This window comes from Brachionichthys hirsutus, unplaced genomic scaffold (assembly GCF_040956055.1).
Source record: "Brachionichthys hirsutus isolate HB-005 unplaced genomic scaffold, CSIRO-AGI_Bhir_v1 contig_1409, whole genome shotgun sequence".
In the NCBI taxonomy this organism is placed as follows: domain Eukaryota; kingdom Metazoa; phylum Chordata; class Actinopteri; order Lophiiformes; family Brachionichthyidae; genus Brachionichthys; species Brachionichthys hirsutus.
Window position 1 is genome coordinate 1 of NW_027180350.1, and position 285,710 is coordinate 285,710.

Sequence of the window (285,710 nt, forward strand, 5' to 3'; positions counted from 1 at the left end):
CTCCTCCATCACCCCGTCCCCTCCATCCGTCTCCCCTTGCCCGTCTCTCTGCCACCCTCCTAGCACACGCAGTTGTGTGTCTCCTGGGAAACAAGCCCTGGTTGGTGTATAGAGGCATGCTGCGTTTCGACGGACACACACACACACACACACACACACACACACACACACACACCACTTCAGTATACAGAGACCAGAGAAATGGCATTTGGACAGAAGGAAAAAAAAGAGAGGAGGGAGAAAGAGAGTGATCACTTCTAATAAAATGGTTCTTTACAATCTTGTTATGCATAGACCTGACATGACTACATTCAGGGGAAATAATTAACAAGTGTATGGCGTACATTAATATTGTGTTTGACAGCAGACAGGTGGCTGGCTGGGAGCAGATGTTGGGAGGCAGACCAGAGAGAGAGAGAGAGAGAGGCTTGACTGAAAGGGAGAGGGAGCGGGAAACCTATTCTGAGGTTCTGTTCTATAAACACAGTTAATACAGATCACTACATTTTGCTTTCTCAATTTAAATGGATATCTGTGGTGAGAGGAATTTAGAATTAGATAATCTATCGGAGGGTGATTGTTAGATTAACCAGTGGACACATTTATTCTCAAACAATAAATCCATTAGCTATTTAAATAACTTTAAATAACAAAGACACAAACAGTCATTCAGCTTTATTTTATAGGAGTTTTCTTTCTTTCTTTTATTGCTATGTTACTAAATTGAGCTCCTGTGCAGGCAGATCAAGCAACATTTAAAAATAACATGTTTCACCATTACTAGGATACTTTGTATGTTGAACTTTAGTACATGATTGAGCAATTTATAGATTGAAGGATCAATTAATTGTAATTTAAAACTAATGCAGGTTGCAGCTGTCATTATGTGATGTACAGTAAGCATCCATTACATTATCCTTCAGTCTGCTGCACACGAAGCACCACAGTGTGGCCATTCAGGGAGGGTGCAACTGGGATGACATAATGGTGCTTTCCATCCAACCGCTCCACTCCCAGGATGTGTACCGAGCCGCACAAGGTGTGGTGTGCGTTAAGGTGAATCATTGTTGTGGGACATTTGCACATTTGGATAATGATTTGGATATTTTTTTTTAACTTTCTCTAAAGTATAAACACCTCAGCCTTTTTTCTATTGCAGCGTTTGATTCTAAAGAACACCTTTTTTGACATCCTGTGTTGCTTATATGATCCACAAGTCCGCTTTCTTCTATTCCATTTGATGAGTTGTTGTTGCTTCACGATGCGATATACATTTTGACAGACTGCGTGATTATCTTTTGTGCCACTCTGATTTAGGATCACAATGGAACAGTTTTTTTTTTTGTGTGTGTGTTTATTTGTGGATGGTGTGAACTGATCAGGAGCCTGACTTGAAGTACAGCACTTCATTCACATTCGCATATAGTCGTCTTGACAATTACACTTGTACTTAACGTTGAAAATATTAGATTTAAAAATAAAATCATCCTCCAATGGTTGAATTTTCCAAAAACACAGACAAGGAACTATTGAATGAAAATTGCGGGCAGGGGATTTCTTTATAGCGTGAAATCCAGTGAAGCGATTTGTGTGTCGTTGTCCCCGGTTTCCACCCTCATTTTCAAAATTACCTTGTGATATAAATATGAAAACCTCTTTGCTCTTCCAACAAAATGCAAACTCTGCTCTTTCTGTGTTGAAATGTGCAGGAAGTCTGCAGTAAGATGTGGATCCATGATTTATACCAGATGCTGAGGATGAGCGAGGATAGGGCATCGCCGTCGTTAGCGGCATTGCTCCTATAGTTCAGATGTAGATCAATGGCTTCCCTTCTCAATTCAGTACATATTGCATCTACCTCTCTGGTCTACAGTTGCTCGCTGTACTATAGCGTAGTGTCTGACTCTGCTACGAAGGGGCCTGCGGTAAACACATGGGCCAAGAGGCAGGGACTCTGGGAGTCTCCATGCTCCGCTCCAGCATTTGGAACCACTCTCGACCTATCACAAATTCCTCTTTCTTGGCAGCCATGCCGTTTTCCCCTCTCTCCCTTTCCTCTTTTCATCAGAGCTGGCAGTAGAACTGTAGTCTACATTCTGTACTAATTAACAACCTTCACAGGAAGACCACCAAACTGGTGAACTCGCACACTCAAAAGTCGGCTTACAGTGAGGCTCGCGTTCCTTCTGCACGTATCTCTTCTTTCTCTGTCCTTTGTTCTCAAGGTTGTCTTGTGTCACATTAGTAAATATGGTAAGTTGGACTTCCCATGTAAACCCAAACCTCCCTCAGACCACACACACACACACACTGCTCATTGACCCTGCTGCTAACCTTGCTCTGAAGTCTTGCCGCCTGTTATCAGAGTATCCAACTAAACAACTGTAGCAGCCGAACGGGCCGAGTTGGCGCTCCCTCCCTGACGTACAGAAAACAATGAACAATACTCATTCTCGTGATTTAACGTAATCTCTCTCAAGTCTTGTACTCTCCCCTCCTTTTACCCGGCTCAGCGCTCACTCCAGCAAATCTTCTATCGCCGTTGGACCTCACTCATCCTCATTACTAAATGTGTGGCAGCGAAGCGGCTTTTTTAGTTCGCTTATTGCATTTTTCTCCTTGAAACTCAGCACATAAATATTCAAGAAGGCTAGCATGCACCCCGGCGCTTACACACTGGAATACCTAATAATACTCTTCCTCATAATGTCAAACTGCCATCCTTTAGAATCAATTTAATGCTCTGTTCACCTCAGTCTCGCTCATAGTCTTCACTGCCATCTTCCGCCACCAACATACACGCCACGTAATTTGTCATAGGACAGAAAAGACAGATTTTTCTTCGACTGGCTTTCGACCGTCAGGCTTCAATGGGAAAACCGACTGAACACAGGAAAATAGTGGGAATGTCACAGACTCACAACTTCATGCCATGAGGTAAATTTCTAAAATGGACTCATGTTCAAAAATGCAAGCAATCCTCTTACAAATAAGACATTGCCTTTATTAGTATACCGCAGTGCCATGAAACTGGGACGGCGTTGTCACAGAAGTGGTCTTGTGACCCAAAGGGGTATAGTTCCAATTCAGATTCCCAGAAATTATGGCAAAAGCGCTGGGGCATCTTCTGTTCACGCAGCACCACAGAAAACAGTAAGACAATATTCTGGTTAAAGAATTGAACGGGCAAAAATAGAAGACTTTGCACTCCTCTGAGGCGTACAAGCCTTCCGTGTCTAAACGGGACATTCTGGTTCAGAGTTGTGCTGTTTCCACTTCCTCTAAATAAACAAGTGGCCATAAAACATCCCTGTCCTTGGAAGTTGATCAACAGAAGGAGTTGCAGAAATTAAGAGGAACCATTTCTTGTTCTTCTTGACAAATATCGGTCAAAATCCTGACAAAATAACACAAACATAGAAAACTCGAGGCAAAGGGTAGAGAATGAAATGATTCCAAGAAGGCAGTCGGTCAAAGGAGACAGAGTTGGCTTTCTTTCCCAAAGAGATGCTCCGGCATGCCAACAATCACAGACGGCCCTCCGGCGTTAAGCGACTATGAATAGCAGCAAGGGGACAGCAAGAGGACAGAGCGGGACGAGTGCTGGACCGGAGCGGGACGAATGCTGCCGGGCCGGGCTGAGCTATTGTTCCGGGAGCCGAGCAGGAGCGCATCACAGCCGGGGCCAACCGCTTGCCACGTGCTCCTCGCTGAGGCCTGCGTGAATTATTACATTTCATTCTGTTATTATTCTTAATCATGCTTCATTACAGATAAACAATTGAGCTTCAAGAGGAGGACCACGCTAGGGGGGGGGGGGGCTGCTGCAGATGCCCCCAGAAAAGCAGAGAGAAAGGGAAAAAGAGAGAGGATGCCCGTGTTCTCTCCCCTGAAAGGATGGAGGAGGATGAACAAAAACACATTGTCTGCGGATTTAAAAAGGAGGCTTATGGCTGCTATGAAAAAAAAATGCTATTAAAAGAAGAGGAGAATCTGCCTGCTGATGCAGACTCAATGAGATGTACGCTAGGGGAACCATGGAAGGAGACTCCACAAGTGAAAGGGCTGGACTCTGAGGCAAATGATACTCAAGTGTTTTGCAAATATAAGTGACAGCTGCACAATAGGACACTGAAACAGACTTGCAATCTGCCCTCATGCATATACACACAGATGAAAGGACAGGGCGCTGAAAAGAAGTGCGACCAAATACATACAGAGATACTGTCCATTCACAGCGGAGGAGGCTAAAGAGACAGCCGTGGAAAATGGACAAGAAAGGTGAGGCTTCGCTTTGATAAATGAGGCGAGCAAACAGATAACCATAAAGAGGGCAGGGAAACAATTAGGCGTTCTCACTTTAATTACAGAGTAGGGCGCGCTATCACGACGCTAACAGAGCTTTAGGCTTCTACAAAATAACACACAGAAAACATCGATTCTGATGCTCACTGGTGGAACCGTCATCCTCTGGTGTGCATGGCGTAATTACACTCTCTCTCTCTCCTGAAACTGTGTGTGTCTGTGTGTAGAAAGAGAGAGACAGAGAGGTGCGTATCACAACACACTCCTCTTGTCACTCGCTACTTGCTGTATAACACAGACATTTTCCATTCTGTCAGGCAGCGAGCACACTGGCTCCTTCTAAACTCAGCCACCACTTCATTAAATGACTTCAGACTGTTGGCAAAGTCAGTGGGAAAAGTCTATATTAACTGTGTGTCAGATCCACAGGGTGACCAACAAAGGCCATAGTTGTTCCTCTACGCTGGGTGCTGCTCCTCAAATTCTGGGTTCCAACCAGGGGGGGTACCCCTGTGATGGGCTCGCCACCTCGCCTCTGAGATCTCACACAGACACAGACAGATGCAACCAAACACACGACGGCAATAAAAATAAAAAATAGAGTCGCGCAAGGATTTCGTGACCTTTGCTCTACTTTCCAAGAAACAGGGTTGGGATTGTGAGTTACTGTAAATCTACGAGTATAAGACAACCACAGAGGGGAATAAGCCGTATGTGTGTGTGTGTGTGTGTGGCTCATCTTTGACACTATTGTGTTGTTTCATGTTGCATGTGAGAGCGGGTGGGTGATGTCTCCTCTGTCAGTCCACCATGACAGCTGGCCCCCGTGTTTACAGAGGTTTCAGACGGAGGGAGGGGCTGCCTCCCCCCGAGGTGGTACCTCACGGCCAGTGGGCAAAGCTGGCGGCTGATTCAAAAGCATCTACTTTTCGCACAGCCAGCTGGGAATAGAGTCATTCCAGAGCAGCTTGGCAAACACAACACGTGGATCAGTGACCGTTGCATTTTGTAATTCATAGTGAGGCCATGAAGCTAAAATTCCTGCCTCAAAGCAAACCGGTTGGAGGACAAAGACAGAGCAAAGCGTCTCTGGCAACAAGAGGCAGAAACAGGGACTGTCCTGTGACACCAAGCAGGACATGTAGCTGAAGCGGGACTTTTGTTAAAGGGAAGAAACACTACTTTATCTACCTTTGAGAACGCAACACTCACCGGAGTGTGCTCTGATTCATTTGCATGATTCGACCCTCTGTCCTACTCTCGACCTCGCCACGCACCTACCCTTGTTACCTATTATAGATGTCACCATCAGGTTTTTTTGCCCCCAAGTCTGAGTCATTTGATTTTGAGCCCATACCGAGTCCCGAGTCCCGATCTGATACTTTTTTTTTTATTAAAGAAGAGTGAAGATACAGATCAAGGATGTTCCTTATTTTTTATTTTATTCATCTTATTTCAACATTTGCCCTGGAGTTCAAAATAGTGCACAATAGATCAACAGAAGCTGGAGCCAGTGGGGGGGGGGGGGGGGGGGGGGCTCGAAGGTGGACTGAGTCTGGCCCAGTGAGAGGCCTCCGTCAGCCTGGATAAACACAGTTAGCTGAGGGACTCAGATTGTTTCTCCTCCTGTAATTCCACACATTGGAACCTCCGTGCAGAGACTGCGCTTATACGCAAGCGCTTCAGGGAGCGCGCTATACCGTATTTAAGTTTGCAACAACCGAGCTGCAGATCCGATGCTGGAAGCTAAAATCTGGATATTTGCATTGATAGTGTGTCATCTTCTGAAAACACGAGCTCCAAGGTTGCTTTTGCATTGGAGCTCTTTTAATGCACAAATGCATTAAAAGAATGCAAAAAAATGCATTTGTAAAATCAGGGCAGTGGGCGTTTGGTGGTGCCTCGGTTGAGAGAGGATGCTCTAAGGCTCCCTCACGCTTGCAATCTGCCTCACACCAACATACATGTGATACACAATTCAGTATAGTGTGTTCATGCTTCATGTTGACAAAGCTACATAATGCCCATGTTTCACTGGAAACATTTCGTCTAGGGAAGTTTACTTTCAATTAAAGTACGCCACAGAAACGACGCTGCCCCTAACCTTCAAGTGACTCCCAAGCATCCTGAGCCATCCACCACATCGCACGAGGAGATTCAGAGCAGAAAATGAAGCGATAACACCGAGTAACAACACGGCTCAGTCCTTCTTACTGTGTGGGGTTTCCCCTCTGAGAAATGTTTTGAGTTCCAAACATTATATTAGGATTCTGAAAAGGGCTTCCTGTCTTTCTGATAGGCCTCTTTACCTTTTTTTTTTATTATCTGTGTTTCATTATTTTTCTCTACCATACTCTGTCTATTTTAGGACTACACATGCCATGGTGAGTACCAACACACTATACATTCCCATCTTATCCACACCCATCCTGTCTTCAAAACTGACACTGGATTTTGCTTCTAGATCAAACTTCCAGGTTGAGGTCAGGTTTTGTGGGTCACTGGCCGACAGGAAGCCACGTGGCTGCACTTCAAGCAGATTCAGGCCTGAGGCGGGGAGCTACGTTGTTTAGTGGTCTCTGTTCACCTCCCACACCCCTCAACCAATTCGATCTACTTCTGCTGATTGACATTTGAGTATTCATTAGTTTCCACATATCATTTTGTCTCTGGTATTAAATCCATTGTTTGATAGTCTGAAGAAATTTGATGGTGGCAGCAATCCAAAAGAGGTTTACTGCATCAATGATTCTGCATTCTGCAGCACTGAATGTCGAAATCAATCTCAAATAATCAGTTGGATTCAAATGCTCCAACATAATAGTAATCTTGTTTAGCGAAGCTCTGATGAGAATTTTGCACTGTATTTTAATGAAGCACATTTGCTTCAGTGATATTGTACACACACAAAAAGTTATTTTTGGTATCAATACCAAAGTTATATTGCATTGAAGAAACATTTCTTGATAAGTGTACCTTTAAATCCTCACTTTTTCATTTCATCAATATAACTTTTCTGCCCTCTATTGGAGTTAAAGGAGAACAACAGCTCTGTGGGTAATTTTGTTTCGTGGTGATATACATTAAGTGCCAATAAAAAAATATTTTGTCAGTTTCAGTTTGTCCTTTTATTTAATCTTCATCAAAATAAAATAAAAAGATTTAATACATTTTTATTTTCCAAGTGTTGAGAGGACTTGGGTCTTTTTCCTATTAACATTTGGAAAGAAACAAAACAAAATAAAAAGATAATCTAGATATTTATAGAAATAATACATTTATCTTTTTGCAGAACCGCTTGAGAGTCATTAAAAACAAAAACATCATTGATGTTAAATAATCTGCTTTAGTTCAGCTTGCTTGACTTCATCTGCTTGAATTCATCTTCATCTTCTTAACAGCTTTGTCCGTTACCGGCGTGGACCATGCTGGAATCTATCCCAGCAGTCAACAGGCAAGAGGCGGGCTACACCCAGGATAAGTCGCCAGTTCATCGCAGGGCCACACATAAACAGAGAAATCATTCAGACACACACTCACATGGACAACCTATGGACAACTAAGTGTAACCAATTTACCTAAGTTGCATGTTTTGGTCCTCCCCATAGTGGGAGGAAGCCGGAGAACCCGGAGAGAACCCACACAGACACAGGGAGAACATGCAAACAGACCGGCCGCAAGTCGGATTCAAACTTATGCCCTTCTTGCTGTGAGGCAACAGCACTTACCACTGTAAAACCTCTCTTCACCACTAGAGGTCAGAGTTTTACCATTTATAACACCCTTGCTCTGCTATTGACACATTAACTGAATTAAGTCTTGGAAAAATAACCAAAACAGGAGAATCAAAATCCAGAGAGCTTAATGGAAACCTTAATTTTACACATCATCTATAACAAGATCAATAAGAATAGCGGTTGGTCAGGCACTGCATGAAAATCATATTCAAAGAGAATTCAACTTTAGATTTGTGAGATTAGTTTGAATAAAAAAAGAAACTGAAAAATGTGGTGATGAAGGAAACTTGAGAAATTTCAGACTTGCGGTGGCAGCAGCTGATTCCCCAGGGACAGCATAAAGAACATCACAAGCCGATGAAATGTCTACCTTCTTGCCAAAAATAGCTTTCTGGTAACAACTGCAAAAGAAAGTTGCCTTTCTATTTCTCTGATCACTTAAAAAAAACAGGTACCAACAAGCCCCAGCAATCCTGCAAAGCAGAAAAATATACAGCAACATAGGCGGTTGATGCGTCACAGATTCATGGTGCATACAAGCTTATTTTTGCTCAAGTCTTGCAGTTGTGGAGCTGGATATTAATGCTAACGTGACAGCTTCGCTTGATACCTGGTTTATATGTAGAAATCATTTTTTCCAGCAGCAGACACGGCTGGAAGGTGCAGACATTTCATTCACGCCGTCACCCCAATGTGCATTCCTGCAGACTGTAAACTGGCATAAGCAACATTTCTAAGCCGGGACATTCTCCCTGCAGTGCAGCAGCAAAATCTCTCATTGATCCGAGTCCAATCCTGTAGTACTCTCATCCACACACACACACAATCTGACACTACTCTTCCACCTCCAGCTGCTTCTGCACCGCAAAACCTGCCAGCGGTCATCAATTAACCATTCAGGTCTCCAGCTTCATAACAGTTTAACAAATTAATATATATTTATAAGTAAATGAGAAAATTCATATATATATATATATATATATATATATATATATATATATTCTGTATCCAGAGCACTCTAATAATTGAATTCAAGTTACCTTCATATGTTTTCCCCCATCAAGATCCATTTAGCAGTTTTTCCATAATCCTGCTAACAAACAGACAAAAAAACAAACAATCACTGAAACGGAGGTTTTGGTACTCACACACATTCTTTACCACCAACACAACAGCAGCTCCTTTGGCACTGAAACCCGTTGACAGCATGAATAAACACCCCCCCCACACACACACACAAAACACTGCGGTCTGTCTGTCTGTCTGTCACTGCTGACAAATACCGTGTTTATGTTAAGATAGTGGGACAGGAAGTGATGACGTCACCAAGACAGAAGTTGTTCAGCGAGAACAGCTCGACATCAAAACAAACAACAATCCCCTCAGCGTGAGATGTCAGCACAGCCTTGGGGTGCATTCATTTTCAGTTTATTGCCAAAGTGATGCAAAAATCTCGCACATTTACGATTAGATGCGAACGCTGTTGCCGACAAGTGGCGGCACCTCCTCCTGAGCGCTCAGCTGTCTCTGTGGGAATCTACACAAAGTTTATTTTGAACATGTCCGATGCGCTTTTACCGGGATTTTGAAACTGCCAAACTGATGAAAATAATTAAGTGAATTAGGATTCTGAAAGCCCCCCCCCCCCCCCCCACCAGAAATAATAATAAATTAAAAAAATGCATTCACAGCATAGTTTGGGAACAATAAATCAGCATTCCCAGTTATTAGACTCATCCAGTGAGGTGTGTAAAGGCTTTAAACGCAAGTGAATCATTTAACCATCTGCTTGTTGAGCTGCTGCCAGACTACAACAATGAGCTGGGTGACAACTGGGAGCTGCTTTTTTACAAGGTTACCGCAAAAAAAACATATTTCCAAATTTCTCCACACAACAGTGGCAGGAATTTGTGGAAAGCATGCTCACATTGAGCAGCTGGACTGCTTAGCCTGTTCCTCTTCAGCATGCAGACAGAAATAATGAGTGTGACATTCATGCTTTTGAAAGACACACAACCAAATATATGTAACCAAGGTATTTACGAAAATGTGTTTCCCATCCTTTCTGGCTTTACATATAAGGTACTATTAGCACGAGGGAGGAAGCGTCTGAATGGCTTGAAGGACACATTCCACCTACCCAGGCACTGCTGCAGATAATGTCCATCCTTTGATGGCAGCAGCCTCTTTCAGCAGGATAATGCACCCCTGCCATGAGGTAAAAATGGTTCGGGAATGTTTTGAGGAACACGACAACGAGTTTGAGGCGTCGATTCCGCATCTCATTTTCCCAGATCTCAATCCGATTGAGCATCCGTGGGATGGCCTGGACGAACAAGTCTGATTCGTCAAGGCCCTACTTTGCAACTCGCAGGACTTAAAGGGTCTGCTGGTGTTTATTTGTAACAGATTTCTTTTATCTAAAATTAATGAGATAATTGAGGTTTTCATTGTTAAAATTAAATATTTTTTCCTGACCTCATTCTGGATCAGAACCAGATGAAATTCAGTGGCGAGATAGAGGCCCCCGCCCTACATGACTGTGTCAAATTCCATAAACATCGGTCAATAAAAACCGAGATATTAAGGAACATATTTTGAAGCTCCATTGACTGCAATGTTACAGAAAATTTCAAATAGCACCACCAAGAAGGCATCTGTTCCTGGAAACATTCCTAACATTTCCCAAAAATTTCATCAAGATCCGTCCAGAACTTTTTGAGTTCTCTTGCCAACAGACGGACGGACGGACAGACAGACAGACAAACAAACGGCGGCGATTACATAAGCTCTGCCTCCGGAGGAAACAATACAGCTCAGTGTTTTATAGTCCCGGGACTTTGGATCTGAGTAAATGTTGAAGCTTACAGATAGCGGTTTGTTTAATAGTGACAGAGTAATTACTGCAGGAACACAGATTTATGTCTTCTAATTAGAAAGACAAACGGTGCAATTAAGATGAAATGAACATAAAGCAACCTGTCCAAACAACAAATGCATGCAATAGAAATGCATCATATTTCCACAGAAGTTATTATCTTGCATAAGCATGTTGCCCCCTCCACCCCAAGCATGAGTCTGTACCTTTCTCTGCTATTCAGACAGGAAGTGTTTTTTCCCCTCAGCCCCTCCTTCAGCTGAGGCGGCCATGCTGATAGGGAACATCAACATCTGCACGCTCTGTGTTCTAACGAAAGTTGTGCCCACATCCGTTCAACATGAAACCTTTTGTACAGCAGGTTGTTCAGACTAACAGCCCATCCACACACTGCGGTGCACCCCCAGCAGTGCTATGCTCAGAGCCTTCCTCAGAGCAGACAGGAACACATGGCAAACGGGTAGCTGTGCGAGCGGGTGTGACAGGAAGGCGATTTAAAGACATATAAGAAATGGCTGTTATTAACAAGCTTCTGTAACAGTCTTAAATAAAACCAAAAAAGCTTTTAAGACATAAAGACTTGAACACAAATGCTTTCTCCTGTCTGTGTTGATGGCTTGTCCAATTTTCTTGTCACATACATGTGCAGCAGGCCAATCAACTTCTGATGCTGCCACTCTGACAAAGACTGAGGCCTGCCTGATCGCAAGTCCGCCTTAGTCCGCTGTTCAATTAACTCCACTTCACCATTAGCCTCCGATTATATAATAGGCCTATTTCCGAGAATCAAGGAATTTTAAGCAGGACTATATTCACCCTCAATCACATCACGGCAGAAAGAAATGTCAGAAAAATGTCGGAAGCCAGATCCAGAGGGTGAGAGGCGGGGGTACGCCTCCGGACGCACCGCGGGCCACACATAGACAATCACTACAGCAGTTCCCACTGCACCACCGTGCTGCCTATATATATATATATATATATATATATATATACACACAGGGATAGTTCTATAATGCGAGTGTGTGTGAAGGAGCATAGTAGTGTGCTTTAGAGCGACGGCAGCTCCGTATGAGCATGCACTAGTGTGTGAGAGTATAATACTGCATGTGATAAGTATAATGTAAATATGAGAAGATGCTACTGTATGGGAAATAGTATAAATAGTATAGTAGTAATAGAAATCCTGGCAAGTCGTCCTCCTTTGTCTTGTCAGTCAGCCCGATCCATGCATCCTCAGTGTATTCAGGGTGCATGGATCGGGCTGACTGAGCTGAGTGAAATAAGTTTTAAAAAAAAGATTTGTAGTGTATCGAGTTAGAAAATTCTGTGATCTGCTGCTAATCGAGTTGCACTCATTTAACCCGGCAGCAGAGTATATTGACCAAAGAATGTATTCTCCTTTAGTTCTGCTCCTCTTTGTTCTTCCTTTAACGCACAGCATGTATCCTGTAATTTCAAAAACAGTCTACTGGTTGCACTGGCCTCAAATCTGCCAAAATTAAGAAAACAATGATATACATTTTTTCATTGCTTAATTAAGGACTGCAAAATAATGGCCTGAATCTAAGATTCGTAATAGTATGCTGACCTTAGAAACAACCTTCTACACTTACAAATGGAACAGGTCCTGTGTCGTAGCGTCTGCCATGTTGCAGCCGCATATTTCTGCATGCCACCCAGAAACGGACAGAGTGAACAGTGGCTCTCAAGAACGCCTCACATTTTCATCAAAACTTTGCATGCATCAAACACAAAGGCAAACTTCACAGAACAAACAAAATAAAAGGACTTCCGTGCCTGCAGCTGACCGGGATCAGGTGTCACTCAGAGTACGATAAAAGGTGAGCAAAATTGGCAAATCATTTGTGATGTGGCATAATATTTTTACAGACAAGCTGGAATGGAATTAAAATTCACCCCTGCATGGGATTTGCAGCAATTACATGACATCCACCTCTAAAATGTTGAAAATTCAACAGTTTATCTCAGGGGTGGGCAAACCTTTTGACGTGCGGGCCACATTGGGTTTGAAATTTTGACAGAGGGGCCGGGCCAGGAGCATTTGGATGAGTGTTTGGCCCAGATATACTAAAGCGCTGCGTGTAGTGTGCAAACCTCATAGCACAGTAAACACACAGATAAATGTACAACCCGCTTTACTAACAGTGTGTACGAAGGACTGCGTCTTTCAAATGTGCAAAATAGCCCTAATCCAGGTAGTACCTTTGTCACAATGAATATGCAAGATGCAGCATTTACACATATTTTGGCACAACAGTGTGAGGAGAAATGTAAATAGATTAAAATAGCAATGACACTGTGATCTGTCAAACCTGGTGATTGCATCCGGGTCCTCTGTCCTCTGTCCTCTGTCTTCTTCTTTGATTATATTGGTGACGCAGCATTTGGAGCTTCTATTTTCTTCTTTGCTCACCTCCACCAGTAGACAAGTTTATATGCGCTGTTGCCCCCAAGTGGTAAATTAACGACACTGCTGGTTTACCTTCTGAGACCTCTGCTCTGTTTTTTGATTCCCAGTGCTTATTTATACTTCAATAATATATGTTATACACTGCACCACGTTCAAAATGTTGATGTTGCATTTTGAACGTGGTGCAGTCAGAAGTAAAGAAATAATCTACTACACAGTTTACTGTATTTCTTTTTTATTCATATGCACAATAATAAACAAACAAAACATTACAAAGGCAAATAATAGTGCAGGAGAGGAAAAGAAGCCGAAAGGGCTTATATAAAAATCCTCCCCTCAATTTCAAATTAACTAGACAAAATCAATCAATATATATATAGAACAAAACATCGAGGCATCGATAAAGCCCACCAATACAGAGGAGTTTTTAGCCTTATACATAGAGAACTCAAGGCTCATTTATGCTCTACGTTAAACGTGGATAATGTGCACAGAGCTTCACGTCTGCGCTCTACGTTCGTTTTTGCATTTATTTGTGACACTTGGCTAAAATTGACACAATGGAGCAGCACTCCCGGGAAACACTAGGGGGAAGTGCAGTCACTTCAAGTAAGACATGACCGGCTGGTTCTGAACAAGTCACTGGACAACATCACGACATTGACTGAAAAAGCCAACCAGTGTAGCCAGCAGCTGGAGGAGAAAGTGGAGGACTTATCCAAATCTCAGTCAGAACTTCTGTGTCTCAGGCACAGAGAAGAAGACATTTCTGGTCCTCCAGCTGTTTTAATGGTTGGATTGAGGTGAGCTCTGCCGGATGAGGTCAAAGGTCAAACACGGTGGCCGCTTTGAACCAGAGAGGGCGCAAACTGAATGTTGGTGTTGTTGTTGTTGATGTTTATGTTGCTGTGGTAATGGAGCAGAGCATGCTGGGAGGGAACAACTTTGAACTGGGAGCGGCCTTCGTTAAGTTCTCCTGCCTCCTGAAGGAACTCGCCGCTCTTCTGAAGAACCTGGTCGGTCACACCGCCGATCAAACGATGAGCCGATCAATACTTCAGGACGAGAGGATGTAATCTTCTGTCTGGTTTCAGCTGCAGAGCCTGGGTCACAATGTCGTCTTCACACCGGACTCCCTCCTGAAGGGGATTAAAGGGGTGAGATTATTCTGTCAGAAATGATTCGTTTTAGGCCAGTATTTTAATATCCTCTTATATAAGTCATGACGCTTGGATTTCACGTACATATTTGTCTTGCATGTATTAATTTGAAAAGCTTCAGGACAATGTTTTTGGGGGGGGTCGGTTCGTTCCATGAACGTCTGGATTCCTCTTCTGTTTCAGGATCTGAAGAAGCCGTTCGATAAAGCCTGGAAGGACTACGAGGCCAAGTTGTGAGTCCTTTTTGAAATTAAACCGAAAAGGTGACTTTTAGCGATCTGATGAAAGTCACGCGAGCCTCAGTCCGAATGTAGCGCAGAACTCTTTGGAAAGTTAGAACCCGAAAAGTAAAATCGCATCTTCTCCTCATTGCTGGGCTTTTTTTTTTCCCCACAGCACGAAGACCTCTGCTGTCGCCTGCAGATCAAACAGAGTCAGGACGAGGAGAAGAAGCAGCTAACCGCCGTCAGAGATCTCATCAAGAGGTCCTTACACCTGGACCAGAGTGAGGTACAGCACCTGAGAGGGCAGGAAGGGGGGGGGAGTTAACAGGCTGCACCTTTAATGTTTGGCTGTTTATCAAAAAGTTAGATACCAATTCAGCTTTCATCTTTCGTGAGGAAGATGCTCAAATAACGCCTCGCAGTGATTGGCTGTGATATACCAGGGGCAGGGTCTGGGGGGGGGGGCCTAATGTGCCCACAAGTCATAATTTTAAAGATCCTCTCTCTCTCTCTCTCTCTCTCTCTATGGATGGATGGATGGATGGATGAACGGAAAACATGTTACATGAGTTTTTAAGTGGAGTTTTACGTTTGCGAGGCCTCAACCTCTACTTGGAGCCCCCCCCATCCTCTGTTCTAGGCTGCATCCTGTCACAAAGAGAAGCCAGAGCGGATGCAAAGCACCAGTTCAATGTTCAGCGTCATTCTGATGATCCTGATATATCTTCCTCCGCGAGAGCATGGTTGCCGTTAGAAACAGTTTCTGCACGAGTTATTTTTTTTTTTTCCCACTGCGTCTTGACTCACTTAACGTACCTAGTATAACAACCCCAAGACAGGATGAGCAGAGCAATGCAGCCGTCTATTTTTCATGGAGATCGCTTCGCAACGTTTGAGTTCTGTGCAGTTAATATGCTTGACAGTGAGTGATGGCAGCCCTTGTGGCAGGCACACTCAAGGCTGGTCCTGTTTGAGCAAGTGGAAAGAAGCCTTCCAGTCTTCAGCAATGCGGCAGTTGCTCTAACTAGCTTGAGGAGACATACGTGATACCTGGCATTCCTGCTTTAGTTGAGTTAATAACAGCTATAGGTCTAAATAAAGACATTATTTAGAGCCATCCTGTTTGATTGTAAGCCTGTGCGCGCATCCAAATTTGTACACTTGGCCTTCAGTGATACATTTTAAGCTATGGCTGCCAACTGCAATTGTTAATATTGATGTAATACATTGGCTCCTCTGTCCCATTTTGTTCTTGCCCTTCAAGTTCATATTGTTTTATTGTGTTCAACTGTAATAAAAATCAACAGATTACATTTTCCGCCTATTAACTTGCGCTACACTTGACACACTAATGTGAGAAACACACTCAACTTCACAAGCAGCTCACCATCACCGTTCTCTAGGCACAGAGAGAAGGAGTGGAGTGGAGTGGAGTGGGATCATAAATGATGACCAAAGTCCATTAGTGAGTTCAGCATCTTAATTGCATCTCATTAGTCCCATCTTTGCATCAAGGTGCCACAATTCATCATGAAATTCATCCAAAATGCACTGGTGTTTCAGAAAGGTGCGCAGTGGGAAGGGCGGAAGGAGACATTAAATATAGGATTATGCAACACAAAAAACCAACAACTTTGAGTTACATCCTAAAATCATAAACAAGTGTAGTTCCAGGCCAAAGAAAAGTCCCTACAGATGAAGTATTTTCAAGAGCTGCAGCACTAATAGCCACGTATTCAACATGTGTGGCAGGACTGATGCTGAAAATTGAATTTTTATTGTACAACCTTGCGTTGTACAAGGACAAAAAAATAAAACAATCCTTAATATCTATCGTGTGTTTTCCTCAAAAAGCCCGAATGTGAAACTCACTGTTGGGCTTGATAATACATTAACAGAAAATGTGATCAATAAATGTTTGCACAAAAAAACTTCTCAAATTTGGTACAATATTAAACGTCTGCACAGATCCGAAAATAAGGATTGACCTTTATTAAATTCAAATTCCAAGGCAATTCCTATTGTCAAAGATGTTCTGATTCATTTCAGTTGTGCAAGTCGGGGTCAAGCATCTTGCTCAATAATGTATCGGCAGGGAGACTGGAGCTCGAACCACTGACCTTCTGATAAACGAGCAAGGCTCTTACAATTTAAACCACATTCACCTCGAAAGATATTAAAGTATATAATAAAGTAACAAATACTTCTTATGCAACATACGTAGATAATTGCAATTCATTTGTAAATATTTTAATTATATGCATGAAGTGCTTGCATACCCCTGCACTGTTCAATTAGATTTTGACTACGGCCACCAAAATGTATGATTTCCACCACTGTGTTTAACAAAATGACCAATCAATGAAAACAGAGAAATAAGATGAAACACTAACGAGATAATATTTTATATCCACAGACCCGGTCTGATATTTGCAGGGGGTATATTCCTTTAGTGGCACTTTGCTTCACAAACCTGGTATGTCCCCTGTGTTGCCTGTTCATTTATGCAACTGTTGTCATTTTCTCCCACCCCCCGCAAACACGGAGTACAAGCTGGGACACAGACAGTAATGTGGACTCGAAAGAAACTGCAGCATACATTTACAGGTGAAGCCATCTCAGGATCTGCATTCACTGCACAAACCATAATCCTACCCTTATCAACAATGTATATTTGACCATAAATGCTAATCCTAAACTACGGTGGATGGACAACGTAGTTTAATCAGATCCACAAAATGCATGGCTTGTCACAAGAAGCTGACTTCAGAATTAAAACAAATAAGAAGAGACTAAATGTCAGGCTTGCTCTCTGCCTTTCACTGCTCCGAGCTCTTGATTACATATAATGAACGACCTTGTAACACAGACATTCAAATTGCCTCGACTTAGTCAGTATGAAGACGTCCTAATTTAGTATGTTATTATTTTAATCAGTGGCATCAAACCATTTGTTACTGGAGCTATGATAAATTTTTCCTGTATTTTAATCTTGTAGCTGCTTGGAACAGAGGTCAGTGCTGGCTCCAGTGTTGTCGTTGCTTTTTATTTATTTTATTTTTCATTTCATTCAATCAATCAATCAAATCTTTATTGCAGACACAATGGTCCAATTAAAAAGCACACATAACATTTACAACATTTACAACATTTACACAGTAAACACAGTAATCCTATAATAACATCAGGTACCAATGACACCAAATACCTGAGTTAAACTTCACAGCACTTAGGCTTGGCTGAGTCAGTGTTCTGATGATGTCATTCCCTGAGTCATGCAGCCGACATATAAACCTGTATGACAGGTGTCTCAGCTGAGCATTAAGTGTGTTAACCCCGACACCACAGAACACCTCACTGGCGCTGGACCATCTTGGCTTCCTGAGAAGTATCTGCATGCAGTCATTGTATGCCACCCTCAACTTCTGCATGCTGGCCTGTTTGTACTTGATCCACAAGGGGGCAGTATAGAGTGGCGTACAAAAGGCCCTGAAGAGGGTGACTTTGACCGCTTCAGAGCAAAAACTAAATTTCTTCTTCAGCATGTTGGCCTGCGCATACAGCATCCGCCGCTGTCTATACATGTCATCATCATCTCCCAGCTGGTCATTGATGATGTGGCCCAGATATTTAGTTCTGCTGCAGACAGACAGCACTTGCCCTGACAGATAAAAGTTTGGGAAGTCCAAACCCTTATCCTCTCTGGTTCTGCAGACCATGACGGCACTCTTCTTGGCATTATACTTTACATCAAACCTGATACCATAGCCAGTGCATATGTCCAGGAGCTGCTGGAAGCCAGCACTGCTCGGTGACAATATGGCCAGGTCGTCAGCATACATGAAGTGATTGATCAAGGTGTCACCAAGCACACATCCAGTGTTACAGCTGTTGAGCTGCACAGAGAGATCATGCATGTAGAAGTTAAAAAGTACCGGCGAAAGAAGCCCACCCTGGCGGACACCGTTCCCCACAGTAAAAGGAAGAGAGACCACATTACCCCACCTAACCTGCATGGTCTGATTTGCATACCAATATGCCAGGATTCTAAGGAGACAGTTTGGCACACCTCTCTCCCTCAGCTTCAGGAACAGCTTCCGATGGTTCACACGGTCAAATGCCTTAGAGGCATCGATGAAGCCCACCAATACAGAGGAGTTTTTAGCCTTATACATGTCAATCACTTCTTTCAGACCATAAATACACATGTCAGTACCGTGCTTGGTTTTAAACCCAAATTGATTGTCAGTGGTGTTAAGAAAAGGACTTAAGCGAATCAATAAGATTTTTTCTAAAACCTTAGAAATTACACTAGCAAGAGCAATTGGCCGGTAGTTATCCAGGCTCCCCACCTTGCCTGTCTTATCCTTAATCACTGGCACCAGCGTAACATGCAACATGGAGTGGATTGTTACTTAGTTCCGAGGAGCAACCAAATCCGACCTGAAAACGAGATCCAAAGATTGTAATCATGAGCTTAAAAAGTTAAACAAAAAAAAGTATCCTCACAATCAGTTTACTGGGGCGCTTTCTGCTTGTAGTTTATAGGCTCAGTCTGTTTGGCTGCTAGAGAGGTCTGCACTCGCTGTAGGAGTACAGAGCTGTTATCTGCTGCCTGCCCTTACCATTAAAACATGCTGCTAGTCAGCTCCATGGATGTCCTGCTGGGTTCTCTCTGAAACAGTCCTATACACACACACACACACACACACACGCACTTATTTGTCCTTCTTTTTTGTCTTTCCTACCTCGTTTAATTTTCCTGTGTTTTGGCTTGTCGGCTGGGAGAAGCCTTTGAACGTAAGGTCGGTCTGTTCATACACCGGTGAGAGGCATACTGTAGATTTTAATTAGATTCTGAGAAGTTATTTTGGTGATCACTGAACACTGTGATTCTATAGTAATCTAATTCCCTGCTGCATTGTGCAGCGGCAACGTTGCCCATTTGGACGACGTGAAAGGCGCCGCAGCGGGTACGAGATGAAGAACAGAGGTGATTGATGAAAATTAGGAGCTGGAATTTGTCCCAGGAACTCTTTTGCCATCATGTCACAGTGTGAAAGTGGGATGCAACATATGGCAGTATTTAATGTTTCATTTAGGTCCAAGTTCAATGCAAGTACCCTCAGCTTGATGGGCTACAAACCTCTTTGTCTTCTTCTCTTTTTTTTTTACCCCTAACGCCACTGTATTCATTAGAGATAGATATCAGTGAGTGAGCCTAGAGTGCTGAGAGCGAAGGTAGACGAGGCCATTCAGGGACGTTGACGTGCAGTGAATATATATCCAATCATCCCGCCTCATGGATTTCAATGCAGGAAGGGGGCTGAGCTGCTTTCAGCATTCGCCTGCCTGCTGAAAACAGAAGGAACCGCAGAGAAGCTTGAGCTTTCTTCTTCTTCTTCTTAATAGGCCATGATAGAGATGAAAACAAACACAGCCAAAGGGTGCCAGACAGAACTCAGGGATCAGTCAATATGTCGGTGGCCCAAGTGTGAGCAGCATGCATAAAACCAATCAGCAGAGTATGATCGGATATGAATGTTGTCAGCAGGAGTATATGTCATTATTTGTGCAAATTTGCCCTGACAACTGATGCCCTGAAGGACGGTGTGATAGGCACAAGGGAGGCTGACAGTTTACGGTGGCATGCATGATATCTCAGCCTTAGGGCAGCTTCATGTCCAGAACGAAAGAAGGTGAACAGCTGAACTGCAGCAGCTGTGTAAATCCTGCAACAACAAAAATCGGTTTGAATCATAGTCCAACAAGGACAAAAATACAATTATAATGAATACAGTGGTACCTCTGCTTACGAATGTCTCTACATCCGAAAGTTTCAGGTTACGAAGTATCTGAATGGGAAAATATTGCCTCTCGTTACGAAGGCGTTTCAGGATACGAAGTCAAAAATAGCTGCTCGTAGCTGCTCTGCCATTGGCTATCGCCTAAAATCTGCCTGGCAACCCGTTGCGTATGCGTGTATCCCAGCATGCTATTCGTGTCCCCCTCGTGTCACCCGGAAAAAGTGTTGACAAGTCGGGCTATTGCTCATTATGATGACGTCTGCCTCGCACATTTCCGACGGATTGTCAAAAGCCGGCAAAAGCAGACGTCATTGGATCAGTTTTTCAAGAAACGCGAGGTAGAAAACACCGCAAAGGACCAGTAAACAAAGAGGACAAAAAGTAACAGCTAAAAGGTAAATTAATATTTAAAAAAAATATCATACTTTTGCGGGGCTTGGAACGGATTAGTGCATTTACATTCAAAATGCGTCTCTACTTACGAAGTTTTCACGTTACGGAGCTACTCCCAGAACGGATTAAATTCGTAAGTAGAGGTACCAGTGTACCATCTTTTTTATAGTTTTGTAGAAGTGTACACTAGGGGGGGGGTACTTTCCAACCTGTTATTAAATTCATTTATTCATGCATTTTCTGTAAATGCATATCCTGTGTAGGGTCAGTGGGGGGGCTACAGCCTATCCAAGCAAAGACCCGGGAAAAGTCGGCCAAATCGAAAGACATATAACCAGTGACATTTGTGTCTGCAGTCAAATCAGAGGAAGCTGGAGAACTCAGGGGGAATCCACAAACACACGGCGAAGACTTCCAAACTCCACACAGAAGAAGAACATTCCTCAAACACCCACAACATTTATGATATATTTTCCATTTATCTCATCATTTTTTATTAGAAGTCAAACAGGAAGAATCACACGCTGGTTGCACATCGGTTTTTCAGCTAGGAGAGGCATGTGCATCTCTCCGTCTGCATGATCAGTAGAAGGAAAGCATCCTGCACCTTCAACATGCTGCTGAGGGTTAATGAGATGAGCTGTGCTTGAGTTGTCTGCCTGAGCTGCCTTCGCAGGCTTCGCTCCATACTTAGATCAAAATGAAATGACGGCAAATATCTTGTTAGGAAATTACCTTCGGCATCCTGTCGGCACCTTTAAATTAGTCATACAAGAAAAAAAAAGTAATGCCTATGGAAAGTAAAAAAAAACATCCAGAATAGTTACAACTTGGATACACAGATTACTTTAATGTTCTAGCTGGTATGATTTAGTAGCATTTAGTGGGGAGGTTGTGGATTGGAGTCAACAGAACACCCCTCCCCCTAAACATTCATTTCAATATGTGTGACAATTTATAGAGGAATTTAAAAAAGGCAAAAAAGAAAATACAAAAAGTCATCTCAAGAGCTAATGATTGTTTTTGCTTTCAATCTGGGCTCCTGTAGAAAAATGCGAAGCCAGCAGTAGTTTTTTTATATTCGATTTTTAAGCCTATCATCTAACTCCCTGAGTCCCAATGCGTAATGGCGGTTTGGCGCGCCGTCACCATCGAGGACTCAAGGGTTAACATCATACATGAACGTGAGTTATATATTAAGTGAAGTATGTTGAGTGTAACTTAATTTATGTACATTATTGAATGTCACTTAGTCACCAATTCAGTGATAGATTCTACCCAGGGTACAGTTTTCAATAAATAGTAACCATTTATTTATTTATTTAGACATCGATCAATAACCAAACACTGTCTGCACAACACACAAAGAGCCGTTGCTGGGCCTTCTTCACCCAGCAATGGCTCTTCTTCCTCAGGAAGCTGAAGCGGGCCATGATGCCATTGAATGGTCAACAATCGGGATAACCTCAACAAGAGGGCTTTCATTGCAGAAAAATTAATGCATAATTATTTTTGAACTGACTGATTACGGCTATAGCGTACAAAATATACCAAAGAAAAAGACACCAAAGGGGAAATGATGAAACTTGAACCCCAACACAGATTAATTCATGTTACTCAGTAGCAGCAGACCTCAGACAAAAGATTTTCAAATGCATTTTCTGATATTTTTTGCTAATAAAAAACATTTTCCTGCTTCACACATGGGCTACATGTTAAATGATGCTGTATCCGTTTTCCCTGTAACAGACCCTCTTAAGAAGCACAACTCTAATACTGCTCAAGCACAGACAATTCTCAGGAAACTAATGAGCATAGTTCACAGCTGGTTAGAATAGATTAAGCGTGTGCAGTCTCGCTGCCTGACTAGCTTGAACGTCAACCCTGTGAGCCAAGCAATTAAAATATCTAGCAGAGGTCAAATATGTTTAAGAAATTATTTTTTTCATGTGAGAACAAGCTGTCAGGTAATATTTAAATGCTAATATGTAAATAACCTTTTTTTTAAAGCATCTCCTTTAACATTTTCCATGATAGTAATTGTTTCTGCATTCATTCAGAATGCTTTCTTGCATTATGTACTATCTTTTTTTGTTAATCCCACTCCTAAATGTGGAATTTGGTGGTCTAATTGTCATTAAAGGGATATTTTGAGGAAATCTTTGTATGAGATGATAGAGATGAGGTTATTATGTGGGGCCCAATTATGCAATGAAGCACACGGTGTCTCTGGATTAAAAGGAAGGACAGCTCACAGGATGGATCATGCAGACTTTCTGATGGTTTTGTAATTAAATGCTCAAACATTCCTGGCAGCAGTTTGCTGTGTTATATTTCCTTCCACACACACTCAACTGCACATTTACAAAACGTGCACACACACTTTGACACAATTCTGAAGCCTTTTTAAGTGTGAAATGTAATTTGGCTAAATGCTACGTTTCTGCGTCTGCATATTCCTGTCTATACAAGCAAGTACTGTTGCTGTGGCGCATTAACGTGCTCAAATTAGTTTATTTCTCCACTTAAATCCTGGCAGTCGGAACCTTCATGCACTCAACCATCAACTAATCTATGAAAGTAAGAAATCGTCTTCTCGACCCCGATGACGTGAGGTTGAAACAAATAAGATAGTCTGTTATTTCCCTTTCTCACACATTTCTGCACATTTAAGCAGCTAACGCCAAGCAAAGAAGAACTGATGCCAGCTCTCATCTTCAACTTAAAAAGCTGTGTGTTTTTACAGTTAGGCGCCTTAGAAGGGAAAACCACATCATTAGCCTAAAGGGAAAATATGGATGTATTCAGAATTAAGAATTGCAGTCAAAGATCAGGTGGATCAGCTTTACTTTCTGATAAAAAAAAGAAACTATAATGTTCCACGAACAGCGAACTAACCAGGGGCTGAACTGCTTTTCCAAAAGCTTCCAGCCACAGGTTTTTCTTTTTTTTTTGTCACAACTGCGTTGTTGAAGTAAGGATATCACTGCCTCACGCTGCGTATTTCTGGCTGGCCTAAGGGCAGCTGTTCAGCTCAAAATAGTTCAGCACCACGGAGAGATCCTTCTCAGCTTATTCTTTCCCTCTGAAAAGAGATCAAAGAGGAAAAGACTGCTTGTAAATGGGAGATGCCAAGGAATAACATCCAGCTGTAGCAAACAGAGCATATTATATAAATCACACTTTGTATTTCTGAACGTCTTGTCCCCAAAAGAAAAGTATTTTAGTGTGAGGAAGAAGCGTAGATGAGGAGCAGGCTTGGTACGTTGAGCATCTCAAGCAGTAATGATCATTTCTTCAGCCCTTTTTCCCATTTTTTTCTGGAAAGTTTTTCGCTTTTATTGTGAAGTAAAAGCAAAACCAGGCTTTTTAATACTGGTTCCCGATAATCCTTTCTCTCTCTTTAGAAAGTTTTTCTGCCACAAGCTTCCTGGAAAAAAATGAAGGCTCACTGGCCATGCATACACAACCTGCTGCTAGAAGCAGCGAGGCAAGCTATGCAGACTCATCGGACAATAGGGATAAAGATGGAGACAAAGGAAGGAGTGTCGGTGCGGCCTCATCGTGGAGGTTAGCCTCCCCGCCCAACGTTATCAGGAAATGGGTGTGAATTAAAATCTGGATTCTCATACTGTAATTACCAGTAGAGAGCGATCCAAAGTCTTGTTGTGGCATTTAGTTGTCATTTTATCAGCAGACAATAAAGATTGTACTAGTCTCCTAGCAAGTATCTCCTAGTTTCAGAAATAGTTGTGTGTGTGTGTGTGTGTGTGTGTGCGTGTGTGTGTGTGTAATGAGTCCATAATAAGATGCCATTCAATCAGCACAATGTGCGTTGCAGGTTCACTAGGCCCCTTCATTTCACACCCTGAAAGAACGCTTTTGTGACATGGTTCTTCCTGCATCTGATTACCCACTGGCTTAATTGATCTAATTATTGAACCCTGCTTGTGGGCTCTTTGTGTTTATCCAGTCAGACAAAGTCTTTAAGATAAGGATAGGCATCTTCTGCACAGGCTGTTTGGTTCTGAACCATCAGGCGCAGCATGCCATTAAAAAGTTAATTGTGCAATTGCGGGAGGTTGCAGTGGTGAATGTACAGAATTGTCATGGTTTTTTTTTTTTCCTTAATTGCAACATTAAAACAAGCTAAACGCACAGAAACGCTAAGGATCACAATCTAAATATAGCAGTAATGATGAGAGATTTAACAATAAAAGAGGCAAAGAGGAGGTGGTATATACTCAAAGACAGTTCCGTAATGCAACAACCTACATTCCTTGCGCGTTTGCGTCTGTGCACAAAACACAATGCTCACCTGGATACTGCTAATGGCAGACTCCTGGCTGATATGCATCCATTTATCTTGTTTTGACCGACCAATATGATTCCGATGGGATTCAGTGTGTGCAATGCAGCGTTTGTCATCGTAATCATGTCCCTGCTCTGCAGCGTGTTTTCAAACCACACCATGCTGTTAGAGATCTGAGGACCACAGTGAGCAACTGAGACTCAACAGGAAGTGTGCCAAGCAGTTAATCAAACTGATATCCCGAATCCAGACCAAAGAATGAATAATCAAAGAACAAATAAATAAAAGCTAAATTTAATAATAACAAAAAAGCCTGGTACATCTATCCACATTATGTGGTTAAACAAGATGATAATCCTGTTTATCTAGAAGATTAGCATCTCTCATCCATCCAGCCCTCATTACCAGTGTTTATGGCAGTAGAGCATTACATGCCTGTACTCACAGTCGACGACTGAATGTATTTGTAGCCAAGATGTCCCTTTTTGACTTTTTTTTAAACTTCTTAAATAATAATAAACCACATGATGAGATTCATAACCCCATTTATAACGTCTAAGTATGGCATGAATTCACGTTTTTGATCATCTTCTCCCCCCCCCGCTGCACGCGGACTGCCTCTCATACTGAACTCTATCTCTGTGAAATCAATCAATATCTAATGATTGTCTCAGCTTTTATTTCTCACTGTCAATCATTTCCATATTTCTCAGAGAAGTCTTTTCTATTAGTGCAGTCATAAATTCATCATCATTTAATGTATAACTTCAGAGCATCGCAATTACTTCAAGGGCTTGGAGTACCGCACTACATTCATTTCAGGGTCGTGCACAAGAAGAGAGAGAGACTGACCCACTTCAGGGCTTTACAGTTTAACCATCCAGATGCAAACACAGTTTGAAATAACACTTCAATTGACAGCAATTAGCTCAAAGAGAGCTAATCACATTAGGCGATTGATTAAAAGTATGAATCATTGCTATCATTTGCAGCTGTGATAACTGGTTTATACCAGGGGGTATCATTTCCTTCTCACTGGCCCCTGTTTACATGAGTAACATGTTAAGTGTGCAATTCTGCGATGCCATTCTGCAGTGCCGCCACATCACTGCACATAACAAGGTTTAAATCTCTTTACAGCTCAGTTTATCACCCAAAATAACTGTTGTTTTATTAATTTGGTCTTTATGTAGTTATTAATGACAAGTAATGCCATTTCAAATCCTGAACAACTGGCTTTAAGACAAGGCTTCTTGGCTGATATGGCGACGAAACCAAATGCAAAGGCAGACCCGAATAGGCCATTATGTTACAGTGAGAATACCTTGCTAATTGATGGGCTTACTGCCACTCACCCACTACTTAGTTCACTTTCCGTATACAGAGCTGAAAAATCAAGGTAGTGTGACCTATAGAGGACAGCTTTAGAATAAAAAGGGTCATTTTGTTCTTCTAAGCTGTTATTTCTAAATTTAAGTTTCAACAGATTATGACAGACTTTGGTATATCGTTATCTAATGCATCCTTCCCCTGTCTTATCAATGGCTCTGTGTTCCTTTGTTGCTCTATCATGGTCATCTTTAGACATTGCCTGGTTGGAATGGAATTCACAGAAAGGGAAGAAAGAGTCAAGAATTTACACCCAGAAAAGATGCTTGTTATCGCTTGTCAGTGATCCTTTGATGCTCTTTCGATGCTGTGGTTCTTTTTTTTTTTTTTTTTTTTATCTATTAGTCTCATCACAATGGTTGAATCACAGTGACAGACCAACCAGTGCTATATTTCTCTGCGTCTACATGAACAGCCCTACCGTTCAACCAGAGCTAACCTGAATCAAACGGGCCATGCACGGCCACAAGCACTTCAACATGTGGCAGGGCATCCATAATGCAATTAAGGCTGATGGCCCTGATGGCATCCCTGATTGTGTGCTGCAGATCAGCTGACCATAGTCCTAATTGACGTCTCCAACCTGATTTAAAACAACCCGTCATTGTGCCGGTGCCGAAACACTCTTATTCAATCCCGTGCAATAACTTGGCCTTCAACACCACCATTGGTGACTACATATAGCATCACTCTCAGAGGGTCACTGGCCAGGCGGCCATATTTGATACACTGGGAGTGAGAACAGGCTGTTGCTGCCTATCTATCAGAATCAACTGCTTTGTTCTTCCTCACAGCAAAATAGACCTTTTGCAGCTAATACTTATAGCCTTGTCAGATGCAGAGTCAGCGCCTCTGCGATCATCAGCCTCTTTACACTGCAGCCCAGGTGCAGGTGCATGCAGTTAGCCACTCTGATTACAAAAAAACAGTTTGTTGAATAGAAACGTATTCCATTCTTCCAGTGGTTGCTCTTCCTCATTAAACAAGAGCCTGAGATACTATACTATTTCCTGTTTATTTCCTGTGATGTAAAGGGTAGCAGAGACATGTGTGGTAATATTGCATCACACTCCTGTTTTTTTTGTTCTGGTAACCGTCGCTGTTAACCAGGATGCAACAGTCTTATTAATTCACTGATTAGGACAGCTGACGCTTGTAAATTGCAGTTCTGAATGACAATCCACTCAGTAAATCAGCAGCCTTCTCTCTCGAGGCTTCAGGCTTGATGAAGGTGAATGCAATGTTTGTGCTTTGAGCCTGTGATGCCAGCGTGTTTAGACTGGATTGTCAATCACATCTAAGGTCATTGCAAACTTTATGCATGAACTCAAAGTGTGACAATTGGCAGAGAGCAATGTTATCGGCAAAATATATCAGCCTTTCTTCAAATAAGAACGTAGGTCTTTAAACGCACCGAGAGCTGTCAGGACTTTCAAAGCTTCAAAGCGCAGTGGAGGCAGGAGCTGGTGAGGAGGATGCACAGACACACAAACACTACACTATCGCCACAATATTACCGGCACCGGGTCACGGGTCAAGCAGCACCTTGCATATTCTGAAAATGAAAAGGCAATTCAAAAACACCAAAGAATATAACTGTGGTTGCAATGGTCAAATAAGAAAATATACACTAAATATTTGCAGCAGAGTGTTCTGTATAAAAAAAAATATATATTAAAAAAAAAATACAAAATATTTCCAACAACTAGACATTGACAAATACAGGGCATCAAATCTCAAGATAAAGAGAGGAAATGATATTAGTAGCAGCACAGAGTCTCTGCTATCACTCTTGTGATTTGTTGTTGGTGACAGATCCATGATGAAGACTGGTAAGTTTCTATTTTATCATATCAAAATAAGACTATGGGATAAAGCTTTGCAGCTATATATATATATATATAAACACTTTCCAGCTTCAAGACAGACATGGCATATTGTGTCTTGTCATGTCCTCTGCAGCTCCACGCTTAGAGACTGACAGGCAGAGCCATCCAGTCACCCGACAATATGAAAGAGAGAGCGAGAAAGGGGAAGCAATCAATTCATGACAACATATCTGCAATAATTGGCTTTCTCCCAGATCCAATTTCCCCAAACTCTCTCTCTCTCTCTCATTTCCTTTTTTTTAATTTTTTTTTAAACAAGGAGCAGAGAGGAGGTAGATTTCATTTTACCAATCCTGCTGGTTAGCATATGGTCCAAAACAGCCAGTACAGTCTGGAGGAGAAAAAAAAAAAGCTTTGTGGACAAGAACTTTAAAACTGCACAACAGAGTTTCAAGATGGGGACTAACTGTCAAAGTCGGTCTGTGACCTTGGAAATTATAGTCGTACAAATCTCTCTGACAAGAGGATCCACTTCCTGCTTTATGCTGGAGCTGCTTTTAAAGTTTGCAAAGTGCTGGTTGTACATTTGTTAACTTCTATGTTTATTCCTGTTTGTAAGTCAGTGTGGACTTTTGGTTTAGTCTTTATTTATGTGACCCTCATGTTCAATTGGAATTCTTGTTTTGTGTGCGTGGAATTTTAAAGGATAATGGCAAAGCTAAAAGCTTTTCCGGCATTAACAATATAAGCTATTTGCTGTATGTTCTAATTAGGGCAGAATAGGTGATTTCAGTGGTGACACACAATCCTCAACAAGATGAGATGCTCTTATCAAGGGAATCAATGGCTTCATTAAAGAAAAAGAAACTATTTGTGTTTCACAAATGGGAAAAAACAACCTTCCTATCACGATGTAACTTTCTAAAGTCAGGACTGTTAAGGTTTTTTTAGACAACACAAAATGCAGAAATAAATGTTTCTGTCTCTGGCAGAATGGTTGTGTAAACATCTGTAACAGGTAATTGTGAATGAATATGAAGTAAGGACCGGTATTAAATATCGCTGTAATTTGCTGTGCAAATACAAAATACAGTTTGCTCAACATACTTCCCAAATCAAACACACATAAATAATACAATTAATTTGTCTATATTTCAAATGTATTTTCGGATTCCGTATGCATCTAGTGTCAATGTGCACAGAATAGACTCAGCTGTGCATGTTTCCCTTCACCTCATCCTCATCCTACGGCCCATGGCCAAGCTTTACATACACGTACTTTGAATAACCCCAGAAAAGAAACAGAAAGTAGAAATGACACACGAGAAGGCTTCTTACTGATTTTTGAAAGTTTCGACAAATAAAAAAAACAAACCTTTAAAATTCTAAATGTAGGATTCGACTTCTGAGTAACAAACATTTCAGCAGTAAGTTTCTTGGAGTCACAAAGGTCCTCAGGCATTAAATGGATGTCCATCATCAGTCACTGGTTGACCTTCATCATCTTCATCTTCATCTTCATATCACGGCTTGTGACTGGATGAATAGGAAGGTGGAACTAATTGGTCATGGGCAGAATCACATGATCTCGTGCAGGTTACACAAGTCTGCCAAACACATGCTCCCCACATCTCCACATATCAGGACTTTATACCATTAACACAGGAAATAGAAACATGAGTAATATGACACATGCATTATGAGTTAAAGCAGAAGCAGCCGCAGCGTGATCATCAATCACTTAACACTTAACAGTGTAATGTTACAATGATTATTGTTGTCGAACAATTACACAAAGTCTACTTTTGGATTATGCTATGCTGTACTTGTGCTTTCTGATCACGTCTGTGTCTACAGATGTTTCAAACAGTCACCCCTGGAGGTGCGTAGAAAAGCCTTTCTTCATAGAGCTGATTATCTCACACAGGTGCGAGTCACACTTAAAGAACTGTTTCTTAAGGGCAACACATAATTTCTCCTTGCTTATTGTCTCAACGCCCCTGTCATTTATTGCCCAAGAATATCGAGACAAGGACTCACCTTAGTAATCTCATAAAATGTGTGATGAAAGGAGTCCCTTTGTCTGGTGGATAATAAAAGGAGCAGATTGATTAGTCAAACTATTTGTTAACAATGTGATCCACTATTATATATATATATATAATAGTGGATCAGTATACTGGAGACAGGGACACAAAACATGAATCAGAGGACAGACAAGCTGAAATCAGGGTTTACTCTGTCAAAACCTGCTCTCTCTCTCTTGCTCTCTTTCGCTCTCTCTCTCGCTCTTCAGAGAGGAGATAAGACAATTCCATGTTGAGTTTTACTATTCGGCTTTAATCAGGTCCACCTGCTCTAAAGTTGATCCAATTTTCATTTGCACTTCAGCCTTGGCTTATTGCAGCTACATGCATAAACCATAAGCCCCCCCCCACACACACACACACACTGTGCCTTAAGAATGAAGCTGCTATTTTTATTTCAAAAACGTCATGAACCTTTTGAAGTCCTAATCACTTTGGAGTAATGAGCCATGCTTTGAGTCATGTACGTGCTCCAGCCGATGTGTGAAATATGCAGGAGGTGGAATTATGGTATAGAGAGGGGGCTGTTTTCTGCATCTGGAACCAGTGATCTGCTGTGATGCGAAAAGTCCATTAATGCAAAGGAGCACCAAAAGTTATTACAAGAACGGTTTGCTTCCAAGCCTGACTGAGTTGACTAATGTAAATGAAAGATGAGATAATGAGCCGGCACCCAACAGAAACAACAAAGTCATGGACTGAGCAAGATTCTCCGTCGCTGATGTTTCACCACAGAGAATAGATCTGTGCATATCAAGGCCAAACTGGGTGGCGGGGAGGTTTTCAGCCAGTGATCACAAGGAAGCAGTCAGAGAGGAATGCAGCAGCATGGATGTGGCTCACTGGATAAGGCTTTCAGACAGTTTATCCAAATGAAGACACAGCCTGCACGCAAACAACGCATACGATGTGTATTTGTTGAATAAAGAGTAATCATGTAGAATGTAATCAAGTGTTCAGGGAGTAACTCAAGCTTGTTGTAGCTGTGGTGATACCGCCACTGGAGTGCCCTTAAGCAATGTAGCTTGCCCCCCCCCAGCATCACCAAAGGAGCTGCTCAGTGAGCACCAAAAACAAATGTGCACTTGGAGAGTGCATGCCAGCCGATAATCCACTCACATCATGCAAAACTGACAGCACACCCACAAGTATATATTTCCATTAATACAATTATGTCAAAATGGGAAAGTGTAGCTGAAATGTCAGCAACACCTCTCAATCATGTGACCCCCCCACCAGAAGCATGTAGCAGTGCCTGCAGACATTCGTCTTTTGACTATATTTTCATGTTCTTATTGCTGTATTTTATCAAGTTGGGTGCACATTTCGGTGCTTCTGCTTTTCAGTAGTGAGCTTGTTGCCTCCACCTTATAATAGTTCACAGGGTCTAAGGTTGGACTGAAACATAAAACTACCGGGTTACATCGCCTTAGTTGCCACTGATGCTGCTAAGGCTCTCTCATTCCAGAGAGGCGAGGAGAGCCCCACCACCGAATCCTCCTAGTTGAAGTGGAAAAAAAAGTGTATCCACCCTCTGAATCAGGCCATGTACACACGTAGCCGGGTTTTTTTAAAAAAAGAAACATCCTTCCCCCTCCGCTTAAAATATGGCAGCGTCAATAAAAATATAAATAAAAATCACTTTGACAACGGAACTTTGAATGGCAGTATATCATCATAATATTAAATTTATGAATTCCCCCTTAGTTGACCATTTCTTAAAAGGTGATTTCATTCCATCTTTGGCAGAGACAAGCCAGTGCACATCAGTTACCTTTCTTTGTATCATCTCCAGTAAATCACCCAGTAGATCATTCCAGGGTTACATTTATAATTTATTAGAACTCTATGGCTTGTTGCGTTTACTACAGTCCAAAGCCTACCACTTCTTATCTTGTATTCCAGAGGGATGAAAGTATTGTTTTCGTCCAATCAGGATGTCAGGTTCAATGATTTACTTGACTTCCTCTTTGCACAACATGGCAGTCTGCCTCACTTCCCACTATCAGTCGCATCTGTTGCACGTGAACAAAGACAGCAGCAGCAATAAAGGAGACAGGACTTGTAAAGGGAGTTGCACAAGGTGCATCCTCCCACCCACACATGATCTGCAGGGATTGCAGTGGGTTCCCAGTGCGGACCTCTTGAGACAGACGTGAGCACAGGCCTGGGGCGCTTCGCTGTGACTTCTGCATGAAGAAGGCTATTTCATAATAAAGAGGGCGCACTGTGAAGAGAACTGATTTTCTTTACACCCTTTGCTTGATTCTTTAGTCTTTAAGTTAAAGGCTGTTTTTATGATGTTGAAAGACAGAGAGAGAGAGAGAGCAGGTTTTGTGGCTTAAATCAGATAAATGGTGCTAATTGCTCCCAATGTCCCCTGTGTGTTCATGTTGTTGTTACGGACGATTAGCCTAATGAATTGCAGTAATATGAAACATGGTTATTTGTGGTACAGTTCAAGGTTTCAGTGCCACAAAGAATTTCTATTGCTTACGGGCTGTGGCAGGAAAGTATAGCATGCAGCACAGAAATGCATCTCATTGTGAAGAGTTTTTTCTAGCTTCTCCAGACATGCGATCTCAGATGTAAAAAAAGTACATGAAATTAAAAGATAATAATATATCAGTTTTCAACTCGCGGATAATTCAAATGAGTTAAACTCTTTCCACAGCACCGAAGGACATGACAACAAGGTTTAACCTTGTTGGAACACTCTGTTCCCCTCATCCATGTTAAACCTGTCCAATGATTCCCTGTCCATTTGCTTTACTACCTTTCCTGATGATTCGTGACCAGCATAAAAAGAAAAAAGAGATAGCAGCTGACAAACTTAACAATTTTCTTGGGCATTTAAAACATATGCTTTTTTTTTTTTTAAAGATGGTAAAAAATGTAGGACATGTGGGAGAGAGTGAGGATTCCGAAATGGAGCAAAGGCCCATGGGAAGAATTGAACTCACGGCTGGCCTCAGTTCATCTGGCTGCCTGCTGCACAAACTGAGGCTGTTCACACTTTCTTCTTCCCGATGCACTCGACACATGGTCGGGTCATTTCTTGGAATGCATGGAGAGGGTGAAAATATTGAAGAGAAACTGCACAAACCTCAATGCTCAGTATTAAAATGACACATGAATCACATTTCATGCGGTGGACCTAAGAGTAGAACCACTAACTAATATCCAGAAAGAACATGCACTGCTATTAAGAGTCCCACTGGCTTCATCACAAAGCAGTCATGAGCATGAAGGAAATTTGGCCTTAAAGCTTCCAAACCGAGGCCAAACATCCCTTTAATTCCTTCGCCTCTGAATAGACATCGCTGTCCTGATTAGTTGCGCCCACTCAGCCATGGCTGACAAACTCAATGACTCTCTTCAGGATTTGAGGAATCCAGTGTTTATGATTTAGAAACATATGACAGGAAAATGTTGACATAATGGATCATTTCTGGCATCTTCCTCTCCAGTGCATTGGTCAATGCTGTTGACCGCAATCGCTGTTGATATGTTTCCAATGCTTTTTTGCTTTACTGATAAATAAATATTGCAGAAAAATATATTGTCAAGGAAAAGCAATTCCTCAACCGTCACAACAATCCATGTCCTCATTTCTCACATCCATTGAAAAAGGGAAGGTGAGAGCTTGACTGCTTTTCCCACCTGACTTTTGTGTGAAGCTTACCTTTTGCCATTGCCTTGCTCAAGACAGCTATATGTAGAGGTTTTGTCCCTGCATTCTATACACTCTAATGGTTGCCTTTGTACGTTTAAGAAACTGAAAGAAATATAGAATAGGAAGGGAGAGAGCATCACACTGTTTCCATTAACTGAGATTTTCTCTTCCCTTCCTTTCCACAGCAGACTCCTTTATCTGTTTCACTCTATGATTTGTCGGCATGCTGGAGGTTAAGGGTACTCTGCATGAAGACCAAGTGTCCTCTTTGACAGCTCTGCATCCTAAGAAAGACTGATGGGGGCCTTTCAATGGAAATCTGGCCTTTGGGTCCATTGAGCTCAATGACAAACGCTACAGCGTCTAAACCTTGACCATCATTTAAGACGGATCTTAATTTTCTCCAAATTTAAGATCAACACGCACAAATGAATTCAATCCTGGGAAACCCTGAGACCTAATTTTATTCATTCCCAACATCAATAATCCTGTGATAACTTCTTCAGACTGTGTTGGCAAAAGCCTTCTCTCCATGTCAACCTTTTAATTTTAATTATTAGGATGCAACAATTAAATACTCGGAGGCAGTGGACCATATCTTACTTAATTATGAAAATGAGTTCTGCTATATGCATGCTGCAATATGATGTTATGATGACTGTGATTATTCCTAGAAATACAGAGACCACAGACTGCAGCGTAAGAATACAATGCTTTTACTAAGGCCGTTTTCCAGTCAAATTTACCTTGGTTCTTTGTTGGCTGTGATTTTTCGCTTTGCTATTGGACGTCCCCCCTGCCCGCCCCCATCAATACTTTTTCTGAGTGTTTTGAGCTTTGAACTTTTTTTTTTGTCTCCGTCTCTGCATTTTGGGGTCCTCTTGCCTGCCAGCTCCATACAGAAACCTGATTAAAAACACATTCATAGTTTTTACATTGTCAATAAATGCTACGCTATTAATAGAACAATTCCAACATTTAAGTCTGTCTTGATACGCTCCAACGTCTCAGCATTGCCCATTTGAACTCAATTTTTAGTAAATTAATCAGGAGTATTTCAATGAACTTTAAAACAATTGTGAAAGATTGAAATAAGTGCCTACCTTTCAGTGTGTCATCTGTCTGGAGAGGCAGGAGGGAGAGTTGAAAATACTTGTCCCACTTCTTCACGCTACCTTAAAATAAACTGTTCTGTTGAGACAAGCTGCTAAACTCACGGCACAGTCGGCCGCCATCTCTCTTATTAAAAGTCACTGCAGCTCACCAAGCGGTTGGTGTCGCTCCATTTACAGAACATCTTCAAGGTAGGAATGGTACGCCTTCGTTCTGCCCCACTGCTCTGTGTAAATTAAATGAAGACATGACAGCGGGCGGGCCGTTTTATCCCACCTCTCAGCAGTGACAGGCCAATCGGAGATCTGTGTACATGCAAGGGGGCGCAGGGGGTGACATTTTTAAGACGTGTTACATCTGTGGCTCGATCCAGAAGACTTCAAAAGCAGCTGGCATTTATAAGCCAACTCAACGAACAATTTATTTGTGCCAGGTAGTGATGCCCAACTGCTTTACTTCAATGACACAAATAGCATCAATGCTATTGAGATGCTATGGTTGTTTTGTTCGCCGTAAACAACATTGTAGAGGTGGATCCTTGTTGTGTCACCTCTGCGTGAAAAGGCTTGTTGCGTTTTCGCCTTGAAACAAAAAGAGAACATATAATTAAATAACAGATAAATTCAGATAATCAACAACAACATTGCACTTCCTTTGTTAAACTGTGTGGATGTATTGGCCTAAAAAAACTATTCTTCTTCTTGAAGAAATAATTAATCAGTAGAAAAAAATAAACATGACTTTCAATATACTTGCTTCAAATGATTCGGCCAGTTTCGTTATATCGGGCATGTAGTACTAGTAGCAATAATAATAATTATTATTATTTTTCCCTTTACTGTTTAAAGTCTCAGATATCATCTGTACCTCGTCTCGGGAGCAGCATAAATGAGCCTCCTTGAGAAATGACTCCATTAGCAACCAGTACAATGACGTCTATGGTTTCATCAATCTCCCCTTTCTTATCATGGTTACATAAAGCTCAGCTCAGCTCAGAGTGAGACTTGATCAATATAGAAGAAAGAGCAACAATGCATTTTCCATGATAAATTTAGGAAAACCTGCAACCTAAATTAATACATTTTGATATTTAGACTTGCCACATGAATCAACTTTGAACACGGTTCTGAGCTTTAGAACCCATTTGTCTCCAGGAACATTTATAATGAGGCTTATTTTTATGTCTGATTTATAGAAAATGCTGGGCATTTAAAAAGGAACTTGTCAAAGCAAGTTCAGAGAATCCTATCAAACCTTTATGAAAACAAGATCATGAGGGAGACGACTGAATCCTGACACGTCATTCAACGGAGGAGACAGTGGTTGATGGAGCACATGACCTCTTTCACTGCTGTGAAAGAGGTCAGATGGAAAGACACCACTAACGGAATGAACTGCCAGTTCATTCGTCACATATTCAATAATTCTTTTCATATCGTTCACGACGTTCGGGCTATTTCTCACAGACTTTAATACATATGTGACTCCAAGTGCAATAAAGAGCAAAATCTATCATTTGCTCAGGAATAGAGGTTCTTCCTCGTCAAAGCACAGTTTTATAAATTATTATGTGCTTTTCTGCATAAGTCATACAAAATCAATCTTAATGTGTCTAAAAAAAAGAGACACTATAAATTAGACGGGGCCATAAAAGGCATGTGAATCTTGCTGAGTTTTCCTTTAACAGAATTTTCTTTGCTTCGTGCAGCTTTTTTTTTAAACTTTTGTGTTGCTTTAAACTTGGTGCTTTGAAAACAGCTTCATCCTTCCTTCCTCCCTTCTTCCCATCAGTAAACTCGTCTGTGTTCCTTCCGTCCTGTGCTCTTCTTACTCTGTTTTTTTGTGATGAATCAGAGTGATGTTGAGCTCCCTTTCCTCTTCTTTACTGTCTTTCTGAATCTCATCCTCTCCCTCTGCAGCCTCTGTTCTCTGAGAACTCTGCCTCCAGCTCCTGGTCATTTCTGGGTAGTTGCACAATAAATTGCCTTCTTGCACCCAAACACAACGGCATAGGTTTTTACCCCACAGCAAATATGTTGTGCACAGAACAATCAAATTTAATCACGTAACTAAATATAGCCCATCAATGTCATTCTTTAGAATCATCGACACTCGTCTACTAAATGACACAACATGCCTCAAATATGCTCAAACAGCTTCCACCCAGAAAGAAACACTTTTATGACTGACTCATCACTTTTACATTTACTTACTAATAAAGGCGGAGCTTACAATGAAAAATCATTATAAATGTTTCCGAATATTATACTTGGAATTATTCAAGCCGTTGTTCAAACATCAGGGGCTCATTATATTGGTCTGTAACTTGAATCTACTGTTACACAATGCTAAATTGTATCTTCACAGGTGTGTCCTTCTCTCTCTCTCTACGTCGTCAGGCCCCGCTGCTGGCGTAGAAATATATTTTGAATTGACAAGAATAAACTTGACTTTATTCGCAGCACCTTATCTGGGTCTCCCTGCTCTCGTTCTTTCCAACGATCCTACTGTTAGAAATATAGTAAACAACGTATTTGTGACATGTACAACTTATGAGATGAATCCTTATTTTACAACATATGTGTACACTGGAAGGTGGTAAAACTAATCTAGAGTCCTAAATATGGCCATAGATGACAATTCTTCTTCTTCTTATTATTATAATAATAATAATAATAAATGTGAATATTTTTGTAAACTTTATTTTTGTCATAGACAGCTAAACAGTATTGACTTCTGTAATTGAAAGCCCCACCCACAATTAATTTGGCAACTTTAACTTTAAATACTCCTAAAACCTAAATGACCTCCAAACACTAACTGGCTTGTGATTCCTGCCCGCCCTCACCTTTTGCACTGAAAACGACATGATCGGTTAATCACCTTTCGCGGGGGGGGGGGGGGGGGGGGGGGGTTAGACACCTGCCTGATTCGGGCGACAAAAGGCGCGTGTGACGCTAATGCATTCTGTTGCACCTGCCCATCCTTTAAAACTCTGCAAAAAAAACAATTAGAGGGTCCCAAATTTTAAGCCACCGCAAAATGCGCGACTCTCCACTTAGAATTAGAAACGAGACCCGTCCTCACCCCACCAGCACCAGAAACCCCCCCCATGTCTCACCTCCTCCATCCATCCTCCCCATCCCTCCTCATAAATCTATTGGTTGTGGTCTCGGCTTCACTCTCCAGCGCTTTGCTGATCAGACTGCAGTTGTATTTTGGGGGGGAAGTTGGCAGCAGGCGACTCACGGCGAAAGGCTTTCCTCGCTCCCCGGCGCTGGCACAGTGGAATTATGAGCAGAGCTGCCCCAGTATTTATCAGCCTGTCTTGAATCTGTTTCACACCGAGAGAAATTGAACCGACCATGAAGATTGGAGTCCGCATCCTCCTGGCTTTCCTCGTTCCTCAGGTAAGAGAGGAGAGAAATGTTCAAGTGAGCGATGAGGGTGTTTTTGGATGTTTTTTTTTTTTGGGGGGGGGGACTGTCCTTCGCTCCCTGTCATTGAGGATCCGTCCGGTCTCAGACAGGCTTCTCTTTTCATGTTGAGGCAAATTGATCCCGTTTCAAGTTTATGCCTGGACTGCGTTTGCAAACCGGAGCCGACAGAAAAAAACTGCGCTGCCAGATAGATTGGTCCGCTCCGCTCCGCGCCGCGCCGCGCCGGAGCAAGTTTATCCTCTGCGAGTCCCATCGGCGCGCTCGGCTGCCATTAGTGGCATCGAGTTAGGGGGGGGGTCTAGCGATCTCAGCTCAATTTTAGGGGGAAGCCTCTCTCATTTAGTCGGGAGGGAACAGAAGTGAGGGAGTTGGGGAGAAAAAAAGAGCGCAGGGTCCGTCTTCAAATAACGGCTCCGGCTCTTGTCTCCAGTCGCATCTATATTCCGCTCAGACACCAAGTTGAGCGTTTCTTTGAGCCGTGTGTGTGTGTGTGCGCGCGCGCGCGTGTTTGGCGGAGCGAGCGGCGGAGGGGAGATGGAGCGCACTTGGCCGTTCTGCTGTTGTTTGTGCCGTCCTCTCTGGACATTTTACTCAGTCTATTGGCCTCCGTAGACGTGAATGCTGCCGGTACTTTTAATAAAGTCTTAATTCCCCCGCTGTGACAGTCAGAGCTGGCCCACCCGTTTCAGACAGGGATGGGGGGGTAAGCAGGTACTCAGAACAGCTGTTTCTGCCTTTGAAGTCTATTTAAGGAAGTGGGAGGGGGGGCATCATGGCAACTTAATTATTTGCTGTTCTTTTTTTTTTTTTTGGTGTGACAAACACCAGCACTGCCAACTTCCTTGCTCCACTCCGAGTTGATCCGGTCCTCATCGACCATGTGGCAGTGAGACTTCTGGTGACACACTCCAAAGACAGCAGCTCACCTCGCAGAGACTATTTCCAAAACACACCGGCGGTCCCGATGCAGGCAAACAGCTCATTTGGGAAGCTGAGCGTTGAGCTACTTCCCTCCCTCCTCTGAACGTGTTGAGAGGCCACAGACAACGCAGCTCATTTGCTTTTTGCTTGCTTGACCTATGGAGGCTCAGTGCACAGTTTCAACTCTTTACTATTCATTTTTAATTGGATAAGCCATCAGTTCATTTCCACTCTGTCGTTCGATTTTTGGGATGTGAGGCGATCGTAATTCAGGCTAATAGTACCTAGAAAGGAATTATTTACATCTCTGCTGTATTGATTAGCCTCTGCACTTCTCACCCCACTCAAACGCTCGTATGCATTTTTGTGGAGGCGTTTTCCATTGACTAAACCCATTAAATACCCCGCTTACAATGGCCCCTGGACACGGGGATTTTTTTGCATACTTCGGCTGCTGTAGAAGTTCAGTCAAAGATACACTCACTGAAACTGAAAGTGGTTTAGATACACGGGGCTGATTTACGGACTCCGTATGATGATCTTTATCCTCTGGCTGTCCCGGACAGAAGTGGAAGCAATAAATATTTGGAATACTCCAAATGTAAATTAATTCACAAAGTCAATAAAGCAGAGAGACCGCTAAGAAAACCTGCACCACATGTCACTGTTTTACACTCCAGTGATCCATCCTTTGCTCTCCAAATTGCACTTTGCACAAAACACTCGCAAGTTTGTGTTCAACATGTGAACACAGAATTTACTAAGCCTGATTGATGCCTGATGCAGGAATCTCAGGAACATCCACTCTCCTAATGTGTGTGGGATCGAAGGGCTCATATTTATAGTTGTTCAGGTAAGGAGCAGAGTTCCTCTCCACAACAAGCTGTCATGCACACTTACTTTCCACCCACAGCCCCCCCCCTCCCTCACACACCCAAGCCATGCAGCAGCAGCCCCCTCCTTGGCAATAAATCCCTGTAAACGCTAAGCAGTCTCTCCGGGTCGAGCAATGATTTAAGCACAGCACAGCTGCACAGGAGCTGCAGGTATGCGAGGAGTTCGATTCCCTTCTTTTTTCTCCTCGCCCCACTTTGACTCCCTCTCCCTCCTCATTGTCTGTCTAGTTTATGTGCCCCCACTTCTCCCCTTCAGATCTCCCCTCCTCCCATCCTGAATTAATATGGTTTACCAATCTAAATCCGCTTTTTATTACCTCAAAATTTCTCTTTCCTCTTCCCCACATCTTTCTGTCTCACCAGCAGATCGCGGCTGACAGACCCCCCGTTTAAATTCTGGGCCGGCACCTGGGTGTGACGGCGGGAAGATTTGCACTGATGGAAGTTTATGGGCACATTGACCAATGGACTGTAATAGTCCCTGTTTAAGCTGCTGCAGGCTCTGAGAAAGAGATAGAAAGAAGAGGGAGGTCATGGTCTCGAGGAAAAAGAAATAAAGAAATAAAAAAGAATATGGTTCTGAAGACCAGCATTCTCCAAGGTCTCCTGTTATCCATATGGGAATGCAAATACAGCACCATATGTACACGTTCAGACGCCTGACACAGATACCTACATTTGTATCGCCCTCTCTCACTCTCCCTTCGGTGTGGTCATGCCATCAATCAGCCCCAGAGGCAGATCATTGATTTAGAATGATCAAAAAGAGAGCAGGCATGGCCCTTCCTGGTATGTCAGCATCATTTAGAATTCAGGACTGCAAGCAACAAGTGTGCGATATGAACACACACACATTCAGTCAAGGTCCAAGCTGTGTCCAATACCATCGTCTCCAAATATATATAATTTGTGGAAGTAGAATCTCACTTTCTAGGTTATAATAATCTTTATTTTCCTGTGATTTCCTCTTTATGAGCTGCAAACAAGGAGCCAAGGAATATTCATTCCTTATCCCCCCCACTGACCTCTTGTTACCCCCCCCCCCCCATGGAGGTATACTTTTTTTAGAAATATACTTTTTTTTTTAGAATGGAGTCTGGATAAGGCAAAACATTACGGCATTCTACAAAGCCATTTATTAAGGCAAGGTGATTTATTTGCCCCCGCACCCTGCTTCTCGTGTTCTCCTCTTCGCTTTCTGCCACACTGCTGCTGGTCTTTCCGCTGCACATCCTTCTTTTACCTGTGGTTTTTCTGCCTGAAAGCACAGGAACAACCATGTTGTGCTGCAGTGCTCCTTTTTCCTTCTTCTGTCGTTAGCTGTCTTAGAGAAAATACCTAACTATAAAATGCTCCATGTAAGTACACACACACACACACACACACACCACACCTGACCAACACACATGGCTTGCACACAAATGGACACAGTCTCAGACATAGAGACTTACTTTTTTGTATTTATCCGTCTGTTCCCCTGTGACTGTGGCCGAGCAGCACTGCACTTGTATGGGCTATAAGGTCAAACACTATCTTAACTCTACCGTGGGAGGGTGTGACCTTTGAGGGAAAGATAGTCTTGTTCAATCTTCTTTCCCTTGACATTACTGTGATACTCTCTCCTGAGGAAGGGAGTGGATGAGAGAAGGATAGAGGGAACAGAGATAGAGTGGAGCCAGTGATTAAAGGGACTATGTACTCCTTAGCACTCCGTTAGAATCTTCCTGTATTTCACACAAGAGGTCTAATTATGCAACACGCCAATGAATACTGCGTGGTGTAATCCTGAAATGTGCCAAGTGGAAGAAAAAAAAAAAAAAAAGAGACAAAACCCTGCATCCTGGGAGAGTGGATTAATGGCTTATCTGTGAGTACTGGTGAGTTTCATTTGGTAGAGAAAGCAAGAAAGACACACACGTACACACGGGCTGACACAAAAGGCCTTAGTGATCATGTGTGAAGGACACAGCAGTACAATCCAACGCCGAATTCTCTCCATTTGATTGCACTTTCATCTTAGTTTGTTCTCCCCTTGTCAAACGCAGATTAAATGGGTGTCAGAACGACAAAGAGATAACAGGTAGATACTGTAGTAGTAGAAAAGCAACCCCGAATGACCACCGACTGAATCGGAAATGCAATGCATACAGAAGGCAGACGATTTACGCATCTTTCTCCTTCTCCCTTCCTTCTCTGCTGATTCTGAAGAATGTCTCTCACACACACACACACACATTTCTGTTGTCAGCACGACTCCAATGACTCCTCTTGGTGTGAGGCCATAGCATAGTGAGACCATTCATGTAAAAGGGCTGGGAAGGCGGCATACAATAATATCATACGTTACGTAAGCCTCTCACTGTGTAGCAATCAGTATTTGGCATCACACACTTTTATTTACTTAAAGTGGCATACTTGTATAAAAGTGTGTGTGATGGTGTTTGAGTTGCTGCCTCGCAAGTGATGTTCAGTAGAAGCAAAAAGAACTGGTCCTCCTTTTACCTGCTCTCACACTGTGCTATAATAAACGCCATATGGCATAAAAACACCACGAGGATTCAGTGGAGCCACCGTTTTAAATTAACTACAACATCTTTTTTCTTCTCTTCCACTCTGGGGTATTATGTGGAGAAGCTTTTTTTAAGCATGTTAACTTTTGAGTTTGATCAGGTTTTGAAATGTCCTCATTAAACTCAATACGCTTACCTTCTGTCACAATACCTCTGTAGATTGCCACAACATTTTCTGACATTTATATACCTATTCATTTGAGAGGAAAAGCTTTAAAATAATGCCAAAAGAGAAAAAAAGAAATCTGCTATAAAAATGCATCCTATTACAAATGGCTGTTATACCATATCATCAAATCTTGCACTGAGAAAGACCATATAATGCCTAAAATATATTTTTTTGTCTTTTAATTAAGCTCATCATATTCATGACCTTTGCCTGTTACAGAGAGCATGCAGACATGCACTTTTTTTTAGCAGTGTATGTATATATTATTTTTCTAACTCCCTCTTTCCCAGTCGACTTGGGTCTGACATGTTTTTACTCACATTAGTTTGCAAAGACCAACGAGGGCTGCGCTATTAGAGGATGTCACATATGGCCTGAAACCCCTCATAATCATGCGAGACACATCATCACCTTCACTTTGACATTGTTTTCAAAGCTCCAACGGAAACAGATCCTCTGATGTGCCACGCTTGCTCTTGGAGCATGTGATGTGACTGTTTGAAGGCATCCACCCTACTTTTTCATTCTCTACCAACGCGACTCTGGGGGGGTGTTACGCCTCCCTCCTTGTTCAGAGAGTGCCTTTTGAATTAATCAAATCCCTTACCCCTGTTCAACAGAATGGATAACTGAGAAGGTCTTTTTGACTTTTGCGAAAACCACTCAGCGAACACGTTGAATACTTCTTTAGTGATCTGTCAGAATGTGTGCATTTCGTGTCACAGGTGTGCATTTTTACATCAAAGAGTGAATTGAGAGGATTTGCCACTCTGAAGTACAGAAATAGCTGGTGCTTGCCTGTTTGTTAAATTGTGTACTTGAAGTATAAGAGCCAGCAGCGTTTCACCGGCTGAAAGGCAAAAGGATAGGTCAGCCAATCAAAGCGTTGTGTTCTAATGGGGATCATTGGTGAAGGCGGAATGTCAGCCATTCAGGGGACTTCAAATAAATTGTGGCACAGATTCAGATTGATCTTATTACCCCCCTCCTCATTTTGTCTGATTCCACAAAAACGCACCTTTTAACTCCTCTGTAGTGGTAAATGGGATGAGGTCAATGTGCAAAGTTGAAATTGTGATTGTGCGCTGAGTTTAGTTGACAGTCCTGCTGCCAGCTTCTAACAGGTAGTTTTTAAACTATCTTTCTATTTCACCATGAATTTCATTTGGGGGCATGAAGTAAACTCTGTTGTTCATGTGTGGCAGATGATAAAAGGTGACTTTTATTACTAATGAAATGTCATTGCAGCCAAACCCATAACCATAATGACAAGAGCCATGTGACCGGGCGAAAAAAAGTGAGCGTCTGTGTCGCAGCAATAATGTTATCCACAAGGGGCATGCGATATAATCATTTGTGTGTGTGTGTGTGTGTATGTATATGTGCGCTCACGCATGCCTAGTCATTCATGTATTTTTCTCACATCGTGCATAATGCTTTGCATGTGAGTCACCGAGTAGGTTACCTTCCTACATTTGTGTTGTTGCTTCATTGGCCTCGTTTTATCAGGCCTGTCTGCGCTGTAGAAGTATATCCAGTTATTACATTGTTATATAGCACGTTCTCGACCAGGACATTTGGTTTATTACAGTCAAATGCAGTGCAGTTACTAAATGTGGAACAACGTTTTGATAAGCTGAACTGAATCCTGTGACTTCAGCTGTGTATTATAACACCGTGCGGTGTCAGGTGATGTCAGATTGACACGCCCACAAACAGCGGTCTGTACTCACATTTTAATATGCATTTTTCTTAAAAGAAGAATATACTGCAGCCTTGAGTTAGTAAATGACTATGAGTTTCCAGATACATTAAAGTGGTGCAGAGCCACGTGAAGTCCAGCTCTGTAGGCACACGATTGTGTCAAAGCATTTCCTCAAGGCTGGCTGGTCTGTTTTTCCTCTTTGCTGCTTCACAGCATTTCTTTCTCTATTTTTGTTTTCATCAGCTTTATTTTTTCCCCCCACAGTCAATTTCTTCCAAGAAAGTGTCAGGTCTCTTCCAAATAGCAGTTGCATTTGACTTTTACTATTTTCCTCTCCGTCTGGTTGCTCCACTCGAAGAAATCAAAGACATTTTCCGCACAGATCTGAGCAATACCGCTCAGGCTGCCTAGATGGCGACAAAGTGCCAGATATTCTTCATGGGGCGGTTATGGCCGATTACCGCTCAGATCTGTGTGTGTGTGTGTGTGGTGGCATGTGTAAGTCCACTGCATGTCTGCTTGTCCATTCATACCAGCATGCCTGTGTTGAGAGTCTTTTGCAAATGTGCTTTGTACAGTTAAACCTCTGGACCTGACAGAAGGAAATCAGAGAACACGTCTGTAGTGCACGTAGAACACACAGTTTTGATATCCACACAGGCAGGTCCTCTTTGAGACATTAAAATAGCTCTTCCCATTTATTGCTTTTGATGCCAACTTGTGTCGAACGGAGAGAGCCAACTTTTTTTTGCCTGCCATTTCAATCTGTAACTACGACACAATGAATAACGTCCTCCCTTCTGAGGTTCACTACATATTAACGTCGGCAAGTCAAAGTCTTTGAGCTCGGTAATTAATTAAATGATGAAAGGATTAAGATTCAGAAGAAAGCCAAACCGAGGCTAATGTGTCTGTAATGCTTTTATTTGTTGGTTTTCTTCTATTGTGAAGTTACGTTCAAGTGTCTTTGACTGGTGTCCTGATCATCTCCATTTTGATGGTACCTTTATGCAATATTTAGGCCCGGGAAGGTTGTAGAGCTGCCATATTTGACACTTTGACAATTTCAAATGCACATGCAGTGATGTCGCTTTCTTTTTGAAATGAAAGGATTCTTATCTACAAAGTTTCTTTTTTCCCCATTACTCTGATTCCCTAGACAAAAGCTCTGCTTGAGAGGAGACTGCTAGCTATTAAAAGGATGTGAGATATTTTTGGTGGAAATAAAACATTCTTGTGACTTGAAAGACAGATGTGACATGTTTTGGGTTCAGACCGTGTCTCTCTGATTACCCTGCCTTGCATTTACTTTCAACAAACCAATTCACACTGACAGACCTATATGTTGTTCATGCGTGTCCATTCTCATTATGCTGGTTTGTATAAAGTTGATCTTAAGAGACTTTTCAGAAAGGATGCTGCTGCTTCAATGAAGTGTGACACATGAGGAAAAATTGCTCTGTTCTGATTTAATTAAGGAGTTAAGGGCACGAGGTTTTGAATCCATTTGGATAAATGCTTGGGCAGCTATTTGCGAGTACACTTAAGGGCTTTTGGTGTGGGTGGTTGTGCTTGCGAAGCTCATGGGGAAGGCTGAGGCAGCGCTAATGAAGGTAAAGTTGAGACTGTGGTATTGGCAAGGTAAGTGCAATGATTTCTGCAGGGACGCCACAGCCACCCCCTCATGCACATGTGGTGACTAATTCAGACAGCTGAGAAATGCACGATTGCCGACAAAAGCAATTCTGCTTTGTAGTCAGGAGAGGGTATGTAAAGTGTTTCCTTTCATTATCTTAACTCTATCTCTCTTATCAGCTATAGTGGAGCATTAGCCAGGCTGCAGGCTTCCTGATGCAGGAACTCTGTGGGAAGCTGGCTGGATTTGATTTTCATTAGGATTGCATGCTTTCACCGTCACATCCTCTCCCCACGTTGCACGCTTTACTGGACACAATTTTCCGCTGCGGTGGACCCCATACTGATGGCTTGGTTTTTCTACCGCAGAAGATTCACACCAGGTGGCCGTTCATCGGTGCATTCACCTATAGTAGGGCCCCATGAGGCTGCCTGCTCGGTGCGGGGCTTTTCTGCCTTTCCTAGAGCCCCACTTGGAGACATGCTCCGCTGCCACGGTGGGAACAAGCCACCTACAGAATTACAGTGAACCATAGCAGGCTGTCACAAATCAAACAGTGGACTGCACAGACCTGGGATGTGCAGGTCACACGTCTCCACACACTATTGACAGACAGCTGAAGGCAGGAAGAACTACAAGCTGGGTGTTCCGGCTTTGCAGAGGTTTGAAGAATCAATGAGAGATAATTATTTCTAATGCAGCCAGAGAAGCAAGGGGGGAGCTCTTTCCTGCTATTGAGTATGTGATTTTATGTGCTCATGTCGTGGAACATTTGAGCGAGATTTTTCTTTTCTCTTGTGAACCACTAAATGGACACAACTGCATTCATTTACATTTCAAAACACTCAGGATTATAAGTCAAAACAATGAAAAATGTGTTCACAGTTCATGAAAGCCAGATTTCCTCTTCGGGCTTACGTCTCCATTAGGTAATATTTCCATCCGACGTTGGTGGCGGCGACCTATTTAGTTTCATAATCATATTTATACAAAAGAAGATCAGTTTTATTTGGTGTGAACAAGAAGATTGACCAGAAACCAAGAAATTATTGTCAAGAAAAGAAACGTCATTTCTGAAATAATTGCCAAAACCAATTTTTTTTATCTGAAGCTTTTGTCTTTCCTGCTTTGCGAGTCTTTGTCTCCAGAGGTTCACAGCATCTTATGTTTGGGTATTGAGGACAGGACCATGAACATTCATTACAGCTGCAGTGTGTTCCCACCAGCTGAGGACATGGGCTTAAATTAACATGCCTCTACCATTGATTTATTATAGTACCCTTTGGCCTACTATGGTACACGCAGCTTCTCGTTGTCTCATCCAGACACCTAGAATGTGTCACATTCCGCCCATTGTGTAAAAACACATACAAAATATGGAAATTCCCATCGTGATTATGAGATGCATTTCTTGTTGAATTTGCTCCAATACTTGGCTCAAACCAGACTATTTTCTTCAGGCAAAAATCAGAACAAGACTTCAAAATGAAAGACGTCATATCATGCTCCAAAGATGAGCAAGTATACGTGACTGATTGACACAGGTCAAGAATCTTTGTTAGATTAAAAGTTATTGATAAAGCAAGAACCTGATCCAACTGTACCGCCATTTACCATAAACATTCACAAAACAAAACACTGAAGAGGCAAATTAAATTAAAGCCTGAGCTCGATGTTTTGTGTTTTGTTGGAGTCTCTAGTCTAGATGAACACATTGAAGTAAAGCAACCGGAGTTTTATGTGCCATTGTGTGCATTTGTCTGTGCACTGATCTGGATCCACCATATTTTTTTATTGCCCCCATAGAGCCCTGGAAGAATCCACCATTTTTGTTTGTTTATAATTCTACATTAAAGTTATGCACATGTAAATATTTATTTTTAAATCAAGTGCCCATCAGAAGAATGAACAGATATACACACCTTAATGTTTAACTCATTACACACGCCTTATTATAAGACACATATGCTTACACATGTTAACACATGCATTGCAAACTCACTAGCATCTGGACAAAGTTCTATTGTCTGGAGCTGGAGGATTTCTTTTTTAGCCTCAGTTGAGGAACTGGCAGTCACCCTTCCTTAAGCTACACAAATTCATGTTTAGACACAACAACCCTTTTCTCTACAATTAGTGTATTTATCACATCATCCATCCATCCAGCCGTCCATCCATCTTCAATCGTCTCCAGGTATTTAGACCAGCTCATATTCCTGGGTACAATATTTAGAAAGAAGTTTGAGTTATCATGAAAAACAATTTCCCCTCCACTCTCAGGTTGATCTTATCAGCTCTGCAAACTGTCTCAAAACGTTACAGACCCCTTCAGGCTTGTTTGTGTCAATAATTCTTTCTATATTGTTCCAACTCTTCACTTTGCTCACATTATCTTTTCATGCCTCAACCTTCCCATAATTCTCTAGTTTTCTTCTCAGCATTCCATTTGAACCATTCCTTCAAATATTTTAAAAAATGTTCTCCTGCTAGTCAATCAGTCAAACCCTCTTATACATGATAGTATCACAAACCATGTATCTACTGCAACAAATTGCCCTTCTGTTTGCCACCTGTCTTACTTCGGGCTTAATGTACCCAAAGACACAAATGAAGAGTATAAAAGAGGAGGAGACTGAGAGACAAGCAGCGAGAGTGGCGGTACTAATATGATGAAGAAGGTGAGGCAGATGAGGGGATGTATAAGCAGGTTGGGTAAAGGGAAGATGCAGAGGAATTAAGGAAGACAGAGAATTCGCTGGTGTGTGGGCAGTGGGTGGACAAGGTTGCTGAGTTGCGGCTCTGAAATGGGCCCTGACAGAGTCATTTCTCACGTGCAGATTTATCCAGGCACTTCCCCGTGGTGGAAGGACAAGAGTGAACGACCCTCTCCACTTGTCATGAATATTTATTTGGTTAGAGTGTTCACAGGCTGCTCTCTAGAATGATAAAATGTGGTCAGCTACTTATATTCTATTCCCATCTGTTTGTTCACCTCTCTGCGCCTGCGACTGTCTTGCATCTCATCCGTGGGTTTGTTTTGTCCCGGTTGTGTAACATGTCTGACAGCGATCTGGACAGACGGCAGTATTAAAAGAGGTTGGGCTAAATCCAGACACACAAAGCAGGAATTCATCTCAATGTAACAGCACGTGTTGAGGAGTCAGAATGTGCCCCTAAGCAGGCAGCGTTTCACACAGCGCGCCATCCTTTGTTATTAACTATTTGAGTGCCATTGACGTCTAAAGACATTTTTTTTCTAACCCAAACATTCACTGCCAACCCTGACATTAAAATCTGCCTCTCTTCAATGGCCAATAACTCCAGAATGAAAAATGGGAGTAACACACTTTTAATTTTGTGTGGCTTGAGCTGCTACTCAAAGAGTTAAATAGCAATTTTTCTTTGCATTGTTTTTGTAAAGTTTTGTTCAACTTTCTTCAACACAGTAAGTACCTTGCAGCAGAAGAGCAGTTTTACATCCTACATATGAACTGGAAACTTCTTTGTCCTGAAATAACACAGCATAAGATGAGTTGGAGCAACAAATATCCGTCATTATAATCATCAGAATCAGAATCAGAATCAGAAGTGGTTTATTGCCATTGTCAGTGAGGGTTCACAGACTAGGAACGTTTCTCGGTGAAGTCGTGCTACATCTAACATTAATGACAAAATACAAAAACCATACAAGTACAGACACATCAGCAGCAGCCGGAGTGGTTACACAGATGTGTACTATATTTGTTGCATCCCGTAGGGCTAACGAGCAGAGGAGACCCCAAAAATGCGGAGACAGAGCCGGGAAACAGAATAGAGACTTTAATTGCTCTCAAACAAAAAAGACTCAGCCTAAAAACGGTACTGAGGGGTGGATGGGCTGGAACGTCCAGCAAGGTAAAAACGAGGTAACATCATTGAAGCTGCCAGCATTATGGTTTTTTGTCAAGACATCTCAATCAGTCAAATTTTGCTTAATCATCTGTAATAATTGATGTCATTCCACGAGTACGCTTCATTGACGCGAACAGGATTGTGGATTTGCATGCCTGTAATTTTCTGACTCAATCATGTGGTGAGGGATGACGATGCAAAGGACAGGGTGAAGTGGAGAAAGGAGGTTTGCTGTGCCGACCCCTCACGGAACAAGCCGGAAGAGAAGAAGAAGTAGTGTAACCAAATGTACCATTATCTTGATTGCAGCAACAATCTGTGGGGTGGTGAACTGATTAAGAGTTCTATTTCCATTCCAGTGTCCATCAGCTCAGCAAAGGAAACTGTCTCTCTCTCTCTTTAACAGCAGTGCTTCATTGCATTCAACAGTTAGCCGCGGACTTCATGTCAGGTTGTTTCCTTTGTGAGAGCTGAAAACAATCACCAGCTGTAGGATTAACTGATGATGATGGGACCTGCGCGATTGAAAACCAGTAAAGCTACAGGAAATATGAAATGCGAGGTTAAGTGATGATTGGCTATGGATTTGTTACTCAGGATGGACACAGTCGGAAAGCACCTGCTGTCACAACGAAACGAGAACCACATCTTTAATCCATGTCAGAATACACTTTACATATGGATCACATTAAATGCAAAGTGCAGCTTCACATTAATGTAGTTTTAATTCATGGGGGAAAAAAATGCCATCTCTCAAAATTAAATGGCCTTGCTTACAAAATCTGATTCATCCCGTGTCTCATAATGGGCGACCATAATCCATTGTTCCTCAGCTTGCTGTACAAATTTGGCCACGTTCCTGGTGCACAGACATTTTCCGCCATCATTATTGCAGTTTCAGTTGCGCTCTTGTCGCAGTGTTCTCCAAACACTCCTGCTATTATGGTATTACCAGGCATGGCTGCAGAGATTTGGAGAGAGATTTGAATGCAAGTTGGATCATCCGTCTGTATACAGGCATTAGCCAGGATGCAGCAGGCTGGCAGAGCAACACACTGGAGCTGAAGTGTTGAAGGCACAGCTTTCAGGGGAGAAACAAAAAAATCCATCCAACTCATTACTGTAATGCTCTGCTTTTTATAGCAATACTTATTTGCATCCACAGCACACATCTGAAATTCAGTTTTTAAAACAAGGAAGCACTTCAAGGATGCTGCGTCTCCAAAATCTGATTCCATCAGCCTTAATGTTTCACTCATTAAGGCAGATGTCTGAAGGTTTGCTATTGAAAGGTTACCATCAGTGCACTTGAAGAAAAGGTCACGCATATTATTTATACAGCTTTTGCTGGATTTCCTGCACAGGAGTTACCTGACTTATCGCTCTATTACTCCCAGAAACAAACCAAATAGAAAATGGATTTGAAAGAGAGATGCATAGGCAATTTTCTCCCACCCCAGCTGGGTGAAGCAATGGTGACAGGAACAATCCCCCAATAAATTTAAAGAAGGCGTGCGAAATAGCAAATAATGCTCGTCCTTGTTCTCTGTAATTTATTTTTCACTCTGTTGTATTTACAGGAAGTGTATGAAAACTGACAAACTAGAGTGTGTATGTGCTTGCAAGTGTGTGTGTGTGTGTGTGTGTGAGTGTTCTCAATATTCTTCGGTCAGCTCGTGAGCAGCAGCTTTACACGTGGCGATGGGTGTGTTATTATGGCGCTGAGCATCGGCAGAGAATGGTTAGAGGCAATCTTTTTTTTATCCTGCTGGATCTCTCTGGGTGGAGAGCTTCGGCTTTGTAGTTGTGATTGGAGGGAATTAAGGCCTGCCTTTGGTAGCTGGAAATAGGAGACAACTGGGAAACAGGTTGAACGTGTGTGTGTGTGTGTGCGCGCGTGTGTGTGTAGCAAGAGAGAAAAAGTGATTCATTCAAACGATTGCACATTATTTGGTTTCTACTTTAGGCGGTACTTTTCCTCTCACCTTGGCCGTTTCTTCACGGTGATAAATTCCCTTACAGGAATCCTGCAGTTCAACTTGCCTGTTCAGTGACACGAGGTATACGTCGAAGTTATCATCATTAAACTGCATGTGTTACCTTCTTATTTGAGTTGTGGTTGTTCTCTGAGTGTATCAAGTAAACAGGGTCAGTTCAAATCCCATTTCTGAATGGCGTTCGGCACCACTGTGCAGTTGACTGTGTTCACTGTGTGCACTGCAGGACACTTCAAGCTTCCTGCAGTGCCTTGATTTTCTCCCTTGGCTGTCTGAAGAGGTCAGTGCAGTAAGCCCCTGTAATAGTCTGACCACCGCCTGTTACCAATGAAAGCCTTTGCGTCTTTCAAGGAGCCGTTCTCTACAAGATATGCAAATATGTGATCACAGAAAATATCACATTAGCAACATATAATTTACTGAATTCTGCACAGCTAATTTGTTGTAAACAATCTGAGAAGGAGCCTTGCAGAATGTTTGAGTATAAAACATACACATACCGGTACTCATTATATTGTAACACACAGGCTGTGAATTATTATAGAAATTACAAAGTCGCTGGTTCTTTGTCACATCTGCATCGTGAGCTTTCCCGCTGCATCGGCTGCAGCTCCTGTTTGCTCTATGCAGACATCACCTGGGTTATTGCTCTGTTAAGAATACTTCATAAATTATACTGCAAAAAGATAATTCCTGAGTATCATTGTCAACTGCCTTTTTTTTTTTTTATCAATCGATGAGAATTGGGCACAATATTGTGTCATAGATGTGTATTAAAACAAAAGGTTTGTGTACAGGCTTCAATGGGTGTATAAGAGTAAGAAAATAAGAACCTACAAAACCTACCATTTTGTAGGTTCACTCTTTTTCACCCGTGTGTAAACAAATTTTCCTTCCGGCCGTTGTTCAGGCAAAGCATGCAATTTGAAGACATCATCCGTGGCTGTGAGACGTTTCAAAGCTGATTTTGGAAGTTGGTATTTTTTGACTGCATATTATCTGAAGTAAGTTAAGCCTTAAAGCCTACTTTTCTACCACATGCTATCCTTATAATTATGCAGCTCTCCAAAAATAGAACTTGGAAAATCAAAAAAAGTTTTTTTTTTTGTGCATGTGTAATGAGATCACAATATAATGGAGGAAAGGAGGTATGAAGATGAAACCCCCTCTTCTTCTTCTCATACATTTTCACTGTAGCTCCAGCTTGCAGTTGCTCCTGCAGAGCAGGAAGCAGCGCTCGCTGTTTAAATGGATTAACACTCTGAAGGAAGTGGCTGGGCTTGGTGAGGGTATGTAAGAGGCGTGTGACTGATGGAATTAACCATCGCAACGACTGGGTGAGAGCATGTTAATGGGGGGGCGTTGAGCAGTGGCTGATGGAGGAGTATGTTGCTAGAGGGAAAGAATGGATGAGAAAATGTGATTGATATCGCAAACACTTGGCATCAAGGCTGGGAATAACAGAGATGGAGGGAGCAGGCATTTGTTGTCGGGGTCAGAAGGACAGAATGAAACAAGATGGGTCCGACGTTGGAAGATCTGGCGAAAGGGAAGCAAAGAGGAAACAATGTGGCTAGAAGAGAAGGAGAGGAAATGGTGAGATAAGGAAAGGGGAGCGAGACGGGCATGGCCAAAAATAGTTACAGTCAAGAAGAAAAAGACGGTGATAAGCAGGGGTGGACATTGCTGCAGGCTTTAGAGGACGTTTATATGTAGTGTTATCATTTGTGGAGCAAGGACACATCATCATCTATATGATGGACGGCAGTATGTGTGAAGCCAGAGCACATTCAGGCAGATCCAACACCCCAATGGATGGATGGAATATTCCTCTGTTCATTTAAATGGGATGCAATCCATGCATCACTTCCATGAATGACAGCAGAATGAAGTAGAAAGTGGGATTTACATTAAGAAGAAACATTCAGAATATTCTTTTAGACACAAAACATTTTATGGTTCTTCCAAATCAAATTGTGTGCAGAACCTTATCAGTCAGAGTGAGGCAATCATCTTTTCATTCATTGACTTGGGCATTATTGTAGACTCTCTGCATCCTCACTGAGGTTTTTCATCTTTTCACCTGGAGGCTCCTAAATATGAGCATGCATCTCGTTCGGTGTGAGTGAAACAGACACGTTGAATGGAACAAACAGAGTGTATTAGCTGTGACTGACAGATGAATATACCCATCCTGTTGGTGAAGAAAAATGTAGGCCAAAAGACTACGTTATCATTTCTCTCCATGTTTGTGTTCTTCTCAAAAGCTACGGCTCTGATTTGATGCTTTTAGGCACTTATAAGCTGCGGCAGGAATGAGATTAAAGCCTCTGCGAGGGAATTCTCTCCAGATAGCTTGCCTGTCACTCCACTGACTTCATTGTCCCCGAGGTGACATAATGCAAACATGTGGATGATTGTATGCATGCCACAAAATCATGTGTAATCACCCACACACAAACATAAACCTCCTGCCCCAATGCAGTGAACTCCAGCTGCCCCTTGTCACCCCACTTGTCACTTCTTTAGAATTAATCTTGCGGACAAAGATTGATCCCGCTCGGTTCTGTTGGTGGTGTTTCGATCCTGCAGCTCACACGCCTAACCTCCGAGTACACTTCAACTCAATTTCACACTTGCCAGCTGCTGGAATGTCCTAATTCAATTTACCCTGTTTAAGGAACTGCAGAATGGCTCTCTGGGGATAAGTTTTAGCGCACAAGTAGGAATGGTCTCGTAGGCCATTCCTACTTGTCGGCCCACAGCTGCATGGATCTGTTGAACGGATAGCTGTCTCACGGCAAGTAGGTCGCAGGTTAGGATCCGACTTGCGGCCTGAGGAGTTTGCATGTTCTCCCTGCGTCTGGGTGGGTTCTCTTCAGGTTCTCCAGCTTCCTCCCACCACCAAAAACATGCAATTTAGTTGAGTCCATTACTCTAAAATGTCTGCAGATGTGAGTGTGTGCGTGACTGATTGTGTGTGTGTATGTGTGTGTGGCCCTGTGATGAGCTGGCAGCTTGTCCAGGGTGTACCTCGCCTCTCGCCCATTGACTGCTGGGATTGGCTTCAGCATTACCCGCGACCTGATTATGGATAAAGCAGTTAAGAAAATGGATGGATGGATGGAATGAATACACAATTCTAATAAATTGTGGTTCAATACGTGCAGGACTGACAAGGGAGGGTGGAGTCAGGTGAGCAAGAACAGGGCAGATGGGGAAATTAGAAGCAGGTGCGTTGAACGGCTTCTCACTCAGGTGATGGAGAAAGGAGGGACATCTGGAAGGGAAGTGGAGGAGGGCAATGAATATATTTGAAGTGGTGGAAGGCACGAAGAGACTGACAAGAACAGCTACTTGCAGAGATTGTTCAACCTTGATGAATGTCTACATTCTGTTGAGACCTATTTACGTCATCTGCTATCCTTCGTATTGTTCTTTTCTAACCCCCCCACATTGGCCCAAGATAAATGGAAAATTCTGTCAATCCAAACAACTAGATTGTTCTTTAATCCCAATGTTGAATTTCTACAAGAAGGCAGTATTTCCTGATTTAGAGGGAACCTATAGTGGACTTGAAGCATAAGAGTTGAGAGAATAATGTCGGTTGGGCCCAGTCCAGCATAGATCTAAATGAGGTGATGAATGTCCAATAAGGTATTTAAGGATAGAACGATAAAGACATCTTGCTTACATGCGCGGGAGGGCCAACTAATGCAATGTTGATTATCATAGGGATCTCAAGGAAGTAATCTGAGAGCTGTGGAAGTAGGCGTTGAGTTGATATTACTCAACAGACCAGCGGAGTCAAATGAACTCGTAGCTGACTCTGGAATCTCTCGGTTGCCAAACCAACACATCATTGGCCTTCGACGTCTCCCTCTTGTTCTTTCTGAACCATTGTGGGAGTGTGGAACGTTTAACTCAGGATGGCAAATGTTGGCAGGATGGGGACAGGTTCTCAAATGTTTGTCCTCTTTTATTGAAAGCAGATGTTCTCACCATGCACAGACACACTCACACAACACAGACACATACATGCACGTGCACTTTCGCAAATAGGTGTCTGGTGCATTTGCACAGAGGACAGCTGTCTGATGCTTGTCATCTGCTGAAAACAGGTAGGGTGAAGTACTTAGGAGAATCATTGAACATTTAAAGTTGGAGGTTTTTTTCCCGCATTTTGATTCAACCTTTTATGGATGAAGTTGATGTTCCATGCTGGATATTCTACAGATGCAAGGCCATGTTGTGTAAAAAAGAATGGCTACCAGCTGGCGGGTAATTGCGCACATTCTGCATATTAGAAAGCACATGATCTCGCCTCCTCCTGTTATTGTAGCTGTCTTTTTAGTTTTAACAACGCTTTCAGCGTTTCAGGATCATTTGTGTATTTGCTGTCTGATCTGAGTACCGGTACTTTAGAAATAACAAGTGACTACCCATACAAGTTTTACTTTATACCCATGTGTTCACCAGTGATGTCCTTATAAGGATGACAAATGTATTAAATGAAGATGAATGATGTAATTTAAGGGATAAAGCTGACTGTATGAATTAAAGTACAAGAGAGGGGAAAAAAAAAGATTTTAATTAAATTTAAGGATAGAGTACCTTGACACTGAGTGCAATCTGGACCACTTTCATAATGCTTTGACTGTAGTTCAATTACTCAAGTAAATCTTTATTTTTATTTTTTTGCTTGGATTAGCTTTCTACATCTGGCACCAGCTCATCACACAGCCGTCATTATAATCCTTTGAAATGCGAGATATGACCCTGGCTACATCCTTCAAATTGTGCACAGCTGTGTGTGTGTGTGTGTGTGTGTGTGTGTGTGTGTGTAACAGAGTTTGAAAAAGGAGAAGCCTGGTGAATATTTGTGTGTGTGTGTGTGAGTGTACACATGGATGAGCCTGATTGATTTTCAATTTCATTTCTTATGTACACGCTCCATCCACGAGGGCAGTAGATGAGATTGAGCCTTTACTGCCGTTTCTGAAATTGGGCCTGTACTGCCGGACTCACAGCTCCATTTAAATGCATTAAAGCAGAGAGAAAGTGGCTTGTCCATCAAGAGTTTTGACATGCGGCACGATGACAGCCCACAGTTCTGGGAACGATTGGCACTTTACATGCTCGGGTCTCAGGAACATTGATTAGCAGCCACGACATTCATGAGCTAACTAATGATGAGCTCAAGCTTTAGATTAACGGCATTGAAAGGGTATGCTGCTCACAGCTTCCTTTTTATTTTTTTTTATTAATTGTTAATGAGAAGCTGCCATTTTCATCCATTACTTCACTGATTAACTTTGATCTCTATCTCTTGACAAGTGCCTGAGGTTTTCCATCGGCTGTTACAGTCGACCGGTGTGTCAAAGAAAGGACTTTTATATGTGTGACGGTTTGAGAAATTCTGCTGTTACTGGTCATGAACAGACCAGTCCACCATACCAGACTCTATCTCCACATTACCCATGAATATAGTGTCGAGCATGAGGATGGAGCATGGAGAGGTGGGTAAGTCGGTGGTCTTTGGTTGTGAAGTTGAGGAAAGTATGCCGGTGAGCCTCATAATGTAGAAGAGATTGTATAGATTGTTTTGTAGTTCTAAATCTTTATTCGAGAAAAATGCTTGGTAACTTAGAGTTGAATTCAAAATCCATCCCTAAATGTGATAACAGTAAAGTTATTGGAGTGTGTCTGTCACCTTTATCCTGAACACATAATACAATTGTGAAGCATATACTCAAATGTTGTTGTTGTTGTGTGCTTTGTTACTGTGTGCGTGTGTGCGTGCAAGCTCATATATATGTGTATATTCATTGTATATGCATGTGAAAAACAAATGAGATTCAGAGGTAGAATGGATGACAGTTAGCAGATCCGTTCCACTGGAAGTAAATTGTCTCTGTGAATATGAGAAAGCATGAAAACTGTCTGCAAAGAGAGAACATAAAAAACTGACTGTGGGTGTGTGTGTGTGTGTGTAAGATAGACAGAGGGAACATGTGTGACCCCCAAAAGAAATATTAGTTGGAATTCAAGATGGAATTTGCTTTCAGGCTCAAACGCAGGGTTATTCATCACGAGTTCAGGAACGCATGAAAACAATCACTGTCTGGCTGGAATCTTTGGCAGACCAATTTTGACCAACTGTTACTGGATACAGGAATCGGCTTTACAGAGCACAATGAAAGGCTAGATGTGCAGTCTGCATTCCTCGGGGCAGAATTTAAGACATTCTTAGAGATCATGGAAGTGTGTTTTCCCATTGTTGTTATGATTTACAGGGATTATTGCAGAAAAGCCCCGTAGCTTTTCTGTATCAAAGTTGAATCTGTGCCGCTGTTATAGATCTTTTCTCCTATTCTACACCAAATTCCTTTTATTTTTAAAGACAAGAAAAGTTGACTTTGCAATGTAACCATACAGAGAAAGGGATCGATACAAACCAAAAGTGGAAGATGTGGGATGCTGCAGCTGCACATTAAATTAATCTTGCATTCTGTGCTATTCTAAATCCCATATTTTACAGTTTCTTTGAAGAACAAGACTTTTACTACACACAGCTAATAGTCACAATGGACCTCTACCTTTTACGCTATGCTGCACCTCACTCAGGTTACATTTTCTATGTTTGTTGTTTACCTAGACAAATTTATTTTAAACACTCAAGAGCTACTGCATAAATGATTTCTGTGGCAACCAAGATAATTATGTGGGTGCAACTCGGCTAAAGGTTTGCTGGAACAATAAGAACAGTTATTTTGTTGTTCCCTGGAACAAAAAGGAACGCTTTCTAGGCTCAGGCTTCATAGAGACTAAATGGCAGAGATCTGACAGACTGGGAGCGGAATGCTGGTGTGAGTTCACAAGAGACAGGCCCCTTCAGGAAATACAGTCACAGATATTGCAGGCGACTGTTGAATCGTTGCACACTTATTTAATATTCTCAGTCTCTCCTGGAGCCTCTCTGCCTATTCCACCAGATGGTGCATTCATCACCTAATGGAAGTGTTTCTTTTGGGTGTATGGGGAAACGGGGTGTGTGTAAGAGAGTGAGAGAGAGCGAGGTCCTCACAGCTGATGTCCAAATGTCAGCGTTGCCTGCAACATCTTCCACATAAATTAATGTCCTTAGATTTCAGGCATAACTGGAAAATCTTTTTAAGATACAACAAATTTTGCAAAGTTTGCCCACTTATTCCACCGTGTCTTGGTAAAGATAAGAGAGATATTATTGAAAGTGTCCAAAACTTTAATCCATTTGCTGTGACAATTTACCCTGATTTCTACTGGATCTATTTCCTCAGGTATTAAAGATAGAACTAGGGAATACAGGACGACACATAGAACGGGAGAGCCTGAAAACACTGAGGAAACAGAGAGGATGTTCTGGCAGAGAACTATCCAGAGAACCGGGAGCTGATTAGGTGAGATGTGTAGCAGGTGCATCTCATTCAGTTAAACGATGCCTCTGCAGATGTGCAGGGGCTGAAATCAACCGGCAGTAAGAGTCACCATAGCAACCCTCACTAATGGGGTTTTAATGTTACAATGTCTGATTTTTCCTGACCTCATTCTGGATCAGTCCCACAAGACATTTTGCATGATGGTTCATATCGGACCCATTTATGTATGATATTTGGTGAATTGAATGCATATTACAAGATGTGATTTTTTTCAAGTCTCCATTATCAGTATCAGATAGTCACCTCAAAGCTCATATGTTATTTGACTATTTGTTCAAGTTTAAAAAAAGCAATACTGACTTGATTACAAGTTGAAAATGATCCCCAAGGCTTATTGATTGTTCAGTACACATTTCTACCCATTTCTCTTTAAAGTCAATAAGCAATTGGAGAGGCCTAATAAAACATTTAAGCCCAAAAATTAACTTTGGGCTTAAACTTCAAAAATTCCTAACCATAAAATTATTCAGAGTACAGCTTCAAGGTTTTACAGTGTCTTATGAATTTAATGCATTATCAGTAGAATCAGCAGTTTAATATATTTACCCCTGAAAAATCTGACTTGAACAAGGAAGTAATTTGCGAGATGGTATAAAATTATTCATTAATCAATCTAAATAAGGACAGGAAAATAGTGTAATGTTAAATATACCTCATAAATTTAAATGTCATTTGGTGATAAATATGCTGTTAAACTTGTTGGGCTGTGCAGTTAACCTAGAAATGTATTCTACCTTTGCATTTCAGAATTTTGTGGTATGAAACTGTTGTTTCACAGCCATCTTTAATCTCACACAAATCAGATCAATCCAGCAGACAAGGTTAATTCTATTGCGCCCTGTGAATTTGGGGAGCACGGCATAACCGGCAAATCTTCCGTTACGTAGTTTGTCTTGTCGTAATAGATTTAAGTCTGAACTTCATATTCATCTGCGTTATTCACATTGGCAGTCTCTTTCATCACAAGGTCAACAGAGCTTTACAATCCTTCCCATACATTATAATGTCCCGAAGCGAAGCAACAAGACGGACAAATTATTTAGCATGTTAACTAGGAAGTTTTTATTTCTCTCTCTTTCTCTTAGTGGTAGGCAAGGTTACCATTGATAGGAAGAAAAATGCAATGGGTAGAAGAGAAGTACACATCACCCAAATGCACTTTCAGCCACACGTGTTTCGAACCCCATTTGTCCGTGCACCTCTGTCATCTTTGTCGCCGCCGGGCATGTGGGTGACGCTCTGTGTCAATCAGCATGAAGGGCAGATCTGCACATGATGGCATCAATCATTCTGCAGGGCACTGGAGCACTGGAAACCTTTGATACGGAGTGTTGTTCACTTCCACCCCCGTCAAGGATTTATTAAAGACCTGACACTATGTGATTAACCACCAGCAGGCTGAGCCGCTCCAGGACTTAGACGTTGAGGTTAAGGACATGAAAGGCATGCACAGTTCTGTACACTGGACTAATATCATTGACGTTCACACACATGCCATCATTTCGAAATGTATGCGCATATTCAAGATTCATTTGTACAGCGTAAGAGTGTAAAGCTTTACTTATAGTTTCCCGATGCTGTACACAGATGGGAAAAAAAGCTATATGATTAATTAATAAAAAAATCAAATGATAAAATATACATTACATTAGAGATGTCACAACATATCATTTCACCTCAGTGATGTTCAAAAGCTGCTACGGTATGATGTTTCGCCTCTGCAGAGTCGTCGAGCCCCATTTCATGCAAGAAACATGATTGTGATGTTTCTAGTCAAGATGCTTTCATTTCGTCGTCTGTGAACGTTGACAACAACTTTTCAAAGGAACTCGGTGACGGGACTGTGCCCAGTAATAATGTTTGTTTAATATGTTAACACAGAATGTAGGCAATTGTAAACAGGGTCAAAGGTGAAAATGAATACACTGTACAGCTTCATTTATGTCTGTATGCTCATTCATTCATTTTCTCCCGATTTTCCGCTTTGCCAGTCACGAGAGTCGCTGGAGCATATCCCAGCTTGCTATGGGCGAGGGGCTGGGTACACTCTGAATGCAATGCCAGCGCAAGCTCGGGGCCACAGAGACACACAACCACTCACACACACACTCACACTCACACACTACAGACAATTTGGAGTAACCAATTCACCTAAATTGCATGTTTTGGCGGGTGGAGGGATCCGGAGAAAATCCAGGCGGACACAGGGAGAACATACAAACTCCGCATAGATAGGATTCAAATCCTCCTCTTGTAAACAAAGCTGACTTCACAGCCCAACCCCCTCGCTTAATTGTCCTATTTTTGTCTCAGTAATGCTCCACATGCATATAAAGCAGGAAATTAGTTTATCCTCCATACATGCAGCTTTTTATCCATCCATCAGTTAATTAATGCACAGCTTTGTGTTCAACAAAACTGCATTGAAATGAGGCATAGAATATGAGCTTGCAGTCTTGGAAATGACTTCGCCTCACTTCCACCTTTTAATAGAAGAATTGACGCTTTGAATTTAAACCATGTTTCACTCCATTTGGAAAGCAATGACTTTTGCTACAATCCATTTTGTTTTGCTCCGAGTCATAATCAATTTTTAAAGACAGCTCAGTTAGAGTCATCTCGATTGGCATATCGGTTGGATGGGGGCACAGAGGACTCTGGAGACTTTGTACATATTGTACTTGACCGATGAATCTGATTGTGTTCCTCAGTTGGTGGCACACAAACAGAGACAGCAAGGAGATAGACACACAGGGTCTCCAGTACATGTGTACATACACACTCATAGGTCCTCAGCCAGTGCATTCTGCTCGTCATAACAGCGATTACGTGTCACTAAAACATACTTTTAAATTTCCGAAAGTCCGTCGGAACTCTGAGTCATCGTTAAACGAGTATGTCGTTAAGTGAAGAAAACCTGCGTATACACGCAGGCACTATTGCCGTTTTTTTTTTTAGTGAAGCACACTGTCATGTATTGTTTGTCACTTTTCCCTCAGTGATTGGGATGTAGGGGAAAAAAAGTCAAGGGTTGCAACTGAAATGATACCCAGATTTTTCCTTTAATTAAATTTGGTTAATTATGTAGAATTATTGTTTCATTTTATTGTAACGTCCCACCGATACAGAATGGAAGTTTGCAAAAAATCTCCAATAAAGATACAGCGGCAGGAACACCCAAAATGTTCACCTGTCTTATTTGTGTAGCCACATTAAAAGATATTAGTTGCGCTGTAGCAAGAGGAAAGAGATGCACCAACATGGTTCCTTGCTAGTTACGGCCTGCCATCTCAGTAGACCACGTACATTAGTTGTAGCTTAACCCCCCATGTCTGCTCCTTTATCGGAATGCGTGAAGCATGACAGGACCGGCGTCGTTATCTGGCTCCTTCACTGTTATGATGTACTGTATGTGGGACAGGCTATTTTTATGCCTAGACCCTCCAGGGGAATAAAGCTATAGCTGCATGCAGATATTCTGTCAAGATATCTCCATGTATTTTTAAATGCACACATAGATTTGTGAAACCTGCATATATGCATTTAGGAATGAAGATGACAAACATACCTGCTTCTGTATTCTTGAGATAATGCTACATCTCTTGACATAATGCATTTTTAAACGAGAAAAGCACTCAGAGAGCGCAGACCTCCGCCAAGCAGCTCATCCCACTCCTAATCCGCATTACAGAGGTGCACGGACACATGGTGATGTGGATCATCATCAAAAGGTTCTAAATTGTTCTTGGTGTCTTTATTCACCAACCATGAAAATAAGTGAATCGGAGATTGTGTATTTTTAACTGATTTTTGATTCCGTAAATAAAGTTTTCAGTGTTAGAATGTAATATTTTTTCCGGATCCAGATAAAATTCGGTGGTGCGATAGAGGTCCCCGCCCTACGTGACTGTCAAATTTCCTAAACATCCGAGATATTGAGGAACAAATTATGAAGCTCCATTGACTGCAATGTTACCAAAGATTTCAAAGTGATCCGTAAACCAGGATCTTTTCTGGATCATCACCAAAATGTAATCATCTGTTCCTGGTAAAACTCCAAGAGTTTCCTGAGAATTTCATCAAGATCCTCTGTACCTTTTTGAGTTATGTTGCAAACAGATAAACTAACGCCGGTGAAAACATAACCTCCTTGGTGGAGGTAAAAAGTTCTCAAGGGCACCGTATCATTTCAGGCTTCATAAGAAATGTCTGCAAGGCCTGATGGTTGTTCGCTGGTATGTAGAAATGAGCTACTCCATGACTTATTGACGAAGCAGGAATAACTTAGGCAAGAAGAGTCGACTATCAGCCACTCATGGGGCGTTGACACTGTCAGCATCACATCTGGTGTTATAATGGGTCATGGTTGTGGTTTTTGTCTAGTGACAGTCGTTGTTCAAGTTGAAGGTCACTGTTGAACGATACTGATGTACATTCTTTTAAACTTTTCACCATAATTTCCATGGAGCTTTGGGTTGCTTCTTTGTCTTATTACATGCACCCTTGCCTTAATAGGACTTTGTTTTCTTTTTCCTGAGGGAGTGTCTTCACACGAAACACGACTAATTATTAAGAAAGGATTTAAAGTCCACTTGGCTCTGCTGTTCCAGCAGAGATTTTGTTTTAACTAGAAATCACAAATGTGTGAAATTTGAGAAGAAAAAAGAGCAATTGGGGCACTTACTCTCAATATCATAATATCATATTGCTACTGTGACATTAATGTTGTATTAATTTTATGCTTCATCTGCCAGAGGGAAATCTTGACAACTTGGATCTATATCCCATCCGACCAACTCAGGTGCAGAATCATATTTTTTGGCATTCAGCTCTAAAATTACAATGGCTCGTGATGGCAGTGTTTTCATGAGCTAATCAAAAAGCTGTTCTATGATTATGTTTGCAGGTATCTCAGACTAGACAATTACACAGTAGAACAAATTTGGAGCGCTGATGTGAAAACAAGATACGTAGAGGTTAAATAAAAAGTTTATTATTTTTACAGATTTCTTTCATTGAAATATAACGTGCATTTGTGTGGTGCTTGAGTCATCTGGGGTTCAGTCTCCTTACATCTCAAATGTATAACATGGTGGACAGACAGTGCTGATATCATGAAGAACAGTGGTTTTATTGATTTGATCAATAGTTCCTACTCTATAATCCTCGGTAGTTTTATACTTAACACATGAAGTTCCACACAGGGACGGCAACACTAAGACGTTTGACAGAGCAGCAGCTTGCTCTAAGTATCTCGGCACGCTTAGCTGACTGACATCTGTTTTGTGTACACGTACTCGGTGTGTGTTTTCCTTATGTCTGTGTGTACGAGTACTGCTGTGTGTTTTAAAGCTGCCGGCCTGAATGCTCTGCTGCATTGATCCAGGACGGCAGAAAATTTGCAACAGCACACTGAGCTCTCTCATTCTCTGATTTTCTGGAGCTTGTTTGTACTCTGTTCTGCTGCTCTGGCTTTCCCATTATTGACTGCAATCTTCTGGGCTGGATCGGGATGGAAAGTCTTCACTGGCATTGTAGCAGGTGTGTGTGTGTGTGTGAGTGTGTTCTTCTATATTTGTACGGACTAGCTAGCTTGTGTCTCCGTCAGAGGTGATTACCAAATCCTCTGCCCTCTGCCTTTGAGCAAAACTGCCAGCCTGTCTGAGAATAGGAGGAGGAGGAAATGGTCACCCATTGGTGTGCTCAGATGGAAAAAGATGCCTTCTCTTAACGAAGGCAGAAAGGTTTGCTTGGAAGGCCTTCTCTCTCTCTTGTTGTGTATTTCATCTGGAAAAATATGACATCTTGTAGGAACGGTGCAACACATGAAAACAAATTAAAAAACGAAACAGAGAGAGAGAGACATTGTTAAAATGGTCAGACATATTTGATTTGGCTTATTTCTGTTAACATGATACAGACAGTAATTTTTAGATCTTGACTTTGCCAAAGTATTCAACTCCCTTCTACTCAGGCGCTATGTTGTCACATTATTATCCATCAATATGAATTTAATGGGGACATTATGAAAAACAAAACACCTTTCCCCTATTTCTACGCAACAATTCTTTTTAGTGTGTGCTAAAAAAAGTTACTGCACCGGTTACCATGGTATTGCGTGCGTTCCCGCTATGAATTTAGTATTGTTTCCTCTTTCAGAGGCGTTTCTGACAGAGCTGATTGAGACAGAAAAGAGCCACACTGTCATGCAGCATCTGCTATTTTGACAAAAGATGGTCCAGAGATATTTCATATAAGTGTCTGGGAACTGCATTAACTTGTGGAAAAATAGTATAATATGTCTCCTTTAACCCATCAGATAATAATTATTATCATCCTGTTAGACTTAGCTATTGGATAACTTGTTTTGAAATGTGCCTCTAGCAATTTTGTTAATTAAGTCACACATTATTACATTAATTGTTTCTAATTAAGTGGTTAATTAACAGATGCCACCGTAGTCAAGCACAGCCCCACAAGAACCGTCGTGTTAGAGCAGTTGCTATTGGAGCTTGCAGATGCAAATGGAGACCTCATGAAATTAGAACAAATGAGTTTGTTTGTTCTACTCGGGAAGAAAACTCAAGGGCAGCCATGCATTAAATTCAATTGAGTAGAGCCTATCGATAGCAGCGCAGGGGACCATTTGTTCCAGTACCTGCATATAGGATCCTTGCGCCACCCATGAAATGTGATGAATGAGAAGCTGGGAGATGAAGAGAATAAGATAAAACAAAGATAAAGGAAGACGGAGACATTGAAAAGGAAGCAAAGAGAAGAGGTCCTTTTGAAAAATCTATTGGCAACTGATTGTCAAGTAGTTTTTACTTTAATGGATTTAATAATAATAATGCATTGGTTTTATATAGCACTTTTCAACATTGTGCATTATTCATTCCATACTTGGGGGTGGTGAAGCTCTTCCTGGGGCAGACTGACCACCACCGACATTCCCTCGCTCGCTACCTTCACACAGGCCGCAGTTACAACAACAGTGAACGCATGTGCCAGAGCCGGGAATTGAACCGGCAATCTCTCGATCATAGGACGATCTGCGCCACCGTCGCAAACACTGTGAAGTTTTGTAGCAGCACAGAAACCTGAATCGTTTTCATGTGATGGATATTCAATACGCGTCATTCCACCTCTATAATTACAGCTAAGATCATAGCTGTCAAAAACCAGTCATCTGTCATTGTCCAAACATCCTCTGTTTCCTCTTCAGTCATTATCCTTGTCAATATCCAGCCTCAGTAAATCAGGAGACGTAAAGATTTGACAGACAACAAAGGTCATGCAAAGATATGTGTGAACATTAAAGTGATCTATAACTCAAAGGGTGTTCGAGAACCCGTCATAATGATTCACTTGACAACAGTTACAGTACACAATTTTATATTCACTCTTCTATCTCTCCTGTTTTCTGCAGTTACTCGCGTGCATGATTTAAAATGTATTACTTCTACGTTGCCCCCTCATAATATCTGTAGCTTCCATGACCAGTGCTCAATTGTTCATACAAAAATGGCAAAGCCTACATTGGATAATAAACCTCCATCATCTGCTAGTGTGACAGCATTTGATTGGTTGACTGTACTCCCTATAATCCGTCTTAATCTTCTGCTTCTTCACTCATTTAATTCCCATTTTTTCTGAAGGGCTGCAGGGCAGGGATGGATTAGACAGAACTGAATCTGTGATCAAGGCAAGGAGTATAACTCGGCCCCATACTATGACACATCCAGATTAGAAGACGGGCCACGTGAAAAGTCAGACAATCCTTGATTCTAAGAAAACAAAATAAGCTTTTGATAAGCTTCTTCCTGCTCTGCACATTTTGGATCTGTGTGTATCACTGTTGATCTACTGAATTTGTGTGTGTGCTTTTTTTTTTTTTGATAATCTGTGTATCAGTCAAGAGTATACCAACAAGTTTCATTTCAAATTTCCAAACTGGGGAGGGATTTAGCCCAGATCGAGCTCTGTCATGGTAAGTAAGTATGCCAGCTCTACGTCGTCCCTGATCCTTTGCACCTGTTTCTTCCCACTCCAACTCCTCTGATTCAAGATGACACACATGGAAGCATTAAGTAGCATCAGCATCACCTACACTTGCACATGGGAGAGGGCGAGAGAGCATGAGAGCGACAGAGAGAATGAGAGAGAATGTGAGAGAGAGAGGATATGAGAGAGAGAGGGAGAGAATGAGAGCGCGAGCGATAAAGCTTTTAAGTTTCAGCCACCTCTGTTTTCCATTTCCCACAGGCCTTCAATTGGCTTCATTATACAGTATTATTGATGGCCAGTTTGCTCATCTACGCAGTGCCAGTCGTCTTTTTTTCTTCTTTTTTTGCAACACAATGTATTAATGGCTTAATGTCCTCCTATAGATTACCTGGCAAAGACTCTCACACAAATAACCACGTGGCAAGATTCTGGAGGAAAATAAATTTTCAAGTACATATGAATCCTTCAGCAGTGCAGTAATAAGCGGAAATGTCAGTAACATAACATTAGTTCTTTTATTAGGGCTACTGGAAACAAATCCACTGATGTATGTACGAGGGAAAATCAGCTTACGCTCATGTAAAGCACTTGAAATGAGGAAGCCTCTTCCTCTTCTTACTTAGTGTGTCCTCAGCTCCTGTTTTTTTTGTGTGTGTTTGTCACTGCCTCATTGTGGTCCCCTCTTCACGCTCTTTCTCCTCCTGTGTCAAGAGTTGCTCGTAAATGTTTGTTAAAGCTCACAAACTGAGACACTTGATTTTATACTTTTATAATTGTTGATTTGCAATGATGCAAATGCTTCCCATCAGCCTTCCTATATGTGCCCTTCTGTAGGACTTGACCATCTGTTTTAAGTTTCCAAAAGTTTTTCACTTTCTAGGAAGGTTTAAAAGAATGCATTTTAGTTTGAAAAAACTATCACACTTTTGTGTTTTTGGATTGGTACCCATTCATTATTCATGACCAATGTCGAGATTCAGTCTGCCTGATGTGCTTCGAGGCTTCCTAGGTGAGCGATCTTGACTTTTTCTCTCTCCTAAGACAAGAGGAATGGGCAGTATTCTGTTGCCTGCAGTCACATATTATGCTGAAATACTCCTCATATTTTGTTAGAATGCAATGCTGATAAAACATTTTAAAACTGAAGTGAAAACCACTGTAAAGAAAAAAGCCTTTCTACATTATGGTATCCACCACTAGTTGATAGACTTGAATTTCTCAGTTTTTTTGAGAGACGATCCTTAACGTACATACTTGATTCCTTTCACGCCTTTATAGTCCATTTAAAAGGGTTATAAGGGTATGCTTGAGGGAAAGACTGCACAATTAGAGGAATGGGGCTAATTTAGCAGAAAGACTTGAAACTATGTTGTTGCAGAGGTAAACAGAGTGCAAAATTATAGCAAGTATGGTAAAGTTAAATGAAAAAATGAGACGGCTTGATTACTAATTCTAATTTGAGGACTTTGTTTCGACACCTGTCTAGGTCTTGCCAAACTCTTTTAAACTTGTGATTATGTAAAAAGGTGGACAAATAGAATAATATGAGCAGAAAAAGTAGAATACACAGCAGCCATAGAGTGACAGATGTTGTGATTCATGTTGTTGTTGTTTTGTTTTTTTTGGGGGGGGGGGGCAGTTCTATTTCAATGCATTTCATGAAGTGATGCTCCGTTGATGCATGTCTTCCCTCTCTGTAAAAAAAGGACTGTAGCGGTGAGCTGCAGAGACTCGAGCTGAGCAGCTGGTGTTGTGAGAATGACTTCAAGTTGTGATTGGATGACAGATCGAAGGGAGCCTGGCTGTCGTGGTTCTTTCTTCTGCATCTGTTTTGGTTTCTGTGTGTTGGTTTGTGCATACAAAGGACTGTGTGACTGGACAACAGGTCAGGATTTCTGTATTTTTTTTTTTACTATATCTGTTTTCTTTGAGGGGAAAACAGGCTTTCTTTGCTGTTTTCTGGTGTATAATGGAGCAATATAAAATTATCCTTTCCTAGCAGAAGCAGTCATTCAATAATTGTGTGTGTAAACGAACAGTTCACATTCAAAGCAACGTTTTGAATGTGTGTGTGCTTGTTCTATTATGCCTGCATGAATCATATATTGTTTGTGCAGTTCAGATGGTGCAGCTTGTTGCCATAGGGTGCTGCCATACTCCACTTGGCAGGGATATGATCCACAGCATAAGACAAACACCAACTTTAATGAGTTGATCAACAACAATCCACTCTCACTCAGTAAATAAAACACAAGTGATTAAATTAATATTAATTAGCAATGTCAATCACATTGTAATTCTGTTTAATGGCCCTCACCTGAGATTTTAAAATCTCTCTCTCTCTTACATCTGTTCCATATCTCTCATTGTGCCACCCTATGTCAGCATATCATATCTCCTGAGATATTGTGCTTTTAATTCAATTATATCACAGTGATTTTACCCTCACTAACATTTTCACTGTCAAAACCTGTCTATGCGGTGATAGTGGGATAGTCTCACTTCATATTCCCAGAATAGAAAAACGCAAGAATTAACATGCTAATTTTCACTGGCTAATTTTCATAATGCCAAAATTCCTCAAAGCAGCAACCTTTTGCTAGATAACCTTTCCAAAAGAAAACATGGATGCAGAAGCAGCAGCTTAGAAACACAGGTAGAACAACATCATCATACCATAGGGAAGTTTCTGTCTTTGCATAAATACATTTTTATTTACATTTTTATTGGAACTTATTAGCATTGTTGTAGCTACAAACTGCTGTTTTAAATGATTATAAATGAACTAATGATTGGCATGTAATTTATTTTTGAACATGACAATCATCAAGGACGCATTTTTCACTTGACATTTCTCGCAGGAAATAAATACATTCAAGTTAAATTAATTAAATAAGGCAGAAGTATTAACAGTAAAGGTTTAGGGTTTGTGGACAGGTACCCCTATCCACTGTCTGCCTCTTGTTAAATGTGAACAAACTGCTCTGAGTGGACGATGGAGAAGAATCAGTACTGACAGTCATAACCTGTGCACTGTGCCACCACACGGCAGAGCAAACAGAGCAGTGCCGTGTTTTCCGAAGGAAGTACATATGGAGGGATGATTCACTTTGTCTGCCAACAGCTGTGGCACTATTAAGGCCTTGGCTGGATGTGTGTGGCCATCTGCCCTGGACCAAGACACTGCAAGCTGAAATGCACAGTGCCAATATTTCTAGTATCATTCTGGATCTGACATTGCATGCTCTCCACATCGACCGCAAACACTCTCCTGCACTCTTGTCATCCTTTGCACCATTGGCTGCAGCACCCTATGAAACCAAGCTCTCTGAAGAAATAAAAAACACCTTAATTAATTTTAAAAATAGTGATGCAGACTCACTACAGCGATAGAAAGACTGACCGCTCATGTGGATGAGTAGGGGAGAAATAATGGAAATATGTATGTGCTGTAAAACATCGAATTACGATGCTTAATGTTACAGTACAGGTGAGGATGTATGGACTGAATGGCCGAAGTGAGTCTCATCTCATACGTCTGTATCCTCATTATGCCGTTGTATTATAAATGATGTTGGACTGGTCCTTGGCCACATTTCTAGCGGTCACCTAGTCTGTCTCACCTTCATCAACTCCATCCCGTTATCAAATCATTAGTTCTGCGTTACTGACTCTGCAGTTGGAGTGGCAACGTTTGCAAAGTATGGGTGCTTAGCTTTGTCTTTTTGCTAAAGTGTGAAATGTTTTTTCTGTATCATGCGAAATGGTATTTTGCTTATATTTACAAGTTGCTTGTACCCATTGCGTTTTTCCTAGCCTTTTCACTAAGGAGCCAGGATGGTGACATAAGTACAGGTGTGCTCTGTAAGCAATATATTATAAAAGAGCAAAATGCTCAGTTATATATAATAAAACAACTGAAAGTACAGCCTTAATACATTGGTGATATTGCATACCAGCTGAAAACTTAGTGTCTAATATTTGATGTGTAAGCCAAAAGTGAGATGTGGTTCTCCTGGTGAGTTCATGCTCCTCTTCATCTTTTTTTCTTTTCTTTTTTATATGAATCTCTTTCTACCTGCTGTTTGTTTGAGCTGGTTTTATGCATAACCTTCACCACCCTTTGTTCTCAGATTCACCAAGTTCATTTTGTCAGCCTCTTCATCCTCGTCAGTCCCAGCAGGGTCGTTAGTCATCGCCACCACTAGCGTGTGGACTGGGGTGATCTATCTTGCTCCCAGGGCAGACGTCCAGTGATCACAATCTCCCTGAAGAGTCGACGCACAGAACACTTTCTGGGAAAGTAATTATCACTCATCATACACTGCAATTATGAATTAGCTTTGCTTCATTCTGATTGGACTCATGTGTTGCAAAATTGTTCATAGGGGATTCAAAATGAAAATCGTGTATTATTTTGCATCTATTTCATTGCTCACTCATTGTTTTTTTTATTATTATTAATATGCTCAACTCCTCATGTCTATCATCATGGATCAGATCAATACTCTATTTTTCATGTGTTTATTTCCACATTATTCTCATGACAGCTTCTCTTCGGGTAAAAAAAAGCATTAATCCCATGATATGTGGTGGTTGTAAACAAGCATGCATGGTACATGAGAAAAACACATTTTGTATGTGTGTGTGTGTGTTGTTGGATGGGGGTTCTTCTGTGCATGCTTAAATGCCTCTGAGTAATTACCAGGATTTTGAGTGATTTCTCCATTATAATTCCAATTATACTCCACTGAGAGGATGACAGATCCAATTCACTACCACAGAGGATGGTTTGCATTCATGCCAATTTCTTGAATGAAATGTCTTGTCAGAAGAGTCGCACATACATTATCGAGCTCCACGGCTGGCTGTCCAAGGAAATTCTCCGTTAAATACACAATTGGCATTATTTTGTTTTACAGGTTTTACTTAACAGTGCCATAAATGTTGTGTTTTAATACAAATGAAACTCAGATAAAGTTTGTTAATGTCATGATCAGTCCTCAGGAAAGAGCCCAGTGACTCGTGGAATTAACATGCCCTTGTGTCTTTATTCTGCATTTGAAATTTTTATTTTTAACAGAGATGCGACCCGGCCCCGGATAAGCGGAAGAAGATGGATGGATGGATGTATGGACGATATTGTCAATCTAAAGTACATGATAGAGGTCCTGTTTACACAGCTCCCTCCAGCAATTTGTGTTTCAAATGATTAGCAGTCACCCCAGTGAGACTCAGTTGAGGTTTACAACCTGTGTTCTGCCAGTCAGCCTTTGGCAGTCTGACATATTCTCTGTCCCCCCCAGTGTTTAGACTCTGTACAAGACTTGGGATCAAAAAAGAGCTTCTTACTGACAACTTCGTCTTTAGCTGTAGCTTAAATAGACTGGAACACAATGGAGACACACGATTATGTACTGCATGAGAGGCATGTCTCAAACAGAGAGACAATCTCTTGCAGCGCCTCAGCTAACATTAATGTGATAAAGTGGATAAATAAGATTTAACTCTACAGTCTTTGCTCTCTTTTATGACTACATTGTAACTTCATATTTCTGCCCGTGGAAGCTTTTGGGACATTTTCCCACCACTTTTACACTTTATAGAATGCAAAGAACCAAGTAATTCGCTAATTATAAGTAATTATTGGGTTAATTAATTATGAGAATGCAGGACAGTGGTCTGTCAGGGTATGTTAAGTTTCTAATTGTATGGAATAGTGCTGAACTGGTGGGCATAAATTGGATCTTAAGTTGGATCGTCCAGCCATTTTAGTTAAAGAGAAAGACTTTATTTATCATCATACGTCACACTTTTTACACTGCAACACACAACGAGATTGCGTTTACACCCTAGTACGCGGGCCCGTCGAAACAACCACACACTAATATATGCAACAAAGGGCCTAGCACGCGGAGAGGGAATAGGGTGAAGGCACCGCCGTGATCAGCGCAACTGGAGCAGTTGGCGGGGACGGTGCCTTGCTCAAGGGCACTTCGGCAGTGCTCTGGAAGCAGCCTGGCCCCTCTCCAGTCACCAGGCCACACTCCACATTTCACCAGAGCTGGGACTTGAACCAGGGAAGCAGCGGACTTCTCCGCTTCCCAGCCCAGGGCCCAATCAACTGAGCCATTGAATCAATATTGGCCAACATTTTGTCTGTTAGTGGAGTTGTAGTGACGTCATAGGTCCATTAAGTGCATTGCAAGCAGAGGCCACACACACACACACTAGCACAATCGCTAACATTAACCTGGCATACATTTAAAAGGAGCCACTCATTTGAACATTACTGTGATTGTCCAATACTCAATCACCACAGTGTGTGTTTAATCTTCCCTCTTCCAATGGTTCTCATATTAAGGAAATGGAGTGTGAGGCTGTGGTATCATTATGATTTATGTCAACAAGCAGGATTTGTTGTGCACCATTTGATTGCTTGTTCACTGAAGTGCTGGTACCTGAATGATCCCTCACCAGAACCAATGCACAGCCTCCTCTCTCCTCTGTATTAGATGTTGTTTTTCATTGCTGCCTCGGTCCATCATTTAAAGCAGCAGGTTTTACCTGCTGAATGCTAAACACACTCATCTCTTACAACACGTTTTTCCCACTGTGCGTTGAAAGATTTATTTCTGTGATTTACTACATTATCAGAGTCATTTTAACTTGAATGAATCTCATTATCCCTGGTTTCGTGTGAGGTTCTGTGTCTGAGTTGAAAGACAAGAATGCGATGCAAAAATTCCACATTTCAGTGTTTATGAATAGACGGTGCTTTTATTTCTTTCTAGTATAAATCTCTATTTATCTATCTATAGGCCTGTCTGTCTAAAGCTCCTTAATCATGAGCATAGTTGTCTTAAAATACTTAATCAAACAACAAGCACTATTGGTGAAAAAGTCCAACCCGACTCTTGGCATCGGCTGCCGCTCGCCTCTCCAATAAGTTGTCAAGCCAAGTGTGTGATTGAAGCTGGCAGGTGAACCGAACTAATGAGCTTCGATCGATGAATCACATAAAAAAAAAAACTATTGGAAATGTTTTAAGTAGTATTTTATTTGCATGTCTATATTTAGGTCCATTTGTTGACACTCATGAACCCTTTTAACAGTTGCTCAGCCAACCACGGGACGCTTTTATGTGTCCGAGTAGGTGAATTAAAAGTATAAAACTAATGCAAAAAAAAAAAGAAGAATGTCACTATAGTTTAACTTTTTAGTTCAGGGTCCTGCATGCTGGTTATTTTTTGCCAGGGCAAAATGAAAGGTGCTTTACAGAGCGTCTTTGTGATCATGGTTTTGTAACTGAGCCGGGGACTGATGATTCACAGAGTTTGTAGGTGCAAGTTGTCCCTGAACTGTCAGTCAGCTTTGTTTTAGTGGCTGTGTATATTTATCAGCACCCTTGAGGGCTCTCAGAGAGTTCCTTAGAGGCTATAACTCTGACTAATGGAAAATAAAGACCTGCACAAGACGTGCCAGGACAATGCATCTCTCCTTCCAGCTAACCCGGCTGCATCATCTTTCCATTGATGCCCATGTTTCTCCAGGTTTACTCAATTCAACATAATTTATTTTTGTTCAAAGATCACGTCTGTCTTTCCTTCCTTATCTTCATTTTGGATTTTTAGTTCCATCCTTTGCTGCACAAACTAAACTCGGAATTTCACAACAACTGAACTTCACACGTGAATAAAAGCAATTTGTTATTAATTATTCATGTGTTGAATGACGCCTGCTGGCTTTGTTTCTCTACCCCCCCCACCCTCCACCAACATCATAGATTGTTTTTTTCTCTACCCTGTCTGCCTTCATCAGTCTGCTACACAGTATCCCTTGTGTGACTGGAAACATAATTTCAAATTATTGTTGCAGCATTTTATTTTAATATGTCTGCATAATTTCCATCATCTCGGTTCACCAGGCTAATCATCTCAGTTTAGAAGCCAGTGCACCGGAGCAGGACATGAAAATGCAAATGGTGGAACCATTTGTGTCAGTTTCTGTGTTATTTAGTCGTAAATCAGTGCCACCTTCGATTTGATGCTTTTGATGTCTATAGGTGCCAGATGTACTGTCTCTCTGAGACATTCCATACCAATTAGAGTTTGTGGGTGTGTGTGTGTGTATATATATATATATATATATATATATAATACTAATTGTTGTCTCGCCCTGCCGCATTGCACGGTGTCTCCTTCAAGCTCGGGTCCTCGTTCAGAGGCCTGCATGTCTCACACTGCAGAGAGAAGAGTGACCATAATTTAACACTACTTTGTTCGCAGGCTGAGTTTTGCATGAATCAGTGATGGGAGAAAATAGCGGTTTTATACCTCCCACAACGCAAGGAAGCTATTTGACTGTTTCACCTGCCGGCAAATCACTTCTGCACATGCTGCGTTATGGAGCATAGCGTGTGCAGCTCAAAGCCCTGATATGAAACTTATTAGCAATATCAGAGCGTCTGCGATTAGCATAGACAGCAGCCGAGCTTTGTGCTACTTCCTGACAAGCTTGCTGCGGGGAATTTGACACCGCTATATCAGGTTATAAAACACTTTAGCTCGTTGCTTCACAGCGACGCCTCTGCACAACTGAAACACGGCGGCTTCTAACAGTGCAAGCCACATCATCTTCTGAGTTGGAGTCGGCTTGCTATGTGTTGATTAAAAGTGGCTGCATGCTGCAGCTGCGTCCTTGCCTCGGAACCGGTGGGGGTATTGGGGCTCTCATGCTCCCAGGCATCTCTATTAGATGAAGGTTATGTATGCAAAGTTTTAAAATTGTGATCGAATACAACAATGTCACAATAATCCATTATGTTAGCTCTTTCGCCCCGCTTCCTCTTCCCTCTGCTCGCCGTACTGATGTTTCCCTGGACGGGACCTGCAGCACAATAGCTATTAAATCAGATTTATTGTGAAGCAATAGAACGGTGTCCGACTCACAGAGATGTTGACAAACTAATGCCCTGGAGCCGTAACCTACCCTTCTTGTCCCCTACACTTGCCCTCATCCAATCTCCGCTCTGGCACATCCCGTAGTGACAAAACATCCCTGCAATACAATTGATAGCCCTTCAATTTGCTCCCTGGAATTGGTTACATTAGGTTTTCAGAATAACTCCTGAGCGGTATGGAATTAGGATCAGATCACAGCATTTTAAGGGAGAGCATTGGATGAACTGCAGGAAGGGATAAATGCTTGTAGAAGTGAATGCTCAGTGGCTTTATTGAACTATTTTATTTACTCAGCCCTTGGGATGTGAATTTTGAAAGCATGTTTATTAAGGGGAATTGCTTGAATGAAAATTCAGGTGGTTTGCAACGGACAAACTTTCAGGATTGAGATAAAATCATGATAAACATGTGATATTACTTTATAAGAAGCTTTAAAAAAAATACATAGTTCTTGAGATATATTAAATTAGATGCCAGAATACATCAGAATGGAACAAAGAGCATCTACACTGATCTATAGACACATTAGGCTGAAATTGATCCATGAATTGTACATGAATACATTTTACATACTATTCAATCACCTTGTAAATGTCTTTCAGCCTGGCTTATCTTGCACTTCCTCCATCAGCCACTAAGAATTTTATTCCAGACATCTTCTTTCAAGACATCATAGGTAGTCATGATTGAACAACCTTGGCCTTGATAGAAATTCACAATGAGAAACATCTAAGCCTCCTGTTACTGCTAGTGAGTGCTGTCTCACCATCATGTCACATCTTTTATAACACTTGTAAAAAAAGGAAAAGGGGGTTTACATATAAGCACCGTCATTTTGAAGCTCTGCCGACCATCTATCAGCGAGCTCAGCCTCGGTGATTGTGAAAAGCTCTTCAGAAGTCTTCAACTCCTTTGTCTTGTTCTTCGCCTTCTTCTTTAAGAAGTTAATTGTCCTATTCATAGAAGGTCCAATGCTCCATTTTTGTTCGAGAATAAAGGTTCTTGTTAATGTTTTTTATCAAAGACAAAAATTAAACATTTACAACAACATTGAAATATCCTCTATAAAAAGTTCAGGGGATTAACAAATGAAGTTTTTGTCACTGGAATAAAAAAAAGATTAAAAAGAAATAGGTCAAAAATAAATAGTTTAATTACAATAAGAGAACACTAATAAAAAGCTTCATCAGGTGGAGGTCTGTCTACAACAAACTCAGAAGCCAATTCCATGAGTGAAAGTTATCGCCCCTAATTCAAAATAATGAAGCACACTCCAAATCACAGGCGCTTATTCACACAGCACGACTGCTGCCACCTGGTCCACTGGCTTGCCACGAGGAGCTGTCAGAACGTTCGAGCTCGATGCCTTGATTAACAGAGTGGCTTCAGCTGCAGGATGAAACTTTGAGAGGCAGAGGAAAACACTCAACAACAACACTATGGGCACCAACTTGCTTTGAAAACAAAGATAAAGGTAAATGACTCAAACAGAAATTATACTTATTCTTTTTTGTGCTTTGTATAAGTTCATATTTGAACGTGCTCCACTCCCCAATAAATGAGACAGGAGGAGCGTGCTGAATGAGGACAGAAATGTAGACGTGGTACAAAAGGTTCTCTGGCCTCCTATAAGGCATGTCTGTCAGATAGTGAATGAGTGAAGATTAGGGGCATTAGAGTAGAGGAACTTTCCTTGGAGTTTAACAAGCTTCACTACAGGTATATATTGTGATTGATTCTGCGCTCTGAGCTTTTTTTTTTTATCAATTCATTGGAGCACAGACTGCAGCATGGCAACCACCCAAACACAGGCATTAACATTCCATCTCAGGGCCAGAGACACTGGGAAGGTCAGTGGGGTTGAAGGGGGGCCAAGGAAATATTAACTCATCGGTTAAAGTTATTTCCATACAGCATAACCGCAGGATGTCCAACATATTCAGTATTTATAAATGCTGCCATCCCCTTTACAAGGCAAGGGAATGGAAACACACTGCTATGTTTGATAGGTAGGGGAGTGGAAGCATTTACTGGTGGAGTGGTGATTGATGTTCCGATGATTGACTATGACATTAAATGATTGTTAAAAATAAACTCTTTTTATAGAGTTTTATGTTTTTTGAGAAAATAATCCGAACCGTTTCCCAATCTCTTTCTGCACTGGATGTTTGTTTCCCAGTTTTCAGAATTGTCCTTTGAGCAACGGTGACAGTCTTGGCTCGATAGACAGTGCAGAGGGATAGAGTATTACAACCTATTATGTAGGGAATTAATATTTAAACTGTTGTGCATTCATCGTACTTTATTAATACAACACAACTTATTCAGTGGGAAATTAGAGGACAAGTGAAAAACATCTCATGAAAGCTTCCATCCTCCTCGTGTTTAGAGCTCAGATGGGGGGAACTCGGGTATTCATAAATGATCAGTCATATTAATTGGCATAGCCATGTCACTGGCAAAAGATGAATTCTAGAACGCTCATGAGTGATCATTAAATCAAACACTTATGGATTAGTCATTAAAAAAGCAGCAAACGGAGGACATTAAGAAAGTTACACCTTTGAACCTGTTGGCTGTAGATCTAGAAACCTTCAAATTAGTCTTCACTGGGTGGTGGTGGTGGTGGTGGTGGTGGTGGGCGGGGGGCCATGTTCATGTGGCTTTCTTACCAAGAGACCTACTGGAGCCTATCCCTGCAGTCTACAGGTGAGAGGCAGGGCACACCCCAGACAAACGCCAGTTCATCGCAGGGCCACACATAGACTGACAATCGTTCATGCACACACTCACACCCGTATGGACAATTCGTTGCTGTGATTGTGATGAAAATAAATTAGTTTGTTTGAAGATTTGTACATTTACACTTAATACAAAGTGTGTGGCAGGTGGCAGGTGCTCTGACGGACAGGATTGTGGCGGAAAACTGTGTTTATAAGGATGCAGCTCTCCTATCTGAGGTCGAAATGCATGACCCACTGGTTTCTTTTATACAAGCACTTACACGTCGCAGCTAGTGGAAAGAGAAAGTTGCATAAAAACAGTCTCACCTTTGTCTTTACTATTATTTTTATTTTCTTAGCTTTGTTTATTCCGTTGTGTTATATGACTGCCTTTGTTGGAGTGGTGGTGTGTGTGTAAAACCAAAAAAAACCAAAAAGGTATATACATAAAACCTCCCTTTCTGTCAAATTGGGATTGATCAGCAGTTCAGTCTATAAACAACATCCTTTCCCATTTTTTTACATTGCAATCGTCCTATTTACTTTTTTCATTTACTTAACCTTTAATTTCCCAGGCTCAAATTAAAATCAGAGATGTAGAGTCTCTTGAGTCAAATTCATCTTATCAAAAACTGCAGTCATTCACCAGCAGTGGCAAATAGAGCAGCACGAACCCCTGCATGGCATATTTATCCCTATTGTTTTATGTCTTCCAAGGGCAATGAGGCTAGACGGGTCTGTTTGACGATAATCCATCCACTTTTGCACTTAAGCTGAGTGTGAGCCCACTACTGGAAAGCAGCCCGGAATATGATTCCCATTTTATAGTATACTTTAGTCAGGATCAAATGGGATTGGCTGTAGAGCTGAATTTGAGAATGCAGTTTCTTATGCTTCCTTAAATCAGGTTAGGAGCTCCCTTACAACTTTCCATCAAAATAATCAAATTTCACCACTGTGTCTGGGAAATGTTTTTAAATGAGAGAGCGAATGTCCATTCTTGGAGATTTATGAGGTCAGAATTTTTTGGAATTGTTTAAAGAGGAATAAATTAGAAGAGGAAATTCAATTTTACAGGCTGAGCTTGTGTTTTTGTTTTTTTATACCAAATGATTAACATAAATATATACACAATTATATCCTATCTCAGTGTATGCATCCCTTGTGGATATAACAAAGCAATTATCTGTCCTATGTGCTTTATGATGCTTGATGTTTCTAGAGTACGTATTATCCTGCTTGCTGCTGTTTGTTTTAATACAGCGAGTTCAGATGTTTCTGCCCTTTTAAAAATCACTTTTCTGAACCGTTATTGCCAAACTTATCATATTCGATACACATGACCTTTCGGGATTCTGAGGCTTCTACTTCCGAAGTTAGATCTCCCCCCCCCCCTGAAAATGCTGACAGATACAAGCCAACATGCATCTGCAATTTCCATGAAAACATTCAGGCTTTTCCAAAAGTTACATAAATTAAAGTACTTGCATAAAAATGTGTTCGTTTGTTTTTTGACAATTTTGTCAGAAGGTTCCATTAAGACCTTATTTTCCCCAAAATTAGAATGTTCTGACGATTAATTAAGAGCTTTAAAGGGGATTTTCTGTTGGAGACGAGAGAGCAAAATGTTTTGTGAATATTCAATCTCAGCTTTGTACCCTTAACATATATAAACCAGATAACATGAAGCTGTAGTTTTTAATCAGTAAATGCTGGTATGATAGATAAGATATATTGGCTTGCATTTGCAGCATCTTTGGGTGGTTTATTTTGACAAATCATTTACAACGGATGCTGCTGTGAGGAATACAATAATCCACAGACATTTCTCAAACTTCCCCTGCAGCACAGACTGTATGCTCAGCATGTTCCAAAGCTAAATACGGCTAAATACATTACTTCCATCCTCAGGCTGAAGGAGTGTGATATTTCTGTTCAAATGATGCCACAGACAAGTTATGCTTTTGGGGGAGGTGTGCCAATGAAATGTCATAGAAGTAAGTAATAAAATCAGCATTTGTTCAGTGTGCGAGACAAATGTGACCGACGCCAGCATCCGATGAGTTTGCCAGCCCCAATTTGGCATCTTTACCAAGCGCAAAGTGTAATAGCGTCACCATTTTGAAGTCGGCTCCTCCAGACAACACCTAAAAAGGTTTAACCTCCCTGTCGATGTTGCACCATTTTAGGTTCAGCAGCCTGTGTGCTGCATTGGGTTCCCATCTGTCGCTGCTATGCCCACGAGCTGTATTGGAAAAGAAACTTTTCTGTGGCTGTTGTTTAGACTCTCAACAAACTCCAACAAAGACATAAGAAAGTCACTCGAATATCTAACTTTAAAGTGAGGAGTCTCTGTCAGCCTCTCTGGACTTTATGTTCTCCAAATATCTCCCGAGAGTTCATCTGATCTACCTCCTACCATCCGGCTGCATTGCTGGCCACCCAAGAATGTGTAATGCTGCGCTTTCAACAAATCGCACAGACAGCATATCCAATATTAACTTTTGAATAACCAAGCGAACAGCACTCTGTACAGCAGTGGGGGCGGGTCTCGGCTCAGTGAGTGAGATTCCCCCCCACACACACACACACAAAGATGAGGCAAAGGGCAAGTCGGAGAAATAATTGAGTCAGAGAACAACACATTTAGCTTGGCATGCTCCGGAGAAAAATAGACAGCAAAACTACAGCAGACAGAATGCCCCCAAGTTTACTCTGGAGTTAGGCAATAAATGTACTAGAACAGTCAAGGGCAAAAGGAAAATGTTACTATTCTATAAGCTCCCCTCCAAATATCAATATATATATATATTGATATATATCAAGTATATAATACAGTATATCACACTTTCCAAAGCCACCAAGCTGTTTTTTTTTATTACGGTCCGTATTACAAGAAATGTCTGCAGTTTTGCCTTTATGGTGATTTAATGATACATCATGAATTATCGAACATTGTTAGCCTTTATTTATTGTTACAGTGGAACCTTGGTTCTCGAACCGGTTATTCTTTCCGTAATACTGTTTGAAAACCGATTAGTTCGAAAACCGAAACAATATTTCCAACAACAAATAATGGAAACTAGATTAATCCGTTCCTTAGCACCAGATAAATGCCCATTTACATGGGTTAGGGTTAGCAGCTGATGCACCCTGTGACCCCGAATTGACATTTACGCTTGCTTATTGAGGAGATTAGACAAAACACCCATTTCATGGTGAACAAACATGCCACCTACCACTAGATGAAGCTGAACCCACTCAGACTGACATGCAGGAGAAGCTCAACAGGGAAGAGATAAAAAAAAAAAGAGCATTGAAATGAATTCCACAGCTGGTGCCTGTAGCTGACGCTCTTGTTGTTTTTCAGTCCCTCGCTTCACACCTGTCCCGTCTTTCTGTGCAGTGAAATGAGAGGCATGTTAGGTTGGAAGTGTTAGAGAGCTGGCCAACGACAAAAAAGGATTTGAACATATTGATGGTGAGGGCATGGTACTGTCGGGGTGCGCCAGCTCACTCATCACACAGTTCTACACCCCCACGGGGAGGCCGGATTTGCATTGCAGTGGTAGCTGTCAGCTTGAACAATATGTCGTCAATCAGAGTTAGTGGCATGAGAGAAGTCCTTATTCTGTGCTAGCCAGTGCAAAAAATATGCTAGCCTGTTGGATACTTTGGAGTCTCTTTTTCTTTTTATCTTGAACACAACATACACCCCGCATCCACCTAGTGTGATGCTCTCATCGACTGTCAAAGATTGGAATGTCTTCACCTCCTCAAAAAAGGTATTGAAAAAAATCATAGCTGTTTTAAAAAGCTGGGATTTGCTTGTGCTGTGCGGGATATTCTGTGTACCATATGCCATGAAGATGCAATTACACGGTGATGATCCTCTGTGACCAATAAGTGAATTTAGAACCTCCTTAGTTTTTCTGGAAGTCTTTACTTGTAGTGGAAACGTGGCTGTTGGCCTACTGATGTGTTTAAGCCAGTTTTACCACTTCAATGTAAACTCGAAATCTGTATTTTGGCCAGTGATCAACATCCAGAAGAGCAGACCACAACTCACATGCTGACTGCATGTTCCAAAACGTCATCTCAAATTAGGAATGACTTTACTCATATTCAGGAGTGAATTACCTGCATGTATGCACACACACACACACACAACAAATTAAAAAATGCACATTGAAGTTAGAAATAAAGCTGTTTTTCTGCCTCTTCTTTTTCCTTTATTATTCAATGTTGCATTAGCATCGGGACAAAACCCACCCATCAGCAGGAAAATCTTGGGTTTGGCAGACCGGGCTGGGAACCAGATGGTTTCATGACTCAGGTGCTCCGTGCATGGCTAACATTGCAGGTCTCTCTATCTCTCTCTCTCGCTCTCTCCCTCTGACTTCCTCTGCAGGCTTGGATGTAGTGAAGCCTGGCTGTCTCAGCCAAACCTAGGCCGAGGTGTGTGCACTGACATTTACTGTGATAGAAACTGAAGAAATATAAGATTGAAGAGGAAACGGAACTATAGAGCCGTGAAGTAGAAACTAGCCAGATGAAATGTCATACTACTGGCAGGTTGTTGGGCTGGATTGTTGGCAAATCCTCCAACATAGCCTGTTTTAGCTGGCTCAGTGAGCCTTTTAGCAAACGCAGACAATCTGACACGCATGCTGTGTATGTATGCTATGAAATAAATCAATATGCACATTGTCAAGAGACTTTCATAGCAGTGAAAGTGGAGAATTTTACTGTGAAGCAGGGTTGTGACCTCATTACCTGTAGATACATATACTATCCTAGTTCTGACCAAGATCGTTAAGTCAGAATGAACGTATGTCGGTAAGTCAGAATGGACGTATGTCGGCCATCTCATAAATGGCCGACATGAGATATACTATGCTGTACAACAGCGGTCCCCAACATTTTTCCTGATTTGGGGGGGCGGGTGTAATTAAATAAAGAAAAAGAGGAATGTAAATATAACTACTAAACCTTATATTATGTACTTGTAACAGACACTAACCCAGGCATAAACAATATGCACTTTAAAAATTGTGTCAACCGATCCATTGTTCAGAGTTGCCTTTCATTGTCAAAACAAATCTAGCAATAAATATAACAGAATAGAAGAAAGACATTTGACTACATTTATTCTGATGTCAGATCTAGTTCACTCACTCAAACTGTGTGTACATATCTGCAGACATCACTTCTAACATCTATCTCAGCCTCTTCATCAGTCTCTCCCCCAACACCCTCATTAACAAATACTTTCAGAAGTCAGCCCCTCTTCACCTCCTATCAGATGCATTGTGGATCATTGAGGGGAGTATTGATTTCGCTGATGTTTACTGTGTGCCCTGCCAAATCATTGAATTAATAACCTGATGGGTTCTTCACACTTTAAACTGATGTCAGATATGAACCTCTCAAGTGATTAGCTGACTTGTTTATAGCTCCTCCTCTATGAGTTGACTGACGTTGACATCATATGCTTCTCTTATTTTAATCAATCAGTTCAGTGCCGGTTCATACGTGCCTGTTTGGAAAGAGCTAATTCGCCCTGGCACTAGTCAAATAAAACAGAATTTAATTAATTCATGCCAATTGAAATACACAGCAAAGTATGAAACTGTATTTTATTTGAAAGAATTTGATTTTGATGACACATGGCATAAAGTAACATCATAACAGTAGCAGTGTAGATACTACTACATAACCACAAACTACACATATTTAGAAAATGAGCATACTGTGACTTAAAAAAAGATTATTCTATACTGAATAATTGTGATTTGCTGATAAAATAGGTCAATGGAAAGTCAAGGATCACAAGGTTCAGTTTTTAGTCTGTTTGAATTTAAATTTTAAATAGCAACATAAGGCAGATGAATTACAATAAAAAAAAAAAAAGTGAAGAGAACAGTCGACAACGGGGCACAAAACTGAAAACAAAGAAACACGGTCTATTAAGAACAACTCCTGGGGCAGCTTGGAACATCTTGAAACTTTGATCAGATCGTGACTCAAGGTGGGCAGTCGTCTGCTTGATCAGTTCCATTTACACCTACTAAATACAAATCCTTTCATGCAAATTAAATATCGACGTCTTTGTCATAGTAGCTGATGTTCATTGGTGTCAAGTGCAGCACTGTCGTTTCACAAGACAAGCGCTGAGACCCCGGCACGATGCATTTATGTCATTTGTAACGTTGATCAGTGCTTAAATGTTCGATTTGAATGTCGGCTTGAAACAAAGTTTTGTGTGTGTGTGATTCACACACTGGTGAGGTTTTTGTACACTCTGACGGAAGCCAGTGGACTCGAGGGTACCACGGATGTTTCTCACTGTAAACATTGCACAACGTGTAAGAGTTCACTGTTGAGCTGCTGAATTCTACTGCTTGGGCTTTGTGATCAAATATTTTTTATTTTTTTTTGTCACACGGACTTCAGTCTATAAAATCATGCATTGGCTCATGTGCTTTCATTTGTCTTGTGACTTGTGCTCATCAACATGTCATGTTGCTGTGTCTGTTGGCTTCCTTGAAGCTCAACCTGTCTGTCTGGAAGCATCTTCTGAATTGTGAAGTCATTTCCTGCACTTTTTAACCGACACGGTTGTTACCACTAGGGCTCTGATTTCACCTGCTGCCTCTGGGCCCTCTTGCTCTGTGTCTCGTGGGGCTGTGTTTGACACACCTGAGCCTATACCTCTGTCACTTTTGGAGAATGTGGTTAACCAGCTCAGAGGAGATCGAGCGCTTTCTGTTCCTGCTCCAAAACTTTGGAACACTTTACCACTGCACATCCGACAATATCTTCACTGTTTGTTTTTAAAATGGATCTTAAAACTTCCTTTTACTCTGTGGCTTTCAACTCAGCATGAGACATTGGTCCTGTTTTATTTGGTTTGCAATTGTTTTTACATAGTCCACTCAATGGCTTTTTTTATATATATATATTTCTCTCTTTTTTGATTTTTATTTATGTTTTTATGTGTTTTTATGTACAGCACTTGGTTGTTTAAAGTGCTTTATAAATAAAGTTGAGCTGAGTTGAGCGTTTCCTGATTTGCCTACTTTCCATGCCCATGTCTCTATAAACTATCCAGCTGTGCTTTAGTCCAGTCAGTTAATGCTCCATGAGCCAATACTAACATCACTGAAAACATTACTAGTTATTCTGCCCTCCTGACTGAGCCACAGAAACCACTCATTCATTCATTCATTATGGCTTGTCCTTTGTTCTCTAATTGCAGGTTGCCGACGTGGGTTGCCAAGATGATGGAGCCCATGAGGCCTGTGTACCTGGATTCCAGGTCAAACATTACCAGGTGGCGTACAGTGGACCCGTCCAGGAAGGCCAGGTGCTTCTACAAGGTCAGTCAAATTCCAATAGCAAACATATAGCTATCAGAGTTGTTGTACTTTGAAGTTTTCTCATTTGTTCTCTCTTTCTCTCTTACTATTTGTCATTCAACACCGACCCGACCAGACATCTAAACCCTCAGTCTGCAGTTGTTTTCTTCTTCACATTCATTAGAATCCCTGTGGATTCCTGTTACAAACAGGAGTTGGAACAACAACAACAACAACATAATTTGTGTCTGCAGATGAATTATTCTCCTTGATTGGATGATATTTACAAACGCCTTTTGTTCTTCTTTTGTTTCGCGCCCCCCCAAGCAGCTTGGTTGCTCATTTAACTGCATCTGTGTCGTGTGGGATCAGATGCACATCTCTGTACGCGGGGACTATTTTCTTGGACCTTTTCGGTCGCAGCAACACAATACTTGAGTTTAGGTAGCCTTTTGGGACAACCTTGAGCTCTTGAGTTGCATTTTCACTTTCATACAGGAACGTTATCTCAGCAGGTTTTAATGAAGACATTAAATATTTTGAGAGGAAGGTCACGAGGCTCACTGCAGAATTATATCTCTAAGCCACTCGAGAAGCAGCCTCCTCCCTTTTCTTAGTGCAGTGGTCAGTGAGTCTCACACACACAGACTCAACGCTCAACTACACATACCTGCCACAACTCATTGGTCTTCCCTGCTCATCTGGGACCCTCCGGCAAAGCCTGCCTGCACAGTTCCACTCTGTCTCTACGGGGATCAGCAATAATATCTACTGGCTATTGGAGTCTGCTTCTCTGTGGATGTACGTTATAGCTTCCGGCACGTCTCTACAGATAGATTGGCATGGGTGCAGCCGATGGTGATTTCATTTCAAAGCTGGTGTATGGGTGGTGTTGATGGTGAAACTGAGACAGAAACCATGATGGGAACATCCACAGCCTCGAGTCTTGGCGCTTTCATCGGGCATCACACTCACTTGTTTTTTGTATTGCAATATAATGAAACACTTATTTTAGTAATTCCATTCATTAGCATGTTTCAGTGACGCGCTACACAACATGCACTGATCATCTCGACATCACCGTCTCTTTTGGCTGGACTGACATTCAGTACTTGACTACGTTTGGATACAGCACACATATTTTCTAAGTATTCCTCCAACTGAAAAAAGCACACCTTCCCACCTAGACGACAACATGGCAAATGACACATCTGAGCATTTTCTCCTTCAATCTTATTTCTCTTCTTTTTTGACTTTCGTGTTTGATTTGGTCAGCCAGTGAGGCATTTTGTCATCTGGAGGTTCAGTGGTGCGTGCAGCGGGCGACAGAACTCAGCTCTGCTTTAGTGCTGTGCTCTAGGACGACAGAGCGGTTCTATTACCTTGAATATGTTCCTGTCAGCAGAAACACCGATCACTGCGGGGGGGTCTCACTGCTCTCAATTTATGACAGAAGTGTTGGCCTGCCAGGATCCACTCATATTATTTAGTACAAATACATATATGTGTATGCGCATTTCAAATAAATTAGAATGGTAGACACACACACAATGGAGGCCTTGCATGCAATTCCATATATTGCATTGTTCATTTATAATTGACATAACTTCACAACAGCCATGCAGGTTTTTGAGCAGCATTCAAAGCACTTGAACTAACACAGAGCTCCAGCATGTACTGAAGTGTGACAATGTGCTTAAAACAGTAACACCATACACATAACAGGAAAATAAATTAAAGAAAACTACAAAAGAAACTAATGAGGCTTTATTACAGCTTTCAAGTTGAAACGTAATCGATATCTATCTGTATAAGTGACGGATCTACCATACATGGATGGATTGATAAGAGGTAAATGCAATAGCTTACAAACATTATGTTTACATCGTGTGTGTGTGTGTGTTCCACACAAAGTAAGCATTTATCTAGGAGAGAGAGAGAGAAAGCTCTCTGTAATTACCAGTGGAGGTGCAGTCTTTTAGATAGGGATACCTTTTGACACACACTCTTTGGCATTCAAGGGCATCTATCTTGGCTAATGACCCTATCTGAGAATTAAATGCATGCATATACAATATGCAAGCATTCACTTTCTCTGTTGGTGTTACTAATTCTCTCATATTTTATTTGTCCTCTTTTAACTCTAAAAGAGGACAAATGCAGAGCTTACATGAAAAATCGATGCATGCAAAAATAGAATTGTTTAGGAAAAATGGTTTGGCAGTAATGGCAATGAATTCTTCAGACCACAAAAGACTTGCAGACCAATGCACAGTTTTTCGCATGACACTGGGAAAAGACAGTCATCATTTCAGGTTCTTTGGTTTCCGGCGAGCCATTAACTAATATATGTGAGTACGGGTCACACTGCTCACTGCTGGACCCAATTAACTCGAATACTTAAATATCAATATACAATTTGGCACAGATTCCTTCAGGAAATAAATAATAGGATTTGTGCCAGTGGGGTCTGAAACGTGGGTCACAGATGTCACCGAGGCTGCAGATCTGGTGCAGGCTTACTAAAGGACAGGACAGTCACACAGTAATATTAATATCTGCTTGAATAATGATTATAAATCATTAACCTCAAGGGTAACACAATGAGCAAACAGACGCCGACTTCAACACCAGTTGAAAATCCAAAGCAGCAACCAAAGTCTCTGAAGTGTGAACTTGGCAGCTATGCCGTCAGCTGTAGGCAGCATTTGTGTGACACAAATGTGATTGGAGAAATATCTTGTGCCATTTCGTCAGTGAGAATGACTTAATGTTCAACCTTGTCTTATTTTCACATTAAAATTGTCAACATTATTCATGTAAAATTAATTTAATTTTAATGTACCATCTCATAATTTGAAGGACACTCAGAGGAGTCATCCATTAATCAGAAGTTTGAAAGAGCATGGACCAGCTGCTCTTTGGAGGCGGTGACCATTCACACCATTATTCAGTCACCAGTGGAACAGCCACTGGGAGCAAGTTGGGTTTCAATATCTTGCCCAAGGATACTTCAACACGTGGGCTGCATCTGATAAGCAGCAGAGCCACAGCCTTCCGTATGGATCAAATGAAAAATGGATTTTCATTTATGAAATAATTATGGAGAACTGAACTGGTAACTTCCATGCGGATATTTGTTGGTTACACAGGAAATAAGCACTTTTTTTCAAGGTTTCATAAAATAAGATCAGATGCAGAATTTGAATCCGAAAATTCACCTGTTTTGCAAAATGCAGCATTTTGTTGAGTGTTGAGTGAAACAATGTCTCCGCAGGGTCGACAAGCATTCAACAGATCACGTAATGAATGACTTTTATTGAAGGATAAATTACACCCACAGTTTCTGAAAACATATTTGTCTTCCCTCCTTTCATTGACTTCTGTCACTACGTACTTGAAGAAATACAGAAATGAAACATATGGATTCTGACATGCTGGTATAGCTCACCCTAGTTTTACCAGCTTTTTGTTTGTTGCCCGGCTGCGAACTTCTCCGAAGAGTCAGAAAAGTTTGTGGTTTTCTGTCTTCAATATGACAGGCTGTCAGAAATACCAACTGCAATGCTGCTATTTTACTTCAGCATCTCTGATGATTTAAGATACCATTATTTTTATGTAATAAAAGCCCTTCAGCCCTTCATAATAATTAATGTATGTTAATTTATGCAAACCTATGAAAGTACAGTTTTTGATTTTATGATGTACATGGGAAACTGTGGCGCATATCACACTCACAGCCAATAAAATGTTGAGGAGAAATATAACATAGAACTCTGCATCATGCAGAGCAAGACCACGGTCTCTGGGGCTTTTTTTTTTTTTCCTTTACATATTCTCGCCACCAAATTACGATTACCACTGAAAGAGTGGTGCACTTCAGCATTCTCCACAGCAACCCTTCAGCCTTGCAGCTCAACCTTTAACTAACAACCCCTTATAAAGTACATTCACCAATGACTGTCACAAAAGTTATTGGCTTTCAAAGTGTAAAAGTGTTTTTTATTTTATTTTAAAAAGCTCAATTTCTCAGTGTTCAAGAGATAAAGCTATTGCGAATCCACATCTCTCATGATGTGAATCAAAATTTTAACTATTCCCTGGCCCAAAATTCACCCGTTTTATCAAATTCTCAAGGTCTTATCTGTTTTTCTTGCGGACAAATATTCAGTATTCTAGCTCTCTTTTTTTTCCAGAGATGACTGCGTATTCCTTAAGATTTGACTAATTCTAATGTTATAACATCCACTTCATGTTCAGTAGCTGTCTGTGGACGTGGCACTCGCCCAACTGCCAGCAAGCCCAAGGCACATAAACTGCATTGAGCTCCAAAGACATCAATACAGGAACTATTCTTCCCGCTGACTTTTTTCTATCCTACTTTATCATCCAGGCAATTTTACAGCACTTGAATTCTGACGCAGCCAAGTATTTGCAGATAAGTGGGACACATGGAACAACACTCCTTCATTCCTTCCTTTATTCCTTCCTGCTCAGAGATCAATATGACATTTAGTGAAAATGTTTCCTTATTACTTTATGTTGCTTCAAATCCTGCCTCTTCCAGCATATGCAAGATGAGTTTTAATGCATTTGCAGCTTCAACGGTTGCTTGCACCCTCACCCACATAAAATAATGCGCGATTGTTGCTTATGTGATACACAATGTTTTGGAACTCTAGTAACAAATGACTCACCGTTCTGTGGGGATCAACTAACACTGGATTTGTTAATGAAGCAGAGCAGCCATCACCCATCTGTTTATTGGTGGTGCTGAGTGAAATACCGCTGCATGCGCATAGCCAACTGTTTCATTTAATTAGTATTTTTGCGTTATTTCATATGCACGATGTGGAACACCAACAGAGTAAACCTATATGTCTAGTTTACTGTCAGTAAACTCGCTATATTTTAATCATTCTGGCTTTCGGATTAGATTAGATCAGCTTTATTGTTGTTGCAGAGTGGACCAGCGTTGAGACAATAAAATGCAGTGCAAGATAAAGTCAGCTGATGGTGTACAGCCCTAAAGTCCAAGCAAGAAAAGGATGCATGTGCATGTTTGTATGTGTGTAGTTTGAGTGTGGATGTGTCTGTATATAAAGAGAGAGTATTTATTCTATTTTGTTTGTTGTTGGGTTTTTTTCATATCTGCACTGCTGTTATTTTGTTATTTCTGTTTTGTTTTGATTGAGGACCCTCTTGAAAACGAGATGGTTTCATCTCAAGGGGTTTTATCCTTTCAAATAAATAAATCAATAAATAAATGTGTGAGTAATAGTGAGGGTTGTGAATACACAAACATATTTACAATGTATTAATTGTTATGTGAGAGGCACGGTGGCGCAGTGGTAAGCGCTGTCGCAGCAATTAGGTCACAGGTTCAAATCTGGCTTGCGCCCTTTATGTGAGGAGTTTGCATGTGCTCCCTGTGTCTGCGTGTGTTCTCTGGCTTCCTCCTGTGTGTGTGTGTGAATAATTGTCTGTCTATGTGTGACCCTGTGATGAACTGGGACAGGCTCCAGCACGACCTGCGACCCGGTTATGGACAAAGCGGTCAATAACGTTAACGTTACCACACAAGATAATCAATATAATAATATATGTACATTTTTCTACAGCATTAACAACCACAATGAATCGGTGCAAACACTATGACACTATGCACATGAAGGTCACAGCAGGGGAGGCTGAGGGTGTTGGACTTGTCACCTTACTGCAGAGGAGAGTCCCGAAGCTGCTTCCAGAGGGGATGAGGGTGAACCGTTTAATTATTTTCACTGTGATGCCTTAGACAGTTTTCACTGCCCTTCATGCTGCTTTTTTTCAGTAAGGCAGAGCAGTTGCAAAACGATATGCTCCCACTGGTACAATGGTAGAAATTCACCCAAATCTGATGAAACCCAAAGACTGGGGAGACATCGTCGCTGCATAACAAAACCACCAACACCACCCTCAGCCGTACAGAAGCCCACTCAGTGCCACCTGTGTAATATCTGCTCAACCAAATGCTGCAGATGCTTGGATTGATGCTCTTCTTTGCATCTGACTGCACAGCAAGGTGCAAATCCTGATCATGTCACTCTCATTCCATAATGGTGTAGCATTTGTCACTCACTGCAGCGAGAGTCACTAGAAAACGCAGCTTCTTTTACACTGTATTTAATTTGATCAAAAATCAAGGTGCGCTTTGACAAACGACTGCAATTACATGAAAGGCCATTACTAGTATGAATGTGCACCTCTCTCTCTCTCTCTGTGTGTGTGTCTGGAAGTGAAGTGAATGTGTCGATGGGTTTTTCTATGTACAATATCATTTGTGAATTTTATCATTTCATGAAAGCTTCCTGTACAATGGGCGATGATTTTCATTATTAATAGGTGATAAGCTAATAAAGGAGGAATCCATGTGAGTGGACTATGAACCTTAGCAGGTCAAATTGTCACTGGAGACTGCTGGCAATTGGCACTTTGATGAGGGAAGAGGTAGAAGGGGAAATGAACAATGATGCTGAAAGAGGTGAGTAAATGGTGGGGGAGAGGACGGGAAAGAGAAAAAGAGTGAGTGCAATATAAAGCTACAGTGGCAACATATTTTATGGCGGATTGCAAATCATTAGTGACAAAAGAAAATGTCATGAGAATGTCTGACTAGAATAGCAACTACCTGAGATGAGAGCTGCTGTGTGTGGCTATTAAATACATGTGTTAAAGCAAGGGCATGCTGTAGAATTTATATATGATTTAATCATATCTTTGAGATGATTTAAAACATAATATCCCAAATCAAAGAAACATAAAAAGCTTCAAAAGAAAATCAGTTCTATCTTTGCTATCTGATGTTTTGATGTCATGAAAATAGGTTCCATGAAGTAAATGTTAATGATGACTTTGGGATTTGGGAGACAGGCGGTTAGCGTGAACAAACAATGGAAAAACAATGCGTTTGAAAGACAGTAATGATGTCAGATGTCTCTGTAGAGCTGCGGGGAACTGTGGAGTTGGTCAGTAATTGGCTTTAATTCTCTGTGGGTCTACCACTACAAGATAAACTTTTCATATACGCTTGTATTATCTATTCCCAATTTATTTAAGATGGGTAAAATGTAAGATTTGAATAAATATTGCAGTATGTCTGCTTGTAGGCTGAGCATACATCAATAGCAACATTTCTGTAAATAATAATTAAGTAACACAGGCTATTGACCAAAGGGGTTCTAACATTTAGCTGCACAGTGTATTCTATTTTGAGTTTGATGGGCCTTCCCTTTCATCAAGCAGATATGACCTGTCAAAATTAAGATTACATTATTCTGCCCAGACACACCTTTATTGTCTGAAATAATCAGACACTGTATTTCATCACCAGCACTAATTGTGAACTCTCTCTTTCTATGGTTTCTGTTGTTAAAGATAAAACTTTTATGTGATTGCATGCAGTTGTTTCTTCTCTTCAGACTTATCCACGCAGGTTTTAAGTATTGCTTTTCTTTTTCCAGTCAGAGCTGCCAAGAATAGCCTTCAAACGACAAACATATTTTTGTATCTTCTGTTTTCACAACCCATCCACACAATTTTCTGCAGCTCGTTATTTTAGAGCCAACTCTCCGTGCATTCCTTGTATATTTTTATTCCATTCATTGTAAAAAGTATTAACCTGATTATGAGGTCATCTTTACTGGCAACGCATTTACTGCCATTTTATGTTATTTTAGAATACCTGTTCCTTCATGATAAGACCACAAGCATGAACACCCAGCCAAAAAATCTGAATATGTCATTGTCAAATAAAGTACAGCTGTCATTCAACTGATGTCTGGTTTATTTGACATTTCCATGCTCTTTTGGTCAAAACCAATATAAATATACGTGCCTGATAATATAATTTGTAAGGAAAAGGAAGCGCCGTAAAATGTGGCATCTTGTTGACAGTTATATTTCTACTCTCTACTTGTGCTTCATTCATTCATTGTCCCAACCGCTTAATCCGTTATCGGGTCGCGGGCCAAGCTGGAGCCAACCCCAGCAGTCAATGGGCGAGAGGCAGGGGACACCCTGGACAAGCCGCCAGTTCATCGCATGGCAACACAGAGACATACAACCACACACACTTGCACCTACGGACAATTTAGTGTCACCAATCAGCCTAGGCTGCATGTCTTTGGTGGTGGGAGTAAGCCGGAGAACCCGGAGAGAACCCACGCAGACACGGGAAGAACATGCAAACTCCTCACAGAATGGCCACAATTTGGAGACGAACCCGTATCGATTATCTTTGTTCCTGCGTGATGATTGCATTTGAATGGAACTTTTCCACATTATTAGATGTGTTAATTTATTCCCATCACAAACTTTGGTTCATACTTATGATTTTTCTCATTTACAGTATGGCTTTATCTCTAACAATTTTTAAGTTACAACCTTTTAAAAAGTGATATTAAAACTGAATATTTTATTATAATTACTGTGGTGGCTAAAGAGTTAAATAAAAAAATTATTCGTTATTTAACAGCATGTTAAGGAGTAGTTACATTTATTTTACATTAAATTACATTACATTTAGTTACATTTTTACTGTGCTACGGTTTACATTTGGCCTTTGGAGGGCAAACATAATGCTAATGTGGCCCTGGGAGAAAACGAGTTTGACACCCCTGCTCTAGATCTACAAAGACACAATGCAGCTCCTTGTGACCTTCCCTGTACTTCTCCATTGCTAGCTTCAATGCAAACATTGTGCCAGTGGTACTCTTCCTCAGCATAAAGCCATACTGCTGCTCACAAATACTTACTTCTGTCCTTTTAGTCGAGCCTCAACCACCTTTCCCCATAACTTCAGTTAATGTAATCCACATTATTTTTAATGTTCATTTTAACTGCATTTCAAGTAACAACCAATGCCAAAGTTGTCTACTATTGCCATACCTTCAATAATATCTAGTTAAATAATTATTAGCATTAAATTAAACAAAATGTCTGAACTAGTCCTGAAGAGATGTCCATCACGGTTTCATTCTGGAGGCTTCCAATGTAACACTATCCTTCCTGTTTTTATGATCAGATCCAATGGTTTAATGAGAGGTGCAAACACAATCACCTGCGTGATATTTAATAAAGGGCATGGCAATGATGACAATTAAATGGGACAGTAAACAGCATTTTAAAACACATCGACTGCGTGTGAATATTGCAGTGCAGGATATATCCAGATACAAATATTTAAAATCCTCAACCATGTACTTTTGACTGCACCAATAAAGGCCATACCTCAACAAGTCCTTCAATCAGAGATTCGAAGTGAACTGTGAACTCACTCACTAAAGAGATACTGATAGTTGCTGTCATAGAAGTGACAGAATTACTTTGTGTCAAAGTTTTGATCTCAACCATATGCTCCTTTCCTGTCTTGGCCCAGCGCACTTGGCCTGCTGCCATGTGGCAAGGAAAAGTGCTGAGTAACTTGATTTGAGCCTTATGGCTTCAGCCTAGGAGTTTACTTCCTGAAAGCCTATCGATCTGCCTGGATGCTTGAATGCTTCAATGGTTGCCTGTGTTGGATGTCAGCTTGTGTGTGAAATCTTATATTGTCTTATGGATTTGTGTGTGTGTATGTGTGTGTGTGCGTGTTGTGCAAAGTTTTTTTGTGTGGCAGGGCTTGATGTTGGTAAGAAGCTTGAAGTTTATTTATTTTCTCAGTTTGGCTATTGGAAAACAACCCCCTCATCAGCTTTGGCCAGAACAGATCTGTAATGACACACACACATATAAGTTTTTTTAACAATTACAAATACTTTCAGTACATTGCCATAGTACTTACAGGATGTCTATTTTTCACAAGTTCTTCAACATTAACCAACTAAAACACAGCAACAGGCATGTCGATGAAAAAAAAAAAAGAAATCTTCCTGACCGCTTTGTCCATTACCGAATCACGGCTCGTGCTGGAGCTTATCCCAGCAGTCAATGGGCGAGATGCGGGGTACACCCTGGACAAGCCGCCAGTTCATCGCAGGGCCACGCATAGACAGACAATCATTCACACACACACACTCACACCTATGGACAATTTAGCGTAACCAATTCACCTAATTAGCATGTTTTTTGGTGGTGGGAGGAAGCCGGAGAACCGATACAAATACACCTCCAGGTTACAGTTACATGTTAACTACGAAGATGCAACCCAGTTAGTTCCAGTGTTCTTAATGAAGTAAGACAAGTCCATTCCAGGAGGGTCAACCATATCCCCGGTTCTCTCCAGGTTCCAGTGAGGTGTCATTCCAGGTGAATGACAACTCACACACTCACTTTAGATCTGTTGCTGTGGGCAACCACATCATGGTAGGCTTCAGGAGATCTCAATCGTGTAAGTGGATGGATATTTTCAATTATATTTCCACATTTTAATAGGGTGAGAAATGCGATGATGATTTTAGTATGAATTTTAATTGAATCCATATTTAAGCAGGTGCAACCTTGAGAGAGGCAACTTCAAAGACTGAGCCTACAGGCCTAAACATTTCCCGCTCGTGCACAGACAGCCAAATGTTGACTGTTGTCAGTGTTATTAATGCACTTTAAAATCCTTGAAGAGTATACCCTGCTGATCAACTTATTACCTGACTGATAGCATAGCGATATCAATTAATTAGTTTAAAGGGGATGTTGTAGGTGTGTCTTTGTCCTCATATGTGTTTTCTAGAAGCAACTCAGGATTATAGTGCTGAGTCAGGAAACAAATGACATTTCAGAAGGTGGGGGATCTTCAAAATCTTAATTGAGCACGTGATGTAAAGGTTTCCATCAACACCACATTGTTTGGAAAAGCCATCAAACCTTTATCATTGTAATTGAAAAGTTCAACACTTGTAAATCCAAAATCCTAAGAATAGGTCTTACACAATTCTCTGTGATGGGAAATTCAAGTATGAAATGCAATTCAGGGTGTAAAAACATGTTCAAAAGCTGCTCTCTCTCTCTCTAATCCCAGGTGATTATTTGAGAATATCTTGCTCCTGAGCCCTTTTTTTGAGGCTGAGCACACTCTGGTTAGACACGGCAGCTATCAGCTCAAAAACGTCCATGCAGCCACCTCCGAGATTACTCCACCGATGACCATCTCTCCCATCATGGAGACTTGACATTTAATTTCAAGAAGGACAATTGTCTTCAAAACACCTCAAAGGAAAACTCTGGTACCTAACAGAGGATGAGGGAGAATCCAATTAATGTGGCTGACAAAGAGAGTAGGAGCCAGGGTAAATAGGCTTAGGGAAGTTTTGGATGTCAAACATGTTGCTAACCAAACAAACACATGTTTGAAGGTATCAGACTTTTTTAGTGTACGGAAAAGGATAAAGATAAAGAGAGGCTACTGATATATCATCAGTTGACAGTTGACAAGGTGTGTTTTCCGTTTGGTCAACGTCCTTGCCCTAAGCTGCTTCTCAGTCTCCACAGGAGGTTTTTTGCCTGACATTTAAAAGCTTTGGAAAAGAAATTAACTACCAACCACCCTCCTTCCCCGCTTCAGTCATCAGCGAGGGATTTTAGAGACCCTAATCCATGTTGTGCAGTAATTTCAACCCTGAGCGCTGAAGAAAGAGAGAGGAGTGTGTAGTGTCGCTGGTCGTGAGCAGGGCAAGTTGAGTTCTGTCATTGTTGCCTCACTTCAAAGCCTCCAGCTGCACCACATTCCCTCCTGAAATCCCCTAAAACCTGACAAAATTACAATACCATCAAAAACTCTCTCTCTAGCTGTCTTTGAAATGCCGCTGACACTGTTTGGCACTGCAATTTGCAGGCAGTAAAGAGCACGCTGATGTTTATTGAAATAAATCTGCGGTTTGTAATGGGAGTAGAAATGAACACATCTTTCATGCTTTGGCTTGAAGTGAGTGTTGAATATTGAAATGGAGACGCGTTTCGCTGGAGAGTAGCTCATTGACTTTGTAGCTCTCTAGCCAGTGTCCATTGAAACCTTGCCTCTTCTTTCATTTTCCTGTCCCTTCTTTTTTCCCCCTCCTCTATTTTCCATTCTAGTATCCTCTTCTTACTCTCACCCAGATGGCAGAAAATGATTCTGTCTAGAGGGAAGATATTAAAATGTCTGCAGTGCGAGAGATAAAAGAAGCCAGACTAAACAGTCACAAAGGTTAAGTGTGCTAAATGAGGGCTTTGATAGACTCCAGCCTATTGATTTTATAGTCAGGTAGTGCTAAGTATGGTCGCAATTCACTTAGTGCTACTGTGATCGGAGAAAGTCAGATCCACATGCAGCTACTGTTTTTGCAAGACAAAACCGTGGTGCGTATATAGAATGTAAAATAGACCCACAGGAGAACGATAACAAGGCGGAACCTCTTTAGTGAATTGTAAAAAATCCAAGAGTCAGTCACTTTTTTCTATGAAAATATGAACAATAACATTTACAGTGCATTATGTTAGTTCAACAATGAGTCGATTCTGTGCTTGAATTGAGCAGTCTTTTGTGAGTTCATCTGTATGCATTAAGACCATCAGCCTGAGGCACAGTGTAAATTGTGCTCAGTCAGCACATTATTCCCAAACTTCAGAGGCAAATCAATTGAATGTATTTTTTTTCCTATATGCATTTAATGTGAGTTGGTAACAATTCCAGTCATTTCAATCCCAGCATATCAAATGCGGCTGTCATTCCTCTTGTCCTAAAGCAGAATATATCTTCAGCGCCTATACGTGAGCGTCATGCAGAACAACTACCCCACACAATGTAGTAAACAGTGTCAAAGTCCCAAGAGGCCAGAGGTCAGATTCGAGCGGATGGCCAAGCCCATCACTTGACTTGTCTTCCTTATGAAACCAAATCCTGCATATTTATTTTCCCCACAAGCTTCAACACAATAGTCTTGCTCCTGAATTTAATTAAGTGTTTGTTTGTTTGTGTTGTAAACAATGAGTTAGAAATTATTATTAGTGTAAAGAATCCTTTGACATTTTATGTAAGCGCTTAATAGTTGTATGTGCTTTTTGATTAGATGCAGGAGGCCAGATGAACTGGGTTGACAAAGTGTTCCAACAGGTCTGTGTGCAACAGCGGCCCTGTCAAACAAAGGGAGTGTAAATCAGATAGATAGATAGATATATAGATATAGTAGGCGGATTGCTGAGGATGGGGGGATGAGATCATGTTGCAACACCATGGAGAGTCTGTCAGAGAGCTAAAAAGAGGATGAAGCCTGGTGGAGTTCTTGACATTATCTATATAGTCAGCAGAGACGAGTTCTCCTACAGGAGTCGCATGCATAAAACTCAAAGGTGACTTGTCTTTTACCTTCATTTGTTTTTATGGCCGCAGTCTGCAGCTTTATGCCACTACATTCTCTGGAGTTAAAACAATAGCCCTGCAAAAGCAAGCCACACATTACTGAGAGACATTGATGAGCCAACAATGCATACTGTTGTGTGCATAAGTTCAGAAGTATTGCAGGTTTGTGTGCATATAAATGATTAATTATTGAATCCAAGCTAATATATCCTTTAAGAAATGTTTACTTTTTCTTCAGGGTGTATCTTCATCTTCAGGGCATCTTTTTATATTTGAGAATTCCCTGATACTGTTTTCCAAACCCTGTGGCTCACATCGTCATGTATACCGTATGCATCAGTGACTGCTTCGTATGGCTTGATATTTTAATTGTATGTAACTTTGTTTGACAAATATAACAAACAAACAAATGCTGTTGTTTTTTTGTTTCTTGTAGTCACGTTCGATGACTGTGCGGGAAACGAAGACGTGAAGTTTGAAGTTTCGGATCCTGCCTTCCATGTGGATGGAGATCATAATCTGGTTTTTCAGAGAGACGTCCCGTACAGAAGTCCAGTCCTGTTCATCCACGGGCAGAGTGTGCACGCAGATGACACGGCACAGGTGGAAGTCATTGGACTGCCGGTTCCATCGACTCAGTCTCTCAGAGTTAGTAGAATTTATTGCTGTCTGTGTGGCTTTGTGTATGCCTTGATGCATTTCTTTATTTATACTTCATCAAAATAGAACAGGATCTGCTTCATTTAAGATGTAATGTAGTATAGCCAGGCGTAATGTAGCAGAGATCAGATTAAAATGCCCCTGGACAAATGGTGAGGATTTATGAGCTGTGTTTTAGTGAATATTTTAAAGACTCTTTTGCAGATTTAGATGACAATGTTAGAAGAAAACTAAGACTGATCAAGTTAGGAGTCCTCTAGTGGAGAAGTGAAAATAAACCTCATTACTACACTTTTAATTAAGCTGTTGAAGCCCCTCAAATTTGTGGCATAATATAAAGAATGTTTAAATACAAGACGATACAATGCTCACCCACCCTGTTACATATTCCACATCCATGGGGATTATGTAAGACCTCTTCAGACCAAACAGACTGGATCTGGATTTGAAGCGATTGGAGCTATATCCACACTAACCTTATTGAAATGGTGGGAGTGGCATCATCCCATCATCCACCATCAAGAGGGCCCATTTTGCCTTATTGAGGTGACACCAGTGTGAGTTTTTGAGTGTGATCTTTTCTTTGACACTTTGTCTAGCAAAGAAAGTCCGGCATTGGAACTCAATATAGCTTCCCTCTCTAGTTTCAGCAGGTCAGGGCTGAGTCCCCTCGGTATACAACGAGGATGGTTACGGCCCTGTCCTGACACTTAATCCTCTCCCCTTCTTTTTTTTCTTTCTTTTGTACTTAAGCTAGGTTCACACTGGACCATTTGTTTTCTTTGATGAAATAATTGAAATGATCTGAGGGATTGTTGGTGCACAGACATGCATGATATTGTCTCTTGATATTGATCAATCTCCCGTTTGCGTGTAGTTTTCGCTAGCAAAAACAAAAGGTCTGACGTGAACAGAGCTTTAATATGCTGACTGCTGCCATCACCAAGGTGAGTAGACCCTCCCATTGGAGTGTCTACATTACTCTCACTGTCTTTAACCTTGCGGTTTTGTGGCATTTTGTTTGGAACAAGCAAGGCAGAAACAAGCCTTTGCCATGCATCAGAACAGTGCTGCTCTTTGGTTGTTTGTGTTAGAAATGACAAACTGAAAGTAAACTCTGCCTAACCAGACCAAATAAAAGGATTATTTGCTATATGTATTGCTTTTTTTGGACTCTAGTGTAGGACATGATCATGGTCTATAGTTTTACCAACCAACTTTGTTAGAGATCTGCATCGAAGTTCCATAGGCTAATATAGCAATCCATCTCCAATGGGCTCCACCCAGGCTATGGTGCCACTAGGCAATGGCGGTAAACACAAATGTATGGTGTCCTCAATACATGGTTATCACAAGTCAACTTCTTGTTACATGTAAGCTTGAATCAGCAATACACCACCGATGTGCCTTCCACATTTCATGCAACCCTAAAATGAGACAGCACCTGAGAAACGCAAGACAAAGGATCTCTCCTTCTAGTTTCAGAGTAAATACGACCATCTGTCTTGTAGGCCGATTGATGATGATGATTGTTGCTGTCTTTCTTCACCTCTTCACCACCTTTCAACAGTAACGGCCTCTTCAGTTTTCAGATCTGAAAATGATGGTGATGACTCCAGTGCCTTATATAGACGTGTGTACCTGCACTGATTGTGCGTTTTACAGAATAATATCCCCACCTGACATCTGGGGATGAATCCTTGTACTTTTGGAATATGTGGCATGGAATTTTATGGAATTTCATATCTTGCACAGTGCTGTTCAATTATCTGTTGCCAAAGCAAAATACAAACATGATGTGGTGAATTTATTGGCATGACTAATTGTACTGTAGTGAAAATATTGAATGGTGACAATTGATATGTGTTGTGAGCAAAGGTGGAGATAATTAGCTTTTAATTCAATAGGTGTGCGGTGTTAGCTGAAAAACATCCAGCAGGGGAGAGAGGAGGCTGATGAATAATTCCTATTGTGAGCAAAAGTCTAAATTTGAAGAGAAATATATTCCTTTCATTTTGCAACGAATCAGTCTGTGAAATAATGGAACAATGCAATTCAATTTAGCAAATGCACACTTCCAGATATGGACAGGCTTGTGTGTATTATTCCATGTTATTTTGGTTGCATTATGCAGAACAACAGTTATGCAGAGCATTTACTTACCTTCAGGAGGCATTTGCAGGCACCATCCAAGTGCTGATAAGAGAAAATTATCTGGGTCCAAAAGCCTATTTTCTCTGCTTTTGTTATTATTCATCCATCTGCACTCATTTGTGTGCTGAATAAAATGTAATATTGCATCCTGAGTAAAATCATCATCCTCCAATGGCAAAAAGATTTCCTATAACTATGCTTTTAGTGTTCAGTAAGGCTTTCTGGGTATGATGATGATGATGTGACATTATGCAGCCACAGTACAACACTGAGAATTATTCACCACTACACAAATAGTCTTTCACTCGCCGTCGCCATTCCACTCTCTATTCAGCCCATACAGTCATACTTGTCATGTGTTTATTCTGGTTACTGCATGTTTTTAAACTCCTGACACACAACTTTTGATGGAACCATTTAAATGATTTGCAAATATATAGATTTTGAGTATGGATGAGTAATTTGCAAGATAAGTCCAACAAATCATCACCTTCAAAGTGTGTCTCTTTTTTATTTTTACGGCCGTGTTTGTAGTTGCACTGAAGGAAATGGATATACAGATATTCTTACATTTCTGGAAGGACTCCTAAAATTAGGTGGCATCTGAAATAGATTTTTAAAATGTTGCACAGGTCTTCTCGATTTATTTAAACGCCTCGGGGGGCTGCACCAGGTGCAGATGAAAGAAAAGTTTCACTATGAAGGAAGTCAATGGAAATAAGGATCACATGGAGGACTTTTTTTTAGGTCAGCAGAAGATAATGAAGACATTATTTTAGAAGAGGGCTGCAGGAAAAACAAACAGGAAAAGGTTGCTGGGAGTATGAAAATCTAATGGTTCATTAGTGTTAGGTGAAAATTAGCAATAATTAATGTGAGAGCCAGATAAAGGTCAGACTTTTTTATGTTTTATTAACCCATATTTTCTGTACAAAAACATCTTTCCATTTGGCATGATGTTTGATTGCATGCATTTCACTAATCAAATTAAATATATAAAGACTCCAGAGGACTACGCACTCATGCATCAAAATTGTGATTTATTCAGTGAAATTTAGATGCAATTTTAAATAACTTCAATCTAGTTAATTAGTTGTATTTTAACAGTTATGTCTGACTTATTGTCACAACACAATTTACAAGTGAAATCGCGCACACACATATAATCACGTTAGCACTCTACTAATTAATTCTGGTGATTGACTGCTTGAAATGAACATTAGTCAGCAGCTTCATACCATATTCCACTTGACTAGGATGTGTTTATGAGCCACTGATTGTAAGATAGTAACAGTGTGAGACACTGTCACTTCAAAGCACTCCTTGCTGAGGGATGTGTTTTGTCTATAAATCACATTTTTTCTGTCAAACTGGCAAACTTTAACTTTAAAGTCTTTCTTCCCTTAGCTGGCTTCATATCCAAGAGTTTTATACACATTGACTAGCTATAGATGCCTGGCTTTTTCCCTCTGTCCAACAATGACCTTGATATTAACCATTTGTCATCAGGTTTCCAGCACATTGTCACAAATGAGAAATGACACTTTTCAATATAGTATTAAGAGTAAAAATGGAAGAAGAGACAAGGACATGACTTTACTGCCACAGAAAAATTTGCATTGATAAAGCATCTTTCTCTCCATCACAGATATGCACTCATACTATAGTGCAGGATATGTGAATGTAAACTCATGGGCATGTAACCCTCCTCCTCAAAGATATTTAAAATTCACCAGCAAGATTTTTCATATCATTATCCACAGTTACACGGGAGACATGAGACAAAGAGAAGCAAATGCATTAAGGACGATCAGGGCTGATGGTGTGCCAGTATTTATGAACAGGATATATTAAAGAGTCACGACTTCCTTCTCTTACACTGTCTACAAGTTGTAAGACCACTATTCATCACATATGCATACTGCAAAGAGAGAACATTAAAATTAAAAAGGTATTGCTAAGAAGAATGGACGAGGGGAAGCTGTAAAGTCGCAGGGGAAAGGGAGAGTGGAGAAAGGAGGGCTGCAGGTTATCTGATTTTAAGAGCACTGTGTGGTGAGCCATCGTGGAACAGCAGGGAAAACATCTTTATCCAGATGACTGTGTCCATGCTTCGCACAGCTCTGATCCACCTACGGAACATTGATAGGTTTTAAAGCACCAGCATTCCCTTTTCATTTCCACTGCATCTCAGCTGAGTGAAGACGTGGATTGGACAGTATGGTCTATCTTAACCCCTGTGACAGGTCTCTACACCCAGACAAAGAAATGACCTCCCAGTTCCTCCTCACCTCTTTTACAAAAATCACACAGGTGAAATGTGCATGATGGGATTGATGTTCTCATCCTCATGATTCAGGCTTTGGTGCGATTTTTAGAGACAGCACTTATAAGTCCATCAACGTGTGAACTGGTCTTACACACACACACACTGTGGTTGGCAGACACAAAATAGGTCACATGGTCCCTCAGTTTTTCCTCTTTGTTCCTGTTTAACCGCTTCAGGTCCAGTTTCAGATTTCTGTTTTTGACATTTGGAAGGTCATCCCCCAGTGGGTTTGAAAAGAGTGGCCATTTCAGAGACCGCTTGGAGTGTCTTTTTGTTGTTGTTGTGGCCGGCTTGTGTTTATGATTACTATTTCATTGTGTTCTCTCTGACCTTTGTAGCTTGGAGGGATGGAAGACAGAGGCAGTGAATGGTGCGAGTGTTCGGCGTTGCCCTCCGCGTCTGCGTGTCGGCACCGTGCTGTAAATAAATGGCTCCACTTTTCCCTCTTACCTGTTCCCTTTCCGTCATTCTGACAGGGGTGAGAGCGTTGACTTTCCCTGTCAGCCAAGAACAACAGCTTGAACAGTAAACAAGTAAACAGCTGCCTGCAAATGCACACATACCCACTTAGTCACATCCATATGAAGTGTAGATTGTCATAAAAGTTCTGTCAAGCAAGGCTGAAGAAAAAGATGAAGGTTGAAAGATAGAAATTAGATAATAATAAAAAAATCAGAATTAAAAATCAATGAAAACACACAAGCTCAGTCTTTCCTCTAGTTTTTAAGTACGGCTCTGTTTGTTTCTGTCGCTGCTGGTCGGCAATGACTGCCTTTGTACAGACAATGGTTGTGGTTAATTATGGCGGATGAAACGTTAAGATGCTTAATTATCAGAATGATAGGATAATTTACATATTTCCATCTAGCTCCAAATTGTTATTGGAAGGAACAGCCCCATTTGGTGGTCAGCGATGTTATGATGTCACTAGTCAAGGGGCGGTGTTTGAAGTGGTCAATAAAGTTCCCGACTCAGGAGGTCGGGGAAGAAGTGAGAGAAAAAAGAGAGCAAGATGGCAGCAGGGCCAAGAGGTCCGTGTCGTCACTAGGAGAAAAGCAACTGGTGTCTGCGTGATTCATCGTCAACCTCAGCAACCCAACGTGTCTGTAACTGACGACCCGTGATTGAGACTTTCTTTCCCCTGAATTGCTGCATCGTTGACTTGAAGCCGTTTTATGCACACGAGCATTTAACTTTGACTTTAAATCAAAGCAGATTAAAAAAACAATTTCCCCCAAGAAGTTCTTAATATTTCATCTCGATGATTTAAACCAGAATAATTTCATGCTGATCCAAGGCGGGGAAGTGCTCCAACTGTGAATCACGTAACCTGTGCCTAAGGGAGAAATGAATGGAACTTTTATTTCAAGATCAAACTGTGAAAGCTGGCAGATAAAGGTTTGGATTTTCTAAGTGAGTTCCATAGACCTGTTCTGGTACTGTCTTTATAGGTCTCTTTCTTTTGGAAGCAGGTAGCACATTAGTTCTGTGTAGGACAAGGCTTTTCCACCTGGACCGAAATAAGACTAATTTGAGCGATTAGAATGAGTCGCTGCTGCTCTGCTGGGAGAGCTTTCATTTTATAGGTAGAAGGTCTTGAAAAACATAAGCAGAGTCAATCTGAAATAAAATGTATAAAATCTAAGACATTTTCTTTTTTTTTCTACTTGCCAAGGAAAATGTCACAATTTTCAGTGTTCAGACTTAGTCACCATATTACACGGAGTACATAAATCTTTAATCATAATACATGCACCATCTCTCTAGTGCATTGTTCTTCAAAATTCAAGCAGAGAAGCCAAAACTGCTTCAGAAATCTCAACAAGCGAAAAGGAGAAAATCTCTCACAGCCACATTGTTTTTCAAAAGGCAAGAAGGTGGAAAATGAAATAAGATGATGCTATTAGGATCTCAAGGACAAAATAAAACATTTCATATTGTCTCTTTCTTCATGAACACTGCAAATGCTTCCCCAAAACCTTGTCATCTCTCATTTCTTAATTCGTACCCAGTTTCATGCCTTTTTTAATTTTGTTTTTTCCCCTATTTCTTTCTTCTGTCCTCATTTAACATATACGAGCTGAATAAATAACTCACACATACAGGTGACAGATGCAGATGATGGACTTCATTGCATTGCTTATTATGTTTAATGCAATTCACTCACTAATAATAAAATAAAACAAAATTGGGAAATCGTCCACGAGTTCCTTGTTATTACATTTTTTCATCATATATTAATGGATAATTAATGCTTGTCATGATTGTGTTGATTATGCAGTGATTTAGGTTGATTGCTAACAAGATGTTATGTTATATTACTATAATAAGGGGTGTTATCTCAAGCATAAACAATATGTTTTTTCTTTCCTGTGTTGCAGGATATCCTCGGTCTTGGCTATTCACTGCAGCACAGATCCAAGAGGTCCCTGCTGGTTCCTCCTATGGTCGTCACCGAGAACCAGAGAGCTCCCTTCCCCAGGATAATTGGGAGGGTAAGAATCTCAGTTTGAATCATAATGGCATATGGATGCATGCATCATAAATGGGAGTATTAAATTGCACAAAATACAGAATCAACAAATCAACATATGCGTTTTTGAAACTTTTTCAAATTGATGCCCTTTTGCCGATTTTTACATGTCTTTAATCCAAAACAGACATATGATCTGGTATGTGACTTTTTACGCAGCTGCATAGGAAAACAAATTCAAAATGGATTTGAGGTGTAATTTGATTGGAGCTCTAAGAAAGAGCCTAAACTGTAGAAAGATGATATTTCTTTAAGATCTAGAATCACTTCACAGACGAGCATCAAATGGACTCATGAAATCATTTCCATTCACTGCTATCAAAGCTAATAACTTGCTTTGACTTCATACTTTATTATTTCATTGATCTACTGTCAATAACGTTTGCTTACATTGATTTTTTTGCGAGCAGGGTTTCAGTGCAGCTTTTTATATTGTGGACATCATTGAGTTACTTGGGTATAAACTCACTGAGGGCCAATTCTAACCATATTATTTTAAGGCTAATCTCTCCACATTACTTTAGACTAATATAGTAAACAAAGGGAAAGTGTCAAACTCTATTCACTTGCAACAATTTCTCATTTAAGTGTATCCATTTCTCATTTACGTCAGTTAGATAAAAGCATCAAAACAGACTTGTGTTGCATGGAAGGAGAATATCTCAAAGTGTTTCACAAACTGTGACTTTTGTATTGTGCTATGGTATTGAACAATATGGAAGGTATCATTGGGGAAAAAACCTTTCTTATTTCTGTCTGTATTGCAGAACAAGGCTCTAGCTATTGCATTGTATTGCTCACCCTTAGCACTTCTGATGCGAGTAATGATGAATTTAATATTGCAATGAGATCATGTCTCATCCTGGTTGATGATTCCTCTCATAGTTAAATATAAAACACCTGCAATGCATTAAATATCAGTCAGACAAAATACTGACATGGCCACATTAATAGAATAGCATTGGCTTTTTTTGCTCTTGACTTGAGAGCACCGCATAATAGAAAGCATCCATGGTGGATGGTACATGTATGCGAACCACACAGCACTATACTAAAAGGCATTGCAAGCAATCCTTCAGACAAGCACTCTTGTGAAATAATGGGTTCACTATGGCAAATTCCTGGTCTAGACATCACATTAGATGTAAGCATTGTTTTATTGTGATGATTGAAACAGTAAAAGCTTTCATTAATAGCCACTTAATACAAAGACAAGAGGTGGGCTTTTTAGCCGTCATAAATCTACAGAAAGGTTTTCACTGCTACATTTCTGTTTTTATTTACTTCTTCAATATCGTCTCTGTAATCAGGATGCAGCAACGTAGACCTCAATGTCACCTGCATAACATCATTCAAGTTATATACTGAATTTTCTACTTCAATATAATATTAGGACTCTTATTGTGGCTCTTTGCATTGAACTGAGAAGAAGCATACAGACACAGTTGCAGGTGTAAGTACTGGAACACTAGAAGAGAATAAACCATTCCATCTCTAAATTCTTTCCACTTTTCCACTTGGGTGGCGCCTGTATCAATTTTGATATTGTGAATTTCCAAGACAAGTGAAATCAAGTCAAAGCATGTGTTCTCCTGTTTAAGTTAATTAGCAAACAGTCATGGGAATATGTTTTGGAAACAGAGTACACAGCTTGGATTTGTTTTCATTTAAAAATCAGTCTGAGATCAATGGTCTGTTGTTAGTCCTGAGTCCTGGAAAATTGGGTTTTTACAGTTATTTGAAGGGAATGAAGCTTTTTTTTTTCTCATTAAGATCCTTTTTTGAAAATTTTTACAAATCCAGAAATCCTCAAATAGCATGGATGAATAAGAAACAGCTTATTCAGTGAGATAAATTAAATCAATACATTAGGAAGCAGGTACATTATTAACTTCAGTACTCAAACAGAGCAGAGTGTTTTATTTTCAAGTATTGAAATTGTTGGATATTTTTGTTTCAAGTGTGGTTAAACTTTCTGATTATTTACATTTGGTTTATGTTCTGTGACAGGTTGAATAAATGACATTATCTGACAAAAGTGAATGATCATGAGTCATAATGTTAATGCGAGCTGTTATCTTTTGTTCCATATCTATAAAAATCACATGATAGGACAGGCCTGCTAACATTAGCAATATGTACTGTAGATAGATAGACAGACATTTTTTTTTATTATTAATATCAGTAAGACGCCACTTAATTGAGACCTGAAGACAAACCTCTTGTTGTGGATGAACATATAATTCCCCAAAGAACACAGACTTCTTACTCTCAGTTAGCCTCATTAAACTGACAAGTAGAAATATTTTTACAATACTCCATAGCATCACTAAATGTAATTATTTGTTATTCTTGAGTTTTAGAATAGAATAGAATAGAATAGAAATAGAATAGAAAGCCTTTACACCCTCCCAGCTGTCAGTAGGAAACTTTAAAAATTGAGACTAGTGTTGTAGGTCTCGAGATCGGTCTTTGTCTCGAGACCACTTTTTTAGGGTCTCATCTCAGAATCAAAGGCAGGGCGGACTCGGGATTTTTGATCAAAACCGGTCGAGACCAGGCCAGTACTACTGTACTAAAGTACTACAACAATTAAAGCCATTGCAGTACTTTTACACATTCCAGTGAGGAAGTGGATGCATAATGTGCATATTTTATTTCTCCCTCCAGTATGATCTCTTACCATATCACCCCCTGCTGCAAATTCCACCCATCCTCCTTTCATATCCTTCCTCCTACCTCCACAGTTTCGTATGAGAAAAGAGTCTAATGTGGGCTATTTTACCAAACGTAGCCTATATGTTGATGACTTGGTGAAATTGATTTTCCACACCAATAGCTTTCCACTTCATGCAACCTACCACTTCCTTATAGCAGCCATTCATTTTTCATGCTCCCTCCTCTCTGGGAGATGAGCAGAAGGGCTACGGTATGACATGTATGAGTGTGTGAGTGGATGTGCATGCAAGGACAGTGTGTGTGTGTTGGTGATTTTGCTGTCAGTATGACTCACAAGGGCAGGGTGAGAACCTTGTTGTTTATGTCACACCTCCTGCCAGTTGTGGAATTGTTTTGATATAGAGGTCTCTCCCCTGCCCTCCCTCAGGGGACCATGATCCGCACACAGCAGCTGCAATGAAACTGATATGCCTGAATGTTCAACTTGGTTGAAGTCATTTCAGTCTCGAATGTATGTATTTTCATGATGAAATCAATCATTGATGCAGAAACTGGAGAACTGCATCAACTGCATGATGTATAGAATGTTGTCTAAAACGGGCCAATCACATTTGGTTAATAATCAACCTTTTTTTTAAGAAGACAAACTTTAGAAGTCCAGTATCCTCTATGTTGAAGTTGCCTTTGTTCCCTCGCAACAAATGTGTTTTAGTCTTTTCATTGATTTCACACCTGCAGAAGCGTGATGCTTAAACAGGCAACAATCTAAGTAAAAGACTTAGCTGCGTTTAGAATCCTAACTGCAAAGCAGATCTTAAATAAAGGAGATTTAATGTCCTTTCATGCTCTATGATTTAAGTAAAAGGTATTATCCAGTTTATTCACTAATTTGCAAAAAAATCACACCATTCAATTGTGTACAAAAAAATTACATCTTGGATGTAGAAGCATGCAATTCAAACCCATTAATCTATAAAGTAAACTTTACCTTCTATGCTTGGCTGAAACCTTCCGTCATTAAATGTTGAAGCTGCCTTACTTGAGGGTCCATCTCACAAATCAACTCAATGTGTCTGACTTGACATGACAGCTAAATAAAGTACTGTTGGTGGGAGAAATGTGGGCCTAGTTTGACTGTAGGCCCGCGTAATATTATTAAGGAGAATAAATGCTTCTGGCACCCTTGTGCATTTATTTCAGTGCTGAGTATAAACTGATTTCCTCCACCTGTCAGTCCTTGCTCCGGCTCGCTGCCCTCTACCTGCTGTTTGTCATCCGTTCCATGCTTTGTCGTCATCTCTTACGTATCCCGTGACCTTGCATTTATTTTCTCCACTGCGCTTTATTGATTTTTCTGCTCATTATTTTTGCTCCTCCTCTCACCAAAGCAGTCATTCAATACCGGGCATCTGAACTCAGAAGCAGGAAGTGGGGGAGCTGTCTTGCGAGATATTTCAACATCGGAAAGCAGGCAGCTGTGGGCCGAGTCATTTAGTCTAATTGATTCTCTTAATTGTTTTAGGAAGAAAGTTTCTGCCATTTCCACTCCATCTGTCTTTCAGCATGTTAATCATGCCCGTTTGTGGTGGATCTTTGCCTACAGTTAGTTAAAGCCATCTGATGCAAATTCCAATTTGTGCCTGGACCCCTGACTCCCCTGAGCAGATGCAAAATCCATTTTGATGAGCGGCGCAAACAAACAGCATTTTGTTGAGTGTGAACTCTCGAGAATTGACTGATTTCTTAATATGCTACAGATGATTTTTCTTAGCTTAAGCACAAAATATATATTTTGTTTTGACCATAATGTTCAAAATTAGCGATGGTTGCGGGATAGCGAATTACAATATAAATGAGTTGTCACCTTGAAATGAATGTGGGGAGGAAAAGAAAGAAGTAACGTATTACAAGGACTGGCTGGATTTTGTGGACGGAAGCTACTTTTCATAGGCAGAATTTCACACAGCAAATGTTGAACTTCACGTTTAACTGCACCATTTTCTACAGCGGAATGCCATTCACAGGCTGGCTGTGTGACCTTGGTAGAGAAAGACCAAAACAAAGCAGAGGAGTATTCAGTGGGATATTTTCTCTGTACCAACTTATACACACTTTGCTTAGCACTTCATATTTGTTTTCTAATTTTTCACACATCAACTGCGTTACAAAAGTTTACTTTTCCTGACTTTCTGAGAAAATGCTTCACATATTTCTCCTTAACCATATTGCCTATTCTCACTTTTTTTTCTTCTTCTTTGCAATCCTCACATCTGACAGGAATACAGACAGCAAATGGTGTCATTAAGGTTTAAACACACACAATCCATCTGATGCACACTGTGGTGCTGGTCTATCTGTTTCCTTGCTCATTTCCTCCCTGTGCTTGGAGGTGTTTGGCATCATGTAGCTGTGCCACACCTGTCATCCTTCCGCAGTATCGCAAACCTGACAGTCTTTTAAGTCTGCTCGGTTGGTAATGAGAGCTGATAGAAAGAGGGGAGATTCACCCATCAGTCCTCCCACACACACACACACAAACAGAGGGAGATATACTTAGTGGTGACAAAGCCACTGGGTGCACGTTTCCATGCCAGCATGCATGAAGTCGGTCTGTTGTGTGTATGTGCCGTGTAGATTTCATATTTCTCCCCCACAGAGATGTTTCCGAATCACACTTAACTTCTTCTAAAACATTTTTTTGACTTCCTTCTGTTGAACTTTGGTGTCTTTCTCATCAATCTCCCCATCTCTCTTTCTCGCTCATCCTGTATCCTTCCCCCGTCCTCCATGCACATCAATAATCTTTTTTCCTCCCCTCCCCTCACATCTATCCAAGTTTGACACACAGCCGTCTGTGAATCTGACTAATGTTGCACCTCATGCTTTTTTTCCCTATTGGGGGAGGGGGTTCTTCATCTGACCTAGTTTGTCACTCTCAGCAGGTGATGACTACCACTGTGATTATGACTCCAAAATATATCTGTCCTAAATCACAGCTATTGCGTTTGTGTATGTGTGTTTATGTACACACACGCTATGAATATATGGAAAATGCTAAATAATTGACTAACTGTATTTGGGGTTTAAACTAATAAAAAAAAAAGCCCTACTTTTGAACTTTTGAAGCAAACAATTCTGAGAAGACAAGGAGGGTGAAATGTGTTAGACTGAAAAGAAAATCATGGCAAGAGCAGTAGGGGACAGAAAAGAGGAAATAGTTTGAGTATAAAGGTCTCGTCCTCAAATAATGTCTGCCCGTGTCTGTTTTATTCTTTTCAACATGTCTCCCTCTCATCATGTGGTGTGACAAACCAAAAGAGCGAAGGGAGTCCATGTGAAAGAGAGGGAGACGATGGATTCAAAATGATATATCGATGTTCAGTAGAAGAGCACGAAAGTGGCAAAGTAACAAGCAAGGCCCATGAGCTAGAGGGAAAAAAGGGGGAGCATAATGCAAGACATTGAGATAAATGAGTGCTTTGGAGAGGCTGCAAGGGCTCAGGCTTCGTCTGCAATAGGCACTGCAGTCTCGTATCCCATGCTCTTTCAAGGAAGTGCACCCTCATTAAGGGTGACCTCGTGGCACGCTTCTGATCATGAGACACACAGCTGAGGCACCGTTTAGATCCTTGACACATTGACTGACCTAAAGCCAATAGGGAGGTCTTAATGGTGGAGCTTCCAGCTTCAGCATGTACTGGTAGCTGAATGCTTCAAGGGATAATACAGGTATTACAAAAGTAACACTATTTTTGGTGTTTGCTGTGGCGCTCCATCACTTTGAACTCAGTATAATGGCGATTATGAGGATAAAACTCTGACTTTCACGCTGATTTTTGGGTTTTCACACTTTAAACTAGAACTAAGTTTTGGATATATGGGAGACTTTATGATAATCATCCCACAGAAAATATTAATGTCTATGGATCAATCTTGAACTATTTTGGTTTATTATTTTATCATGCTTTTGCATTTGCCTGTATTGCTAACAGTGCTGCTTTTTCGTGTTCTGTGTTAGTCTAACATGCTGTGTTTTCTGTCTTGCTTTTCCGGTGTACCTGTTACTTCTCCTGGCGATGGCAGTCTCATGTAAGTAGAGCTATTTGGGATCAGATCCCTACTGTCTGAGAATAGGATCACTTGTTCATTAAGGTGATAGTACACATCAACATTAGCACATCTGCAATACAGCATTTTAATTTTTGGGAACAATGGAATGGCCTCAAACGTCCTCATTAAAGTCTCAACAAAGTGAGAATAAACACAATGTCACCCCTGAACCTTTAAAGAGTTTTGTTTTTATGTTTTCCACTTTCTTCATTCAAATGAAAACCTTCCATTCCTTATTAAGTATGTCTCTTGTGCTCTTACATTACATTATACATACATTAGCATTCTTAGTTTACATGAATTGAATATTCCAACCGATTAAATCAAATCAGAATCTTGGAACTTTTGTTTCCATGGCCATTCACAGTGAGTTATTTTTCCCCAAGGTGTATGACAATGAATTGTAATTAGTGTGGTATTTAGTAACTTGAGGTTTGAAAAAAAGAAAAAAGAAAAGCCTTATTTCAGTCATTTTTAGATTCATAATATAGAGTGAGATTAGAATTAAATGAGAGCGAAGGTTTACAGTTGTTGATGTGTGTCTTTGCCCTGCAGGTTATTTCAGCAGAGATGTCGAGGAACCATATCTTCCGCCTGACAGGACCTGGTGCTGATCGGGATCCCAAAGGCCTCTTCACCATTGATATTGACACAGGAGATGTGTCAGTCAGCCGCTCATTGGACCGGGAGGCCATTGATTCTTACCAGGTCAGTGCGTGTGTGTGTGTGCGTGTAGACAGAGCTACGATCTTTTCTTTCAGGCCACCTGTCCCAACTTTTACGGTTTTTTCATGACCAAAATCAACAGTGGAGGAAGCCACTCAGTGAAATGTTTCACTTCCTCAATGCATGTCAAGAGCTGCATTGTACAGAATCCAAATTCCTGTTTTAGCGGTACATAAATCTGGCTGTTGTCAGAATAGAAAAACAAAAGTATACTCCATTTTCATATTTGCTGGTTATTTCTTTCTTCAATTCAACAGTTGTTCTCACTACTTTCCTTTTTCCTTTTCCAGTAGTTTTACTGCTGCCTTTCTTTGGATCCAAGACTAAGGGCTAAACAGAACAAATCGAAAAACACGCACACAAAGCCAAAAATTAGCACACAGTCTTCCTCCTACGGCAGGTCGACTCAATCTGAACCCACTCGGGTCGACTCCGCCTTCATTTGCATGTCTTCGGTTCTCCTCGACTCTACTCGGGTGTTCGAACTCCGGAAATGAGTTTGACTTCCGAGGCATTTTAAACTACATTTTTTTGTTTGACTACCGAGTCGTTCGAGAACCGAGCTTCCACTGTATATTGTTTCCTTGTCAGTTTCCATGTGCCTGAAGTTTTGCAGTTTTATTTACTGATGCTGTTGTGTCGGACTTGAAGTAATTTACTAGTTTAAAAACAATATAGTCTGACCTTCAAACTAGCAGAGAACACTTTGGCCTCGATATTTGAAAGAGCACTTTGATTTTGTAACCCAACATACAGACTGAATATCAGCATTGTTATTTGGGAATGGATGGGCCTTCTTCTTTTTCAAGGCTGAATTAATGCTATCGATTAGACGCTGGTAGTTTTCTCTGTGATAAAAGACGATTAAAGGCTGTTTGAGGCTCTTGCTGGGTCTGGTGCCCTCCAGGTTTCCTGCTTGATGAAGCTATTGCCCCAGAAAAGAGAGGCAAACAAAAACAGAAAAACAATATTTTTTAAATAAAGTTTCTCTGACCTGTTTTTCCAAAACAGCTCTTGTGATATCATTCACAAATATGAACAGAAGAGAATGTAGGAATAAATATGCTCAACAAAAAATATAAATCCAACACTGTTGTTTCAGGTTTCATTTTTCAAACGTGAGGTAAAATATGTAAGATAATAATGTTCAGAAAAGGCTTCTCCCTCAAAATGTGTTCACAAATACCTTTAAATCCATGTTACTGAACATTTTTGTTGAGTATACACATCAAATATTAAAATCATAGCTCAGTTGTCAATAGTTTGGCACCATTGTATGCATGCATGCATCCTTGCATTGGTGAAGGCAGGATAATGGCTTTTAGTGGTTAAGGTCTGATTCAGGTTGTTTACATGCACCTTTGACAGTCAGTAAATGAGCATCGCTGTGTCTCATGAATAATCTAGTAAATAGATGGAATGGCCTTCGAGAAGAAGACATCAGCTGCAGTCTCCTTTATAAATGAACAATATCTTACTCCGGATAGGGAAATAAATAGTGATCCATCTGCCACCTACCCAAACAAATTATTTTTTCTGGCTACGATTCCCTCACATCATTGAACCTTCATGCCACATAGATCTTCTTCAATTATATCTAACAGTGCAGGATTTCCACTTGATTTCTTTATTGGATCTGCTTTTTGTTTTGTTTTGTTTCTTACAAGAATATTTAATCAGTGCTGAAGTGCAAATATCTATCTGTCTGTCTGTCTGTCTGTCGGTCAATCTCGCTCTCTCTCAGGGATCGGCAACTTTTTCATGACGCATGCCACTTCACAATATGCTCGAGCCCAGAGTGCCAACACTTACTTGTTTAATAAAATAGTTTTTAAATTATCTGTTTTTACAGTTTTTGCTGTGTTTAAACATGCCTAACTACCAAGTGCCTTAGTTGATTGTTATGGGGTCCACTCAATAGTCAGACACCCCTAAGTTCAGACGGTATAGAACATTTCAACCTACTTGCACCCCTATGTTCAGACACCTCTCTATGGTATTGCACATTTTTATAAACTTGCAAAATGTATCGAGTATGTTTTGCTACAGGTATACTGCTTTATGAAGTACTTCTCGAAAACATTAGTTCAGATTTATTTGCCACTCTGTCATGCTATGAAGATTGATGATGGTTTGGCAAAGTTGGAAAGATATTCACAGATTCAGACTTCCGGCATCAATAAGTCATTGGTGATGCGTTGCCTCTTTCGTTGTTAGGTAGACAATGTGCTACAAGCAGAGTGGCCAGGGGGCCATAAGCAGCTGCATATAGGCTGGACTGGCCCTGTTTCTCATGCTGATGTTTATTAGGAATGTGCTATGTGTTGGTTTGGCTGACCTTTAAAGAATGAAAATAAACTCTTACAGGGTCCTGCAATTTGTTAATGTTCTGTAAATAATTGTGAAGGCTTCTGGATCGATGTTAGTCTTCATCCGCATCTTGGCTACCTCTGATGTTTCTTTAAAGAAAAAAGAAAAAGTGACTGTCCAATACTTGCATCCTTCTGATGATTTTAATATGCCATAATACAGTAGAACATTTTTGGAAAATAAGCCTCTCTGTTGGTATCATTGTTATGTTGGCATTGGTTTAAAAAGATAGAGGCTTTATTGAAGCTGTCAGTCAGAAAGTAAGACAGCTAAGACAAAGAACAAAGAGATTTAGTATATTCATCTTGTCTCATCGCTCCACCATGCAGATCATCTTAAAGTAGCAATAAGTCACCGAAAAGAAGATGCAGATTTTGTTTTTAACTGCAACAAATTACGGATCTGCTTGCCAACCCCAGATTGAAATAAGACTACCTTCCAAAAGGCCTCTGATTGATTTTGTCCATCCATAAAAGCAAGACATTTAATTGAGGGCTTCAGTCAATGGCTAAGTAATTATTTCATAGTGTGAAAACTGGGCTAGGCTAATAAGCCATTGTTTCAACAGCCTGGAGAGAATTATCTGCCAACACTAATTATGCAATCATAATCATTTTTTTGAAACTGATAGCAAAAATCAAGGCAAAGTGGAATCCTGGTCTCTACACACACTGTGCATGTGTAGCGCACCCGTGCTGTGAATAAAGGCCTCTCATTAACTCATTAGATAATAATAAGAAATGGGGCTTTTTTTGTCTTCCAAAGCCGACTAGCTTTGTTCTGTATCATCATGCTGGCCTCTTTTCAGCGTAGACTGTCGCAGTCATGACCAGTCACAAAGTCCCCGTGGTCTTTTCCAGGCTGTCCCAGTCTCATTAAATAACGAAGCATGAAATATTCAGAGGTAAATTAAAGTTTCTATTACTTTAAAGGTTTTTTTTTTAAATATATAAGACAAAGTTAACCTCCTTGTATTTTCTGTTAAAGCTGGTGTAATCTGTATTAGTGTCTCTGCATCACATGAGACAATAGTCAAGTCTATGATCCATAGATCCAGGATTATTTTGAAATCCTTTCGTGTCTTTGTCAATTAATAGCAATATATCAGACTGGCAAGATTGTATTGAACAGACCCTGCACTTTCTGCATTCTTTCTAATCCCTATTTTACAGTATAATCATGATGATTGGTTGATATTGGCAAAGAAATGCATCATCCTCTCTTCAAGGTCAATGTACATTAAATCAGTTTGGAAAGTATGGCTGCCAGACTGTTGTGAGTGAAAACACACAAAAAAAATGCAAATCTTGGCAACACAGAAAAGCACAGCTAAACTTCTGTCAAAGCAGAAACCAGGAACCACAAGAAAGGCAAACAAACTGAGCCCAGACAAAGGAAGCGTTCACTGTGGAAAAAGACAGACGCTGTGATCAGCTGGCCCACAAGTTCATGAGGATTTAATGTCAAACATTATTTTCTTATTAAGATCAATTAGGCTGAAAATGAATTTTAATGAAATGGAAAATGGACAGAAAGGGAGAGAGGCAAAGAGGAGTGTGGGGCTTATCACTGTGATTATGACAAACCTGGGTCTGGTCGAGAGCGGCGGGTAACGGCTCTAATTGGCTCAGAACAAAAGAGGGACACAACATGAAGGGATAAATAACAGTCTTGTTTACACAAGGTGAGCATTGACCCTCAGTAATGCAGGCCATTGCAACAACAAGGAATGCTGGGTCCTTTCTACATGCTCATGTAGGAGATGCTGAAATTGTAGGTAGACAAATCACCCATTCTACAAATATTGCTGTGGTCTTTATTATTATTTATGAAGTTAAAGCTTTATTTTTTTATTTTTTCCTGACACAGGAAGCAGTTGTCAGATAATTATGATTTGAGTTTATGTTTTTTTTTTAAACCTCATTTTCAGTTAAGATTTTATTTCAAACTGCTCCTCTCGATGTTTGGTAACAGTCCAAGTTTTGCTTCTCCAGCTTGTGTGCCTTGTAGTTTTCATGCTTGTGAAGCTATTAAACAGTAGATTTAAAAGGCACCTCACCCTACTGCATATATTCTGTCAAACCACAGAACACGGTGGCAAAGGGGTCACTAAGAACCCAAAAGAACTCTACAAAAGCTGCCAGTCGACTGAGGAGGCATCAAACAGTGGCATCCTCAGATGTGACATATCATTCTCATGGAAATTACTTCTTATTCCAGCTCTCTTTGTAGTAACACCGATAGTGGTAGTTGTCGGAAGCCTTGACAATATAGGTGAGACAATCTGACAAGAGTTGGATATAAAAAAGGTAATTTATTTTATTCTGGTGCCCTTTAATGTGCGGTTTCACAATCGGCTACACTAGCTTTAGAAAATCATGGGCACATTTTGTTCATCATTATGTTCATCAAAGCAACAGAACAGAAATGTGTTAAATAAGTTAATTAAAACCATGTTTATGGTAACATGAGGATCTCTTTAAGATGCATGCAAATGCACTCATTCATTCAAAAACGTTTCGTGGGAGGTGGATAAGCTGCCAGTTCATCACAGGACCACACATAGAAAGGAAAAAAAAAACAAATCACAGTCAAACATATGTACATTTAGACTCACCAACATAGCTCTGGTGCATGTTATAGTGATGGGAGGAAGCCAGAGAACCCACACAGACACAGGAAGAACATAAAACTCCTCACAGAAAAGTAAAAGAATGTATGAATTCATCGCAATGAATGCAATAATTTGACAGCCCTTATATATATACACATGCGATGGCTGTATGAAAATGCAGCCACCGTGTATTCCTCATGTACAGTAGGTGTTCCTTCAAGAGCCTGGGGCCAATGACAGGTGAGGACTGTTGTCCAAATCCCACTCCTGTTTTCTGCTTGGCTGGACTGTAATTTCCTGGGCTTTGGAGAGAAGACATGCTGTCCTGCACACAAGAAAACATCCCTGATGTACACTTAGTCCTTGTATGTGGGCAAGAGATAAAGTACACACGCACACACACACACACTCAACATGGAAACGATTATCACAAGGTCCCTGAGCAAAAAACAATCCTTGAGCCACCATAATAGCTATTACGTTTAGGAAATACAACCGTAAAACTTTCATACTGCAAGGTCACACGCCATTGGTCGCAACTAATGATGGCTTTGGTTTATGATGTCATTTCACACTCACAATTTTACTCGTCGACTATGTTCACAACAGCTTTGCCATTTTGGGCTCCAAATTAACTTTTAGCTCTGACAATACATTTTAAAATGTAAACAATCTTCAAATAAATTGCACAACAAAATGAAACTTTCTTTGAAGCGCGCTATCACATTGTAGTGTAGAAAGATTTTTTTCTTGAATGTTCCGACATCTTTGTATGATGTCTAGCCTCTCCTTCAGGCCAGGATCATTCAACTCTTGGAGGTGGATGATATTCTGCCATACGCCTACATACTTTGAGATAACCTGATTAACCAGTCAATGCCCTGCCGCTTGACCTGAGGGCTCACTGCTGCCAATTCTGTCTGCCAGCTGAATATATAATTTTTTCCTCATTCCTCTGATGGAGTGTTTGTCAATCTTAAAGAACATGCACATGTGATTATGGCAAATATAGTATTTGGGCATTAAAATATAATTAAAAAGCATTAAATTGGACTTGCAGCTAGCTACATAAACCCTGGTTATGTTACTGTTAATTAAATGTATTTAATTAACAGTAACAGTAACGAATGTATTGTTTATAGTTTTTGTCACTTTGTTTACAGTTTTGAAAAATAAGGCAATTTTTGAAATGCCTTGAATTTAACAAATTATTAAACTTACTGAAATGCTTTATTAATTTCTATAAAATAACTACACTGTTTGCTTTCATTAATATAGTTAAAAAATAAGATGGAAATTAGTCTAGAGTACATATAAACCTAAAAAAACAGAAAATACTGAAACCAACTGAATCACGTCATCTTGACCAGGCAACGCTGAATCCAGATGCATTGTGGGAAGTGTTTAAATCGAATCGCATTGCATCGGAGGTTTTAACAGATGTATCTTGATTGAATCCGATCGTGACAAGCGTATCAACACACAAATCGACTCGGACAGAGACCAGAGATTTCCGTCCCTATGACAAAGCTCCTAACTTAATATTTTGTTGTGTATTTGCAAAAAAGAAAGAGGCCAAATATATATACAGGTTTTAACATGAGCTAATAACAGAGCTCAGTGGTCATTTTATATCTACTTTTTACACTTAATTCCAAACATGACATAATTTTAGTACTCACTATATTTTGAACAGACCCGTCAAACTTTTGATGCATTCATTTTTATATTAATCAAAATGAATCCTTACATTTGGGTGATTTTCATGAAATCAAGATTTAGAAGGTGTCAAGCATAAGAATTTTTAACATGCCCTTGAATATTTTTTTTTTGTACATATAAGATTATGGGGTGAACTAACTAAAAAGTATATTTTCAGAATTAAAAAAGAATATTGCCTATGTGTTTATCGACGTTTTTTAGATGAAGCTCATAACAAATTATCATTACCGCAACTTAACATTACATGAAATATATGGTTAAAAATGATTATTTTTGGCCATTGTTACAATAGACTCTTATTACTCATGCTAAAACCTATATATAACTCTGGAGAGATACATTTTAAAATGTTTTAATTTAATGTCATTTCCTATTAATTCTTATTACCGAAACATTTCTGAGGATTTACAATTTTGTTTATTTAATTACTTTTGTAAATGATAACATACACGTTTTGTACAATGGGTCTGATACCCAACCATATTTGACACATTTAAACACATACCATTTTTAAATGAATGTTTATTTCAAAAACCCCACAAAAGCAAGATACCTCCCGTGTGTTGATGACTCCTGGCTTTGAGGATGTCACCTGATGAATCTTCAGCGTCCCAGGAACAGTTTTTAGATTGGGGGGAATCAATTCACTGCTGGTATTTACCTCCTCTTCTGACACTTTAAACAGAGTCACTGATGAATTGTTCTTCAGTTGGTCATACAGACATCAGCATTTGGGATACTGGTCCCATACAACACTATTCTTCTGCCAGATTTTTTAAAGCCCTGTGCTTTGCCTATTCTTTTCACTTGATTCTTGCCTGCAACAAAATACCATACTTTAGTATAACATTCCATGAAAAAGATTGACACACAGAAAGATAAAAATAGATTGTTGAATAGAATGAGCAAGAGTTATAGCGCATTCCCTCCTTTATTGGTTTGTTTCTCATTACCGAAACATTGTATCTCTCCACCGCAACAGGCCCTCAACTGTTGCGGTGAATGATAATGGTGTTGCGGTGGATGATAATGGTGTTGCGGCCTCATTCAGCGCTGAGTGCACTTATCCAGGACACCTGAGTGGTCAAATATAAAGCATTACAATAGAAGTGGGAGAGACAGAAAGAGACACGGTTTTCCACTGGCCCTCCGGAACAGTCCCTTCAACACCAGACAAAAGGATATTGAATCATGCCTTAGAAGAGGAATGTGGCTATTTTGTTCTGTGATCTACCAGGGAGAGCCTTTGTGACTGTTTCAACACCTTTCAGAAGCAGGATTATTTTTTTATTTTTTTATCTTTCAACTGAATGAAAGACCTTTTCTATCATTTTCTATCTTCTCTATGCTTTTAACTTCCACAGTCCTTTTCACCTTCCATCTTTCATTTAATCCCCTCCCCCCCTCAAATGACCACCTATTTATATCTTCTTTGACAATCCCAACGGCGTATTTCCTTTCCATGTAATGAGGAACATTTGTGATCAGCGACCCAGAGATACTGACAGAAATAAAAATCCACACACACAACACAACCCCATGAACCAAGAGCAATGTATTTATTTTTTGCTCAGAAATTGATTTGCTAATAGATTTGCTCTGATGGTTGGATGGTTTTCACGATTCCTCAAATTGTCATCAGTACATTTTGCAATATGGAAATCCATCTAATAGTTGATGTAGTTCAGTCTTGTCAAAAGAAGGTGCCGGAGACACCACCAGACCAATTTTGCTATCCTTTCACCTCAATCAGACCAAATAAGGGATTTTCAGGATAAACAATACTTGCTGATTGTGTGAGCGATGCTCGATCACAGGCCCGGAAAGGTCGAGAGCCCATTAGGAAGGTAGATCAATAGATAAATAATAACTGACATGAAGCTGCGTCTTCGTAAGAGAGTATCTAAACACGATGCGGCGGAAACTGATGTCTTCGATCTTCAGCGCTCTGAAGACCGGGTGGTGTTACGATGTTGCTTGTTTCAGTTCGTAACAGAACAGTTTCACATTTGATTGTGCATTTTGTCTGCATCTGACAGATTACAGTCCATCTAACATCATGCTAATAGCCAGAGTGAGCACATTAATAGTGATATTGTAATAATCATCACATTTGTCTTACGCCAACATCAGTAGAAAATAAGATCCCCATGTCCGAATGAGTTTCTCTAAGGGAGATATATTTTCAGCACTATTAAAATATATTTGAGGAAATAAGCACCACACCTTTGTGTGCTGCAGAATAACCTTGGTTTACAACCATAGCTACACCAGTGTACTGGCTGTGATTGCGACATCGAAGAATAACTGCGATTTTGTCACGTCTCTTTGATGTCAGTAGCTGTGACTTAAACACAGTGAGTTTCAAGGAAGCACGTTAGATTTAATGTGCTTCCTTGAAACTCATTGTCATTTCCAATTGCATGTACTGTATTTCGTGAAGCCTATTTAGCATCTAATGGCCACTGACACTGCCAGCATCGCTTAACAAGGTCAGATTGTCAAAATGTACTAAGACGCAAGCCTTTGCCGCCTCTGGCACACCCTTAGGTTTCGCACTGATCTGACAAATCGATCTCATTTTGATGCACAGTATACAGCACTATACATGCATGTCAACTCTTACGGCACACCTGTCAGTCTCATGGGTTTCCTGCATTCGAAGATACCAGTTTTGAAGAACTGCCCACATTGGGTAAAGATGATAGAAATATATTAGATATTTTCTCCATGAAGCTGAGCAGCAAGTCTCCTTTGGAGGTATCAAGAATTCACCTTGAATGTACTGAAGAGCACTTTTACTTGGGATCTTAACTCTTTGAGTGCCAGCCATTTTCAGCTCAGCTATATCCTGAGTGCCCCAGTTTTCGCTCATTTCGCCCAATTTTCCAAGATTGAATTCACCATACCAGTAAAGGGGGGGACTCCTTGAATGGTTCAGGAGGATCTACATGCTGGGTGAATCTGAAATGAGGGCAATGGCAATGGAGACACTTCCATATGCAAGACTGGGCCCCTTTTCTCTCCTTCCCCTGCGCTATTCTTATTCTTGTCTGTGTGTAAGGCTGCGATAAAGCCACCCCAGCTCAGCTACTTTTCCTTCTACTTTTGCCACCAAAAGCCAAGAGCCCAATTCAATTCACACCTCCACCTTCAATGCATCCCTGCACTATAATCAACCTAGCTTCTCATTTCAGCACAAACACACGGGCGGAAAGTTATATGCATCCTTGGAGGAGAGGAGAGGAGAGGAGAGGGAAGGCAATCTTTGCTTCTGACATAAATGAAAACAATGGACAATAATCAGGAATGCCATTGTTATTCATCCTTGTACAGTTAGGTTACATTTACACACGTTCACAAATAAATACTAAACAATAATATTTTGCCAATATCAAGTTATGAAAAAAATACAAATAAATCCACTCAAGCGACCTTGACACAAAAGGAAACATGGCAGGGAGGAAAGCGAGAGAGAAAGCTAAACTGCACTGAGGCTTTTACATTCACAGACACGATGACTTGTATTCACAAGCCTGCACTATAAAGATGTGGTGAGGTCAGCCAATAAGCATGGAGCTAAAACCGTTTACGGTATCCCTTGTGAATGACTGCCACTGATCTGGTGCGAGCTTGAGCCATCTTCTCCAATCCTCGCTGCCCTTAATGAACAATTTCCCCCCCAATTGAAACCAATGCCACAAGGAAGTTCATTTTCAATTTAACAAAATATTTTGCCACTACTGCGATAGAAGCAACATAATCCCCATTTCCCCTAACAGGCGAGTGTTGAGCCGTGTAAGGAATGCAATGTCTCCGGTCTGACTCAGACTACCCCCAGTAATTGACCACTAGCGCGCACACACACACACACACACAGTTACCATAACTTGTGCATCAATGAGGACTTATAAACGTTTCTACTGTACATATTTTCAATATTTCTTATTGAGTTTGTGGTTCCTTCCCTTGGTAAACTTTGCATTTTCCATCCTAAGGAGCTGACAGCTCCCAAGTGACTGATGGTGATGTGAAGAGTAAATGCAGTATCGGTCTTAGAAACCCTGATTCCACATATTTCAATGCTAAGCGATGGTACCTTCATATATATCCTGATAAAAAAAAGTGTAATCAGCCTTTTATGTTGCTCTTGCACAGACACAATTATACGTATATATTATGTGCAGTCATTTATTAAGAAAAAAATATATAAGAGGAAAAGTGAGGATTTGGATGAGGATCTAAGGAATGAGGGCCAGTGCGGAATCTTTTTTATTCAAGTACAAATAGGTCTATAAAGAAAAACATCACCTGGGGGCTTACTGCTTTTAGCAAATTCTATTTGATATATTAGAATTTATTGCTTCAAAGGCAGCTGTTTAATCACATTCAGACTCTCTCACATAAAACATTTAAGGTAAGAAAAAACTTTCTTTGTGAACAAAGGTATGAAATGTGTATAGTAGCTATTTATCATTATTATTTTTATAGAAATGCATTTTGGCTCAGCTACCGCAAAAATAACAAGCTACAGCAGAATAGCAAGGATTATATTCTTATATGCAAGGAGGGAGAAAACCAAAGAAAAAAGAACTCAATCCCCTGCTCTCTCACATACTTCTGATTGCCATATTCAGAAAGAGAGCAGACTAAAGAGCCACTAAATGTATTAAACTGGCTGCCTTTGTGTTAAATATCACACTCTTCTCTTTGTTATGATATGATCTATGTTTAGATTATGTTTTCATCTGCCTGCAAATATCTTATTGCTGTGTTGTAGGGGCAAATCCCCCATTCAAATGAAGTGACACGACACCCCTCCCAGCTTCTGTTCTCATTACTACTCAGACATGCTGAGAAGTAAAAGTCGACTCTATGCATGTATTAATGTTTGTGTGAGTGTAAGTCATGCATATACAGTATATGATTGTTGGCATTGGACAGTAATTCCTCCGCCATGCAGTTGCTTGCAGGCTTTGTTTCAGTCTAATAGTATGCCCCTCAGATTGTGTGTGTGTGTGTGTGTGTGTGTGTGTGTGTGTGTGTGTGCATGCGTGCTTGCGTGCTTGCGTGCAAGCAAGTCATTGAATTGGATGAACAAAAACATGGCGGGTTGAAAACACCATTAGTTGAGAGTCAGCTATTCTACATGATTAAGACTATGAGGGAAATGGTCCTGCTCACGAAAAGCCTCCCCTGATATATTCTTAAGGCAGGAGAGAAAGGAAGGGGAGGATGAGATGAAAAATGAAACCATTAGGCTTCTAACACCTAAAACCCTTAGTTCAGCTGCATGCGCATATTTGCCTCTATTATAATATATACTCCAGGCTCCGTAGTGATGGATGGATAGGAGGACAAAGCAAGTAGAAGACAGGAGGGGAGTGAAATAAAGGGAGCGGAGCAGGATGACCCCTGTGATGAGAACTCTTGGGTTGTTACGCATTACAGATGAAGGAGGAAGCTGTCTTCCTCTGATAAATCTCTGCAGCCATGTTCCGTCATGAATGAAGGAAGTCAATTGGTCTCTTTTGCCACAGATTAAGCCTGACGTGTCTTTAGATACATGTTTATGGGATGCAGATCGCTGACCTCATGAGGATGGCATCATACGCGGATAAGTGTTCTAGTCGCAAGTTCCAATGCTGGGACTACTATTGTAGCATTTAGCATTAAGCGCTGTCACTAGCCAACCCGGTGTAGGACAAAAGAAGACTGAAGATTCTCAGTCATCTTGGTCATGGTAGATTTCTGTATTGAAAAAGGTCACCTATACTTGTAGGAAAAGCTTCTTCAGTTCTGAATGGCTGGTGGGGGGTGTTCCATTTATTTACCATTCAGAACCCTCTTGGATGAGAGTCCAATGTCCAGTTGATTTTTTTTTTTTTTCAACACAGTGATCTTGAGAGTGAGGAGAAGTTAGAAAGAACATGCTATTTGGAAACAAGATATTTTGATATTTGTTGATCTTTATTGTCAGTTACATGAACAATATGTCAGGGTTTTCTTGCATCTTGAGGAAAGATTAAATGTAAATAGTGTATATATACAAAACAAAAAATAAATGTCAATGAAAATCTCATCATTGTAATTCAAGGACATTGTTCCACAATGGCAAACAAAGATAGACTAATTGCAACTATATTATCCGTTTTATGACAAATGGTAAAATGAAGCATTGTTGCCAGTGCTAGAGAAAGGGGTGACACATTGTGATGGTGTTTGTGGAGAGGATGAATCATCTGTCTCTTGCAGCGAGATGCAGAATACTACAGGATTCAAATCAGCCACCGACCGTTTTACGAAGATTACAATACACATAAGCTTCCCCCCAGAACAACATTCTCACTATCAAACTATTCCTCTCTCTTTTCATCTGCACAGCTGGAGGTTTCAACCACAGACTTCGCTGGAAACCTTGTGGAAGGACCGGCAATATTAGTGATCATTGTCATCGACCAAAATGACAACCGACCAATCTTCAAAGAGACGCGTTACAGAGGAGAGGTGCTTGAAGGATCCCCTACAGGTAGGTGGACATTGTTATATTGAAGGACCCCAAAAAGACCTGGGACATTATTGGATTTATGATATCACAGCAACATTACACACTGTGATTGCTACACTTGAGACGTCTTCTGATCTGAGGGCTTGGTTCAGTTGAGTTGGGGATGGTGTCTGCATCCATTTCCTGACCTCCAGCCTCACAGAGAGCCTCATTGACTCTTTTACCTTATGTCTCTATAATGTGTTTTTTCCAATGAAGTGAAGGTTTAACACTAACATTATGTTCAGTTTTTCTTTATTTGCTCTCAAAAATTCTCAAGTTAAGTCTGTGAAATTCTGTCATTTCCTTATTGGTTTCAGATCAAATGCTGTGATGGTATGGCAGACAGTAATAATCAATCATATCTGCCCTCTTTATCCCATATAGATTTTGAATGGGAGCTGGCATGAACAATCTTTTTTTTTAAATGGGATTGTCCAAATTTTTCCACGTAGAAAATGTCACATCATCAGAACATGATGCTATACTCACACTGGCAGTAAATGCCCTCGTATCATAAATACCTCTAAGACGTTTTTACTTTTCTTCTCTCCTCTCTGCACCAATCCCTGATGTGATATATAGAGTTATAGTGTAAGAGACGAGTTACTGTACACAAGACAATGCAGAGTAGCACCAAATATTCACTTCCCCTCTTCTGTGTGTAACAGCTAAATAAGATTTGTAGGAGTTTTGAAGAAATTGGAAAGCAAAATACCATTAATAATCCGGACTGTTTTTTGGCAGTCATCTGATAATGACATTCAATGTGCGCTGACAGATTGTTCCTTCCTGGATCTTAGTCAGGGACTCTCTTCTCCCTTTATCCCCATCTCATCTATTGTTCAAGTGTTTTAAAATCAATCATTTTGAGGCCAAGCTGGCAGAGCCTATGAGGAGACTCCCCACCTGGCTTCTGCTAATCTTAACAAAACAACTTGGGTGCCTTTTGTCAATTTGTCTCAAGAGCTTCTCCTTTGGTTCTTTGAGCTATAGACCGTTTCCACCTTTTATTTTCTGATGTCAGTTGTTCCGTCACTGGGTGAAATATAAATAAAGGCTGCTTTAAATGTACTTTGTTTCTATTTTGAGATGTTCTACTTTGCTAACCTATTGGCATATTTATGCAAGATGAGTGTATGTGTGTGTGTGCACGTGTGTGTGCTTGTGTGTCCTGACTAGTCAGTGTTTAAATCAGGAAGAAGTCCTGTTTTCTGACACCAAGCTGAGGTGCGAACGTTGATCATCAAACGCACCAGATGATGACATGAGATGTGTCGTGGTGTCATATCCATAGTGTGCGGCTTTGAAGTCTCCAATTCTGTTTGCTTGTCAAGACTTGATGGTTTCCAATAGCTTTTAATCTGGGTTTACATTTCTGCAGCTACTGGAGATGATGTGCATGTGTTGAATTCAACTTCTAATAAAATAGGAGAGCGCATATCACTAGAGCAGCCGCTTACTGCTGCTAAGTGTACCTGCCATTCTTGGTCAGCTTAGTTAACAGATAAACCTGAGTCATACTATTACATTTTCCTGTGCTAAAGAGCTATTGGGATGAGACGGCATGGATAAATGCTGCAAAATATATACAAAACCTTTACTAAAGGTCACAACAAGCTTCTCACATTCCCATGATTAAGTCATATTTGATTGATTTAAAATACAAATTATTCCATATTGAACCTTTTTATGCTGAGGCTTTGACCTGACAATGACAGTTTAAAACAAGACGTTTTAGTAGAAAAGTTACCACCCCACTGTAATTCTGAATACCCCACGTTCCCACCTGTCACAAATGCACCTTGTGACACCGATGTTGAAATTAGCAGCAATCAGCTGCTTCACCGCACGCGTTCCTGATTTCACCTGGAACTATGCTCTACTGATTCACTGAAAGCCGATCACGCTGCGGTTGTAAAGATTGTTCGTCGAACACAGATCCCACTCATAGCTGATTAAAAGACAAAAGGAAAGCACAGATAACAAAACAAAGATGTCAAACGTAAGCCTAGATGCAGAATATTCTGTGATGGTTCACGTTATTTGTTCTTATGTCATCAGCCCAAATGTTAATGTGTTATAGTAGACATACTATAATATAATATAATAATGCATTTTATTTATATAGCGCTTTTCTGGAAACTCAAAGACGCTTTACAGTGTACTATACATGTACTATATACATAGGATGGCCTTTACCTTTGCACTGAGTGCCACTAATTCCTTCAAGACTCACTTTGTAGTCATTGGGGCCACATCAAGGGAACGGTAACGTCACTGAGAGTCGCGCACACTGTTGATGGATTCACATAGAGGAGATTGTTTGATCTAATTTTTATGGCACAAATGGCATGCTGTTTGGAAACTACTGTGTTAAGATTGTCATGTTTTTCCTCAATTTATGCTTTTCCTTTCTCTCCAACACCATGCAAACAAGTTGAATCCAGCATCTATGTGATCTGTCTTGTGTAATTGGACGTGATGGGGTATAAATGAAGATATTACTCATAGTCGAGTCTCCGTTTGTGTTCCAAACTAATTTGTGTTTATATCAAAGGTAATTAAGGGCTGTGTTCCTTCTGTGAAGGGAGAGAGCGATGGATCCGGTCTGTTGCTTTGCTCTGCTCTTTCACACACACATACACACACACACACAGACTGGAGAGGACAAATGCAGCTTAGGTCTCGACTAAACTTCAGTCCTCCATCATATCGCATGTTGATGGGTTATTTTCAAAGTGGATCCCCCCCCCCCCCCCCCCCGTGCCATATGACAAAGACACATGTGGAACAAGTCAGTGAGGTGTTTTCAAGGTGCCAAATTGCAGGCTCACTGAATTGGAACAAAGCCAACATTATTGTTGCTAGTTACACCCGAAGAAGTTTTACCATCTGCCACCTAATCTGAACAGAGCACAGGAATAAACATCAGTCATTCATGAATGTATCAATTTCTTCTGATACATATTCTGCTCCTTCTTCCGCAGTCACATTCACATTCGCCCAAATGTCATCACCAAAATTTGAACAAAATTATGATTTGTTGCCCACATCCCGTAGCTGTCCTGCATGAACGTACAGTGTAGGCTGAACAGCCTGAACTGTCCTGTATCCTGTTCCTCTTTTGTTACCCCTAAATCTCAAAGTCCGTGCTTAATCTTTTGCTGCAGTGTCACAACTGTCACATGCAGTGCTAAGCACAGCCCTGGCACTTCCAGTGTTCCAGTGAAAAACCCTCATCCATAATAAAGCAAGGAAAATGTCACTGCTAGTGGATAGAAAAGCTGGTGGAAAAATGTCAAAGCAGGGGGTTGCCAAAACTGGTCAATATGTCACAGAAAGCAATTTGACCTCTGCAATCTTGCTCTTAAACTGACATGTAATTTTATGGCATCATTAATTCTGTTCATGTCATTATAGAGTTTGTCTCGCCTTTTGCCTTGTTTTTTTTTATCTCCCGTCCTTTGTGAGTTGGAGAACAGTCTGTCCAACACCCTTGTGCCTGATCTCCTGTCCCACATTGCTTCATTATCAGCTTGTCAGAGTGTCAAAGTCTGGCAAATTAATGTCCAAGCTATCCACTGAGACTGCCGCCCAATTAACTCTGGAGCATTGTTGTGGTAGGATAAATGAGTTTTTATCCCTCTGTGCTTATGATGCATATGTACATGATGCCATATAAAATAACAAGCCCACGTGAGCAGCATGTACTTTCCTCTAATTACTTGGTGACTCATCCTCAGTGTCAGTGTCTAGTATGATATTAGATTTTATGCCATGAGACATTTTCCATTTAATAATTGTGTGCTGATTGATAAGTCATTTAAACTGTCTAAATGAGAATTGTGAAGCATATTGATAGAATCTGATCAAAGTGTTAACGGCCAGTGGCTTGAGATGCATGCCGTCGAGACGACGCTCATTTATATGCGTCTGCTCTGTTTGCAACAGTAAAGCTACCATTGATTTTCCTGAGCCTTCCTAACTGAGCTATCTTCTTTTGAATTACCATAGGGAGCAATATGCATTACACCAGCGAGACAAAAAATTGCATTCTAAATGGGCTTTATTTTCAACAGTGATTTGATCTGAATACATGTGAATATGGCTTTATTTGAATATATTTCAGTGGTTTGGCGTAAATGATTTTTCTCCCTTGGGGACCTTCTGTGGCTCCCTGCACTGTTCCAAAGTGAAATGGCATCAACATCCATCTCTCTTTCAGCTTTCTGCTGCTGCTTCCCCCCCCCCCCCCCCCCCCCTGCCTTTCGCTCCCTCCTCTACTTCTCATAAGTGTTATGGTGATGAGAATTTATTCCTAATTTCAAAGAGACTTGCCCAAAAGCGGAATGTGGAGCCTCAAAAGTATAGTTGCACGAGGGTGAATAGGGGATTGGGAATTCAAGGTGTGACAATGGCTCGACTCTTGGCTTCCCTGGTGGCCGTTCCGGTGCTTGAATGCTGCTAATCTATTAAAGAGTTTCTATTCTCCTTTGCTCCTGCACCAAGTCCCACATCAACTCGGGCTTGATTATCTGTCGCTCTCGCCAGTTCGGCTGGGAACTGCTCCTCACACACACACACGAAGTCCAACCATACTTCTTGGTGCATCTTGCGCCGTTTGAGTGACGCCGTTCCCGACGCGGTCACTGAGAATCTCCTCTGACCAGCCACGCCGCCCGCTCTATCCCTCTCATCTCTCCGTTTTCTGAACAACAACAAGCAGCTTGATTTCTGGGCTTCAGCACTGAGTAGTAGCAGATCAGCTGAAGGCAAAAACTCTTTGATTGAGTATTGATCTGGGATTGTCACACAAGCAGAGATGACAAAGGTCACACATGAGAACGATGCAGCAGCCTGCCGTGCATTTTCTGCTGTAATCACGTCTGCAGGGGCGAAGAGACGTATCCATCAGTCGTGACTGATCTCGGCATCATTGTGGCAAGGTGTGATTATATGGTCAACATCAAATAAACACCGTCAGTAGCAGCAGGAATGAAATTGTCAAATACACGATATCATCTAGCGCTGCTTATCCCCTTTAGACAAAATACATTTTGTTCCGTATAACATGTTATTACTGAGTGATGAGCGCATGGAATGAAATCAATAGGAATGAGACGCTGTGACTGACAAGTGCTGGTAAAGGCTGCGGCGAGCAGAGGGCTGGCTGTGTTGATAAGAGACCTGAGATGGGTGTAGCCCTATGAGGCAACGGCGAGATGGATTTTGGCATGTTTTTCTTATACTCATTTATTTTTATTTTCATTGTGACAGCTTGAAAAATGGTTTAGCGGCGAAACTAAAACATATAGCGCTTGACAAAAATAGGATGCTGTCAGAGTCATATTTCCCTGAAGCTTATAAAAATTGCTTTTCCTGCATTCATTAATCAAGAAATGCACTGGTTTGTTTAGTCCCATGAGGAAAGACCATGCAGTATTTATGTTCTAGAGACACACAGCAGAGAAACACTCTAATTGCCACCATGAATGCTGTTGTGGTTGTGAGTACAAGAGGAAATTTTGGTCTGTGAATCAATTCCTGGAAGACTTCAGTAGTAATTGGTCAAAGCAGCTACTTCATTGAATCCAGCTAAATCATTCACTCATGAATATTGGCAGGCAAAGATCATCAATGTTATATATGGTGATTTAAAAAAATATATATTTTCATTTTAACAATGGGTTTTATGAAACCCTTAACAATGCCGTCATTCCAAATTCATGCATTTTGTATTTAAAGCTGAATTCCCTGTGCACTTGCACAATGAACTAAACTTTTTGAAAACGTTATTTCCATAAGTAACACAGTCAAATAAAAGTGATATATTATTAATGTGGGGTAGAATATGCATATTTAATCTAATGTATCATAGTTGAATTTGCTGCAGAAAATACTTGGAGAAATAGAGTGCTGCAATAAATAACCACCGGACAATAGCTCTCCAAATGTTAGGTGTGGTTTTCTTTGCTATTTATTTATTTATTCATTCAGTGCGGAACCATAGAATAAGATTTTAACCAACCAACTATTACGGCTCGAGTCATAGAAAGGTCTTCGTCCCTCTGTTTTTTGATTAGGTATAGATATTGGTCCAGACTAAAATAACTGAAATTTGGACGGACAGTCAGGAGTTCTTATACGGTAGCTATAAATCATATTGGTAGCTGTCATTATTAGTGCTAACATTTTAAACTTAGATGTGATTCATAGTTAATGGCAATGAGGCTGGTGTCATTATTCACGTGCAATGGATCTTATCCATCATCTGTTTTTCTTGTCATATAAAGCACTGAAATGGTGTAGAATTATTCTGAGCATTTATTCTACACTACACCCTTAACTTTTCTGGCTTTTCCTAATAAGCACACCTTAATTGTGTTCACAGTTCTTGTTGAGCTTGCTTTTCTGCCCCCCCCCCCCCCCCCCACACACACACACACACGCTCACAGACATAAAATATGTCAGCAACTTTAGACCTGACATCCCGTGCAGTCCATTAGTATTTATAATGCTGACACAGAAATGACTTCTAGACACCTTTAGCAAAATTTGAGCGGAAAGTTGAAGAGTAGGAAGTTCATTTCCAGCACACACGCACATACGTGCACACACAGACGCACACACCAGTGATAAAGTAGCAAGATACTTTAAAAAATAATTATAGCTGTGTAAAAACAAATCACTGTTATACAAACTACTACAGAGCAGGTTTGTTTAATTTATTTTGTTATATTCTACTTTTGTGTTCATTTATTAAAATTTTAGTTTTATTAATCAATCATTTCATTGCCAGAAAATGCACTATGCGATTGCTGTGCACATGATAATAACACATTGATTGATTGATTGATTGATTGATTGATTGACATGAGATCTAAAATCCAGCAGTCAGTAAAGTTGCACAGGCCGCAGTTTGCAAGCGGTATGAAAGACAATGTTGACTTGCCATGTATTTGGTTCATGTATGTTTCTCTCTGTCTTGAGAGGTGAAGTCTTTTTGGCTGTGATATTGTTGCCCCACTTATCCAGCTCTTGACGGGCCTCCTCGGAGAAGTGCATTACACTGAGTTGCCTCATTCACTTTCATCTCCACAGAGGAACGATGACAACAATGTAAAATGACTTCAAACCTGTAATGAAGGTTTGAATAATATACCAATGACTGTGAATGGGTGAGAGGCGGGGTACAGGCTGGACAAGCCGCCAGGGCCTCACTCACACACACACACTCATAGACAATTCAGTGTAACGAATTCACCGAACATGCATGTTTTTGGTGGGGGGGAGAGAACATTTTTGGTGGCAGTGTCTGTGTGATTATAACAAAGGTTCCTTTTCTTAGAAATGCTTTGTATTGCAACAGTTGAAAACATTTTGTGACAACAAAAACATTGTGGGTAATGTGAACAAAAACACAAACGTTAATCGTTTGACCTCTGATTTCTTGAATTGAAGTCAGGCTCGCTACTTGTCTATCCACCAGGCCCAAGTTCCATTCTGACTAATCCGCCGCAGTGTTTTGTGCACTGGGCAATAAGAGGAGCGGGAGGATTAAACTCAGTGTGTTCACTGAGGATGAAGCGATAGTTGGGCAAGCACCTGTGAGCAGTAGGCAGCTGGTCTGAATATGGAAGTTATCATTTTTATAAAACTGCATTTCTTGCATCCAACTTTAACATAACCAGCGTGAAACTGTTTTGTGATTGCTGCCATTAATACTCAACAACTCACACTGAGCGCACCAGTCTAGCAGAACAAAATCTAATTCACACATCCAGTGTTTCAAAAATACACCTTGTGAAAAACGCTTTGATGATAATGCAGTTTAATATCACAATTAGGGTGATAGTCATTGCGGCCTCATCTATACATGCTGTAATGACATCTAATTGCTGGACACTGATCTGAAGTGTGTAGTTTTACAGATAATGTTCTTCCATAGATCTGCAATACCCAAATTCTATTGTGTTTGAACTCTTGCAGATTGCATAAAAAATAAGGAGCTGTAACTAGGACTTGCCTAAAGGGCACACTTCTTCCTGCGCTGGCATGGAATAGTTGTTTGGGATATTCAAAAGTGATGCAATGTGAATATTGCTTTTTGTGCATCTTGTGGTGGAATTATTACACCAGGTCAAACTGAAAAGGCCAATGCATTAGTAAACAACAGCTGGCTTATGCAGCAAAGGCAGAGCAACATGTTCCTCTCTGTGGGAGTGCCTTGCTTTATTGTATTTGACATGTAGGTCTTGCATTCACTTGTCTGCGTGCCCTGCTTTGCTCCATTATTTTTCCTTGGTGCCCGATCAGCCTATGCACAACCATCTCAAGCAGAACAGACAAGTTCGTTTCACCATTCCTACAATGAGGCTGGAGCTGTCCTTGATGCTGAATCTGTAGCTGTCCTTGGTGCTGAGGCTGGAACTGTCCTTGGTGCTGAATCTGTAGCTGTCCTTGGTGCTGAGGATGGCGCTGGCCTTGGTGCTGAGGCCGGAGCTGTCCTTGGTGCTGAATCTGGAGCTCTCCTTGGTGCTGAATCTGGAGCTGTCCTTGGTTCTGAGGATGGCGCTGGCCTTGGTGCTGAATCTGGAGCTGTCCAATGCAGGGCGAGTCATCCAAAGTTATCACTGTAATGTTATTTTAATGGCACACATAGTAACCCAATACAACAGAATGCTGAAAATAGCAAAGCTTTTGTCTTATTCTATGAAGTGCTCTACTTATGTATAAGTATAAAAACACTTTCTCCCATTTGTCTGCCACCTCATCACAGCCACTGGCAGGCCACCAACACTCTGTGCAGCAACATTCTCACTGAAGTATGTGAACAATCATTATAGCCTTCTAATCCATGACAAACATAGAGCAGGGGAGGACTAGTTATCTGTGTCTCCAGCCTGCAGCTGAGGCAAGTTCATGAAAGAATAAAAATGACAAATTGATCCAAGTATTCAGAGCACAGCGAAGCAAATGCCAAATAAGAAATACATTGCATATAAATCACTTCATCAGGTCTTTTTTTTAATACCATTGGTCGTGTTGTTTCGGGGAATCAATCAGGAACGCTGCTTAAAGGAAGGCGTGTTCAACCCCTGCATTTTTGACTAGTGATTCCTATCACTATAACCTATTTGCTGTGTGTCTCACGCTGGCTTGCTGGAGGAAGTTTGTGTTTTGTCTGTGAAAGTTTTATTCTTTTATGCCTTCATTATGTTTGTTTCTGCCCTTAAAAATTTCTTCTCCTTTTGTGCGAACCTATTGGCTGGGTGGAACTCTGTTGCAGTTTATCATTTACTTTTAATGCATACTAATATATTTGAGGACAGTAAGATTCATGTCGAGCTGTAATGGAGATACAAATCAGTTGCTGAGTTGTACATATTATACAACTCAGCACAGCTTTATGATGATTGGACAGTTTTATCCCGAGCAGGAAGTGCATTTGGGGTGAAAAACAACACTGTGGGTGGGTGCACACACACACACACACATACACTTGTCTCTTTCTTCTCCTTCTGAATATGTCATCTTTCAAACTGGATGGTTGGCCTTATGTCAGCACTCATCTATTGGCTTCATTCTCTTCCTCGTCCCCATCATCTCCCACAGAGATGCAATAAAGTTTGGCGATTCAACTGACAATAACAGATCCATCCATTATGTGTGCTCTCGCTCCTCTTAGATCGATTGCAATGGAATTTGATTCAGACATGTCATCCTTCAAGATGAACTTCCTGGCTTTCCATATTGCACCATCATCAAACTGTAGGTTTGCTGTTGTGTGTTTTTTTTGTGTGTTTAGTTTGTTTGTTTTTTGCTGATCAGAAAATGTTGACATGGCAACATCTTAAATCTGTTTCTGTGAATAAGCTAACATTAAACCTGTTCAACATCAACATGTTAGCATAAAGACCTACCAGCAGGACTAGTTAGAAGAGCTGCTGGCTCTTAACTTTGCTTTGCTGTAAATATAAAAAGGAATTTACAAATAAATGAATGAATAAATTAAGGCAGTAAAGTGTATGTTTTAAACTTTCAGGTCTTGCTTCTGTCTGACTGATTTTGATGTTCTAATCCTGGGACAAAAAAGGGATACTATCAAATATTTTCAGGCATTAACCCTTTTAATTAAAAGTGTTCAAAATTAGTCAGAAATGTTTTTTTTTTTTTTTTGCATTATCACAGAGCCAGCATTTAAAATCAAAATAAATCCTAAATCCTAAAATCAAATAAAAATCCCTCAACTTGTCTGTGACTGGCTTTAATACTCCTTTCGTCTTTTGTCTCATCCCGCTGTACAGTAGCTGCCTGCTCTGCACTGATTGCCTCCCTTTCCTTGCGTGCGATCAGATGAATGCCCACTAATAGGTTTTTAGTTTTAGTCACTGAGCCCTGGTACAGAATTAGAGCAATTTTTGAGGGTAATTAATTGAAGTATCTTTTGTCTTGATTTAGTAAGTGGAGTTGTTAGCTGAAACCTCAATGGCAGAGGAGAAGAGAGATTATGGGTTGGAGAATCACAGAGCCCAGCTGAGTTCGCTTTTAGAATTGCATGGGAAGCTATCATCTCTTGGACGTTGCTGTTAATCTCACACATTCAGAGAAGATGTTCCGTTATTTGGTGATACAGTTTATCTATAAACACAGACCAACATCTACAGTTCGAGTCCACGCTCTGCAACACTCAGTAGGAGCCATCAAGACCCTACCCCATCACGCATTAATGTACCCTCAACTGCACAGGGGAAGGAGAAGGAACACATACAGAACCCACTGCAAGAATGTGGATACCCCACCTGGGCTTTTGTTAAATACACCAGAAAACCCAATACAGACCCAAGGAGAGGGAAGGCAAACGGAAAGACATCCCATATTTGGCAAGGTTTTTTGGAGAAACTGAATCGGAGGTTTAATAAAAACTCGACATCCTTTTACGCATTAAGAGGAAGGTTGGGTTCGGCCTGAGAAAAATACACCAATAAACTACCTGGGTGGTGTAGCACATGCAGTTCCTTGCAATGCTCCACAAGCGGATGGCACAACACAGGAGATCAGACACCTCAGGGCAGGACTCAGCAGTCCAGCCGCACCTGAGGGCCAAGGGCCATTCTTTTGAGGATGACAATTTACACATCTTGGAGAGATGGGTTAAAGAAGACATGTATGTCAAACTGGAGTGGCCATCCCTAAATAGAGGAGGTGACCTTTGCCATCAGATGCCCTCCAGGTATTATCCCTCCCCAGGCGCTCCCCTCCAGCCGTTCAGAGCTGAAGAAGCCCCTTGGATGAGAGGCAAAATGTCTTTATTTCACACACAGATCTTCTATCACCATTGTTTGCAGAGGTACTATACTATAATCACAGTTCCGGCTGGCCTGAGATCTGTTGTTGTGCACAATCAGACTGACATCTCTTTGTATACCCCACCTTCACCCAGAACTCGGTGCAGTATGCATTGGAATCAAGATTTTTTTATCTTTTTCAAATGAATAAATCTAATCATTTACGTTTTATCTGTTTTTATGTACAGTATTTGGGATACTGTATGTGTTCATGTAATGTAACTTTTGGATATGATTCCTGATCAGAAAGTAGAAAGTAGTTGACATGAAACAGTGATGTGAAAGTGTCATTAAGTGGCTGACAAATGTCCTTAAAGTTAATTACAAAATATTCAATTTGAGCACTGTTTCCTTTTAATCGCCACATTAAAAAAATATTCCTTTCTAAAATATGAAGAAACATTTCAATAAATAATTGAAATTTCATCAACTCTACTTAATCATTGTGCACGTACGTCTGTTTTGTTTAACCTGCCTTTTGCTATTTGGCTTACTTTATGCATTAACTCCTGTGTGAGAGATTGTGCTCTCTAATTCAAATCTCTCCCCAGGGTCTTGCATTTTAACGAGTATCTTGAGGCTTTGGTTCATTTTCCTGAGTCACGTCAAGATTAATCTCACCTTGTGATTCAAACTCTTTTCAAACTAAGTTCAAAACATTCAGGCAGATTGCAACGGCGGCACCAACACAATCGATGTGTTGTTAGATGAAATAGCAAATATCTATGTTTTCCCTGCTTCTCAGTGCATGTTGGACAAGCAGGTGTAGAAAATGGACAAAATGGAGATGACTGCCAATAAGATTGTTGAAATCTTTTTTATATGGCTGCCCACTCATTGTCTTGATCCTGCTATTCCCCAACCTTCTAACAATGGTATCTGTTGTTTTTCTTAACTGTCACAATAGGAACATCCTCTGCTCTTCTAGATTCCCCCCGGTCTTTGTGGTGACTCTATTTATGGACCCATCCATGTTTCCTTGCATGGATAAGTGTTGATCAACCTTAGAGAGAGATGGAATTTGTTGACTAATTGGGAATTAATATATATATAGTATATATATATATATATATATATATATATATATGTTTAATTTTGGTTAAGAAAACAACAAATGGTTGTTTTGTCAGAACAGGAATAATTACTAATTTGAAAATGCCATGTAGCATTAGATCCACACGGCAATGATACTTTATTCACCAGTGATTGGATCATGCATCGTGGCTGCTGACATTTTTACACAACAATATATCCAGTATGTCACCTTAATAATTTGTATTTGACCTTTGTAATGTGTGCAGCGGCATTAAACCATTTCTGTCCATTAAATGTATTCCAATAAAAATAATACATGGAGATATCTGGAGTTTATGTTTAGTTAATCCTTATATAATATTAAAAAAAATCGAATTTAATTCTTCAAACATGAACATTTTAAGCACAGGTTTTTAAACGACTATCAGACTCATGAATACTTCTCTGGAATAGAGCCACCAGTGGTTGATTGTTCGTCTTGATTGCATTCTTATTTACACATTATCGCCTCACTTTTCATCTTTCAAATTGCTAAATAAAAACGGTTTTATTTTCAATTATCAAGTTATGCTTTGATTTAATTACTCAGCCCTGATTTCCATTATTTATACTGGAGTTATTTGCCATTTTTTTCCGTTCATTAGCTTGTGTGTTATTTATATTCTCATTAACCTGTTATTTATAATTACACAAATGTGTAATTAGTATCCTGTAATGAAAGCAATAACTGTCCTTCTGTCATCTCTGTCAATCAGTGCCTTGGCATCAGGATGACCACCAGCACAAATGTATGTTTTTAAAAAATGTTTATATAGCATCCAAATGTTCATGGATGTTTTATGTAACCTTTCAATATTAATTTTGTCTGACTTGTAATAAAATGCTGAATGTCTGTGTGTTGCTCATCCATCTCTGTGGATTGCATTGGTTTGCATCCAGTATAAATTATCTAGCTTTTACCAAAGAACTGGTGAGGTAGAATGGAGAAACCACATTGCTTGACAAGCACAGGAAAAATGTGTCAAAACCCCGAGAGCATCATCATATTCCATGTTATTTTTCAATAATAAGAAATATTAGAACCGTGTTGCACAAAAATGACTTTCCGAAAGGCCCCAATGTTTGTTTATTTATTTATGTATTTTTAATTGGACAACAGGCACTCTTTCATTGCGATGTAAATCTACGTGATTTATTACCATGCATAAATGAATATAAAATAAAACACAGAATGTCTGCAGAATAATGATTTCAATGTTTCAGACAGGCCAGCACCCAAACAAGGAGCTCAGGTAACAGGAGGCAGGCTGAATATTCCTTCAATATAATATGTCATACAAATCGGACTTGTTACTTAATACTAATGGACACATCTGTATGTATTTGAAGCCTGACAGAAAACAAATTTTAGACATGCATAAATTATTATACAAAGAAATAAACCCATAGAAGTACATTATTCTTCTATATATGTCCTTTGGAATAGTTGGGACATTATTTAATCAATACATCTGATGATAATCTGCTGGTTTTATTTATCGAAGCCTTAGGTAAACCTACTTCACCTGAAATGATTACTTATTTGTGTATTTCTCTGACTGAAAACGCCACCACGGCGTTGAATAAGATTTGCTGCTCTTTAGCTGATTGTCGTGAGCTGCTGCTCAAGGAGCTCAAATTTTAAGCAGAATTGTGTGTTAAATAATTTTGCTGGTCTGGGTGTGCTGAAGAATGTATTATGTGATATGTAGTAATATGACTAATATAGTAATGTAAGTATTCATGTCTAGATTTAAAAAAAACAAATTTGAAGCAAAGGAATAAAAACATCCTTAAATTAATGTTTCAAGACTGGTCGTGCGGTTTCATCAAAATTTGCTTGCAAAATACTTACAAAAAAAAAGACTAAGACACGAATACAGACATTTATCATTCAAAATGACTTTGACTACAAATTAGTTCAATGATGAACTCGCCATTTAAATGAAATCCCAATTGACATATGGAGTTTTATTTAGCACCTTTAATTTACTGAAATAAAATCTTTATTTGAGTTAAAAGTTAAAATTCTGACACAATGTCCAATTCAGTGGTGCAGTGACCAGAACCCTATCAACAACCCAAAATATCCTCTCTCTCTCTCTCTCTCTCTTGTTCTGCATCTTGCTCCACATGAAAAGTGTTTTGTCAGTCACCGCTGAATACCTCGACCTAATTTGCATAACGTGATTAATCTTTGAACTTTATGTGACCTTGTTCACACCTGACAATAGAGCGGCTCCGTCTCTGCTCCTTTCAGTCGTGTCAGTCTTTTCTCTATGGTGTCGGTGTTCTCTTGCTCCACCTTGGCTTTTCGCACTGTGTGAATTCTCTGGCGGCGCCTAGTGATCTGCCATCCCCCACTAATTTCCCTTGGTGTTTGAGAAAGGCATGAGGAGTTAGCTGTAAGCAACAGCTCCGTGTCCCATCAGCCTTGTTGGATGACATCAATCCACAATGTGTTCATCTGTGAGTGTGTGTGTGTGTGCTTCCTTTTACGGTGTCAATCTCTGCATCATTTCACGTGGGAATTTGTGGTTACACATCAAATTCCTGCCTGGTTGCTTCTCTATTTTTTGTTTGGACTGAGCAACCACACAGATGCAACGCATTGCAAAATAAATTAATTGACGTGCTACACCCAGTATTTACACAGTCGCTATCGTCTCTGTTTACTGTAGATCTTTTTCCATCCAGTTGGAGCTGTTGTCATCCAGCAGAAAATTTAAATGGGGCCCAAGTGATTGCGGGTGGAATGGCTGCCCTGTGCTTTCACATTTATCCTGCCGTACCCCATGGAATATAGCTCAGATTGATTGGGCTGTAGCTCCATGCCAGAGGATGAAACTGATAAAAGAGGGCAACATATCTTCAGCAAGGCCGCCCACGTTATCACATTATGATTAAACACAACAGACGTTGGTTGTTAGAGTTGTCCCATTACAGAATGCTGATTGATGCTAATGCTGCAATGTTTTCTATAGTGAGGAAGGCTTGCTGCTTAGATGATACTCATTTACCAGTGGAATTACGGTATCTGATGTGGACAATGAGGCCTGCTTAGGGAGGGTCACACTGGCTCTGATGTCATATAAAACGTGTAATGTGATTGCGTTGCATTTGAGAGCCCTCACTTTGCGGCAGCATGAGAACATAATTTACTGAGATCTGTTCAAGATAACCATTTTAGTCATAGTTTTTAAGCACTCTAATTTGCTGTTGGTTAGTGTGCAAAATTGTGTGTGTGTGTGTGTGTGTGTGTCACATTCATGCGGACTCGTCTTTAACAGTGTGGCTTTCGAGGTGTGAAGTGGAACAGACTTTGGGTAATGAAGGAGATGGGACTGTGTAATTATTCTGCAGAGGAAGGATTACTGGTCTACTTAACCATTAATGGTTCACCTTGAAGTGCAAATGGAAAGGGGATAAAACCGACGCCTCTCTGCCCCTCATTAACTTCAACTGGACTGAAGAAGTTTGCTACTAAGCCACGATTTCTTAACGTGGAAATATTTTTCCAGCCCCCCCACTTTATTTGAGTAATTTGGCTAATGTCCTGTGGCAAAGTATTAAGAAGTATGAAAACAGATCAATGTTTATGAGCTACGATATGCAGTGTTGCTATTTTATGTTTAGTTCAGAATGTTGGTTGATTAAGAACCTCCGGCTGCTTTATCGAATCAACATCTGTGGCATTAATCATTTCAGAAAAGATTTTGTTTTATCTCAGGTAACCCATGGAGGTTTTATTTTAAAAAAAAGAAACTGCTTTGCTTGATTGCATTTTTCAGAAGCAAATCCCGAATCACTTCATCATCCACAACAAATAGTTGTCTCTTATGAGACATATTGATGCCAATGAAATTCACAGAACCTTTTCTGCTTAGTCTGAATAATGATTTGTATGAGAAACCCCACGACTTAAAGTAAATAAAAGCTTTAAAGCTCAGCTTTATTGAAGTATATTTCTGAACATTATACGCAACGCCCTGTCAGAATTTAGTCTAACATAATTTCAAAGACTGAGTCAGATATCTTATTAAGCAGATGTTAATTTAAAAAGAAATATCTGACTACAAGCAGTTTGTCTCTGTGTGTGTGTACGCATGCACGCATAGAATTGCATTTTCATGCATTTGCATGTACATTTCTGTGTGGATTAGGTTGCCTCCTGCTAAATCTGGGTGAGTCTATTTTACCAAAGAAGCAGAGATTGAGAGTTAAGGATGTGTCAAGGATTGCCTCCTAGTTTAGCTCAGCTGCAGGGGCAGGATTTCCATTTTTGTTCCCATTACCTAAAATGCACCCTGCTGTTAGAGCTGACCCCAGGGAGAAAACATATTAATATCAAAGGATAACTTTTTGAGGGACTATCTGAGGATCTTCAACTATTTTCTTTGTGCGCACCTGCTGCCATGATTGCTTTCATTTTAGCTTTCTAAGCACGCTGTGATACTGACGAAGCATCATCATGATGACAAAGTGGACGCGCTTGCATGAATTTGTATTCCAGCAATTATGTTGATTTCCAGATCAACATGTATCTGTCTCCTTTCATTTCGGTTTTCATTTCATTCAGTCTTAATTCAGAGGCTGTTTTTACATTAATGCTTTGCAGCAGTTAATCCTGAATTCAATCTGTTTTACTGCTGAATCGTTGCTCTAACTCTCCAAAGCGGCTCCAGCTGCTGCTTCCGAAAGCGTTTCATTCCTGCAAATGTATTTCACTCGTGACAGGATTTAGTTCCCTCTGCTGCACCTGTACATGGCACCTGCACCTGGCACAAATGATTGTGTTTGGACTCAGCCCTGTCTGCCCTCTGTTCTCTCCAGGAACCACAGTGATGAGGATGATGGCGTTTGACGCAGATGATCCCGCGACAGACAATGCCGCACTGCGCTACAATATCGTCAGGCAGTCGCCAGCCAACCCTACCTCGAACATGTTCTACATTGATGCTGAGAGAGGCGACATCGTCACCTCCATCGCCTCCATTTTACTCGACAGGGAGGTGGGTGTAGATTGTGAGTGTGCGTCAGCATGTGGTCCGAGCGGAACAGAGCGGAAGATATAGCAGGTACTTTTCAAACCATGTCACTAGCAATGCCAGTAAGTCGAGTAAAGTGTGTGTGTGTGTGGTGTCATATGATACAGTGAGCATGTGCAGAAGACAAATGACAGTCTCTATTTCCACGTCTAACTGGAGTGAGACAACGGCATGATTGGTTTTTCAGAGGGGTAACGAATGCCAGAACATCGATTGGGTTCGCCCCTGGAAGAGGAATATTTGCTGTTGTCAGACACTTAGCGCATAGTTTAATTGAGGTGATACACACTCATCCGCCAGCTCGGGCAGTGTCCAACAAGCCTGGCTGAAAACCTCCCATCCGGAACTGCTGGAACCGGCCTGATGAGCCGCTCCTTGTGTTACAGGAAACTGTTTAATAGAGGCCCTAATTGATTAAAAGTGCAGCAGAGTGAGATGTGAATCGATGCAGGGAGCGCTGTTTGTGCTCTATTTTGCGAGGCGATTGAGAGATTGGCTCGAGAGACGTGCGACCATCTTGACGCTTTTTCACGCTTCGATTGACGAGTGAGACTTTACAAGAGTAGCATCTCTTAGATCTTTCAAAAGATGACACGCCATCAAAGAAAAAGTAGCCATCACATCAGCACCGCTCCACCAGCCGAGATGTATTTCTATTTCTGGTGTTTGACTGTGCATAATGGAAGACGTGTTCAAATTCAACCTCATTATACTCTGATTCAGTTCATCAAGTTATTCTCTGTTGCCAACATCTATTTAGTTAGCTTTTAGTTTAGCTTTTCTTCTGATACACAGAAATTGATTTTTGTTGTAATCAATTAGCCTTGTGGGAGCCTCAGTTTTGTAAGACATAAGGATGCAAGGTGTACCTAAAGGGTATAAAAAGCATGTAGTCATATTATAGTAGTAATGCACCTGAAATATATTTGCTTTAAAATACCCTCAAAGCTACAGAAGCGTAATCCAATATGGCATTTTATTTTCAATTAAATCCAAACAGCTGTGACTAATCCATGAACACCTAAAGGCTGTATCAGCTTGGAGCAGCAAGGATTGTCTTCACATTGAATCTACCTTCACCCCCCCTCCTTCTTCGTTCCAGCATGGATAATAATAATTTATTAATCTGCTAGATGTTTCAAGGTTAACAGTCCAGCCGCTGTGCAGCATTTCTGGAAAAGAAAAGACAAAAAAAAAAACAGAAAGAAATATGAGATTTCTTGAGTCAGCAGAAACAGATGGAAGTGCAGAAGGCAAAAGTTTTAAATTGTCCTCCTCGAGCTCTGGACAGATTTACACCCAGGCCCTCCAGCACAGTCTCAAAGATATGGCTCCGGCATGACACCCATCGATTCCATCTGCCTTCCAGACCGTACATTTTGCAGACAGCATGTCCAGCATATGTGTTCACTGGATTTGTGTTCGAGAGAGTGAGAGAGACGCGTTTACACAACAGAAGGATGAAGTAGTGATAGATAGAAAAACTTTCCCTCTCCTTCCTGCAAAAATCCCTCAGACATAATTCAGGTGTAACTCAAGACACTTGACTCGTTTTTCTCACTTAGCTGTGGCTTCATGCACGGAGAAGGGGGGGAGAAGTGGGTGGCCATCTGCCTTGACCAGTTGGCTAGATAGGGACAGAGAGCAAAAGAGGGAGAAAGCACAAGTGGAGGAAGAGGCTCATGTCTTAACTTCAATGCAGAGATGGAGTCTGCCTCGCAAATGATGAGTACAAGATGGTTCCGTGGGAGGGGAGCCTGATACAATGTAGGTGAAAGAAAGCGGTCCTTGATGGAATTAAGGGACATACCCCGAAGAAGAATAACAGAGTGTAATGTTAAAGCACATCTTTCTGAGGCGTTTAGGGCCAGCTTTGTTTTTGTCTAAGTTGAAGAGCAGAAAATGACTGGTCATCCAGGTTTTCTGTCCTGAAAACAAGCCTGAAGTTCTGCTGTCTGATGAGTTTCATCTGGTGTAATTGCACACCATCTGCACAATGACAAGACAATAGAGGCAAGTTAATGGGCATTTGCATTTTTGACCGTTTGCTCTTTCTGCAGTTCCCACGGCAACCTGACTGGAAACTGATAAGACTGATAAGTAACTGCTTTGTCAAGCGTTTTAGAAAGGACAGGAATGTATGTCCAAAATCTCTAAGTCAAGTCTAGGCTTTTTAAAGCTTAATAATCAATGGTTACTTTAAATGAGTGAGTTAATAACTTTTAATAATGAATGGCTGAGCATTTCCAGGAGAGAGGTGAACTGTAAAATAATTTGCTCGACTTGTGAATCAGAAAACAATTGGTGCGGACGCTGGCATGAGGTGCCTCCAGTTTACTAAATCTGATGCTCCTCCTCAGGTGTATTCGTGTGTTGTGATTCATGGATTGCATTTATAAAGATTCTTCTTTCTTTCTTTTTGTAGCACAAGTCAGCATTCAGCCATTTACACACATTCACACGCTGCTGGCAGGGGCAGCCATGCAAGACACCTGCAGCTCAGGAGCTGTAATCCTTCACACACGCTGACAAATATCCCTCACATACATGCACACTAACAAATAGATTTTGCGGAAAATCTGTGTTATCTTGGTCAAGAAACCTTTAATGCAACTGTTATTATTCATTGACAAAGGACGAATAACAATTAATGACAGCGCAAACACACACACACACTTATGATGTTGACCTTGATTCAAACTTGGTGCTGGTGAGAGTGAGGTAGTGAAGCTCTTTGAACATCATGTAGAATATACAGTGGAACCTCAGTTCTTGAACATAATTATTTCCGTAATACTGTTCAAAAACCAATTTGTTCAAAAACCGAAACTATATTTCCCATTAGAAATAATGGAAACTAGATCAATCCGTTCCTACGCACCAGATAAATGTCCATTTACATGACTACAGTTATATTAATATGTAACTACGTGCATTTTAAACTCGAAAACCGAGATGTTTGAGAACCGAGGTTCCAGTGTATTTAAAGTTTCGTTTTGGAGACATGCACACAGGCATCTTTTGGTGGTGACACACACACACACACACACAGGCATTAAGCACACATATTAAACACACACACATCATTATGATCGATTTCAGTATATGGAGTGTCTGCCTACACAAGGGTTACCAGAGAGGACAGGCTGCTAATGTCAGTGCGACTTTCTGACTCTCTAATGTTGTCTGGCCAATCTGGGAGCTGTCTCAGCTAAGGGCATTGAATCGATGAACTCGGCTGACCTCTCCATCCCCTTCTGTGTTCGCCAAAGTTGAATTACATGGAGATAGAAAGAGTGTGTGTGTGTGTGTGTGTGTGTGTGTGTGTGTGATGTTTACATTCAGATAGATAGTTTGTTTAATTAAATTTTTTGAGGTTGGGTTTTGAGGCAATGATTTTTGCATATGCTGGCTCTTTTTCTCACTGCAGGCGAAAGTAGGTTAAAATCTGGCATTTTCAATTTCGAGCTGGGCCACTTTCACAATTTAGATTGTGAATGTGGATCTCCCAAACGAAGAAAAAGATTGCATCAATAACATCGAGAAAAAAAATGAGATTGCAAATCTAAGCAAAACTAAATTATATGGGAAGATGCTCCAATCAAAATCCTGTTTGTGGGATAAATGAATGTCTGCATCACTGCTTTGTTCATACTGATAATGACCAGGCATATCATTGATATCTTCTGATGTTCATCAGCAGGCTACTTGTAAATGTCGGATCAAGGCTGCTGTGCATGTCCTTCAGCTTCAACAGACCCAAAATCCCTTGACATGCAGACTTGCATGCACAGAGAGTGCACAGAGCCACCTGTGCTTTTAGGCTAGTGGAGTTGAGTGGATTTAACCCTTGGCGTTAAATCTCACTGTAGCCAGACTCGTGGTAAAACAAGAGGAGAAGTGATGTGATCCTCGCAAAATTCTCCTTCTCTTTGTCTAATCCAGCCCAAGCATCAAAGGCGGGGCGTCGAACCTCCTGTCCAGTTTGCTCCGAGGTTCTTGCTTGTTAAAAGGTTTTATTTTCCTCATTCACTGTTGCCAAGCACAAGTGCTGCTAACAAATATGGACTTGACCTTTTTACCCTTCCTCCGTCTTTTGAGATACATTGTGAGAGCTTGCATTTCTTAGCACTAAAAACAGCTAGTGCAGTTTTTGTTTGTTTGTTTTTGTTTTTTGTTGAAGGTGACTTTCAGATAGCGGAGCTTAATGATCACAATTTGTTTTGCACCAGAGAATGACGGCAGCATTCTTCAGTTTAAGTCAGATACATAAGAATAAGAATGAAAAGAAAAAGAAACATTCTATGAAAAATACTTTTAATGGTGTGTGCGCTCAGCAACATCTGTCAACAAACGATCTTGTTTTTTTGTGTGTGTGTGTATTTGAGGCTCACTTATGATTAACTAACACAAACCCGGAGTGACAGGAAATGGTCGAATGTAAGCAATTATTCCTGATCAACTGTGTAGTTTGAAAGCAGAGTGACCCAGTGTTTGCTAGGAGCGGCCTTGCCAGGCCTGACTGTATTTGACTGATAAGGAAGCTTATATTGTCCAATGGCTTTTTTGGCTCAGTGACCAGAGTGACTCTGTGTGTGTGTGTGTGTGTGTGTGTGTGCTGTGAGGAATGACAACCGAGGAGGCAGGTTCTACTCTTTAGGAAAGCAGCATTCACTTTCTCCGCCTGCAGAGACAACAAAGACGATATTCTTGTCCCCCCTCATCGTTCCTCTTCATCACATTGTTTTCGTGCTGATTTTCATCATTTAATGTTTTTCCTCTTTCTCTCCCTTACTGTCTGTCTCCTCTTTGTTGCCGTCTGCCTCGCATCCCTTTTGCTGTCAACACTTCACTGTGGACATCCAATTACTTGCTGGTCATAACATAGTGATTCCATTCAGTGGCGCGCCATTCAGCCCGGGCCCATCAAACAGCCATTCAAATTACACGCTCCGCTGCCTTCAGAGGTGCCGCTCTGTAAAACGTTGCTTTTAGTATTTCTGCGTCCGCCACCTGATCTGAGCCCACAAACATAATTGAATGTCAGTCGTCATATAAAGGCGTTTTCCTCTCTTCAATTAGCGTCTCGTTTCCGTATGTCACTGCAATGAGACAAAGCAGACAGAGAAATATTTACTCCTCCCAGGTAGGTGGGATGAGTTATTACATTATGCCATTTATATGCAAATAATATAGCAGAGGGAGCACATTGATAAGATTTCATTACAGCAGATCTGACGCGCACTTCACTTTATAAACTCCCTTTCATTCCCCAATTATGCTCTGGAGATTGGAATGGAGTGAGTAGATGAGCCGGGTGGTGCAGAGTTACAGTCAAGTATGGGTAGAGAGGTGCCCCCCCCCCCCCCCCCCCCCCCCAGGGGAAGAGGACAAGCGAGCAGGCATGGAAGCTCAGCTGTGGAAAGGTGCGGAACAGCCTGTGAGGTTGCCAGAAAGAAGGAAGGGGTGATCTGAGAGCAAGTGAAGTGCAGGTTCGATATCTGCAGTTGGAAGCTTAATGGGCGAGTAAGATCTGGGACGGTGCAGAGTGGAGAGCAATTTTTCAGCAAAAGGCATTTTATTCAGAACAGCAACAAAGAAGCCGAAACTCGCCAAAGTAATTTAAAGATACCGAAACGTATATATGCAAGCAAAGCGAGAACGAAGGCCAATAGTATATATAAATAAAATGCAGCCACAGTGGTGTGAAATGTATTCAGAGATCATTTTTTTCATTTTTAGAATGTAGAAATAGTCAGTAGAAATATTTCATCCACATACTGTTCAGTGTTCCAGGAAGTGGCTGATGTTGTGGAGTGTAACGATGATTTATGCCTCGTGCACGTCGACAACTCTGCCTATTGCTGGTGATGAATGAAATTATTTTTTTGGCATTGATTTGTGTTTCTGTTTTAATGTAGCTAGCGCAGGCGGCTGGGTGATGAATCAGAGACGGACTCTAATAGCCACCAGAAACATGATATTAAGACATGTAAATGTGAAGATTATGATAGCCTTCACCTACAAATGAAATTGAAGCATACGTTGACCTTTTAGGAGCGTTCTTTATTAATTATCTTCAATTTATCTTAAATGACATTCATTCATTCTTAGGATTAAATACAACAGAACATGTGTCACATCCATACTCATTTTGCTTTCATTGCTCAAGATGAGTGAATGATTTATCGACTTGAATTCACACTTTATATAATTTATGCGCTGCAGCAAAAAGACAAAACGATTTCCGATCAGATCAAATGTCCTCACATATGATGGCTTTCATGCTTGTCTGTGAGAGTGTATGAGATACTTTTAAAGTGTCACACTTAACAAACAAACAATGATTTGTAATTGGTCTTAGCTCTTTTTTTATTTTTTTAAATAAAGAACACATGTAGTGTCTGCGTGGGGTCTCTGCGGGTTCTCCGGCTTCCTCCGACCACCAAAAACATGCAACTTATGTCCAGGTTGTAATTGAAAAAGAAAAATAATTCTCAATTAACTTACCTGCTTAAATAAAGGTTAAATAAATAACCCTAGCCTGACTTTAAGCGAGCCAAAATGAACATTTATTAACTACCTTTGCGTAAATTTCCACGTGAAACTGGATGCGTAAACACATTGAATGCGAAGTCTAGTGCACGGGAGTGCATTACCGAGAGATTCCATGCTAAAGACTTGCTGCAGTGTCTCCTTATGCGATGGCCAGCAGCCAGACCTCTGGCAGCTGAAATCAATACAGTGTATTTGGTGTGAACACCACCGCCGCACAATCTCTTGTTCTTTCCTGAAATGAGCAAGGTTGATGCCGCTCATGGGGCATTAATGAGATACTGCAGCCTTCCGTTCCCCTTCCATCTCCATCCATCCTCTACTCAGCATCCTCCTTGTCCTCCCTTCTCTCCCCTCTATATCATTCCTCTGTCCAGTTACATTAGTGAGGAAATGAGATTCTCCCTAATTAATTAGATCTCTGAGTGCTAAAGATGAAGATTACGTCCCAATGAAGGTTAGAGGTGTCAGTCACAGTTTCTTTTTTTTTCAGGCTGAGCATTCCTCAAGATAAATTGAGCCCCGCAGGGCATTGTGGGTAAAAGTCTGTGTTGTTAATCTTATTTTCTCCTGGCCCCTTTGCTTTAATTGAGTCTCTACCTCAACCGGAGCAATAAGGTAGAGAATTGTGTCTCCAGAAGACCAGAAAAGAGATGAGAGTGAGAGAAATTGAAGTGAGAGGGATGATGGTGAAAATAGTAATCGTTAAGACTTTAACAGGACGGAACAACGTAGAGAAATAAGACCAGACAACGTTGATAATAAGGGGATAATAGAGGTGAAAACAAAGGGGACGTGGGAGACACTCAGAGACAAATTACTCTGCATTAAAATAATATACTTAGTATTTCATGATTTATTTGCCTCATAAATGAATGAATGAAATGAAGAGAGTCCTGACACACGATTCCATTGCCAACAGGATGAGCCTGTACAAGTAGCAAATTAAAATGCTTGAGGGGTTTGATGGATGGCTCGTTATTGTCATTAAACTGTCTCATGTGAGCTGATAAATTCCTCTGAACAATGAGTAGCAACTCAGACCATAGTTCATAATCACCCCCTAAAATATGTTTTTTGTGGTTAAAGAAAAAAAAAGGCTAAATACCCGGTAATTAAGATTTAATAAAATGACAGCTGAATAATGTCTCCCCCTCGTGGTTATAAACATGCCTTCATTCACAAATTGCTTTTAATGATGTCACTTTTTCAACAACCATTATTGATGCCCACGTGATACAGGGATAAAATATGTTCACCCTGTGATTGAAAGGATCTCATTTCCATTTCTTTACACTGCACACATGGATGTTTGAATACTTTGACCCCACATTTACATCAATGATACTGATGCTGAATAGAAAACACCATCTGCATGCCATATAATTATCCAATATAATAAAATAGCAAAGCCGGTATTTATTTTGGCATTGTTTGCTGTGATAACAGGCAGTGGGCAAAAAAGAAAAATAATTTTCTAATTTATATGTTAAATATATTATAATTTGCAATCTCGCAGTTGTCTTTGCTGTGAGCTTCCATATTTAACTTTTACCACCTTTACTGGCAAGAAATTGATGTGAGTGAACTCGGTGAAACAAAGTGAAACATCAGTTTCAGAGCCGCATATGGAAGTGGCTCAAATGAGAAAACCTTTTTTTGCTATTGTCACTCTCGTGAAAATCAATGTTTGAGCTGAGAATTTATTTGATTTTCTATGAAGAATAAAGAGAACACCAACAACACCATTTCTTGAAAGGAATGTTTTTTTTTTTTAATTCAGCAGTAATCTATGAAAACTGGAAAGTTCTGACTTAACCGGTGTCTTGAGGAACAATTTAAAGGGTGGCGAAGAGGAGGTGGGTGGACAGGATGGGAAGATGATGCCTGAGAACGGAGAGGCAAGGGAGAATGACGAGCAGAGCGAGGCGCACAGGTTGAAGGCAGAATAATTAGGATGCGACAACTGCGTTCTGCGAGAAGGTAAATGTTTATGCTAAGTGGAAGTGAGGGCGTCAGTAATGTCAGGGAACTCGTGTCAACGCTTCATTGTCATTAGTGCTTTGAGAGGCTCTTAACGCCCTCTTGATGGCTCTGCCTCTCCCTGCTAACTGTCCCATCCCTCCTGCTGTCCTTATGAGCCTCACTTCCTACTTTCTTCCTTCACCCCCATCTCTAACAGCCCCTACCTTGTCTGATACCTGAGGATGAAGAGTATTTGTCAACAGCTCTTACTCCCCATTTAACCCCTGTCCACAATGGCCCTTAATTTCACCCCATCTCCATGAGCAAATGGATTGATTGGAAAAGTTTGTTGTTGTGTGCAGAGCACTTTTTTTACTGTTCCCTTTCTTCTCATGCCACTTGTTCATTGCTGATGAAATGCTGCATGGTTTATTGCCTTGCTTAAAGCAGACACAATGCTTTTGAGGCCACTCTCTCTTTGGGCGTGCGTCTTTAACACCCTCCGTGTATAGATCCGCCAAATTGCTGTCCGCATCCTCTGCTTCAATGACGACATCATCAGTTGTCTGGGGTGAAGATTTTTCTTTATATATTTATTTTAGAGGAAATGAAACGAGGAAGTTGGCATTGACGCAACGTGTTGTAAATGAATGGAGGTCGTCCAGTGACGCCCCTTGTGGAGACCAGCAATGGGATTCTGTAAATTGGCTTTTATTTTGTCAGCCAACTGCCTGCTGACTGTCAAATGGGGAGTTAAAATGATCTTTCTTCCCAGTCTGTATTAAATATATTTGTAGTCAGAATGAGTCAGAGTTGGATTCAATAACTCTCAAACTAGCATCATCTGATTGCTCTCCCTCTCTGCCGTTTCAGAAGCAGTGTTCTCCTTGGACACAAACACAAAGCAGTCACTTTGCTTGCAGCCTTTTAGGAAGTTGATACTCTCAATATAATGGCACCTGTTCAAAGGGCAAGACAGACAGGCGTCCTCATCGCTCTGAAAGCTGTAAATGCAGTATCCGCTGGCTCAGCAAGTTCGTGTAAGGAGACAGTGGCAAGACGATCACCTCAGAAACATCCTCTGTTTCTTTACTCAGTCGATCAGTCAATATATGTCCTGCTGAACAAACATGGGGATGTATTTGTGTGGAAGTCATTGACCAGGTGACAGGAACCCCTGATTGGCTTAGCATCAGAAGAGTTAAGGGACCGTGCTGGACATACCATCTCCCTCTAAGCCCTTCTACTGCTCCATTGCTAAGTGTTGGACTGCAGCAGCCATCACATTGTGAACTAATAGGCTTCAGACTTGAAAAAAAAAAAGGTATTTGCAATGTTACACCTGGCATACAAGTAACAGAAGAGGGACCAATCTGATCACCAGAAGTACTTTAATCAGTGTTAATATGTGGGGGGGAAAGCAGAATAAAGTCCTAAGAATAATTGATTTTCATTTGATTTCTATCAGGAATGACGTAAGGGTCATAAAATATTTTTTCTCTTACAGACTAAAGTACAATGTTAAAGTTATTCTTTGTTCTAAGTTGATCTACGTATATTTATTTTTCCGTTTTTGTTTTCTTTAATGTTAGTAAGGATACAGTGTTATGCAGAGGTGTATAGCCGCAGTGGAGAGTGTGGGAGGGGGTGACATGTTTTCATTGTCCTAGAGGGGGCATAACAGGAAATAATTGAGAAGCACTGCTCTAAGCTAATGGGAAAAAAGATATACTGTATTATTCACTCCACCCTGTGTCAACTGTCACCACCTGGAGAGTGACGATGGCTGTGTCACTGTCTTTAATTTATTAATCTCTATGAAAATGAAGCCAGAAAAAAAAATCACTGTGAAATGTTCTTTCCCAGTTTACCTACCTGGGAAACAACATGCTGATTGAGCAGCTATGAGCGTTTTCTTATCTACCACTTTCACATTCATCAGAGACATTGTGGATGTTTGGGAAAGGGATCAATTTAACAAATTAAAAATCAATGGTTAGAGGAGTAGAACAGATTCAAGATGTCTCAATGAAACCTCGTTCATGGAAATCATCACTTCCCCTTCAGTGATTGATTATTGCCTAGATGTCTGCTTGTATTGGTTTTTGTACTGCTTTTTGTGCAGCATAAGGATGCAATGTGAGAAAAGCCACTGTCGTAGAAATATTTATATATAAAAGTAGAAAATACAGACACATCTAATATTATACAATACATCTCTCAAAAGTATTCTGTCTATAACAGTGAAACTGGCAGAGATCTACTCTGGCTTCGCGGCTTCTTTCGCCTGCCGGTCTGTATCGCTGAAGGGGGAGGAGAGGCTCGAGGGGTGTGTGTCGTCGGCAACCAAACAGCGCAGTTTAATTTGGGCGTCTGGGATTATGGAGATTTAAACAGATCCTATTCAAAAGCGTACATGCTCTTTGTGGATGATGTGTTGCCCATTCCCAATTAAACTTTAATATAAATCTCTGAAAGAGAAAAAGAGAAACTTACAACATTTCTCACTTTGACCATATTATACAAATCTAGCTGCATATGTGAGCAGATGCCAACAGATATCGAGCTGACGCTACACTGTGTGCTGTGATGTTCTGCGAAATCTGTGAAGAGAGTTCACTTCCAGGGCCAGCACTGCTTCCAAAGCCTAATTATAACTAATATTAAGCACCAGGCCTTCTACTGAGGTCCCAAAGTAAATGCATTGATGCAGGCAGATATTACGGGTAGTTTCTTGGGAACATACATTTCAATAAAGAAAAGGTTAACTGACCGAAACGTATATATTTTTGAAATGAACGACCTTTGTGCATTAATATTTTCAGTTAAAGGTCGATTGAGAAAACTGCAGAAAAATAACATCCTCCTTTTAACCTGGCTCTACACAGAACCGAGCACAATGTCAATTATTATAAAATATTAAATCAGTCAGAATGATTTTCATTGATCCTTGTAAACAATCTGACTTCTTTTGTTCGACACTTAATGCTTATATTCAGCCTGGAGCCATCGATGTGGTGTTGGCTGCTATCCAGCTAATAAATAAACAGACAACCTCTTTGTTTGCAATGAACCTGAACTCATAAGAACGTTCTTGTTTTCAGTTCCCAGTGGTCTATAAGAAGGAATTATTGTTCATAATTCATACGTACAGATGATGTCACGAAAGTTGATGAATTGATGAGGTTGGGGAATGTGGGATGGCATCGTTTCTCTATTTGCAGGGATGAAGTTAGACAAAGTTAGACTTTTAAATAATAAATAATTAAATAATTCAGTGTTTTTTGGGGTTTCTCAGAGTGCTAGAAGGTAATTTGACAGTGTGTCGGATCAGCATGGGAGGTGCAGCTACAGGAAGAGCAGGTAGAGGAGGAGGATCCATCCAGGTGAGGAACGAGACAGAGGGCTATGTTTAGGGCATTGACTGGCATCACATGAAGTCATTTAAACTTTTATAGTTCCAACCTTTGCCTATCATATAAACTTCCAATTATCTGGTACCGACAAATACCAGAATGAAATTACAAATCGGACAAAGTTAAACGTTTAGCAGATGAGACCTGCCTCCCTCTTTATTTTCTTGTTACTATACACAATACTCTATCTGAAGGGGTTAAAATCCACAGAACGGCCCTGTTTTAGGGCAATGGGATTCTGAATATTGGTGAGTCACATTGTTAGCGGTTGCTAGGAATCAGTCCAGTTGAAGAATGAGTGTGTCGGCGCTGCTGTGGGTTGTGGCCAAATCGTTGTGCTGCCTCTCAGTAGGCAAACGTGAGATGCCTTCCTAAATACCTCTCTGCCTGCATCTGTATTCCATGTCTGGAGCCCAGCAGATGCTGATGGGCCCTCAGAGTTGGGCAGATTTGCATACTGGTGAATCCAAACAGGTGCCTGTTAAATAAAGCATTGGAGGTCAACGGTGTGTTGCGGTCAACATTTTGCTTAGAGGGACAGCCATCAAATAATGGTCCACCAGACTTGGCACTGTACATCAAATTACAGCATCAAGTATGTGTGTATAACAATGTTATAAGCCTGAAACCCATGTAGACATCAGAAAATTGATTACTTGCCCCCTGGAAATGGCTGTGTGTGTGTGTGTGTGTGTGCATGAGTATTATTGTTGTTGCCTGCTGTTTAAGGTACAGGCAGGATGTTTTTATGTGCCAAGCTTGTCTTTTTTTGACATTTAATGTGCATTATTTCCTCCACCGAGGCGAGGCGGAGGTGATGTAATCACCAGGGTTTGTCCAGCTGTCCGTCCGTCCCTTAGCAAGATAACTCTAAATGTTCTGGACGTATCTAGATAATATTTTCAGGAAATGTTGGGAATGTTACCAGGAACATATTGACATGTTTATGGATGTGTCAAAGAAAGTAGATGCTTCATGAGACTCAGTGGGGGGGGGGTTCCTGGTCCTGTACATCTGGACCACCTAACAGCCCAGAACAAACACATACAAGCATATTTAACTGAGCGCCATTTGTATCCTTTCTTTTCAGATTTGGCACCAATCATTTACTCATAAAAGAAATGCTTGATGACAGCTCAAGAAGTTATATTTGTTCGGTTCCGTTCTGTAATTATTTACTTGGCGATGTCCACCCACATCTTTTAAAGAATTACCATTAGTCTAATTCAATTTGCTGCTTCAAGCATGTTTCCCCTCTCTTTATATGTGTTGGTGAAATCAATTTCACACAAAAAGAAAATCGCTATTATCTACTCTAAACAAACACATGTTAGACTAATCTTGAAGTGGCCCCTTGAAAATACAGTTATGCTGTATACATTTGATAAAAGTATAGTTTTTAAGACAGTCAGTGGGACACATTGTCTAACAGCAGGACGTACTAAACCGAGATGATTCCACAGAGAGCACTTAGATGAGATAATGACAGTTTACATCATTGCATGACTTGTGTTTTCACTGACTTGCATCACAAATTTGCATGTGTTTATGTGGTGAAATCGAGCAGAATGCGATGCTTACATTAGTATGGATGAGCTTCATTAAATATGCACTCATCAACTCCACTCTTTATTTGGTCTCCATTTGCAGCAGTACAAATCACTGGTAATCAACTGTGGTGACATTTTCCAGCAATTACAAGCAAGCTGTCCCCGTCTTAGCAGGAGCCGGGGACTGATCATTCTGTTTGGTCCCAAGCGCCACTGTAACAACGCATCACTCCCACAAGAGATGGGGACATTTCAGACGAGAAAAGATTGGATGAAAATTGCGCACAATCTGAAATGGTTTATAATTTACAAGGAATGTGTCAGAGGAGTTGGCCTGTTGCTTCAAATTTCATATATAAAAGTCTTGCAAGAGCTACGACACCACGTCATTGTTATTAAGATGGAGCGTGAGCTTCGGGGATGGATTCACAGGGCTTGTGCTTCATGAATGATTGCTTTTGTAATGGTTTGTATGCTTAATATCCAAAAATAGTCCATAATATAATGAAACCTTCATGGATTTATTTCCAAGTAAATTCTTGTCACATTTTTGCTTTTAAAGACAATCAGCCAGAAATGCTTCCATCTACAAGTGGCATCTTTAGAGGAATCGCTGCTTAAGGGAGGGACAGCTCAATATAAAGAGGGAAGAGGACAGGAATTTTGAGATTTGTGTAGCATGAAGGGTATGTGGTCAATTAACAGTCAACTCAATCAGACATTTCTCATGCATTTTCATTGACTGAATTGTGCTCAGCATAGAGTATGACATTTCCAGTGCTGTCATGTAAATAGGTTGCATGTGTTGGTTTGTATTTTTTCCTCATTAAAACATTCTCCTTGGAGAGATGTGTTGAAACAGACTCGAGTCAATGTGCAGATTTCAGCTCTCGGTATGTGGCCGAGCCACCGGAGTCCTTCTTCTCTGATAAATGAGCCCTTCAGCAGTGAGGATAAGACAAAAAGAAAAGAAATAGAGGGCTCCCTGGATGCTGCACTGCACATTAAAAGCTTATCTCTCGCCTGTGTTACAAGCAGAACAATTAGTTCTAATGGTATATGCATTATTTCCACCGTGGTTTGGGAGGCATTTAGAGGAAAGCATATTATTATACAGAACGGTGTCGTATGAATATTGTCCCAGAGCACACAACGATATTATTTGCACAGGCTCAGGATTATTACAGGTTTGTTGTTCGTAACTCTGGCAGGTGTGTGCATGCTCAGATTCTTGGCAGTTAAACCACAGTTCCATATCAGCGCTCCATTTTTTGGAACAAAAGCCTCTGCATGGCTGCTGAGACAATAAAGAACACCACAGAGAAATCACAGTTGTGTTTTGAAGATTTGGTGGCATCTCTACATTTTGGCAACTCGAATATTCAGATACTGAAGTAAATGCATTCATGTATTTATTTATTTTCTCATTGCCATTTGTTTGGTTCAGATTGCAAGTGCAGCAGGTCTCTTGGGTATAATTAATTACAATAGCAGCAACAACAGTTGTTGTTGTTATTATTAGTATTATTGTTTCTGTAAGGAATGACTGGCAAAAGGTTGACACAAATAAATTATTATTTGTTTCAGTATACCTTAAAATCTGCAGCTCTGACAATAAGACAAAGGTTTGAATGAAAACATCAATGTTCTCAGCTCCTATCGGATCCTTTGGAAGTCTTTTTGTCAGCTGTTAACTGAAGCCGATTTATTTTGATTCTACTTAGACAAGAAAGGCCTGGATATACAATTATGAAAAGATGATCTACCTCATTTCTCTGTCTGGCTTTCTTTGAAGATGAAGTTGTTTTATTTTGAAACGTCACACGTGTGCCTTAAGAAATCACTCCACACTGTCATAACCGGCTCAAACGCATGACAAATCAAAGGGAGAGACGCCAGGCTCTATGTGGTAAAGTATTTAATTAGTAGGAAAAACAAGCATGCAACGCCCATCAATTATCTGTTAGAGGAGTTAATGAGAAAGGACAAACAACAAGAGGCTAAAGGCCATCACAACATTTTTTGCTTGCTTCCATTAGTCAAATATTAGAGCATTTTGGCAATAATTGAATTTCAGAATCCAGTCCTCTGATAGCACTAAATAACCACTGTAATCCATAAAAGCTCATGCAATTGCAGTCTTTCATTGATCATTATTGATTTTGTGTTCCCATCAAATGGGGCAGATGTATTATACCAGTCATCCCCCTTTGCCAATTTAGTTATTGTTGAAAAAAACAAGAATATGCAAACATTCATCTGCACGCATCTGTTGTCATTCCACGCTGTGCTCTCCGAAGAGATCCACTTCAATAGCTCCTGCTTGCTGTGAAACCGCGCATACCACTGATGCGTCTTCCTTTGCCTGGTTCTTGGTCCCTGTGGTTCTGTGAGAACACAGCAGCACTTAGCCAGATTTGTTTGTGAAGCAGGCAATCCACCAAGAATAACTACGTACGACTTTGCCTGAAGCACTTCTAAACAGCATGCATAAATGATGCCTGTGCATTAAGTTATTCATAAAGTTCTCTGCATTTCACGTACTGAGGCCAGGTGCATAACATCATAGCCTGATAGGAACTTAGTCAAAAGCTATAGTAACCATTAATCGCTTATTGGCTTTGCACAGGCTTCACTCATTAACATGTTTCCTGTTTGTTGTGTTGTTGTTTCCCTTCTTTTTGATTTTCAACTGGGCTTTACTAAATAAAAGAAAAATAGCATTTGTTGTAGCACTTGTAAGGTTGTAGGTCCCTGCAAAGCACAGTCTGAAAATCCACACAGAAACGCACATGTGTAACTGCAAAAACGTTTCATTCCACGCAGGTTCAACTCTCAAGCAGGTCTCTAATGTCTTCTGCATCTCGCTTGATCCACTCCTCTGTAGAAATCTATGTGGAATACTGCTGGGGTCAACGTGTATTTCAAGGAAACCAAAGAAATTAGTCCAGTGAATGATTAATTTGTTCTAATTGGTGGATGAAGAGTGGTATTCGGAACCCTGGCCCCATTGGAATGGCCCCCCGCAACCTCAACTCCCCGGTGGATCCCACCCCAGTTTGATCCGCAATAATCCAATTAACACTTTAACAGGAACACCTGGGCCCTTCACCGAAGAATCTGTGCCCCCCCCCCCCCCCCCACATACACACACACACACGCGCGCACACACGCACGTACACTTTTACAAGCATGCTGCCCAGATGGACCTTTGATAGCTGTGATGGTGGCAGGCGCAGGATGATGATTACACTTAACTCAAACGCTCTCAACACTCCAGGACACGTAATGACACTCGTACACGGCAGCACACATGCATAAATGTATGCTCCACTTTAGTGTGGGGGTATATGGTGAGAGGAAACTATTTCAGTCCCCAATATACATCTAACTGCTCACTAAATGACACTATTAGACCGCGGTCCGACGGTGCACTTGATCAGGTTGGCCTCGACTTGCACTTTCTGCCTCAACTTACCACAACCTTAAACCCATCCTTGACCCCAATTAGCCCAATATTCATCAGAGAGAGCTTAAGGGATACCAGTACTGCAGGAGCTTATCATCCCGCTACTAATTGGCCTGATGAGACAGGATAAATATGTTCAACATTGAAATGGAAGCAGCGCCAATGAATATTCATATTAAAAAAGTAGGGAAAGACAGATGTGCATGTTATTTTTTATGCTTCTGTCACCCCAAACAATAATCAGTCCTATTTATTCCACATTAAATTGTTTGCTAGAGACAATAAATTTGTACTAAATACCCCCCTCTAATCATACCAGCACAGACAGATGGAACAAAGACACCTCAACCGAGTGGATTCAGCTTTGGCTGTAAACAAAATACAGATCAAATCAGACTGGCTGGTCAACAGTATTGTTGTACAAGCTTTTTACTGCTCTACGTTTCCGTTTGTTGTACAAACTTTTACCAAATCGAAACATTTCACCAAAATATTGCTCTCAAGCAGAGAGTCACAAACTGGGTGCTAGATAGATTCCAGAAATCCACCAGTGATACTATGCCAATTGTCACATCTCTGTGCCTATTAGCCCTGACTGCAGCATGGCTGCTATTGCACATGTATTGTTCTTACTTCACAATCCACATTACAGCCAAAGGCACAATGCACATCTTGCGGTGTATACTCAAACATGCATAACACAAAATTACTTGGAGTTAGACTAAAAAAAATGTCTTTGGTTGAGAAGTTATAACAAATTATATGTGATTATTTTATTGGTAAATGGGTTGCTAATGTTACTCTTAAGTCTTTTTTTTTTGACACCTAAATGATGTAGAAAAGGCAGGGGAACAATTCCACATGAAAAATTAAGGAGTCGAGAAAATGTAGAAACTAACTTATATTTGAATCTGTCTATAGTAACATAAATATAGATTTTCCTTCGATAGACACACAAAGATAAGTCGCATTTCATACAGAGAGATAAGATGATTAACAACATGAAAATCAAAATCAGCAATTGTCCTTTAGGTTATTCCCTCCACCCAGATGTCAGTGTAAACAAATGCATGTCAGTACACCATATGTGTTGAGATGATAGCTCCTCTGCTGTTTAAATGAGACAGACATCTACTTTATCCGTCCATCTGTTCTTTATACCTGCCTTGTGTCTCGAGGGACTGGAGACCATCTCCCTCATATAAGTGGCCTCAGGCAGGAAAATATGCCAAACAAATCTATCACATTTGCTGGATAGATACTAATGATGCTAAAAATTAGCACTGAGCTAAGGGTTGTGTTGAATTTTAGGTTGTTCTAGATTTCATGTTCATATAATTGCTTCATAGGGAGAATGAACTTTTACTGTTCCAGTAGTACAGCAGCCAATCAGGTCAAATACAGTCCACTCAATATCCTGTGGTTGCATTGAGCGTTGGTCACGTTGTCCGTGTGGTTGAAAGAAAATCACAAGAAGTGATGTTATTAGCAGAAATAAATGAGCATTGGTCACGTTGGGCGTGTGCATTTCTGTCATCACGCTGCTGTCGGGTAGAAGGGAAAAAAAACATACGTCTATACAGAATAAATGATGACAAACACCAAATAAAACAATGTATAAAATATTAACTCACTGCAACTATAGTCACAACATCAGAAGAGAAGAGATGGAATCACTTGCAGGAAGGGAGATGAATGAGAGAAATATAGAACAGAGACAACTTGGCAGTCCTTTCAGCATCAGCTCTGGGGGAAATGTGGGACTTGTTCCTCTTGAATGCATGTTTAAGTAGCTCTCTGTTTTTGGATGGCTTCTCTCCAGCTGAATCGTTTGAACTGTTCGGTTTGTTCTCTGGAGGGAAGCGCTGGGGTCATGGCAGTCTGGCACTCGCACTCCATCAAGTTCGTACTACCAAATCAGTGTTTACTGTGCACATGCAGTTTCACAGCCACCCTGCAATCCTGTCACAGTTGCTCATTAAATGCATTTCCTATTGTATTATGTGATGCCGTGTTCCGCTGACTGAATAGACAACGGTATCATTCACTGTAAAACAGTCCTGCAAACTATTTTTTGGGGATTTACTCGAGAACACAATCAACATCTGTCTTTTCTATTCTTGTCACAGTTTGACCAACCAGTCAGAGCGTTTAGCCTTTTCACTTTTTACCATGTGACATGAATTAGACCCTTTGGAATTAAAACATTTTCTGAGAATCCCTCAGCACCGCACACCCAACTCAGTTCACTTCTGCTTGGCTCACATATCAAAGGGATAAGGGGATACTTCACCTATTAGTGCAGGGCATGGTGCAGAATATCGCAATATATCCTATGACTGCAGAGTGAGGAAACTGTATCAATTGTTGAGCCAAATCGCCTAAGGTGTTATTTCCCAACTGCGAGCAGAATAATTTATTTCTTTTGTGTGTGTGTGTGTGTTTTGGAGCCCTCCACCCACGTGCGCTGGAGATAATTTTTAAAAGTTAGCATTGCCGCTTCGCGCAAAGAGTAACTCTTGAGGAAGACAGTTTTTATGAAGACAAGCGCCTGCTTCCTCTGATATCTTCACGGCACAAAATAATGGATAACCACATTGTTTAGGAGTCTCCTGCAGACGCCACAAACCGTTAACAACGACCGCCAGCAGCGTTGTTAACCCACGGGCTGGTGTTGGGGAGGACGATGCAAAGGACAGGGTGAAGTGGAGAAGGTCGATTTGCTGTGGTGACCCCTAAAGGGACAAGTCGAACATACAGTAGTAGTAGGGGGGAGAACTAACAACAAGCTGAAGCCAGTGTCTTGAGAGTTCTCATGTGTCTATGGAGTGTGTCCCACGTCAGCAATGATGTTTTCTGAACTGTTTGTTTGTTTGCTTGTTTATTTGTTTATTAAAGAGATGACTGAAGGACTGAGACGGCTTGTTGAAAAGAATCTAGGCTGTGACCAGATGTGCAGGAAAGACAAAAATAGAGTCAGCTGGACACAGCGGTGTGTTTCTATCAGAGCAGGACGGCAAGCCTGAGATTTTAAATCAGTTGAATTTTTGACTGTGCCAAACAATCCAATGATGTTTTACTTAGGGCTGCTACAGGCTCTCCAAAATGCGAATTTAACATGATGTAATTGGCAGCAATCTACAAACCTGAGAGTGATTTAAGATCATTCTTATTGAATATCAGGACCTGCAAAAGGAGGATTTGTAGCACCACTCAACATAATTTAAAAGCATTTTAAATGATTAACTTTTGTCTTTTAGCCTTGGGATAGCTTCCCAAATGAATATCTCTCTTCCCTCAAACCCATGAAATTATGTTTTAGTCATTTTGGGTCAATGCACATTTACATATTTAATTTTCTACAAAGCAACTTTTTTTACTCTACTCTGTTGTGATTGATGAATAAAATGATACCGAGTCTCTTGTCTCCACGTAACATAACTGTCTTCATTTGCATATGAAGCTACCTTTAAGTTTTACTGAAACAGACACGAAAGTGGAATCATCCAAACTTTTACCATTATGTTAACGTCAATTTATGCGTGACTAATTAAAATGTAATTCAACTTGAAATGCCTATTTATTCATTCGGCTCAAGCTTCTTCATAAATTCCTGAAGAAGCTTGATTAGCATAGTAGCACACTTCCCCGCACGCAGCTCTCAGTCTCCAATGACATAATGTCCTCTGATAGGGATTAATGTAATGTTTTGGTAATTACGGATCTCAGCGCTGCGTTTAATAGTGTTGATCACAGCGTCGTGATGTAAAAGGTGGTGGGTGGGTGTGACTCGGACAGGATGTCCTCATGTTTCTATGACAGGAGCTTTTCTGTAACACTTGGTCAGGATGCGTCTGAAGTGCTGCAGGTTTTTAGGGATCTGTCTTGTATGCCAGATTCTTTGCATTTAAATATCGTTAGCCATTCATATCAAAATGACATGAGCATATTGTTAAACTTCAATTAGACAGTTTATGTTTCTTGTTTGATATTGCGGTTTAATTCAGCTTTGTGCTAAATAAAATTACCTTGTGTGGTGGAAGAATTGAAAGGTGGAAAAAAGACAGCTAAAAATGAAACCCTGGTCACGCCAACGTGTCACCCTGTCCCCTCGTGTCTCTTACACTGTCCTCAGGTATGATTACAAACCATACTTAAGCAACGGATGAAAGAAATAGATCATGTATGCAGGCTGCAGTGACCCAGATAAGGGCCTTACGCGGCTGCTGCTATTCTATTGTAATTAAATTCTGTCAAAATGATAAAACATATGTGAAGAAGTGGAGGTCAGGAAACTGTGAGGTGAAGTGCAGCTGGAAATGTTTGAGCTAGAGATTTAGGAATCTTATTACACTATTGTTAAAAAAAAAATCAGTCTTAATGATTTGATGAAGAACTACTAAACCAAATGTGAGTTACAAAAGATAAAACTTTGTGTGATCCTGTCAGAGAAGAGGCCGTCATGCAGTCCTTAATATAACTAGACCCAGACCTCCGCCGAGCAGCTCATTCCCCTCCTAATTAGATTTACACCGTCCACATGTTGATCTGAATCATCATCAAAAGGTTATAAATTGTTCTTGGTATCTTTATACACCAACCATAAAAAGTGAATCGAAGTTGCTGTGTATTTGTAACAGATTTTTGAATCTGGGATTTTTAATGTTAAATGGGGTTTTTAATGTTAAAATGTAATATTTTTACTGACTCAATTCAGGATCCAATCCGGATTAATTCCATTGGTGAGATAGAGCCCCCACCCCACATTACTGTGGCAAATTCCATAAGTATCGGTCAATAATCCACCGAGATATTGAGGAACAAATTTTAAAGCTCCATTGACTGCAATGTTAACAAAGATTTCAAAGTGACGGACGGACACTGGCGATTACGTAGCCTCGCCTCGGCGGAGGTAATTATAATTTCCCTTTGCCTCACCCAGTATAAAGTAAAGGAGTATGATTGTATCTTTGGTTGTTTCCATCAATCAAAACACAATCTTGAGAAGTTTTTAAAGTTACTGTGAACCTTGCATTCAGAATACTCTTATGCATATGTTTTTAAAAGTAGTAGTGAAAGTACTCAATATGAATACTTCATTCGAGAAGTAGCAAAGGCCTCCAAGCTCGTCGCGTATTAGTGACATAAGTCTTTATGTCACTTTTCGATGACAAGGGAAAAAGAATAAAATATGAATTTTACCAGTCGGAGCTTTCCACTGGAAGAAAAAAAAAAGGACAGTGAAGCTCGAAAGATGGAGCAGATGGAGGCATAAAGACGAGAGGAGCTTGCTCTTGTAGAAATCCTGTCACTCATGGGTTTTCATATATCTCCATCTTGGATTTTCTTTTCTAAGCCCTTATATGTCTGTCTCCAAGTCTCAAAAGATTTGAAAAGAGGCCCGGAGAATAGCCAGTGGTTTGGCACTGTGAGTGTGCACTAGTGAAGGGTGAGTGAAGAACAAAGAACCCACTGCCAATTTGATTATAATATCACACCTATTCAGAAAGTTAATGCGATGTCTCAGATGTCAGGTTGCTCTGTTTCTCTCTCACATTCTGTTCCCTTCCCTCCATCACCTGTATGTCCCTCCATTCCACCCTCTCCCTCCCTCTCTCTCTTTCTCTCTCTCTCTCTCTCTCTCTCTCTCTCTCTCTCCCGCTCTCTGTCTTACTTCCCATCCATCCTCTCCTTTCTCCGTTTGTGCCAGGGATCAGCCCTCGCTTAAATACCTTTGATTAAACCCTTTCAAGGTAGAATGTGTCAAGGCCTTGTCAGAGCACTAGCCATTAGCTCTGTGTTCGGTTTGACATGTTTGCCAATGGCATCACAGAGGATGTTTGTCCTTACCTTGGAAAACATTGCTAGCAGTCTGACAAACATCTGAGCTTCCATGATAGTCAAAACATTAACTGGATATAGCTTCCCTCAATGGAGACGACTCATTTTGACTGGACGAAAGAATAAAATAGAGCTTTTTCAAAGGGCTCTGATTGTGGCAGTTTTGGTTTGTTGACTGATTATTGTCCAGTTTTAAACTTGTCAGGGAAACTTAAAGCATCATCATTCAAGGCTGAAAGAGAAAAAAGCACAATGACATTGAGGACACCCTTTTTTCTCTCTCTGTTGATCTGAAATTTTGCACATAAGTGAATATTTGCCGTGATCAGTATTAGCTTTGATAATCACACCACTTTTAATCAAGGGCAGAGATTTGTCCCATATTTTGGGAAATGACCAAATGAGTAAATGGACAACTGCTGTCATTACCATCAGCTCATATTTATGTTTACTGCTGATTAGGAAAAGTTGGCATGAATAGTTAGCATCGCATTTTCTAAATTAGGATATTTAGGGCTTCATTTTGACCATGAAGGCTAAAAGTAGGATTCAAAGTGCTGCCGTAGCAATTTTCAAAAACGGCATTAATTAAAAAAGATGTAAATTTGCCAATCTATTTTGACATATACTCAAATGGTCAGCACAAAGACAATATATTTAACCTTTTTCCTTTTTGTTCAACCTGATAGATTTGTAAAAAAAAAAAATCAGCAGGGTCAGGGGTCACACAGAACTGGAGCGATTGTGCAAGGCTCCAAAAACCCCTCATTGAAACAGTCAATGAATGTATATGAACGAGGCATCCAAAGTTGTGGGTTTTTTTTTTACAAATTGTTTACAAAATTGAATTTAAAATTATATTTAGTTCTTATTCACATATTGCAGAATGTCCCAATGTTTTACGAGATGAGTTAATCAATCTGTGCCAGACTTTTTCAGACAACCAGAGGGAAAAATCCTTGTTGCCGTAAGTCTTTCTCAGACTGGATATAAATGTCTTTCCTTAGCCAGGTACTGCCAGGGAGTTTATAATTGAGTTTAGATTTAGAAAATACTCATTAAGAACTTGTCAGTTGCCAGAGGAGGCCACACTCAATGTGTTTAAATGCCACAGAGAATACAGCTACCCCAGAGTCCTTCTTGCCTCCAGCTGGAGGGCAAAAGTGTGTACACGTGTGTGTGTGTGTGTGTTTTGGAGTCAGCGTGTGTTCATATCCATGTGTGATTGCGTGCATGGGCTTAATAAACTCACAGGTTCGCTAAGCACCATCTGCCTGCACAGCATTTGATGGAGCAGGAGCTGGTTGTGCGGGACATCCCTTCCATACGATATGTGAGAGAAAATATTGAAAGAAACACCTGCTTATTGTTTTGCTCCTTCCAAAATCTCTACTGGAGCAGCTGCTCAAATGGAAGAGCTTTACGACACAAGACGGCAGTATCCTCCATGCATATGAAAAAAAAGTTCCCTGCATGTGCAAACAGACAGTTAAAAGAACTGAGACGGTTTCCTGTTTTTACTACAGTCTGTATTTAAGAGAGTTCACATAGATGCATGTTTTTAAATGAATTCCACCTAAAAAATTAACAGCTTTTCACCCATTTGTTTTTATGTTTTTTACACTTTACAAGTGAAGCACTCTCTTATCTCATTCTTACCCAGGCCATTAAGTACAGGCAGAGCTCAAAATCACCTGCATGTAATGTGCAAAATCTTCCTTTTATTGTCCTGTGAAAATGATGCAAACGTGTATCTTGTACTTCTTTGTCTTATGTTTCTCCAGACCTCAGCATGTAATTTATGTGAATAGTCTTTCACCCTAAGTTCTAGTTGATCTATTTACAATGAGCCTCAAGGTGGCTCAGCATTGATTGTTTGACCCCCCCCCCCGGTGCATGCCGCAGATTATATTGATTAGGGCACTATCTATGATGAAAGCAGGTAAGAGTGGAGCACACACTGACAACTGCCACTGCTGCTTATTTGTCACTGAGCAGCACAGAGGATTTGTGTCAGATATGAGAGGACACTGTTGGTCATTAAACAATATCAATAACAATAATCAGGTTGACTTCCTGTAGATAAGAGGCCTGATGATGCAGAGCAAACGGATGTGCTGGTGGATATAATGCGTTTGGAAGTGTTTAACAAATGCAAGCTTTTAATAATGTCGAACATGAGTTGGCATGAAAAAGGGGATAAACATCAGAAATCATCATGAACTAACAAATAATATATTAGTAATGTTATTTTACTACAAAATAAGAATTAATTTAAGTCCACAGAAATGCTTTCAGTGAGTTAACAAAGGCAGAAAAAACAGCAACTAATAAATTAAGGTGAATTAAAAATGAATTATCCTGCGCAAGGTAAGAATTCAGGTATTCTGTATTTTCAAAGCAGCAATGACTGCATGCCTCCTTCGTATACGAGGAATGAGAGCAGTGAGATGCGAGCAGTGCCTGTACACTGGAAGGCAGCAGCATTTTCACATGATGGATAAAGTTTATTAAGTGCGTGACAGTTAACACTCCCAGTTGTGAGAAAACACTCCAGCCGCAAATAAATGTTAGTTCTACCCCCACTTCCTGTTATTTATAGGCTCAAGTCAATATTTCTAATGTGAATTATAGCGACAAATTATTTTGGTGCTGCGATCATTATTATAAATGCCATCCTCTTGCCGTGTATGGAGCTGTGATTCTCCAATTGTTCTATAGATTACAGATGCTGGCAGCACACTAAATGAATTACACATATCATTCGGAGGTTTGTGCTTCGGGAAAGGTACTTTTTAATAAGGACAGATCCTCCTCCCAGGCCGCTGTGTGAATGTACTCATGGAATCATTCGACTTCATTTGTTGTCCTTGGTTCAGAGTAGCTTGGATCCACTCTCAATATATTCTTTTATCTTGAACAATTGAACAAACATTACACACATACACACAAAAAAAAAGGAGATTCTGAAAGCGTGGAAATAGCAACATCATCTTTAAGTCCCGGTATGATCTCTCTGATTTTAAGGATTATGTCGAGGAAAGTATTTTGTCTTTTCAGGCAGGGCCTGGAAAGTGTTATCTTTGTTGCCCCAAAGCATTGTGGAAAATGAGTGTAAAACCAGCTCTGAGCCCTTGGGGATTTTCTGAAATGGATGAGCATAAACCTGAGGTAGTATGCTTCTACTTTGATCCTAGGCGGCATAGCGTCGGGCAGCCTTCTCTCGCTAGCTTTTAATAGCCCATCTGTTAATACATTAATGAATTTCAAAAGGCAAATTACCACTCTTTTCTTTATTGATGTCGTGAGCATCCACAGAAGCTTTTAGCACTGCTATGTGAGCATGAGGGTGCTGTACATTATGATAATTCGTTTCAGGCCGATCATCATTCTATTTGGTGCATTGAATCCTCAAGTCAACTCTTAAAGTGGGTTTCAAGGTTTGTTAACAGGTTTTAAAAGTTGTTAAAACGGCAATAAGTGCTCACTTTTGCTTGAGGTGGATTCATTTAATCACTCAAATGGCTAATCATTCGTTGAATAATGAATTTTCCCACATATCATGTTGAATATCTTCTCTAATATTTGTAGAGTTTCCTACTTACCCTCACACTTATTCTCCCTTTTTGACTCTCTGCTTATCTATGAGTCCTTCAGATACAAATGCTAATCGATCTTGAGTTTTTATTGTTAACTATATTGATGTTTTTTTTGTTATGTTTTTTCTAGACGCTGCCAACTACAACATACGAGTTGGAGATTGTGGCCAAGGACATGTCAGGAAGTGAGGTGGGCCTTACAGGAACAGCCACGGCTACCATTACCATCACAGACAAGAATGACCATGCCCCTGAGTTCACACATCCACTGGTGAGAAACACTCCTCTCTTTTTATTTCCCCTTCTCACACTACGGTCACAAAAGGTTCCAGCCATCCATCCATCCATTCATGTATTTTCTTGTAGATGAGACAACCTCAATCGTCTCTTCTACAGCCGCTTAATTGCCTTGCATGTCGCATGTGTCGCTGGAGCCCATCCCAGCTGGCCAAGGGGCGAGAGGGGGGGTACACCCCGGCTGCATCGCCAGCGCGGCACGGGGCCACACACATACACTATTGACAATTTAGAATAATCAATTCACCTAAATTGCATGTTTTTGGAGGTGGGAAGAAACTAGATAACGCGGAGAAAACCATGCAGACACGGGGAGAACATAGAAATGCCGCACAGATAGGAATTAAACCTGCTACCTTATTTCTGTCCTGAGATTATTGGCGTCATCGTGCCATGTCTGTCTGATTGCGTTCCGCACATTCACACTCTCCCTTGTTCCCTCTCCCTCGTTCAAATTGCCAAAAATGTTTTTGTGTGTGCTAAAAACATCGCCTCACGGTTTACCATACTAGCGAGACAGAAATAACGGACGCTGTCCTGCAGCATCTGTTTGCTATTTTGACCAAAGACTGGCACAGATATTTCATACAAGTGTTTGGGAACTGCGTTAACTTGTGGAAAAAGAGTATAATATGTCTCCTTTAATACTTACATATGGAGGAGGAAAAACACAAACATGTTTTGCAGGTACCGCGCTTTGCCTTTGTAGGGTAAGATAGTAGCTAAGGCTCACATGGGGACTGCTTGACAAGTGGACTCGTACTCATATCAGCCCCAAAAGGTAACAGCACTGTCATGAAACTAACCTTTAATTAAAAAGAGTCACCTGAACCATGCTCAGTTGCCCTGACACATTCTCACATCAACACATTTCATGTGTGTTTTGACTCCTTCGAAGACTTATCCAGCTCAGAATGACCTTAAACGTTCATATAAAAAGAAATATGTCTGTCTTTGCCAGCTAAAGGTAAAGCTCAATAAATAACTAGCACGCATGTGTGTGTGTGTGTGTGTGTGTGCGTGTTTGAGGAAGGAATATATATCAGATGTAGTTGCATTCCAGTGTAGTTTCGCGATATGGTCAGAAAGGTAAGATAAGGGAATCTCTGAGAAGCAGAGGGAGTCGACATGCTGTGTTCCAATCAAGATTTTAGTCGTGGTCAGCAAGGTCTTGAGGCATAATTGTAAATCAAACATACTGAACCAGTGCCTTCAAGTCATGCTATAAAATAAAATATGCATGTATGATTTTTTTTCTCCCCACATCATTCCTTCACTCTTTTGTACTTGAGAAAATAGATAAATATGAATCAGAACCAAAAAAGGCCCTCCCTTTTCCAACGGTGCCTTCAGGTGTGATTGTAACACTGAGCTGCGTCGCTGTTAATGAAAACGCCTACAACCCGTGTCAGGTTTTGAAAAGGCGTCATGCCTCACCCTAACCAAACCTACCCTCACAGCCCTTCCATGATGCATTGCGGTGTCAAGGCATCTTGTGAGAAGCGCAACTTAAGATTGCAAAATGTTACAGCTCAGAGGGCTCGGGAAGGCCGCGCAGAGTGCACCATGTCCGTGTCCCAGTTAATGCTCTCATTTCTCACTGTGAAGAGATCCATTTAACGGCATGGAGAAATGGAGCTTTTAAAAAACAAGTGTTTGAAGGCACTAAGCTCCCTGTATAAATCCTCTTCGCCCGACCCTCCCTGACCGATCTCAGCTTGTCCATGAATCATGTGTGACCTCTCAGGCTGCCATCGTATTGGGAACGTATCGGTATGTGTGTATCAGTCCTGGTATTGTCAACAGCAGTTCTCGAGTGTCAACTGTTTAAATTATTTAACTAAAAGTTCCCAAAATCCCATCTACCAAAATACTCTGAATCTTTACGGACTCCTGCAAATTCGTCTCTCGTTTGCAAAACTTGAATGACGTCCGGCTCGTTTGTGTGGACCGACAAGGAGGCAGAATTGCTCCTAAACGTAGTTTTGGAATATTAAGTCAACATGTAAGCAATAAGCGATAAGCTGTTTCTTAATTTAAGGTGAGAAATGCCAGATGTTGTCGACTTGGGTGTCGTATCCATTGCTCTACCATTATTTTATCTGACTGGTACTAGTATTATACTTTATAAGTATAGCTTATATATTATAAGTTTAAAAGTGTAGTAAAACTTTGCCCCAAAGGATGCAAGAATATGTGACATAAAATACAGCCAAACTTAGCCGACTATGTGCAGGCTGTTGCATGTACTCAGGAACTATCTGAGAAAATAGGATGCAAAAAGAAACAAACCATATTTCAAGGGAAAGTACAAAATGTGTTGTCATTCAGAACAAAAAGAAAGGAGACACTCGTAGGGATCAGAGGTCGTGGTTGGAGCGTAGTCCAAATAGAAAGCCGCAGGCACAGGAGAGGAATTGTGGTCGGCTAAAAACTCATCAGAAGAGGTTGCAAAAAGGATATGAAACATCAACCAAACTTCAGAGAAAGTTGTGAGTTTGGCAACACAGGAGGTCTATTTTAACATAACTGGACATCTTACAAAAACATTTGTATAATTGGACACCAAAATGGAGTCCAGTCCAAGGTCAGGGCTGAAAAACTTAATTTCTTCTTTTTGGTAATTGCAACTGGGAGTTTTAGGAATGATATAATACATTTAATAATGATAGTAGAACATTTATGCTGCTTTCTATATTTGAAAGCTGCTTTACATGAAGATTTAGGTAATGTTAAATGAAAAAAGATATTTCTGTTAAATAATGCCCATATGTCCTAAGTGAGAGCTCCAGAAATATGAATATACAGACGATGCTTCAAGCCTTTCATAAATGATGCAAGGATTACCATTGCAGCAGTCTAAAAATGCGGTATTCCCGTGCTGCATTTTCCATTAGTTATGTTTAAGGAAGAATGATTCACTGTTATCGCTCCCCCTTTTATAAAATCAAAAATGGATGTATTCTGTAAGACATTTATCTCATTCCGCCTCTGCAGAATCATCCCTTGTTAATTGTTATGGTGAAGGTCTAATCCAGTTTTAATGAGAAAAGGAACCGTGAAAAAAATGAACAATGGTCAATGGTTTTATATCCCTCCCAATCACTTTTATGGATTACATCTGAGTTGTGTGCTTTCTACTTTTGCTCACACTGCTGCTGTTGATATGGTTAAACTTTGTACAAATTGATTGATATCACAGCAGACACCGGCGTCGACCTTTCGCCCTTCTTGTCTCTTTACTTCTGTTACCTCACAGTTCCTTGCTCGCCAATACCGTGATCCACCTTTCACTTTCTCCCCCCCGCACCCAGACTCACTGTCTCATGTCCTGCTCTCATGTCTGCTAATTCCACACAATGTCTGACTGGACCAATTTGCTCTGCTCCTCATAACAAGACCATGATGGACCTTTATCACTCCTAACACTCAAACCCTCTGACAGCCAGTCTGGGTTTTCTTTTTTTTCCACACTTAATTTCACAAATTCTCTGTGCCTGTCTTTCTGTCTGCTGCCCCTCTTCCTCTCTATTTTCCCACACTCTGATGTCCAGCAGAATACGCTCACCTGCAATCCATCTGCCCAGTGATAAAGACATTAGCTGTGATGGGTGTAGGATCAGCGCATGGCAGCAGGGCCCTGTCAGTGCTGGTCTGTCTTGGGGGGGATGGCTACCAGGTGTCAGAGATTAGCCCAGGATTTACATGATTGCTTCGGTGGCTCCGAGATACGCTCTCGGTGCTAACCCTGGGTTATGCTGTGGTTGACTCGGCCAGAAGTCCCTTTCGCAAAGAGGAAGGGATGGGAGAGGATTTCTGCACTGTGTTTTAGATTAGAAAGGTGTGATGACGGATTAAAGTCCATGTGTGAATGTGTGCAAGGGTGCATGTGCAAACAGATTGAGGTTAAAGTAAGTTGTGGAGAGACAGAGTGTTTCTTTGAAACTTTTGCAATTTGAAATGAAATGCTCCTCATCATTTCTTCTTTTTCTTGAGATAAGGAACATTTTAGAGTATAAATAATGAATTGTTCAAATGTGTATCATACACATTAGATCATATTTGCAGCTACGTTTCACTCTGCATTTGCTAAGCTATTTAAATCATCCAGTATTTAACGTGTGTCTGTATAAGAGTAATGATTGTATTGTATCATGACAAAAGAGCAAGCTGAATTAACAAAGTGGCCCATGAAAGGTATTATTGGGTAATTTAATTCAAATGTGGTGAACACCGTAATGCATCTTGTCGTCGTCGTCCACCCCCCCCCCCCCCCACACACACACACACACACACATATGTAGTAGTTGCAGGTTCCACTTTTGAAATCCATTTCTTGATGGGTCAGAACTGTGGCAAAATGGGCCTGACACAATATTAGGCAGCTATATTGCAATGGCTGATGGAGTTTTTACAGTTTTGTTAGAGTTGTTATTCCTGTCATTGCCATTACTGTATCGTTTTGTCACCCATTAGTCCCTCCTCCTTGTGGGGACTCACATTGAGGCAATTTGCTGGATGAACCTTGACCTAATAGACTGTAAGACAAGCTTCCATTTGCATTAGGTGGGCTAATGTGTACTTGCCCATTGCAGAGTATAAATTTACATCCCATTGCTTATGAGTGCAGAAAATAAGTAATGGACTTAGTAATAATAAATAACACACAGTATATTTTTTATTTATTTAATCGTCATTCTTGCACCCATGAATATCTGCGCCAATAACAATTGACATACAGCACCACAAAAACCTGGGTGTAATTTCCCTGTTGTAGCACTTCATGTTTGGCTCTCTGGAACAAACACAATTAGCGGTGATTGGCGGCTGGGCTCCCAGCTAGTGGTCGTGCCCTTATTGCTGCTCTGGTATCTCCTCGCCCGTTGTGCCACCGTACGTAATTGGGCTTGCACATATCTCTCCCTAGCTTACAAAACTGAAGGAAGGATAGAAAAAGCAAAACAGACAACAGTGTACTTGACACTGCAAATGTAAAATGAATCTTCTCAATTAGGGATGGTATAACTGGCAAGTAAACAAATGTGTGTATAGGGTCAAACTGTTGTGATGAACAGTTCTCGTCTGTATGACATATTCCATGGTGGGCAGTTTAGCAGTCTGGTAGTCGCATAACTTTAGCTGAAATGCAGCAGCAAATACAGTCAAATTATTGTTTTATTTTAGGACAGTTGCAAAATGCTTGGAGGCAGAGCTTCAGTCTGACAAGTTGAGAGCGATAATGCACCAACTGTAGCACTTGAATGGCCGCCAGTGTGTTTGAGGCACATTGTTAATTCGGCATGTGCCTCTGCATTCCTTGAGGATTGTTATGTGTTTTTCTTAAAATCGCTGCATTGACAAATTTGAGGGCTGTCATCTTTTTCTAAAGGTAGAAAAGCGGCTTTGCTGAATGTCAGATTCATCGAAAATCTATCTTTGGAAACAAATTTAATAAAGGCACAGGTAAGCTCATTAGCTCTCCAGGCACACGTTCCGAAGGCAGGATTAAAGATAGGGAAGGGTAAAAAGGGAAATGGGGGGGGTGGGGGGGGCAGAGAGAGGTAAACACACAGACACAGAGACACACTGTATAAAATTGTGATCGTGTGGGAAGATGAGCCATCATGTGCACTTGGTTTCATTTCAGCTTTATGCTGGTACAATAAAAATGTTTTTTACAGATTTGCACTCCGTCTGCTCGTTGTTCTGCTGGGACGTAAGCAGATAAACGACAGACGAGCAGGCTCTTGAAAATGTATGATTTCCGCTTAAGAGATTTCTTTTCCACCTTTACCTCCGTGATGTCTATCTCAGTACTTTATTATTATGAGAGAGCCTCAACAATGAGATGTTATGTTCAAGGTGTCACATCAGTGCTAGATTTGTGCATGTGGTGTCAGATTGTTATCCACTCACAATAGACAGATTACTCTCTCTCTCTAGAAACCCTCTTGGGATGATAGAAAACATTTCAATGAGAAAGATTCTCTGAAATACCTGCGTGGTAGGTTCTGTCTTGTCTTGACGCTGAAATGGAGAGAAATAATCCAAATAATCTTGTTTAAGGAGGTTAAATGTGATGCTTCCTGTTATGTATGTTAGTTTTTCAGAGAAGAACTTTTCAGAAGCGACGTATCACAAAGTGCTTTCCATTAGAACAAATGAACAGCTGCTAAACTGTCTGTCTGGCTGCCTGTCATCACGGCACCGACTGTCATCTGTATTTATGACCCGCTCTGACAGGCATCCAGGAATAAAATACATTGATCTGAACAATCTCAATCTGTCTCTGTTTGGCTGTTACTGACTCATTTTGTCTATCAGTTTTTACTTTGTCTTTATCTTTCCATATTAAGTCCCTACCTCTGCTCACACCAGTTAAGGTTTTTGTCACGGGTTTGTACCGACCAAACAACGCCAGCTGGCAAAGAAAGACAAATTAAAAGCCTGTATAAGAAATAGGCAATTTCCATTATTAGTGCTAATGAGGCATAGAGCATATAGAGTTGCCCTGTAAAGCTGACAGATGTGCATACTCTTCCAAGGCCGAACTTCTCTTTCCTGGGCCCTTTGCCAAGATTCCAGGCTTCCTTTGCATCTCCATCTGCTGGGAATAAGATATACAGAACATTGATGAAAGTCTTGAGCCATGTTGAACATTGTTGACAATAGTGAGATAAAGGTTTTGGAATTTTGTTGTGTTTTCACAAATCGACCAGCTGTTTTGTTTTGATTTGCTGATGTTAGCCAACCAAGGTGCTATTGGAGGAAGATAGTCTGAAAGATAACCACTTTAGCACATTTAGCATCGTCACAGTGCTCCTGTGTGGATGCCATTGTGATTGGACGATGACAAATGACGGGCCCAGTCGTCGACTGTGTTCTCACGTTGTGTCTTACATGTTTCAAGATAAATATAGTTATTTGCATTTTCATTTGTTTTTGGTTGTTGTTGATTTTTGATATGTTATTTTTGTTATGTATTGTACGGTGTCCTTGAGTGCCAAGAAAGGCGCCTTTAAATACAAATGTTTTATTATTATTATTATTATTTATCATTAAATTACATTATTTTTTGTATCACCGATTCCTCATTCGTCTCATAAATGACGCCACTAATACTGTGAAGTTAATTGATATCCAGTTGCGCTAAATGAATCAAGCAAACTATGCATTCTGTTCTATCCCAGATAATTACTTTGAAACCAGCCTTCACCACAATTTATTTTAGCATTATTATAATGTAGATTTTATTTTTACTTTGATCTCAATTCCAATGTTAATTTGTTTTTAAATAGTCAATGTTAATGCGATGATATTTGACAGATGCATCTATCATGTCATGTCCATCATTTTAGTTTAGCCTGTTAGCTGCTAATATATGTTAAAGCAAAAGCTCCACCAAAGCAACAGTTTCCACAACAATGTCGTCATTAGATAAATGGTTATTGAAGAAAAAGGGCTCAGCTCATTAACTAGATAACCTGTTGTCTAACTGAATCAGTAAAGCTGTAATTTGATCTTAGTTCAAGTAACATTATTATTTGTCATGACAGTAATTCATTTCTATATCATTGCATCAACATCGGAGCGTGTATGAAGTCGAGTGATCACACCCAAGCTCATCAGTGCCTTTAAAAAAACATACACACACACGTTACTAAAATTACTGTTGAGTTCATCTTTTCTTACCTTCCTTCAATCTTATCTTGACTAATTTTGACTCAAAAAACTGGGAACCGTTTTTATTGGCAGGATGACATCACCTTTATATTTATGGGAGAGATCACTGGAACATAAAAATAGATGGGAAGCAGAAAATCAATGGCCGTGAATATTATACTGCTTGTAAGCTTAAATGTCTGGCCACCACCAACTCCATCCATCCACCCACCCACCTACGGACCTGCGTGTGAAAAGACAAACATTAAATTAACTGCTGTAATTATACAGGAAACACACACACCAACACACCCCTGGATTAAAGCAAACCTTAAGGCGGCTCTTTTTCTTCTGTCTTTTGGTATCTCTCCCTTCTATGTAATTTCAGGCTAGCTCTGCCTCCTAGTTAGTCATTTCCTTTTAGTCTTTCAGGTTACTGGTTGCTTTGCGCTCTAGGTGGAATTGGGGCCTTATCAGCGGCGGGGCAGGAGCCCAGTGGCCACACATCACACACACAATACATCATTTCCTCCGACTGCATGACTGCCCTGCATAAATAAACCAATCTGACCGGTGCTGTCTATGTCAATACTGTATTAATGTGTATGTGTGTGTGTGTGTGTAAAGAAATTAGAAATGAGAGCTTGCAAGTGTTGCATTTAAGCCTTATCTATATTTTGAAGTGTCGAAGTGGGTGATGAGCATGGAAATAGGAATGCCGGAGGCATGCATTGCTTTCTGATCACAGTGCTCGTTTCTTTGAGCATGCAGTGAGCTCATCTAGGTAGAGTTAGTGGAATGATTTCCATGGCTATACTAAAGCTGAGACAATTGCTTTCTACATTTAATTTCAAGGACAGCCCATTTATTTACAAATGAGTGCTGGACCTTACCCGTGTCCCATGATTCTTCTGCACAGGTTAATTGGACGGAAGGACCGGCCATGTTGATCTGAACAGAAATAAAGCTTCCTTCTTTCGACACTTGCTTTAAATTCATAAAAATAGTTTGCTTGGTGCAGTAATGTGTGTCAGAAATATGTTTTGTCTTTTTCTCATTCCTTAAAAACAAGGTGTCTCCTACTAAGCTGTGTGCTTGTTGACTGCAGGCTTTTGGTTTCTACATTGCACTTGTTTCAAATTGAACCCAGATTGATTTTCAAACTGGATGCGATGTCACAACGCAGGCTCGTGGCACTGTCTCTTAAAAATCTGATTTCCAATAAGCACAGAAAAATATTTCACTTTCAGCAGTTGGGCCTGTGCACGGTTCAAACGTATCCATCCATCCAGCAAGCAGAACAACATATTTCTGAGTGGGAGGGGGCTTTGAAGAACACTACGTTCCTGTCCTGTTTCCCCGACTGACTATGAATGGTTCAGAGTGTTTTTAACAAGCTATGGACAAATGGGGGAAAAAAAGGGAGAAAAGAAAGGACAGAGTAGAAATCAATGCTTGACTCTCTTTAGATAAATGCATGGAGCCGAGCAGCGTACGGTGGTAAAAGGATAATCTGTGAAGTAACAATACCGTGGGCAGACAGGAGGCACAGTCATCAAGGCTGGACCCGCACTATCCTTAAACAGAGTGTTCTGTGTCTAAAAGATTACACTATAAGCTCTGACACCATAATGGTCCTGACACAGAGACAAACACACACAGTCAGACTCGCAGAAATGCTGCAGCTTCTGCGGGGGTAGCCTTCCTCACAATGCAGTCTTCTGTGGGAGCCTTACAGGATGCATTGGACAGATAACGTTTGCTCTGTTTATTCCTGCATTTGTATGTTTAAGAGTCCTTCTTCAAACATTATATTTATTCAAATGCTTTCCTTGGATTTAACCGATTTAACTCTTAACTATTGCAATTTTTCCACGGTAAACACATTTTTAAGAGGAGGATGGTATCTCTGAAGTTTATTTTGAAGAAATTAAAGTTATACAGTATTTACAATGAGTTTCCCACAAAATGCATCATGTTTTGTCTTGGTGTCTAACAATGTGCCTTTCCCACCTCACAATACATCTGCAAAGTCATTTTTACCCCCCCAATCAATTAAACTCTCCATTGTTTGGATCCATATTTGCTTGCTTGCAGTCTTCCTCATTGTCTTTGATTGGTGCAATATACTGTTATGCTTCTTTGTGTTTTGCAATTTCCAACAGTACAGTTAGAATGTTACATTGCCCAAATGCTCATGCACATACACACAGCTAACAAACCAATTTGTAAAAAAATATTGTTGATCCTGTCTCATTAGTAGCCATAAAATCTACGAGGTGCATGATGTGGAGTCAAGCTGGAGGTGAAACAACTTTTTCCACAGCTTGTGCATTGTGCCTTTATTAACTTCCCTAACAAAGACCATGAACAGTGTGCATGCATGTGTGTTTGCATGTACGACGCCTATAGCTGTGTTCAGTCTGGGATTAACTTCTTAGATTTTAAGCTTTCCACACTGCTTTATCCTCTTGTCTCTTCACAAACATTTTCATGCAGATTCAGAATAAGAACAAGTTTTTCACTCCACTTTGACACATTATCAACTCGTGCCTTTGCCCTTATTCACTTGGCACTTGGAGTGCAATTTGTGCTTCCTCGAAGATTCACTTCAGATTCCGTCTGAGCGTGCCATTAAAGTTATCAGCTCCTGATAGAGTCCTCATCTCTCCCATCCTTTCTGTGTTATGTCTGACCAGTCTCATTTGCACATTATAGTCCACACATGTGGGTATTTTCAGTCGGTTCTTATCGCTCATTTGTGGTTATTTGTCTGTTTGTCTCTTCAGTTTGAGGCATATGTGAATGAGGGCTCGACAGGTGTAGTGGTCAACCTGACAGTGGATGACAGAGATGACCCAGCAACGGGAGCAGGGAGAGCTATCTATTCCATAATTTTCGGAGACGCCGCTCAGAGCTTTGAGATCCACACCAACCCAGATAATAACGAGGGGATGCTCTCCGTCATCAAGGTAAAACATCTGCCTTTAACTGTGCAGTCTGCAGTAGGTAATATAAACACTTTCCAATTACCTGCCCAATCATTTTCCCTTTTCAGCCCCTGGACTACGAGGCCACAGTCTTTCACACACTACTCATCAAAGTAGAGAACGAGGATCCTCTGGTTTTTGATGTTGGCTATGGCCCCAGCTCCACAGCCACTGTCCATGTGACTGTCCTGGACATCAACGAGGGCCCTGTCTTCTCCCCCGACCCCCTGGCAGTCAACAAGATGGAGAATATACCCGTGGGCAGCTTTGTGGCCTCTCTCAATGCAACAGATCCAGACATCTTGCAGATCCAGGGCATCAGGTAAGGACCTCGAAGAAAAATCAAGTGGAAAAAGTAGAGCTGCAAAACTGCAGCTGTCCAGAGAATAATAAAATGAGAGAAAGAAAGGTAGCTTGTGGCACAGTATAATTTGTAATAAGGTTTCTTTTTCATACCAGGGATCATTCTCACTTCTTATCTTCTCTCATCCGTCCATTTTGTTCTAACACGTCACAACTCCTCAAATCTGGCACCAATAATTTCTTGGCCTGTTTTCTCAATCTGCTTTATTTGTCTTCATTCTGTCAGATGAAATATATTACCCGGACATCACACATTTTATTGTCACATATTAAGCTATTCACCCCATTGAAGTGAAATGTCAGCAAGGGACTTGCTGATTAATTTTAACTCAACAGCAGAAAAGCCCGCTCTTAAATATTTCCATCAACTTTGCACCAAGGCCGTTGGATTCACAGTGTGCCACAATAAAAATTATTCGTTTTTGTGCCAGAATAATCCCATAATTTACTGCATTTTATTTTACAAGATGGAAAACTCATTATTGCGTTTATTGGCTTTCAGGCCTAATTTATAGTCTTAATTTGGATTTAGCTTTTTCTGCTCCCTTGGAGTTATATGTCATGTAAAAATGGTGTTAAGTAAACACATGGGGATAATAATGACTCGAAGAAATAAAACTCACCAGATCGTGACTGAACTGCTTAAAATTATTGATGCTGCTTTATGTGCTGTAAAGTGCCATCCCTGTGTCACATGCTCCATAACGGGGAGCCTTGCCACTGAATGATGTGCCAAGTCGAGACCTATGCCCATAAAGGTCTCATCAGTGGCGGCTGGCGATCGACATTCAGCTCGCCAGACCGTATACGGTAACTGTCAAGATATGTGACGGGACAAAACTGGACTGAATATAAATGTTGCTGTGTTGGCAGTTGTGTTGGCAGTTGCCAATACATTGCTCAGTAAAATGTCATGACTCTATGGAAACTGGAAAAAATAGATTTTAGTTTTCATAAGTTTCCAGTATTTTTATATGGTGAAATGTTTGTTTATTTTGTTGCCGTGTCGGGGTTTTTTTTCAACCTTGACAGCCGTTATATCCTGATTCAGTGATTGGAACTTCCTTTAATATCAATCCTTGTGCCACAAAAGCAAACATAAATGTGAGAAACATTTTGAAAGAACAAATTATGAGCATAGATTGAACTTGTGCACTTTTGTGCAGTTTATGAAGTATGCAAATCTCAACAAGACTTCTCAACAATCCCAATTTCACGCACTCCCGCAGCAGTTTGGCAGCATATTTCTTCAGTGCTCAAAATCAGATTAGATGCCTGGATTACTTGGGTTTCCCTTGATAACAGGAAAGTACAGTGCTCTACATCTTGTGACAAATGTGGCAGGACAAAACAAAAGAATATGACATGTAGTCACAGTCATGAAATTATGCTACTGCACATTTGACCTGGAACAAACTGAGTAATTTAGCCATAATGCCACCAAAACCTTAGTCTACGAAATAACCCTCCTCGACAAAAACAGTGTCCATATATTTCAGTTGTACTGAAGACAATACATATGACAGTTGCAGACATACAGTTTATATTACGAGCAACCGGTGGGCATTGCTGTTCGGTGCCACGCTTCGGGAGAAACAAGGTGAATAATTTATTTGACTTAGGCATATGAAATCAGCAGTGCCCTCATCCCAAATATATATTTAATTTGAAGAGTCAGTTGATATCACATACATTAAATATGAAGAGGCAGGAATATAAAAGATAAAAGCGCAGCTGTCTGTTTCCGACTTCATGCATCACATTATCCTTGAATGAAGAGAGCCTTGGCAGAAAAGGTTTCCACCAAAAAAGATTAAAGGAGAAAACAGTTTAGTTATTCAAGTTGATTCAGTCCTGAATACCGCTTATCTGCCTGTCCTTCAGCAACCCACTTCCTGCTATTGCTCTGAGGCAAATCCCACCGGCGCAAGACTCAAGTATCAATGTTGTGTTTTCACTGAACATCATAACAGAATGAATTCCTCTGACTCACTTGGGAAAGAGGTACAATTGTTTGTTGTGTGGTTCACATAGATGCACTCACATGAGTGGAAAAAACATACATACAGATACAACAATCCCCAATAAGACATAATGAAAAACATGCTGGGCTCCATCAACATACCATATATTGATCATAATGTCTTAAAATGTTTTTAAGGAAACTTCAACTTTGTTATTATTTTTTTTTTTGTGTAAATTCTTCAGTGATCAGTAGGAGAATGAAACTTTTCCCAATACTGGGGGTACTTTGGAAAGCAGCCACTTGGAAGATTGTGCAGTGATGATTGGGGGATTTTGTATTTTTAAAGAAGCATAATGGTGAATCTCTGGAAGCAACTACAGACAAAAAGGAAGTTTGTCTTTGGCTCAAGAAACTGAACAGATGTATTTCTAAATTAAAATGTCGTTTTTATTTTGAGTTTCCTGAGTAGGTTTGCTACCTATTTATCTCTTTTGGAGTCCTTATGGGAAGATAACCGCCTGCTAGATATAATAGCGTCATATCAAACAGAAATCACAGCAGAAAATGAAATTTGTTAAATAATGTGAAGCTGCCTTGAGGCTTGAAAATTAGTCGATGCTGTTCTAAATATAGGACTTTATTTGGAGAGAAATAATAGGGATTGAACTATTACATTAATGGATTGACATTCACTACTTGATATTTTAAACACAACTGAGAAAAATGAAAAGGAATAACACTGTAATTAATCTGTTGCGAGCAAAATTAAAATAAAAAAAATGTTTAATTATAAGATAGAAAAAGTACATTAATCATATTTTTAACTCGCCTAAATGGTGCTGATTCATGATTAATGTTAATTACTAAATTTGTGCTTTTCCTGCTATTACCAGTCAAATCTTTTACCATAAAATTGTCATTTGCCAAGGGGTTAACTTCATAATAGCTGGAATATACTAGTCAAAGATGGACAAAGAATTTAAGACCAGTGGCAAGTAAATATACACTTCTGGTCCCAGATTTTCACCAGAAACCCGTGGATGACAACTACCATCAAAGACACAGTAACACAGTATGGCAACAATTTCATCACAAATATGGTCCCATGAAAATTGGGATATTGATTCCCACTTACAAACAATCTCATTTTTAAATGCTAAAGTCTCAAAATAAAAACAAAACAAAACTAGAACATGTTACAGGCCTCAGGAATGAGTGGCCGGTGCCAGATTTAAGGTGTCTGTTTTGAAGCTGTTTTGAAGCAGGTACAGAAGAGACAGGATAACTTCATTGTTTCTCACGGCAGGATGTTCTGTCTCTTTATTAAACAAACTTTCTTGTAATCAAACAATATCATTTTCAGCCACAATATTTTCCACAATGCTTTTACATATATATATTGAATTGGTATATCGAATAAACACAGTTTATTACTCATATTCAGCCTTACAAATACTTCTGTAATTACCAGTGTATCAAAACTCACTTATTATCAATGCTGCTTTCACCAGCCTAAGTATACCCTAACAGTAACTGTTTCAAGGTATTTGTGTTTCTGTTTCACTGCCTCTGTACTATCAATGTTATTTTTAACACAGAACCTCTTAAAAATATAACAATTACCCTTTTTAAAACATTTATATGACTGGTATGAATGTCAGAGTCACAATATTTAAATTAAAGTAAAACCAAAACCATAAATCTATTCCAACGGCTATAATACAGCCACCATTCATCAGTGATGTGATGTCATCACTTTATTTGGATCTGGCCCATGTCAAATTAAGTGATATCACCCCTTACCTAATTTAGCATCACCCCAAAAAAATCTGTATTCGTGGTGATAATGGCGCAGTGGTTGAGCGGGTTGTCCTATAATCGAGAGGGTGGTGGTTCGATTCCCGGTTCAGGCACGAGTGTGCACTGTCGTTGTGTCCTTAGGCAAGACACTTCACCCACGTTGCCTGGGTGCCTGCGTATGCGGCGACCAGCAGCAGACAACGGTTAGACTGTAACTGCTGTAAACCAAATTGCCCTCTGAGGGACAAATCAATAAAAGGTATTTAGTATTTTAAATATGAATGAATGAAAAAGTGGCGAGACTGTTAACAAGGAAATGTCAGATGATTTGAGGATGGAATGGAAATGGAATGGAAAGCTTTATTTGTCATTGTCAACACAGTACAAGTACAGTGCAACATTGAAACAGAATTCGATGAGTGGGCTTCGACTGCAGCAAATAAATCGCGCTGCCAACAACCCTCCTTCGAAGGGGTGCAGAAAGCATATACACAAGACAACACATGCAGGAGAAAGGAACGACACGATGCACTGGGAACGCGCAGGAATTTTTTCAATAAGAAGTAGGGGGGGGGGGGTGCAGTAGGAAAATTTCCAGAGCAGACCAGCCGTCGAGGGGGGGGTGTGTGCGTATGTGTATGTGTGTGAGAGTTCATGTTTGTGGAAAGTCTGAGAAATGTCCTTAGATTGTTGTGATAGACAGATAGGACCTGGCGCCGTACAGAACTCTCTCAGAGGGGGAGGGGGGGGGGGGGGGGCTGGAGACACAATAGATCCAATATTCGGCCGAAATGAAAATTTAGCTTAATCCAAATATACAACTGGTCCTCAGTTATTCCTCATTTCGCCAAGGCGAGACTTCAGTCCTTCCAAGCCAGTACTCAGTCCGGAGATCTGCCGATACAGTTCTACCTGCTGGCGCAAGATAGTATCCAGTTTTTGCCGGTCCTCCCCGGATCGATCCCTGAGCTCTTTGCCCAGATCGGTCCCCCAGAGCACCGAAGAGCACTTTTAGATCCATGGTCAATTTATCCAGAACTTTGAAAGCCGCCGTCTTGGAGACTTTCCGGTACACCAGGGCAACCCCCGTCCCAATTAGCAGATGCCCCACCGCCAATAAGCCAAACAGCCAAATATCTTCCACATCCTCTACAGATAGGACCGTGAGGCAGACCACTCTCCATTTATCCCAAGGGTCCATGGCGTAGCCTGCTGCGTGGGTCCCGTCTGGACAGGTGGGCTCCCCCGGAGTCCCATGCTTGGGTGAAAAAATGTGATCAATCGCACTAAGAGACCAGTTAATCAATTCCATAATTTAGTAGGCCAGAGCTCAGCAAGCGGCGGGTCCTGGAAAGCAGACAGGCGAGACGAGACAAGGAATGCAAGCAAGGACGAAAAGAGCAGAGAGGGACAAAAAGAACGTCTGCTCTCGTCAAAGACCGGAAGAAGATCCGATGATAGACACATGGGATAACAGCATTAACACCATGTCTTAAGTAAATGTACTATCCCTATGAATATTAATGATAATGTTAATTGGAAGTCTAATCAGTCAAATTAAGACAATTAGTTATTCTGTGTGAAGATGGAGACGACAGGAATATATGCTTCAAAAGCTGTGGTGAATTAGAAACGGACCTCCAGCCGAGAGCCAACCAGAACCCAGCAGGGTCATTCAGGTCTATTGCCTTCATCCAGACAATTAAACAGCTTTCCTTTACTTTTCCGTGATTCTGACGAGAAACAGTTTATTTACCTGTGAGGGTATGACATTTCTATAAATACATGAAATATCGCAAACACTTTGAAGTGGCCCAAATGGCCTCACTGCCCGTTTTATCTTATTTCTTAACTCTCAAGAGATGCAATGTATTTTCTTCTGATACAGGAAAGGCTTCACATGGCATCTACTATGATGGTTTTATGGGAATTTTGTAAGAGAATCGGAGCAAAGCAATAACTGTTTAGATTAGAGACCGACACCTGGGCACTTTTGAACTTGTTGTTGATGCAACTGTATCCCCAGTAAACCTCTGATTACAGGCATGCCATGTTTGATAAATGCGTGCTTAACATAGAGGAAATATATAAAGGTAAATTTGATCAGTGAAATTAGACTGAAAGTTTACACAGAATGTTTGTTTTGATGTTTTTGCAAATCTCAAACTTGACTCTGAATGTTGCTCCAGTGCCTTTCTGACAGGCTCATTAATATTATTGAGAATATCTGCAAATTTAATTAGGTCTGATTTACAGTGACAGGACTCAAATCATTTGTCGAATAACTATTCACACGAAAGGAACTGATGCTTGATGAGAAAAGGAAGCTGTGTTTTCAACAGAAGGTAAAGGACCTTAGATGCACTGATGACCATAGTTTGAGCGCATGAAGTCCCAGAGGATGTCATCGATGCAGATTTGGTTATAACTTTGGAGAGAATAAAAAAATACTGTACATAATAAATAATGTACACATTTCCTCTAAGATGTTCAGCTGCATGGAGAAGTTGTAGACAGGCAAAATAAAAAGTTTTAAACATCAAGCAGGGAGAAGTAAAAACATTACCATATTATTTCTGCATACATAGTCAGAGATCCTCAGATTCAGTCACCTCTTGACCGAGAGATTTTCTTCTCCTTGCTTGTCAAAATATAGAATCTCAAAGTGCTGGGTAATCCATTATTCAGCCCTTACTTTTCTACCTTCACTTCTCTCTCTGGCCATTTTAAAGTTAAAAGAGAAGGGAGTTAAAAGAAGAAGAGAGATACGGGTCTGGACTGTCAGCCATGGAGACTGGCAGGGAGTTTTGAGAGAGGAGGCGATGATGAGCGAGATCGAGACAGATAGGCAGAGAGGGAAGATGAATGGGTGTCTGTGAAGAAGAGGTGCTGAAAGAGATGCTGACCTGTGATGGGTCATGCTGTCTGTCTAAAATTACTCCTGAGAGATGAGAAAGGTGACTCATAAGGAGAATGCAGGAAATCATAGAAAGATGACAAGGAACAAGCCCAGGGAGGCACACTGGCTAGGAAGGAATACTGGAATGCAGCCAGGAGGAAGTCTTTCATCAGTCGGGTTTTTATTGATGATGATGAATGGTCTACTCTATTATATTCCAGTTTGAATATGCTAGACCAGTCAAATATGCTGGTTTCTGCAAACCACCCGGAATACAAAGTACTGGGAATATGACCATAAAGGGGAAATCAATATTACACTTCCTGAACTTTTCCAAAGGTAATCCAAAATTTAACCCAAATTTTGATTGACCATGCACACACAGTAGCAGATATTATCTGAAAGTTTGTCTAAAAAAAAAGTGGAGTGCAAGTTGTTTGATTTTACCTCCAACCACTCTGTTCCTGTGCTTCTTCTCGTCTTTTGTCCATCCATTTTCTTCCGCTTTGCTGTTTGGTCTGCTGGAGCCTATCCCAGCTCGCTCTGGGCGAGAGGCGGGTTGCACCTCAGACACTCCGTCAGCGTATCGTAGGGCCACACAGACAGGCAACCATTCACGCACACACACTACAGACAATTTGGAGTAACCAATTCACCCATGTTTTTGGAGGTGAGAACATACATAGGTAGGATTTGAACCCTGTACCTTCTTGCTGTGAGGCAACAGTGCTAACCACTACGCCACTATGCTACCCCCTTCTCTTCTTCTCTTCTGTTCTCTTATTTTATTCACATTTGACATGAGAAAACATGTTCCTGTTTAACTGCATGACGGGGCATCATTTATCTTTCTTTAATTATAAATATAATTTTAATGGTTACTTAGGTGAAACATTAGTGAAGCTCAAATAATGCAGAGATTCCATGTAATCTGTTGAAATCCTGAAATATTATAGTTATGGCCACACTTTATTATATTCGATGGAACCTACATTGGATTATATTACATTAGATAGATTGTTTGCCTTGAGCCTCAACAATGATGTAAGTCAGTATAAAATTTGTAATAGTTCTCAAAACCTGTTCTGTGTCATCAGGAACTGGTTAAGAGAAGAATGTATAGAGTGCAAAATAGAATAGAATAGCACTTTATTGTAATAAAAAAAGTGCTATTCTAGTGCTATATAAAATGCAACATTGCATGGATGTTTTTATTGCGTCGTGAGCAGTGTGCAATGACTTCTTCGATCCTCTCCAAAGCCATCAGAGCTTCTGTAGCTCCTGGCAGCATTACTTCATCTGAACACAGAGGATAACCTGTCTTAGAGAAAGTTCCCAGGATATGAATAGCAGATTTCTCATTTTAATCTCGCCTTGCTGAGAGAAATACATTTAGTAATTTTGTCTCCTTCAGTTTCCCTTCCATCTTTCTTCTGTCATCACGGGACACGGAGGGACTGATTATAGGCTAATCAGATGTTTGGATTTATTTCTTATATCTGGCAGCTGTTTATAGGCATGATCAAGCAGGGTAGTGTGAGTGTGTGGGATAGAGAAAGAGACAGAGATGAAGAGAAGGGCCTTTAGTCATATAGTCGGTCTGCCAGGAAATAATTAAAGCTATCCTAAAAGATGCCAAGAGAAGCAACAAGGGGGGGGCTTTTCTTTATGTTAATTGCAGGGTTGTGTTTTTTTAATGGATGCAAAGAGGTGCTTTTTGCCCTTTATTGCAAAAATAGCAATTTTTTTGTTCTGTGTTGTTTTACGCTTCGGTTTATAAAAATGATGCTGCACTCGGTGAGAACAGCATGCCGAAGTCTTTATGGTTATGTATAGATGTGCTTCGTACAATGTTGGTGTGCCTTCTGACTGTGAAGTCCTGCATCAAAGCTGCATTTTTCTGTGTGTTCCTCCAACGCATGAATAAGGCCAACATTTTGTCTTTGTCTTTGGTTTTAAAACTGCCATCCTTCCTTTGCTCCCCTCACTGTTTAAGTTAAATCAACACGGGGGGGGGGGGGGGGGGGGTTCAAACCTCTCAATTTAATGTATGCAGTTATTGAAAAGAGTTGGCAGAGAGTCTTTGAATTTCACATTTACCTAGCTACAATAATGAACGTGCTGAAAAGACTGAGAGCTTTTGAAGCTCTTTGAGCTTGTCTAAAAAGGTGACTGAAATGTTGGATTCATATTCATGCTTGCACAAGGTCTGATGCGAGCTAGGATGCGACACTGGGCCGGTAATTTTTAAAGAGCAACAGTCAGAGTAGTGATTATCTGTCGGCGATGCTGCTGTCACAGGAGAGATAATGCTGAAGTGGCTTCCTAAATACAATTATGGGCGAATAATATCACTAAAGTCAGTTTCTCCAGACAGAGGCCAAAAACAGGGATTTAATTACAGTAACAGGAAGCCATATTTAACTGGTATGCATGTGGATGTGTAAAAAAAAAGAAATTGCATAGAATTACGAGTGTAATCTTTCTTAGTCCTACGTGCAACACTGCGAAATGGCACCAAAGTCTATTATTTACTTTTTATATTCACAAGCAGACAGAGTCAGACAAATGCAGGTGATCACATAACCTCCACACAACTTCTCAGCTTCAAAAACGAAATTGCCACATTCAGAAATATTATTCCTGCAGTCTTTTATCTTACTTGGAACCTGTTCTTTCCTGTCTCTCTCTCTCAGGTTCCTTTGGTTTAATTTACTTGCGCAACACGTTCCTTACTTTTCGTTTTTCTTGTAAAGACATGGCACCGGTTGAACTCCTCAGCCTTTTCGTAATCGTGCACACAGCGTGCACGCACCTCCCTGTACATGCCCATTTTGAAATCCCATTTTCATGCACACTTTCTTCAATGCACATTTACAAGTTCCCGTACTTCACTCACTGGCACACAAGGACAAACCTCGACTGAATCTCTCTGACAGATGATTGATTCAACATTCGCTAGTGTTTTCTTCTCCCTTTCTCAGAGCTGTCGCTTCCATTTCCCTTGAATAGACCTGCTGCACTGTGCTGATACAGAGCAGAGGTATGAACAGGTGTGACACAGATGATTCTTCCACATTTCTTGGAGCAGTGGTTGGCGAAAGGTGGATAACTGAGCTCAAGTTCAAATCCAGCGTTGAGCTGCTGACTGAGATCTTTGTCAACAACCACAATGGAGTCACTCATTTGCCAAGTGTACTTGCTTCCAAGCCAAATGATAGAAACACAATCTTACACGGAAGTTTGTGCACGCTTTACCATCTATCTTTTCTTAAACTCCCTCTTTCTGTACTCAAGTGAAATATAGAGTCCAAGCCCATTTGTCAGTTTGTGACAGCTTTGTCAAAGGTTCGAAAGCAGATAGCTAAAGTTAGCACAAGAGCAAATGACCAAAATAAGTTAAATTAAAGTGAAATAATAATGCTAATTTTACTTTAGTGCCCTGGAATGTATGGCTCTACTCAAGGACTCCATTAAATCAGGAAGTGACAGATTTTAAAACTTGCTGTTATTGATTGGCTGATTATGATTTGCAGATGCTTTCACCACTTGTAAGTGTTGCACACTGGGACAACTAGGCATGGGGTCGATAGTAAAACCATGAAGGCATATCTGTGACCTGTTGTTAAAACAAAATGTTAGACCAATACACGTAAAAGGCTTTGAAAAGTTTGACTCTTATTTTGACAGCGCTTTTACATGCCCAGCAAGTCAACTCAGGTTTTTAATAATACCTGTTTAAAGTGTGAGCAATGAGTGCAAGGATTTAGTGGAATGGGTGGAGCTGGACTCCATCACCTCTGACGAAACCACCGGAGAAGATTGAGCCTAGAGGACATCGGGAAGAGTCTCTAATGGAGAGGAGGGAGAATTAGTTTTCATTCCACACTTACTGTATTTGCAGTTCTTATACTTCCTTGTCTTATCTCCATTCTTGATCCCTTTCCTTGTCTCCCTGCCCTGCTCCATCCATCTTGCTTTACTCGGCGTGAAGTTGGATCAAGTGTTCAGCAGTAACGGCCAAACAAGTTGGCACAGTCCCTTGTACATTTAATGCATGTCTCTTGACTTACATTCTCATATCTATTGCTCACACACACACCCCTACCAGCTCTGAGAGGGAAACACACTATAAACGTTGGCTTTATGCCGCCTCCTTCTTCTCAGTAAGTTACACTCCAATCACGGAACGATTTCGCTGGCAGGAGAGAGAGAGACGAAAGTCATAGAGACTGATAATGACAGTAAGATAAAGAAAGAGACGTAGGAGCGAAAGAAGAGAAAAAAAGGGTCACAGAAAAGGGGAAGAAGAAGCAGTTAGTGAGAGAAATGCATACTAGAATTTCCTGGAACATGCTGACATTGCTGTCCAAGTGTAAAAGCACACTTGCCTAATTTTGGAGTGCACTGCAGGAAACTGACAATGAAGAACACTGATACTTAAAATAGCAGAACTTCATTCTTATGCCCGACTTGCTGTGTATCTGTAAAGGGGGATAAAGGTTTTCGCTAACTGAATTGACTTTCGTAATAGAGTTTGATAGGAATGGATATCTCACACTCTCTTCTAGGCATACTTACAGCAATATCTTTAAACTTAAAACCACTTTGGAATCACATTTTGCACAGGTGTTGCTTGACCCCTTTTTTTCCACATTATTCATGACTATCTTCTATACTCAACATTTTAATCAGTTACTCTCTCGTCTGGTCTTTCCCGTGAACCCTGACTGTATTCATTTTGCTGCACACCTAAGAATATCTCCCAAACCCCACCGAAAATGAAAGGAAACCTGCAAAACTTTACAGAGATGTATTGGTATTGAACTTTGCCACTCAAAGAAAGGACGTTTTCACACGATTCCATTTAATTATTGAAGTAGATCTTGGAGCAAATTCACAAGTATATACTTACATATACATTGCCATGTACTTTTCGTTTCCTTTTATGGCACTATAGGTTTTTGCTTGTCTATTACAGTTGTCCTGAGTCTTATGGCTGATTTGTAGTTTCTTTTTCATTGACACAAAATGCTACAAAAAATTAAAGTTTTTCACAAAACAATGCTATTTCTACCTAAAAATACACATCCATTAATACGGTATGCTTTGCTCCTAAAGTATCTTAATTATGTAAGTGTGAAAATAATCATTCTCTCTCCGGCTCCCCAAATCCCTTTGACTTGTCAAATCTTTACCATAACGTTGACACATGCATGCACACGCACACACACACACACACACACACACATCGGTTATGCCCCCAAGGGTTCAGCGCTGCATTGCAGCGGAAAGAGCAATATAACTTTCTGCTGCCGCTAACGTTAGGGTCACAGTGTTTGCATCGCAACACGACACTTTCCACCAGTCAAGCGGAAATCTTGACAAATAATCTTGCTGAGTTGACAATTATTTCACAGGGCAAGCACAATACTTATAAACTTTGCTTGATTCTCTAAGCACAAGTTCAAAGTGAGTGTTTTTGCTGTGAAATAAGGATAATTCTGATCGCTGTGTATGTGTGCTGTCTCATTTGTTGACTAATTTGTTTGGGTCTTCACTGTTTTTTGAAGATAACCGTGTATAAATAGATTTGAATATTCCTAATGACTTTTTAATTGTCTTTCTAATTTGCCCTTTAAACATCTCTAATGGACTGTTCCAGTGTCTTTTAAAGAGGGGCGGGCTGTGGATCTGACTCATTAGCTGGTTACATTCGGGCCTGCGCTACGATAAACTAAAGAATTACAATTCATCAGGATGAAGAATAATGCCCTGACATTTCATTCAGCCATCAGATTGGTCTAATATCCTCCAGCATTGCTCTGAAAACTGATCCCCGGTTTTGAGCTTCAGGATGAAAACATTAAATAGAAGACTTCATTAATTAATACAGATCAATTTAGCACCTGATTAAGAAGATATATTATTGCACAAGACTGAGATGAAAGCAGCTGTTTAGTTTAACACAAAGGATGGAGCCACTCTTGGCATCATCATGTCACCAGACAGACTTAGAAAGTACTGAGTGTTAATTCAGTGGAGTTACTCCTGGAACAAACATGGAAAATTGAAATGTCTATCCTGTCTGTTTACGGATTGTGGAAGGATGTTCTGCTACTTAACTTTTTTAATTGACTTTCTTTCAGGTATGCTGTTCTGAGAGACCCAGCAGGATGGCTCAGTGTGAACCCAGTTAGAGGAACTGTCAACACTTCGGCCCCACTGGACCGTGAGTCTCCTTATGTCCGTGACAACAGGTACACAGCTGTCTTCATCGCTACAGATAATGGTAAGTGTCAGATACACTGGTGCATAAAAATGATGTAAGTTAATTAGAATTAGACAGTAATTATCCATGGGAGCTTCAGGTAAATACTTAGTGTATATTTTGTAACTGTTTTTTTGTTCCACTAACATAATTCAATTTCACTGATCTCTCTTTCACTCTTTCAGGCTCTCAGGCCATTTCCCGCTCTCTCAGGTTTGTCGCCTCTGGCTCTGACTCTCTGAGTCTGGTTGTCGTAGAGCTCTGGCACTGGCTTCTGCACCAGTTCCAGGTCCAGGTCTCTTGTGGGCTCCAGCACTGGATTTGGCACCAATTCTGGTGCTGGCTTGTGCGCTCTTCTAAGCTCTTCCAGCTCAGCTCTGTCTGGGGTGTCATCTCTGGTACCTGCACTGGTTATCTTGGGGCTCTGGCTCTGGCTTCTGTTCCAGCTTTCCTCTCTCATTTACACGGGCTTTCTCTAGGGTTCTGCCTCAAGCCTCCTTACTCCTTACCTGGTTCCAGGTCTCTCTCCCAGCTCAGACACAGTCACTGGCTTGAAAGCCAGTGCCAGTATTGCTATCAGCACTGACTTTGGGACAGACTCCAAGTCTCTTTGGAGCTCTTACTCTTGCTTTACCAGGGGCTTTATCTCTGGCTGTTGCTCTATGTGGCGTTCTGGCTCTGGCTGTGTTGGTGGCTGTGGTTATCTTGGTGGTTCTGGCTTGTACTCTCTCAAGGTGTTCAGTTCCAGCTCACCAGCTCAGACATAGCCACCAGCACTGGTATCAGCACCGAATTTGGGACAGGCTCCAGATCTGGTTGCATCTCTCTCTCTTGTTCTAGCTCTGGCTCTGGTTTTCTTGGGGGCTGTAGCTGTCTTGGGGCAGCTGGCTCTGACTCTCTCTGAGACTCTTGCTCTGGTTCTAGCTCTCTCTTGGCAGCTCTAGATAGAGCTGTGGCTCTCTCTGAGGATCTGGCTCTTGTTCTAATGGAACACTTTTTCTGTGAGGCCATATACTTGCTGCCTGGCAGTGTCAGTGGAGCTGCTACTTTCCAAGGCACAGATGAAAGTGTTGAGCGCCCTGGTGCATCTCTTTATATATTTTTGCATCCCTCTTCCTGTGTCCCTGTTTCTCTTTATCCCTTTGTAATTCTCACTCTTCTCTATCAATCTCTCTCCTATGCTTTGGAGATTCTGACAGATCTATTAGAGGAGCTGGGAGATTCTATTAGCAGGCAGCAGACTATCACTCTTGTACTGGGGAGTTTGGTAACCTAAGAGTGATGAACATTGGATGTGAGGTAATAGTGGGCATCAGAGAAAAGGTGGAGAAAGTTAAAGGGTCAAAGAAAGAAGAGAAATGAAGGGGCATAAGAGGATATAACAGGTAACAATATACAGCGTTCAGGAAGTGCATAAAGAATCGAGGAAGACGAGGAGAAATTGTGCATCTATGAGGACGCAGTGCAGGGTACACGTCTGTGCTAGAGGTTTTTGGAAAGTTTTTTAATATTCTGATTGCAACACCTATGTATGTGCTTTAAAGAGACATAGAAAGCCATTCTAATAAATATACTTGGTAGTTGTCTTTCCAAGCGACATAATGTTGACCTTTATTTTAAGTAACATTTGCCAATTAACATGACATTAAAAATGAATGTCAATTGCTTTCCAGGAACATGGTCAAGAACCAAATTATTTGAAGTCAAAATTGACCTGATAATGGAACTAAATGAACAATCTGGGACCACTAAAGCCATTAACTTCCATCCTGAGGGAGGACACAAATATATGCAACTTACTTCATAGCAGTCCATAAAACCAGAAATTAGAACCTTTTTGTGGCAGGAGGACAAAACATATGAAGTTCTCTAATATGAAGAAGAAACCCATCTGCTGAACAAGATGCCACTCGAGATTAAAATGCCTTAAGTCTCCCTGAGCCATAAATGTATCTACAAATCATCATGATAAATCATCTAATTAAGACATTTGAGATGACCAAAGTCTGTTGGAGTCAACTTTTGCAGATCATGAGTTTACAGCTTATGCGTTGTTGGGGTAAATCCATTTAATAGTTGTTACATATACATACATGTTAATGTATGCATAATGTTTAACATGTGGGATCATGTTAAAGGATGGGGATGATCAAGGACAGACCGGCACACAACACATATATTTGTAGCACGGTGGCACAGTGGTTAGCACCATTGCCTCAAAGCAAGAAGGTCACAGGTTCAAATCCAACTTGTGGCTTTTCTGTAAGGAGTTTGCAACTTATGTCCAGGTTGTTATTGAAAAAGAGAATTAGTTCTCAATTGACTTACCTGGTTACCTATTTTGTCAATTCGTTTATGTATATTTCATTACGCATGAACCCACAGCTATTCGTTGTATATCCGCTATGCAATGACAATAAAGGCTTTCTATTCTATTCTATTAATATGTTAAAGTATTATGACATACTAAATATTTGTCAGAAACAAAATAAGCTGTCAATAGTGTCGACAGGGTATACTGCAAGAGTAAAAGTGTTTCTGAAAAAATTACTTTGTCCTTTGTCGCAGGCAATCTCATTCCCAATTTAAGATAATTTGAGTTTGTGTACTCGATTATAATAGGAAATGTGTTCTTGGTCAAATTTACAAGGTTGCCACCAAATTGATTGTTGCTTCTGGTTAACATGATGAAGGCAGATCAACGTGAGTGAAAGGAAGGAAGGAAGGAAAATAGTCTTCATGTACATTTCAAAGTCAGAGGTCATGTTAAGCCTCCTTTATACTCCATTTACTGTAGAAGTTGGTTTCAAGCAGTGTCCCTCAATGTTCAGTCTTCCATGCGTACTTTACATTGGCATCACATTACTTTGTACAAGGTGGGAGTGAAGCACCAAGCCTTCAGAGGCTGGAGAAGTCATGATAACTAAATCAAGGTGTTATATACAGAATAAATACTATTCTCGATTATGGCAACACGGCCCAGTCCCTGTATGCCTTTTAATATTGAGCAAAACATGGGACTTAAGATGGATGATTTGCATAAATGAGTCTGCACATGCAAAGGACATAAAATGAGGATTGTGGAATAAGCTTGAGCGAATCACATGTGCATGGTTGCATTCAGTGACACTCACATTCATCTCGGTAAATTATTTCTAGACATCGTTTTTTTTCTTTCATGTTTGGTCTTGTTTTGCTTTCATGACCAAACCTTCCAGCACAGCATTGCCTGGACAGTCGGGTCAGCGGAGTGATTCCGTTTGAGACGATATTGTTACAGCCTGACAGAGGGCTTGATCATGGGTTCATATGAACTCCCAGCAGTAGCTGCTGATTTTGCAGGCCAGCACATTATCATCTGCTCACTGATCCCCCACCTGTGTTCCAGCTGTTCTTCAATTTACCCCGGTCTGTCTCTTTCTTTCACATTAGATTCTGTGCACAGTATTGATGGTTCTGTGTATTTATATGCGGCATGATTGCAGTTGTGCTCTCGTCCTGGTCTTTAACATATTTGTGCCGATACGCTCCGTGCCTCTCTAGCTTGCCCGTGTGTATCCACTTCCAGCTGTGTGTTGTGATTCAGTGTTTCCTCCTGCTCCTCATTTAAATGTTAAAACACTTCCTGGTGGGAGCCATTTGTCATTGGAAGGCATGAATATATCATCAAAGCCCTATTCGTCTGAAGCACAGTGGGGAGGAAAAAAAAACACACACACACACTTTCGCATGCACAATCTTCTATGTCTGCTGCCACCGAACCTCCTATTAAAAACAAACAAGTCTTGCATGAAAGAGTCGAGCAGTTTGTGCTTTGACCACGGACGAGGATGGAGCGACCGCCATTTAGACCAGGAACAGAAGCTGCATGTGTGTGCATCTGTCTATATCACAGACAGACATCACATTCAGAGAGCTTTATCAACTGCAGGGATATTTAGTATGATACGCACATACATTCACTCCAACTGAACAATGTGAAAGGTCATTCATCACAGTCACATCGAATATCTCCTGTAGTTGAAATCAAAAGCACCAGCAAAAGAAGAGGCTGAATTATAATGGTTGTGTGTGTGTGTGTGTGTGTGTGTGTGTGTGCAGTATCTGGTCATTTCTCAGTGGCAGGTCCACGCAATAGGTTCATCATCTGTTCTCTGAAAAGCAGGAAGAACCCTGACGGTGGTAGCAAGCTGTTAGTACCAGAGATGGTCTCTGTGTGTATGTCCACGTGTTTGTGTGAGTGTGTGTGTGTGTGTGTGTCTGTGCGCACTGCTATGGCATCTCTACATGTGTCCATCATCGCTCCTGTGCTGTCTCCTTGTCATACTACGTCTGGGAACCAGTGCACCACTCGCTGTAGTAATGGGTTGAGTAATTTCCCTGTTTCAGACCAGCCCTGATGTCACCAGCTCACAGCAAGGCAGCCTAGCGGGCTAAACACAGGTAGATAGACTCGTGTTGTGTCTTTGACCAGCTGTGATCAGGGAGCCACAAACTGCAGCATTGAAATAAAATGCTGAAATGATGAGCAGCTGAATCAGCCCAGTGTGCTGAAATCCTCAGGCTACAGGCGAAATAGATTAAACAGAAATAGTCGTAATCTGGGCAGCAGCTCCAACGTTTAGCTACATGTAAGTAATTCCACTCAATGTGAATGTAGCTATTGATGCGTTAGTGTTGGATTAATAGTGGATTTGGATTCAGAGTGAGTTGCAAGTGATGGCGGCAATGTGAATGATAGAAATCAACCATGACTGCTCTCCATCACGTTCCAATGATTCCATTATATTCTCATTTTACGCTTCAAAGTGTTGAACATTTATATGGCGATTTAGAGGAGAAATCAGAATATCGAGATTTATATATCGTGTATCGCGATAAAGCATAAAAATATTGCGATATTGGTTTTAGGCCCATATCGTGCAGCCCTAATACGAAGACGAGAAAAATGCTGGCAGTGAGACAAATTGAAAGGTAAGATTATATTTCCATTATTTGTCTTTGTAGCAGGAAAACAAACAATAGTGATGTCCACAATCTTAGCTCTGCAGTCCCCCTGTCAGCAGCAGCAGCATTTTATGTGGTATTCACGGCTGCACAGAAGAGAACTCATATTGCTGTTCCAAAAATTTTGGATAGAATCTTTTAGCATTCCCAATATTTTGCTTCCCATCTAGTCTGACACATATTGCTGACATCAAATATACTGTACTGAATTGATTGACACATATTAGAAAATTGAATTATTAATGATCAAATTTCTTCCCCAAATCAGTACAGCATTTGATCAATCCAGGCTTGCATGAATTCTGGATTTGTTTACCCACACACCTCTCATCTTCAGGTTGTTTCACAACTCTCCCTGCTGTCGATCCGTTTATGGAGACAGTCACAGAGGCAAGCAAGTTAAGTACCGTGATGAAATGTGTTCTTTCCCAACCAATCAATTATGACCCTGTGTAGTCGTCGACTAGGGAAATGCCAGCATGAGGGAAGGGCGCAGGGTAGGGAATCAAGGCACCTTGACCCAGGGTAATGGCGGTGTAATGAGATGTGGTCCGGAAATCATCGAAGATTGCAGCTCGGTGCCATCTTTCCTTCTGTTGCATCCCCGGTCCTGTAGAACTGCCCCATTAATCCCAACTACGTACTACGTCGTTCCCACTTTAGAGGTAGAGGACCACCTTCACATAAACGCTGTCTCTCTCTGGCTGCTTTGATCTTTCACTCTGACTCAAAGCAGAACCTCTTGGGGAAGTCTCTGCCTTGTGAACGGGCTCAGTTACGTATTTGATTAAAGCATATCTTTGTTCAGCTTTGCTAGGGAAGACTTGTCTCCCTCTGTTTCTGGCTGTTATCGGGCCCTACGTCTCATCGTTCCTTGGAATACTGATTCATTCACAGAGCAGAAGTTATCGCTGTTCCCGTCACACGAAAACAAACTTTCCTCTGGCCACTGAGTGCAGCAATGCCAAGTTAAAGATTAAATCCACTTGGCGATGTGGACGGCAAGTATATGCAGCGCTACTAAAATCTGTACAGCCGCTTCCTCATCCTGCACATCTCTTTTAGGGCTTACTCTGTGACAGTACGAAGAGCTTTGGTGTGTCGTTAGAATGGCAAGGATCCAAACGATATTAGATGAGTGGGTAGTGGAGACGGAGAGCGATAGTAAATGAAAGATGAAGTCAGGCAACAGAAATGGGCAGACATGAAACCAGATTTCTATTTTGTAGCAAGAAATTATAGGAAACCTGGTACAAATGTAATCAGGATGTGGTGCAAAGAAAGGAATACGTATTTTTTAAATACAATCACATGACTTACGACGTATACAAATGTTCTTCTCTGCATTGAACTCATCCCTGTGGCACAATGGGCTGCCACCACCAAGAAACCATTTCCAGATGTAAGGCAGTGCCTTGGTCCAGAGGCTTAACCTCACATGCATGTTTCAATAGTGGGGGGATGTGTAGAAAATCCACACAAGCCTGAGGCAAATCTGTGACAAGGCAACATAGGCGAAGCCAGCCGCCGAGCCTCAGTGTGGTCAATATCATGTCATATAATTATGACAGCCGATCCATAGGCCTTTGAATTTAAAACTGTCATTAAGAAACCTTCTCGTTATCTCGGTTCCGCTGTGTTGTCATTGGATGTCACTAAAAATCAATATGTAGACAGTGCTGCAAGCGGAAACTTTAAGCAATCAAACGTCTCCACGGAGCTGTCAGAGCCACCGGACGGTTAATACAGCCATACTGGTGAAAAATGACTTGAGATGACAGATTGAATTGCTTTTTCTTTAATATTGTGTTTCTCCAGTTCATCTCTGTTTGTATATTTCCCTTGCATCTCCTATCAAATCTTCAGTGGAAGGGAACGACACCCAAATCAATGGGAAAGAGACAAGTTTCACCCGTAGCAAAGTAGCCAAGACCACAGATGCTACTAATGGCATCAAGCACGGGTCTGTTTGGTCTCAGTCATTCTAGTGAACCACGGCAGCACAATTTGCATAACACGAGGATCCTGAAACCAAAGCAGCTGAAAATAATTCTGCCGTAATTAATTGTTACGAGTTACACCTGTGCTTTTTCCTCCTGTGACTCAACAAAAACATCATCTGTGAAAAAGGCCCAAAGACAATGTGGGAATGAGCAGCAGGTGACTGGCAGTGCGGTGGAGGGAGGGGGGGGGGGGCTGCTGGTGCCTGTACGGGACTTTTAATCATTTGAATTTGTCATTAGTTTTGTGTAATGCTGAAAAATGTAATAAAATGTATAAAAATAGGTAAATGCTTTAGATGGAGTTGATTTTGATTTCCAACATTAGATCTCAAATAAGTACTTGGGAATAATGCGAGCTTAACAAAGTTGCTAATTATAGTTGGTCCTCTTGGATTTTTCACTTTTTTATCTGACATATTATCAAAGATCTGCTGCAGATTCTGGAAGCTGACTAAAAACAAGAAATATCATAAGTAAAACGATGTTGCTGTTTAATTAGCACAAAAAGATCTTACGCCGTTGCCTACTTGAAGCTGTATCAACACCCTCCTTCTCCTGCCACTTGGTTTAATAGCCAGCAACTGATAACCCAAACACTATCCTAAATGTAATTGCCAGACTCGGAGCTATGCACCTGTCCCCGGCATTCTTCGCTCCCTGAAGTAATCTCTTTTAATGACTTGTGCCTATTGTAATTGTGTCTGGCTGGATTTAATTTACAGTTCTGATCAGCCAATCAGATTAGCAGGGTGTCATGCGATAGCCTGAGCTGCAGCCCTGAGGAGAATGATGACTTATGGGGGAGAATGAAGTGGGCTGTCTGAAGATTCACAGTCTGTTTTTATAATGTAATCACCGCCATTGGTTTGTTTGTTTTTCTGTTTGTCTGTCTGTTAGCAAGATAACTTGAAATGTTCTGGAACTATCTTAATACAATTTTCAGGAAAGATTGGGGATCTTACCAGGAACAGATTATTGCATTTTGGTGATGATCCGGAGGAGATCCTGGATTCTGGATCACTTTAAAATTTCAGTTAACATTGCAGTCAATGGAGCTTCAAAATTTGTTCCTCAATATCTTAGTTGATTAATGACCAATGTTTATGGAATTTGATAGTCGTGTAGGGTTTGGACCTGTATCTTACCCTCTCACAATTTCATCTGGATCTGAGCAAGACTGATGTTAGGAAAAAATATTGCATTTTAAAATTTGAAAACCCCGTTTTCAGATTTCACTTTGAAAAACAGATCAAATTATGATTTTGCCGAAAACGAAAATGGAGAATGTCAATTTTTTCTTTGCCCTTCCATCACCTCTCCAAAAAAATGTTTTACTTGGATTTTACCCTAAAGGGAATAACCAAGACTGATCATCTGGCATTTGTTTTATTGTTACCACACAGGAGATGCACATTTCAAAATGCTGCTAGTCTGAATCTTTTCTTTCCTTCTTCTTCTCCAAGAGGGTAGACAAAAAGGCAACCAACACAAAGAGAAAATAAATCAATAGCAACAGAAAGTGACAGCCAGACAGAGGCAGAACATTAGCCTAAAGCCAAAGTGTTGGAAGCAAAGGAGTGTTTGCTAGATGTAGCGATAGGAAGAAAAAGCTCAGTTTGCGGCCTATGGCTGTGAATTAGACCCGACAAGCCCAGGAGTCAGTCAGTCAGCCTGCTCCTCTCATCTCCGGGCCGTTGGGAGAATTACAGGTTATCTGCCTGCCAGCCAGGGGCAGGTAGAGGTAGTTGGAGAAAGGTTGCGTGGTTGGAGATAGGGTAGCAGGCAAAGCCCCAAAGAAGAAGCTGGAGGAAATAAAGGTTGCCTCGCAGAATTTCTTCACCTTGCATCATTGCTGCTTTCATCTGATAAACATTGTCTCCAATAGTTGGATGGTATAAAGATACAAAAAGCCTGCCTGTGAGAATTTGCCTGAAAAGTTTAGGTTTTTACCCATTTTTATACTATTACACATTGCCCACAGCCTGATATACTGTACAATCCTAATATATATATTTTTACATACCGTAGTTTAATTTAATGGAAATTGTTTGGGACTGTTTACACATAAACACTTGAAATTGTCATTCTTAACTTACTCATAATGTAAGTTCTTCAAGGTGTGACTGTTTGTCATGAGTGACTTTTTTAGAGAATCATTAAGGATGAAATCTAATAATCTTGGTAATAAACTGTATGTGAACGGCGGTCTCTTCTGTAAATAACCCGAAGAAAGTGTCAGGGAAATTCTTACTGCTTCGATGTCGAGAGCTGCTAATTCTCTAAAGAATTCCAGCCTCGGTGTGATGACTCGGATCTCAGATCAGACATACAGCATGGAGAGAAGACTCACAGAGTGTTTTCTGACAACAGCAAGATCTCTTTAGCTTTTATATCCTTTCAGGCCCGTCCAAGTAACATATTTATATTTTACGACTCCCAGATATTCCACCAACTCATTTCCTTGGTGAGTTTATCATGAATGAACACCTTCTGGACTTTTCTTTAGGGTCAGCGACCTGCCTCCTGCTTATCTAACTAACCCTCCAGGTCGCACCGTCATAAATACCCTGACCTTTTCCCACAGACACTCTTTATCCCAGAAATGTAATACAAACATTTCACCCACGAAAGACATACTGTAAATATAAATATCGTTAAAAATCTGTCTCGAAGCCGTTCAGTCGGCTTTTGCATCCAGTATGTAAATTCAAAGCATTTATTTTCCTTTATTCACAGTCAGAACCGACGTGGGGTCGTATGGGTGAAGGTGATCAGTTTGACGACTGTAGAAGTAGAAATATTTCTAGCAGCATTTATTTATTTTTTGTTTATTTTGAATTGCAAATAATCATTGATCTCCACACCGGATGAAAGCCAAGTGGCAAATAGTGCTTTTGTGTATATAACACGTTTTAGAATCTGTCATGTGCGAGCACAAAGACGCTTCTTTGTCCAAAGAACTGGCATCATATTTTTCCGTCACAGCAAATGCCTGCATGTCCCTTCCTTCTTAAATATCGTCTACACATTACGTTCTTTACGTTGCAGTAGCAACGACGAGCAGCAGAGATCGACATCTTGTCTCTCTCCTTTAAAAAACACAGTTACATCCTTCAGCAACAGCATAAACCCGAGTTCTTGCGGAGTCAAGTCGTCAAATGCAGCAACGTCCACAGTCAGTTCACTAGAACAGCAGGTGATGACCGACTCACGTTACCTCACCCAAAATCAAATGCCCTAAAAAAGACAGTTATTTATCATGCTATCACTCAGTGAAATAGCTGCCCTCTGCACATCCGTCACTCCAGCAACAAAACCTCATTCAAATACAATTTAAGAAGACATTACTTACAGCTGATCAATGGTCCTGTAATGACCAATTAAATGTTTGTCCTGTTTTCTGGATGCCCTTTCGGGAGGTGTTTTTAATGACGAATGCATGAATGTAATGTTTGTTGAGGTAGACTGATATGATGTTCTGCGTATATGTGTAGTGTGTATCTGTAGTGTGGATATATAGTGTGTATGTGTAGTGTGTATATGTATTGCGTATATGTACGGTATAGTGCTTTCATGTTATGATGCATGTAATCCCGGACCCCAGGAAGACTAGCTGATGCCACGGTATCAACTAATGGGGATCCTTTTTAAATAAATAACTAAAAACTTTCTGTGCTTTAAATGTGGTGTGAAGCAGAGGACAGGAGACAAGCTTCATTGATGCTGGCGATGACACCGGCATGATGTAAGGGGGGATGAGGAGGCGTTGGAGAGGAGAGGAGAGGAGCACAGGAAGGGAAAGATTACTGTAGTTGTGGAGGGTGTTCATTTAGGAAGACAAACTGCCTCTTATAGAGGCAGCCGAGCCCAGAGATGGCCTCCGTCACTGGAAATGGGTTGAAATTTGCATTTTTCACTGATGGGTAATCCTCTCAGGAGTGATAATAGATTATTTTAGGTCTTGCCTGAAGAGTTACTATCTTTGATTTGCTCTTTGGCGTATTGTCTTTCTGCATTTGCTGAAGTAATTCAACGATACTGTTGCTGCTGAGACTGTGACAGGCACACGTACTGGTTGTTTGCTTTTTTTAGTTTCACTCAAAATCAAAGTGTAGAGATAGTTCTTTCGCGATTATGACACACTAGAAATGCTTTTTGAATTCTCCTTGTCTCTCATAATCGGAAGCCGCTGTTGTCTCTGCAGCTGAGGTTTGGAGCTCGGTGAAGAAAACACTTCCTGGTGATTTTCTGATAAGTCAGTTATAGATGTGGTTAATCTGCAGATTATGTTTTAGTTCTAGATGACGATGGAGGAATCTGCCACTGCTATCCATTATTATTCTGTTTTGTTTTTGGAGGAGAGTATTTCAGCTTTGCACCTGACCCAGCGTGTGGGATGGTGGGAACGCAGAGAGGAAGTGTGTGTGTGTGTGTGTAGGTGTTTCTATAGATGTTCTAAGTTGGATTAGTGCCATTACAGAGAATCAGCACCTACACATGCCTCTAAGGCTTGCACCACGCTTGACACGGCACATTCATGCATTTACACAAACTGCAAATATTTAGCACTTGGAATGATGCTACATCGCCAGAGGGATGTCGCAGCCTGGGCAGCACTTTGCGTGGCTCCCGTTGAAGACTTTGTGTCAGCATGAGGATGATAAATTAATCTCAGGTGTAGGTAACATCTTGAGTGGGACCAGTTCTTGTTCATGGTTACACCAGAACAAAGTGTAAATGGCCGCTAAATAAAATATAGTATCATCATCTTACAAATTCCAAGAACTATGTTCACACCTTCTTAAAAGCAATTGGCCAATCACAGCTTTGCAGCTGTGCATCCATCAACACAACTGTCCTCTTAAGCTTTGGAACCCTCCACTAGTTTAGGACTGAATGAATGGATGAATAATGATTTGGATGGGCGGTGGCTTTCCAAAAACAAAAAACACACATTTCTAGATAGGTCTGATGAGAGCTGCAGTTAATGGTATGTATATAAAACGTAGAATAATGCAACACGGGGAGCAAATAAGATGACATTTAAGATTCTCATTTCAAAACAAGTCTGGCAAAAACTGCATTTTCAACTGACGCATGCATTGCATTTAACTTAACTAGCTAATTAGAAGGCTAGCTACAGCAGCTAAAACCTAATATCACGCATTGATTTGTTTTTGTTGCTCTTTTTTAAATGTTAGACTGTGTTAAATGCTAAATGTAATAGCATCCGCATGCAATAAGAATGAAATATAGTGGTGTGTGTGTGTGTGTGTGTGTGTGTGTGGAGGGGAAGTATTGAGTGTGTGAGGAGGACCCATATTTTTCAATTACAAATCCTGTCTTTAGATATCAATGGTGGACTTGACCTCTGGAGCTGTTGTGGTTCCCTTTAATAAAACGCTCTAATCACAGTGAAACAGGGAGCAGTAATAGCAGCAACACAGAACAGCCACACTCCTTTTTTAGCCCAACATCTTTTAATATGGTGTAATTTCATACAGACATAGAAACTGGCTCTCTGCCACATCAGAGTACACCTTTTCTAAACGCAAGTTTCTATGAATCATGTTTTCCTCTTTAAATGGCATGTTTATTTTGTTTTGCGTTTGCTGTCATTAAAAGACCAGGATCTGGTCTTTTGTTGCTTTTACATCTAACAGAATTTTAACTGCAGAGTGACAAAGATTAATTTGAGAATAATGGCTACACTTTTCTCTTTCTTTTTTACTGCTGACAGCACTCGTTTCAATACACATCCTCCCACTGTAATGTACAGGACAAGACTGCATACTGTATTATAGCGTGACACACAGCTGTCGTCTTTTCTCTCTCCTGATAAAGGCCTATTTTGTGTTTTTACAGGAAGCCCACCAGCCACAGGCACTGGCACATTGGCCATTAACCTGGAGGACTACAATGACAATGCCCCTTATGTGGTGCCATCAGTAGCACGAGTGTGTGAAGACGCGCACGATATGAATGTGGCCATAGTTGGGGGACGGGACAAGGACCTCACACCCAACGCTGCACCTTTCAAGATAGAGCTGGCCAAACAGCCGGGACTAGATAAAACATGGAAAGTTACCAGGGTCAACTGTGAGTATCAAATTATCACCTGAGCATGACATAATAATAGCATTTAAATATTTCAATCACAAGATTATTTCAACTATTCGAATGTCTTTGATACAAGATGGCAAAGTGTCCATGTCTTCACCAAGTGGAAACCAATATAGTAGAAACGCTGGTTACCTTTTCATCACTATTTTCCCTTTTGCCAAAGATTTAAAGTGCATTTGCACAAGGGTCACCAAAAAGCACATTGGGAAAAGTAGGAAAGCACGAAAGAGGGTAATTATGAGACGCGTACAAAGTAAGAACAAATGGAAAGAGCTACGACGTGATGTTCAATGATGAACACAGAGGCTTTATTGGCAGATACAGTCATGGCATGCGTCGACTCCTCACCGTAAAGTGTAAACTGATGTCCGTTAAGGAGGGGAGGTGGATGGTAGACAACGAAGACATTGATTTGGGCTTGCATCATGACTGGCAGCGCCGTCGCTGTGTGTGTTTGAGTGACAGCATAGAGCTCAAACCTGCCCAGAGGTATTAACTGTGACTGACAGTGGGAGGGGAGGTACAGACACTCCTCAATCATCCCCGCTGGAGGAGACAGATACGACCAGCAAAGAAAGCCCGCTAGCAGCTGGACGAAGTGGCAGTATGTGTGTGTGTGTGTGTGTGTGTGTGTGCGAGTGAGCAAGCGAGCGAGCGAGCTAGAGTAGGAGGCCTGGACGTTATACCTTGACTGTTTATCTCACTATAAGACTAACTTTTGTTCTTTGTTCAACTGTTCCTGAACTTTAAAAGCTTCCTCTTGATTTTGTTCAGTAGACATCTCGACCTTGGCTCCATCAAATCAGATCAAGACTGTCTTTTATCATCTTTAGTCAGGTTTTAACACATGTACAGCATGAAAGATTAAAGAACCGATTCATTTTGTTAAGGTCACTTGTCATGAGTTAAATGTGAACTTAAGCCACCTTCTATCTAAAATCCTGCATACCAAATTTGCCAAATATACAGTGTAAAAACCAAGAGAAAAGAAATAGCAGCATTTTTATGATAGTGGTGGTGATCTTCAACAAAAACATCAAGTCAGAAAGCTTTCACGTGTAATTTACAAAGGGCAGAACTGTTAACGATAAACCTGTGTGCAGAGCAACGTGGTGTGAGCAGAGTAATATGCTGTAACTCTTGTAGTAAACATAGTTAAATACTTAAAGTATACTTAAAGAAGAAACATCCAGCCGTATTGCATGTGTTTTGTGTTTGTCTGTAGTAAGGAGACAGTGTGCAGGTGTAGGGGAGTAACAGAAGACATCCCAAATTAAAATGAAACCGGGGGAGCGATGGGAACAAGGACAGGAAAAGGAGGCGACAATGTATGGGAGGGGAGGGGGGGGGGGAATCGAAGTTGAGATTTCAGGCAGGGGGGCGCCAGTGGTTCTGTTTTTCACCTCTCTCTCTGTGTTTTCTATGTTTCCTAATAAATATCCCTGCTGCTACCGGATTTTGCTCGTATTTGTCTGATGCTGCAATGTGCAGGCGTTTAACTCTATTGCCCACAAGCCCTTGGGAGGGAGCTGGCTGATGGAGCTCACACCCTAGGGACCCATCACCCATCCAGAACAGCCCCACCCCCCCCCCCCCCCAGACCTAATAGTGGGAAGCCTGCTAGTTTAAGGAAAGGTGGAGAGTGTGTATTGTTTTATTTGGTTTTATAAATTTTGCCCTTTTCCCTTCTCTCACTCCTTTTTGTTTTAAATTGGTCAATCTCCCGCATTTCTTTTCCGCCTTTTCTTTCCGCAACCTCCTTCCACCCTCCTCCTCCACTGCGGTCAGGATGAGTTAAAAAAAAAAAAAAACAAGGAGCTGGAGAAGAAAAGGACTTGGAAAAGGTGAAAGAATACTTTATGGAATACTTTATAATCATCATCATCATCATCAGTATTGTGTGGGAAAAAGTGTAGAAGAGAACCAATATAACCATGAAAGGGCACATAGTGAATAATAATCTGAGAAAGGATAAAGGCATCAAATAGAAATATTAAATGGAATAGAATATAAAAGAAAAATGTATGGTGTTGCCACTCTGTTGGAATTGGTATGTTTCTGGAACAATAATTGCTTCAACAGAAGTTCTGGTCACGTAAAATTAACTATCTATAGAAGATTGTGTCTGCTTGTCCCGAGGGACAACAGCCCTCAGCTGATTTGTCCCTCATTGGATAAAGGTTCAAGGGGAAATCAAACTCCACTCTAGCGAATCAACTCTGCTGATGAGGCCAGGGAGGTGGGGGGGGGGGGGTCGCATTTTTAAAAGAAGGCCATCTGCTTTGAAATGTTTTCTGCTGATCCCTCCTGTTGCCTTGTTGGACAATTTGTGTTCTAGTTCAATACAAAAGCAAAAGTCAACTTGCATGAAATTCACAGCAATGTGTAGCGTTGCATATTATGGCACATTTCAGCGTGGAGTGTCTGCAGCACTTTCCTTGGTGTCGCTGAAGACACTCTTCAGTGTGATGCAACGAAATGTAACTCAGCTTATGCAACTTAAGTGGTGCCAATTTTTGTCGCTCCACTTGTCAAGAATGGCCAAACGCTTATTTGAAGCATATAAGTTTTGCATTATAATACCCATATTTAGTTCCTGCTTTGTAAATTAAGCAACTGTGAATGCAGACATCCATTTTATTAGACCTCTTCTGTGTGTCTTCCCCCCCCCCCCCCCCCCCCGCCCGCCCCACCCACAGCCACACACTCCCAGATCATGCTTTTACACAGTCTGAAGAAAGCCAACTACCAGCTCCCGTTGCTCATCACCGACTCAGGGGAACCCCCGTTGTCGAGCAGCACAGAGGTCAAAGTTCAAGTGTGCGTCTGTAAGAAGAACAAGATGCACTGCAGCTCCGCCCACTCCCACCGTGTCAGCCTATTCATCCTGCTCGCCACACTCCTGCTCGCCCTACTCTGTAAGTACAGACAAGACTGCAGCACACAAATAATGAGAATTTAGGACGATGTTTTATTTCTTGATGTCCATTTGCTGAGAAAATGCTTGTATGAGACTACATTAATTTTGCCAAAGCATGTCATATAAATGGCATATGCCCCGAGCAATTCTAGGGAAGTTAGGCAAGGGTTTTTTTTTTTTCATTTATTCTGAATATGTCATTTAAGATTTTTGTGATGGCATGAATAATTCATCCTCTTCCATTCACTCCACAAATGTAATGGAAGATATTCAATGGCTACAATGGTGGGAAGAAAATCATTTGCAACTCCATAATCGGGCAGGTTGCATGCTGGCGGCAGGGATCCACAAATGGATGGTGAGAGTGGGCTAAGAGGAGAATAGGAGGACTCGGTATGGGAAGGAAAAATACCAAAATAAATCACAATGGTGGACGGGAAAAATAATAAAGGTTTTTATTCCCTTTCTTCCACTGAATTAGTTGGACTGTGAAATATTTAACTGAAGATTCCTTTCTGTTTTGTTCTATTGGTCTCAACATCTTTTTTCCTTGTATCACATGTCCTGTCCATCACTCCTGGTGGAATGTTCTCCCTTGCTTCCTGTCACTCATGATCCCTCATCCATCTCTGCCACTGTTTTCCCTCGCCTGTAGCACCTGCTATTTTGAATGCTCTCTATTTAGCCATCAGCTGCATCCCTCCGCAATCCCTTTGTTTATAGGTTGAATCTCTGCATCTTGTCATCTAGTTTTCTCTCTACATGAATCCTTGCAATCTATCGATCCTCTTAAGGCCACGGATCAATCTATTGATTGCTGCATATCCCTTATCTCTTTATTCATTCATATCAGATGGCTGTACTATGCATGCAAAGCCCTTGTGTCTGAAGTTACACCCAACAAGACTCATTACCTTAAAGTCTTGTGACGCAGTCTGGTAGTTCCCTGAAACTTCTCTTTGAAAAGCTTGATCCACAAGACACAATGATCACACATTCAGTGTAACGCGGTAATCATGAGTGTAAGTTAATGCTGTGTCGGCATTCGCGAATGAACAACCAACTCTCAGAGCAGGAACGGCTCGGTTTTCTCAATTCATTCATTCATTATCCAACCGCTTTTCCTTCATCGGGTCGCGGGTCAAGCTGGAGCCAATCCCAGCAGTCAATGGGCGGTTTTCAAAATCATTTCTGGAAATATTTTATCATCTATCGATGCTGTCACAGAAGCTTTTGTGTCTGCAGCACAAAGCGTTTTAATTGGTTGACATGTCTTGATGACATTAAGAGAGTCTCCTCTGCAGATGCCCTTTTGCTCTGAATGAGCAGCATTCATTGCTCCACTGTAAATAGCGCTGTGACAGGCAGTGGCATTCATTAGCCAAGGAGCTGCTTCACATGACAGGTTTCTTGGGTGGTCTGGGCCTGTTTTTTTCTGCCCATTTATTTGAACCAAGATGATGTTTGCATAGTCAGGATAGAAGAAACAGTGAGCAGTGTTACGCTTTAGCTGGAGGCTGGAAAGCAGAGAGAGAGAGAGCGAGGGAGGAAGGATGATGAGATTGTGAATCTGAGAAGGTATTAAAACTCAGCAACACAGGTGCCGTCAGTGCAGAAGCACAGCATCCACACGGACGGCTGTGTGAGGAACAGATAGCAGGAGCTGATCACTGCAGTGTATAGTTAGTCAGTCAGTGTGACAGAATGCATCCCGTTTCAATTCCTTTATCGCAAAACTGAACTCTGACCCTGCAGGGGAGAGATGAAGGGAGGAAGAAAGAGGGAGCCGGAGGGAAAGGAGATGGGAATAAAGGTGTGGAGATTAAACCCTTCTGCTTTGTTCTGTTTTTGCCCACCGGGCTACAGGGGTATCTGTGGTCAGAAGGCAGTAGAGTTCTCTATTTCTCTGCTCCTTGCTTAATTGTTCCTTTATTTCAGTATAATCCCTTTTATTTCAGACACAAAGAGCACTATTGAGGGATTTTTCATGGCAAGGTAAAACCTATATCACAAGTACTTCAATTAACATTTAATAGTTGTATTAAATGTAACTGCAAGCTGGTCTTAAATACTTTTAAACACTGAAAAAACAAATCTGACTTTCAATATTGTGTAACTCACAGCAGGGGTTGCAGCTTTTGACCTCATTTATGCTTCCCTTCTCAAGTTCCTTGATTTTTGTCAATTGCATGCAATCAGGGACGGCCCCCTTCAGGTACAGTAGGAGGTCAAATGCACCTGTAGATTAGTATTAGTAGCCCATTTTTACTGGAGACAAAAAGCATGGAAATGATTTGTGGGCAGGGAAGCCTGCTTAGAACAGTGCTTCTTCTTTGACCTGCCTCCGACAGATCACAGCACCCGAAACCTCCACGCTGTCTTTATCCAACATCTTTGGCAGATCTCAGCATCGCAACGCTGCCAAAAGCAGCGCCATGTCCTCACTGGCTTTCTGTTCTTGTCATATAACACTCCTGGGGGATTGTTTGCTTTTGAGATCCTTAAATAATGTATTTGCAGGATGGAGAGAGAAGCCGAGAGAATGTCTGTGTTCGCCAGCATATCTTCTAATTCTTAGGAGACTTTTGTTGCTGTGGCTGGATTGCCATCTAAATCCCATGGCTTTGCAAGGGCCTATTTACACGCCCTCCATTGTAAGCATTTCTTTTGTGATCAACGTGTCATAGACTCTCGAACACATCCCGTACACACACACACACACACATATAGATTTTTACAATACAGTCAAGAACAATGACGGTATTATCCCGTAGTCCTGTGGAAGAGAATGCTTGCAGATGTGAAAACATCCATTGTTTGCCTGAGGTAAGGATTCCTAATTGGGTGAAATAAGTGCAGGTTATTTGTGCTCTCCTACGCTGCAGATGCATACAGAAAGGAAAGCTACTCATAGCAATGATTCTAATATCAGAGGCGATATCAGGCCGAAAGGTGCCACTTTAGCTGGAAATGCTGCTCACAGCTGGTGAATCAGCACATATGACCAAACACTGCCCCCTATCAACGCACATGTGTACTGACGTGCTCATTGCAGTACAAGTACATGCATTATCTATCCGCAGCAGCCCAATGCAGTTTAAAATTACATTCTAAAGTATCTGGCTGATGGAAATAAGTCCTCAATGGTGGACAGTGTGTACATAGTGTGTTTTCCATTTTCTGTATGAGTGTTCTTGACACCACTGGAGTTTGGAGATTAATGTGTGTTTGCCCCGTGTGTCTGTCTTATTAGGGATTTAAAATAAGAGATAAAATTAGCATCTCCAAGTGAGCAGATGCTCATACCATTTTTTTTCTACCTACCGCTTACGTACACACACACACACACACACACACACAATTTCATCCCGTACTGCACCAATTCACCCTGCTCAATTTATTAAGGTGTACAAGCTCAAACTGCCACTAAAATCTTTTTCATGGAGGATTACAGGCTTTTCTGCAGTTGTAGTCGATTGAAAAGAACCGCTTCCGTCTGCATTTCTCAGTAATTTTGGCAGTCTGAGTAAAAATGTAATTCAAGGAGTAAATGTGAGAGAGAGAAGCTGGGGTAAAAACAATGCATTTACCATTAAACACAGCAAACTACTCCCAGCTTGTCTGTCACTAATTTACCTCAATCCATTTTGGAGTTTTAGTCAATACTATTTCTCATCTCTGATCCCTTGCTTCATCCTGACAACCACTTTTCCCCTTCCGTCTCCAGTTCTGCCCTAATCCCCTCCCAGCATAGAGACAGGATGTTTACGGGCTTATTTATGCTTGTGTAAATATGGAGTTTTTGCTGCTTGAGAGCTCGTGTTAGAGCAGTGTGTGTGTGGTGCAAATGTTGTTTCTGCCTCCAGATCAAGCAAAATCTGAAAGGTATTCAAAAAGACAAGACAAAAGCCTACAATCAAATTACCTAATCTATTATTAACAATGAATTATGGCATCAGTCTAATTCATGGAAGGATAATTCTTCTGCTTCTGCATAAACTTTATATTATTACCTCGTGTTGATATGTAAACTGCCCATTTTAGCTTTTTTGTAAACCCTAAAAGTTTCCACATTTGCTCTGAAGATATATAAATTATTTGTTGATTGGTAGCAAGTGATACTTAAGGCATCATAAATAGTTTATGAATGTGAAGTTGTTGCTGCAGACTGTACTCATGTTTTATTCATGCATTATGAATGATTTGTTTGTATATTTGCTGGTACATCTGTTAAACACTAACAGGGAGCTTTCAGCATAAAATAACCAGTGAAATAAAAATCGATAAAAATGCATGGGCTATTTGTTGCCAACAGGAACGTGGACGATACCAAACAAATGGCCTCGTTATACGGTGCATTCTGATTTTTAGCAGCTCCTGTAGCATCAGACAGGAAAACCTATTTCACAGGGGATGTGTAGACAAACTTATATGATGATGGTGTCAAATTTTAATGTTATCGGTCTAGAACCATCGTCAGTTCGGTTTTAGTTCGACATGAATATGTAATCTCACCAGCTTTGTGGTTGAGCCCTCACTGGTCTATTAAAAAGTTTTTTAAGACTCAAGTTCTGCTCATTTCTTTCATTTCACTCGCTTGAGAATTCAACCCTATTTAAATTTATGGTACCCGCAGTAACAAGTGATAGTAACAAAAGTTGATGTGCATTAGTACAAAAGTTCAAAAGTACTGGTTAGCAGTAGTAAGCGCTGTTGCCTCACAGCAAGGAGGTCGCTGGTTCGAATCCGACTCTGTCAGGAGTTTGCATGTTCTCCCCGTGTCTGCGTGGGTTCTCTCCGGATTCTCCACCAAAAACATGCAGCTTAGGTGAATTGGTGATGCTAAATTGCCCGAAGGTGTGAGTGTGTGTGGCTGATTATCTGTCTCTGCGTTGTACTGCCATGAACTGGCGGCTTGTCCAGGGTGTACCCCCCCCCCCTCTCGTCCATTGACTGCTGAGACAGGCTCCAGCTTGGCCCGTGACCCGATAACAGGCAAAGCGGTTGGAGAATGAATGAAATTTCTCCCCACCATACCATCTATTCTATTCAGACATCAGAATTTTAAATGTGCCCCACAATTAATTTTAGAATATCTGAGAAAAACAATTTTAAGTCTTCAAAACTGCTCCCCAGTCTCCTTGAAAGAAGAGAGATGTGGATAAATAGAAAAAGACGAAGATAGCAAAGAGAAAGACACATTGTCGTGTCAACAGCCGAAGTGCTTGAGTTCGTCTGACTGATGCTGACTAGCAACTTACTAAACAAAGCACGCCAGCGCTGCAACCACCAGCAGCGACAGCGGCTGTGTGACCCTCTCATGTGCTCACAAAGGAAACGTAGAGGATGCAATGCAACGGTAAACCCTTTAAAAACAATAACTCGCTATGACAAATTGCCACATCCAAATTAGGTTGTTTTACACCACATTTTGCTGCATGCATTTTGCTAGATTAGCATTAAAAAGCAAGGCTTGGTAATCCTGTTAAGTAAAGCATAATACTTAAGGTGCACCGTTCATAAAACGGCGCAGGAGCCATGCTGAGCGTTGCATAAAGAAGCCCAACGTGGCATGCAACAAATAATAAGCAGACGTTTATAGCTGTCCACGTTCGAAGCAGCATGAAAGTGTCCCTTTCTAAACCCCAAGGCGCTTGGAAACATGCCCGTACGGATCAGCATGCTTGATGTTCCTTACAAATGTGCCAAAATGATTGTGCCGATTGAATTTACCCCCAAATGGAAGTTTTATTGGTGAACACGATGTATTCAATGCTATTTTCTTTTGGTGGCCGTGGGTCTTATTACGATGTCGGGAGTCACTGGAGGATATGGCGTGTAGTGACTGTGTGAGCGTTTAACATTAAATCTGAATGAAAACTAAAGCCGATCTAATGATTTATGCACAGTCGTCTGTCTGCTCTGCTATTTTAAATCTAATATGAGATTTTCTTGGAATACTTTGGTGGTTATAATGCAGTCCAGCACTCTTCCTCTGTCCTCCGGGGCTGGAGTGTGTGGCGGCGAGACAGGGCCGATGAAATATTGAACAGACTTTGATTTGAGCTTGCCGTTGGCTTAGATCTCATATCGTAAATACCGCAATAAAGAAGCAGCACGGGGTCTTATTCATAAATCCATTACTTGCTTTCATACAAATAGCTAGGTTTAAATTGGTAGCTTAATTTTACTAGTATTCTTTGAAACATGGGCACATGTTGGTACAGATCATTAAAGGCCGTGGTTGGAATCCACCTATATCACCCGTATCTGCATGCAATATAGGTGGACTGGCGACTAATTTGCCGAAAGGCATGAATTGGGAGTGTGATTGGCGGCTTGTCTGTGGTGCCTTCAAACGTCGCCTCATGCTCAAAGTCACCTGGGATTGGCTCACGAAGTCAAATATGCCAGCTGATGCTAACATATATCAGTGGTGAGGGTGGTAGAAAATGGGGGGGGGGGATTTCTTTTAGTCATTAAATAAATAATGAAAAGTTACATATTATTTTATTTTTAGAAAAAGCAGTGATACTTAATGAAACCTTTTTTTTGTTGTAGCATTCGCCGAAGGTGGAAATGATCTAAACGGCATGAATATCTTTCCCAGAATGCACCTCAGGACTATGCAGCAAACATGGTGAGGGTGCTCTTATGCGACCCTAATGCTGAACTCGCAGAGAACATTTTGAAGGAAGTGCAACAGCCGGTGCAACTATTAAAATTTTTAACAATTTTGTTTTCATCACTCAAATCTTATTTTGTCCTTAAAAAAGGCTTAAAAGATTTTGTAGAAGCCCAACAAGCCCTGCAGTATCCATTTATGTCAGAACACAGATTTGGAAACAGGAGACGGAAGAGAGGAATGAGCAAATGGTCAGCAGGAGTGAGGAGCGCTTCTGTTTCTGCTCCGCTGAATGACACCGGCCATTTCCAAACATGCCAGAAATAAGGAGCAGACTGGGAGAAAATGCTGGTAGAAAAACGATCAATAAACGCTCACATCTCAATTTGTCTTGTATGTTTATGTGAATATGTGCACTGTATTGTATGTTTGCACGAGCAGGGAAGACAAAGGGTTCAGTGGCTCTGATGAAGGCTTTGTTGTGTGAATTCAAACATATTCTTACCTCAGTCCAGTCCAGAATAATTTGTCAAAAGCGCTGTCATATTTTTCACCTCAAAGTTGTCCTTTGTACCATAAATTGAATTCATTCAATTCTATATTTTGCAAGTTGAACGTCAGCAGCTGATTAATCTTTACTGTAAGCGGTCCAGAAAAGGTCTCTCGATGGCAGGATAAATTGAAAGCTTGGTACTGTCATATTTCCTAAACTCTCAGGTGCACTTTGAACACAGTTCCAGGATGGGTTTTCACATTATAGCCAATTACCTAATTGCTCCTTCTCAAAGGTGTATGAAGAGTGAACAATTATGAACTCTTCGGTTCTCTTCTAACTGAACCTCGGTGATTCAGTACCTTCCCTTGTCCTTTATAACTGATTGCTATTGATCTAGTTGCAGCAATGACCTACCCTTTACAGCACCTCCTCTCTTTTATCTTTCCTTCCCCATTTTTCGCCCCTCTCCTGCCGCCAGGCCTGTAGATTCTGCTGAAGCATCCTGTAGTCCTTTTTGCAACACTGAAGAGCATCGACTTATCTCCACCAGGAAAAACCAGTCTAAGAAGAGAAGAAGACGACGTAAAGGAAGATCTAGGAGCAAGAGGGAATCTTCTCGCCCACAATAAATCAATAAGAAAAACTCTGGAACAACTGCTGAATAACATCTCTGATGTTTCTCACTCATCCCTCTTCCCACCGTTGCTCCACTGTTTCCTTCTCATCATCGTGGCTTTTTCTTTGGCACCTGTCCTTCCCTACTTCCAATCCTCATGCGTCTCCTCTCCTCCTTTTCCCTTGACTCTGATATTTTTGTCCCCCCTCTATTTGTCTTCTCCTCGCTGCGCTTTCTCCACCATTGATTATTCCATTAATTTTTTTACAGTTTTTATTTTATTCCATTAGGCCATCGCACCGTTACGCTGGCAGATATACAATTGGTGTTCATGGCAACATGCCACATCTGTAGGACGGCTTGAGATGACGTGTATATTGATATTATAATTAAACAAATGCTGTAAATCAATTTCATATTGTGCCTCGCCTCAGTTCCTCTCAAACCTCTTGCTCTATACCCAGCATTCTTTTACCTCTCATAGCTACCTCTGTTTTCTTTCCCCCCTCATCCGCTTACTTTCTTCTTTCATCCATCTCCATGTGTAGACATCCACCTATCCCTATGCCTCCACCTCCCGTCTCTGTTTCTGTCTTATCAACTTCTCTCTGTCTCTCGATGGGCTAGGGAATGTTGCGAAGGCTGCGCTACTTATCCTCCTGTGCAGGAAAGAGCATTGACTTTTTGACGTGTTTCTTTTTTTCTCGTCACAGACTGTGTTTGGTCTTATTTCCGTCTGAGTTAAGACAATAAAGGCTGTTTCTTTTCCGCAGTGGCCGTTGGTCTTTAGGACGAGGTGGTAGCCATAAGCCTTCAGATTCAGAAAGTCACGAGTCCTCTCTTCGATTTGCTTCTGTTTTATTGCGTTAGTTGTCATGGAGTGGAAAGCAGTATATCTTTATAGCAATGGTGTAAACCTTTAAAAAAATACTATTATATAAATATTTTATTTTTTACCATTGTATAAATATACTGATTAACTTATGTACTTTGATTGCAAGTTATTTTGTCACCCATTCTGTGAGTAAAAAAAAAAGAGGAAATGTTTTTGTGAATTTAGGATCTATTTCTAATGCTATTAATGTTTTGACTATTTTATTGTAACATCGTTTTTTTGGGGTTTTTTATCTGTAATTTTGCAGAATCAGGAGTCTTGCTTTGACTGCCATATGTTTAGGTTCGAGTTTGTCTCCAGTCAACTTCGCCCTCTCAATCTGTCACAAGAAGATGAAACAAAGGATGTGGTCTTGGTGGATAGTTCTGCTTTTTTTTCTCTCTTGCAATTATCAAAAGAACGTAAAGTGTATGGGTTTGTGTGGAAGACCACCCTAAAAAAAGATGACATTTTGAATGAGTTATGTCTGTCTTTTGCACTAATTTAATAAAGGCGTTACTGAAAATTCCCATAATGCTCTTGTGCCATTCCATTACAGGAGAAGCTGCATTTAAGTCTCTTCTTGTTTAAGAATTGTACCTTCTGGTCCTTTGACAGAGCCATGTACTAACAGACATAACTGCATCTTCTCATCGGCTCCCTATTTCCCAAAATGTTGTATTATTTGTTCAAGCAATTAGAGATATAACCGATTTAGAATTTGAACTCCATTCAAGATTGGTCGGCTCATCATCAGATACACCATACACCTAGCGAATCACCGTACTGGCTTTCTGCTGGTAACAGCTAAACCTTGCAATCCGTCATTAGCGTTGGATTTCTAGGTGTCAGTTACACTAATCAATAGTTTTATATTAAGAAGGGTTGAAATGGCCATGCGTAAACCTTGAAGCATGCACCATGCACCATGTTCATTGGCTTCTCTTCAGCTCTTCTGAGCATAATTATTAACATTGATTGAGCTTTACAGTCCACAACTTTATTTTATTTTGGGTTCACTCTCACGGCTCTTCTCAGTGTCAGCCGCTTCTCTGCTGTGAACAATATGCCCATTAGCAGCAACTAGCTGGAGCCTTTAGGGCTGACGAGCCAGATATTTCTCTCAGGCATCTAAGTGGAGTCTAAACTGGGCTAAATGGAGCATAAATGCTGATCTGCTCTTTATCTGCTAGATATAGGCAACACCGTAAATCAAGGTGATAAAAATGAATGCTCTGTTTACTGTTTATTGTCTCTTGGCCATATCACACTATCATTGCAGGCTCCACTTGTTCATTAAGATGTATTTCTCCTTTTACTTTTCAACTGTGTGGGAGTGCAATACTTATTTTAATATGTAATAGTTGCTAAGATCCGCAGGGTTTTCCCCCGTACACGGTGTTTAAGAGAATTAGCAAAAATGTATTGCATAAAATAACTGAAGGCTGATCTTGAATTATTCAAAACAAGTGAGCTGCAGAAAACGCAGACAGGAAAGGGCTTAATAACAGTGAATTATCATTTTATTTATTTATTTATTTTTACTATTTTTTACTAGCTGTCAAACTATTTGTTGCAATAATAATGTACTTCTTTATCATTTTTTTTTTAAAGCTATGAAGCTTAAATAATGTGCTTTGGAATACTTTTTTTTCTGCAGAGGATAAAATGATGTGTATTCTTCCTCAAATCAATGTGAAACCTTTGTCAGTTAAAAGAAGCCGGCTAAAATTTGCCTCGACATCCATCAATCTTGAGTAACCATATGGGTATGGGGGGGCAGGGGTGGGGGGGGGGGCATCAGAGGGCTTTGACTGGGTCCTCAGATTTAACGGATACCATCTATCCCACAAACTGGAGAAAAAATGAATTCTGTTGGAAATGAAAGATTACTTTTATTTCCGGTGCAACTACGGTTGCAACAAGTTAACAGGCATCACCGATAGCCTTGAGAGGTCCACAATCTTATAGCGAATGAAAGGGGGGGGGGGTCTTTCAGCTCCCCACTGACAACCTACTGTGAGAACCACATTGTATCAGCCGATCTATTAAAGCTGGAGAGGGAGGAACCAGGCTTGGACAATCCAAAGGGAATTTCTGTCATCAGCCAGAGCTTTTGTGCTTTTGTTTGACAGCGGATGGCAGGAAGGAGGAAATAAAGGGGGCGATCGAGGTGTGACACGCACCATAGCTCCACATCTGGAATCAAACCACATGCATTGTTACCACGGCTCCATGGTGTGCATCAATGCCTTGGGCCATCACAGCACCTCAGTAGACCGTTTTCCACAAATCTGTAAGAGGATTCAACCTTAACGATTCCTCCATGTTTCAGGCACCTGTAAAATCCTATTTCAATTGATCAGCAATTTTACCTGCCAATTAAAACACACGATTAACAGAGACGTGAATACTTAGCCCAGTTCCAAGCGGTCCGCTGGCAGTTCTCCATGCTTGATATGTTTGGTTCTTGTAGTTTTAATCATCATTTTTGCTCAGCAACATGAACTATAAGCTTTTATTATTATTATTACAGATGAGTTGATATCACAAAGAAAAAGTTGCCAAAACGTGACAGTGCACAATTCATTTCAACAAATATGCTGAAATATTACACTGAATATATGTATGGAAATCTGTTCAAGGTATTCAAAGTGAACAGGAAATGCATACAACATGGTGATTTCGTTGGTCCCCTGATGGATAGAGGTGTTGTCACCGGTACAACTGTTCTTCTGTCTCTTTATGGAAGAGTTCCAAAACAAGCAACCATGCGGGGAATAAATGCCAGCTGGGAAAAATCCTCAAGAGAGTAGTGGAGGCAGCGTGCAATATGTCTCCCGTGAAAAGTACATTACTGTTGATAATGATTATTATTTCTTGGTTGGTCACACATGAAGGAGATGTTAAGGCTCGTCCAGGAGAGTGGCAGAAGCACAACTCCAGTAGAAATTGTGTTTGCAAAAGAAAAACGAAAACAGTGTATTGTTCAGCGCCGCATGGCTGTGTTTATTTTTCTGCAACACAGAAATATGACACAATATGCGAAACCTTAGAATGCATTGTTCTGCCAGGTCTTCACACTGGCTGTCAGCTAAAACGAGTCCAATCAGTTTTCATCTGAAACTCTCCACACTTTATTATGAGCAATTTAAATGACTTTTCAAACCTTTCTTGTCTTGGTTTGTTACTTGTGTCTCACTTCTCAACAGAGATCAGTAGGAATTCTGTTATTGCCCTCAATTATTCTGAAATCTATGATTCCTGACGGCGACACGCGTAGATGAAGACTTCACAGAGATGCTGTCTCTGGTGATCAGTTTCACCGTTTGCACCACGCTGTATTGTGTTTGGATGCATCACAACGGATTAAGAATTGGAAACACGACCATCGGGATCAAATGGAACTTTCTGTTGTGCCTTAAAAAGATCTATTTTTTCCCCGTTCTCAGTTTTGTGTTGCTGCATAAAAGGGCAGATGCTTGCTGCTATTTATGCACCTAAGAAGTAAGTGTTTTTAGCCTGTGCTGGACCTTCACCAGGAAACCTAACAGAAGCAATACCCAACATTTGTTCATGCCGCTACATGACAGAGTGGCATGTTGTTACGGGCTCTACGAATTAATGTGCCATTTTCATAGCGAAAAAAAGAGATGACAAAGGATGACAAGGTGAGCGCTTGATGGACCAATATGAATTTTAATAGGTAGAAAACCCAAGTTTTTAGAATGGCAGACAGAAGAAAGGTGAGTTGACTCTTCCTCAGCCTACGTATGGCTTCAAAACAAACAAACAAAACCTACAGTTTGAGCATTATCATGCCACATTCTAATGAGTTAGCTGCTTTATAGCTCTGAGAGTGCCAAGCATTTCCTCCTAACAGCTCCCTCAAACTGAATTCTAGAAATGCCAGTAGCAACCATACTATACCAATAATAATGATACTAATATCCACCGTTCTCCATCTCCCACTCAGCCATTCATGGCCATTTATTCCCTCCCAGATGATCATTTAGCACCTATTAACACGAGATCCTTATCTGTAATGGCCACTCAATTATCATTTTCACTCTCATTCAGCTTCAGCTTTGCAAGGTTAAGTAACGCCCTGAACCTGTGACAAATGTTGAATGGGCCATTGGCCGATATTAGTGGTAATTACAATAGCAATATATTCAACCAGGCCTAAAGGGCCTCTTTATTCTCTCCTTCATCCATCAACTATTATTGTGCCTTACTCATCGCCCCATTAAGAATGTTGCAACACCTGCTGTTCTTTGCCGTCAATGTTTAACTGATCCACTCGGTTTAGCAATACCTTCACAAATGGATGCAGACAAGTTCAAAACCTTGCACTCAGCCATCATTACTGGATTCTTCTGCACCCCTCATAGCTGTCCACATGCATCCAGCAGGTTGCTGGAACATTTTGACTTTTTTCTTAGAATGGAATTTATGTTATTTAGCCATCCTAGGACCGAATGAACTGTAGTATCTATAAGTTGGTCCACCACTGTGGTGCAGACTGGAGTAACGTGTCAAATATTCTCCTTTTGTAACAGACTGACTGCATTTTTATTTATCCGTCCAGTACCTATGCACCAAGTATATTCCCTATTTAGAACTGCATTGCCTGTTGATTTGTTTTGGCAGTGGGGATGCACACAGCTTTTATTCTCCGTGTAATTGTAATATTAACTTGTGCTGAACACCATGCAGTACACAGAAAAGATAGATCTTCAGCTGCTCAACATCATTAGCAAAACATTCTGAAGCAGAAAGGAGCCACAATGAGGCCTAATAAAGAGCGAAACGGCCTTGCTCAGTAAATACAGGTGCACTGCACATGCACCATAAATAGTCCCCTTAATAGCCCATCCAAGTAAATGCAGGTACACAAGTACCGTATGAAATATCTCGTGACATCTTCCTGCTCCCCTCAGTTTGTCATTAATATATTTCAAGGTCGATAACACCTCATTTTCTCATCTTCTATTTTGTCTTATTCTCATAAAAGGTTTTTAACAGGATCGCTGATATGCAAATCAGGCAATAAAAATTATCTCGAGGTTGTAGATCTCAGTGTTAATGCCGACAGCACAGCATCTGTCTACGTGTGATAGTCTGCCGTAAATTATGACATGAATTAAACATAATCTCTATGAATAAAAATACATTTATCAACAATCTGCACACCTATAAAATACGTAAATGCTCAGTGTACATAGTGATGTTGTCTTATTATTTGTACTTATAAAATGTACACAAACTAGCAGGATGAACCTCCACTGGGGCAGCTCTTAAAGACTTAAACGCTCCCCACCAGACCGGGTAGCACAACGCCCGCGTCGGAGCTCCCCAGAGTAACAATTTGGCTCCACTGATGTGCTCATTTTGTCTCTTTGTGGTCGGATGCCTGTGATTTTCCTCCTGATAACTATTAGAGTAAGTTGACGGACTCTGGGCTTTCACTCCATTAATCGCCGGCGAATTGCTGCGTCTTTGCCGGTGCCCTGGTCTTATGCTATTTCCTCGACCCACTGCAGAGAGAGCAAGAACAGAATGTATGAAAGTAAATAACGGGAACACAAATGATCAAAATACCGTAAACTAACCAAAAACCAAACCCTGGTTATTTATTATTTAATGGTTGTACAGTTTGTTGTAATTTATATTGGCACCAACACATGAACACATTTCTTTCTTTGGGGGGGGGGGGCGGGCTTATAGACACTTTAAGAGTGTTGAAATCAAATGTGACAGTGTTGAACCGAGTATGCTGATTTTACTGTGTAGAGTACAGAACTTGCTATCAGATTTCTCCTTTAAAAATATATATATTCCCATAGTGTTAATAGTGATTTTGGGACTGAGCCTGACCTAACATAAGATAGGAGATTAATTTTACACAGAATAAAAAAAATATTCCTGAAAACTGCACCCATAACTTTATGGGGAGCGAGAGGCGCACTTATTTTATTTTACCATAAAATAAATCCAGTGTTATTTTCTTTTCAGACACTATTTGTCATCACACTGCTACTAGGTTTAATACACATGTTGCTGAAATAATAGGACCAGCATTTCTTTAAAAAGTCAACAGCAGTTCTGCCAAATGATGCATCTCTTAAAAATCAAATGCTTCAAAGCAAAGTGATAGTTTACTTAACTATCAAATTTATTATGCTGAGCTCGGGGGGCATATTTGACACACATCAGTCATCTTCCTGCATTTAAAAACACGGTGCTTTTACTGAGCCTAATAAAACTCCAATGACTCTTAATGTTTAAAACATCAATCATTTGTCATCATTGACACCCTAGAACACCCACAAAGTAAATTTATATTGCTTTTAAAGGTGGCTTACTGTTCCATTGAAATCATTACAATGTCTGGTAGTTGTCATTTTAGTCTATCTGCAACAAGCTCCCTTTTTTTAATCTTCTGTTTGTGGATGGCATACATAATCCATCATAACCCATCCTTTTCAGCAGCCTTGGTCAGTCACTATTTCTTTAACTGTTGATTGATATCCAAGAGAGATTGGTGCTCATACACCAGCAGAGACTTGATCTTCAGAGTACAAGGGCTTAGAAATGCCATCCAAAGTAAGAGCAATAGATCTATTGCATGCCGCACACACACACCGGCACCATCTTGCCTCAGGAGTTTGGAGATATATGGGTATGCTCCCTGCAAACTATTGAGCAATAGTAGCAGGGATTAGTAGTGAAGTCATTTATCGTGAGGAGGATACTGTACAGAAGGACATTAGGGAATGGTTGTTTGAGCATAAAGTCAAATTGACAGATTATATTAGCAAAGGATAAGTGATCATTAACATGAATTAGGATTAATATGTACTTACTATTTGAGCATTAAGTCTTGTATACATGAAAGGTATATTTTAAAGTCTTTGTAGAGCTTTTATATATATATATATATATTTATTAAATTAGCCCAATGTTTTATTTGATGCTCTAATATGCGCAAACTAACCACGATCGATTCGCTGGTCTGGTGCAGTCAAAAGCAGGTCAAGATGGAGAACACTTACAGCCTTTGCATTTCAAGTGAAACTGCACTGAATTACAAAATTAATACTGACTACCAATTGGAAAATACACTTTGCACACACTAATTGCAACAAATGTTTCAACCCTAATTTTGCATCACCCAAGGGCTTTCATTATCAATCCTTTGCCAGTTAATGCTGCAATTTGATTTGACGCATCAAGCCCTGAAGTTAAAGCGGAGGATTTGAGCGAGAAGTTACGAGACTGCGTGTCAGCAAAGTGGTTACAGCTAAGCCACTTATCGTATCTTATATTTTTCTGGTTATGTGTGTGCATGGAGTCTTCATCGCATGTACTTTGCTCTCGTCCCTCGAGGAATACTGAAAAAGCACAAGAAAAAAGCATCACAAAAACAAGGGAACTAAAAAGGAATGATTAATTGATTCCTTGGCAATGTGGTGAAAAACAATTTGCATAAAAAAACAAAGCTCATCTTTTTTTTTTCGAGATTGTGAAATACAATTTCAACATCAGTGCAGCACATGCCTATATAGGCAAGGCTCTTATCAAGGTGACATTGGGAGAGTTTTAGTCTCTCTTGATTGCCGTCTTGAAGTAATTACACATTCTTCACAACGGCTTTAAAAATGTCTTACATGCATTATTGACACAAACTTCTTTTTTCAAGTACAAATAGGACTCTTAGAATTTGTGTCAATGGTGAAATTACAAATATGGATAATGGTGTGCCCTTTATGCTTGACACAGCTTATCTACTTTACGAATGAATGACTGGAAACAAGGAGTTCCAATTCTGACAGGTTTACAAAAAGGCATCTCCAGAAATTTCTGTAACCATGACAACAACAGTATATTCTCCCTCTCCCCTCTCTGTTTGGTCACGTCATAAAAAAATATTTATCATATCAACATAATAGATTTACACATATGTTATGTATTAGGATTAAGAGCCAAAATAGCTTTCTGGTAAATTCTACAGTTAGAAAAAGACACAAAATGAGTAAAAAAAATATCCACAGAGATACACAAAAGTAGAGCGAGATAGAAAACATAACGGTGAGATTGAAAGAAAGAAAGAAATATATATTATAGTGAGACAATGAGCAACTTTTGGAAACAAAGACATGCAATAGAAATATAAAGCAGCTTTTTGGCCAGGAGGCAGAAGCCTTTCCATTATCAATTCTTCAGACAAGCACGGTGACTGATTTGTGTTTACAGAATGAGATAAGAGTAGCAGACAAGGTGAACCATGTTCATATCAATATGGCTGACAACATCTTCAAGAACAGCTTAGTCTCTCACACATGGTGCAAAGGCCCATTTATACTCTGTCAAAGATGGATCTGGTGGGAGAACTCACAGATACGGGAAAGAGGGAAAAAACTACATAGTACTATGGAAATGTTTGAGGGTAGTGAAGCTGCAATTCAGGCATGTCGACTGTGTATACAGTATACAGCAAAGAAGAAGAAAGTACCAATGTACCGACTAGCCTCACAGACCAAGTACGTTGCACCCTTACTTTTATTGCAACATGGGTTGTTTTCAGTGACCCAGGCATGTCTAAAAGAACTTTAGTTGAAATGTTGAAAAAGATTAAACTAATAAATAAAAAACTGATTTCACAGCTTCATATTAGTTGGTGTATAAAAACCCGAAATGTTACACACTAAAAATATAACGTAAAAGGGCTAGCATCATTCAAACACCTAACAACTTCATGTTTGGTGTCAGGGACGCACCTGTGACCCATCTTTAAAATCACTCCTCACTACAGTTTCTTTCACAGTTAGTATAGGATGCATTACAGCAGCAGGTTCATTGATGGTCACTGGTGATTGATCCTGATCAAGCCTTCCTTCGTATTACTGACAATAGAGATCAATCTCAAACTCTTTTTTTTCCTCACAGGAAAACCGATATTGGAGTGAGAGGAATGGTTTGTAGCAGACTGAGTGTACTCTCACACAGACTCCTCCCAGGAGTTATAGCCATGTTTGATAAGTGAAAACACCAATATGAGTTGAGCCATAAAATTGAAAGATAATTCTCAAAGTAAATAAATCAAATTATCTGCATCAGTGAGCACAAATCACAATTCTCCATCACACATAGACAAATTGCCTCTTGAATGCTGATTTAATGTGCAAAACAAGAACAGGACTAACTGTGGAAGACAGAATTTATTTTGCTTTGAGGACTATTCAACGCATGGCAGATGAATATTAAATCTACACCAGAGGGTACTGTGGTTGTTTGCGTCAGTAAAATTAACATAAAGTAAATATTCTAAATCCTATTTAAATATATCATTATTGAACAGGTGTTGTGGTGGACAGACATTTATAACAAGGAAGGAAGATGCGCTGCAGGTGAATCTAGCATTTTCCCATCTCGCCTCGGGTGACAGATAAACTTTGGTGTCAGCTGATTTCATGGCCCCCCTCTAATCACATAGGTTTCTTTATCCATATGTGTGCATACACACGTCTGTGTGTCTAATGGATAACTGCTGTCTCTCTGATGTGTATTGATCTTGTTAGTGGAAGGACAGAAAAATCAACAATTGATGTCTCGCTCTCTCTCTCTCTACTTCCACTTTTTCCCCTCTCGCTCAGTCACTCTTACATTTGTTTTCTTCTACTGCTAGTAGTGGTGAATTTAATTAGCATTGGATTATCTCTGGCATTTGGCCCCTTCAGCCCCTTCAGCCCATTACCAACATTAAAAAACTTCTTTAATAACCACAGACTTGTTGCTAAACGATACCGAATGGTATTGGCTTCCTACTTCAATACACAAAATAGATGCAATGTCACATGCCTACAGGAGAGGAGCCCAAGAGTCCTCAGTGAACGCATGTGAAGGATATTTGGAAATAACACAAGGATGATTGACTATTTTGGCGATTTACTGAAATCCACCAGTGATTTGTCTGTAATTTGATTTGCAGTGTGTTGGCAATCAGGCAATGATGATGACCGACAAGAACTGAGAGGGTCTTCCAGTGATCAGGTTTTTTTTATGAGTCTTGAGGCAGTCGGTCCTCAGTAAATCCACATTTCGGGAGCAAAGAGAGAGACCTCTGTCCCTCTAAGTCTCTGCCAAGTCCGGCGATCTGTCGAAACAATCTGTCGAAACAACTGCTGGCGCAAGATGATATCCAGATATCAGTCCTCAGTTGCTAACTGACTATGTTTACAACTCACTGGTAACCTTTTCTTGTCCTCTCGTCACATCTTTGCTGTTTGCATGTTAAACTAAAGGAGCTATACTCCTCAGACATCCTATCCTTTAAGGAGAGGGTCAGTTTTAGCACGCACTTACTCAAAACATGGTGTCAGCTGATAACGCTGGGTGCTGTCGTGTTCCCGCAGCGCGAGGCTGAAGTTTAGTTTATTCTGGTGTGAAAGCTGCCGGTCGACGCACAACCAGAAGCCAAAGAGTTGTTTTGTGTGGAAAAACAATCACATAATTCTATGTGATAGAAGCAAACATTCTAAAACTTAACGACATCTTCCAACTCCTAGCTGTGAATTGGGGAAAACAAAATGCAGCAATTGTCAAAATAAAGAAATAAATATATGGGTACCCATCTGAGTGTGAATACGAGCAAGGAAGAATGAAAAACAGAAAAACAAGAAGGGAAGCCTTCGGTGGCCTTAAGAACTGCCGAAGGACAACTAAGCGATTGGCAGTGCAGTTGGGAGATACAGCAAGTCAACTGGTAAGTAATTTAACGAACTAACGAGAAGGAATGTTTTCTTTTATTGCCTCAGTCCCTCACTCGTCCTGCTGGCCTCCTCAGATAGCCCACACTGCATTTATCTTTTCACAATAATGCCTTCCAACACAATGTTACATTGAGCATAGTAAATCGAATAAAAGGGAGGGAAACACTGTAAAGTTTTAAAAACAATTCTGTGCTGAGCAGTAAGAGGAACACCTCTTTAAATGTTCTTCCGTGTAGCTGGTGAAGGACACTGCTGATAAGAAAATAAATTATTAAAGCACTTCTTATGGAGTAGATAGTGTCTTTAAGTATAATTATAGCCAGATCATGGTCTTATATAAAGTGGAATAAAAAAAAGTGATTAAACTTGCAAATTATCTAATATCCCAATTTGCATTATTAGGTTAATAAACTAGCTAGTTAGGTGACATGGTTAATATGAATTATGAATTGGATGAAACAATTCCAGAAATAATATTTAGTTTTTCCACTATGAACTAAGTTCTGTCCTATTTATGTCAAAATAGACCATAAATAGGAAATAAAAATGTAATTATTGAAGTCAGAAGTGAAGTCTCTTTTCCATCATGTCCCTCGCAGGAGTATATAATTAAATAAGACAGCTTATCAGAAATAAACCTGCTTAATTTGACAAGCTTGCTTTGTAGAACAGGCTTGAGGTCCCCCCTCCTGCTGATCTTCCTTCATGCCTAAACCTGATCGTCTAATCAGCACGAAAAGGTGCTGCAGTGTTTAAGAAAACTCTTCACTCCACTCTTTATCAGCTCGTATGTTCACCTGACAACTCTTCTGCCTACAGGATTTTAGCGATAGTTGTTTTGCTTGAAATTTGGTTAAACAACCATTTGTCAGTGTCTCACCTCCTGAAAGCCTCCCAGGTGTCCCGTCTTGCCCGGCTCACCAAGTCCACAACCTCTGGTTCTGAAGCCTGCTCTGCTGCTTGTCCTGCAATCCATCTTCACAGGTCAACATTACACAACCGATTTGAACACTGGGAACTTATATCTGAGTTCCGATTAGGGGTCTGCACTGGGACTAATTCTTAACTCAAAAAGACTGTGCCTGCCTTTGTAGTGAATTAGAAAAAGTCAAAAGAATGTAAGAGAGATGGGACTTGCTTAATGTGTCTCAGATGAGTGAGGCCAGAGTCTACTTTTTCCACCCTTAGCCTCTAACAAAGAATTTATTCTTCACTTGCGATGGAACATAATTTCAGATTTTGCCCCGTAGAAAATCTATTCATGAAGCTAAATTAAACTTGAAGCAAACCAACACTGACCAGACAAAAGGCCTCACGGTTGTAAAATGAGTTGGCTTGCCTTATGTTGATGAAATGTCTCATTTATAAGCCCTTGTCAGGACAGGGGCCAATCAATAGCTTCTGTGATGTATCAGCACGCTGAGGCTGGGGCAAATAAAAAGTAATGTATGTATTAACATCTTTTGTTCCCACTAGACCTGCAAGACTTGGCATTTATCTCTTTGTCTGAAGGGAAGAAGACTGTGCAGGGACTTCCTCCCTCCCTATTATCACATTTATTAAAATCAGCTCTGGGACTCAATACGGCGACGCAAGAGCATTTCTCAGGCATCTGTCTATCTGCGCTGGTGGCAGCAGCAGGCATGATGGATGGCATTACCCAACAGGGATTCGGCTGGCGGTATTACCATGGAGCAAGTATTAACATGGACCCTCTGAGTCCCTTCTCGCTGCATTGATTTGGGTTACCGCCTGACCCTAACCTCCTAAAGGGACCTTCAAAATGGAAGAACAGAGCTATGGTACAAGCCCTGGCGATAAACTTTGCCCGGGCCCCGGTCCTTTATCATCCTTATTTATTTCATGCTGCCTTCTGGCTGCTCCCACCCTTTAGTTCTATGTTTGCTTTCACCCTTTCTTAGACTCCCCATCTCTTTTTCTTCTATTAGTTTAACAGCAACTATCAAACTTTAACGACAAAACCGTGACAAAAACTCAAAAATGACTGGTTTGTTCTGCTGATAAATAGCGTTATCCCACTGCTAAAGATATGTAATATTATTTCAAAATGAGTCTATCCCAAGGAGGCATTTTTCTGTTGATTTGGTTTGTAATGGGAGGCAGGACATTATCGGCATGTTGATAATACAAATAAGGAGAAACAATGTGTTTTTCTTGAGTTCTTTCTTGTAATCTGTTTTTGTAGGTGCTTTTTTTTTGCTTTTCACATTTCGCAAAAGTATTGCTGATGTTTGTTTGTTTGCTTTTTCAGGGCTGATGTATTGAAACTGCTCCTGTTTCTAAACTAAAGAGTTTGGAATCCCATTCAGAGTGGAAAAGAACTCTAATGCTCAAAGTTTGCAGGTTGTGGATGAACTAAAATACACATTTTCAAAACATGACGTTTAATCAGTAAGGGAACTTTTCTAGTTTTAGCAAACCAGCAAAACTAATATTTAATATTCTGACGTAATTTCATAATTAATCATTTCCTCTGCCAAGGACGTTTTTTTTTTTATTATTAAGTATTGGTGAAGACATTCAGGAATTTTAAATTATTACACTGCAGGTGGGACTTTTTTTGTCAATGCACAATTGATTTTAATGAATATGTGTGCCCTACAGAAAATCCAGACTAATGGATATGCATGGGTATGGTGGCTTTAACATTAAGCGTGGTTTGAAGTAGAGCTATACCACATCAGTCAGTAGTTCATCTACAGGAAAAGGAATGCTACTTAGCCTTCAGCTTCTTCTGTTCCATAAATGACTGAGCGATGAGTCAAAGAAAGCAGGCAACCAATGAGAGTACTAAGAAGCAAAGGACTATCAGATTACCTCTGGACCGTTTTAGAGCGGTGTATGGATGTTGAGTTCTACTTCGGAGAAAATACTGATGCCTTCATCTGCCATACTAATAGAAATAAACTTTGTGTGGGCGATTTGTGGGTTATCGCTTGGTGCAGCAGGTGAAAACGGAAAAAAATTTGAAGTCTCTGTGGAATTTCCCTTAAACTGATTTGATTTAAAGTCGGAGTTTATCATCTCATCTCACCTTCCTGTCCTGCTGCTAATGGTAACTCCACATGGGAGGAAGACACACACACAAAAAAGAGCATTCTCACTTTCAGATAATGACAAGGAAACGGAAAGACAGGACGTGCATGTTTTAAAAAGATCAAGCTCTTATTTTGCTGCTTCACATGCAGCATATAGGCAGAGACACATGCACTTTGTTCTGTTAACCCTTACTCTACCTGACCTGGTGGAAAAAGTGACCTAATTTTAATCACATTTTGATTCCTGACATCCTGACTGCTCATTGTTCTGCATGCAAGAATGACAGAGAGAACGGTGTTGAGAAAAATCAAAAGTCATTCATTTAGATCCAATCCATAAATAAATGGCGAACAAAGTGAATATCAAGCAGCCCATTTTATGCATGGACAAATGAGCGATGATAAAGCGCTGAACCCACGAACCATCTCCAATTGGATTTTTTTGTCTAATCTTATTGCATAGGAAGAACACAATTATGAGAGACAATGCCCTTTCATCGAGTAATTAAACACCTATCGACTCCAACTTTCATTCTATCACATTGGAAATTCCAAGCAGAAAAGCCATGTATTAAGGAAGTAAAGCACATCATAGTTTTGTCCTGCATGCCGGGTGATTACTACACAGAACACTACAAACCCAAGTTCAAAATGGGAGAAGGGGTTATGTAGAACATAAATACAACAGAAGGTGATAATTTACTGCTATAAATGTAATAGAAAACGGTACTATAGCGTTAAAATAAATGTAATCTCACTGGGCAATTCACTGATCATTGAAAATACAATATTATGTCTTCAAACAAGTTAACTCGATCACAAGGATCTTTGTCAGACACATTACTGTATGAGTGAAATTACTGTTATCAGAATACTTCATTAAAATATTGTTCTCATGTAGTTTTTTCAAAAAATATTGAATGTAGTTTTTGGTTTATGTTGGTTTTGTAAAAAAAAATGTTTTGCTATGTTGTGAACCCACAGAGTCGTTGCCAGACTCACATCTGGAAATGAACTTATGTTAACAGAACAAGTAATTACCACGTCGAGGGGCAATTTGTAAATTAGCAATTCTCAATGGTAACAAATGTCTAACCTCCAGTATAATCCAGTAATGGGGAGATAAATGCACTAAAATGGTTGCTGCTTGGTGTGTTTATTACACATTCTGATGTGGGTAATACTTTACAATTGCCAAAGACCTATTGAGGAGTCGTCTCATCAAAAGAATCTCTGGCGAATTGTTCTTTGTAACTAATTTCAGGACTATTGTCGTAGGCTAGACAATTGAGAATTACCAGAGAACAATCTTACTCTTCGCTATTATTAAATGTCGTGAAGTACCAATTACTAAATACTTACAATATAATGTGCCATTTAATGGGCTCAAATAAAATAAGTACTGCAAGTACTTAGTAATGGGTGAATTATAACTATTACTAGTCAATGAGAGATATTACTGCATCCAAATCACAGTATACGGCATACCACAAATGATACTCAGTAGATCAATCATCTTGAATAGAGATTATCAGGTTTCAGTGTAAAAATAATAACATTTTCCCTAATCAAATATTAGTTTGCCTTGAAAGTGTTTTAGGCTACGCTATACTACACTTGACAGAACAGCTGCCTCTGTCTCTGGTACGTTACTAAAATAGCTTGCATGCAACATATCTAAAACAAAACAGATATCATATTGAAGACTGACATTAAAGCAGGCATTAATTTCTGAATTTTCTTTTTACATATCTCATTTTATAAATTAGAAGTCCAGTTTGTTTCAGTCTGGCCCGTCATTCGGGAGCATCTGTGCATATTGGTTCTGCGTTATAACCTCACCAATCTTAATCAATGATATGACAACCACCCGCTGATTGTCTTTTGCCTTATTGAAATACTCATGCTGGTTTCCGTGTTCTTGTGTCTCTCCCAGTGTGTGGGCGGACTGGCAGAGAGGGTGTTTTCAGGGACACAAGGGGGGGTGGGCAACAGATGCTGTTGGGAATCCTTATTAAACAAGCAAGAAAGAAGCAACAGCAAGGAGACTTAATTAAAAGTCATCTAGATGAAAAATGTCATTTTGTTCAGGCTTGCTAGGAGCTCCGGGGTTAGAGAAGATATGTGGACCTAATCACTATGTTTGTGGGGGGGTGGGGGCTTTAAGGATGAGCTCGCGAGCCAGCGGACTAATACGGATTGAAAAATGATCACAATTACGTGTGATGTGGCCACCTGAGTTACAGTTAGACGCAAACATGGTTACGCTTCACTGAAAGAATTGGAGTTTTCCATCTCTTTATTCCTCCTCTCCCTTGTTCTCTGTCGGCGTGACTGATCAAAGGAAACTCACATTTAGACAATCTCCTGGCTGCAACAACAGTTAGTGCACACCTCCAGTACACAATGGAGAAATGTGTTGCCTCTGTTCCTCATCCATTTTTCCTTTTTATCCCGCTCTCTGACCATGCAGGAATCTAAATGACAGCACACCCCTGAAATGGAGCCCATCTCAAACATCCATTAAAAATAATGAGATGTCCATTTTCGCCGCCTGTTACTTGAAAACAACCCATATCACACAAAGGGGCCTCTGGCAGAGACTGAGCCAGGGAAAGGCAACAATTGCTGAGAGTAGATTATTTACTTAATAACCTCCTTTGTCCTTGAACTCACTGCTGACTTGGTCCAAGCAGTGAACCTATCCAAATGAAAGAGGTTGCTGAGTACAGTAAACACATCTGACTGAGTCTAACATAGCGTTGTTTTTTCTTTCTCAGGCTAAAGAAATTGAATATCCGAGTGTTTACAATGAGGTTTTTTTAGATTCATATTCATCATAATACAATATTTACATGCAAATATGAACGCATAACGGTGTTTGTAATGGCGAGAGGACAAACGACAGCCTTAATGTAGATGAATGAGATTTTTATTTTCGATTTTAGTGAAGCCATATGTCTTTGTCAATCCAAAATTCAACCATTCTGCATCCGCCGAACGGCATTGCAACATTGTTTACTAATGATGCGCAGGTTCAGGTTGACGTAAATGTTTCATAATGAAATGAAAGGCATCATTCGTCATTTCATCCAGGCTCATGAAGAAGGAGTGATGTGATTAACACGATCAAAAACAATTCATTATCTTACAAACTGTTTTGAGGCTGTTATTAGTCCTTGGAGATAAAAAAAAAGAAAAAAGAAAAAAAGCTTGTGCATTTTTTGTGTCTCGAACACAATTCTCTGACTGTCCCAAATGATTATTTTTATGACACAAGAAAAAAAAAAACTTGTAAGCAGTCAGCGCTGCAGAATTTACCCTTTGAAATCGTATACCATGAGGATTTATTGATGGGTAACATCAATAAAATGAATGTTAAGTTGAGATAACATTCACAAATGATCAATCCTGTTATTTTAACTGGTATGTATTGCATGTGTCTTGCATCACGTTGTGTATTAATTAGTCAACCCCAAGAGGAAAACAACAGCTATTGCAGACCATTCACAACATGGAGTTATTTTGGACTATAAGTACACAACCCTGTAGTTTTATGTTTGGAGAACTGAGCGGGGATTTGTTTTGCTTAAAAAAACACCCCAACCTCATTTGTATTCATCTCATTTGGCATTAAGGCAAAAGTATTCAAGTTGGTTCTCTGATCATGCTAATTCCACTGGAATTAATTTATTCACATCACAAAACATTCAGTGTTTCCAAACCGAAGCTTTCTGATCTTCACACACCTGGACAATTGCTGTGTTCTGTAATGCTGCCTGTCAGACTAGAGTGCATTAGCGTCCTCTAGCCTGCCAAGACAAGTTTATTTAAAATCATGGCTTGTTCTGTTGCTGTTTTGTACAGAATAAATGGAACACAATGCATTAATTAGTATTTGAGAAGATGTTGGGTGTTTATTTTCCCAGTAAATGAGCAATTCTAGCTGTATAGCAGTTCTTAATTTAAACAAAGATGGTAATATATACATATATATATATATTACAAGTGCTGCTTGTAACAAACACCCCTTGAAGTAATACTGATAGCAGTAAAGGAAATGGTATTTGTGTTACTTCAAAATCTCTAATAAGGACGCACAAGAATGAAGTGATGAGGTGCAACAAAATGGATCTTGTGGTTACTTAAGGGTTTGTAAATGGGTCGTGTGTGAGTTCTTGTAATTGGTGTAAACTGAGATTAAACCAACACTGACAGGGTTGCCAATTAGAAGCCTGGTGGAGGAGAGGATTATACTGCAGATGTTTGTGACGGTTCATTTCAGGATTGGGATTGGGCCATCCTTTCGTTGTGACATGAATGAAGGTCAAATTTTGAATGGTGGATTTAACAGCAATCGGCTCGTGGAAGAGAACGCCACTATCACAGATTTTTTCAACACTGTCATAAATCCTCAGGACTGGACTATATTAAAAATGTATCAACTGCTAAAATAAACGTAAATGTGAAAGTAATCAATCTGGATCACTAAACATCAAATTAAAAGTAAAAGATACTGATATAATACATTTGTGGAACTTAATAGCAAACAAAAAAACATTGCAAAATAATGCTGGTAATTTCCATCAATATTTATGATTTCAGTTGAGACACGGTTTATAATAAGGGGAAAATTCTCTCCAGCCAGTAGCTTCTCAGCTTTGATCTGAGCCAAGTTCCATAAAACATTATTCTGGCACAAATCAATCATCCCAAATGATTAATTGGTTGACCTCCACTAATAAAAAATCTCTGATGTTCATACACTCCTGGGCTTTGCACTCCTGTCCAACAAAGTCTTTCAGCTACAGTGATTTAGTCTTTTAAGAACTGTAACGTACCAAAAAGAAAATGTTGCAAGAAAGTAAATGCCGTCAGTTTCTATCGTGTATTCAAGTGTTTACTGGCTTACCTTTGAGAGAAAAAGATGAGTCAAAATATATTTTGATAGGATACTCCCTTATGTGGGCATTAATAATCAAACAATCCTGAATAGTTCATTTACATACCGTAATTAGTTTCTTTAAATCCTTTATGGATACTGTTATTGTGTTCCTCAGAAAGAAGGGTAAGACAAGATGATGATCGGAATTTGGATGACAGAACAAACGTTTGGATGCCCTTGCCTCAGAAATAAGTCTATGAAGCATCCTCACAAGACTGTAACGGTTTTCACGAACAAAAGTAGAGTAAAAAAAGAAAGGAGAGACAGCGGAGGGGGAAAAATCACAATGTAGAATGTGACTGACTGAATATGTTGCCATGTAAACCGAGGGATTACTGTAGTATCTCATTCAAGCTGCTGAGTTCTGTGGACACTTGAAAACAGCTTGCTAATATCAAGTACATAGTATGTGTCTTTTTAATTTATTGTTCGTTTTGCATCTGTGGAGTAATTTATTTTTGTTTTATTGTTATTTTGCATCAATTGAGTAATTTAATATTAGTTTTATTGGTATTGTTAAATTTAGATGATTTATGTACTAAGGACTTTCAACGGAAACAAGACCGCAATAGCTTTTTTGAAATGCTCCTCTTAGACAGGATGTTTGACTGTATGTGTACTGTAATACATGCTACTGTTTGACTGTACATGTACTCTAACATTCTATCTAATAAATATATTCATCATCATCATCATCAATTTTCTCCTCAACCTTTTCACAGGACTAGTTTTGGCATGACTAATTCAAAAGTGCACTTCATTATTTATTTAAATAAAATAAAATGGCATCAATCAGTAGAATTCTACCTGTTCTTTTTTGACATTTCTGCCCCACTTCTGATAAGCCACAGTTAGAAAATTGCAAAATATGCACATAGTCTTAAATAATACTGTAACGGAAGAAGAGTTTGAAGAGAAACGGGAGAAGGAAAATCCATTTGTTAGGTAGTTGGCACTGAATTCTGCAAACGGCTGGGCCTGGTCGCGTTGAATACAAAACCAATGAATGGCCCTGTCTTTAATAAAATGAAAGCAATTTCCAGAACATTTCCCTTGGGTGTTCATCAGGAGACACCGCTGTTCTGGCAAACTAGACTTAGACAGAAAGAGGAAGAGATAAATAATGAAAGAGAGGGAGCAGTGGGGGGGGGGGACGGTAAAAACTTTGACTGGCTAAAATAAAGGCAAAACCAACAAAATGAATACTGCACGGGGTGGCGTAACTATCCGGAGATGATAGTGACAATTGAGACATTGGTTGCAATGTTGTTCTCCCTACTGCCTCTTCAACAAGTGAATTAAATGTCCTAATCTGCATACCCTGAGGGGACCGCACGTGTGTGTGTGTGCGTGTGTGAGAGAGAGAGATGCCCAGTCGCCATTGGACTTGCTCTCCAATACATTCACCAAAGTAGGCTACCTGCTGGCCCCAGCACCCTGTACATGAATTACTGAATACCCTCCTGTTGCAACCTCCTCATATGAGGCTAAATATGCAGGCTGTTCCTTTATCCAGGAGCTCACATTGAGATCAATGGTTGCTCGCCCACGAGGCTGTTGGGATCAAGCTGACTTGTTGTTGTGGTACTAACTTCAAAAGGAAAAATTCACAGACAAAGTGTGCGTTAAATTGTCAATTGTTAAAAGCATAGAAATCCACACAACCAGGGGGAATAAAGGCTGTCACTTTATGCACCATTCCAGCAGCCTGAGGGTTTACATTAAGATCATCGCAACATAGTCGTGTTCAATACGCAAGCATTAGAGCCTGAAAATGAATGGTTAGAAAATGGTTATGTTGTGCTCTGCTCTTCTATACTGTAATGTGGAGTGCTGTGGAAAATGCGGAAAAAATGGCATGACAAATCCAAATTATTATTTAAAAGGTGCAAAAAAAACAGCATGAAATACACAGGATTTCCTGTCATGGACACATTTCACTGGAAAAGACAGAAATAAAATACATAAGTTGTCACTGTAAACTGTAATTCTTGTTAATTGTATATCTGCCTGAGGCAGGGGGGTTTGGTTGTAGCTCAGGGGCAGTATAGAGAGAGTTGTGGGAGAAGTTCTTGGAACAGTGTCAGAACAGTTAGAATGTGTTGAAATGATTGCTCTCCCTTCCTTATCTGCAGTCACGACTTGGACCTGAGGAGCATCTGTCTGCGACTGTGCTCTGCCTGCAAAAAATAACAGCTGAAAAAGTGCAGTATTTGTGTGTCAATATCTCTGCATGTTGAACCTTTGAAAGGACTGAAGGACATTTCTGGGCTTCAGCCTGCTTTGGTGAATCCCAGAACATGAAACCAGAAAAAAAAAGACAAGAAATGTCAATTGTTATGCCGTTATGAGGACAGTTGATATTTCAGTTAGCATATCTGCTTTTTTCTACCTGAAGCCAAGGGCATGCTTTTAAATTAGAGTTGCGAGGTTTCATAAGGCTATGATTAATGCAATTAACCACATTCATGTAGCCTATATATACTATTTGCTCTGACACCTGAATGGATATTGGATAGGTAATGCTTTTTTTGTTTTTTTACTTGTCCTGCCTCCAAGAGGCAGACGCATCACTTTGACAGGAAGACAGATGAACTGTCTCATTTTCATTTTAATGAAAACAGATGGAAAGAATCAGCAGCGGCACAAACGTTTCCGGAGCTTTGATTTGATACGTTATGATTTTGCCATTTTGTAACAACTCGACTGTTTGCTAATGGCTTCACTGGAATGAGAAGAGGGAATGATTGAGGCGTGTTATCGGCACATCTGTGTAATCCCCTCCTCCTTTACTCCTAATTCTGACATGCAAATGCATATAAATGTCTTCAACTCTAAGAAAGCTCAGCTCTTGCATGATTTTTTGTATGTTAATTCTAATACGGGATATGACTCATTTAGCGCCTGACTTCTCCCGTTTCTATTGACACTACTAGTGCATCATTTCCCCCTTGTTATTTAACCCATCTGGACTCAGCATTGACTAACTGAATCTGTTTCACACTTTAAGGGAGTGGGCAGGAAAATTACAATTTTATATATAACCTGTTTGGTGAATTTCAGACAAAGAAGGACACGCATATCGGTGACTAACTGAATCATGTGCACCATTTCCTTTCCATCATGTTTCCCCTAAAATGCCACTGAAACTGTAGTGTTTGTTTCTAGATGCAAACTTTGTGATTAGACGGGGAAATGCATTGAGCTTGCAATGGACTTGGGATAAACTATGGTTGCCAGTTGAATAAATGTTTCTGTCACGGTGTTCTGTTGTGTTAATTAGCGCGTGTTCCTTCTTCGTGATGTTCAGCGTGGGGCGCACCTGCAGAGGAGCCGGTTCAGTACTCGGTTAACTGCTGAGTAAATGGGACATTGTTTCCGATATAATCTATACGTGTTAAAGGATAGTGCAAGAAGCAAGCCAGAAAGCAGGGACGGACGAAATAGACATGCCTTAGAAATATAGGCCAAACAAATGAATAAGAAGTTAATAAAAAAGAGAGAGAAAGTGACAAAGGCACTTTCAATAATGTGTCTGTTTTTAAACGGGGGGGAAGAAAAAATGAAGAAAATTGAAATGTCTGTACGGCAGCTGGTCTCACTTAAAAATAAATGTCATTCTGATAGTGGTGCACACAAGTCTGTGCATGGACTTCAATCAAAAATTCTAAATACTTATTTTGAATTGACATAAATCCCTGGAAAGGCCTCAGGTCTTATGTTGAGAAGAAGGTTTTTCTCTGTGCATCAGAGTCTTTTGAGTTCCTGCCGGTACGACGGCTGATGATGTTGGTGTTTGCTGCAATGTGACCTCTATTTATATGCTCTGATATTGCAGCAATGGTTGTGCTGTGTGAGTGCCAGGTCTGGAGGAGGTTCGTGTAGCAATCCCACCTTTTAGGGGTCTTCTTGTGAGAATGTCCAATACCCAGTTGCAGAGCTGGGGGGTTTTCTTTTTTTTAAATGCCGAGCTGAAATTAAAAAAGGGCACTTACACCTACATTCTGTGAAATATAGATGCCAATTTTAAAGTCTGTGGAGGCTGAGAGGAAGGCAGGGAAGATGGCTCCTATGTGGATCGGATGACTCTGAATGCCGACTGGTAAGAGGTCCAGTCTGGATGTGTCCCAGAGCATACAAATGTTTGAGATGGTCAAAGGGTGGTCGTCATTTCAAGTTGACACTGCGCACACTTTTAAGATGGAGGAATGATAGAACACCCTCCTATGAGAGAAACATGGCAACATTGACTGTTATCATCAGCTAGCTGATTGCCTTGCTTTCAGTTCACAGCCAGGGCTGCTATTAGGTTAAGGTGTATTATTTGTGTTCACTCCCTGCAGGATATTTCTCACTTTTGTTACGGATGCTGACGGTGCTGTGGAAGCAGGAATGTCTCCGTTGCGGAGATTAATGGGAGCATAAATGCGTTAAGCTCATTCGGCAACGGCCTCACTGATGATGATCCTGTCGTTCGTAATCTCATGCCTTAACTGGGGCATTTCTCTGGTCATGTTGGTGTTGTCTTTTTTCCGCTCGTCTCTGCCGATGTATCGCTTTGACTCATCGATGCCAGAGTTTAGTCTCGCTCAGGTGGTGCCGCGTGTCTACTTAGCACCTGATTGAAAGGCAGCAATTTTGGCACGATGCAGCCGCCGTACTTCGCCATTCATTCACAGTTTCCGGTTAGGATGGATGGATGCTTTAAATTGCCGTAACACACTGACTGCACCATAATAAATTTAAATATTTCTAGTTTTGAAAAGGCCTGGAACTTCTGCCACCAATGAGAAATATCATGAACCTGTTTCAGTAACACGCAATTATCATTGGATTCTGTTCTATAGCTGATGCTTGCAATAATGTCACAGCACAAAATGAAGTATCTTGATGTGAAGCAGAGTAGACATAGCTTTGCAGATTACTGGGAATGTTTTGATTACCGGTATATATGTGTAAGTATTGAAAGGGGATTGTGTCCTCCTGCGTTTGTAAGTAATATCTGTCTAATGCTAATGTATTCTGATAGAACTATAATCTCAATGAAACCCGAAGCCATCAAGGTTTCACTGGCATAAGGAGTGAAGAAAAATACAGGAGGCAGAGGAGTAACGGAAAGCTGCATGAATTCAAGTAGGTGCAGTGAATTATGGAGTGCCGGAGAAATACAAAGGAATGATGGGGAGAAAGACAAGACCTCGAGTCACAGACTTTCAAGTTAATATAAAAACAATTAGACACTCCGTAGAGGAGTGCACTGTCAAAGCAAGAAGCTGCTTCTTACCATGTATTGAAGTGGTGCCTTTTGCTATTTAAGGATGTTTTTTTCTGTTTTCATGGTTACAATTGAGACTTTTTGGATATATATACAACCATGGTGACACAACAAAAAGGTAGGCCCATTCTGGGGTAAGATACACATTTCTTTTTAGATGTGCAACAAGGTTGGCTGTTAAGAGGAACAAATGGAACACATTTTTAATTGTCTTTCTTCAAACCAAGGCACTTGTGATCGGTGATCGGGAACATTACATTCTTGTTTTTGTATTGCCATATCGAACAAATCAAATCATATAGAACAGAAGCCTTGAAAATTCACCTTTCAGGAGGCCAGAATCGGAGATAGTCATCACGACTCTCTCCAGATCAATCCCCCCCCCCTCCTTTTTTTCTCCACCTACGTTTTACATTATGTGTCTTTTTAATTTATTGTTATTTTGTATCGATGGAGTAATTTATTATTAGTTTTATTGGTATTGTTACATGTCGATGATTTATGTACCGCACTAAGGACTTTCAACTGAAACAAGATCGCAAAGGTTTTTTTGAAATGCGCCTCTTAGACAGGGTGTTTGACTGTACTTGTACTGTAATTCATACTATTGTTAGACTGTACATGTACTGCTCTAACATTCTATCTAATAAATATATTCATCATCATCATCAAAGCCCATCGTCACCATTTAGATTTATTGCTGTGCCGTCATGGCACCCTGCGCTCCATACTGATCGAGCCATCTGTCTAATATATTCTATATAGAGCTATCTAATGAAAGTGTGTGCGTGTGTGTGCGTGTTAGAGCACGCGTGTCTGGTGTTGGAAGTTAACTGAAGTTTAGCAAGTCTGAGCTGAGAATGTATTCAGTCTGATCTAGATGGCACTGCTTCTTGCTCCACGCTGCTTCATCTGATCCATCGAATGATTTCCTCAGGCCGTGGCACACTGACATGACTCCAACCCCAATTATCTTCATTGCTGAGTCTCACTGTCACTCATCTACAAAGTGCCCACATCCTCCGCCAGCTGCATCTGCCCTTACATGCCTTGTGACTCCCCACTGGGCATGGATCTCGCACCCTCCTGTAGAGTATTGTGACAGGATCTACTCCCATCTTGGTTGTATTCATAGTTGTCAAAGTTGTCTTTCAGTTGATGAACCTCTGCAGTAACATTTGCCCACAAGACTGAAAAATGCACCGAGTTTTAACTTTTTTACAATCATGATGTTTATTGGTTGGAAAGGACCACGTTTGCACATTGATGAATCATTTATTAGTCACGGAGGATTTGTTTGTGTGTCATAAACATTGCTGTTTAACAGTTTATCATTTTAATTTGACCTTTTTTGCCTTCTTTCTGCCTTTCTTCAATGAATGGTTTTCCATCTCTGTGTGGCCCCGCAATGCGCTGTCGACACGTCCGAGATGTACCCCACCTCTCACCCATAGCCAGTTGGGATAGGCTTCCAGCAACTCCCGTGACCCGCAAAGCGGAAAAGCAGCTGTAGACGAGTCGATTGAGGTCTTATCTATAAGAAAATGGATGGATGCTAAATTGGAGCCCTCAATCTATGGAAAACTACTGAATTTAAGATGTGAATTTGAGATGAGTTAACTATTAAACACTTATAAATGGGTGAGTTTTTGATGAAAATGTCTGGCTATTGAACAAATGTGTTTATTATACTATAGCTACCTTTCTGACCTCACACATTTTAGTACCTACATATGTACTTAAGTTTTGTCATCTGTGGGCAGCATCCTAACTGCCTCCCAACAGATTTGAGGAATATCTTCATAAATCCCTTCATTTTCAATTGGAGGATACATATCTTCTGAATCCCTGGAGCAACTCGGTTTAGTTTTCATCCTTGATATCATGTCAAACTTTTTTTTTTAATACCATATTTGACCTTAAAATACCATAGTGACTGATTCAAATCTGTTTTGGGACAATGAATGAAACCTTTATCGTCTCTGCAGAGGTATAAACATTCCAAACCACTTTTTCAGGAGCTTTAGCCTTGGCTAGAGTTCAGTAGATATTTTTAGTGTATTCAATCTCTATCTAAAAAAGCCACACTTGACAAAGGTCAGTTGAATATACTGGCTGGGACAAAAATGTAATGGTTCCAAGAGGGCACAGTTGGCATGGAAAGTTCTTTTCATTCGCTGTTTGAATAAATAAATGTGTGTGTGCATTAAACCAGTTTATTTTCTGTTAAAAGAAAAGCCAGAGAGTGACATGACATTTGCAGTCAAATACTGTAGCATACCAAAAATCTGCTGTAATCTTTCTGTTTGCACTCACCAAGAAAAGTATCAATAAAAATATCAGCAAGTCCTCTGAAAGTGCAAAAATATATATAAAATACAAATTGGTTTCAGCATTTATCCTGACAATCAACAGCAGACCGCCACTTTATGAGGATAACCTGGTTTTCATATCGCAGACAGAATTCATACCAAGAACAAAGATTTGTTGATTTTCATTCATCTCCTATGGAAATCAAATTGCGGAGCCTTGAAAATTACTTGAGACAAGCAATCCATCACAGAGAATAATTCATCACCCTTATTTTTGTCCATCTCATCCTGTAAATGCAAATCAACTTAGCTTTGTAATGGCATAATATCAGGGTGTGACCCCCCCTGAGTAATTGAAAAGCACAAAAGGTGTCAATGCCTGTTTGAACATTTCTGTCTGAAAGAAATCTCTTTTATCTTCACTCTGCCCAGAGGACTCTCATTGGGGAAGATTTCAGATCATAAGAAAGGCATCAGAGGGGTGCAAGTGGGCATCCTACAAAGATAGTTACAATCGTCACCCTCTATCTCACCACTGGTATTACCATTACTCAACAACCTACAGGCACAGCATGACCATTTAACCTCCCTCACTACAGCTGCTACAGGCCCTCTAGACAAGATGAGAAGCAGGACAGGGGAGTGTGGGGGGGGGGGCTGCAGGGCGCTGGTGCAGCTAGGAGGGTGGTAATGGGTGGCAGTGCAGCAGAGGGAAGAAATACATCAGCTGAATAAAAAAAATAAGAAAATGCAATTTGTCACACCGTTGTCAACTTCCATTCTCCCCTCTCTCCTGTTGCAAGAAGCAGCATGGCTTCCCGAGGCGAAGCTTGTTTGTCAGTTCAGCTGTTGCATCCATTTAAATGAGACTCCCAGCTTCATGGAGTGAGACCACGTATCTTTTCAATATGCAGCTCTGCAACTGCTGTGTACGTCGAGATGAAGGGAGGAAGACGCACAGTCGAGACAGGGTTAGCTGGAGAGGGTGCGGTGTGAGCTAATCTGGGTGGGGGGGGGGGGGGGGGGAGGTCGGAGTAAACTTATTTTGAAGATAACTCTGTGGATTCACAGGTGAGATTGAAACTGTGGAGGCCTGTGGTTCTAATGGGTCGCTACGATGCGTGCAGTGACTGTAAAAGACTAGCTGTGCTGACAGTAAAAGCTATTGACTCATTCGACAGGGAGTCTGCGGAAGGAGGAAAGTAAGAGGACAATGTCTCTGCGTGTGTGATATATTTCATCAGATAAAGGAATCTTTTGAGGAGGCAAGCTGAAATTAATAAATAAAAAATTGTCTCTTGTGCCATTGGGAGGTTTCAACTTGAGATGGAGGATGAATAACACACCTGTGAGCCGTTAATAAGACATTAATTAGTAGCATGACTTCGCAAATGATCATGAAACATTCCTTTACAAATATGAACGGCAGGAAAAGAGTCTGATCTTTCCCTGCTTTCATGCCAACCATTTAAATCACACGATTTCACGCATTAAAAGGTCTTTGCCGCTCGTCTTGTGAATACGGTTCTGTGGCTGCACAGGAGCTTTGTCAAGTCGGAGAAAACTACTCTGAACAGAGTTGTCTGAGTTTTGGGTTTGATGGCAGCATGGATTTAGGAGTTTGCCAATGGGCAGAAGAGTATGAACGATGTAGGATTCAACCAGATCGTGAGAGTCTGCCGTTTGGATATGGCGGATTTATGATCAGCTTTTCTTTATACTAAACAGGATATCTCTGCCTCTGTTGCGCTGACAATCCTGACAAGTAACCATTCAGTGTGGATCAACTAGATACATGCAACTATTTCCGTCCACATAGTCACAATGTCTGAAATCATTCAATTGTGCGATGATTTTGATACACAACAACAACAACAAACTGACCAATGACTAAACATCGTGTCGTGAGATTATCTTCACCTCATCAGGGAGTTTTTCTGTTTCACTTCAAGAAAGCATTTTCTTCATCAATAAACTCAACAGAAAAATTAATGACAAGCTGTGTGTGTCAAAACATCTGCTTTGCTAAATTTCTCAACATCTGGTTTATTCCCCAAACGTCAAAAGTTTGGGAAGTTCGACTCCTGCACAGCAGGATGAGAGCAAGCGAGCGAGAGAGAGAGAGAGAGAGGTGTTTCCATATTTTTTGAGGTGGTCCAAATATCAAGGGCAAAAGATGAAGAGGAGAGAGGACAAATGAAGAGCGGTCTGTGAACGATCGGCACCTCTGGGCCTCCTACTGTTTACTCGATCGACGAAGTCGGAACAACTGATCCAGCTATGTGTGTTTTGCATGCGGATATGCAAACCGGGGAATTTGTTTAACTTCCTGTCAACTTTGGCTGTGAAGGCTGCTGCAGTGAACCACGAAAGCAACCAAAGTATATGTGCACATCGGTGTCTGTATGAGACGGCGGGGGGGGGGGCAGTTTCTACGTTCTTATTTCAATTTGTGTGGCAACCGTGTCAGGTTTAGAGAGGCTGTCGCCCCAGGGTGGTGCCACTGGTACCTCTGCTTGTTTACCTCGTTTTTATTCAATAACCCAATCTGATCCAAGACGTCAGGTCAGCTAATACTGACTAATGGCAAAGGATGAAGGGGGGTAAATGCCATCAGAAAACCAAATGAGTTTTAATTACAGCCTGTAACCTGATATAGCCGACCTGTCAATCTCATACCAGCTCAACAACTGGGACAGATCAGGGCTTGGATGGCAGCTGATGGGAATAGCAGCACAGATCTAAAGAGAGAGGATGGAAAAAAATAGAGATTTATGAAAGCAAGGGAAAGACTAGTTTTGGAAGCTAATGCATCAGAGAGGCTTTGTTCAGCCTTCCGTGCGCAGTGCCACGCAATCCCCTCTGAGTGAACCTCTGCTGCCCTCTAAAGGTTCCATCTTGAAACATCGCAGCAGATTTGAAAGGCAGAGGGTGTCCTTGTGATAGTGGGTGGTTATGGTCGTGAAGCTTGTGTGTGTGTGTGGTTGTCCTGATTGCTCGTGAAACCGTGAAGCCCTTTGAAGACAGACCAAGGGATTGCATGAGCTGCGGGTGCAGGGCTGGGTTACCGAGGGGGGGGGGGGTGAAGACAGAGGAGAATGGTGATGATCTGAGTTGAGAGGCATGAAGGTGGGCCAGTGACTGCCACCAGGAAGAATGGATTAACACACTTGGGTGAACACTCCCCTCGGTTTTCACTGAAATAGCACGTTCCTCACATCATTACTTATGTACCAACCCAGCTGTGAATAGGCCGCACGCTGACATTTAGCATACGTGTACTGAAATGTGGAAAGAAAATGTTCCTTTAAATGTCAGAAGTGTTGTAATAAAATTTCATAGAAATACAATATGAAAGTCTAGGGGATATGCTCCAAAAAGGAAAGAGCAAAAATGGGAAGCTTAATATTTTCTTCAAATAAAGGACATTCTTAGTTACATTTTAGGTGTTTGGGTTTAATGTATGAAGGACTTTTAAAAGCTTGAGTAAATTCTATGACTCTCATTAATGTTTTTGTGATATAGCATCAGTAATACAATCCATTATTTACCCCGTTGTCCCTTTAAACTTGCTGCAGCGTTTCTATATCTCAGACCTTAGTAGAATGAATTAGTACATGATCCTGCCACGGCCAGCACTCCAGCATCACTGACTTCTCTGACCACTGCGAACTGTAAAAAATGGATTAGCTTCATTTGTAAGGCAATTTCCTCCAAGCGAGGGACAAGAAATGAAATACGCCACCCCCCGCATACGCGCGCACTCACAATCTTTCAAAAAAAATAAAAGGATTACCAAATTATTTTTAGATGAGGCATGAATTTCCACAGCAGACAGTTCCTAATCAATTTTAATCAGGTCTTTTGCTGCTTTTTGGAACGTATTGAATCTAAGACATGTCAGACAAGGGTGCAGCAGAATATTGAACTTGGCTGTGGATCCATTATCAGCATGTGTTGGGCTGGAAATGTGACAAAACCACAATTTAATTAGATATAAAATGAAGATTCAAGTCCAAGTATACACTAAGCCAATGTGGAAATTGTCATTGATCTTGAATACTCGCTGACAGTTGTATTAAAAACACTCTTGACAGCTATTTCTGTCACAGATTAATAGAATCAAACATGACCTTTATTGCAAAGGCTCATTTAAGTAATTACATATTCTGATTCCATTTATTTGAATAACCATTTTCAAATTAATGGTTATTTAACTCTTGAAAAGTGTAGTTCATAAGAGCTCGGCATTCAAAACAATTAATGGCCTTCCCTTCAGATAAATCTGCTCCACTGAGGTTTGTATCCTTTCATTTATCGGCCGTGTACAAGTCCATGAATTAGATTAGATGTTTTTTTGTCCCATTTCCAAAAGTAATTATTTTCACTGTGTGACATGGTTTAAAAATGCCGCTGGACTTTGAACCCAAACGACTCTGTGGTTTACCATCATTGGCCATACTTTGGCAAAGGTGACTTTAAATCAGCAGCAAACGTGAAGTACGACATTGCTGTTTCCATGGCAACGCATACAACGTCCATCATAGTGATGCGGCGCTGTGCTTTTCCACGTCGTGCCACAAAACACCTGTGCAGATGCGGCAATGGCTCGCTTATCGTGTCCGAGGCACTCACATTGTCTGTCAAGGGCATCCTCTTTACAGCTGTCCTTTTAATGCTTCTTTACTCCTCCCACAACAACTGAACACCATCAATCTACCCATTTACTTGAACTTTATTTCCCACTCCATTAGTTTCTAGGACACAGAGGGGAACAGGGTAAGGGAGAGAGAGAAAACAAAAAAAACAAAAGAAAGTTTAGCTCCTCGGAGAGAGAAAATGTAATTTCACAGTCAACTTGCTGTAATATATTATTTCACAACAATGAGGTGTGGGCTGCCTTTCCTGGCACCTGTACAGAGCTGTTGGAACATCAGTGATGACTCTCTGGAGAGGTTCCTCCTCCTACTATCCAAGGAGGCACCGGGAGGGACCGGCCCAGTGAATCATAAAAATAGATGTAGTCATGACACACGGCAGAACTAATTCTACTTTTGTTTATAGTTATTTAATATGAAATAATATTTCCACTCTGTGATTTCATGCCTTTGTGTCTTGAGCTTTAGAGGGAATAATCAGTGTAACAGCAGGTGTATATAAATCTGAACCCAGGATGGGAAAAAAGAAAAAACATCAATATAAATAAATAATACAACAACAGCACTCTCCCTTTTTCTCAGCACGAGAGACAGTTATTTATTCCAGTGCCTGCACGCCCTCGTTGCTCCTGCTTCACGATTACACACACTGCTATCCAGGAACATGGTAAAACCTTGACAGATGCCTCGTGCTTCATTAGCCGCAGTCGCTCAGCCTGGGAAACACGAGCACATTAAAAAAGCTCTCAGCCAGAAGACCAATGAGCCAAAAACCTCTAAGCTATGTGCAACATAAAGAAGACAGGATGAGACATGTGTGTCTTCTAATTTCAGTTTCAAAATAATATCAGCTGATGTCCGCTTGAGAAACGGTTAGTTGTTTTTTTTGCAATGAAAATTTACTGAAATCAAAAGAAATTACATTAAACACAATAAAATATATCAGCCATAATCATCATCCTTGTCTCTGTCTCACAGCTTACTTGTCTTCTGCAATTGGGACACCAAACCAAGCACTTGTTCTGACGCCATTATGTCCTTATTCTGCAAATACAGGGCGCTGTTTGTTGATGTCTCGTTCAGGAAGTAGCGATAGTTGACCATGATGCCGCAGGAGTTCGCCACACCCCTTGGGCTGGTATCGGCGTGCCAGTTGAGTCGCCACATAGTGGCGCCGTTTTGCAGGTGAAAGTTCGCCACCGGGTTAAGAGCGTAGCCACGCCTCTTCTCCCCGTAGAGATACCAGGCGCAGAGGCGCATCAGGATGGGCTCAAGGACACGGGACAACCGCTCGGAGTGATTCCACTCGCTGGTGCTGATCAGCTTGCGGAGAGCCTCGATGGCCGGGGTCCCTGGGACTGAGTGAGTGGCTTCTCCCACCTCCTTCCACTCCTGCTCTGACAGGAGGTCAGAGCCCCGGCCTTCCTTCCTGCACTGGCCAAGCAGACTCTGGAGCCAGGAGGAGAACCCTGGTATTGGAGACAGGCTGGAGAACTGAGCCATGTGCGGGAACTCGCCCTGGAAGAGAGAACGGGAGAGTTAACACACCTCATTGTCTTCAGAGGCTCCGGACCCACTTGAAGGCCATTAGCTTGGCGGACTTTTTGTGGATCGGTTTTTGGCGCGTACGCAAAGATTTTCGGATAATGAACATCCCCTTTTAGCCAGCTGGACAAGAGGAAATTAGAACATCAAAGTCTAGAAAAAGTAGGTGAATCAAAAAATAAATATAAAGCATTAAAGAAAATTGATGAGAGGCAGCATTGTTTATCCCCATCAGAATGCAAAGAGCTACACAAAACCTGAATAAACACTGAACTGAATCAAGCACAAACCAAAATGCTCGTTTGTGCTCAGACTGAGCTCAGGCCTTCCATTCCTCTGAAAGAAAATGCATTAAATCCAACAGCATTGCTTCAAAATCTTGCCCAGCTGATGGAGATGGATGATCTCCCCTCTCTCCCCCATGCCTGTCTCACCCACCCATCTCTGGAGTTGTCTTCTGCCCCCTTCTCTCACCAAAATCCACCCATCTTTGTTCTCTGGCATCTGGGCTGAAAAGTGATTGAGCGATGTGGCAGGAAGAGAAGTGAAAGCCTGCAGATTAAAGCTGAGGTGTCAGGCAACCCCTGTGGGGTGGGGTGGGGGGGGGGGGGGGGGGACGACGACATGGCTGTCTGTTTGCTCTGTAGCATGGTTTTCCCCTTCTTCCTTTTTTATTCTTTCTTCCAGAAGGGAAAAGAAGATGGTGGAAATGAGGACTCAGTCGGTTGGAAATGTAGAAAACGTAGAGGAAGGAATGGACGCTGAGGGAATAGAGGAGCAGTGCCAGAACTGCACTCCAGGGTCCAATCTACAAAGACAAGCAAGACCTCCTCCATTCACCTTAAATCATCATGTTGACCTTTTCTTTACCACTCTATCATCTATCCATCACGTTAGTGGCCCCTCTGTGCCTACACGGCTCCTCTCTTCACCTTTATGTAAGGTAATGTTCTGTCAGAAAGCCTGGGCCTCTGCAGGATTAGACTGCACTGTAGCACTGTGCAGCCGCTCATAAAGTAGTAGTACATGGTTTAAACAGAAAGGTGGAATTTCATCTTCATTTCTGTATAAAATTTGACTCACTTGGTAATTTGCTCTAGAACTAGACAGATTAGACAAGACAGCCATATTATAAAGATGATAGCTATATATGAAGTACGTCATTCAATATAACTAACTCAGCAAGCAAATGAGGCAGGCAATTGTTAGATCAAAAATCTCCTGCGAAAGCTACAGTAAGAGTAAATGTGATCTGGTAAAATGTGCTGCATGAAAGCTGATTAAGATCACTTTAATGCAAATGTATTATCTCACAGATCAAATTATTGCTTTCATTGTACGTACATGTATTAGCGGTAGAAAGGAGGTTTTCACATTAACTATAAACAGCAAAAAATCAAAATTAAGTAAGAAATAAATGTCCTTTTTCATTCAAATTGCTTTTGACTTTCTTTTTTTTACCTTGAATTCTCTGAGGATCATCCAAAGTCTGAGACATGTCTCTGCATTTGTTGGGAATAATGCAGGTTATATGCAATCTCCTTGGGTGTTTCTTTCTTTTTTTCCTTTCCAGCTCACAAAGATAACAGAAAATTGGAATGGAAAGCTGCATAGACCTCTTGGTGAAAACAATATCCCCCTGCTTTCAGGTTTTTATAACACAGTACACAAAATATGGCTGTTCTCCTCCCTAATGCAGCAGCAGAAAACACAAAACAATATCTGCTGGGCTCGCTGAACCAAATTGTTGCCATTGATAAAAAATGGCAGTAAATAGGAAGTTTGCAGCAATCCCCCCATCCTGTCATGTGAATAACGTAAGACTATTTGCAACCTGATTTTTACGAGGATGCACTAGAAGCAGCTATTTCCCATCTGGTCAGTAGAGTGGCTTTTGATGCAGCATTCAGTGTTCCAATCATTTAGCAAGTGCTAGCAGGAGTGGCTCAACATGAAGGGCTCTTCTGTGCTTATTGAGTGGTAAGGCTGAGCGGTCATTACTGCATGTTCAGTGGCTTTTCCTGTTTATGTGTTTGCAGCGAGTGCTGAAACAAGTCAAATATATTTTGGGATGAGCATAACATTTTAACAAACACCTTTGAATAGCAATCAAACCAATATTTTGCTCATTGCAGTGGCCATTTCTTTCTAGGTATAACACCGTGCCAGCTGGGCCACAAGTCATGCAAAATGAACATTTAGTTCCTAGGGAGGAGACAATCAACAAACTAGACACGCTGTAAGGGGATGCCGAGGAGCTCTGCAGCCTGCATCTGTGCCATGTGTTTTAAAATAGTGTGTTCTATTCCAATGAGATGAGACGCTGCATGGACAATATCTCTTCTGTGACCTTATGCTTTGCCAGGTTTAATTGACAATTTAAAATATATTGGATTCAAATAACTCTTCATTGACAGTTTAATGAGCAAAGGTCTATACAATATAATGTGAAAATACTAAAATACATTAAGGTTATAAAAAGAATGCCAGAAAATCAATTAGCTCATCACTGAATTTTAATCATTGCTATATTTTAGATTAAAATCCTCATTAACAATTGGACAAAATGTGCAATTCATATTGCACATTTATAGATGTTGAACTTCAGTAAGAACGGCCTTTGAAGACCTAATTCGTATTTATTGAATGTGCTATATTTCTAAAAATATATAATTTCTTATTTGTCAACCATATTATCTTTATTAGGATCTCAAGTTATTTAAGTCCAACTGTGTGTGTGTGTGTGTGTGTTGTAGTTCTTTTTTAACATGGGGCTATGTCAATGAAATTTTATTGAATGGAAAGTTAAAAAGTTCGTTGCACTGTTTCGCTGCAAAGCACATAACGTTCTTCCTTTTTATTATTTTTTGCCGGACTGAGCATGTGATTCATTGGTTGGTACTTTTACAGCACAGCGATTTGAAATTCAGTTGTAAAAGTCAAAGTAAACTTCACGCTGTAGTTTCATTTAATGTTGTAGCACCTGCTGAGTTTGCTTGAACGCAGAACAAAGGCGGTTCTAAAAAGTAGCACCAGCTAGACGTCCTGGAAATATGTACAATGAAAGCAATAATTTGATCTGCGAGATAACACATTTGCATTAAAGTGATCAGCTCCAAACGTAACCCTTAACTAAAATCTACATCTATTGTTTTTTTCTGAATGCAAAAGATGTGTGAACAGACCTTTTTTGGTCACACACATTCACTTTTTGGCCATTGCACAAGCTCACCTGTAGCTCACGGACCACTCGCTTGATGAGGTAGTTGCCTAGTTCCACGCCTTGCAGGCCAGCCTGGGTGGAGGAGATGGAGTAGAATACGGCTGCATTTATCTTATTAGCATCCTCCTCAGCGTGAAGAGAGGAAAACTCACGAACTATGCTCTACAGAGGAGGAAGACAAGAAGAGGTATTACTCGTCTGCATACAAGCCCAATCAAATGGTGGCAAAATAGGTCTTTGGAAACTATTTCAGAGCTGCTGGATCAAAACTGTGATGCATGTGTGCTCTACTGTACACCATAGAATGTGTTGTCATCAAAAAGCCCCTGTCCCTCACTACAAATGGGCACTACAGGGGTTGCTCCCAGACAAATGTGCAGTTAAAAAGGTCTCACTCTTGTTTATTACACAAAAGGAATCTATTTGTCAGCTGAGATAAAGAGGAAAATAATAAATCCCAGGTGTTGAGCTATCTTTTAAGGATGTGGTAAACGAGAGCGGCCTGGAGGTGTTGCTTTTAACCTGGATGTTATCCGAGATGTCTTCATTGAGGGCCACGTGCAGCACGACGAGGGGTTCTCCCGGCATGGCTGCATGGGTGAAGGCGTAACAACGGCGATATGGCCCCACTCTGCGCTTCAGGTCAGTCCAGTTCCTCATGGGGTGCACCGCTTCGTACCTGGCCACGGGACGAGAGTTAGCCTTTTGGTTTTCAATTGGCTGTTTGTCAACCTTCCACTTCTTTCTACAGAACAGTTGACAATGAGCACATATTTAATTGGAAGTAATGCTTTAATGTTTTGGTGGGATCAGCTTATTAAAAATAGAGTAAACTCTGGAATGACTATGCACACAATAGCACGGTAAATCGACTATAGCTAATCAACTACTACTGTACTTTCGGCTTGTCCCTTGAGGGGTCGCCACAGCAAATCAACCTTCTCCACTTCACCCTGTCCTTTACATCGTCCTCCCTCACTACGTCCATGTATCTTCTCCTGGGTCGACCTCTAGCCCTGTTCCCTGGCAGTTCCATCCTCAGCATCCTTCTACCAATATAGTCCCTGCCTCTCCTCTGGACATGTCCAAACCATCAAAGTCTGGTCTCTCTTGACCTTGTCTCCAAAACATCAAACCTTCACTGTCCCTCTTATTGCCTCATTTCTAAATATTTCTAATATAGCTAACGCACTGAGGCGATAAAAAGCTCTGACCAGTTGATACTTCATGTAAAGGACACAGAAGTGAAGAAATAGCAAGTGTTAAGAGCTTGTGTATTAAAGCATAGCGGTAGTAGTATAATATAGATTTTACATATTTGTGTTAAAAGTAAGATTAACGCGTCAGGATATTCAGGAACACACAGTAAGTGTGGTTAAGCTACAATGGAAAAATTGCTGCACAGGAAGGAATTCGGCACATTTCTTTGCCACGTCTGATCAATTCTGTCCAAAGAACACGATAATGATGAAAGGAGGAAAGTGAGAGAGAAAGGAAGATGAGTTGCACAGTTTGAGGATGCATGAAGGCCCTTACTCGCTGATCTTCTGCAGGATCTCACAGGGGGACTGCCAAGTGATCCTCTCCAGTCGGAGAAGCCCCACAGAAAACCACTCAGACAACAGACCCTTCAGCGTTCCGTTCAAGTCCTTGGAGAGACCGACATGAGAGCCTGGAATTAACATCCACATCAAGCTGACAATGGGAGAACTCACCACAGTCATTCCCTTGGAAGCCAGCCTGTTTGGAAGAAAGAAGATTCTGAATTTGCATTACATAATAGTGATGTGATGCGTAAGATAAAAGGTCACAGAAGCCTAAAGTTGTCATGTCCTGTAAGAAGTGTAGCTTCTCGTCTTTCTTTTGTCTTATAAAGAATGAGCAGGCCAGTTGGAAAGACAATTAAAGAAGTTGATCAACACAGTCTTTAGTTTGTGTTAATCAACGTGTTATTTTAAGAATTCATAAGTTCCACCTCCTCCACTGACAGAGAAGATGGATTGTCTGGAGGCTGTAAATTCCATATCGCCATCACACACACTGCGCGAGGAGTACGATCCCATGGGTGCTTTGGATGCCTTTTGAATGTCTTCACAATTATGATTAGTTATTTGTGAGAGCTTCGCAAAGGGTGTGAATTTAAACAACAACAATTTGACATTTCCAAACGGCCCCTTCCTCCTGCAAAGGTCAGACTTCATTTAAAGAAAATCTTGTGCAAACACACAGACAACACCACAGAGGGGATACTCAAGCACACAAATAGAGCATTTATTGGCGAGTCCATATGACGGCTGAGCTTCACTCCTAGTTTATTGCTGACTTCACCACTTTTATTGACTTGTCCCTCGGAGGGCAATTTGTTTTACAGCAGCCATACATACATTTTACAACACATTCAAGGGATATATAAGACACAAGAGTTGAGCAGCATCATTGTACAGGTATATAATCTACATGATAAAAACAGTGCAAACAGGTTACATGCATACGTGTGTACATGTTTGCATTTGCACTGATTTTATCATGTAGGTGACTTGACAGTCATAATACCGGCAGATAACCTCAAATACTGCCTTGGTACAAAAGCCCCTAGCTGAAGTTTACCGAAAGCAGCTATCAAAACCAAAGCTAATAAAGTTCCAAATTCCTCCTCCCATACACACATCCAGCAATGCGTCATTCAGCTTCATGGTTGTGTGTGTGTGAGGTGCAAATTAATTGTAACCATTAAAGACGGTGAAACTTCCGCAAAACTTCCATCAACTCATATGAGATGGTGTGTGTGTGTGTGTGTGTTTGTGTTCCTGACTTCACCAGCGGACTGAAGTGAAAAAATAATCCCAGCTGAGTTCACAAACTACCCGTAAGCAGCCGCTGCTTTGAGTAGCCAATTCTCACCCACACAAAGGGAAGGCCGAACTGAGATGCGTATGTCATTGACCCAGCAGAACAAGAAGTCTTCCAATGGAAGGGCTGAGGTTCAGAGAGAAGGAGGGAAGGGAAATAAATAAAAGCATCTTTCACACCATTAGCAAGAAACTGGAGCAAAGCTTTTTGACACTGGCGCTGAGCGAAACAGTGATGTGATTAGCTGCGACGTCCTCTGATACCTTTTTAGGTAATAACACTGGTAATAACCCTGTGGGAAAACAAGTGGAACATGCAAGCCCGTAAAATGCTATCATTCCAGGGAATGGATGGATGATTGTGTTTTGACATCACTACATCTGTCCTGTATAAAGTACCTTTAAAAAAGGTTTGCTTGGGCTCAGAAACTCGACTGGGAAATGTTCTCAGATATAATTAAACAAAAGTGTTCAACTAAATACTTGAAGAAACTGGAAGGTAATACAGCCTTTGCCAAATGTGTGCGTGCAAATGGGGCATTTTTTTCTCAGAGGCACGTTGACAAATGCTTGTAAATGCCAAACGAGCTGTCCAAACTGGAACCTGCAAAATAAATGTCCCAAGCTATGAGTAAGGGTAATATTTAGCTCTTGGGGCAGGGCAAACTGGGGCAAAGGTCATCTCAAGCAACTCAAGCTGTGAGGGGGGGGCAAAGAAAAGCTGGAGCCTCGTGGTGGCGATTACTTGTTGCATCAGATACGTTACTGATGCCGTTACAATATTACATATCAGGAATAATGTTTCCATAATCCGTATCCGCAGGAAACAACGCGAACCACACTTCTTGACCCATGCGAGCATCCGTAGAAGAAGCAAACAAGCCTTTTTACCCTGATGTGCGGGCTTTCACTGGCTTTGGACGAGATCATTTCAAGCACATCGGCTCGGAGATCCACCAGAAACTTCACTCCCGCCTCGGCCCTGCTTATGTGATTCAGCAACTGTTTGTAGCGAGGATTCAAGCTGTAACGTAACCTGTCTTCAACCTGCGAAATGGTCGCCAGGTCTCGTAGCTGAGCGTCCACAAGCTTCACGGCGAGCTCGGACACGCTTTTGTGGTCCACTCCGAAGTCCTGCGACAGCTTCGTGAGGAAACCGTGTTTGTCTTCCTTGTTGAGACTGTTGTAGAAGCGCATAAACTCCAGGCTATTTGATTCTCGCGGAGGAGGGGATTTGTCTCTCGTTTCGTATGTGGGTAGCGGTGCAACAACCCTCGCTAGTACCTCCTCCATACCGGAGGCACCGCCACGAATTCGGGACGAATACCGGCGCCAAATGCCGACGTCCGAGCCCCCGAGAGCCGCTTTGATGACTGTCCGGTGTCGGCAGCCCCGGACGATGATGCTTAAAGCCCAGTTAACGGCGAGGCGTAACATCGCCGTGAAAGGGGTCGCGTGAGCAGCGTGTATAAACAGAAGGAAGCACTTCCGGGTTGTTAAAGAGACAGTACAGGGAAGGGATCGGGTGACGCGCTTGATGGTCAGGCCGTGCCAGGTGTGTTTTTATAAATTTCATTTTTACAATTCTAAGTTTACATATTTCGTGTTTTAGAAAGGCTAGTTCCATTTTACAGATGACTTGGACACTTTCTAGAAAATGGACGTTTTTGGCGACTTGAAGGGTCGTGGATGCAACTTGTTTGAAGGGGTAACACAAAGGTTAATTATCAAACATAACTCTTGTGTCTGTTGATAATGCCAGGCATGCACCATGTCTGAACTTACATCGTATTAAACTCCAGAGTCTATCTTCATCCTGATGTCCGGTGTTCATTTGGCCCATTTGAGTTAACTATTGGACGAATGTCTGAACCTGGGAGTGCATTTTGAATCAATCCTTGCATTTAACAAACATCACCAGTTCAAGTCGTCCCAGCCCAGAAGAAAGATACGGAGTGTGGACTTGTGGCTGGAGACAGGTCACTCTAACTCCAGGGCACTGTCAAGGTGTCCTTGAGCAAGGCAACGAACCCCCTCAACTGCACCGGGTGTGCAGACCATGGCGTCACCCCCCCACCCTATGCCCTCTCCAGATGCTACGGGGCCTAACATATGCATGTGTGTGTTGGTTGTTAGAGGGGCCCATAGTAGGGTGAAAAATTACATTTCATTGTGTGTGCTGTACTTCGTGTGCTTACAGATGACAAATAAAGTTATTTTCTTTAAAAAAAAATCTAATCAAATGCCCATACTCGGTGGGTTATATTTCACCATGTCAGTATTTTTTATTGGATCAATGATGTCAGACAAACAAAGATAATTTCTGTGATTTTTAAACTCAAACATTCATATTTCTGGGACTCCAAAAGAAGGTACATAATAATAAGAGTATTGATCTATTTACTTACTTAATTAGCTGTTCTGGTCATGATGACTAGCAATACTGTGGTGGATGTAAAAATAAAAATAGATAAAAAGCTGTGTAAAAAGTTTTGATTGAGAGATTTCCTGGAGGGGGAGTGCAGGTTCTGTTTAGATGGACAACCAAGACTAATAATTTGTTTCTTTTCAGTTCAATGATGGGCAGTAATGCGATATTGTGGGTACATTCGCCATAACACTTAATTCTGTACAAAAAAAAAACAAAATAAAGGAATGGAATTTGGCGGAATTCCTTGTCGGACCGTCAAACCTGGCAACTTTGTGAGTTCTCTCACCCAATCAGAATCCAGCCGGAACCGACCTGCGCAGCTCGACCGTGGCCAGTCATCTATAAAACTAGTACTTTTAAACACCATTTATTGACTTTGTAAGTGATCAGCGAGTTGTTGTTTTTTTTTAAAGCAAGAAAACGCGTAATAAGAAATAACTTATTTTCTGCTCTGCAACTTTCGTAGATTGTATTTGTCATGCTCCCGCTAGCTTAAAGATACCCGGTTAATTGGCTAACTTCAAAAGGCAAAGCGCTGCGTAGCAGGTTAACTACGTCTGCGAAGGGATTTATCTTTTGCATTTTAAAACCTCCCGCTTTTCAGCTCTCGTAAATATACTAGTTTCCAAACTGTGCTCTCCGGAGGTGTTTGTGAATGATGGGGAGAGAGGATGGAAAGTGTGGAGAGAAAACCAAAGTCAAGGCGACCAAGCTGAAAAAGCTGAGTGACGATGACAGCGCTGGTCCGGAGGGAGACTCTGCGAGGGACAGGTGAGAAAATGCTACATTTCAGACAGGTAGATAGATAGAAGAAGACAAAAAAGGCTTTAACTGACACGGTTTAGCTCGAAATAAATGATTCCACTAAGCGCTGTTATCAATGATGATCAGAAAATAGTCTTCTTATTGGATATGATTTTTCTCTTAATTTCTGCTAGAGTGCAGATTTCTAAAATAAGAAATGGCTGCAATCATTTGTGCAAGAAACGTGCACACATTTCACATCGTTGTGTACTTGCACTTGGGGTTTGGAAAGCACCAAGGTGAGGGCAATTATATATCAAAGCATGCACATTGAATATCAAAGAGATTATAAGAGACTCTTATTCTTTTTAACCTCTGTGAATCAGCATGTTAAATTTATCCATGCTCGAATATGTGATCGGCCAAAGATTGGAGGCTTTTTCTATGATGCTTAAAATGTAGTTGTATATTATCACATATCAGGCAAGTGACAATGTGCTAAATAAAGTTTATAATAAAACCTAAAGCCTCAACACAAGAAAGCGTATCATTGGGGAATTGTGTGCTTGTAGTTTGTGAGTTATCAAGCGTACTTGATTTTCCAAATTGGCAGGCCCACCTTTATCTTTCCTCAAGACTCCGCTGAGTTATATTTAACTGGCTGCATGATCACAGCTCCGTATTAGAGGTAGTTTCATGTCACTAGCTCCCTCCATTACTATTCCGTAACCAAATATGTAGCCCCTTACTTCTAATACATGCACTTCAGTTTCTGGGATTCAGGTAATGAACCAGACCTAATCATGCACAGCGGTGGAACATCATGCATTTTCTATGACTGCATTTCTTTTTTTCTTTTTTTTTTGATTGGCCAGTTATTATGTTTCATATTGGCAAAATGATGGAAGTGTCAAAGTGATCCAGATTTTATACGAGTAGCGTGATCCCTCTCAAGGTTTAGTAATCTCGGCTTCAAAATTGTGAATTTTAAATATAATTTTATATATATATATATATATCATCCGGCCTGTATGAGAGATGGATGAGCAACGTTAGAGTTGCTGCAAGGAATCCTCTGAGACTTTGTCTGATTGGTGCCATTTATAGCATATTATGACTAGAATGATGCAAACCAGGGAAATGCATAACTCTGAAATGGCCATAATATGTTCTCTCATAAATCCTATAGATAAATGTGTAGCTCAGAATGTCTCTCAGGGCCCACTTCAGTTGTGACACGGAGAAATGGAAAGCAGCATTCTCTGGTCACAAACAGTTATTTATCACAAATATTGCTTAACTAACCGACCCTTTCTTTTCCTCTTATGTTCTTTGCTGTCCCATCTTAACATTCCGGCGAGCAGCCTTGTGGCAACTGAGTCTACAGAGAAAACTAACGATGGAAAGTCTCATAAGAAGGTAAGCAACTCGTGTTCTTCTCCTTCCTGTATTGCATGGACTCAAATTAGAATAATAATGTCAATGCACGTGCACTGTCCTATTCAGCAGGGGAGGGATTGTGATCCATAACCATGGACTCGTATGGAATTGGCACGTCAAATACTAGGTGGAAAGTTCCAGCTCATGTTACCCATTGGCTCCATATCTGACAGCATGTGCAACTGGATGTCCTTGTAGTTGACCCGCATGCTGTTCCTGTAGGTAGTGTCAGGCTATATTTAGCTGTTCAAAAAGTTTGGGGTCACCCAGGTCAGTTTCATAGCTTCTCTAAGGAGCTAAACTGACTCCTGTGCAACATGAATGCACAGGATTTTCTACTCGTCCATTAGCCTTCTGACGCAATAAGCAAACACATTGTACCATCAGAACACTGGAGTGATGGTTGCTGCAAATGGGCCTCTATTGCTCCAAAAACCAGACATTTGCAGCTAGAATAGTCGTTTACCACATTAGCAATGTATAGAGGGTATTTCTGATTAGTTTAGTGTGAATACGTGTTTTCGTTGTATGCATGAGACGACATAAGTGTCACAGGCCAACTTTGTTTTATCCTGTCAAACTTAACGTATGTCTTCCCCTCAGCCCAAGATAAAAAAGACAGATAACTCGGAATCAGCCATCAGTCCCAGGTAGATGGATTCATAATTTCTAATAGGCTGTATCTTATTCATGGTAACAACAACAATAAGCTAACAAACTGCATGCTCCCTTTTTTTCTTTCATTCCCATTCCCAGTTTGTGTAAATCTCTCTCTTACACAAACTGCTGTGTTGTGTACTCTTCACTGAGGATAGAAATCTGTGGCTTGTCATGATGCTCAGCAGGGTGTAGCCAGCATGACAGATTCTGGTTGATTGCCTGCTGAGTCAAATCTGTTTCCCCAGCAGTGATTCTGCATATTTATCAATGGGTTGGACCCTAACCCAATTCAACAAGTGGCATTTCAAAAGGAGGTGTCATTCGGCAAAACTGTTTACTTAAATTCTGAATTTCGTTGATTCCTTTAGAGTTGTTATTTATTGGGTTGTAAGGTTGCCAGTAGAGTTTGTTTCCTGCAGGGTGTATAGTCGGGGAAGAAACATCAGCCTGTTGGAACAACAGACTTTAAATGCCACTGTGGTCAAACTACTTTTAGGATCGTTTTTATCGATTTTGCTCAGTGGTGCAGGATTTAAAAAATAATAAAACAAGCAAGACCATTTCTGCACACACACTCCCCACGATGAGCGTAGTTAAACAGCTTGATGACATCATACGCTGAACTTAGCAATGTGTGCTAAAAAGAGAATGGGGAGAACATTGGACAAAGGCTTTTCTCCTATTGTGCTTTCGTAATCTCCACACTGATGGATCAACCGCTCATGCCACCAGGGCAGCAAAGGCACTTCACGGGACTGAAAACCAAGCCGATAAATGAAGTGCACGGACTTGCACAATAACAGCTGTATGGGCACGTGTTTGCCTTATGGAATGCTCATATAATACAAGTTGCTTTGAATCCGTTCAGCTACATAAATGTAATTATAAAGTCATTGCCTCTAATGGAGGTTCAGGATATTGCTTGTGATGGCTTCAGGCTCGCAGGTAGGCTGCAGAGATTCTGCATTTACACAATCCAATTTCAAAGTTACTCTTGTCAGTATGTTGACTTCAATGAACAATGTCAAACAAGCTGGAATAAGACTTTAATTGGACCTTTGTGCAGTGCAAAGATGATTCTCTTTACTGTTTTAAAGTCCTTTAAATTCTTAGCTATAAATTGCAAACAGCATCTTAGTGCTGTGAGGATGCATGCAACTGCTAGTTTGAGTATGAAATAGTTTTTTCAACAATAGTTTTTATTTTTTCTATTTATTGAAGTCAAAGTATCTCTTATAATGAATATGGTCTCTTACATCTGAACTGGAACGTATGCCGCTTTCACAGCAAAGACGAGACGAAGTCACAGATCAAAGCTTGCTACTATACGACAGAAGCCTGAGCGTGTGCACAAGGTAGTTGTTACAGCAGCCAACTATCATGTAATTAGGAAGAAATGAGTCTGACAGTGATTTGCTAACTAAATGTTTCTGAATCTGGGCTATATCCAAACCCAGCAATTCCTCCCTCGCCGGGAAATCCAAGCTTCCGAGATTTTATGTTTTAATTGCTGTGATTATTTCATTATTACAGCGATGTGTAATTCGTATTTACTATATTCAGTGTAAATTCAATGTATTGTGGTCATTTTACCATTTGATTTTACCCATGGAGGGTAATTTTGTCCTAAATCTGTAGTCAATAATGTGACCGAGGATTGAAAGGCACCATTAAGCTTTAATTCTTAAAATCATCAGCTCAAGTTAGTTTTTTTTTTTCCTTTAAAGACACAACTGCTTATACAGTGGGATAAGATGGCGTGAAAAATAAAATTACGCTCATCCTTAAACTAAAGTTCACGGAGATGATAATTTTTCTTTGAGCTCATCTACAAAGCAGCGTATTCTGTATATTCAGAAATGTGAAAAGAATTGTTCCTGCATGAGACGACAGAGCAGACTGGAAACTGAAGGATGTCGGTAATGTTCATTCTGCTTGATGTTATGGACGGTGAGTACTCTCTGCTTTTAATTTAGTATGTCGGTGAAACGGGAGCCAATGGATAATGACTTTACTACAAAGAAGAAAGCGTTGAAAAGGAAGAGAGTCAAGGCGGAACACTTGGACAGTGTTTCCCTTCCTTCTGGCAAACCTGTGTAAGTCTGAACAGGGCTCTGTTTCTTGTATCAAAATAAACAGCTTTTATTTAGGTCTTTCATTTTACTAGAGCACAGTTCATAGTCCAAGTTCCTTTAGCATCCAAAATATGTGCTGTAATGTGTGTGATATGAGAATGTTAGCTGAGTGCTTTTGCCTTTCCATTTTATGTGACCTTTTTTCTGTCTGTCGAATACCTACAGCTCAAAGAAAAAAAAGAAGCAACGCATGCGGGATGAAGAAAGTGGTGAAGAAGCTGAAAAAAAGAAGTTGAAGACAGAAATGGTAAATATATATATATATATATATATTTTGTTCCCTGACTGCATGTTGGAAATGCAGTTCCAGTTTTGACTTTGCTGTTTTTCTTGGTACAGCCGGTAAAGAAAGAGGAGGGCGAGGACCCGATCTCCAAAAAGCCTAAGAGGACAAAGAAGGAGATTGAAGAGGCAAGACAGTTGAAGATCAAAAAGAAGGAGGAGGAGGAGCGGAGTCGCTGGAGATGGTCTGGAAATGTTGCTCTATTCATCTTGCATTGACCTGGACCCATCCCACAAACTACATGGGAAATGCAGAGCGCAGCGATTTTCACTTGTTCAAGCACATCTTTCTGTCATATTTCTTTCTGTCAGGTGGGAGGAAGAGAAGTATGAAGATGGTCTGAAATGGAAGTTCCTTGAACACAATGGCCCCTACTTTCCTCCTGTATACCAGCCTTTACCAGACAATGTGCACTTCTACTATGACGGTCGGTTGAAAGCAGAAATGGATGTGTTGGAAAGTGTGACTGACATGGGGACATTTCATTTTTCATGTTTTGCTTGGCCTGTCAGACAATTGAGTCAGAATTCTGCTTGCTCAAGTCAGTTCTCTTATTGCTGTGGATTTTTTTCCTTTTTAATGATGGTTATCAAATAACGACGGAAATTAATGCTAACGTTTCATATTGTTTACAACCTGCTGCAAAATCTGTAATATATCCTGTTTAGCTTTGGCCGCAATTTCCAAGGCCTTCCAAGAGAGAAGTCCAATTTCCAGGAACGTTTTAAATGTCTTTTTCCATCTGCTATTTTCACGTCGGTGCCTGATTGGCACCGCACGAGTGAAATGGTGGTGTTGGTTGTCCTTTTTGTGCAGGCAAGTCTGTGAAGCTGAGCCTCGCTGCGGAGGAGGTGGCGTTGTTTTTTGCCCAGATGTTGGATCATGAGTACACAACCAAAGCGGTGTTCCGGGAGAACTTCTATAAAGACTGGAGAAAGGTAAGGCGAGAAAAGACACCTGACACCTTGTTATTAAAATCAAGAAATGAATTAAATTGAATCTGACATATACATTGAAAATTGAAAATACAAATATTTGCATCATGCAAGAGTTTTGCCGGATTTCTGATGGAGTTGGATGCCCACTGTGGTTACATTTTTTATCTTCTTGTTACTTTGTCTTCAAGACTTGAACTGTTCATGCAGGAGAATCACGCAGTGTCAGAAACATTCGCTTGGTGTCATCCCAGCTGTGCATTGCTAGTGAGCGATATTCTGGCCTGGTGTGTCGGGATGTAGCGATGCACTAATCTCACGATACGATACACGATATTCAGCTCATGATACGATTCGATACGCTCGCATAATTTTCTGAAAGATTTTAAAGGGACGGTGATTTTGACATCTTGAGCGGGTTCCAGTGACTTGGATTGAATTATTTGAGCTGAAGGCATCAATTAAACAATAACGATAACATTGGAAAGCTGACAGTTGTGTCTTTATGATACGCTGTGGTTCCAATGTACTATTTATTCAATGTACTATTCAATGTCAGTGAATCAGAATCGTGTGGAAACACTTGTCTCAGACTTTGTTTAGTTGATTTGACACGCTGTGTTTAGTAGTAAACACGACTAAACACAATGTTTGGTAGTGTTTACTACTAAACTACTGCTTCTTGTAGTGCTCGATAGGAAGTGTCCACGTAAAACTGGAGCTTTTGATACTATGACCATTTTTTTCATTATAGATTAATTCATCAAATACATGTTTGGATGTAAATTTAATTAATTGCGCTATTCTAAAGTAGACTAATTGTTTTATACCAAAAGGAAATTCCGTTTTTTTATCAAGATGTAACTTTAGATTACCCGAAGCAGTGATCAGATTTCAGTACTGAATATTTTGTCTCTTTAGGAAATGACTCATGAAGAGAGGTCCCTCATTAAAGATCTTGACAAGTGTGACTTTGGAGAGATTCATGCTATGCACAAAGCCAAAGTGGAGGCCAGGAAAGCCATGAGCAAAGAGGAGAAACTGGTACGATTCAGGTTTCTTTTAATAAATTCAGTACACTGTACTCCTCTTCCTGCATCTGATGGTAAGTGTAGATCATTTAGGTCAGATTGTCTTGGTTTATTTTTTATTGTAGGCTTCGAAAGAGGCCAATCAGAAGATCATTGATGAATACGGCTACTGTCTGCTCGACCACCACAAAGAACGCATTGGCAACTTTAAAATCGAGCCTCCAGGCCTGTTCCGGGGTCGTGGTGAGCATCCCAAACAGGGCATGCTGAAGAAGAGGATCCAATCAGAAGAAGTTATCATCAACTGCAGCAAGTAAGAGCGGAGCAACGGGTCAAACTGCATGTACTGTCACGCTTTTTAAGGATTGTGCTACAAAGTGTGCCCATATTGATCACTGCACACGTGCATTAGCACAATTGTTGTTGTTTTTTAAGTTGTTTTTTCGGAACAGCAGAAATACGGTGCTTTAAAGTGGTACAGAATTATAGTTTTCCATCTCTGTTCACCACTCAACAAAAATATACCTTTGGTGTCTACATTTCTGTGTAGAAGCTTTTATTCCTGGAACAAACTTTTCATTGTTACTCTAATTCTGTTAGAGAGTCCCGCATTCCTGTGCCGCCTGCTGGTCACCGCTGGAAGGAGGTTCGCCATGACAACACTGTTACATGGCTGGCCAGCTGGACTGAGAACGTGCAGGGGTCCATTAAATACATCATGCTCAACGCAAACTCAAAACTCAAGGTCAGGAGAAAGAAATGCTCCGACATGTGTCAGTAACCGTCTCAGTGCTAGATTAACCCTTAAAACGCCTCTGGTGTTTGAAATCAGAGACTGCCTCTTTGTTCGATCTAGAAATGACGGAGGCAACATTTGGCCCTGAATGTGACGTCACTAAATGATTTCATCGTTGAACGAAACCCCCGTCGACTGACAACTTGGACGTCATTTTGTATGGTCAAAATTATGTTTTATTTGAATGCGTATAGGCGATGTTATATACTATGTACTATATACGTGCTCCCTACACTCCACAGCCAGTGCATTCCGCTCGTTTTAACAGCGATTCCTTTTCGCTAAACACTAAAATACTTTTAAATTTCAGAAAGTCCGTTGTAACTCTAAGTTAATGTTAAATGAGTACGTCGTTAAGTGAGGATCAGCTGTACTGCATTTTTTCATACTTAGTAGAGTTAAAGTACTTAAACACACAAACTGTGTGTGTTGAATATGAAATTCTGCGATATGGAACATTTAAACAGGGTAGTGTTGTTCCCGTGGCCTGCGGTATTGCTGGTTGCTTCTTCCTAGAGAAACCGTCTGTAGACTTTGGTCATGCCGGATTCAGTCTCGGAGCCGCCCCTACATTTACATTTAGCCAGCATTCCAACAAGAACCTGAATGCACCACCAATTAGGTGTTGCCATGGCATCTTTGAGCTCAACAAAATGTAAATTTGACTACAATGAGAGCTGCTATTTTGTTTAAATAGAGATATTTTTTTAATAGTTTGCGAGTTTTTGTACAGAAACTGCTTTTGGAAAACAAACACGCCTCCTTCCTTGTCATCTCCAATGGAAAACCGTCAGCATACGTCGTATTCAGGATATGCCATCTAAAAGTCAAGGTGTGTTTGTAAACAAGCGTTTCACTTTTTATTACTTTTGCCTGTAGTTGTTTTGCTCTGTAAGTAAAACACCATGGGCTTATACCGCTAATGAAAAGGGAAAAAAGTTCCTGCTTTCATTCATTTGTCTGACATGTGCTCAGTTTGCACTCCAAACAGGTTCGCAGTGGTAGCTGTTTCGGTTTGTCTTTCAATTATTTTTTTCTAAATCAGGAAAACTGCCATGTTGATTCCTCTAACAAAGGCACAAAACTCTGAGCCGCCAGCCAGATTCGTCTTTAAAGTTTGTGGTGTTCTGAATTTGACTTTAAACAGAACGTGTACTGTTGAACCGTTTTGTTGTTCTCACTACTGCTGAGTATTTGGGAAAGAGTTCTATAAAGCATATTGTGACTCCAGAGAAAGCCATACACAACTCATTCCAGAGAAACTCCACGAGGTGTAAACAAGGCATCGGTGCTCTCTCTGAAAGTTGTTAGTCATCAGTGAAATTCTCAAAAGTAAAGAAACTGATGGAATTGAATTTATTATAAATCTGTGCTTTCAAATTCAAAAATTCTTGTCAGGTATTTGTCGGAAATGTATGTTAAATTATCCAAATGGTTTTAATTACTTAACATTTGGATTTAATATTGTTGTTTTTTGAGATTGTGTGTGTGTGTGCGCAGGTGTGGAAGAAGTCATCATTTCGTGTTAAATGATGTTTTCATGTGAATATTTAACAGCATTTGTCCGTCCTGCTCTCCATCTCCCATTCTCACTTCTAACCTTCCTGCCCACCCATCTCCCCTCTTCCTCCTGCTTTCGGTCTCTTTCCTCAATGAATACAGGGAGAAAAAGACTTTGAGAAATATGAAGTTGCTCGGAAACTGAAGTCGTTTGTGGACAACATACGCGACGAGTACCTGCGAGACCTCAAGTCGAGACAGATGAGCACGAGGCAGCGAGCCGTGGCCCTCTACTTCATAGATAAGGTCTGATGTGGAGCCACTGGTCCAGGAAAAGATCTCAAGCTTCTAATCTGAGCAAAATCCCTTTGAATACAGCTTTGTGGTATTCGGTGTGGTGATCTGACACGTGCTTGTTTGTTCTGAGAATAGGAAGGATGGCGGTGAGAGTTCTTGTCGGAGTATTTGTGAGTTTTGAAGGGTATTTTTCTCGTGTCTTTTGACCCAATAAGCTGGCACTGAGAGCAGGTAATGAGAAGGAAGAGGGAGAGACAGCTGACACGGTGGGCTGCTGCTCACTACGCATCGAGCACATCACCCTGCACGAGCAGCTCGACTGCAGCGAGTGTGTGGTGGAGTTCGACTTCCTGGGGAAAGACTCCATTCGCTACTACAACAAGGTCCCCGTTATCAGGAAGGTAAAGGAATTGCATGAAAGCACATCTTCCTTCCCTCTTATTTATGCTTCTATGCATTTGCTGAGACCTGGAAATTATATTTAATAAAAGGTACATATGCCCATTTCTCAGTAAAGAGACCTTGACAAATGAAAAATGAGAAGCCAATTTCTACTGATTCCAAAACCCATATATTTCATCAAAATGAATCTAGTTTTGGGTTTTAGCAGAAGCTCCTACACAGAAGGTCACTCGCATACATCACCGTGCACAGAGCCCGAGGCAGAAAGGGAACGCAGAGATGTCCTGAAGACAAACTTGTAAATTTGATTCCTGTAGATGAGGTGGTTTAATTTAACTTGTCCGCCTGCTCCCGTCTGCTGCTCCCTCTTACATGCTGGTGAGTTCTTTATTCAAGCCACACCGGAATACTTTAAATATAATCTGATCAAACCTGCAGTACCTGGTTGTACAATAGAAAGACAATTCCGTTGCCCAGTATAAAAGGCTATTTAAGTAGCACAACTAAAATGTGTAATGGCTCAGTCAAGTCCGCTTTCCTGCCCTGCTGAGGTCCAAACTTAAAAAAAAGCCAGACAGAACGAAGAACTCCATTTAATTAACGTTATATATATATAAAAGCAGTAACTAATACCGTAAATGATTGATTTCTAAATATGGATAATAAATAAATTATTTCCAGTCCCCAAAAAAACCCACCCTAAAAGTAGAACTCGGTAAAGGGCACCTTTAGCCTGAAGTAAGCTTAACAAGCAAAAACTTCTTATCTTCAAGAAGAATTCAAATGTCACATCCAATCAAACGTTCAGCCTTTTCTGCTCGCAGTTGAAGCCTTTGGAGGAATTGAGTCAGTTTCTAAACAGACATGTTAATGTCTTATGAGCGGTTCATAGTTTCAGTAATCCTGACAGACGAGAATGGTGATTCACATTTGTCCTTGTAGTCAAACAAGGTCAAAGTGGAATCTCGGGTATCGTCTGTAACCAGGAGGAGGTAGCAACGCCACACCGCTCTTTCAATTTCCTCATTTTTTGGCAAACCGTCTTGACTTGAGATATTTTTGTACTCCAGAGACATTTTAATGACATTTTAAATTGCCCATAGTGATGAGATAAGGATAAAGCTGATAAGTTTCGACACTGGATTTGTCGTCACTGCGGGAGTAGAAATAGTGTTTTTCTGAGAGTTATGTATTATAAAGTAAGTATTGCAGCTACTGCCTTTTAGTTGTCAATTCATCTGCTACAATAAATGATTTATGTTATAATAAGCCGGTGACTCGATACAGGAAAATAAAACATGCCAAGAAACTTTTTTTGTTTGTTTAGTTGACATGCAATCTGTCAGATATCACATTTGTGTGTATGCGTATGTAAATTTCCAACCCCTTCTCTGGTGTCAAGCCCTGCTATCTTCTATTCCAGAAATGTTAGCACCTGACAGCCAAAGTGTTTTGTTTCTTGGCAGAACATATCATTATTCAAATGAGTGCATTCACATTAGCTGGAATTAATTAGTCCCTTGCATATTTTAGCATTGTCGCTTCCCAGGAAATCAGTGAGACTCACTGCTAAATATCACTTGGAATAAAATGGAAGGGAGGCAAGGAAGGAGCGTCCAGTTTTTATCTCTGGGTTGGGAATCATTTGAATTTAATACTTAGTCGTATATTCGGTTTGTATGTGGCCAATGTGTTGCCGCAAACGGAGGCCATAATGTACTGGCAGGGAGTAATTTCAACAATCTCAATGAAGTGGTGTGCCTTGATGTGGACTACTTTTATGTCCAAATTGAAATAAAAAGTTGCGTTATTTCTCAGCTGAAACGGGGAGCAGAGTAGCTACAAGGGTTAAACCATCCACATGAATGTCTTTGTCCCTTTTCCATCCGCAAATGCCCAGGAAGTTGCTAATCAGCACCCAACTGTACAACACTTTGTATTTAAAAATATAAAAAATAAACTTAGACATTTGGAACCCGAACCAGGATGTTGAATGACTGAACCAAATACCCTCCGAGTGTGGGGACATCTGCGGATGCTTAAACCCTTTGGGTTATTAAAGTTCAAACTGCTGATCATTTATTACTTTATTTTCGAGATTATTATTTCCATTTTGAACACAAACACACCACTAAGCCATTTAGGTGAGCTTTCTTTGTTACTGCTTCCGAGTCTGTAGGCAGATGCTGATTTACATTTTCATCTCCAAAGCACTTGTGCTTTACTTTTTTTCAGTTTCATTTTATTTGCCAACGGGAACGACATTGCCACACAAATCAACCAGTGAATATTTGAGTGGGTGTCATAAAGTACCACATCTGTTGCCGTTAATTGGTGTCTTGCATATTTTACTAGTTAATTGGGGGTACAGTGAAACCGTGGAAGCCGCCGAATTGCTTGAAATGTCAGATGCGATTGTGTAAGTGTTACTCTGGTTCTGCTTTGAGATGGAGTCATTGTCCACAAACAGCTACACACGCACAAACGGTGCCCACCACAGCTGCTTTAAAATGTTTTATTACAGGTGACAATGGTCTGCGAAATGACTGATCCAATGAATGAAATTTCTGCTCCATTTTAAAAGAAAAATACCCGTATTGTACCATTTCGACCTGCATATTTGGTAGTGATTGTTAGCTGGTTAGCTGCACTCCAGTTCGTAATATGCATATTTAAACATTATTTCTTGTCTTGTAATGAAACATAAAATCTGGCTATCTTTTTAGGTTTTTAAGAATCTTATGCTTTTCATGGAAAACAAGGAGCCTGGCGATGACCTCTTTGACCGCCTTAATGTGAGTTCCTCCCTAACTTGATGTCTTTGTTTCTTGTCTCCGTACTCGTTTGTTTGTCCGTCTGTCTTTTTCTTTTCTTTTTTTGTGAAGGGAAAATATAATGCACTATGAATATTTACTTTGTAAGAGAGTACCTGAAATTTTTTGCGGGTTTGTGTGATGGTCAAAGAAAAGGCAGAAAAAAGATTGTGAAATCACTTAACAATTACTTTTTTTTCATTCTTTTGAGAGACAGAGGGTGACAATAAAGAATAAGCAGGGACTAAATTGTATGGCGTGAAAGATGAGATTGAATGAGGATGAGTACATCGGTGTGGACAGATGAAAGGAGTAAAGGGTGCCAATGGAAGGTGAAGATAAGGAGAAGGATATTGGAAGTGGTAAGACTGAAAGCTAAAAAGGAGTATCAAAAGAGAGGGGGGATGGACGCCATCAGATAAAAGTGAAGCTGCACAAGTGGAAATTGAAAGTGAACATCCTGGGCAGATGAATTGCCACACATAAAAATCTGGTGTCGTCTCAACGCCTTTGTGTAGCTGCAGGCAGCAAAGCCACACAAAGTAGCAGATGCACGCTTAAGCCTGATATCCACCACAGGGAGACACGGGCTTTGCAAGATGCACTCAGACTTAACAGGACAAGAACATCGGAGTTTGACTTTTTATGACTCGTTCAAACTATTAAATAGTTTTAGCCAAGGAAGTCGTTTATGTTCAGACCCGCTCATTATCCAGGTTTCTTGCAGGCTGCAGTGTGTTGACTTTGGGCTAAGTGCTGCCATTGCTGAACGGAGACAGCAATGGATGTTGGGTATCCATTGGGTATGTGTGCAGCAGATGAGAAGGGTTTTGATGAACCGAATGGAAGAAATAGATTCCGATAGTAAACTGAGGACGCTTGGAGAGCCATCTCACGCATTATAAATACTGACAATTAGGAAAAGGAAGACTCAAGGTGGAGATGCTATGAAGAAGAGATGGAGCAACTGAAGGAAGGAATGTGGTGCCTCTGCTCGCTGCCCTCCGATGTAGCGGGAAATGTCAGGGTGGGTTTGAGGTGGAATGGTAATGGTTGCTGTGTGCAGGACTGATTGACACTCAGAAAGGCCAGGCCAGTGAGTGGAGGGGGGGAGGAGAAAGTGACAGCGGGTTCAGGTGGTGGGAGGAAAAAGTCAGGGGAGCAAGAAAAGCAGCTCTAAGGCCAAGATGAGGAGGAGAAAAATGGGTAAATGGACTGGAAACTGACGGAAGGAACGAGAGAGCGCAGTTATAAGCTACTCTGACTGAAAGGGAAATCAAACGAGTGGAGAGAGTTAAATATTTTAGTGACTAATAGCCATATTCAATTAACATCCTCTCTGCCTGGATAACATTATTAATTACCCCCCTCCCCCGATCACCACAAATGAAATGACGGTTGGAAAAGACGGTTTCATCTGTCCATCACCAAGTCATTTCATACACGCACATAGGAACGCACACGGCCATGTTTGCACTGTTAAATTCTCACGTTAACATTTTAAATATCAATATTGATCAGTGTTTCGGGGTCCTGCGTTTTGCCTTATCATCCAGCCTTTATAGCCCCGTGAGTCTGAAGGCACGTTGCTTCACGAGGTTTATCAGAACACTGAGGAATAATGGAGTTTAAGACTTCACACCTTAACCGTGACACTGAAAACTGAAGTCAGGCTGCCAGCAGTGAAACTGATTAAACTTGTGTTTATAAAGTCGAGAAATAAATAGCATGTTTGGCACGTACGGAAAAGAAATATGACAGAAAAACCAGATTTCACTCCCAATACTCCCTCAAGCATGATTTAAAAATGCACAAGTCAGCTCCCTGACGTTCACCTGCAGTAAGGCTATCTGGATCTGGCAGGTTGATCATCCCACCATCCGACACTAATTTGGAGTTGGTGCACTCTTCCCTGTGATGTTCATCGGACGACTTCTTTGGGTTCATCTGCATTACAGTTTCTGACCAAAACAGCCATTTGACTTAATCAAAACAGGCACTTCTCTCACCACGAGGAACTGTCGGCGTTCAGACGCACGGCACTCTTCGAATTGTTCTTACTTTTTCCTCCGTATTTACGATTATCGCCTATGTGTGTGCAGTAAGTGTTTGTGCTTGTTTACCTTTCATACCAATGGTTTTTCCTTTTTCATCTATGTTTATAAATTCGCAAGCATTTGACATGAGCTGATGGATGTCTAACTGGTGGTAATGACAGCTTTAGCTTGTTTTAATACCTGCCTGAAATGTCAGACGGGAATAGTACTTTGATCTTTATTAATCTACTTGCTCTAATGCATGATGATGATGATGATGATGATGATGATGATGATGATAAAGATAATGAAGGTAGAGCTGCTATGACTTTTTAAAGCCATTGTAGAGACCTTAAATAATTGACTATGCCACAGTGCCACCTAGTGGTTGAGTCGTGACGTGTCTTTTGCCAGAACGGAACATTTGTTTCGTACCATTGTGCTATAGATGTGGTGTTGGTCTGTCACTCTGTCTCATGGTCTCATTTCTTATTGCAGACAAGCATGCTGAACAAACACCTGAGTTCTCTCATGCCGGGTCTTTCTGCAAAGGTTTTCAGGACATATAACGCCTCCATCACGTTGCAGCAACAGCTCAAAGATCTCACAAACAGTAAGAATCATTGTGCATTGAATGGTCCATCATCATATGAATTACTTTTTAAAGGGTGGGCTTGCATGAAGTTTGAATAATGACTGACACCATGTATGATGTCATTTTCATTTTCGAGTACAAAAGTTGAAGGATAAAATCAAATCAATGTCCTATTGGCTTCCTCTGACAGAGTTCAGCGATCGAAGCATCACACTGTTATTTCTTGATTACCACTGTGGGCCGATCTTCAGGTTGACGTGTGGCTATATTGTACTGATTACTTGGACCCCAGGAAGAATAAATGAGACTAGTGGGAATTTGAATAAATAAAGTGAGTGCAAGTGGGTGTGCAATAACGGTAGCATATGTCATCTTTTAAATATGTTTCAGAACTCGAGTAAGTGTTCTCAGTGGGCTTTGCCTGTTTAAATACAATTTACTCTTTTATCATTCCTCTCAAGATTCAGACAGTGTGGCAGAGAAGCTGCTGTCCTACAACAGAGCTAACAGGGCTGTTGCTATTTTGTGTAACCACCAGCGTGCACCGCCCAAGACCTTTGATCAGTCTATGGCTAACCTTCAAGCTAAGGTGAGAGCTTGTTGACCACTCTTCGCACACAGTAATTCATGTTGACATTCTCCTCAAAGTGCATTAGCAGGGGTAATAATGTGTTGCAGAAATGCTGCGCTGAAAGAACACCAGAACAGATGTCAAAAGACAGTCATTTTTTTTTCTAACCTTTTTCTGTCAGTGACATTTTTAAGCTAACGGCTTCACGTTCTCAATCCAGATTGACGCTCGAAAGGAACAGCTGGCGCTTGCAAAGACGGAGCTGAAACAGGCCAAGAAGGAGGCCAAGACCAAAGGAGGCTCAGACCCCAAGCTGCAGGCGTATGTGTTATAATAGAAATGGGAGAAAAGTGATAAATAAATACATGCACCCCTCCAGCGGAAGCTAAATCAGAAGCTATGCACATACACTACTAGAAAGGTACCTTGCAGGTTCAAAGGTCTCCAGAGACAACTACCTCACTGTAATTCATGAGCTACGTGATCTTCAATGCAACATCACAGAAGCTGTGGTGGAAACCCTGCTTTTAACTTAGCAATGACTTTTGTCTTTCTGCATAAAGGTAATTGCACTCACACTGATATTTGCACATTTACTGGGAAAATTCTGGCTTTAAATTCGTGTTTTAAAATGTTTGTCTACTGCATGTTTAGAATCAAAAATCAGTATATATTATGGTTGAGAGAGAAGACTTTGGTCTGCTGAACATCACATCATATTTGCCAATTAACGTCCAAGCCTTTTGATGATATGATTAATCAGAAGACCCTCACCTGACCTTGTCTATATTTTCTATCAGGCTGGTGGAGCGGAAGAAAACGGCGGTCAAACGCTGTGAGGAGCAGTTGCTGAAGATGGAGGTCCAGGCGACTGACAGGGAGGAAAATAAACAGATTGCTCTGGGTACCTCCAAGCTCAACTACCTGGACCCTCGCATTAGCGTGGCTTGGTGAGTGTTCCATGCTAATCATCTCTCAGGGCTTGATGAAAACACTCTGCCAGCATTCATGCATTAGCATGCCCGTAAAGAGCAATGTGACCTGTGTCAACACAAAGAGGAGCCGTCGGGTCAGCTGATTAGTTCCAGCGTTGTGATGGCGGATGTCACTTCCAATGTAAATCGTGTAACGTGAGTTTAGCAGATCTGTTCTACAACCTGGAGAATGTTTCTGGAAAAAAAGATCCCTTTTATAAGAACCCAAAATGGACAGCAGTACTGTATTCATACTCTAAGTTCAATGAGTAATTGCACAGATCAAATCACTCACACTGTGTTTTTATGACCATTTAATCAGGTGTGAGGAATATTTGTTGAATATTTTGTACAAACAGGAAGCTGGCTAACAATAATGCCAAACACAAACACACTGTATAAAATGTATCTACTTTAATATCATTTTTCCAGTGAAATATAAAATTCAATTTAGTGTGAAAATGTTGTGAGCTTTTTGAGCATTAACACTTGCATAATGCCCGTTCCTGTTCCGATTAGGCATTTCTGACTGTTTGCTTTCGAGTAGGACTATAAAGATAGCTGATGTCTGACCGCTTCCAAGACGAGAGGATTTTTGAATATTAAATGTTGAGTAACATTGGGTATTTATTTACATTGTATACTTAAGATTTCCCCCATGTGTTCAGGTGTAAAAGCATGGATGTACCTGTGGAAAAAATCTACAATAAGAGCCAAAGGGACAAGTTTGCCTGGGCCATCGACATGACTGAGGATGACTTTGAGTTCTAACTTCACAATTCAGAGCCTCAGAATTAATGCTAAAGACACCGATCATTCACTTGTTCATAAATGCAACACATTAATGCCTTCATATGTTCAGGGCATGTTGATTATATACCTGAGATTCAAACATGGTGGATAGTTTACTGCTGTTTATTTCTGAATGATGCTTTTGTCACTTAAATTTGAAGATCGGTTGTATGCAACTTTTGTTTCAATTAATTCAAATAAAGGTTCCTGCCATTCATGGAAGATGAAAATATGTGGTACCAGTTTGTCTGAATGCTACGGGACTCGGGAGTAGGTATAGTTTCAAATGTATATAATTTCATTTACACTAAATATCAGTTGATCATTGACCAGTATAGGATATTTTTAATTTAGACCAAAAACATGCGACACAGATTCCTGCTAACTATAATTGACAGCTCTAGCTTGGAAAAAACAATACAGAAACACAATCAGCACGTCAGAGTTAAATATATATATTTTTAAATCTGCTTTCCTTCTTGCCTGCTATTTATAATTTCACACACGACAAACTACATTGTATTAAATTTCTTTAATAGAAGAGAATTGGAATGCGTCCCAAAGTTTGGTCGTGACACTGCAGGGCTCAGACGTGCACTGCCCATTTCTCATGCTGGTAAGGATGGAGGTTCTACGGGCCTGTTGGCCTGCAGGTTGCACTTCTCAGCATAGGCCAGGGCATCGCCGTCCTCAAAGCATCCCTCAAGATGGAGGGGAAAGCCTCCAGGTCGGCTCACGAATTCCAGAAGGTGCCTTCCGGTTTCAGGTGCTGACGGGCACATAACACTAGTCTAGCTTACAAATAACACTCAACTCTTCAAGCCATTACAGAAAGGTAACCGTCTATCACGATATTCAATATATAAAAAGCATTTCACACGACATCACACCAAATCGAGGTTGAGTAATTCAGTGGAACGTCCTCTGCTCCTGGATGTAGGACTGGCTTTGCATCATGTGACTTTGGAATCTGCAGGACAGACAAAACAAATGGGCTAGTATGTCAAACTATTTAAACCCACATTTGCAAACTTAACTGTTGATTTAAAAAAAATATTCTGTGTTAAATCATTTTAAGCTAAACGCTGTGTGTGCGCTTACCTTCATTATGAGCCTTGACCCTCTTTAGCTTTTTCCTGTGTTGCGTCAATCTCTTCAACACCAGCCTGGGTCATCAGGTCAGCAATGTTCTTCTCCAAGTCATCAATGCGTGTGCTCATCTCATCGAGTGGAAGAAAGGAGTCAACGAACATAATTACCATAACTTGACTGTTTTTCTTAAACGGGTGAAGTCATTCGGGTCAGGCGCCGACCGTTTTGAGGTCAATTACAAGAAATTGTAGAGGATGTGAAACAAAATAATCACAGCTCAGACATTAATTACTGGATTAGTTTAAAACTACATCATTTCATGCATAAAACTGACTCCTGACATTTTTAACTTGGTTAGGATATTCCTGCCAATGATCTGGTCTGACATGGTCTGGAACTTGTCCTGCATCTGCTGCAGCAGAGTCTGAACCTGAAACAAAAAACCAAACACGGTACTATTAACAGCGACATGAATCCAATGGACAATGAGGATGGCAGCCACACTTCAACTTTACCAGTTTAATATGCAGATGAGAAAAGGTGACTTCCTTTAATAACACGGTCAGTCGGTTAATGACATGACATATATTTTTGTGTTAAGAGTGAGCGCATACCCAACAACGCATGAATGAGTGCATACTACTACTAACAAAGGGAGAAAATAGCATGGATCAGACTACCAATAGCAGGGTGTTTGAAGCATAACATTCTCCACGCTCGTCTCCATGACATCACCTCAGCTGTATTTTAAATTGAATAAATACACGCAAAAGAGACATTAGAATTGCTGTTAGAGTAAGCAACTCTACATACTCAAATCATTCACGCAGCACAATCGATGTAATGTTATGATGGTTGCAATTCGGTGATGTTGACAAGACCATCCCACCATTACATAACATGCTGTAGATTCACACAAATGTCACGACGTTTTGGCTCGAGTAACCACAGCAAACACATTCATCTATTTTATTCTACAAGCAAAGTGAAAAATTGAATAATACCGATGTGATATACCGCGGGTTAGCTAACCATTGCGTGCTAGCGTTAGCTTGCCCATCCTTGTACAAGTGATGTCTTGCTAGGCTTCTAGCTAGCTAATACTAGCTTGCCCGCTCGATCTCCACTCACCACGTTGGTAAGGTCCTGCACCGATTTGGGGTCCGTCTCAGCCATTTGGTGATGTAAATGATTATCAGTGCCTGAACGGAAGTACAATTCACACAACTGTTCCCTCACGACACTGGAATCGGATTTGTAAATATCCCAGCACCGCTAGCGCCACCAAACTCACGGCTACGGTCCCAAAACAGTCAGAGTCTCGCGAGAGCCGCGGTGCTACGACGTGAGGATGGGGGCGTGTATATCATGGTAGCAGTCGTTAATTATGTTCTCAATTAAAACGTAATTATTCGTTGCACTCCTCATTGCATTGCATTTCGCAAAAAAAGGCAGTCAGATTAATTAATTATGCAGAGTATTATGCCCCAACACACCCACTGTTTATTCAGCTAAATATATTAAAATTAAACGACTTAGTCGATCTCAACACAGCTGTGGTTATGTTCAGGGTTCACAATAACAATCTTCCAGACTGTATCCAGAAAAGGTTCAATCACAGAGAGACCGGTTATAATTTGAGAGGAACTCACAAATATCAAAAAAGAGAAGCTAGAACAAACACTAAATGCAGATCCATCTCAATTAGAGGAGTACATTTATGGAATAGCCTGGATGGCACATTAAAGAACTCGACAACAGTACAATCATTTAAGAAAAGGTTTAAATCCAATGTAATTAGGGGTTATGCAACGCTAAACATCTAAACTCTGTCTGTTTTCCATTTTGTTTTTTTGCTATCATGCAAGGTGCCACCTGCTCAACAGGAGTGATGACCATTGACACAACCCACACACATCAACAAAACGGCAGTGAGAGTTAATCGAGTCTCAGCGTGCTGCTCAACGACACCGGAATCAAACCACCAACCTTCCAATAAGTAGACGACTACTCTGCCTCCTGAGTCACAGCCGACTCTCTCCTGCTTTGTGTGTCAGAGCCACTGTTGCTTTTTAAAATCCTCTTTGTGGGAGCCAGCAAAAGCTTGCCATCCATTACTAAAGAAAAGATGGCTCTGTTTGATAGCTGGTGTCGACCCCGTGGTCATCGTTTAAATCATTAGCGTACAGAAAGCCATTTCAATTTGTTCTAGATGACCTCTTTGGGGGCTGTTTTGACAGCGCAGACCCTGGATGTGTGGCAAGGATTAAGAAATGTGCGCTCTGCAGGGTGTGCTAATTTACTATCTGGACCGTTGTAAATTGAACTTCTCTCTGCTTTTGTCCACCCAGGGAAGTGATCACATGAGAAGTTTTTTCCAGCAATGTATTGCCTTGTAAGTTTCCTCCATTTCCCTGCTGTTTTTTATTTAAACAGGCCATTTCACAAATTTACTTTGGCCAGAATTTAAAATGAGCATATTGTCCACGACTAAAATACTGTATGTCAAAAAACAATAAATACAAATTTCACACATAAAAAATTTACATTCCAAAGCTCATCCTTCCTTCACTGAATGCAGTTTATACTTTACGGACTTTATAAATCATTGTTTCATTGCTCCTCTTTGGGAATAGTTGAGACTGGTCAGTCCACATACAAACACATAAATTGATTTTAAATAAATGAATAAATAAATAAATGTTGCCTCAGAGCACTGCTACTAAATATATTCCCGTTTTTAGACAACAGGTGTTGTGCCTTTCCTTTTGCTTTTGCTGCCAGTAGTCTACTATTATGAAATTATTTGCGCGATAATAAAGTTGCTATGCTGGCAAGTGGCAACTCCATTGCGCCACCTGAAATGATAATTTTCCAATCCTATGCCATTTTACACCAGTAGAGTCTGCACACGAGCAACTGCCGAGAGACCGAGGCCTCTGTTGAAACAGCAAGGCAGTGAATAATGCCTTTTAAGGGCATGAGCCTTTTTTGAATGCTCTGGGATGGGTGTGTTGCACTGTAACTAAGTGGATGCACCCACAGCGACAGCTGAATGTGTAGATGAAGGTGAAGCAATCTGCCCACATCAAAGTAAGCAAACTCCTGTAAACAGGATATCGGTTGTGAATCATTGTAGGCAGCGTGAGGTGAATGACAAAGCTTAAAGATCATTTGTGAATGTGAGGGTTTTTTTTGGATTGCATTAAAGTGAATCCAAATTTATATGTAATTCGTCCTGAAGGTGAAATAAATGACCCTGAATTTATGGTCGAGATGGTTCTGCAGCCTCTGAGGAGCACTTTACGTCCCCTAAAATGAATCAACATATGTGTACACTTTTTTGCCATGAGGTATTGATTCCAAATTGATGCACTGCTGAAAAAGATATCATGCAACTCTTTCAAACACTGATCAGTTCGAAAGATAAATTTCACTGCTTTTCTCATACCGAACGCTTGCACAACAGTTTGCATAATATTGCAAGACAGGATTTTATAGCTATGAAAAGTTATTACAGCAGTTGACATTTTACTTTTTTAATAGAATTGTAAATTATAACATGGCGTGACAGTAGCAAGTAATGGCAAGTGGTTGGAATGTTTCAATCAGAAAACATTTAGCGACGCAGAACATGGAAGATGAAAAATGTTCCTTTTGATCGTGCAGTAAGGTGTTCAGTCTCTTTATAATGCTGTATCCTAGGAATTTGAGTTCAGCAGCTATAAAACCTTCAGGTGTCATCATATCACTTTACAATCTCAGTCTCTGTCTCTCGCTACTTTCAATCTATTTCCTACGTTGTTTTATTTTTTTACTTCTGTTTTAAGCTGGTATAAAGAGGAGCAGGTAGTACACAAGTTTCACAGTTATATAAATGTTAAAGTTGTTCCAATAAGAACATAAATTTTCA

At 40.7% G+C, this 285,710-nt stretch overlaps 4 protein-coding genes across 5 annotated transcripts; 2 read left to right on the forward strand and 2 right to left on the reverse strand.

Annotated features, from left to right (window-relative positions):
* Window positions 1-14,268: 14,268 nt before the first annotated feature.
* On the forward strand, window positions 14,269-213,060 carry LOC137913884 (cadherin-13-like). The gene is made up of 16 exons (XM_068757504.1): window positions 14,269-14,370; window positions 14,449-14,511; window positions 14,911-15,024; window positions 87,002-87,122; window positions 100,841-101,052; window positions 107,929-108,042; window positions 114,843-114,848; window positions 115,425-115,577; window positions 128,686-128,830; window positions 146,108-146,286; window positions 172,848-172,988; window positions 183,466-183,648; window positions 183,735-183,988; window positions 196,844-196,986; window positions 209,841-210,074; window positions 212,798-213,060. The coding sequence occupies exons 1-16, from the start codon at window positions 14,269-14,271 to the stop codon at window positions 213,058-213,060; spliced, it is 2,427 nt and encodes an 808-aa protein (XP_068613605.1).
* A 39,668-nt stretch (window positions 213,061-252,728) lies between these two features.
* Window positions 252,729-261,707, reverse strand: LOC137913897 (malonyl-CoA decarboxylase, mitochondrial-like). The gene is made up of 5 exons (XM_068757518.1): window positions 261,162-261,707; window positions 258,958-259,070; window positions 257,944-258,100; window positions 257,431-257,583; window positions 252,729-254,171 (listed from the first exon to the last, which is right to left on the reverse strand). The coding sequence occupies exons 1-5, from the start codon at window positions 261,705-261,707 to the stop codon at window positions 253,626-253,628; spliced, it is 1,515 nt and encodes a 504-aa protein (XP_068613619.1). The 3' UTR covers window positions 252,729-253,625.
* Window positions 261,708-263,356: 1,649 nt separating this feature from the next.
* On the forward strand, window positions 263,357-280,742 carry LOC137913887 (DNA topoisomerase I, mitochondrial-like). Its single transcript, XM_068757508.1, has 19 exons — window positions 263,357-263,472; window positions 264,810-264,864; window positions 265,489-265,535; window positions 267,522-267,641; window positions 267,846-267,927; window positions 268,020-268,147; window positions 268,275-268,390; window positions 268,780-268,901; window positions 269,820-269,942; window positions 270,055-270,242; window positions 270,530-270,674; window positions 272,388-272,531; window positions 272,738-272,923; window positions 275,651-275,719; window positions 278,272-278,386; window positions 278,830-278,957; window positions 279,160-279,260; window positions 279,740-279,889; window positions 280,582-280,742. The coding sequence occupies exons 1-19, from the start codon at window positions 263,357-263,359 to the stop codon at window positions 280,682-280,684; spliced, it is 2,238 nt and encodes a 745-aa protein (XP_068613609.1). The 3' UTR covers window positions 280,685-280,742.
* A 171-nt stretch (window positions 280,743-280,913) lies between these two features.
* Window positions 280,914-283,047, reverse strand: LOC137913896 (heat shock factor-binding protein 1-like). 2 transcript variants are annotated; one of them, XR_011106398.1, is made up of 5 exons: window positions 282,929-283,047; window positions 282,161-282,227; window positions 281,807-281,933; window positions 281,596-281,675; window positions 280,914-281,474 (listed from the first exon to the last, which is right to left on the reverse strand). XR_011106398.1 is itself a non-coding variant. In XM_068757517.1 (4 exons), exons 1-3 carry the CDS (start codon window positions 282,971-282,973, stop codon window positions 281,812-281,814), a joined length of 234 nt encoding a protein of 77 aa, XP_068613618.1. In that variant the 5' UTR covers window positions 282,974-283,047; the 3' UTR covers window positions 280,914-281,675; window positions 281,807-281,811. The 2 variants fall into 2 exon arrangements, 1 of the variants encoding a protein (XP_068613618.1); XM_068757517.1 differs by having other exon boundaries at window positions 280,914-281,675.
* Between the last annotated feature and the right edge of the window lie 2,663 nt (window positions 283,048-285,710).

What these genes read in the sequence shown, in the direction of transcription:
- LOC137913884 (XM_068757504.1), top strand. Translation starts at nt 14,269, where the DNA reads ATGGAGCAGAGCATGCTGGGAGGGAACAACTTTGAACTGGGAGCGGCC. An exon ending in CCGCTCTTCTGAAGAACCTG is followed by an intron (nt 14,371 to 14,448) that starts GTCGGTCACACC and finishes GTCTGGTTTCAG; the next exon opens with CTGCAGAGCCTGGGTCACAA. An exon ending in GAAAGTTACCAGGGTCAACT is followed by an intron (nt 210,075 to 212,797) that starts GTGAGTATCAAA and finishes CCCCACCCACAG; the next exon opens with CCACACACTCCCAGATCATG.
- LOC137913897 (XM_068757518.1), bottom strand. Translation starts at nt 261,707, where the DNA reads ATGTTACGCCTCGCCGTTAACTGGGCTTTAAGCATCATCGTCCGGGGC. An exon ending in GTGAAAGCCCGCACATCAGG is followed by an intron (nt 259,071 to 261,161) that starts GTAAAAAGGCTT and finishes GGTCTCTCCAAG; the next exon opens with GACTTGAACGGAACGCTGAA. An exon ending in ATCCTGCAGAAGATCAGCGA is followed by an intron (nt 258,101 to 258,957) that starts GTAAGGGCCTTC and finishes TCCCGTGGCCAG; the next exon opens with GTACGAAGCGGTGCACCCCA.
- LOC137913887 (XM_068757508.1), top strand. Translation starts at nt 263,357, where the DNA reads ATGATGGGGAGAGAGGATGGAAAGTGTGGAGAGAAAACCAAAGTCAAG. An exon ending in GGAGACTCTGCGAGGGACAG is followed by an intron (nt 263,473 to 264,809) that starts GTGAGAAAATGC and finishes TCCGGCGAGCAG; the next exon opens with CCTTGTGGCAACTGAGTCTA. An exon ending in TGTGCACTTCTACTATGACG is followed by an intron (nt 268,391 to 268,779) that starts GTCGGTTGAAAG and finishes CTTTTTGTGCAG; the next exon opens with GCAAGTCTGTGAAGCTGAGC.
- LOC137913896 (XM_068757517.1), bottom strand. Translation starts at nt 282,973, where the DNA reads ATGGCTGAGACGGACCCCAAATCGGTGCAGGACCTTACCAACGTG. An exon ending in TGCAGGACCTTACCAACGTG is followed by an intron (nt 282,228 to 282,928) that starts GTGAGTGGAGAT and finishes TTTTTGTTTCAG; the next exon opens with GTTCAGACTCTGCTGCAGCA. An exon ending in AGACCAGATCATTGGCAGGA is followed by an intron (nt 281,934 to 282,160) that starts ATATCCTAACCA and finishes CCTTTCTTCCAC; the next exon opens with TCGATGAGATGAGCACACGC.